The sequence below is a fragment of the Barbatula barbatula genome, assembly GCF_947034865.1.
Source record: "Barbatula barbatula genome assembly, chromosome: 15".
NCBI classification, from domain to species: domain Eukaryota; kingdom Metazoa; phylum Chordata; class Actinopteri; order Cypriniformes; family Nemacheilidae; genus Barbatula; species Barbatula barbatula.
In genome coordinates, this window is record NC_136778.1 from 4,628,721 (window position 1) to 4,917,078 (window position 288,358).

The 288,358-nt window shown below is 38.6% G+C and overlaps 17 protein-coding genes across 26 annotated transcripts; 6 read left to right on the plus strand and 11 right to left on the minus strand.

Moving 5' to 3' along the window:
- The first annotated feature begins 13,946 nt into the window (after window positions 1–13,946).
- Window positions 13,947–16,147, plus strand: hddc2 (HD domain containing 2). The gene is made up of 6 exons (XM_079475500.1): window positions 13,947–14,115; window positions 14,189–14,310; window positions 14,863–14,965; window positions 15,045–15,113; window positions 15,201–15,339; window positions 15,422–16,147. The coding sequence occupies exons 1-6, from the start codon at window positions 14,071–14,073 to the stop codon at window positions 15,559–15,561; spliced, it is 618 nt and encodes a 205-aa protein (XP_079331626.1). The 5' UTR covers window positions 13,947–14,070; the 3' UTR covers window positions 15,562–16,147.
- Window positions 16,148–18,423: 2,276 nt separating this feature from the next.
- Window positions 18,424–28,081, plus strand: dnajc5ga (DnaJ (Hsp40) homolog, subfamily C, member 5 gamma a). 6 transcript variants are annotated; one of them, XM_079475167.1, is made up of 7 exons: window positions 18,434–18,582; window positions 22,275–22,408; window positions 22,556–22,769; window positions 23,349–23,508; window positions 24,640–24,722; window positions 26,111–26,145; window positions 27,408–28,081. In XM_079475167.1, exons 2-5 carry the CDS (start codon window positions 22,284–22,286, stop codon window positions 24,717–24,719), a joined length of 579 nt encoding a protein of 192 aa, XP_079331293.1. In that variant the 5' UTR covers window positions 18,434–18,582; window positions 22,275–22,283; the 3' UTR covers window positions 24,720–24,722; window positions 26,111–26,145; window positions 27,408–28,081. The 6 variants fall into 6 exon arrangements, with proteins under 6 accessions (XP_079331291.1, XP_079331294.1, XP_079331293.1 ...); XM_079475169.1 differs by having other exon boundaries at window positions 26,114–26,145; XM_079475170.1 differs by having other exon boundaries at window positions 18,452–18,582; window positions 22,278–22,408.
- A 2,373-nt stretch (window positions 28,082–30,454) lies between these two features.
- On the plus strand, window positions 30,455–40,360 carry trim54 (tripartite motif containing 54). Its single transcript, XM_079474653.1, has 9 exons — window positions 30,455–30,918; window positions 31,522–31,694; window positions 33,185–33,359; window positions 35,205–35,300; window positions 35,567–35,800; window positions 36,645–36,667; window positions 37,646–37,770; window positions 37,979–38,093; window positions 39,615–40,360. The coding sequence occupies exons 1-8, from the start codon at window positions 30,742–30,744 to the stop codon at window positions 38,065–38,067; spliced, it is 1,092 nt and encodes a 363-aa protein (XP_079330779.1). The 5' UTR covers window positions 30,455–30,741; the 3' UTR covers window positions 38,068–38,093; window positions 39,615–40,360.
- Window positions 40,361–41,505: 1,145 nt separating this feature from the next.
- Window positions 41,506–41,961, minus strand: uts1 (urotensin 1; the record flags this gene model as incomplete). Its single annotated transcript, XM_079474654.1, has 1 exon — window positions 41,506–41,961. One exon carries the CDS (start codon window positions 41,959–41,961, stop codon window positions 41,506–41,508), a length of 456 nt encoding a protein of 151 aa, XP_079330780.1.
- A 2,971-nt stretch (window positions 41,962–44,932) lies between these two features.
- Window positions 44,933–62,627, minus strand: mpv17 (mitochondrial inner membrane protein MPV17). The gene is made up of 8 exons (XM_079475038.1): window positions 62,193–62,627; window positions 61,404–61,486; window positions 55,532–55,647; window positions 52,778–52,870; window positions 50,633–50,728; window positions 45,801–45,833; window positions 45,659–45,711; window positions 44,933–45,239 (listed from the first exon to the last, which is right to left on the minus strand). Exons 2-8 carry the CDS (start codon window positions 61,474–61,476, stop codon window positions 45,170–45,172), a joined length of 534 nt encoding a protein of 177 aa, XP_079331164.1. The 5' UTR covers window positions 61,477–61,486; window positions 62,193–62,627; the 3' UTR covers window positions 44,933–45,169.
- A 114-nt stretch (window positions 62,628–62,741) lies between these two features.
- Window positions 62,742–80,494, minus strand: LOC306904643 (uridine-cytidine kinase-like 1). 2 transcript variants are annotated; one of them, XM_079474649.1, is made up of 15 exons: window positions 80,321–80,494; window positions 79,125–79,321; window positions 76,528–76,634; window positions 75,353–75,523; window positions 74,253–74,324; window positions 71,853–72,042; window positions 71,500–71,561; window positions 68,883–68,902; window positions 67,210–67,308; window positions 66,768–66,861; window positions 66,508–66,570; window positions 65,964–66,086; window positions 64,866–64,973; window positions 64,306–64,462; window positions 62,742–64,120 (listed from the first exon to the last, which is right to left on the minus strand). In XM_079474649.1, the coding sequence occupies exons 1-15, from the start codon at window positions 80,437–80,439 to the stop codon at window positions 64,044–64,046; spliced, it is 1,659 nt and encodes a 552-aa protein (XP_079330775.1). In that variant the 5' UTR covers window positions 80,440–80,494; the 3' UTR covers window positions 62,742–64,043. The 2 variants fall into 2 exon arrangements, with proteins under 2 accessions (XP_079330775.1, XP_079330776.1); XM_079474650.1 differs by lacking the exon at window positions 68,883–68,902 and adding an exon at window positions 69,487–69,503 and having other exon boundaries at window positions 62,750–64,120.
- Window positions 80,495–81,263: 769 nt separating this feature from the next.
- slc30a2 (solute carrier family 30 member 2) lies at window positions 81,264–88,391 on the plus strand (the record flags this gene model as incomplete). Its single annotated transcript, XM_079475417.1, has 8 exons — window positions 81,264–81,340; window positions 84,997–85,205; window positions 85,751–85,897; window positions 86,096–86,249; window positions 86,340–86,559; window positions 87,352–87,457; window positions 87,591–87,725; window positions 88,246–88,391. The coding sequence occupies 8 exons, from the start codon at window positions 81,264–81,266 to the stop codon at window positions 88,389–88,391; spliced, it is 1,194 nt and encodes a 397-aa protein (XP_079331543.1).
- Window positions 88,392–92,752: 4,361 nt separating this feature from the next.
- Window positions 92,753–110,046, minus strand: gtf3c2 (general transcription factor IIIC, polypeptide 2, beta). Its single transcript, XM_079474086.1, has 19 exons — window positions 109,899–110,046; window positions 108,959–109,186; window positions 108,625–108,841; window positions 107,979–108,258; window positions 107,771–107,847; window positions 107,581–107,658; window positions 107,412–107,510; window positions 107,083–107,310; window positions 106,869–106,980; window positions 106,533–106,644; window positions 101,415–101,446; window positions 99,791–99,920; window positions 99,544–99,688; window positions 98,410–98,571; window positions 97,920–98,007; window positions 97,726–97,845; window positions 97,492–97,650; window positions 95,265–95,372; window positions 92,753–93,631 (listed from the first exon to the last, which is right to left on the minus strand). The coding sequence occupies exons 2-19, from the start codon at window positions 109,140–109,142 to the stop codon at window positions 93,410–93,412; spliced, it is 2,553 nt and encodes an 850-aa protein (XP_079330212.1). The 5' UTR covers window positions 109,143–109,186; window positions 109,899–110,046; the 3' UTR covers window positions 92,753–93,409.
- Window positions 110,047–110,363: 317 nt separating this feature from the next.
- znf512 (zinc finger protein 512) lies at window positions 110,364–117,035 on the minus strand. Of its 2 annotated transcripts, none has more exons than XM_079474991.1 (16): window positions 116,436–117,035; window positions 115,744–115,870; window positions 115,552–115,604; window positions 115,354–115,403; window positions 114,474–114,649; window positions 114,307–114,384; window positions 114,126–114,230; window positions 113,718–113,842; window positions 113,553–113,639; window positions 113,362–113,460; window positions 113,063–113,230; window positions 112,408–112,602; window positions 112,092–112,193; window positions 111,803–111,865; window positions 111,505–111,603; window positions 110,364–111,190 (listed from the first exon to the last, which is right to left on the minus strand). In XM_079474991.1, exons 2-16 carry the CDS (start codon window positions 115,823–115,825, stop codon window positions 110,810–110,812), a joined length of 1,863 nt encoding a protein of 620 aa, XP_079331117.1. In that variant the 5' UTR covers window positions 115,826–115,870; window positions 116,436–117,035; the 3' UTR covers window positions 110,364–110,809. The 2 variants fall into 2 exon arrangements, with proteins under 2 accessions (XP_079331117.1, XP_079331118.1); XM_079474992.1 differs by lacking the exon at window positions 116,436–117,035 and adding an exon at window positions 116,190–116,411.
- LOC306904842 (uncharacterized protein) lies at window positions 116,455–119,675 on the plus strand. The gene is made up of 7 exons (XM_079474993.1): window positions 116,455–116,807; window positions 116,931–116,988; window positions 117,412–117,536; window positions 117,935–118,004; window positions 118,088–118,321; window positions 118,414–118,596; window positions 119,098–119,675. Exons 1-7 carry the CDS (start codon window positions 116,727–116,729, stop codon window positions 119,304–119,306), a joined length of 960 nt encoding a protein of 319 aa, XP_079331119.1. The 5' UTR covers window positions 116,455–116,726; the 3' UTR covers window positions 119,307–119,675.
- coq8aa (coenzyme Q8A-a) lies at window positions 119,667–139,055 on the minus strand. The gene is made up of 15 exons (XM_079474990.1): window positions 138,901–139,055; window positions 136,230–136,412; window positions 135,515–135,847; window positions 134,269–134,335; window positions 130,936–131,010; window positions 129,489–129,614; window positions 126,197–126,282; window positions 125,955–126,095; window positions 124,697–124,778; window positions 124,359–124,452; window positions 122,315–122,456; window positions 121,309–121,416; window positions 121,092–121,157; window positions 120,926–121,012; window positions 119,667–120,840 (listed from the first exon to the last, which is right to left on the minus strand). Exons 2-15 carry the CDS (start codon window positions 136,392–136,394, stop codon window positions 120,547–120,549), a joined length of 1,866 nt encoding a protein of 621 aa, XP_079331116.1. The 5' UTR covers window positions 136,395–136,412; window positions 138,901–139,055; the 3' UTR covers window positions 119,667–120,546.
- A 4,303-nt stretch (window positions 139,056–143,358) lies between these two features.
- itpkb (inositol-trisphosphate 3-kinase B) lies at window positions 143,359–173,724 on the plus strand. Its single transcript, XM_079475026.1, has 8 exons — window positions 143,359–143,574; window positions 145,805–147,055; window positions 163,856–163,955; window positions 164,447–164,660; window positions 166,485–166,689; window positions 168,434–168,535; window positions 170,063–170,134; window positions 170,607–173,724. Exons 2-8 carry the CDS (start codon window positions 145,991–145,993, stop codon window positions 170,817–170,819), a joined length of 1,971 nt encoding a protein of 656 aa, XP_079331152.1. The 5' UTR covers window positions 143,359–143,574; window positions 145,805–145,990; the 3' UTR covers window positions 170,820–173,724.
- A 3,949-nt stretch (window positions 173,725–177,673) lies between these two features.
- Window positions 177,674–190,765, minus strand: stum (stum, mechanosensory transduction mediator homolog). 2 transcript variants are annotated; one of them, XR_013787655.1, is made up of 3 exons: window positions 190,237–190,498; window positions 181,564–182,270; window positions 177,674–179,490 (listed from the first exon to the last, which is right to left on the minus strand). XR_013787655.1 is itself a non-coding variant. In XM_079474595.1 (3 exons), the coding sequence occupies exons 1-3, from the start codon at window positions 190,403–190,405 to the stop codon at window positions 179,456–179,458; spliced, it is 384 nt and encodes a 127-aa protein (XP_079330721.1). In that variant the 5' UTR covers window positions 190,406–190,765; the 3' UTR covers window positions 177,675–179,455. The 2 variants fall into 2 exon arrangements, 1 of the variants encoding a protein (XP_079330721.1); XM_079474595.1 differs by having other exon boundaries at window positions 177,675–179,490; window positions 182,091–182,270; window positions 190,237–190,765.
- Window positions 190,766–198,758: 7,993 nt separating this feature from the next.
- Window positions 198,759–199,567, minus strand: LOC306905139 (C-C motif chemokine 13-like). Its single transcript, XM_079475541.1, has 3 exons — window positions 199,386–199,567; window positions 199,171–199,282; window positions 198,759–199,080 (listed from the first exon to the last, which is right to left on the minus strand). The coding sequence occupies exons 1-3, from the start codon at window positions 199,453–199,455 to the stop codon at window positions 198,951–198,953; spliced, it is 312 nt and encodes a 103-aa protein (XP_079331667.1). The 5' UTR covers window positions 199,456–199,567; the 3' UTR covers window positions 198,759–198,950.
- Window positions 199,568–208,601: 9,034 nt separating this feature from the next.
- On the minus strand, window positions 208,602–226,090 carry ehd3 (EH-domain containing 3). The gene is made up of 6 exons (XM_079474348.1): window positions 225,332–226,090; window positions 222,857–223,033; window positions 220,435–220,532; window positions 213,740–214,152; window positions 211,233–211,397; window positions 208,602–211,116 (listed from the first exon to the last, which is right to left on the minus strand). The coding sequence occupies exons 1-6, from the start codon at window positions 225,556–225,558 to the stop codon at window positions 210,589–210,591; spliced, it is 1,608 nt and encodes a 535-aa protein (XP_079330474.1). The 5' UTR covers window positions 225,559–226,090; the 3' UTR covers window positions 208,602–210,588.
- Window positions 226,091–232,710: 6,620 nt separating this feature from the next.
- Window positions 232,711–235,290, minus strand: LOC306904287 (uncharacterized protein). 2 transcript variants are annotated; one of them, XM_079474096.1, is made up of 2 exons: window positions 234,365–235,290; window positions 232,711–234,268 (listed from the first exon to the last, which is right to left on the minus strand). In XM_079474096.1, exons 1-2 carry the CDS (start codon window positions 234,970–234,972, stop codon window positions 233,254–233,256), a joined length of 1,623 nt encoding a protein of 540 aa, XP_079330222.1. In that variant the 5' UTR covers window positions 234,973–235,290; the 3' UTR covers window positions 232,711–233,253. The 2 variants fall into 2 exon arrangements, with proteins under 2 accessions (XP_079330222.1, XP_079330223.1); XM_079474097.1 differs by having other exon boundaries at window positions 232,711–233,787; window positions 234,070–235,290.
- Window positions 235,291–250,176: 14,886 nt separating this feature from the next.
- On the minus strand, window positions 250,177–279,966 carry galnt14 (UDP-N-acetyl-alpha-D-galactosamine:polypeptide N-acetylgalactosaminyltransferase 14 (GalNAc-T14)). Its single transcript, XM_079474644.1, has 16 exons — window positions 279,556–279,966; window positions 274,641–274,810; window positions 269,164–269,262; window positions 266,233–266,300; window positions 265,985–266,050; window positions 262,716–262,843; window positions 261,599–261,686; window positions 261,250–261,334; window positions 259,044–259,147; window positions 257,645–257,771; window positions 256,869–256,961; window positions 256,684–256,767; window positions 255,490–255,634; window positions 251,564–251,683; window positions 250,841–251,155; window positions 250,177–250,388 (listed from the first exon to the last, which is right to left on the minus strand). Exons 1-15 carry the CDS (start codon window positions 279,688–279,690, stop codon window positions 250,997–250,999), a joined length of 1,671 nt encoding a protein of 556 aa, XP_079330770.1. The 5' UTR covers window positions 279,691–279,966; the 3' UTR covers window positions 250,177–250,388; window positions 250,841–250,996.
- Between the last annotated feature and the right edge of the window lie 8,392 nt (window positions 279,967–288,358).

The following is a 288,358-nucleotide window of genomic DNA, read 5'->3' on the forward strand; positions in this document are numbered from 1 at the left end:
TTATGAAAGGTCATTTTACTCCTCTGAAGACATAGTTATGCTTATTAAATTTCATTTCTGTCAATAGATTCTCACATTTTAATCGAAAGATTATGGCTGAAGGTTTGAATACGCCTTGCAACCTTTTAGATCTTTCACCACCTTTTTCTCTGCTTCGGTCTTCAATAAATCAAAATGAATACACAGCTTGTCTTATAGTAGAAAAACTTGTTTCCCCTCTGCTAGCAAGAAACCCCCCGGCTAGTTTTACATTTTAAAAAAACGTTAGCAAAATTATCAACATAATTAACATCACATTTTATTGCCGTTACATATTTTTGCTGTTCGGTGCTTTACATCTATGGAATGTAAAAGCACCTCAAACCCCTGCTTCAAAGACATCGGAGCGTCTGTGTACTATAGTCAAGACAAACAAGCACCGTATATAACCGTCTTGAGCAAGCAACACTCTGAATTTGTTTCTTTTTCCAAACCACAGGTGAAATGGCTGCGCAGCTCGAACGCAGGTTACAGTTCTTCTGCCTACACCTCACCTAAAAAGCCTTTACAAGTGGTGAGCGTGATGTGCTTTCATGACGTACTTCCCCTGTACTTGTGAGCCAAGAGCCGACCAAAGGCAAAAGACTACTAAGGAGGTGTCAACTTAGCTTGTAGTTAGTGAGGTCGGGGACAGGAAGAAGGTCCTCCACCCTCAGGGTCCGAACTGCTGCAGAGAGCGCATGCCCTGCCAATTTGGCAACCTACCTTCCTCGCACTATACAGCACTGACAGTGAAATTGATTCTGGCACTGTGCTGTGCCACCTGCAGCTATTCCGCTCTTCACCCATGTGCGGTGCTGTCAAACCAGTCTGCTGTCACGGGTAGTGGTGCATATTTTTCAAAGAGTTGGCTGTAGCTATTGACTTGACTGCAAAGCGTTTTTTGTTTGTTAAAAACTATGAGGAGGTTTTAGTTGTCTTGAAAGATTCAGATCACACCACGCTCAAAAAAAGACCAAATGTAAATTAAGATTATCTTCCCAAACAAAAATTGTATCGCCAAGATGTTCTTGTTGTAGTGTTTGAAAATATCATTTTTGTCTTGGATGCTTCTCCAAAAATATTATTAGCACAGTTATAGATCTTAGAGAGTTTAATAAGAAATGTTTGAGATGAATTGAAAAGCTCTTATTTCTTATTGCAGACATGGTTATCAGATACATACTGTATAAGAAATAATTACAAGAGAGACATCGCCATTTTTTAATCTTGAGGCGAAACTCTAAGAAGAATGAGATTTCATATAATTGAGAACATATTCTCAATTTGCACTTAATGGAAAGGGATAGGCTAGTTCACCAGAAATTGGTAATGATTTCATCATTAACTCACCATGTCATTCCAATCCTTTATGACTTTCATTCTTTTGCATAAAACAAAACAATAATATTTGAAGAACGTTGGCAAGCAAACAACATCGGTCCCCATTGAGTTCCGTTATACAGTATGGGCACAAAACCACTGAGACATTTCCCAAAATATCTTCCATTGTGAGATTTCAGACATTTCAGAAGATGAAACTGTGTATTGTAAAGGAGTGAACTGGCGGTTAAAAGAAGACAGTTAAGGTTAATTCATAGACATGCGGAATATCTGCCAGTCACAGATCCTGGGTCTGGGAAAGTATCCTCTATCAAAAGAGACCTTCACAAATGTCCCATCTCTCTGATTCCCATCACTTCTGAAATAAGATGCATGAGAAGGGGCGCATATTGGCAACTTTCATCTTTCTGAACAATACTGAATCGCTGTATGGGAGACAGCTTTCATGCCTTAATTGAATTACCATTTTGCCACTGGTCTGTTGGATACTGAATGTGCCATACTATGATGATCAGACAGTGGCCAATTCCTTCAACCATTTTCCCATATCTCATGCAAGTGAATTGGCACGAGTCCTCAGTGTTTCCCCATCTTAGTTATCAGATGTTTTCCGTTTGGTCAAGCGCATGTTGAATGATTGAATATATTCTTACAGTTCATTCATGTTTTATTTTTAAACAGCCATCCCATTGGGAAAACCCCATGTCCTCAAATGTACAAGATTGCATTGCTGTGTCCCAATTCACCTACTTATACTATGCTCTACAATTATGCTGTTTTTGTTATGGAAAAGTACCTTTTAGTGTGGAGCTAAAAAAAAGCACACACTGGGACACAAAAAACAGACGCGGCTGTTGTTGCAAAGACAACATAGTGACCATTAACTTTCACACACATCAAAATACACAAAACTCTTCTTTCCATTTAAGTATTTATTAATTTATTGTTATATGTTAAGTTCTCTATAGTTATTAATTTAGTGACGCATCGGTTATTTAATTTTATTAATGCACTGGACCATCACTAAACTCCGCTACTCACAGGGAATTGTGGCTAATAATCAGCCGTAAAAGTGTGCATCATTCTGCACTTCGAATTTCTACAGAAGTAGACTGTCCGGGAATCTTTGGAATACTCTTTCCAAAATAGTACCATTTGGGACATAATTCTATTTTTCGAATACTATCAGGACGGATAGTATGGGAATAGGGACGCAGCACATGTCGAAGTCAATCCCAGAATGCATTGCTCAGTGACAAAATAAATATTTTTAAAGATGAACAGATAAGTATATTAAAAATTAAATTGTTAACAAAAAATATTAATATTAAGTTTAATAGAAATATTAAACTTAAGCAGACAGATTTGTCCTAGAAGATTTGGCTTTCAGGACAAAGTGTCTAAGCATTCTAAGACTTTATAGAACACTCAGATTAATCGACCGTATACACATTTCTCCCATCTCTTATCGGAGAAGGGCTGGGTCTTTTCCCCTCGTAGGCTTACCAGATGAAATAATGCTGGAGCGCTTCTCAGTGTTTTGGGTGGGGTAGCAGACAACGAACAATCTGACTCCGAACACATTCACAACCCTTGCATCTAGAATCTCACGCACATCTGATGCTGATATGATATATCTCAGTTATTTAATGTATTCAGAGTGTTCGCATGCTTGAACTTTACAAAATGCATTCTTTAAACGTTCTTACATCAACGTGACTAATGTTTCGAAAGCACTTAAAAGCCAAAGGTGTGTTTGACTGTGAGCTGTCAAACCATTATGATAGCAGAGCTTGTAATAGTCTGAGTAAAGCATTATTCATGCAACCTTCATTTCGTGGCAACTGATCGTTCTTCTACCAGGAATGAAATGATTTAATTCATAAACTCATTTATGTGCTAAAAATAATTGTGGGAGTGCTGGAGAACCTCAAAGTTGACAGACACAAATCTCCGATTTTAATGTGCTTTTTAAATAGTTCTTACCTTTTTGAGACTACAAGGACAGACGACGTTGAATATCTTGCAATGAACTATTAAAGGAATGGTTCACCTTTAAAATGACAATTCTGTTACCATTTACTAAATCTGATGTCATTTTAATCCTGTGTGATTTTCTCTCTTCTGCAAAATGAATATATTTTGAAAAATGTTTGTAAACCGTTGGTCCCTATTGATTTCTATTGGACACACAACCAATACAAGAGGGTGTGTAAATAATGTCCGAATTTTCATTCTGAAGGTGAACTATTAATTCAATGCAAATAGGAGCAAACTCTTTTCAGCTTCTTTCTTTACCCTTACTATAGTTTCATATCGAGCCATTTTTCATCGTCAATGTAAAACATGCCCATATGAAACTGATCCGGTCGTCTCTAGCTTGTTTCAAAGAGTGTTATTTACACACAATGCCAACATTGAGAGAGCTTTGGGGTTTACTATGTCAACTGCTGAGGAGCTCTGGGGATAATTGTATGTGGTCTTATGAAAGAGAGTTATTCATTTTATAAATCAAGTGGAAAAATAGTGGGAGGCTAGTGAAACTTTTTTCGACTGAAAAACCATCACAGCAGAGGTGGTTGGGAAACGCAAATGGAAGATAACGTACGGGCCATAAATATCATGGTGGATTTTGGGCTGTAAAAGTCTTTGCATTTGACTGCCACAATTTAAGCTACGTTATGACAGACAGGTCAGTTTTAAGTTAAGAGGAGCCATTAATACCTTTTTCTGTAGGTGATAACTTACCAGTCAATATCCTTCATCGAAAAAACAATCCCAGAAAGCATTGCACCGAGCGTTGTGAAAAAAATGAAACATTTAATGCACTGTAAAACTATTTACCATGAATTTGTCACCCATTGGCTTTGGCTTACCAACATACTTCAAATTATCTTCTCGTGTTCTGCAGAAGAAAGAAAGTCATGCAGGTTTGAAATGACTTTTTTTCCTCCAGAAATGTCAATAAAATTGTTCAAGCTAGTTCACTGTGTGTCAGCTAATGTTAACAACAGTCACAACTTTTGATCTTAAAAATCTATAAAATTCTCAAATGCACATGAAGTAAGATGAATAAATGTTGTGGTAGTATTTTTTGTTGTTACTTAGTTGTGTTAACTAAGGCATTTAACTAATAAACAAATGAAACCTTATTGTAAAGATTTATTTAAATTCCAAATATAAATAAAAAATGCAATAATTATGGGGTTCTTGGTTCAAAAATGTTTAAGAAACCAAGTGTTTTACTTTGATTTGGAATGATGCCTTTGAAGGCAGTTGCTTGGTGCTTACTAGGCTTTGAAACATGTCCATGAGAGAGAAACATAAAAAGTGTTTTCCCTCAACCCTAACACTTGCAATTTCCCCACACACAAGTGGGGGATCAAACACCCAAATGTCCCCCTGTGATGTCCTACCCACACACACACTCGTTTCACACACAGCGCTCTGTGTGCACAGACAAAACCTCTCTCTTTCTGTCCTGACACAGCTCACTCTTTCTTTAATGTCTCCGATCGCCTCCGCCAAACAAACTCTTCGGGTCTCTCGCGCACGTACACGCTCCATGGACCTCCCTCAACGCTTTTACTCATCTCATCTGTGGCCTGCATGAAAATAAGAGATGGCAAAGGTGACCAGATGATGAACAAGTGGGACTCGAGTTGTGAGAGAAGATCTGAAGAGTAACGGGAATGGACAGAAAGAGGGAGAGGAGGGCAGTCGTAGGGAATGTCTGGTGACGCAGAGGGAGAGAGAGAGAGAGAGAGAGAGAGTCCTGTCTCAGGGTTGTTCTCATGGTTCTTTGGCAAGGGAGAGAGAGGAGCATTGCTGACTTCCTCAGTCACTGCACTTAAACCACAGAGAGCTTTTTGTAAGGAGAACCCACGCCTGTCACTTGCATTCGATCCTCGTGGACACGCTACAGTGGCGTCCTACCGAGGTCGCCCCCGGGGCGCCGATCAGGTGACCTGCCCACCGCGTTCACAACTCCACAGGAACAACAGCATGTCTCTGGAGACAGGCACACACATGTGGTTAACAAACACACATTTTCCCTTTGTGGATTGTAGCCACATTAACGCATTCATATATGCACATGTGTATCAAGTGCACATACATTTTTCTTATCCAACCATCGCATTTGCATTTATTTGGTACATGTAGAAAGCTAAGAAAAATGCATTAAGAAAAATGTACTTTGGTTTTACTATAGTACACTAAAGTGTTATCACCTATGATTTGAACACAGCAGGGCGATTGTGTTTCCAAGTAAGATTTGACAGATTGCATATAAATACTTAAAATTCATTTCTTTTAATTAAATTTCTAACAAAAAATTGTTTAATCCCGAAAAATGCTATTCCCAGCTGCACACACCTATCTCTGTACATCTTATAAGAAGTTATTATGTGCTTTGGAATTACCTTCAATTTGGCTGATTTGACCATCTGGGATTCTCACTATCTGGATTGACTTCCTTCCATTCAACTTTGTTCTCGACTTCTATTCTTTGAAACTCTCCCATGTCCAGTGTGAATGAGTAAGATGGAAGCACTATGTCCAGACCAGGGCTCAGGGGGGTCCTCCATGGTATCATGATAGATCTTTCTGGCTCCCAGAATCCTGGATAAATTGGGTGCATGTCAATCTTTGGAAAAACATGGGCAAAGGACTTAAGGTGGAGTTCTTTCAACCAAAAGTATTTGTAAAAATCATAATCCTAAATTAGATTTTGTCAAAACCACGAATATGTAAATTTTAACATTATAATGTGTATTTGCAGCAATGGTCATAGTATGTCAAGTAAGTGAGTGCAGGATCATTGAGCACGTTGGTAAAAAAAAAGTTTTCTGATGTTTTAGCTCCAGCACAATAAGTCTATGTGGCAGTGTGCTTATAGCACTTCCCACTGTTGTGCTGGCCGATTCCTTATCTGATAAACGCTGCCCTCTCCACCCTTACACGTCTCTATCAAGATCTGGAACCGCTGCCACTTTAGTACCGTTCCCACATTGGCCCGATGCATACACATGCAGCATGCTCACACAACACACACATTCTCACACTAATGCTATTAGGAAACCCAAAGGAAGTGTTGGGCCTGTCTGGATAAAGAAAAATACAACTGTTTTGTCACATCTTTGGGGTTTTCCGGCTTGGTTCCAAAGATTGATGGGGGATCTTAAATTGTTAGATTTTGATGCATGCCACTGCTGGGAAGTTAAGTTCTTTTGGATGCCCTGTGTATGGAAAACATTGTTTATATACAAAAAACACCAGGAGTGTCATTAGAACCAAAGTGACAGGAGACTTAACTGCTGTTGTCAACACGTTAGGATGAAGAAAAGGATAAATAATGTATATGTAGTTTGATAGAAAGAGTTTAGTTTAAATTTCACGAAAGGTATTCTGTATTATCATTAACTAAAACTATTAAAACAAATGTTTTAATTAAACAAAAAATAAGATTAAATAGCAAACATTAAAACTTAAAATATACAAAATATATACAGTGTATATAAGCCTAATAATTATTTTAAATACTTAGGATATAGGCATGAAACTTTTGTAATTTTTGTTTTAAAATGAACCACTTAAATTAGTGCTTCTTTTGAAATTAAGATAAACAAACATTCTAAACTATAAATGAATATTAAAAATAAATAATAGCAAAAAATGACTAAAATTAACATAAAAACATGAAAATACAAAGATAAAATCTACTAAAAACTACAATACAACCTAACAAACCTATTAAAGATTAAGTGTGTAACTCTTTGAGGCAGCGTTAAAGCAAGACTATCTGTTAAGTTGACCAATGGAATTTTTAACTCGATTGGAAACAATTCTTTTTGTTTTTGATTTTAGTGCTGTTATTTTATAAAGAGAGCACCTTCACTCAGTAAAAGTGATGCCAATGAGTGTTTGTTAGGACTAGAGATCAAGTCAAGGGAGAGTGAGTGATGTGACGGAGTTGCGGTGTGATGTGATGCACAGGGAGGAAGGGGCGCACAGGCCCACGGGGTGAGATGCTGCATCTGGTCGCTAATGAGCCGCTCACATGCAGCGTCGTTCTCATCAGCTCTGTTTGTTTTCACAGGCTGCTCCGTGTCCACTCCTTGATTGTTTTGCTTGGTAGGTCCTGCTGCCGTTCTCATGCTCTAGGGCCTTTATTTATCAAACGACTGCCTTGTGTTTTGCCTTAAATCCATAGGGCTAAATATAATCTCTCCCGCTTTCTCGACGTAGTAACTTGCATTGTGACAGATTTCGGTCCCGGCCGCATCGGTAAGAAGAGATAGATGAGGGTGTTTCCTATTGCTTTAACCTTCTCTGGCCAGGGTCCAATGACAGCAATGTGAACAGGATGTAGTACAAAACACAGGTGTGTGTGTGTGTGTGTGTGTGTGTGTGTGTGTGTGCGTGCGTGCGTGTGTGTGTGTAAAAAAGGTTATTTCCGATGTCTGTGGATTAATAGGTCTGAAGGTAATGTCTATCTATCTAGGTCATATATTAAGAAACAACATATACAATGTATTTTAAAATGACAAACAATAAAGACATAAAAACGACATAATGATAAAAAAGTATGTCTGTGTTTTTATAATTTGTAACTTGCTTTTTGGGAAAAGGATTTCATAGTATAAATCAATGTAGGAATTAATAATCGGTAAGGTCATGAACTGTCAATCTCAAGCCTTTTATCTTGTCACATCAGATATGACCCGAGGTCACCCATTTTATACCACTTGAAAACAAAACTTGTGACCCGCGATCAGTAAGCCCTCTTTTCATGAATATGTTTTGACTCTCCCCTGGACATAATTCCTTATCGTGAACCGACTTCTGTGGTTTAAGGCCCTTTCTATAGATGCCGCACATTTCCCCAACAGAAAAGACGCTCGACCAGCTTAAGAAACCTCAAACCCTCCTCAATACCTTTTCGGACCCCCTGAGGTAGGGGATGGGTCCACGCTCCCTTTTACAAATACCACGGTTTAAACATGACAGCAGGCCAAGACTTCACAAGGCAGATTCAAAGGTACAGATGTGGACTCTTGGTCAATGGCTCCTACCCATCACATGCCCCCTCGCTTAATCATCATGACCTGAGATTTCAGCGGCTGAGCCACGCTCGGTCTCAGGCTTTTCTCCTTGTGCAAGCTCGGGTGACAGCCGGCTCACCAGCCAGAACGTACCCCTCGGCCCCCCACTCCCTTTCTTTCTGTCTTCAAACATTTACTTACATTTTCTCTAGGAAAAAAACACCTTATGTATGTGGTTCCTGTTTATAAAGGTGGAAGATAAATGTTGTGTTATATCAGACTTAAAGATATTTTACTCTATTTCTGAATGTTGTTAGATTTATGCATCTGCTACGTATTTGATGTCTCTCCTAAAATTTCTTGAGGGAAATAAAAAGGGGATGAATGAGACGATTGTTGAGATACAATCCGAGATTACAATAAAACAGAGACTACTATATAAAACTATATAATTATATACTGTATATGCAATTTTGTATGGTAAAAAATGAACAAAACATTAACTTTTTAAGTATTTATAAGGCAACATTATTTGGCAAAAATTAAGGAACGTGTTTTTCCATTAGAATATGCAAAAAAGTTCATACACTCTTAAAAATAAAAGCGATGCCATGAAATGACCATTTTTGGTTCCACAAAGAACCATTCAGTCAAAGTTTTTTTAAAGGGTTCGAGCAATAATCTTTCATGCATTGTGACTTCTTTACAATGTTAAACAAACATGCTTGCTTCTCATGCTTGACACGGTCAACTTGTCAGAAAACGAGATGGATGTATGACATAGTATTTCTTTTCTCGATACACTCTCCAGCGTGCGTATAAGTTTCGGAAAGTTTAACTTTTTTTCAAACATGAAAATCCCTCACGTAACAACTTTACTTAGTCCCAAATTGGACATTCTCCCGGAAAAGCATGCCCACGTGTCAACCAGCAAGATCGAGTTGAAAGGGCACGCACACGTCAACCAGCTGGAACGAGAGTAAGAGCACGTCCATCAGCATGCTTCTATTGCGAAGTTCAGCTGTGTTCGTCTGTTCACTGCATTTCTTTGATGAATGTTATATAAACTGTGGATATAACGCTGGATTTGGAGATTGTTTGAAACTGATAGATGGAGCGGTAAGTTAAACTGAGTCGAATGTCTTTGTTTTGTTGGCAATGGGCACGTATGTGCATAAAGTAAACAACACTTAAACGGGATAATGCCATGATGTATCTGCAAGAGGACCCACGGTGGATGTAGATAGAAATAGCTCATTCTAAAGTATTAAAAAATAAACACTTCATTGTGTAAGCTCTTTCTACACCTCTGAAGACACAGTTATGTATATTGTATTGCATTTCTATCAATAGATCATCCAAAAAATATATTATTTTTAATTCTTTTCTTTAGGTTTTACCCCAAGCACAACTATGCAACTTACAAAGTCAATTTGAGTCAGTTGTCCAAAGCTTGACAAAATGTTTCTTGCCAGAAACTCCAAAAGACGGGTTTAGATTACAGGGTAAAACATCTAAGAAGCTGTCTTCTTCTTTATGCTTTCTTTATGAAGTCTATAAGAAACAATTGAGACATTAAATCTAATTTCAGAATTTTCTTGCTGACATGTGCTGTGCAGACAGTGGCACTCTGTATGAGACTGTGTGGGGTGCGGCGGGGCAGCGTGGCGCTGGTGTTGCGCTGGGAACAGGGTGAGCTGTGGGAGCGATGGCAGGGAGGACAGGGCCCCTGGCGACACTGAGTTTCTTTCCCCCGGCTCTTTCTCTCTCACGCAGGAGAAGTGGGTCAGCTTTGGGGGGCAGAGGTATGGTGACATTTGAGAGCCTCCGCTGAATGAACTCGACTCCCATGATAACAGGGCAACGTTTCAAAACGTAATTTATCAGAAGTGTTACAAAAGATGAATTGGGAACAGGAAATCTTTATGTCTGCTGTGAGACAGCGTGCGTGTTGATCTTGTCATTGGAAATATAACAAATAGAAGGATTACTAGACCAAAAAAAGTTAATCCGAACAATGATTTTGTATTTAATACTAGACATACAGACAAACAAACAGTACATAAAAAAAGTTATTGACAGATGGAAAGATCTATGCATCAGAGATGTCCGTCTTTGTTGCTTTGTTACTACAACATTCTGGCGCAATTTACGTTGCTTCTTTACATGTCATCGCCGGAATTACATTTCAAAATAATGGCATTTCAACATGTTTCCAGGTCTTTGGTGAAACAGCAGGAGGCGCCGCTGCCGCATTTAAAGCGTGTCAATAATCGATTCCACGCCCGCCAAAGGCTTCACCTCCACTTTAACAAGAAGCGAGCGGAGCAGAGGCACGGACCTCTCGCTGTGCGTCACAACCGCAGCCTCTCACAGGCTCTAAATCAAAGCTCAGGAGCCACGAATGACAATGTCCCCCTTTCTCAAACCCTCTCCTCTGAGGAAGAAAGACCTGCGAGCCCCCGGCGCGCTCTCTGAGAAGGAACAGCGTGGCCTCCCCCCTGAACTGGGTTTTTACGGCCTGGCTGAGGTTGCCCACTTCAAGGTAGCGGTCTTTTGAATGGCACCATTGCCGGGGCTCGTGTTACACCTGCCCCCGCGCTAACCTCTCCTCATTCACACGGCCCTCAGGGACAAGGCCCTTGTTGTCTGCCCGCTCCATTGCACAAAGCACCCACAAGCCACCACTGACAGTGCTGTTTGTTAGTCGCCATCGCCCCACCACTGTCCGCTCACACAATACATGGCTATGGTGAAAAGGCCCCCTGGACATCCGGCACAGGCGAGCTCGGAAGATTCCAGATCCATTACGCATCGCCATGGTGATCAACGAAAAATAGGCACGCACGTTTTATTTACTTTGTGAAAGCTGTGCACCATGGGAAAGCACAATGATATATGCATGTCTTGAATGCACTGTTATTCGTTTTGGATAGATGCGCCTGTTGAATGAATGAAGTGAGTGTGTGAAGGTCATACTGGGGGGTATTTGGGGATATAGCCTCATATTAAATAGATTTATAATTTATAATAGGTACTTAAAGGTTTTATCAGAATGACATACTGTGAGAAATGTAGAAAAAAGTTGAACTATCCGCATTCGGATTAATTGAAATGAAATACGTACATGAAAGTTTGCAAGCAGTACATACTCAAAGCTTCTTTATTCAGTAAACATCATGGGTCAGAATCTAAACACAAACAGCACAGCCTGTAATACTCCTAGGGGGGTGTCGAGAGAAGACCTGCCGTCATCCCTAACGCAGCCCTCTGAAGACCCCACGTGCCCTCTGTAAACGTCCCCCTGAACCGCTGACAGACGGCGGCTCATTCTCACGAGAAACCGACGCTTGTGTCCCACTCTCCTCGTCCGAGCGATTTAGGGGTTATTCACACAACTTCCACAGATCTGTAAAATCCCCTACTAGAGTTCCCAGAGCATTTTTAGCTTCTGTTTCTAATATTAGACCCCCGGGGTCAACTGAGATCAAAGGTCAGTCGAATGCTTTAAATGTAATTCAACCGGTTATATATAGAGGAAGTGGCAATTAGTGAGAAGAGCAGTTGTGTATCTTTCTGCAGTCAGCTGTGTGTCTATTTTCTGAGCTAGAGGACGTGAGGAAGGAACATTGTGTTTCCTGTAAATAAAGAGAGGACCGTGGCTATCATGTACTTCCTTTTCTGACACTCGGCACAACTACGTGTTAAAAGATGTGTCCCCTGCTAGCGAGGGGTCTTTTGGTCTTAAAGGTATGAAGCATTTCAAATTACATTCCTGAAGCGTTACTCTGAAACATGTTCTATCTTGAATCGAATACCACTTAAAGAGAGACATTTGCTTTTCAGCCCTGGAGCAGATCATCATCTGTCAATCAAAAGCTTGGACACACCCACTAATTTACCTAGGATGCTTTTAAACAGTATGACAATGAGTTCATATAAGAACTATTGGTAAACGAGGATGTCACAGTTCCATGTATGGGCTGAAATATTCAAATCCCGAGTATGTTTCCATGAAAGCCAATAGAAGGTATCCCCATGATGAGCAAAATATCCACGGCACATCCTTCCTGGTGGATGTTGAAGAAGTGATAACCAGAACACACAGTGGCAGGATGTGTTGTCTACACACTCTACAAATAGAGTGAACTCCAGGAAATAGTGTCATGAGAAAAAGCGATGACATAAGTAAAGGAAGACACATCACAGAATCGCAGCTAAATCTGTTGTCTCACAAGCTAAAAATAAACGTTCTGCGCAAGGAAGACACACAGATTCTGTAAATAGTGAGTCAGCTGTCTCGAAGACAACATTGCCTGAAGACCCTCACGCGCAGCTTATCTGTGTCCTATGAAATTTAAAATCATTGTGGTATTCGAATCAAAATACACAACAAAATACCAGGCACTGATAACTCACTTTTAAAGGATTACAGCCTCACAACAAAACGTTTATTAAATTAACCTTGAATCTGTTTTGGATGTCTGAGGAATGTAAGAACAAGGTTGAAAACGTGGTGAAGGGGCGATTGTCAAGCCCACTCACTTTTAAAAAACAATGTAGACAATGTGCGTGTCAAGGCCAAAACATGAGGGATGAGTAATTTTATATTGGTTACAAAATGGTTAAAATTATTAAAGGATTTGAGAAGCACATGACCTTATTTCATTATATTAGTATTTACGTATTTGTATTATATACGTTTGTAACAAATCCTTAAAGGGATACTTTACCCAAAAATTCTGTCAACATTTACTCACCTTCATGTTTTTTTTAAATCTGTATGCATTTCTTTGTTCTGATGAACACAGAGAAAGATATTTGGATGAATGCTTACAACCACACAGATTTAGCCCCCCATATCGTAGGAGAATATACAATGGTGGTCAAAAGTACTCCGGAACTGTTTGCTGTCCCACATTCTTCAAAATGTCTTCTTTTGTGTTCAGCAAAAAGATAACGTTATTTTTCCTACTACGGGAGTCAATGGGGGGCAAGATCTGTTTGGTTACAAGCACTCTTCCAAATATCTTTCTCTGTGTTCATCAGAACAAAGACATTTATACAGATTTGGAACAACTCGAAGGTGAGAAAATGATGACAGAATTTTACAACATTTTCGGGTGAAGGAAATTGCTTTAGTTAGTTTATTCCTTTACGAATAATAACCAAGGTTTTACCATGAATAAAACAACAACTAAAACATGGTTGGCCATCGTATGTGTGTAAAACATATGGTGTATAAATAACAATTAATAAAAAACATGGTTACATCAATTTTACAAAACCACTATCAATTTAGTAAAAGATGTAAAATGTAATAACCATGTTTTTTGGGCAAAGTAATTACCATTTGTGTCATGTTTTACAATAAAAATAAGGACTTAATTACGAGTATTGTATTGAGACCGTACCATAGTAAAATTGTCCTTAGGCTACTATAGTTTTATTAAAAAATACCACAGTTCACTGTATGTTTACTGTAATAGATCAATGGTTAATTTAACGCAATATTTGTCTTGTGAGGTAAGCGCTTGTATTCTATTGTCATCTAGCGGCGTGTACGTGTCATTACATTATCGTTACGTCACCGCCGGGCAGTTTTACTTCCGGGTCGCTGATGTCGGCGCACAGTGGGCGCACTAGCCGTTGCACTTAAGTAATGGACAACATGTTACAATTCATGAAACTTGTTGGACAGCTAAAAGTAAGTAAAACCTGTATGAATATCTATTGTAAAGTGGCTACCCTTGTCACGATAACGTGTGCATGTGTTACAGCGCATACCAAGAACAGGATGGGTGTACAGTAATGTCAAACAGCCTGAAAGTGTGTCCGATCACATGTACAGAATGTCAATGATGGCCTTAACAATAAAAGATGTCAGTGTCAATAAAGAAAGGTACGTGTTGTGTTGAAAACAAATCAAGGTACACTTGTGCTGTCTATATAGTGCAGTTCATTTTGATGCATTCATATTAACCCAAGCCATGCATACGAGTCAAAGGTTTGGGCATATTTGATAAAATACCTTTAATTTAGAGTTTTCATCTTAAATGTTACTTTTTTCATATAAAATGGAAATACTGCCCATGTGTGAGTTCATGGACATATTTATGCTGTTATATTAAGAGGGTGCAAAGTTTACAGAGCTGCAATGCAAGCAGTATAGTAGCTAGTTTTAAGGCACAATATATATAAGTAGTGAAGATTATGCAGTTTGATGTCCACAAAGCTGTCATTTTTGGTGATTTGATGTGTTCGACATAAAATCAATCTACATCTTGTAAAGAAAATTCTGTGAAAAATACTCTTGACATCTTTAATATTGACTGAGTAAGGTCGTGATTGAGATCAATGTAAAATTAATTGTTGACATCAAACTTTGACGCTTGTTATCCAGAGATCCAGAGACTTAGCCTGGTTCAGAATTGATCTGAGCTTCTCTTTGCAGAATCATTAAGATGGCTTTAGTTCATGATTTGGCGGAGAGCATTGTGGGGGATATAGCTCCAGCAGACAATGTTAGCAAAGAAGAGAAGCACAGAAGGGAGAAGGTGCTGTGGTTTGTTAATGTTACCCTTAAAATTGAAATATTTTTTTTGTATGCAATGAAACATTGAACATCTCTCTTAGGAAGCAATGGAGCACATCTCAGGACTTTTAGAAGATGGCTTGCGTAAAGAAGTTTACGAACTATGGGAGGTCAGGATGTACTCTTTAAAAAAGCAACTACTTTGGGTTTCACTGTGTGAATTTTGCAATAAAAAAACTGGTTTGCATTGCTCACAGGAGTATGAGAATCAGACTAGTTCGGAGGCCAAACTGGTGAAGGAGTTAGACCAGCTCGAAATGCTACTACAAGCTCATGAATACGAAGAGTTGGAGGGGAAACCTGGAAGACTTCAGGAGTTCTTCACCTCAACTGAAGGTTTGAGGAAATCTGAGTCCAGCTAACTATACAATTCTACAAGACAAATTATACGATATATTTTGTTTCCTTTTGACCACAGGCAGGTTTCATCACCCAGAGGTGGTGGGTCTTTTAAAGAGTCTAAATGAGGAGAGAGCTCACCACATAGCTGCCAAAGGACAAAATGATGCAGAAAAGAGTGCTGAAACAAAGTCTCACACCCCAACAACATCCTCATGACCTCACTTCATTTCAAGTTCTGAAGCTACCTCTATACTATATCTGCACACAGGAGTGTTTATTTGTTTGGATATGCTGTATTGTAAGTCTCTAAATATGATCCTGTTTCACTGTACTGAAATGTGGTTATAGCCTTTTTCAAATATTTGACAGCTTCATGAGTATTGACATTTGTAATTTTATTGATAAAATGCCATCTTTGTATTAAAACCAAATGCTTATGTAGCATGTTATCTTGTGTCAACAGTTTCTGGTTGCATTAAAAAGATTGTTCAACAAAAGTGGAAAAAAAAGCTAATTTAGTTTTTCATCCACACACGTTCCAGGTCCTTTTGACTGAATTTGCTGTACAACACAAAACACAGAAAAACTACAACCAACAATATTATTGTAAATACAATGAAAGTGAATGGTTGAACAGGAAATGTACTGTAAGCACTAAACTCATTTTGCAATAGCTAGAACACTTTACGTATTTGTCTTGCTCGTGTGAGCGAATATGCGGTTAATTGGCCAAAAGAGCCATTCAGTCGTGTTTATCTTAAAGTCCCAGTGAAATAAAAATAGACAATTCTTATTTTTCATGAAATATTGCAGTATAGTAAATTCTTATTTTTCATGAAATATTGCAGTAAAGTAAATATGTTATCAATGTGGGTCATTTTCTATTTAAAAATGAATGTACCCTCATAATCTTAAATTACAATCTGAAAATGCACTTCTGCCCTGAAATGACCATCCATCTCAAATGACGCAAATTAGTCGGTTTAGCTGGAGCATCAGTTAATTCCGGTCACTGCTGTAAATTTTTATATAAATGTTTTGTTTATGTATGACGGTATATTATTTCCATTAAAAAGCCAGTGAATGGTGTTTGGTGCAGTCAAGTGTGCTGCTTGGTTCTGTTCAAGCAGCACACTTACTATGAGCTTTCCTGTAGCTCAGTGGTAAAAGGATTGCGTCAACAACGCAAGGTGGGTTCGATCCCAGGGGATTGCAGATACAAATGTAAAGAATAATGTTATGAACTATGTAAGTCATCTGCCAAATGCCTAAATGTAAATGTTCAGCTGCTTGGAGTACGAAGATGTTTCCATGATTCCAAACAAAGTTCGGTTTCAGTGACCCGTACCATAAATGTAGCTGAACAAACTCAGGGTTATAGGATTAGTTTTGGGTTGACAAACCATGGTACCAACATGATCAAGCTTTGTTGGTACCATGAAGCAGCTCATTGAGTTTCTTTGTCATCTCAACCTTTGATCTTGAAGCTAAGATTAGTTCAGTGAGGTCGGTATCTGAAAACCAATCGCGTTCAACATGGTGTTCAACAGGGAGTTCTGTTTGTTTCTCAGGAAATAATTATGCGCAAATATTAGTAACACAAAAATGTATTTCAGCCTGGGAGTAATATGTTTTTGCTGTCTACGCATGAGAGAATATGTGTTCCGCGTGCCCATGCACACTGGATGAAAATATCCTGCCTTATATTAGTTATCATTTAGTTTACCTTATTATTGAGGGCGAAGCACATGATGAAGAGAAACTATCTGTGTGCTCTGACAGAGTTAAAGAGATAAATGTACTTTAGTCTATTCATTATGGCACGTGTGAATGTGAATATTTAAAATTTTTACGTTACTGGAGAGTCTCTGTCATTGTAGGACATTTCACAACTTTCCCCAGAAACTGAAGCTTCTACATCCATAGGTTACAGATGAAATGTGAACAAAATACACTAGAGAAGCTAATTCCAAATAAAGGAGGCTAATAATAAAAACTAAGTAGTCAGTTGAAGTGTACATATAAAAATCTGAGGGTCATCTCAATCATGGCTCTGGTTTGATTGAGGGCTATGTCGAATCGGTTCTGTGGTCAGGATAGCAAAAACCTCCGCTAAAACCTCTGGCATATGTAAGAACCCCTGTCCCCCACGAACAGGCTGTTAAACAGTTCTGTCAAAGAACAATGGGGGGAAGATTGTATTGAAGTTTGAAATTGATCTTTAATCACATATATAATTAATTTAAAGCCTTTAAATGAAAGGGTTTTGTCTTGTTCCCCATTTACCTTCCTAAAACGCACCAACACAACACAGATGCATTAGGGAATGATTTAGGCATTAAATTATTAAAGACGTCTTATACATAGTAAAATGCAGGCCTAATGTATGATACATTACTAAGGTGAATTGTACTTGATTTTATGTGTCATTTTTTTCTTTGTATTTTAATTTTATTACACATTATTTAAAATAACTTGCCATTGTAACGCGCATTGTGAATTAGTTGAGTCACTTAAATGTAAATTTCCTCGCTGCTGATTGGTTCAATCTTGGTGCGAGATCTCTAATCTAGACCATCAAGTTACCATGGCGATGAACACCGATTAAAGCCGAGTTACTTTCATGGTACCTAAAACTCAGGGTTGGCACAAACTAATCCTAAACGTACCCGGCTAGCCACCTAAACCAGCTTCTACAGGCCCCGGGTACTGCGATTGCTTGTTAATCTTGTTCCATTATATCTATGTGATAGATTTGCATTTGTACATATAATCTGAGATCAGTAAATAAAAATGGATACTGCGATTGCGTGTTGACGAACGGGCAAACTGTATAGAAAAAGCTGTCGTTTTGAAAAACCCGTATTCGTGTAGACGGGGCCTTACACCGCTAAAGAAACGTAACCCATAGTTTGCACAGTTCAAAGTCAAAGCATCGATCACGCCCATTAGCATTCAGTAGCGTTAATACATCAAACAAGGAGTCGACTCCCTATATGATTCCACGATTCAATCGTTCCCCACCGCGTTCTACGCATTTACGGGAGTCAACCTTGTTATCGAGTCAAAAGAGTCGACTCCCAACACTCGACCGCGTCCTCGAAGCACTCTACGGGAAGGGTGGACATGCGGCGATAGCAATGAGGATCTGTTCAGAGGCAATCTAAAGACATTACTCGGCTGAATCCTTTATGATTCAGCCACGGTTCCCTTTATCGCATTAGCACGTAGTTCAAGGTGAGTTCTCATCGTCTATATTTATATTTCAAAAATTGAATCGTTAGAGATCCGCGGTCGTGGTTTAGCATGCTAATGCTAAGCGCCTAGTCAGCCGTTTACTTCATCGACAGAAGTAGTTGGCAATGGATAACGAGCATATAAACCCGCCAATAAAGAGTCGGAATCGTTTAATGTGACTGTTACTAACGTAAATATGTTTGATATTTTATTTCGGGCATGCTTAGGTTGACACTTGTTTTCCGTTTGTGTGAATTAGCCGGTCGTGTACATGTTTTCTTTTGTCCAGATTTGTCAACAATCTAGTACGAAGACGAATAAACTCCTTTACTGTTTTAATTTAGCTTTACGCGTTAATTCTAATGAATTTTGTTCATGTACCAAACGGGTCATGGTTAAACAGGGAGAGTGAAAGAAAAGGCAGATTCTGAAGGGAGAGTAATCTGTACTGGATTAGAAGTGGATTATGGGTTTACAAGGACACAGCGCTGTTATAACAGCCAACAAGTGGCATAAACATGATGACTATGATAATACCTCTTAATAATAAGGCTTATCAATGGGCGCGTGACGTCACAGGACTCAGGTGTGTTTGCATGGTGTGAGTGGGTGAGGGAGTTGTTTTCCATTTATTAAAGCTGCCACAACACACGCAATCTCATATTAATCTTGAGTACCTATACAGTAGTATTGCATACTTCATATCTTCGAAGAGTATTTAGTTTGATCACATTTATATAAGATAGAAGCTGTATGATTATTTTTGGGAAGATACGACCTCCTGGGGGGGTTGAAGAACTAAACACAACAGCCTACATCATCGCATTATCCCTGCATTACTATCAGTTCACTAAATCGTGTTGTTTACACAGTGCAGGTACACCCCGAACACAGACATATGACTTAGTTTCACTTACTGCGTGCGGGTCATGTCCAGCATGTTTAAGCACTGGGACGCTCCATCTATCAGTTTCAAACGATCTCCAAATCCACCGTTCATATAACATCCATCACTGAAATGCCGTGCCCACAGGGCAGACGATTTTGACGGTAAGCGGGTCTCGTGCCTCTGCAAGCTTTATTTTTGCCTTGCCGTGCATTCCTGGGAGAATTGCCCAATAAAAGGATTAGGAATCCTGTTACGAAACAGGGATCCAGACTTATAAAAAACATCTCAAAACAAGTTGTAGTGCATCAAGCACAGAAATACTACGTCAAACTCGTTTTTTTGACACGTTGTTGACCCATGTTAAGCATGAGACGCCAGCACGTTTAACATTGTTGGGGTTCATGTGTGTTTTATTGGCTTCTTTGCTTTCGCAGTTTTATTGTTTGTTGGTGATGAGTGTCATTGATTATTTCGTTTCATTGGGATTTATCTATATGGTATCTATAATTTAATATGTCTACCTTTCACTAGTAAGAATTCTATTAGATCGCATGTTTACCTGGTCATTGAGAGGGGAGGTAATGATTTACTGCTGAACCTTGTTTCAAGGTCATTCACAAATATAGCCTCGGGGCATCGTATACATTCCATTAGAGAAGTTATCTCTAGGGGTGTGACGAGACCCTTATCTTATGAGACACGAGAACGACTTTTTAAAGAAATCCTCAATGATGAAATATAAAGGGGAAAATTGTCTTCTAATCATCATAACACAAAATGCTAAAAATGTAGGCTTTATAAAATCTAATTGTACTTTATGAAACGCGTTCAACTTCTATTTGAATGAATTATATTATGCAGCAATGAACAATATGTGAACAATATGTAAACACTGCAAAATGTTTTGTCACAAACTTAAAGGTAGTAATTGCACAGAATTTATGCTTTGTTTTCTGAACAGGCGCAGCTTTTAGTAAAGAGCTGTGGTTGTTTTCTCTATATGCTTTTGCATAGTGCTCAACTGCTAGTCTTCAGCCACTGACTGAACCTTCATAGCCTTCAGAGAAACCGTTAAACTACATCATATCATTTTTTACGCTTACCTTGCACACATGTGAGACAGATGATCTGTTTTTAAATAAAAAAATAAACTTGCCTTGCCTTTTTGAAGAGGTTGCCTGTGAATGTATTTAAAATAACGTAATGTGAAATTGCAATTTCTATACTGTACTTGTGGAAGAGGCAGCTCAGCTGCTGATCAGCCGCGCGCTGCGCGCTCCCAAAGCACTGCTGTCAACGCGAACGCCGTAAACTAGTTGCTAACAAGAGACGTGCGCACGAACGTTGAAATCCGTCTGTCTAAAGCGTGTTTACATAGAAAAACGGTGGGAAAGTAGCAACGTGGGATGGAAAATCACGTTGTCTATGAATGGCCTATGGCTTACATCAGTCACATACTTTGTGGAGTTAGTAGCGTGTTCTGTACAGTAATGAAAACAGGTTTCACCACAATAAAATGTGCACTCACACAAATGCTCCCAACTATATTTAGAGGTCGCACAGATAAAATTAAGGAAGCATATGAGCCAATTGCATAAGGAAATTGTGTTCTCGCTAGACCAGTCGGATGCCGCGATACCTCATCACACCCCTAGTTATAGGGCCATTCTTTGGCTAATAGTAGTGATAGCTGCCCAATGCTCCAGGTGTACGCGTGTTCACGACTTGCTGTGCGTTTGTTCAGTACTCTCTGGATGGGTTACATGCAAAGATCACATTTCAAGTATGGGTCACCATATCTAACAAATGGGTCACTTTCACTTTCTCAACTGTACTATTACTTCGACCTTTGTGCAATGATGTATTTGCTTAATATGAAGCACTTCATCACTGGTGGCTCATTTGTATTAAAAAGAGTTCGTACCCCTTTAGAAAGACTTCACACGTGTTTTTGCCTTCTGAAGACTTTTGAACAAAAGCAATGATGTTTATTGACTAAGAAATGCATTTAATGCTGTTTTCTGGCATCTCCAAAGGTTGACTCTGTGCTTCAACAAAACACCTCTGCCAACTTGAAATAGTCGTTTTTGTGTCAAGTATATACAAGCAGGTGTAATCTGTGATATCAGCTAAACATAATCATCGAAGATCTTGCACAAATACATTATGAAAATATTAAAGTCAGTGTATCGTGGTAGACAATGACATCATATACTCAAGTTTAAACATCTCATTAATGCTTTCTCACTTTAGAAATGATGGCTCATATAAACACTCAAAACCCACAACTGTTGTTTCAACACAAACATGAGATCTGTCTTCTCCACACCTTGTGTACACAGTGTGTTTAAGTGGATTGTGCTTGCTTTCTTTCAGGGTTGGGCCGATAGCATCGACCGTCCATAGCCCATGGCTGAAAGTCATCACGATGTTGTGCCGGTATCGTGATTGAGAAGATGCGTCTGACTTAATATCGGCACAGCTCGCGCATGTATGGAGTAGACAAACGTTACTTAATATCCGTGCAGCTCACGTATGTATAGAAAGTACGCATGTGGGGTGCGACTTTATACATGCATGAGCTGCACGGATATTGAGAAGAGGCGTGTGACTTAATATCTGCGCTGCTCCCGTTTGTACAGTATAGAGAAGACGTGTGTTACTTTATAACTGCGTGCACTACCTGATGTGATCATCCATCGCAATGTTTTACTGTAGACATCGCCCAACCCTACTTTTTTGTGTCAACAATGTGCTGTGTACTTTGAGTAACATTTATTTATCCGTCTTTCCTGAATTTCAGCAGTAAGACATGGCAGAGACCAAGCAGCCCTCTGACAAGCCCCAGAGGAAGATGTCCACCGCAGGGGAGAGTTTATACAAGGTGCTGGGACTGGTGAAAGGGGCTTCAGGAGACGATATAAAAAAATCATACAGGTAAATTAAACGCAGCTGGTACACATCACTTGTCCCTTTTTCTGTACAACAAATGAGGAAATGTCAAACAGTTTACAATGCTTTGGACCAATTCACAAATGAATATCACAGCATTTCATCTGAAAATCGAATCTGCTTGGTCCACAGAAAACTGGCTCTAAAATACCACCCAGACAAAAATCCTGACAACCCTGAAGCTGCAGATAAGTTTAAAGAAATTAACAACGCTAATTCCATCCTCACCGACGAGACCAAGCGCAAGATCTACGATGAATATGGTTCAATGGGCCTCTACGTGTCCGAGCAGTTTGGAGAGGAGAGTGTCAAATATTACTTCCTCATGTCCAAGTGTTGGTTCAAGGTGAGAGAGAATGTTCAACCTCCACGTAACAGAGGTTTTGTTTCTGTCAGGATTACTGCCTATACCAGTAGGCCATAACTGTCATCTTTACTATAACCTCAGCAGTGTGTGCAAGTTTCCATTGTGTCACATCCATTTACGGTTTCGTTGGAAACAAAAAGACCCTTGCTTTCAGTTCTCATGTGAATTAGCACACTTTGTTCTCTTTGAGACACTGCCATTTGAATTTACTTAAGATAATGTGGTCTTTGATCTTCCAGGGACCATTTCCCCGAAAAATACTTTAATGGCAAAGGCACAGCGGCTGAGCCGGAGTAAAAATGCAGCATCATGTTTTGATCTACAAAGTTATAAATAAATGTTGATGTGCATTGTTTTTGGGAATCAATTCCGTCCTGTTGAAGTATGGGAGTAGTGAATTGAGATTTTAACTGTTGTGACCAGTCTAGCTTAGATCGTAGATGGCAGCGGTGTCACGCAAACTTGCCCCATCATCACCGCACAAGCTGCCTGTATTTGTTTACAATGTGCCTTTCTGAGAGTACCATCACTGATCTGAGGTCTGCGTCTCTGCAACAGGCTATGGTCATGTGCTGCACAGTCTTCTCGTGCTGCTGCTGTTGTTGCTGCTGTTGTTTCTGCTGTGGAAAGTGTAAACCACCAGAAGATGATGAGAACTACCAGTACGTGGACCCAGAAGACCTGGAGGCACAGATCAAAGCAGAGCAGGATGGAGGAGGTGAGTCTTAACTCATCTAGTAGTTCCTTGTTGTAGTGCGTTTTAAACCACGCAGGTCAAGTATATATAAAATCATATATATTATATATGGCTGTTATAACTGCCGTTTATGGTTTCTAAATGCATATTCTGAAATGTTTTAAACAATAAATGCTGTTTTCATACAATAAAAGATTCTTGAAAATAATCATTTTTTATTTTAATATAAGTTATTGGCCTAAGCCAAATAGCCACTCCCTGACAGGCCCCTAGCATCTTAGCCGTGTACCGCTCACATTTTCTGCAGTCTAGTTTTCGCAGTTTGTTGAAGTATGATTGATGCAGCTTTGATAGATGATATTTGCTTCCGTCGTGTTGTGGAGTCCTTTAAATATGAGGCCCGTGAAAAAAGCAATTGAGGACGTTTCTCTTGATCTGAGGGAAGATGGTGCATTTGAACTTGAAATTGAAAACTCAAGAGTCACCAATCATCTTCCGATGCTGCTGTACATTTTATATTAAATTGTCTAGAGAGCTGTGTTTTGTTCTGATCAAGTGTTTGAATTAAGTTGAAGATGTGTGCAGTTAGTCTTGTCCTTTTAATAAAGAAGTGAATGAAATGTCAGGTGATTTAGATGTTGACTGACCTCGTACATTTATCTGAAGAGGCGTAATACATTATATCAGTCAGCCGGGAGATTGACTGTTGAACACCTCTTTTCTTCTTGATGCTAATATAGCATTTATATTATTTATGTAGGGCAAAGGGTTTGGTCGATTTTATGCTTGTAAAGTTAGCGCTTAGAAATTCATGACGGCGAAGTGGACAAATTGAGCACATTTTACAGGTTTAAGCCTCTAGTATTGATCAAATCTTCTAGGTAATTGTACTGTGGATGTGATGTTTTATATATATTTCAGGTTAAAATAGTGCCATCTTAATATTTTATGAGTATATTTAAAAAATAATGACTATGTAAGTTTAAGGTGAATTTAAAATGATTTTATAGGAAAAGAAATGAACCGGCCATGCATTTTGTTTTGGGTTTCCTGTTGACCAGCTCAACATTGATCGACAGTCGGGAAATAGTCCATTGCCATTGCATTTTTATGCGAGCTGTAACATGATAATGGTTTCCCTTTACTCGACAGGTGAAACAATAATTATTGTCCAGCCTATATCTAGCCCCGGTCCAGAAATCTCCAGTGAAATTTTACCGGACTCAAAATGACTTGTAAGACCTTTACATTAATTACTCCTGAACCGCACGAGCCGTCAGAACCTGTTCTTGATGTCAAGTACACTAATAACCCCCCCACATTTGTGTTTGTCGTTTTCACTAACCTTTGGATTATAGCATATGCACGGTATTACAGGGGCTTTGAGTTTCCGTCATATGATGTGGTTGTCAATAACCTTTTAAAAAGGTTAAACATTATATGACAACATTGCACATATCACCTCTCACTGACTTGAAAGGGATAGTTCACACAAAAATGTAAATTCTTTCTTCATTACTCGCCTTGTCATTCTTAACCTGTATGACTTTCTTGTGCACAAATGAAGATACTTTGAGAAATGATGGTAACCAAACAACATTGGCCTACATTGACTACCCTTGCATGGACACAAAACCAGAGACATTTTCAAGCTATTCTCTTTTGTGCTCCAGAGGAGAAAGAGTCATATAGGTTTTTAATACCATGAGGGTGAATAAATAAAAAGCAGAATTATTTTTGGGGGTGAACTGTCCCTTCAAGTCTTCAGTGTTTTTCCTATATAGGACTTGAGTTATGTTTGCATTACTGTGCCTGTCCATGAACTTTGCTTTGCATGTGCATGCTTTGGATGTCCATGTTTTGCATGTTGTAAGGGCACGCCTTTTTCCACCTGGCACATTGAACCTTCAGTAGATTTTGGAATTTGTTGACCAGGTAGTGCATTTCTTAGCAATTTAGCCAAACGACACAGAAGCTTTTTCAATGCTACTTTATTTTTAAACAGTTGTGGGAACACACAATAAGCAGAAAAGTACAATCGTGGCTGGTAAACTGTAGTTATCATTTCAGTTTGATCCTATTTATTTCAAATCAATTTTAAATCAAGTTATGACTCCATCATTTTTGACATATACAATAACATTCTCTTAAACCATTTTAGACTAAGTATATCAAGATGCAAAGTAAATTTGTAATTCTTCACTTCAAATATCTACCTTTTAGGGAGGAGTGTAGATCACCCGCCCATAATTCCTTGTTGGTAAAGTCACTTGAGTATCAGAGGATGTTAGAAAGCTGGTGTGAAGCGGGTAAATGGGATTTCTTTTGGGATGGCATGAGCTGTCAGAGCAGGTGAATCTCATTGATATAGATGTAATAAACACGAGCCACCTCGCACGGTGTCACCAACACCATCTGTTCAACAATCTCATCTTCTCACCTTACATCTCCAAACATGCCCTGTCTTATCAACCTCTACACGATACGTGTTTTTTTCCTCTTTAAAAATGATGCTTCTATATGATTTGAGCCATGTACATGGCTTGGTGTGTTGAAATGTTATGAATATAATAAGAAAGCCTCTTTTATTTTATTCCGTGCTGCTCATGGACGTCTCTGTTAGTAGGACGGTGATTTGGCTGAGCTGCATCAGGGGAGGTATGTTCCTCAGGGTACAGCTGTGTTCAGATAAACGTCTTACTCTACATCAGGGGTGTCAAACATACGGCCCGCGGGCCGTATCCGGCCCGATAAGGCGTCCAATACGGCCCGAGGGAAGATTTGAAAAATAATACAAATATGAAATAAAAGTTTATTATTATTTTAATTAATTTAAAGTTTATTAATACAATCAGGTTTTCGCTGCCATATTATGTTTTGTTTTATTAAATTTTTTATTTTATCATTGATCATTTAATTGGGCTTCTGCCGGAACCCCTAACAAGCATGCGCATTCTAAAGCGCCGCCTACATTTCGTCAAGAATTCATCAAGAATCAGTAATGAACATTAACAAGTCCAACCTGCGCTCTCGACTCACAAACAGACAGCTAAATGACATCATGAGATTGATGTGGTTGAAGAAAAGAGATGTCAGGAATTAAAATCAGAATGCAGATGCGATCTAGATCTTTTGTTGTTAAAGGAAATTTCTAGTATATATTTAATGTTCATATCCAAAGTGAAGTTGTACTACTGTACTAATTGTTAAATATGTTAAGGCAGTTTTTCCTATTAGTGAATTATATTGTATAGCTTGTATGGTTCATATTTAATGTGACCGTCTGTACACAAATAGAGTCTGTTGCATTTTTGTCATTACTAGTTTAAAAAGTATCTGACAAAAAATATTCATATTCAAAGGAAAGGGTTTTGATTGCCTTTACCTAAACAAAATAGTTTTTTCAAAGAGGAATAAGAGTGTTATTGAACCGTTCTGAGGATTTATTAAATGCACCTTTTACAGAACAGTATGTCTTTCTAGTTTTTTTGCTAATTCATTTGTAATTTGGTGCAATATGGTTTAAAAAAGGTGATTCGGCCCGCACATTGTCACTTTTCTCTCCATCCGGCCCTTACCCTAAAATGAGTTTGACACCCCTGCTCTACATGCTTCACTATAAAGAACAGAGGCCTGGTGTTTGTTCGTGCAATACGACATGTGTGATAAACCTGCACGTAGCTTTAATCCTCAAAGTCTGATAGGTTAATGCAAAACAGAAGCCAAAAGCGCATGCCTCACTTAATAGTAATAGTGGATGACCGATTTATTGCCTGATATTCAGCCAATCTGTGAATAACTGCTTGCATAAGTATCATATCGGTTTCATAAGCAGTGAATACATATTGTGTAAAAGAATCTTTTGGAGACATGCTGTTCCTCTGCTAATTCTGTCTATGTTGTTTTTTGTTTACTTGTAGGCTCAAGTATCCCTATTTTGATCCAGCCCAGTTCCACCGTCAACACCTCCGAGTCCACACATTTTGCCTCCAGCCAGCCCACGTACACCACCCAGAAGTGAGCCGCACGCCTGCTCATCACCAAAGGGGTCCCTCTCATGGACACTTGAGACCCCCGATGTAGTGTGATGCGCATCATGGCACGGGGGATCTAAACCCCTGCTGCCACGCCATACCCTGATTCTGACCCACTGAAAGCAAGCAGCAGTTTGCCAAAAGACAGAAACCTCTGCCAAGCTCACTTTAACTGTGTGTCCGTTGGTGTGTTTGTCCATCTGTCTGTCTATACCACACATTGATCCAATCACAAATTAATATAGCTGGAAGACTGGTGCCATCGGGCTGCGCTCCAGGAGGGGGTGGGTTTTATTTTGGGGGTTTTCGCTGATTTTATTTTATTCCTGGCTCCGGGTTCGTTTCTGTGTTATACGCATGGATGTGAGTGGAATGTTCACGCGAGTGCATGCCAAACAATAGCAGCATGCCTCTGATATACAGCATTTGAACATATGCGTACACAAGCCCCCCTCCTTATCAAAGATCAAGGAGTCTCAGCTTGCCACTTTCTAATTTTGCTTTTGAAGACGGGAGAATTCAGTTCTGAGGACACCTCAGATGCATTTCGGTCGTCGTGTAAGCGTCGTGTCACAACGCAACTGTAGTGAATTCTCCTGACCAAAGCCATGCAAACGCCTCAACGCCATGCGAACTGAAATGCGACGGTCGTACGTTTCCCTAAAATTAAAACACTTGAAACTGTCGGTGAAAGATGTTTTTCTATGCACTTTTTCTTTCCAGTACTTACATAGGAAACCTTAAATCAGCAATGCCAATGTAGTTGCTTTAGCCTTTACGGCTACTTATCAACCGCATAGGCTACAACGTCTGTTTGTGTGATTTGTTTTAATTTGTTAAATGGGGCTGACATGGGAACAAGCTATTTTGGTGAATGCTTTGCCAAATGGCATATGTTTTCTCTTTGCTGTAAGTTTAACGACAAAATGCAAATATTTTTAACAATCTTATTTATTTTTAATATATCAGCGTTGAGATTAACATGTCATGTTCCGACTGAATGCACTGTGTAAACTTGAAACTGAAAGAGCCTCATGATTTTTGCAATAAGGAAATGCCCACCGTGTTAAATGTGAACGACTCGACGTTAGCTGGGTCACTTTGAGAAACCCTGTAGTGTCAAAACACTAGAGTAAATGCCAAATGTTGTTTTCCTTTAGAGTGTTGTTCTGATAGCAATAGTAAATATTTCCGTGCTAAACTGTAGACTGTTTTGTTCAGTGTGCCAATAGGAATGTGTCATTATTTCAAATAGTTGTACGGTCATGTCAGTTGTTCTTGTCATATTTGCAGGGCATTTTCTTATAGCCAAGTTTTTTTTGTAAGAATGGATGTTGCTTTCAGTTAATAAACTTAATGCAAAAATAGGAAAACGGACATTCATTAGAAAGCAGTGGGATGGGATTGGCTGTCTTTCAGTTATTTTTGGTCTGTGGTACATTTCCATGCTCAATGAATCAATTGATCTCCATTTCTGCAATCTGCATTTTATTTTATTACATGTACATTGTTAGCACTTGTTTAGGGCGCAAACGATAATTCTGATTTAAAGCATATATTGAGTTTTATAATAACTGATGAGGGGGACACTTGCCAGTTATTAGGGATATAACCACAGAACAACGTGATGTGCCCACGGTACGATTACTGCTCCACCATTACTTCCTCCAGTTTTTACTCAACGTTTGATATTTGTTATGCAATCGCACATTTCATCATCTCTTTATATTATTGAATCTGAATAAATTAAATGAATGGGGATTTGTAACAAACTTGTATTTCTGTGATTCTTTCTCACTTGTGTTCCTGCATTGCAAGGTTACATCATTTTATGAGATGCGTATTTAGTAAAGGTTTTAATTAGAAATCAATGGGAGGGTTTGGTGACTCCACACTGCAGCTCCATGTGCTATAGTTGTACTCATAAGCCTGTAATCAGATTATAGTTCTCCCTATAGATGCTCATTAACATCCCTGTCAACATACTCAACAGAGTACTAGGATGATGGTCATGTGGACCGGTGCGATTCTTTTTGGTGTGGGTCGAGACAATATCTGCAGACTTATTTGGGTTTTGGTTTTCTGAATGTAAGGAAAGGATATGGAAGATCTGTTACTGTTTTATTAACATTTACATGAATGCATTTGGGTACAAGTTATCCATAATTTGAAGAAGTTGATTAAGCAAATATTTGTTTATTATTATTAATAAAGAGGAACTGTTTAGTTACCAACATTCTTAATAACTTCCCAAATAAATAGTCATTCAGGTTTGTCCAAAATATAGCATTCATTTATTTATTGAACCTGTATAACATCAACATAACGTTGACTCCTGGTGTGATATTACGCTTGTGTGATTGCATAAATAAAGACAAAAGGTCATTGGGGTAATATTGGCATGGAATCCCTTAACCGCATCCAAAATAAATATGGACAGTGCACAAGCATATATTATGTTAAAACAAACTATGATTCTGGATGCGATTAATTGTGATTTGCCATTGAACACCTCTACCCAGAATAATAAAAATATATTATTTTGACAGCCTTATTATGTAAAAAGAATGACTATTTTGTCCACTCGAGCAATTCACATTTGAGTCGACGTTTAGCATTTTATGTTGCAAGTTTTACAAAATGTTATTTGAATAACATGCTGTACTTTGCATCCGTTTACTGCTAACATTCAATCGTAGCAAAATGTTTGTAGCTGTCATTTGATATCTACTACAATATGGAAACTTTGGTTTGCAGGCATCCAAACCTATTTTCTTTACATAGTGAATATCTCTAGTTGCACATTGGGATGAAATCCCAGCCATTATTTTGTAGATGTGCGTTTAATGATACACCTTGATATTAGGGGTTGGTGTCTTATGTCGTCGGCGCGATTTACAGACCCAGTTCTCTCATCATAGTCTTCAAACCACACACCAGCTGCTGTTTCATTCTGTACCAGCCCAACCCACGCTCTCATCAAGTTACAGGAGATAAAACGGCTTATTTGACTCTATCTCTCACTTGGCCCTGGGTCCCTGTACTAGAGTGTTTAGTGGGGACTTATGAGTGGTATCAGAGGGTGGGTAGTTTGGACTGGAACCAGGCCAGGACAAACACAGACCAATAATATCCACGGCCACTCTGCAGTTAGAGAGTCAATAGACATTTGGTCGTCACGATATAAAGAAAATTTCTGTCTTTGGACAGACGTTATTCAATGTGTGGGATGAACTTTGCGCTGGGCTTTAAACCAGCAATGGGTGATGCCAGCTCAATGGAGAACCTCGAGAAGCAGCTCATTTGCCCCATATGTCTGGAGATATTCACCAAGCCTGTGGTCATCTTACCGTGCCAGCACAATCTCTGCAGGAAGTGTGCCAATGATGTCTTCCAGGTAATAACTTCATACCTATTATACAGATGCAGTGTCACTGTTTAATTTACCCAAACCAGGATTATGTCCTTCTGATGTGTCGTTTAGTTTGTTCGACAAAAACGAGGATGTTGTTTTCATTTTGGGTTAGCATTAACAATACATTTGCCGGTTCTTATTTCTGTACTCCTCCATAGATGAACTGAGGAAAATATTATGAATGAATTGTTTGATTTGTTAATGATTTCTTTGGCAGTGACCATTTTGCAGAGGTCTTCAATTTCACCCATTCATTTAGTCATAAGTATCATCCATTTTATTTAAAGACAGCCATAAAGAAATACCTTAAGGAAGACTATGGTTAAAGGAATTGTAACAAAATATATACCTATGGGGCGAGGCTTAGCTGGAATAAACCTTAAAATACACACTTTTTATAGTATAGATACTATAAAAGTCCTGTGCATTTATATAGTCCCAGTTCTAATGGGAAGATTTAGACAACTTCATAGTCAAATATAGATATACGGCAAGATTGAAAGTTATCCATGCATACTGTATATTGATGTGCTAAATGTCAGATCTCACTTTATTAATCTTCGAAATAAATCCTTATTGGTTTAGGCCTCTAACCCTCTATGTCAAAATCGGGGTTCCACCACTGTGTCTTTACGAGGGCGTTTCCGGTGCCCATCATGCCGCCATGAGGTGGTTTTAGACCGACACGGTGTACATGGCCTACAGAGGAACCTTCTAGTGGAGAATATCATTGATATCTACAAGTCGAAGTCTAGCAGGTGAGTCTGTGTTTGCCTCTCTAAAGCGCTGGATCCTTCTGGGCCTGTTCACACACCACCGGCATGCATTTCTCTTCTGAAAGTAGTCATTTAAAAAGTGTCATTTCTACACAGAGAAGAAGAAGAAGAAGTAGAAACTGTATACCAATACCTTTTTGTGGTGTGTTTTATTGTGTCAAAAATCTCAATACGCCACTTTTCAACCAACGCTTAGTCCCTGTGTAATGACACAAAAATGTGATTTACCGCATATCAGAGATTTTTGGCCACGTCATGTAAACACAACACAGACATGAGACCTGAGGCTCTGGTGACTGCTGCAATGCTTTGCCAAAACTCTAAATATAACTAGGACGCTTTATCCCTGTGGCGATACACAATTTGTCACGAGACGTCCACTGAAAAATTGGTGTAAGATTTTGAGGTCTTTTGTAACACATGCTAAGGACATTATCATGAAAAACATGGTTATTTGAACTAAAGCAGGATGTACCAGAATGTAGAGAATAAATAGTGCCGAACAAATAAAAAAGAGTGAGGAATGAGTGGCAAGTCCTTTTAAGTTATCTGATCAAAAACATTCAGGATATTTATCGAGGGATACAGAGGCCGGTGTTTTATTTGATTTAAGTTCTGTATTTCAAAGAGCTTTTGTCTTTATAATGTTTAATCAAGATAAGAATTGGTTTACAAATAGCCTAGACATTGTTTGTGGAAATACCTAACATTCAACCTTCATGTTCAAGTCAAAAAGCCCCCTCAAAATTGAGAGCGGCCTGTTTTAAGAGGGGGACAGAGGTCCTCTATTATGAAAGGTCATAAACAGATTTGACCCCGTTCTGGTTAACTGGTTAATTTCTTATATTTATGATACACATTCCATTATAATCTCATTTAATATACCTGTCCTTTTGACAGAGATCCACTGGATGGCAGTCTTTCACAAAGATCGAAGATTATCAACACTTTCAAAGAATACGTTCATGTTATATATTTACACACTTTTGAGCAGACACTTTTAAGTCAGTTACAGTGCAATTCAATCTATACATTTGTCTGGGAATCGAACTCATGACCTTTGTGCTGCCACACAACGCTAACACAATGCTCAACCAACCCACCTACAGTAAAACTTCTTTCCATGTGACAAGATGGATTTAGAAACATATAGACAAATGCTTGATAAAAAGAGTACGTGAGTAATGTTCTCATTGTAGGACGAAATATTATAATAGTTGCATCAGTCACTTTTGACAGTTTCACCTGCTTCTTAAACATTCACATTAGCACCCTGAGGACATGTATTACCTTTTATGTCACAAAGAAAAGAATGCTTCTGATGTGTTGTTTATCATTACATACAGCTGTATGAACCAGACACTTATAACTGAATTTGGTTCAAGTGGAGTTAAACCCACAACCTCTTGACCACTTAAATCTTTAACCACTATACTACATCAGCACAATTTCTTTCTCTTTTCACTTTCAAGGCCACTCCTGCCCAAAACAGAGCAACAACAGCTGATGTGTGACCAGCATGAAGACGAGAAGATCAACATCTACTGCCTCACCTGTGAGATGCCCACCTGCTCCATGTGTAAGGTGTTTGGAGATCACAAAGAATGTGAAGTGGCACCACTGCAGGTCATCTACAAAAGACAAAAGGTATCAGATCCGTAGTCAACGTAATGAACAAAAAAACTCAACCAGATGATCTATTTTAAAAGAATATATATCTCTTTGCTTTACTTTGGTATGCCATTATTCAAGCATTAAAGAATCTAAATTATTTTAAAAATATGATTAAAGTAGCTAGTTTTGATGTTAATTTGCACTCTATTTGTGGAAAATGCCATCATATATTGATTTGAACTTCATTGTTATTTCTCTGAAACCTTTCAGACAACATGAAAGCATCCCCAGCTCTTCAAGACCAGCAATGACGCATTAAAAGACATGTTACATTTTGATGCACGTCAATGTTCTTTTTTAAGTGACAGTGCATTATGTTGAAGTTTGTTAAAGTAAGGACCCAAGCAAAAACCACATGTTGTACTGAGCCTGTGGTGTGACAATGTAAACTAGACAGATGTGTGTATAATACACTGCCCAGTGGGTTTCACACACCGCATGGGCTCTGATCTCACCTAACTGCCCTAGAATCAACACCCACCCACATGTACACGCACACACAGATAGACCACCAGCCATGTCCCCTACCTCAACCAACAGCTGTCGTATTCTTTGTTTTTAATATTGCCTATTTTTGAGTTCATGTTGATTCTAATTTGTCAGATAAACAAGATTTGTACAATTCCTGAGTTGCACGTGCAAGTTATTAAACGGCATTAAATTTGTTCTAAAAACGTCGTTCTAAAAATGTTGGTACAAAAATTATTTCAACATTGTTTGTGGAGCATTTAAAACATTGAGAAATAAAGTTTTTATAACTTAGTGGGAATGTTACAAAAACGTTCTTAAAACAAACATAGTTGTAGATCGAGTATTTAGGATTTTGGTTTTTTTCGGGGGGATAAAGATTGTTAAAGATTTGTCAAGGATACTGAAGAGGTGTGTGCTGCTGTGGTGGTCTTATAGATCCATTGGAGACAGAGAGAAATATCATTAAAAAAAGGTCCAAGATGAATTTAGGGAAAGGTTGTTCTAAACAATGCACAGCTTCACAAATGTAGACAAACGTGCTTAATGATAACATAAAGAAAACACAAATTGTCTCAACAACTGACTCCACTTACAGTTTTTCACCTCCATGATATTGAGGTGTTGACCTGCTGCTCTTGTGTCATGGCTGATAATGAAGGTCTTTGCACCGGTTTGCAACTGGCCCTGAGAAATGACTCACTCCTCCCTGTTGTGTTTGAGTCATAGCAGCTTCTTCTTGTACTTTTTTGGTCTCTTCGGTTCTTCCACGTTAAGCGCTCGTTCTAAACCATCTCACCCTTGTCAGCAGCTACCAGATGAACAATGACTAAACCTATCAGCCTTTCTCAATAGAAAACCATGTGCATGGAGGACACCATATGTCGATCTGTTATTTACAATGTTCCCACACTAAAGGTCAGTTTTTACTACAGGACGTATTATCTTTTTTGTCCGAGAGAAAGTGACTCTTCAATTTAGAGGTAACAATGTGACGCCTCTGGGCCAAGAGGACGGTCGTATCCCAAATGCCACACAACGGCAGGCCTGTGCCCAAAAGGCGAATTTCTACCAGGTGGCTATGATGACATTTTCTGCTTTAGTCATGGCCCACAATAAACAGTGAATCACTCATTTCAAATGCAAATCAGCAAAGTTTGATCAGTCATGATGGATAACATTACAATCTCAGCCTCATGCTGTTCTCTTGTGTGTAAGTGTGGAAATCACAAGCGGCACGGCCAAGTCTGACATGGCTTTCTTGCGAAAAATGACACTTTGATGGTCATGCGTTTTTCTTTCATTTGTTTATTAAGACCTGTCATAATATTCTGCGCTGTTTTGTTTCAGACAGAGCTAAGTGATGCAATAGCCATCTTAGTGGCAGGAAATGACAGTGTACAAGCGCGGATCACACAGATGGAGGATATTTGTAGGACCGTTAAGGTGAGAAATCAACAACAATGGTGATGTAGTGTGCCACGGGTACAGACTTGGAGATATCAAATTGTGATGATATTTGCTGGCGATGGCTAAAATAAAGCAAGATTGTGATGATTTTGACATTATATGGTCATTATTTGGATGTAAGCAGCTAGGAGTTCGTAATGGTAAATGGTTAATTTGTATTGTTTTTCAAGTTCTCCAGTTTAAACTTTATACATTTAAGAGACCACTGCGAAGTTGCTCTTTTAACTCTCTTGAATTTCTAGGAAAATAGTCGGCGGCAGATGCAGCACATCTCTGACGAATTTGATGAACTTTTTGCCACCCTGGAAGAACGTAAAAGGGAACTGGTAGTGCGTATCGGCAACGAGCAGGACCACAAACTGGGTCATGTACGTTCGCTTCTTGGTCGCCACGGAGACTACTTAGAGATGTCTTTAAAACTGGTGGAGACAGCCATCCAGTCCATGGAGGAACCTCAGATGGTTGTCTTCTTGCAGGTACACCAACACGATTCACCCCACCACATTTGGTTTCGGAAGAAAGCTGAGTTCAGGATTTGCAGCTGTGATGCAAGGGTAGTGTAGGTGGTTGCCGGGGCGTCGCTAGCTTGGTTGCTTGCTAAGGAGTTTGGGGTATCTTTTTTTGGGATACTACCAAGTAAGCTACTACATGTGGGCTACCTATGACCTCAATGCGTTCCAGTCAATTACACAATTACCGATTTCCATGTACAGTTTACACAAATTGCTGACAGTGATCAATTGTGGTCCAGGTGCTTGTGTACATCTGATGCGGTCTTATTGAGCCGCGTGGGGCTACTGCTCAGGACCTCTCCAGGGGTCCGGAGACTGGAGCTTGTTGCTTTTAGAGCCCCCCATAGCCCTCGATGCAAAATGCTCAAGCCTATGCATATTCTGTCAGCCGATTGACACTGTGCCTGTTGCTACAGTGCAATCATCCTTTAATGATAAAGCCCAAGGGGCTGACATTGATCAGCAGAACCTCCCGCAGATGGGGATGAAGGAGCGCAAACCTCTGTCCTTTGACTAGGCTCAAATGGTCAATACTCCATCATGGTTGAAAGCTTTGCTATATGACTTAAAACGACGGTGATGGAGAGGCGTAGTTGTTTTGCTCAAATGGCTTCTACTATAAAGTGCCAGTCTCAGGTGCAGCGCTGTTTTTTTTGTTGGACTTTTCGATGTAAACAGTGTGTCCAATGAGCTTGCTTAACAAGTGTCTGTGCGGGGTGATTTAGATGGTGCAGTTAAACAGGAATGAGGACAAGCCTAAAATGTATCCTCTGTTTCTAAAAGTGTACCTCTTTCATTCTGTCCACAGAGTGCGAAGGACGTGTTTAAAAAGTAAGTCAACTACGTGTTGTGGCTGTAAAAGCCAGACAATTCTGCATGTCTGTTCCAACAATGACTGATGAAACTGATAAAGGCTAACCATTATGATTAACAATCGCACAGGCAATGAGTCAACAGAAACACCACCAGCCTCCCACCCCAACATCCCACTGTGTCATGCTTTAGTTTATAACTTTTATTTAGCATGTGGGAAATACTTAATACGAAGCTGTTTGATATAAAGAAGCAAAATGTCACCTAACAGTATAAACAGTAGCATCGTAAATACAATCTACACTTTTAAGATGAATTTGAATGTTTGGTCCCTGTCTATGTCACTAGGATGTTAATATTTTAACATTAAAAGACACAAAATTATATATTTTTCTTTATATTAAAGAATGCTGTTTCACTGAACAATTTTGCCCCAAAACGGTACTACTTCTCTATGTACTTCAAAGGAACAGAATCTTTGAGATCCTATTAAATCCACAGTTCATCCTTACCATGTCTGATTTTCAGAACACAAAAGAAGATATTTTAAAGAATATTGGTGCCCATTCGCTTGATCTATGGATATAAAACCAATGCAAGTCAATGGTTCGGTTGCACCGCTGTTTGGATACCTTAAAAATATTTTCTTCTGTTATCTGCAAAGTCATGAAGGTCATAAGGGGTGAATAAATGATCAAAGAATGTTCATTTTTAGGTGAACTATACCTTCAAAAAATGCAACTATTTAGTGTTTGTAGAAAGTTAATGCAGCATGTACATTCGTCACCGTTTCCCTACAAACCTCTTGGAAAAATGCTTACGCTTTCAACACTTTCTAGCTGTGTCTTATGTATCACGCTACCCTCCACCTGCCGAGACACCGCGCAACTGTGTCACGAGCAGCCGCAGGCAAAGGAGGTAGCAGAACGTATGGCTATCTGTCACTTTTATATTTGTCCGAGTGGCGCTGCGACTTCACCGCTCTGTCCTTGACAGGATCACGGACACTGCCAAGGCCTCCAACATTGAGCGGACGGAGGCCGGCTACGAGAGCATGGCCCACTTCATCATCCACACGGAGAATGTGGCCGACGTGCTGAGAGCCATCGACTTCCAAACAGGTAGGACTTCACAGCTATGATGTCATGATTGGACATGACGTCTTTGTCATATATACACTGGACTTTAGACGTCTGTAGGCATGTTGTGGTTTGTGTGTTGTGTGTGCATGTAAAAGTCTTACAGGTGCATGAGGGTGATTAAATGATGAATGGTTGGACTTTTCCTTTAAGATGATGTTTTAATGCAGCTGCATGGCTCTTGTTGCAGGTGATGATTTGAAAGACGGTGGAGATGAAGGCCTTGAAGATCTGACCTCCTCACCTGCACATCCGGGTGGTGAATCAGCCAGACTTTAACTTGTTTTTCATCAATCCCAATTAAGGTCAGTTTAAGAGATGCAATTATTGTGAAATTGTCTTTTCCTTTTAGTTCCTCCAATGTTCTTAGTCTTATTTAAGGTAAGGCAAATTTACATTGTCTAAAAGCAATTTTAAAACATTTCTCTTCACTAAAAGTGTGAATCTGACAGGCCACTTGGCACTCATTTGATCTAAAATGCTCTACTTTTCTAAAGACTAAAGTCAAAAAAAAGTCTGTCGTCATTTACTCACCCTTGAGTTTAATTGTTCTGATGAACACAAAGAAAGATATTTGGAAGAATATTTATAACCGAACAGCACCATTGACGACCATAGTATGACACTAAATGATGTCCCAGACCAATTTGGTTTCACAATTTCTTTCCCAATATGGTCTTTTGTGTCCAAGAAAAGATTTTATGTCACATTTTTGAGCTCAACAAAGTACAGGGCTACAACTATTTTAAGGTAAAATAACAGAAAATTCCCTTTTTGTGTAAATTGGGATGTTAACTGAGGTGTAAAAGTGGCTACAGAGTCATTTGCTGCAAAGTTCCTTCAGGGCTTAAAAAATGGCATTTTGCTTAAATATTTCCTTGTTTGTTGACAGGTGGGTTTGCTCTCTTAAAAGGGGTTTGTCCACATGTACACGCTTTCTTTAAATAACCATACCTTTAAAGGTCAGAAACCACACTTCATCGGGGTAAGCGGGGACTGAGACTGAATGTAGCTTCTTCTCTCTGGTCGTCTGCTGATCTAACAGGACCGTGTGTCCATAGAGTACAATCTGTGTTTGGGAACAGGGGTAAATCGCAGTGGCAGGTGCTCGGAATCTTTGTTTTACAGTCCTCCTTCCACGGTCCATCCGCCCCCCACCTGCGTTCATGCCACGGATATACTTCCACCCATTACTTAATAACTGCTCATGCCTTGTGCCACCAGCTAAGATATATGGCAGCGAGAATATACGACCTGATGTATGTGCACACACCCGCTGACCTTGTCAGTTGTGCCGTCAGCCCGCTGATGAATTCATAGACTGGGCGAGAGTGATGCAGTAAAGGAGTGCTAGCCGCACAATAGCTCCACACATGGAGTGCGCATCCGCTCCAAATGAGGACGGATCTTATTTTGAGGCGTCATGCGTAACGGGCTGACGTAGCAGCCTTCACATAATTTAGAGTCGAATAAACAGATTTCGTTGGGTGTCAAAATCAGGATGGAGAGACAATTTGCTGGATGAGATGCCTTCAGTTTTCGGTATGGACTTGTTTAGTGTTTGCTTGAGCTTAATATACATCGGTTCGACTTTATTTATGTTTGGCATATGTGGCAGAAGATAGAAAAGGTTAACGTAACAGAGTGGTGCGCAACTGCACAATGACAGCTTCTCAAAACAGTGAGGTTTAATGTCAAAGAAGATTCATCCCAATGCAAGACACACACTGTGCTCTCCCACGTGCCCAGTTTCTTCTGAAAATAGAAACAGTGCTTGTGATTATAGAAGATAATAGAAGACTTAAATAAAATATTTTCATTTTCAGGGTTTTCAAGGAAGACGATGGGAAGGTTTTCAACATAACACGAGCATCTTTCATGTGTCAGGTTGTGCTCCTCGGTATATCAGTTCAATGACATGAATTAATAGAAAGTGATGTTCTTTGTTAATATTGTATTTAAAATGCATTGAGTGTCTTTATAGATGTTTAGGTGTATTAAAACTCAAAATTATGTTGTTATAATTGCTTCCAATGTTTCCTCATCTGTAAGTCGCTTTGGATAAAAGCGTCTGCCAAATGACTAAATGTAAATGTAAATGTAAAATTTTTTGCATATAACTATATTTTCATGAGCAAATGTGACTGTCTGGGCTTTTTTATGGATTTGAATTATTTGTTAGAGATACTGACACTTTCAAATAAGCAACTTGAAGAATTATTTTAAAAAATTTCAGTTTAATTGAGCCCTGTTTTTTTTTTTATTAAAACTCCAGCAAATCAGAAATTTTTGAAGAACAGAACGATGATATTTAATCTGCTGATTTGTGTTTTCATGTTTCGTCACCTTAGTTTTGTGTTCATGTCTGCAACAGATGACAGATCCAGTATATTGTGTTTTGCGCTATAAATCGGTGATAAATGACTACCCACGTTTGCAGTTACTTGTAAAAGGCATATAGTCTCATTTATTTCTGCAGATTCATGTTCAAAATACAAAGTCGTGTTTATGCATTTAGGTGCAATATAATATGTCATTTACATCATGATAAGCAATATACAATGTACAATATATCTCGAGCACTTTTTAATATTGTCCAACATTACGGTCACGAAATGTGGGCAAGCCTCTTGCTTGTAGTGCAGATCAACGTTTCCACCATACGATTGTACTTAATACACAATGAGCAACTTGCTTTATACATCTGGTAAGGTCATGGCAGAGATAAATGCTGGCATTGTTACCAAATTATGTCATGAGAACATTCCATAGTACCCGTTGGCAAATAGCGAGAGGGCTATTTCAGAGCATGCTTTTCCCTGCTTGGAAGAAGATTTACAAGAGAACAGTCAGCAATATAAATGCAAACCCTACTGTATGAGGAGAATACCAATGAGTTATAATAGGATTTGTTATGGTTTACTAGTAATGATCAGACTGTTTCTTTCGTAAAACCACAAAAACAAATGCATCTATAATGCTGAGTGGTAAAGATCGGTAAACATTAAAAGGGTACTTGAACGTTACAATTGTAGACTGAATTGTGTCTGACACTTGGTAAGATACAGTATAACCCCCGACAGTTTTTTTTTGTTATGGACAGTGTTGAGAAGTCCACTGTCATGGGTCTTGTATACGGTTCTTTGTTCTGAAATGGCCCAGAGATGTTACAGACACTCTTTAGCCACACTCTTAAAACTAAAGGTGCTGGAACAAGGTTATTGACAGTGATGCCATAGAAGAACCATTTTAGTTTCCCAAAGAGATTCTTAAAAGACCCATTTCTTTCTCATCTTTTTGTGGTCTGTAGAAACCTTTTCCACTACAAAGAATCTTTAAGAAACTGCGAAAAAAAATGGTTACAACTAAGGGATTCCAATGCCTTGTGAGAAACGTTTAACTTCCACATAAACTTTCTCTATGTTTTCATAAAATGATCTATATTCGGGTGCCTAACATGAAGACCCCTGATCTTTAACTAAATTCTTTTACAATCTCCATAAAAACCATATAGCAAATTCAGAAACCCTATTCTTGATCAAAAAAAAGAAAGATGGTTCTCCATTGACCAACCTTCATTTTAAAGAGTGTTTTGAGATTTTACCTGCCAGCAGTGAATGTCAAATGCTTTAGTGATAGTTTCAAAAACAAAGCAAATATTGGGAATCAGAGAGAGCGCTTTGAGCTTGTTCTGTACTCGCAGTTTGAAACCATCAACTACTTCCCAACCTCATCTAGATATTTGCGGTTCAGTCCCGCCTGTTCTCTTTGGTTTTCGATCCGTGCCATCTCGATCATGTTTCTCAGCAGGTGGAAGGTGAGATCGATCGAGATCGGAGGGTCGTCGTTCCTCTTGTTAAACTCGACGAGCTCCTCCAAGCTGTTGTCCTCGTCGGGTGCGCGCACCTTCACCGTTGGAAAGTGCGGAAAGTGCAACAGAGCCGCGTTTTTCTGCTCTCCGATGTTTCTTTGCAAGTACTGAAGGATTTTGTCACCCAGGAGGTAGGACATGGCGTTGTCAGCAGGTCTGTTTAAGAGCACCTCGTCTAGCCGGTTGTCGCTGTACCCGTGTCCGTCAAGGATGCTGAGCTCGCGGGGTCGACAGATGCTCAGCGGGATGTGAGTGCTCAGTAAGATTGAAGAGATGAGCAGGACCAGAGAGACAGGCTTCATGCTGGACACACCCGTGCGGTTCCTGAAACACAGGGAGGTTTATTATTGTAACAGCGTGTGTAAAATCACAAGTTTTCGTAACAGCTCATAAAAATAAAGGTGCGAACGGAAGAACCATTTTTTGGTTCCCTGAGAAACATTAAAACTTTCTTAAAACCTTTTTTTATCTTGTTACAGTCTGAGAACACTTTGTGAAACAGAAAGGTTTTGCAGATATTAAAGGATTTTCATGAAACCATACTGATCAGAACTAAATTGTGAAAAACAGCCTAAAACGTTTATTTTGTGGCATCGTTTAGCATCTTTGTTTTTCGTTTTAGGTGAATGCACAGTAGGCTACACATGAAATGCATTTAAAATATATATTCATGTAACGTATTATTTATAATATAACCTATTATTTGATCTGAGCACGTAATTATAACATAACGTAAATAATAAAACATTAAAGTAAAAGCAGTATTGTTAAATATTCAAAATGCAAAATATAGCAACACCAAGCACAACAGGTACGAAAACAGAAACGGGCTAGATAAAAAGTTTGAGTTTAAAGCAAAAACACAACAACACAAAATAAAACACAAACGTCATCATCGGGTTGCTTGATGGTATAACTTTCAACAGATTGAAGTTCAACTAATTATGCTAAAAACAAGAAAGAAATCGACTTTCATACACTTTGGAAATGTAACCACGGTTTTACTACAGTAACCATAGTTTAACTGTTGCATTTAAAACTATAGTCACCACAAACTGACCGTGGGTTCAAACCACACTGTTTGTGGAAAAACTAACAATACCACTAGATATCAATCTGCCAAGATGATTTAACTATTAAACAATGGTCAATTCTCTTAAGGGCAGTCCACAGTGTAGCTGTAACGAAACGAATTTCTGAACAAAAGTATTTCAATAAATGATCAAAATCAACACAAATAAAATGTGTTATACTCGAATCCATCAAGACCAGCAGCTCGCATGTCCCCGTTAAAAAGTTGAAAGCAAGTGATGTAAAGTAACTTACTCGATCGTCTTCTGTTGCTTCAGTACTTGTTAATGAAGAGTCTTTGCGGACAGATGGAGTGGAGCGCCTCTTGCTCAATGGTTTTATACATCCAAGATAGCTCCATTGACGTCAGTGGAGGTGCATACACTGCTTGTAAATGAGGCGATTCTCAAATGAAAGAGCGAGAAAACGAGCTAATCCAAGGTGAGAAGGTGCTGGTCGACATTGTCTTATCTTTCCAAAGTTCTCAAATACTCTTGGACGTCATACACGTCTCCTTCATTTCATCCAAAGTTGTAAAGAGTTGATAGTGTGAACCTTATTTTTGACGTGCACCTATAGCTGAGTGAGCTGATGGATTTCTGCATGGCTTGGCACTTGCGTCCAGGAGGAGAGCAGAAGCTCGCGACGGGGACACGAGAGCTGTCCAAGGTGCTGATCATTCTTTAAGACGCAGCCAAACCACATTGGCTCAGCCATACTATAATATATCAAAGACTATTTCTTTCTGTATTGTGTTCGTCTGTATTGGGCAGTGAGGTAAATCCATTTAGTAAATGATGTTTGCTATATAATTCTCTTATAATTACATGTTGGTAGACTTCAATTATCCAAAGTTATTATTTTTATTCAAAGATTGCTGTTTTGCATTTCCTGCACTGCGATTTGTTACAATGACGTGTTGTTTTCTATTTCGTTAAATTCTATATGGTGTCCTACGCATGAGCACCAGTTGTAATAAAATTTGTCCGGCCCATTTAAAGTGGGTACATATATCTATGCACATATATTCTAGTTTACAAAAGTGACGTTCGACAGCTCAGTAATGATATCACTTGCATTTATTTATAAGCTATTGTACGTGCATGTGTAAATGACTACAATACTGTGAATAAGTGTGCATTGTGATTAACAAATAACACGTACGTGAAGAGAACAATAGCCAGATGTAGAGGTTTAGTCACGGTTGAGTGTTTCTGACTAACATTCAATCATGTGGGGTGATTAAGCTTTATCTGGACACAGATATATGTTATATGCCTTTAGAAATCTTTAGTTTGTACTTCTTGATTAACTTTATGCTGAATGGGGTAATGTGATGTTCTTATTAAAGACATAGTTTCATGAATAGTCAGTGAAAACCTGTAAATTACTTTTTTCTGTGGAACACAAACAGAGAAGTCAGAAGTGTCTAATTTCAATGGATGTCAATCTTGGCCGATGCTGTTTGGTTACCAACGTTCTTCTAACTATCTTCTTTTAGGTTCTGCAGAAGAAAGTCATACAGGTTTGGAATGACATGAAGGCGAATAAATAATATTTATTTTGGGCTGAACTATCGCTTTAACGGTGCTGGACGGACAGCAAATACACTGCGGTTATCCATTGACAGCTTTGTCCACTCCAAAGCTGATTTGCAGTTTGAAGCTGTGAATTGCAGTCAAGCTGAGGAACAGCCGCCCTACATCCTATTGGCAAGGGAAGCAAAGAACAGGGCCTAGTGGTTGATCATAGTGCTACACAAACATTAATTTAGGCCAAGTTTTTGGTGTCACCACCACCACTGTTGGAAATATAGACTATCATATCATTATTACTGCTATAGTCTATACATTCGAATAGACGAATGTTAATTGGTTAACGAAATTATTAAAATAACCTACATTAAAAATATATATTTCAGATTGTATTAGCGTATGTGAACAGTAGTTTTGGAAATTATAATGGTAATTTTTATGCGAAGTGTTGTATAATCTCACAAGATGTATCAGTGAATCAGGCAATGACCTATACACGCACAAAACTCCAGTAATCACTTTCCTGAACGCATTCACTGTGACCTAAAAAGATAAGACCGTATATAAAATCACACACAATAGGACATCACATCGTAAAAACAAACAGGCCTGCTGCTCATTTCATCCAAGAGCACAAATTTGGCAAGTAGATAGCAGACAAACGATACACCTTTTTGTAAGTAACAATTTAATGCCAACACAAAATTATAGATAAAATGTAAACAATTCATATACATGGTTCATATGAAGATTCCATTATTACAAGTCTTACATTTTTGACTCCAATAGGATGTTTGTGACTACAGTACATATCTGTAAACCAAACACGCAACTACATTTGGCGCAGAAACAAAATACAACAAAGCAGTATGTTCCCATGTGTGAGGTAGCAGGTAGTAAATCTCTACATTTTATTGGCTTTCCAGGAGAGGTAAGAATTCCAGAAGATAGCCACAATCTGAACAACAGCCAACCTGCAAAAAACAAACATTTAACAGATCAGATTAACCATATTAACGCAAATGTGAAAAATCTTGAAACCACTGACAAGCATCATGAATTACAGATGACCGATCAATAATAAACTTGATAACATGAGATGATCCCAATGTGCCAATTCAAGTGCCAAGAAACAAAGTTTACATCAAAGTACTGATCAACTATTTTCCTAAATTCCCAAAAGTAAAAAGACGGATGCCTAATTAAAACTATCGCAAAAGATTCTTGGCACCCTTTGCTTTTTCTGTCTCTTGTTCAATCCTGTATTGCTTCTCACAGTCTGTACTTTTCCCAGTGATGTCTTAATTCTCCCAGTCTTCTTGGATTTGTGCCCCACTGGATAATCACCACTTGACTTTTTAGGCTAGAAATGTCTGATAAAACAGAGCTTTACCTGTGGTGAAGAGGGATGAAATAAAAATTGGCAATCTGCACCGGTGGCCAAAGCTGGAGAAAACAAGACGTTACATTAAACGGAAAGTTACAGTACGGATTGGAAAAACATACAAAATAGTGTCAAGTGCGGCAGCACTTACATAGTAATTGGAGATCAAGGCATCCTTGTAGTCCTGTCGAGAAAAGAAAACAATATAATTTACCTAAAAGCATTGAGAAAAAAACCTCTCCCTTCAGCCTTATAAAAATCACATCATCTGGAACACCAGGCCCCTTTCTTCTGCTAGTTCCATCTTTTGAAAGGTCATCTTAGTGAGGCCGAGTGTGTAAAAAAGGTTATATTAGAAACTTGTACTCTTTGTTTGTCCTTAACAGTTTCTAATTAAGACCGAACAAGGCATCGGCCACCTGGGGTGAGCCCACCGCATGGCTGAGACGTCACCATATTGTTTCCCTCCTGAATTTGACGACTCATTTTTGGAGCGCTTTCAATGCACTAAGACAAAGAAACAACAGGGACACAAATATGGCAGAATCTTTCTTCATCTTTAGAAGTGAGAGACATCAAAGACCACCAAATCCTAAAGGTTTTGGAAACTGCCCACAAGCTGCAAGCAACTGTTAACAATCAAACCAGAGATCTAGATGATCATTTCCTGGAGGATTCTTGATACGGTCACCCGATTGATGTGCCGTGGCATGAGGCAGGACGGTTTGTCCGTCAATTCATTACATTTATGCATTCAATTATTTACATTTATGCATTTAGCAGACGATTTTTTCCAAAGCCGCATTATACATTTGTTTCTGACTATGTGAAACCCCCTGGGGTCGAACCCATGACCTTCCTTTGCTAGTGCCATGCTCTAACCACTGAGCCACAGGAAATTAATCATTATAAAGATGATCAATTTATTATAATACAAGGTTATGATGAGAAAAATAATGAGCAGATAAGTTAATCTTGTGTTTTTCCACGAGTTAATATGCACTTAACCTTTCAATCTAATATCAACAGCAGTGCAACTCTCCAGACTTGCACTCAATGATGATTTGGTGAATTGGGAGAGTCAATGGGGAGCAGGGATTTAAACTGACTTCCCAAAACAACAGGCTAGAGAAATTGTTTTGCATTAATGTGGTATTCACCAGTTTGCAATGTTACTGTAAATTCTTATACTTAAGTTCAATATCAGCCAAACTGTACAGTACAGTAGCGGCCAAAGGTTATGTCTAACTTTGACAGATGAATGTTGAATTAATATTGATAATTGTCCGAGCCGCAGAGTAGTGGTAAGTAAACATCTAACTATCTAAGCTACACCAACGTTGTTTTTAGTGATTGGTTTTCACCTCGCATATCTTTGGCACAGGTTGTTTAGAAAGCTAATGATAAATGGGCTCATTAGCCCGTCTTTTCTGACATTTAGGTGACTGACCTTTCAGTCTCATTTTATCTGGGCCACCTTCCCAACATAAGTAATTGATGGGCCTCACTCGAAGAGCAACGCTGCGCCAACTGTTTGTTCCTACAAGCCCATTTGTGAGAGTGTATCGGATGGACACTTCTCTATCCCATGATGCCACAGGAGCTGAGTAACGGTAAAATTAAAAATAAATCCAATAAAAATAGCGAATAGGTGAATGACCGTTTTTCAAATGTACATGCGAGTATCAATAAATGAATTTCTCGTGAATAATAAGTTATGCTTTGATCAACGCCTATGCGAACAGGTAGTTGTTAATATGTCATAGGTCAAAGAGCATACGGGTCACATGAAAATAAAACATGTCGGATGCAGAATGGCCGAATTGTACTACAACTCACGCTATATAGAACGTACTTTTTATTTTTTATTACTTTTTGTTTTTATTATTACAGTATTTCTTAAGTAACCAACCAAGACATGGATCATCATTATTTAGGTTACAGCCTAGCTAAATGCACTAAACATGAAAAATAATTTACAAACTTGTTTAACAGACAATAAATAAAAATATCTGTAAATGAAAAAAATAATAATCAAATCAATAAATTATTAATTTTCTTGGGTTGAAAAAGGACCACTTAATTAAAACCACAAAATTCCAATCGAAAGTCCAACGAAGGAAAGCAGGAGTGAGTCATATTAGCAAACTTGGCTTTAATCCCATTCTCAAGCCATTCCTTCCAACCAAGGAGCCCATGTTTTTTAAATAGGGTCTGCCTCAATCTAAGGGCATGTGTTCTTTTTTCCATACTATATATTTCTCTCATTAAAGAAAACCATTTACCGGAGGTGGGTGGGCCTTTCTTGAGCCAATTGACAGTAATTGCTTTTTTGTCGCTACTAATAGTATTTGGAGTAAATATTTTCCACCGTTTGAATGCACTCTTGAATTCTACCCCTTCACAGGTCCTCCATTTAGTTTCACCGCCAAAACTTTCTCTACTACATCAAACACCTCCTTCCGAAGGCTAATTAGTACAGGGCACGTCCAAAAAAACAGTGTATGATTCGCCTTTGTCTCACCACAATCACTCCTGGAGTAAGCTGTTTGATTAAGGTTCATTTTGGATACCACTGCTGGTTTCCTAAAAAATATGACTCTCCACATTACTGAATTTGTGACTTTATGTAGGTCAATAAACATATTTCTCCAAGTCTCCTCATTTATCTCTTCATTACATTCTTCTTCCCATTTGTGTTTAATATACATAGTGTTATCTTTTTTCATGTAACATAACGATCGGTATAAAGTGGATACTGTTTTACTTGTTGACTTATTTAGCTGAATTTTTTTCAAGTAATGCTCTACTGGTGATATCTGATGTAAGATTTCTTTTGGATTTGGGTGTAAATACCTTTCTTATTTGGAGATTACTGTAAAAGTCTGTTCTTGGCAATCCAAACTCCAAGACCAGCCGGCTGGTTCAAAGGTTTTCATTGTATTATCCACAAACAATTGGTGGGCATACCGTAAATTGAATAATCTCCACCTTTGAAAGCCAGCATCTAGCCGTAGGGGCATGATTTTCTGAGCACGAAATGTTCGACCCCCAGCTTGGATACCAAAAGTCTGCTGAACGTCTCTCCATGCTGAAAGAGAAATCACGCCCATCTCCCTGAATTGTAGATTTTTCCCCAGAGAAAGGAATGGCTGACAACAGCATATATGGACTATTTCACTTCTCAATTTCTAGCCATCTTGTGTCGGACTTATCTGATATCCAAATTGTCATCCCTCTCAACTGCAACGCTAACCAATAATATCTGAAATTTGGAAGAGCCCATCCTTCTTGAGATTTTTGTAGCTCTAGGACGTCATCCTTCCCAAACAAATCTGGAGACTAATCTGTCTAATAATGTAAAAATGGACCTTGGAGGTGTAATGGGTAATACTGGAATATTACTTGTGATCTTTATAATAAGATTCTAATAATATTTTCATTTGTCCCCCGAAAGGGAAAAGATGATTTCATGAGATGATTTTATGTTTATTTTGTATCCCGATAAATTTCCACATCGTTTAATTTCCTCCATTAATACTGTGACTGAATTTACTGTATCTGACACATATACTAGAACATCATCTGCATACAGGGACAGTTTATAAATATCATTGTTTAGAACGTACTGTTTTAACAGTCGATAAGTAGGTACTTATTTAAATTCAGTACGTACTGTCACAGATTTCGGACGCAGCATCTCACTTTTGCAAACATTTTTAGCCTATGACATACATGTGACTGTTCTCAGGCTCCTGGATGAATATTGACATCATACTGCTAAACGACAGACACCTGTCCTGGGCTGTGACATCAACACACGCTGCAGGGAGGTAGAAACCTAAATATACATCAAGTCCTCACAAAAGCTGGCGATTATATCTCTTATAATATTTGTGATGTATTGATTTGGTCAGAATGTTGCTTTTGAGTGGTTGTCAATGGAGAAACTGCTTCTTATATCAAATGATGTGCACTGCAAAACAAATTCTGATTTAAGAACTTGAACTTGACTCTGTAAGTAATTTCAAATATATATATTTTTTTTACATTACGTTGTTTTACACCTTAACATAATTCCAAAAATGTCAATTTATTTTACATTTTGTCATGTGGTTGAGTTTATGTAACTTTTTAATATATTAAGATAAAATGATCGCCAAATGACCGCCAATTTTAACAGCCAAATTACGAAATATTCTATGTTTTGCTGACGCGGAGAAGCTTATTCATGCATTTATGACCTCAAGACTTGACTACTGTAATGCGCTACTTGGTTGTCCTGCATCATCAATAAACAAACTACAGTTAGTTCAGAACGCAGCTTCCAGAGTTCTAACCAGGTCCAGAAAATACGATCACATAACCCCAATTTTATCAACCCTTCACTGGCTACCCATTAAGTATCGTATTGACTTTAAAGTTCTTTTAATCACTTATACAATATTATTTTCGGCACACATGATAACAGATGAACTCATTCATACCGCACGCGGAGCAGAAACGGCACGTAAGCATTTCGGCGCGAGTACATTTTTGCTGCGCTGCTCACTCAAAATTAAAGCGACAAAATTCACATAGATTGACAGGAAAAAGTAACACTTTACCTTTAAGGCATGTAAGTGTTGTCTAATGTGTTTTTAACAGTCGGCATATCATTCAAAAACAGTTTTTTGGCCAAAACCACTACAGGACATTTAAAGAATTTATAATACATAAGATGTCATCACGTTTTTGCTTCTTTGCTGAATGAGATCACGTGTTTACGAAACGGGCTCTGTAAATTGTCCGTTTAGGGCTACTGTAGAAAGGGAACCAGTGTTGTGTGTAGATGGAAATAGCTCATTCCAAGAAATTAAATACATTGCACTTCATTTTGTACAGTAAGGTCTTCATACACCTCTGTAGACATAGTTATGTGTATTATATTGCATTTCTGTCAATAGATCCTTTAATGATGTTTTTGATGCTTCTTAAACTGACCCTCTTGAGCTTGGATACATTCTCCTCCACAGTTAATCCATTGAGTGCTCCCGATATTCCCAGAAAAGCCCCCAAAAAACACGGAGCAAAGGCCACCTGTTGAGATACACAAGATCAGATCATCTAATACTTACTGTATAGAGACATAAATCTGAAGACAAATTTTCACGTCTGATAAAAATATACCAGGCACATGTTGAAAGATAGATAAGAGACACAAAGAGATTCATTCGTGCATTTCGTGTGAGGCAAGGCAAGGCAAGGCAAGTTTATTTATATATCACATTTCATACACAATGGCAATTCAAAGTGCTTTACATAGAAGAAATTAAAAATATCCATTTGATAAAACAGTTAAGAAATAAGAAAAAAATAAAAGTAACCAGTTAAGAATAAAAAATAAAATAACATAGTTTAGAAGAAATAAGAAAAAGAAAAATTAACCAGTTAAGAATACAAATAAAATAATGTTTAGAATAGATAATAAATAAAATAAAGTACAGCACAAACAGTCGGACGGTCAGAGGCACAGTGCACATTAATCAAATGTAAAGCACACTACACAACAGGAATGCCCCTTTGTTTTTATAAACCCAGGTAGATCATCATTGAAAATGTGTTCAATCTGCCTGTTCATTTTGGAAATGTTTTTGTTTACAAGCACACAAACACGTCTGCAATTTCATAGGTTTATCTCAATCATTATCATACATGTCATACGTCAATATTAAAACTGTTGAAACACTAATACACAAAAATATGCTCAAACTCATTTATCCCATCAATGTTATTTTTTACATCCTTTTTGATTCTTAATTTACTTTACATTCCAGCCAAATTGACTTGTTTAAGATGTTATTATGTTTTAGCGTTATTTGCATGCTGTACTTGCGTTTGTCTATATACAACAACGCAAAACAGCTAAATATCAAATGACTCAATAACATCTAAAGATCTTTTTTTGGGAACTCGAGCCATCTTCTCCATAACACAACATTTAACATCCACGGATGAAAGCAGCCGCACGCACACTTTCTCCGTGATTGTTTGATCTGTGTGAGGAATTTAGAAAGTGGGTCTCTAAAAATAGCCCTTGAATCTCTTTTTGGTGAATGGATGTGGTCTGTCATTGTAAGTGCTGTTGTTTGGGTGTAATCCGGTGATGGGGAGAGAGCTCTCATCCTGTACATTCATCCCAACAATCGTGTAAACAATGAATTATGCAAACGCTCATTTGTTTGACTGTCTATCAGGGGATGGATTACTTTACACGCATGACGGTATCCCCAGAAGGGATGAAGTGTGTCGCAACGGCAAAAAATAGCAGCTCGTAAGCATTATACATGTATCTGCATACTCCCGACAAACAATGAGCTTTAAGGACAACTTTCTTTATGAGTCTATTCATTTAAGACAGGAAAGATATTTTGAACTGAATGTTGAGATCTAACATGGGTGCGTGTTTTATTTTTGGCTCTTATGTCACTTTTATTGATAACATGGGATATCGCAGGCTGAATGTAAGCAGCATTTAAGCGCTTTACTTTGTTTTACCCCATTTAACTTTTGTTCTCTTCATCACTATTCCTGCTTGTTTTGTACACTACCGGTCAGACGTTTTTGGACAACTACTCACTTATGTGTTTATTTATTATTATAAAAGGTAGAAAAAATATGAACTCATCAAAATTATGAAACAAAACAAGGGGAACTATGGGAATTATATTACACTAACTAAAAAAATGTTTAAAACATGTTATATTTTATCATATTCATCTTCACCTTTTGACAACAGTTTGCGGAAATGTTTTCCTGTCATTTTATCAAGCAGCTTTGTGATGTTTTGTTTTTTTACAATATTAAAAGGTGTTCCCATCTATTCTGTGGTCTTATTGGCCGTCAAATATTTTCAGTCTAAGTCATCCAATAATTTTTTTTTAATTAAATCATATGTTAGTTTAAGTTATAAAAGGTCTTTAAAATTATGTGAAACATTTCACTCAAGTGTCCAAAACCGTTTGACCGCTAGTGTATCCTGTGCTTATTGCAGACTTATGTGAATGCACCCTTCTTTCGTTTTGGATAAAATTAATGTATAAAACCATCTGCTAAATGAATAAATGTAAATGAGTCTGTATGCCTCACCTGGTCCAAGAGCATTTTCTTCATTGCTGCACTTTTAGTGCTGCCCGTGACAAGTTTATCCAGCACTTTATACCAGCCACCCACTAATGGACCCTGCAAAATACACACACAACAGGACAATACCATTAAATCACGTGTGCGTAGAGCAGAACCAAAAATTAGAATACAGAAGCCAGTGGATACATTAATTTATGACGGGGCTATGAAAACAACAGGCTGTCATGATCTCCAATCCTCTGAATTAATGAGATTTGCTTTTGCTCCCAGTGTGGTTTCAGTCTGAGCATGATTAGTAAAATGATCAATAATTCTGTCAAACTCTGTCGTCTGGGGGTTTGTCAACAATGTCAAGTAAATCCTTCAGTAAATCTCTCTTTTAACATTAATTATCATTTTTGGTTCAGCTGTGAATGGTAATTCTTTAAGGCCACTGGCATTAGTCTTAGGTCCTAAGTTGAGGAAGGTCCTCAACTGGTAATAAACAGTTGACACACATCTGAAATCACGGAGCTGACAAAGTCGATCTGGTGCTTTTGTGAAGCTGCGTTACCTTTGGGCTCCACTTTATCCACTTTCTCTTTCTCTACTTTACTTTTAATCACTGCCTTGCTGAGTTTGCAATAACTGTTGCAACAATGATTCGATTAGAATTGTACCTCCATCATCCTGGGACAGTTTGCCAAAGATGAAAATTCTGTCATCATTTACTCACCCTCAAGTTCCAAATCTGTATACATTTCTTTGTTGTGATGAACACAGAGAAGAGAAGTATGCTTGTAACCAAACAGTTCTTCGCCACCATTGACAACTTCGGTAGTCAATGGTGGCCAAGAACTGGTTACAAGCATTCTTCCAAATATCTGTCTCGTTGTTCTTAAGAACAAAGAAATGTATAAATGTTTGAAACAACTCGAGGGGGAGTAAATTAAGACTTTGAGTGAACTTTTGCTTCAGACGTTCTAATGCATTCATTCTGCTTTATTCGACTGACTGGATAAGAACAACGCAGCATAAAGCACCAATATGAAATCAACATAATTAAAGCTATACTATATAAAGACAGCATTGGACGGAAATTCTGACATAGTTCTTTTAAAGATTCATTCATAAAATGATTCTCACAGGTAAAGTTTGTGATCTGTGGCTCAGCCTTTTGTTCAAAAGGCAGTGAAACAGATTTTACTGAGCTTATGTCAGCTGATATTTAATAACGATATAATAAACGAGTTAGACATATGGCGTAGTATTTCTGTGCTTGATACACTCCCCCAGAACTCCAACTTGTTTTGCAAAGTTTTTTATAGGTCTGTTCCTTTTAGTGGGCAACTCTCCAGGAAAAGCACGGCCGCGGCAAGGCGAAAGAAATAGCCCGCCCACGCGCCAACAAACAAGGGATAATGTTAAAGACATGAAGGGATTAATGTGATAATGTACTGTATAGTGTGGTCGTGCTGTAGTTCCGTCCCCCCTTCCTGCCTGTATCTCTCTTTTATAAATCTGATCAAACTAAATACTCTTCTAAGATACGACTTTTGCAATACTACTGTATAGGCACTCAAGATTCATATGAGCTTGGCAGAAACTGCGTGTGTTAGCCCATCTTTAAAAGACTAAATGAAGTGTGCTCAGACCTGTGAAAGCTTTGATTCATACAAGCCATTTGCAGATTAGACCTCAAGTCATGTGGACAGAACTAGTGCATTAGTGCTTTGAGAGAAAGAGAGAGATTAATATTTACATCAATGAACTGGCAACCATTCTTGAGCGTTCTGAAGCCCCCTGACTCACAAATCAAATGTCTGCTCTATGCAGATTATTCCTGTAGCTCAGGGGTTAGAGCATGGCACGAGTACCGCCAAGGTCATGGGTTCGACCCCAGGGATTGCGAATGCTCAAAAACAAATGAATAGTATAATGCAATTGCTTTGGATAAAAGCTTCTGCCAAATGCATAAATGTAATATGGTTCGGTTGTCTTCCACTCAACACAGTTTACAACAGAAATTGGACCTAGAACAATACTGTCAGACCGGGGCCCTGACAGTTAACCTCAGTAAAACAAAAATTATCCCCTTTCAGAATATATGCATATCAAAGCTTACACAACACACATTTAAATGTGGCACTAACCCCATAACACACACATCACACTATAATTGCCTGGTTCTAAACATCCACAGGAAACTTTAATCCTGCAGTGAATGAACTGAGAGATATAGCAAGCAGAGCCTTATATGCCATCAAACGAATTTGGCTGAAAAGATCAGATCAGATCAGAGTGCCGCAACTTGTTAAACCTCACACTTTGAGATCTCAAGGTTGTGAGTTTGAATCCCACAAGAACTGTGTAATAATTTACATGTAAAGTCTATGTTTCATTCTCAACCACTGGTGTGGTTCCACGCAGGGCTTGGCCCCATGTTGCTGCTTGCAGCAATATTTATTATTACTATCTTTATTGTATTATTAAAAAGTAAATATTAATAGAAAAGCAGTATTTAATAATTTTTTCTTAATGCTATTTATTTAGACGTAAAGAGATCTATTTCTTATTATATTTACTATCATCTTTTTTTTAATCCTAAAACAACATTTATATTTACAACTGAAAAGTTTTTTGTTGGTGTAGCATATGACTAAACTTTTATAAGATTCCTTTGGCTCCAAATTCTAATTAAACCAATCTATTATAACCATGCTGGATAACCTTGCCGAGCACAAATGTGCTAATTAAAAAGAAGCGCATGAGACTTACGACGAAGAAGAAGCCAATGCTCATCATCTTGGCGGTACGTTTCACGCTGTGATTGGCCAGTCCACGGCGTTCAATCAGCTGCTGGGAAATTACATCTCCCACTCCCACCAGAGAACCTGGAAGAGAGGGAGAAAAGATGAGGGTGAGAAAGGGTGCCAGTCAGGCATCTGCTCGCCCCCACTGCTCAGTGTGAGTTGCCCGCCTTCAGGTGACCATGCCAAGACGACCTGATTGGAAAGAATCATTTTAATTCCTGCCGCCTCATTCACTCTGTTGCATATCATTGCTGTCCTTCCGAAACCTCGGATTTCCAAATTTGCTGTTTCACAGAAAATAGAAAACACACGCTGTCGTCAAAGTTGACAAGCACTTTAATAATTATTATGGGGTAGATATTTGCAAAACCCAGTGACAAACATAAAGGTGACTAATAATAATAATCATGATATATGGAGATACAAGGTTTCAGAAGGACAGCAGTGATACTTAATAAAGTGCAATTAAAATGCATCAAAATACAACTAGTGGCAAAGACCTAAAAATATAACAGCTGCTGAGATGATTATGATAGTTAAACTAAGAAGTGAAGAATTCATAACCATCCGGTTTCCCTAAAATGACCTTTAAATGTCACATTGTAAATTTCAGATTGCACATTGCAGAAACCCCTCATGAACACCACAAGGGTCACTTTCCAAACAGAAGGGACGGCTGTTATCCTGTAAAATACGATTAGCAAGACAAGTTATTAAACATCATTCAAAGTTACAACGAAAGCTCAACTTTAAGGCAGTGTTTGCAACATCTTACTTCCATGCCCCCACAGCCCAAAAGCAACTCTAGATTTTTATGTCACATACACAACATGTATACATATACAAACCGTGAATGTTAATCTGGTACTCTATAGACTGCGCTTAGAATCAGAGATAGAATTATGACCTGCTTCACTCACAACAAGCATGAACCCGGTCGCATAATGATGATGATCCTTCTGATATCACGGGGATCTTTGCTCCCCGAGTTCAAAACAGTTATTCTCACAAAGAGAAGTAACACATAGTGTAACACATTACCTAACACTATTATCTAGAGATTATGAAGAATACTGAAAACATTGGAATGAGTAACGTCCTGACTGTTACCGGACACATGCATGCTGGATGGAGATTGACAGATGTCAGCACCAGTGGAGGTAAGAGTTTCTTAATTACGCTATATTGGTTTATTCCTATTCCTATTATCGAAATACATCACGTGGAATACAGTCCTTTTAAGGGGGTTTCCTGATAGTAAGTCCTTGTTGAAGCTTAAGAGTAATATCCACGGGTAACGCAACGGATCGGATTTGAATGGAACCCGTCAGTCTGATACCCGATCCAGCAAAAAAGACCCGTATTGGCCACAATTCTGATCCAGAGTAACGGATCGGTGCATCCCTAATTTGAAATAAATGGATATTTAAAACTAATGCAAAGTATAGAATATAAAACTAAAATGAATAAAAAAAATAATTAACATTTAAAAGAACTAAAAACTGTAAAGGATGCACAAGTACCATCCAGAAAGTTTATTGTGGCCAAATGGCTCGACAGCACCACCAACCAAATTTTAACAGCCATAATGCTACGTTTAAGGTACTGTACATTAAACAATATTTTAATCAGACCGTATTTGGTCTAAAGTCCTCTTTAATGTTAAATTGGCCTGATAATGTATGGTGTCACATCAATTAAACCATGAAACAGGAAAAACTGGAAATGCTCAAAAGCACACTAAAATCCCCAATGTGATCCAAGATGCGAGGGCCCGATCATGGCTGCTTGCAGCTTTAACTTTTGTTTTTGAGGTTTATCTTTTCTGTTGTTTCCGACCCTACTGTTTGAGCAATTGAATCATGAGACTACCTTGAAGTTTAAAAGTGTGTGTGTGTTTGTTTGTCTTAGTCCATTCACCACTGAAGTGAATGAACAGAGGCTGTTGGATATGAGTGATGGAGACCTCCAAATAGACTGTAGCCCATCCCTTTGTCTCACACACACATAGTGTGCCAATCACATTGACGGAACTGCTTTCCTCCCAACTGTTGGAAATGTCACAGGTCTCCATTCTCTCCACACACGCTTCGATCGTCTGCAGTCAAAGCGCAGGGGCAGAGTCTTGCATTATGCATGCGGACGTAAACAAAGAGCTCACTGGATATTGACACGTATCGGAAACCCAAAATGAATACAAACTTCAATGAAAAAAAAACATACCAACCACAAAGACTGTTTGTTCTGTTATTTATAGGATATAGGATCAGGGAATGTTGAGAGCCAGATTTGAACTCGCATTGCCCTCGTAATCATTACAGCTCAACACCATAGCCTAACTATAAAGATTGTCTTAAAGGCATAGTTCACCCAAAAATGAAAATTGTGTCACCCTCAGATTATTCCAGACCTGTATATATTTTATTGTTCTGCTGAACACATAGGATAATATTTGAAAGAATGTCAGTAACCAAACAGATTTATACGTGTCTAGAACAACCTGAGGGTGAGTAAATTATGACAGAATGTGTATTTTTGCATTGACTATCGCTGTAAAGGAACAGTTTACAATAACAAATCTGTCAACATGTACTGCAAAATATTACCAAATGGGCAGAAAAATGAGAACAGTAAATCACTTTGGATAAAAACATCTGCAAAATGCATAAATGTAGGAAAATGTACAATGCTGCTTTTCACATAATGGCAGTGTATGGTGACCCCCAGCTGTCAAACTAGACTTTCTTCGAAAAAAGACTTAAATGTAATTATTTTTCAAAACGTTATATTATTGCAGACTTCTCTTACTTGAAATATATTACCATTTTCTCTTTTTGAGCTGGATGGCCCCTAGTCCCCATTCACTTTCTTTATATACAAATTTCTAATAATACAATTCTGAAAGATTTCTCGTTTTGATGTACATGGAAATTATGAAGTTATACTTGTGGGTAATGGCATTGGAGTCAAGAAATGATTAACTTACATCTAATAAAGGACAGACGTAACTTGTGTAACCTCAAAGTGACCTCAGCCACTGGCAAAAAAAGCAACGAAACACACAGTCTCAATATCTACAACTATTCTGCTGCAATGGAACCTCAATCTAGTAGATCTACTTTTGATAAGTGAGGTCATGACAAACAAATGGCGAACCGCTTCCATTTGGCAAACTGGAAAGAAAAGTTTCTATTGTGCACAGTCTGCCGTAGCAAGAGGAGAAGATGTGCCCGAGAGAGGAGGATGCTGGGAACTCTGGTCTCCTCCAGCAGGTTGTTACCCGGCACGGCAGGGCAAACCCTAAGCCATGTCACACCTTCAGTCAACCCCACACAAACGCAGCAGGAAAAGGAGTTTCTGATCTGATGGTGCAATGCGCAGCAGGGCTCTCTGATCGTATTTTACAAACTACACCTTATGAGCGCGCTCTACGGCAAACACGGTTTATGGTGACTCAGTGAGATATGATTAAGAGGATGCAGTCACAGGGCTGACTGCACCAGCAGTGGGTTTGTGAGACTAACACTGCTTATAGATTATCTGTTTCTTCATAATTACCATTATTACAGAGTTCACAGAGAGCCCTGGCTCTACAAACAAGGCCACTTAGGAGAAAAGAAGTTTAAGTAAATGAGCTTGTAAAGAAAGAAAGTTATAATTAAGTGGAAACTAAGAAATATGAAGAAATTATGACGATAAAAATTAAAGGTCCAGTATATAAAATTTACGAAATGCATACCTTCCGCGAAGAAAAGCCGTTTAGTTTCGGTTTTAAATTAAGAAACGACTTTCAAACATCACGAACAGGCAAATTAGTTTAATCATTTGTAGATGCAATGTCATCTATGTTATTAAAAGACATAATTATAATACATTTAATGTAGTGTTATACTAAACTTCCCCTCTCAAAATGATTTGCAGAATCCGGGTTACACAGTGTTATTAGTTTTGAGCGGTTGTTATGTGAAAAGAGCAACCCTTGGAATGTCCGTGTAATAATGATCCATAACATTAAAAAAATTATAAAATATTATTATATTATCGGTTCTGGTGTTAAGGCTGCTACTGACAGCAGATATTATGAGGGTAATTTTTCTCGTCACTTATTATTCTTCACTGACTAAACTATAAAAAAAAACTGAATACGGAACTGCCAGAAATGGAGCCACATGTATAAAAACATGCAACTGCCTTTAAATTTGGATGACAGCTGCTTCTTCGCATTTGGCCAAATATTACGGTTTACAAAGAACACTCTGCTCCAACGGCAATGCAACGCAGCCCCTTTTAAGTGACCTAACCTTTTCAGAAAATGTCAAGGAAAGACTAATAATCCAGTATAGCAGACGGAAAAGAGCCAGGAACCTTTGCCATGCTTTTACTGGGTCGCGTTATCAAAACACCACCGACGTATTGATCAGAATAGGCAGAAGCAGGCAGTGGAGCGAGACATCGCCGGTTGAAAACAACCACTTGTGTTTTCCCCTTCTGAGCTGAAGATTCCACTTTGAAAAGATTAGTTTTGAATATCTGGTCTCGATCGGAGCCCATTTACAGTTGCCTTTATATCAGATCCCAAAACCAAGACATTCTGCTTTCTTTAAAAGTCACAATGTTTTCTACTTACAATACAAAAACAGCTAGGGGACAGTGACCCTATCCAACCATAAACACGGTTGACTGTCATTTCGTTGCACCAATTAAAACGCAATTTACCACACGTTCAGGTGTAATCTGCCCTAGTGCCAACATCATCTATACTAACTGCATTTTGTAAGCCCAAGCACTGATCCTTAAGAAATATGCCGACGTCAGCAAAACTCTGTCCTTGAAGGAGCATCTCTGGGGATGAGTGGACCTGATTGACGCATCTTGTGCTTAGTGAAATTATCTGTGATCAATTTGGCAAGGATCTATCCGCAGCCTGCACATTCTCCACAGGGACCGGCAGCAGGCTACAGCAAGCCATTTAGATGATGAGACCGGTGTGACATGGCTTACCCAAGTAAACACGTACAAGCCCCATTCATTCAGATTTGCCCTCTCGGAATGACATTGATTTTTTTAGGCTCTACATTTAGCACAGATTATGGGGTTAATGCATCACTAATGACTTGAAAAGCGGAAATGTAGTGGCTTCATCCTCTCCTTTCATTTCGTCATTCATTCACTCATTAATCTCTTCCTCTTCACATCGGTGGCTGGTATAAATAAACCTATTTATCACTTCAAGCGAGATTATCGGTTAAAGGTGAACCGTGTCATTATCTTACAAAAATTTTGCAGACCCCCCCTCATCCATTGGTCAGTCAGCCCCACTTTAATCTTTTGCCATTAGTATGACGAGCTGCTTATATATACTGTTTTGTACTGCCATCTATTGGCAGAACGTCTAATTGCACCAAAACAACATTAAGATTTTTTACATGGGCAACATTTTATAAAAAAAAATACCAATGCAAATTGCCATTCTCATGATTCAATAAGAATTTATGATTTAATATTTAATACCACATCACTAAAATAATATCCTTCCCCAACCCTGTAAAACATCCAGTGACAAAGTGCAAGCAAACAGATGAGCAGATTGCTGCAAAAGAGCTTTTCTGATCGATTATTGGTGCAAACAAACAATCTTGCTGTTTAGAAGTGGTACCGCTTAGAAGTGATAAGGTAAGCATGTACTGAATGACCTGTGAGATAGAGTTGACCTAAAGAAAATGGGAACATCGGCCATATGCCAAATAAAACAAGTGTTCAGGCTTCTGAAAAGTGATGGAGGACAGTTTACAGCAAAAGGAAACAGGTGAGGTCATCAGATGAGATGTAGCTCTTACCAGCAGTTAAAATCTGCAGCGGCCATGGATGTCTGGTCAACAGAGCCTGATAAGATCTCCACAACCCCGCCATGTGACAAAGTCTAAAGAAAGTGAACAATGTCAAAGAAATCTAGGTTGGTTATCCTTCCGTAATTTCTTCCTACGTATAAAAAATTAATTATTGTAGAATAATATGCTTATAACTAAATATTGACATGTGTAAGCATTCAAGAAATGAAATGCAAACTCCATTTAGAAAACTAAATTTAGTCAATTTAAAGCAAGACACGTTCAACGTTTATCAGTCACTTTGGATAAAGGCTGGTGTAAATAAACACATGCAAACGTGAATGTAAACGTTCTCGCACACAATGTTTAGTTTAAATATAAACTGTTAGTGACATATTAAACAGCTGATGTTTGTGTGTTAAAGAAAAGTCGAACTAAGACTTTTGAGAGAAATAACGTTAATAACAGAATGGACTTTAAAGATCAAGCTGATCCAAACAGGATGATGGGAGTCTCGCGATAAGTGAAGGACACGTTTTGCCATAATTATGATCAATGTCTCACACTTCATGTTTTGCACAGCAGTTTATGATTCTGTATTTACTGTATTTACATAAACCGTATTGACAAATTGAAGAATGTGACATCGATTTATTTTCACACCCTTAATGAAAGTTAAGTCTCAACTACTTAAACAGTTTTCAATGTTATGCAAACACAGTAAAACCAACTCATTTTATTCGTTTTTTTGGTCAAGACCGTCTTGGTGTTTTGCATCAAGTTGAAATGCTGTCCTACCTTGTCAAGTTACCCCTTGTCACGATGCAGAATAAAGATGCGTTGCTGCCTTGCTGAGATAAAGTGTGAAGCTGCTTGCAAAGAAAGTCGAAACGGGAACGATAGTGGCTTCGGAAGAAGCGAGTAAAGTATAAAGACACTCGCCTTACTCATTCAGTTCTGTTTTTATCAGGACAGTCCGATGATCGCTTGAAATCACTCATTTTAAACGCTAGTCCACAGAAAAAGTACAATTTGAAAAACGGTGTCAACTTAAAACTGATTTCAAAATAAAAGTCCCAAGCGAACGTACGTTTAAATGAACGAGGGGGCGTCATTTATAAACGAGTGTCATAACACGATTAAGTCATTATAGTGTCTTTAGTATTTGTAGTAGCATGCTACACGTAATGGCTTAACTTACCCAGAGCAAAGATTCTGTGCATTTTATTTTGCAGAGGAATATAAAAGAATGAAGATTTTTCCATCTTAAACAAATGGACACGCGATTAAACTCTTACGTCACGCAAATTTAAATGTTAATTAAGATGTTTTTGTTAGATGAATTTAGTCAGAATCAGCCTCAATATATTTTATTGAGATTTTTACACAAATATCCTCAACATAACTGGAATATTCCAGTGCTGGAGGTCAGACTGGAACTTGTGTTTGTAAACCGACAAGTATAGTCATAAACATTAACACAGTGTGCATCTCTATGGTGAGAGAGATAATACATATAACCAAGCCATTCTACATAAAAACAAAAGACATTACATGGAGGGCCCCGAGACAAATTATTTCAAAATTACATTTTGCAAAATAGTACCAAAAAGACAAATACTTTTTTCTATTTAATTCAATTAAATAAGTAAAGCATATTGACACATTTTCCATACAAAGACCCAACAAAGGCAACAAAACAACTGTGCCTTAAGATGACATGTAACAGTGGACTCTCTCTGTTTTGGTTCAGATGTTAATAACAGCCCTCCAAAAATGTCCACCAATAACTGTTCTTACACTTTTGTCAATGCAGATCTACCATTGCCTCCAATTAACTAGGTACCAGGCAAACCAATGAAAAATAAATACATATTATCTACACTTTCAAATTCAGGTTTATAACCCGGACAATGGGTGCGAAGCAAAAACTATTACCCTGATTTTGTTCCCCTGTGCTACTGTAATGCATTATGAAAACTTAAATAAATATTTATCCTTTGGACTCGTATCAAGAAAAGTCCCTTGTTAAATTTGAGATATTTTCACACATGCACAAACACGAACACCGATGTATTGATTGGCAGCTATCGTCTGTTTGAGCTAATACACCGATCAATATTAAAAAAAGATTGGCACTTGTCATCTGTATGAACAAATTCACCAATCAATTGAAAAAAAATATACAAATGAATGTACAGTATAACAAACAGTAGATATATTGTGTATGGGCTACTATAAAGCTAGTAATATTCTGCACCTTAATCAAAGATGCATCAATATAGTCAGGACAAAATTAGGCAGATTTTGTTTTTCAGAAATACTGTATACTAACATGGTATGACAATTTGGTCAACCAGTGTAAATGCACGTGTATATACTGTACTATTGGAAAAATAGTACTACTCTAATAATATGCCATAGAAAAATGGTGGAGTGCCTCTTCAGCATCTCGACTCAAACTTAACACTAGCATTGCTGTTCAGTCACGTGGGCACTTTGAATAAAAAAGCTTTGATTTCTGACCGCCAAAAGGAGGCTAAGGCGTATGACTATACAGGGCAGAGCGATGGGTCCACAATGGGATGAGATTAAGTGCTTAAATATTCCCTCCTCTGATGCATGCAGATACAGGGTCGCTCAGCGAGTTTAGTAGTCCATCCCCTCATCACTTTCATAGCAGTCTGAAGGAGCATCAGTTCCGAAGAAACGGTCGCCAAAATTACCTGGAAAACAACATATCTGGATTAGGATACATTCATAAATAGGATCCAAAAGAAAATATAAACAGATTTAAACTAGGATACAAAATTAGAGGATAAAAAAACAGGTCAGATTTCATTGCCCTTCTCAATATAATCACATTACGGTCATTTTATTGGCTTATTAAACAGCATAGTGGAGGACCCACCAATCCCTGGAATGATGTGAAACTCATCGTTGACTTTCTTGTCCACAGCAGTGGTGATGATGCGCACTTTGGGAAAGGCGTAGGCCACCGAATGGACGCCCATCTCCGCCATGAGCAGAGAAAGCAGGAAGATCTTGTCCTCCTGGACATCGTGATCCTAGAAGCAGATTTAAGCTTAAAGTTAAAATGATACCGAGCATTGCCACTAACTGAAATTTATGGAGAAAATACTATACAAAATAAAAACACTATCATTGAGCCCGAGGGGCCTGTTATCTAATCACAAAAATGCTAGTTATATAAGGGGATTGTGGTTCAAACGGTTATCTATTCACTCCTCTGGTCATGTTGATAACATGGAACAGACAGACACACTTGCAAAACTCAATTCTTTATGTCCGGCGTGAACTTTGCACCCAGAAAAAAATGTGTCTTTGAAATCACTTTGTTGCATAAAACCAAAGTTATTTATACTGAAACAAATCCGTCATAATGGAAAAAAAGAGACTTTGTAAATGACAAAGCGGTCATGATATTATCATATGTGCCATTAAACTTACAAGTAAAACTCTGACAGCCATGAGCGCTGCTGCCCCTGTTGACACTGTGCTGTCCATCAGTATGACATAGTCTTCACTGATGTCCTTGGGCAGACGCAGATAATGAAGCTGAGGAAGATCATAATAAGACACATTTATAGACTACAGGCACCGTGCTGAACTCCTAAAGTAAGAACAGATACAAAAAAGCTGGAGGCCTTTAAGAGATGTTATGGGTAAAGATGTTAGCCTTGTTACATATATGCATCCAACTATGGGGAAAAATGTAAGTTATAATATTGTCGAAGTACTTTTAATACATTTTCTGTTCTTATGGTTTAACAATAAAAGCAGTCCTAGTACATGTAAAGTTTCTGTGGAACACAAAAGAAGATATTTTGAGAAATGTTTGAGTGGTTTTGTGCCCATACAATGGAAGTCAACGGGTGCCATAGTCTTTTGAGGATATGTTCTTCAACATTTCTTTTGTGTTCTGCAGAAGAAAGTCATACGGGTTTGAAAGGACATGCGGTCGAGTAAATGCAGAAATAATTTTGGTGAACTGTTAGTGATATGAAATGTCTAGTAACCGAAGAATGTGAGTAACCGAGCAGATCATGCCCCCCATTTACAGCCAAAGTACGGAAAATAAATAGTATGGGTGTCAATGGGGGATGAGATCTGCTCGGTTACTGACGTTACAAATATCTTCCTTTGTGTTTAGCAAAACAAAGAAATGTATACAGGTTTAGAACGATCTGATGATGTAAATTATGGTTGAACTATCCCTTTTAAGTATCTCTGATACATAAATGCTATAGTGTACCAAACGTTTAGTACAGCTAGAGGGAGCTATACACCATATGTTTACCTTCAACAATGTGTCTTCATAAATATAGTCTCACATGCTATTTGTCATCCAAAAAACAGGCTTAAATGGCAAATCTGCCAACGTCAGCAATAAAAAGCAGACCATGACCTGTAGAACAATTAATCTAACACATCGTCCTACAAAGTCTGAGAACACAAGGACACAAGATAACATGAACATTCTGATCACAGATTGTTTATAGATGTGTCCGAGTGCCGGCAGCTGGATGGGTGGAGAGAAGGTGATACCTCTGGCTCTCCCGTGTCGTGATTGGTCTGGATGAGGATCTTTCCGAGTCGGATGTCCTTACAAACTGCCATCAAGGCCTGTTCCATGGTCTCTCCTGCCCGCAGAATGGACACGCCAGTGATCTATCAAAAACACACACAAGCGCACATGGCCATGGCGCATGCAGACAGATATCAAGCCTTATAAAAAAGGCATATGATGTGCAAATCCACAGTAAAATACTATTTAAATTTGACTTCTGTGTTTAGTTAAATTACTGCAATAGGATCAAGCAACCAGACACAATAATTTCCTTCTATCATTTGAGAGGAAATTGTAAATGGTGCCTGCTCATTGATTAAACCGGTTTTACAGCCCACCAGGCAAAAAACAAAACAAACAGTCCAATCAATTAGAGAGGTACGCTTGTCTTCAACAAGTCATGTGATTCGCGGATAAGTTCTATGCCAAAGTTGATCCTTATTACCAAAAAAAGCAGTAATAGTCAATAGTTAAGATTGCTTGCCATTGCTATTTCCAAAAAGCATGAAAATATCAACAAACCCTTTTCCCACTCAGCCTCTTTCCTTCATATACAGTTCCTTGTGGAGTTTCAATCGACACCGGCTGAAAAGACAAGAGGAAACCAGAATGATAAAATACATAAAAACAGACTTGCTTCGCTTCACGTCGTAAAATCTTAATTCGCCCTCGACCGCTCTACCTGACACTCATATGTATTGCTGTATTACGCGGCCACTATCCAGAGCTCGTAACAGCGGGAGTAAAAGTTTGTGGCTGGTCATTAATGACGGTCCACTCACCTTCAGTGGCAGGAAGGACAGGGCGTGTTCTATAAGGAGCCTCATTAATCTCTTGGAATAGAAAATAAATTCATCCCGACTGGTTTCTTTATTCCTGGGGGCAAAGGACACAGTCAGTTATATGGAAGAGAAATTATGAGTTTTTTGAAGGAGGGAACGGTATTGTAAACAGTAAGCACAGGTCTGAGAGGTGAGATAAAGAGAAGAAACGGTTATTAGTTTATTTTAATCTCCCAACTACTATACACATGACGCAGAATATACAAATACAATTCGAGATTCAGTCGGCTTGCTCAAGAATAACTCTGTAATAAATCATGTAGCTAAGGTTTCATGGACGTGTCCGGAGAAGAAAACATGTTAACTATATGTACGGAGAGTTATGACAAAAAACCTATTTCTATATAGTTCCTACAGGTGTGCAAAAATACGAAGCTTGTACCTGATAATCGTGTGCATTCCTCTAACTTGTGGGGTGCTCTCCATAACGCTCAGGGTCTTGGGTAGAGGTTGACCCTGATGAGCTGACGCCAGTGCAGATCTATGTGGCACACATGTTTGACATTTAAACATTTCCTTACGCTTGAGTTGGACAAGAGCAAGTAAATACACCATGTAACAACCCATACTTGTCGTAACAGGAAAAGAGACAAATGCAATTGGATTTGACTTTTTCCTATGTACGAATATGGGTTAAATAGACAATGTTAGCTTGAAGTGTTATGGTAGCAGATCCACGCAGGGACAAAGCCTGTTCACGTCACAAGTCTGAATTTTTTGTAAAAATACATTCCAATAAACAGAAAACATGGTCTGGTAAACTTAGCTATAGCTAGTGTTGCTCGATTATGACAAATCTATGATCACTATTTTTAAACACGACTTTGAATGCAAAGTCAATTAATGGATTCAACTCAACATAGAAGAACTACTGAAGAAACAAGACATGGTTCTATGTTGGTTCTGTGTTTTATAAAGTAGAAAACCATACAGGTGCTTAACAGGTTCTTATACGGAAGCGGTGAACCTCTGAAGAACCACTGAAGCACCAAGATATAGTGCTATATAGTACTTTAAGTGGTTTCCCTATGATGACAAGCCAAGAAAAACTATTAGTGCTATTTAGCACCATTTTCTTAGATAAAATGATGTATGAATGCAAATGTTCAATTTAACAAGTTTGCTATTAATGGATCAGACTTGGTGTGAAGAGGCCTTTAAATTAAGAGGACAATAGGACCATATTGGCTTGCCAAAAACAATGATACACAAGAATTCAGTATACTAATATTAAGAATGAATAGTGTAAACTTCAAGATGGCATTGTGTGCAGCAGCACATAATAATCCAAATAAATCACTAACATGTAAAATTTAACTACTGCAAGAGTATTGGCAAACCTCATCCCACAAACCCTACATCCATGCAGAAAGACAGCTTACACCATCTCCTAACTAGGCAATCAAAAGGGTGACAAAAACAGCCAAACATGAGAAGTGGGACTTTAGAGCAAATGAAATTGCATGAGCCACCCACCATTTACATTACAGGACCCTTAAAGGGACAGTTCACCCAAAAAGAAAAAATTGTTTACTCAACATTGTTTATTTAGTCAACCTTGTGTTGTTCCACATCTGTATAAATTACTTTGTTTTAATGAACACAGAGAAAGATATTTGGAAGAATGCTTGGAAAAAAAGTTCTTGGCCACCATTGACTACCATAGTAGGAAAAATTGCTTTGTACTGTTGAACACAAAAATACATTTTGAAGAATGTAGGAAAGCAAACGGTTCTGGGGCACTTTTGACTGCCATTGTATGTTTTCCTGCTATTGTAGTAAATATTGGCCAAGAACCAAGTAAATTTCACTTTTGGGTGATTTTTTCCTTTAAGACTACATCTGTACCTAGTTAGGAGACATCATAAAACCTATAAGGGAAATTTTAACTGCCTGTTCTGAATATGAGTTAAAGTTATATGCTTAAAGAAAAATTTATTAAAAAGCACTCGTTACTAGTGAATTAACAAAACAAGTTTATCAAATGAGAACAGATTGCAGAAAAAGAAATAAAACGAAGCGTAAAGGAAAGAGGATGCAAGAATTTATCCTCACATATCCCAGCGGAGTTTCCTCTGCAGAAGGTAATAAATGTTCATTGGGACACAATGATGACGAGACGGAGAAAAGAGAGAAAGAGAGAAAACAACATGACCTGATTAAAGTCGATACAGACCAGAAACCGCAGTAAGACAGACAGGCAACATTTTGCTTGGGTTTGGATTATGTCAATGGTTTTGCACTCTGAGGTGCCAAAAATTGTATATATAATGATAATAACTAAATGTACATTATTGTCTTTTAAGAGTTGTAAAACCACTGAAATAGCCCCAGACCCATGTTAGCAACAGCCATCAGAAGAAAACACAGTGAAGACAAAGACAAAAGCACAAAGTTCGACCATGGTGATGTTTTTCAGTAAAACGGTTTCAGAAATCTTATATTTTTTTTTAACACCTGATACCTTTAGATTTCTCATTTCTAAATTACATTTCGTTTCAAGTTGTTTATATCAAACACCGAAACCAGACGACACTTAACACTTTTGTCTTCAACTGCACATCTGCAGGTTTGTGGGAAAAAAGGAGACAGATGAAGGACAGGATTGAAAGAATGTAGGAGAAATAGATGAGACAGAATGGGCAAATAGCAGCCGTACCTCACTGTGATTTCACGCTGGGATGGTTAGAGCAATCGGTCGAGGGTTTAGCGAGTATTTCATTACAAACACGCACGGGAGGAGAATAATATAAGAAAAGAAAAACAAACAAACTCATGAAATGAGATATCCACTGAGAGAAGCCATTCCAAACAGTTACCCAGCCCTCTCCATGGTATACCGGCAAAATATTAAACGTAGGAAAATATCAAACATGTTCCCCATTATAATTGAAGGCCTCTCTTATCTCCAACAATTCAAAATAAAAATGCTACAGGCTGTGATTTAGCAGTCTTTATCAGCACATTCATCGTCACTGCGTGACTGTGGAATCATGGGACGCCTCATATACCACATAGACAGACACTACATTTTACAAAGCTTTGGAGTTTATCCATTTACTTTTATAACTGCGGCAAAACTTGATGCTGCTTTTAAAAAAGATATTATACAGAGCTGTCTCAAGATCTTAAGTATTAATTGGACTGAAAACTTTAACCGTGACCTCTACACGATGACAAACCCTGATGTGTCTCTACGAGTATGATATCTTCGGCAGAGTAGTACATGGCTCATTAGTCTGACAGATCCATTATTCCTCACTATGATCAATCAAGTGACGACACGAAATGCATTTACCATCTCGAGATATATTATGATGACATTTCAACCGTTTTTGAACCATCTCTGTGCCACATGTTAAGGCATGAACGTATGCTGAGTGACGGGGCTGTCATGAGCATCAATGCTTATGTTTTTTGTATCTATATGGATGCTCGCTTTTTCTGATCCCAAATGGCATCCATGTATAAAACACGTCTCTAGTTTTCTGATCGATGTGTTATTACACAGAAAGAGAATTTGACTTATTACAATAAAGTAGTACTTCTCTATAAAAATTCATGATAATTTACTAACCCACATGTCATACAAGCCGTCCGTGTGTTTATTTCTTCTGTCGAAAACAAATTGAGGCTTTTGATGTAAGCTGTCTAGGGTTCTTATCCATATAATGCACTTAAACGGGGGGCAGTTGGTTAAGGTTCAAAATTCAGTTTCATTGATGCTACAAAATACTCTACAACGACACCAGCCGATGAATAGGGATCCGTTGTTTTTTTTCCCCCCGAGCGGGTTATAATAGGTGTTAAAATATTTCGAGGTTTTGTTAACCACAGACCTTATTTCAGGCAATTTCCCAGTAACCCATTCAAAACAATCCATAGATTTCGGGGCGATAGATCCGGAAGTCCTACTCACTTCAGGGGTTTGCATAAAAATGTGGCTCCCTGTAAGGGTGTTGTCTAGCAAAACGTTTAGTCATTTTCCAAGGATTTATTTTGTACTTTTTATGAATATTTACCCTTACCCTTATTTTTGGTTTTAACATATCTAGTGCAACAAAAAGCCACCAAGTTTCATACCATCCTATTAAGTAAAAAATATTGGGGGGGGGTCAAAAGTGACTAAAGACTACCAGAGGGTTAAGGAAGTAAAAGAGGTTCCACATACTCTGTATTTCTTTTTTTGTGCAAGTAATTTTTTAGGGGCTTTTTGCCTTTATTTTTTGATAGGACCGTGTCAACACGCACGCGAGTGGTGTTTGCAAAGTGAGAAAAGATCATAGAAACCATTATAGTCATATTGCATCGGGCCAAATCCAGTGGCAAAGATTCTAGTCATTTGTTGCACCGCATCGTGCATATTTAAGTCACACTTACTACGATTTATTAAAAACTTCAGTTTAACATTGATCAAAATGTGAAGGTTTTGCTTACTTAAACCAGGAACCTCTTTAACTCAAAAGTGAGTTGCCTTTTTTGAGTATTTCCAACTTAGCCGGGTTTACAGTGTACCATGGTATGTGCTTCAATTGCAAACACATGCAATATTTGTGAGTGTATCAGGAGCATGTGGATAACAACATGCATGTTGGTCATTCTCAGCAATTCATTGCGCAAAGACCTTCTAGACGCTTTTATTTAATATCATGAACATATTTTCGCCACCTACCTTTTCAAGCTGACTGTGGACGTGCTGAACAATCAGATCCAAAGCTACAAAGTTCTCACCACCTGGAGAAACAATGGATTTTGATCATTCATTCATTTTGACAATTCCATGAATTAAATGATTTTTTCTTAAATAAATATTGCACCCAAAAAATTATGTAATTATTTATTTGTTCAAAACACGTATATGACTCTTTCTTCTGGGAAACACAAATAAAGATGGTTTTGTGTCCATACAAGACATTCAATAGTGCCAATGTTTGGTTCTTCAAAGCATCTTCTTTTGTGTTCTGCAGAAAAAGCAAGTCATTATGTTATAAAAGATTATGTAATGGTTTAGAGAACTACACCTACCTCTTGGAACCACAATATCTGCAACCTGCACAGTGGGCTCGATGTACTGCTCAAACGCTGGCTTGACAAACTTGTTGTACTGTTTAATGACGCCTGCAATGTCGCGTCCGCGCACTGTAATGTCCCTTTTCAGTCGCCTGACTAGCCGGATGTCAGAGTCCGTGTCCACAAACACCTTCATGTCTAGCAGCTGAATGATGTAAAGCCAAAATCACATGTCATATGGGTGCAGGGATGCGTCTGGATGTGGGCTAGGCTCAGTATTTATCAGAATAATGGCTATTACATTATATACAGAAAGGTCACTGTAAAGTTTCTCTATGGCAAGAGTCGCATAACAGTTTCTCAAACAGAAAAACAAACAACAGTTTAGCATCAACATGATAATAAATAAATGATAATATTCACATTTTGAAGTGCAGATTTTTTTTATGTTGAAACTGAACATAAAGATGAAACCTTGGTAACCTGGTACAATGAACACCTGACATCAGTATAGATAACTCTACAGGGTCTGTCTGAAAACATTTTAAAGCAAACGCGTCAGTTCACTTAGTAATAAATACAGTCAGTAAAAACAAAGTCAAGATCAATTACTGCAATGAAGTGCAGCAGGAAAGCAACAAGCCAAGACATGCATACTGCCAGAAATGACACAGTCACTGCAAACGGATATTATTTAATGACCCGACAAGACAAACCGAAAGCATTAAATCTTCGAGTAACGATAAACAATCCAATACTTTTTAATAGCAGTGCCGACACTCTGAGGCGTAACTCACAAGACTTTGTGTGCAGGAGTACGAGAAACGTGTATGAATGGGTTGAAAGGTCACGTGTATATCAACTTTAAAGGACAGAGAGCTGTTCATCATCCTTTCTAAACCAACATATCAGAAAAGGGAAAGTACAGCTGTAAACGTTTGCCGTATTCACGAACACTGCCACAAGAAAAACGTTAAAAACCGAGCCATTCGTTAGGTGACGTTTGTCATCCCGCGTCACCTCTGCTGCATTCCCCTCGTAAATCATTTTGGGCCGAACTGCGTTGCCAATACGAACACAATAGCTCCTATTTTAATTCGTATGGATTTCTGCGCGGGGAAGGATCGAAACCCGGCAATGGGAGCCGTCAACGGCAGCGGAGATAAACACCACCTGCTCGCTTCCTCCTGCCGGTCCTCACCTTCAGCATCAAAGAAAGAGGAATGAGTCACCTACATTGTGTAAGGAAAACGACAAAATGTTGCAGAGAACAACAAGGAAGTGTAAACGCGGGACAGTTAGCAGATTTCTTTGTCGCCTGATTGGTGTGGGCAAGATTCAATCGGTCCAGGCTTCAGAAAGTGGCTTTTATACGTCTATTCTTTATCCAGAGCTGCTGATGTTTTTTCAGATGATGGAAGCGAAGACTAGAACTCATTATGCACTAACCATTAACCCTGATCGTGAGAATGTAGAGCTGTTGAAACACACAAAGACTACAGAGCAGAGAGGAAATCTCATCTACTGGCTGTGGTTGTGGGAATGAGATCCATTAGTCAAAGGAAAGAGAAATAGACGGTTAAACTGGTGACGGCAACTGGTTGAATTAAACTTAAAGCGTAAAATATGAACTACTGTATGTGTGCAGATGGACATCAACTAAGACGCCCAAGAAACAAATGCTGTAAAAGCTATCATTGTGATATTTCATTGCATTAAGTCATTTTCATGGCTTGCATCTTATTGTAAAGAGATGCCGGATTACAAATGTTTACAAGAACAGTATCAACAATAAAAATAGGAAAATTAATAAAATAAATGATCAGAATAAAAACAATGTTTTCTAAACTGATCAATACTTTAATCATGTTACCGAGATGTGCTTTCAACACAACCATTTAACCATTAAAACTATTAAATAACACTCAATGACCATAGAATGCTTTTTAATTTAATTTTTCATTTAGCACTAACAAAAAAAATCTTATTCAAAGTCTCATGTATACCACTCTTCATAAGACTATACATTCAAAAGCAGTGCAACCTAATGGATAACAGAAATGCCTTTTATAATCTTCCCATGATTCCCTCTCTCTCACCTCATACAGATCTTTGTATCATCACTCTGCATATATCACTTTCCTCTGGGACATTAATACCCCTCTCTCCCTCTCTTATCATTACACACCTATCTGTTCTCATTTGACCTCATCTTTAACTACGACCCCATTCATCTCTCTGTGTTTTATAACCAGACCCCCATCACGCTCAATATTTCAGTCTATGAAGTTTGAATTTTTCTTCTTCTCTTTTTATCTTCCCCCGAAAGTCCTTCGTGAGATCACAAACCGCAGTAAACGGTGATGTTTGAGACTTATCTAATGTCCACCGTGACAAGATTAATATGAGACTTACCTTTAAAAGCTCTTTGTTGGCAAAGGCCAAAATTCCCTCGAAAATCACAACATTTGCCCCGTAAACTGTTTTCTGCAAAGTGCAAACAATACAAAATAATGTTATACAAACTGGACTGCAAAAATGTAACTGATACATTACATTTTCCCCAATGCGTTATTAAATATGCAACGTAAATGGAATTAAATGCCGACAGACATAAAATAGATATAACACACATATATACTAATGACCTGTTAGCCAACCAGCAAGCTTTCTTCAAAGATCTTTTGCTAAACCTTTACAAACTGTTATTTCATGCCCATCCAACCATACACTCGTTGACTCATATATGATGTTAACAAACTCAGTCTGGAGTGAATGTATTGAGAGACTGAGAGTGTTCAGCGACGCGTTCACTCCATGCTCTTCTGCTTCAGAACAGGAGAACCCTGATGGTGTCACGATCCCATTAAAACAGTCCCACAAGCGTGGCTTGTCGTCAATGGCTATTCGGTCTCTGTATTGACCAGCACATGTCTGAGATCTTCAATTATACAATCATTAACAGTCCGACCCCTATAAATACTGAATCACGAATACACCTCACATTTTAGTCATGCAATCCCATAACAATCATAAACACGTTTAAATTTACAGCAGCACTGCGGTTACTGCGACCGCTTTCTTTCAGGCATGAAATTGCAGGTTGCAGCTGCGGCGGTATAAATGCAATTCTTAATGAATTCATGACATGACAATGATGAGCAAGCAAGATCTGTTATCTATCATTTTAGAGAATTGTCAGAGCTTGTGCTTTTGAATTCTCTTACAGAAGAGTGAGGATGGAATTGCTGTTGTGTTAAAATACAGTATATAGGTGATTCAGAAGAAGCTGTTTTATTGGGATTGTACCCTAACCAGGTTTAGACGTACATTAAAAAATGTTTGCAGTTTCTGGAATATTGAACGATGCTGAGTGTAATTGTTATTGCAATGTTCCTTTGTCACACCATGAAACAGCCTATTTTACAAATATGATAAATATCTGTAACGCGCACACACACACAGATTCACACCAGCCAGCCAAACACATAGCATACACACATGCGCACACTTACCCACTCCTTACGACGGTTGTGGGTTGTAAAGTCATAAACTGGCACTTTGATGCTCTTGCCCTTCTTAAGTTTCCGTAACACAGTAACCAGCAGCTCGAAATCAAAAGCATCGGGATGATCAAAGTTGTACTCGTTCTTAGCCGCCAACTCCTGCTCCTCTTTATTCAAAACCTGCAAGGCCACAACAACAAAATAATAGTCAAATCACCACCAACATGATACAATCTGCATTTTTTTAAAATATCGGTGCAGTGTTATATTGCTAGTTTTTATTTTTGTATCAACGAATTATCGCATCCAGAATAAAAGTCTGTGTTTACAAAATATATGTCTGTGCACTGCGCATGCTAATTTTGTATTTATTTACATTTAGTCATTTAGCAGACTCTTTTATATAAAGCTACTTTCAATTGAGGTTAACAAAACGAGTATAAAATGTTAACAACATAAGAACAAAACAAAAAGCATAAGTGCAATAAAACGCTTATAAAATGTGTGTGTGTTAATAAAATGTTTATACACATACATTCATATTAAGAAGATATTTGAAGAAAAAATGTAAATGCGTAAATTGAAATATAATTTAAAAAGATAAATAAATATAATTATAGACATGCCAAAATTTCCTAAATATACACATGCATGTCTCTAAAATACAAAATAAATATGCACAGTGCACAGACATGCGTTATTATTAATCTGGCTGCAGTTATTCATTGAACGGCCCTAAAATGAAGAAAATAACTCAGTTTAGGAAATACAAGCTGGATTCAATCTCCTTCCTTTTATCTAATCTTAGAAACACTATCACTGCAAACTAGACATCCCGGCTTTCACAAATTCAGGCAATCTCGTGCCATATTCACACAGACGTCCCCCCACGGAGAGAACACAACTGACTGACTGAAGCACTTAATTAGAGCACTAATAAGCCGGAGGATATGTCATTAAATCAAATAAGGATTCATGACTACAGCTTACAGCCTTTAAACACATCCAACGAAGCCATGAGCAAATGATATCAACGCTTCAATGGTTTCAACGAATGAAGAACTTCCATTTGAAGCGGTTTAATGGCAAAGGCGTCTGGAAGTGTCACTAGAAGAAACACCATTGGCATGTTGGATTCGATGACACATTCCACACTAGTGTGTTTGGTTGTTTAAATCGATTACCTTGTAGAAAGAGTCCATGGATAGCAGAACAACCCAAGGAACATCTAGAGCCTCTATGATTTTATTGGCCACAGTGGTTTTCCCAGAGGCACTACCTCCACACAGACCTGCAGAACACACCAGAAGCAAACATGTTAACAAACTGCTGCTTGTTTCAAGCACAAGTGAGGAAACACCTTTTCTTTTACATCAATGCTGGTCGGCCTAGGCTTGTTTATAGCATGCTGAGAAACAGGTAGAACATGTTTCATGATTGACTTATTTTATAAGTGTCACAGCTACTGTTAAAATGTTGATTTCTGGGTGCCTACATGTAGTTTATGCACGTCCCTAATCATTAATATTTGTTTGAGGGACTTTTTACCCAACGATTAAAACTCGTAAAAGAAGATATTTTTAAGAACGTTGGTAACCCAACAACACTGGCCCCCCCATTGACTTTCATTGCATAGACCAGGGGTGTCAAACATACGGCCCGCGGGCCGTATCCGGCCCGATAAGGCGTCCAATACGGCCCGAGGGAAGATTTGAAAAATAATACAAATATGAAATAAAAGTTTATTATTATTTTAATTAATTTAAAGTTTATTAATACAATCAGGTTTTCGCTGCCATATTATGTTTTGTTTTATTAAATTTTTTATTTTATCATTGATCATTTAATTGGGCTTCTGCCGGAACCCCTAACAAGCATGCGCATTCTAAAGCGCCGCCTACATTTCGAAAACAAAGTCGGCTAAGTTGTGCGGCAAGGACTAGTGATTTTAAAATGTCCAAATAAAGAAAACTGACGGAAGAAGACGTATTTCTTCTGTGAGTTCAACGGTAGGCCGGTATGTTTAATCTGCTCACAAGCCGTGGCTGTGCAAAACGAGTAGAATATTAAACGGCACTATGAGATATACGTAGAGAAATATGATAAATACACTGGACAACTTCGAAAAGTCAATAATTTGAAGCTGTAACGCTATTTGATTGCCAACGAAATCGCAGCGGGATCAAAGCTGTTTTCAGAGGGAGAATTCATCAAGAATCGGTAATGAACATTAACAAGTCCAACCTGCGCTCTCGACTCACAAACAGACAGCTAAATGACATCATGAGATTGATGTGGTTGAAGAAAAGAGATGTCAGGAATTAAAATCATAATGCAGATGCGATCTAGATCTTTTGTTGTTAAAGGAAATTTCTAGTATATATTTAATGTTCATATCCAAAGTGAAGTTGTAGGCCTACTACTGTACTAATTGTTAAATATGTTAAGGCAGTTTTTCCTATTAGTGAATTATATTGTATAGCTTGTATGGTTCATATTTAATGTGACCGTCTGTACACAAATAGAGTCTGTTGCATTTTTGTCATTACTAGTTTAAAAAGTATCTGACAAAAAATATTCATATTCAAAGGAAAGGGTTTTGATTGCCTTTACCTAAACAAAATAGTTTTTTCAAAGAGGAATAAGAGTGTTATTGAACATTTCTGAGGATTTATTAAATGCACCTTTTACAGAACAGTATGTCTTTCTAGTTTTTTTTTGCTAATTCATTTGTAATTTGGTGCAATATGGTTTAAAAAAGGTGATTCGGCCCGCACATTGTCACTTTTCTCTACATCCGGCCCTTACCCTAAAATGAGTTTGACACCCCTGGCATAGACAGTTTAGACACAAACCACTAAAACATTTCTCAAAATGTCTTCGTTGTGTTCCAGAGAGGAAAGAATCTTATACAGGTTATGAATGACTTTCAAATAAATATATATGGTATTGGTTGAACTACGCATTTAGGCTAAAAGAAATAAAACATAGACAAGTCTACTATGCTGACCCACACATTTTGGATACTAAAGTTTTAGACAGATCCCCAGTATAAAGGGTCATAAAGAAAGAGATCCGATATAAAATGAGATATAACACCAGCGGGAATTACAAAAAGCCTGATGCTGTTGTGTAGACTAAAGTATATATAACTGCCCCCTCGCATCTCCCTGTATCTCTGACCTATGTTAAGAGAAGATCATTCCACATGAATGGGTGTGTTTGTTTTGTTCTCAAAGCGAGCGACCGGGCAATGACAGCCACACTGGACCTTTTTTAACAGGAATAATTGACTGGAGCACATCCAAGTGTGAAATTGTAACCCGCGCGACAGTCCCTCTGTGAGTAATGGACTGCATGCTAATAACCTCACAGCTCGGCTCCGGGAACGCTCGCGTCAGACTCACAGACTGAAACTATAGTGTACTCCTTTGGGCTTGAAACACGATGGGTTTGTCCTCTGAGGAAGTTTCACAAAAAAATTGAAACCATACTTTTAGATTTCCTTCATTTTATCTTTTAAGTCTCAAACTACGGGCAAACGATATCAAAGTTCTTCTAAATGGAACAAAGATTTGGACAGAAGAGTTCATGTGTAGCCCATTCGTGCATTTTTATAATTTACGGTGAAATCTAGTCCAACACTATTGACCAAACAGAAAGTTCAACCCCAAACTCAAGCACAAACTCACCTTTTTCTGAAGCAACAATACCAACCAAAGCCAAAAATAAACCAATAGCAAGAATAAGGTCAAAATAATTTAACGCATAGATATCATACCTATGACAAAAGCTTCTTTAAAGGTGGTCCCAGTAACGTTATACCAGGGTGGACGTCCCGCTGTGTATATTGTCCTTTTATTTGTCCTCAGAAGCGGAGGCTCCGTTTTGCACTGGCTGGTGCTCCGTTTCCGTGGTGACAAGGACGGGGTGAGGGGACATGTATCTCTCATCAGGCCATCGAGAGAATCCTCGCTACTGCAATGAATTTAAAAGAACACTTTTTTGTGAAAGACAATACATTGTGCCTTCGAAAAAAATTAAGATTTGATTTAACATCCTTTCACAGATATTGAAGTTCGCAAACAGACATTCGTACATTACACAATCATTGTTGGAGTGTCCACACTGCCATCAGATATGCCTTTAAAATCATAAACAACTCCATCTGACCTGAGCAACGCAAAGCCATCCAGCACTGTTTCACAGAGAGCTCAAAGGGAATCCATGTCTTTATAAACCCCTCACAAATAGCTGCTCACATGATCACTTCTGTTAGTGCGGAAGAGGGACTAGAGACCTTTCTCCGGATCCTGTCCAGGAAACCACACGTATGCTCAGCTGAACCTGGAGCTTCATTTGAGTAAGGCTCTCATCATATGGACAGGGACTGGACACTCACCGGTGCTAATAGAGGACTGTAGTTTGTTATTGTGAAAGCTGAAACAACAAAAGGGCTGCGTCCAGATGTGTGATCCAGGATGTTTGCTTTGTTCAGGCTTACACAGATGAATTGCAAAACAAATAGAGATGATGTGGCTTAGCCTTAGCCATGTGATGGGCCAACTAAATCTGAGCAATTGAAATGCATGTGAATGTTACAATGTAAATTTCTTCTTTAAAAATAATCGCAATAGATTTACTACACAAATACTAGAGTAGAAACCATCACAGAAATGGTATTTTGTAATGGTTTTAATGGTAAGCAGGTTTATAATACAATTTGTATTGAAAACCATTATTATTTGTATTGTTTTAAACAGGGTTGTACGTTACAGCAGATACGCCATCGTCGACGTTCAATTCTATTCTTCCTGTTTTGCATATTGCAGATATAATCGGACATAAGAAGCACATCAGAACATGCTGCACTGTTGCTGCTAGCTAAACTGACACTGAGTTTTTAAGCCAAACGACTATCCGGTATCGGACAAGACTGTGCGTCAACCGAGCGTATTCCACACCCGATCCACTCACCTGTCTGATCTGGACATGGACTGGTCGTCCTCATCTCCCTCTTCTTTCTGCTGCACCTCACCATCAGTTTGGCTCATTGTCATCGCCATGTTTCGTGCCGCGAGCGTGCGAAGACGCATGTCCGGAAGTGCGTTTGCGTGACGCGTGGCGGCGCTGGAGACGCGTAGTGCTTTCACAGGTATGCTGCAAAAAGAATCCGTGCTTAAAATACAGTTAATTGCCTCGTGATTTCAACATTAATAATGAACCTTACCTGTTTTGGACGCTTAAAAATTATAACATGCTTAAAGCATTTCTATGCGGCAATGCGATTTATGAGATAAAAAGCACATATTTTACAGATATGGCAACACCTTTGGAAAGTAGACTATCAAGTATTTTCTTCAGTAGGCTAAAATGGGATTGTACAGTGAACCAATTTTACTTTAAAAACTTATTTCAGTTGTTTTATAGCTTTTCTTTTTACACTGCAGCCAAAACTGCGCAGCACACTTTTTGTGAAACCTTAGAGCATTTATACTATGGCAAAGCATCCTCTCTTTAATATTAAAGAGGTCCTGATGACGTTGCTTTGTTGCTTTCCAATGTCAAACGTCCGTCTTTGAATATGAACGAGTTTGTAACGTGTAATAACGGTGGGGTTCCTTTACCATAGTAGGATTCGTAAATTTGCTCACCGGACTGCCGAGGGTCCTGCACCACATCCATATGATCTCAAGTTTGTCGGCTCCGCACATACAGCATCGAAATTACAGAATGTCCAAGCCTTTGTATGTCTTTGGAGTGGATGCCATGGGTGCTTTTAGTCATTTCTCGTGTCCCTTGAAGATGGCTTGGAATTGTTTCAATTTTTCTGTGTAATAAAAACCTAGATTTTCATTTTTTGTACAATTGGTAGGATTTACATTCTTTTTTTTACTGGACACTTAAGCTGTACAGGACCATGGATCCTCCACCGACTTCAGAGAAATCGCATCTCATCAACGAAAATGCCAAAATATACTCCTTAAAACTAAACAGGTAAATATGAACTTATGGATTTATATTTATTAATTCACTGTTATATTTCGGCGAGTTTAAAATATTTAAATAACGATTGTAATCATTTTTAAACGACTCAATTATAGCATACTGTGATATGTATTTTAAATTCTTTTTTGACACTATACAATCAAACCATTCTACGTTTCTCAAAGCCCTTATAAGATGACAGACATTGAAATAAAACAGATATTTCCACAATCTTACGCAATAATTCAAAAGCCATGTATGCCAATATTATTGAGTTTAATTCTTTTTATTAAAAAGCCTTAAAGTACGTCACACGTTCCTTCTAAAAAACGTATGAAATAATTTATGATATAAAATATATGTCTATGAAATACTTGTAATTTATATGAAGAACATTAACTATGCTTCTGTTTAAATAAGGCAAAGTGTTCATTTCGGTTTCGCTGCAGTGGACATGTTTATTTGACCAGTGCCCAGGAACATTTACCGAGCAAGTGATTTCACCTATAGCCGACATATGGCTTCCATATACAGTAGCCTAAATATGGAAATACGATTTGAACACAGATGAATGTATGGTTATATGGTGGCATCATCATTACAGAACAGAGTTTTTAAAATACTGTTATTCAAGGAGACATTTAAAGAAAGGATTAAGTTTGCCAGATAACATTTTTAGGGAACCATTTCATTTAAGATCCAGAATTGTTATTTGTTTCGTTTATAGCGAAAAAACAACAACTTTAGAAAGAAAGTGTAGTGCCATCAACATTCTGTCATCTATATGCTATTTGCTTTTTTCTTGCACGCTTTAAAAATTAAAGCAAGTTTAGAGAGAACTGTTTCAGCACCATGGACAGATACACTCGAGTTGTCTATATAAAAAACTTAAATTCAAACTTGTATTTATATAGGGGTAAATGTATATTTAAACTATAGATACGATAGATTATTAGGCTCCTGGTGGAAATCCATTTTATTTTTAATATCGAACGATTAAAAATCATTGGTGAATTATACCTGGATTACAGTCAAATTCAACAACCGTTGCAACGAAAATTTGATGTATAACACAACAATTTGCGGAGGACCGTGTCAAAGTATACCTGCATATATAACATAAGAATGTATTTTCAACGGTTATACTTTTATATTTACACTATTAAAAATAATATGATCTTAGGCTACTAAAAGTAGACATTTTTATATCCATTATTTAGTAATACGACAATTTTCACATTGAGCCACAGATGAGAATTTACAGAATTGGTGACTATGCGACAAAAATAATACACGTTCAGCAAATGTGCAGATGATGATATATTTAAGTTATGTTATGATGTGCAGTGGATTGCAAAGACAGAAGGTATTTATTTAGTTTGGTGACGCATTCATTAAAAAAATACTATTTTATAGGACGTACATAGTCACCTGTTTGAGGGACATTAAACAAGGATAACGGACACAGTGCTTGTCCGGAAAGTCATTATCAGAATTAAACATTGTTGCCGAGTGCTAGATTTCCCTTGAGCGGATAATGTGCAGGGTTTGCTTGTGTCCTCAAGACAAAAGTCGGTACTGAAACAAAGGGTTTGCTCCTGATAGCAATACAGATTTGACATTGTAATGTACAACCTTTCCGCATGCATAATAATGTGATACGTACCAATTTTAATTTATTTGTATTGTATACACAGTTGCTGTTCAGCTACTGTCATCTCTCATCTAAGAAACATTTTTTATTTCAAATTACGTTGTTTATTTAATAAAACATAGGCCTATGAAAATACGCAAGGCATATAAATGTTACTTTCAGTTCTATTTACAGATAAAATATATAAACATGCAAATTCTTAAACCAATTGCATGATTTTAAAGTGCTCATGGCCATGATTTCACGCACTGCTGCATTGCCACAGGTCTGACGGCATGATTCATTCGGAGCAGATGAGGCTTATACGTCTGCAGACAAATATTTATTAATGTCGATTGGTATTTGGGTTACCCCAAAATTAAGATTCCTGCACGAATAGAGAGAAGTCTTGTAACAATGAATGTACATTGTATTTCTTACTGTACATCAACAGCTTTAAAATGTGAGTGATGAGTGCAAAGGAGCTTCTAAAGATGGATGTGGGGGTGGTTATGCCTGTATTCTCTATTTTGTAATTACGTGATAATTTGCGATTAATTTCGCACTATTTAAAAGGAACTTGTTCGGTTCAATGTAATCAAAGACAGAAACGAGGGTGCCAGAAAGGACAGCAGCGTATCATGTCTGTGTCCCGGTGGGGAGATTAAACAGACGCGTGTTCCACTCTGCGCGTCCTTTCAGCTGCAGCGCGTGTGATGCAGTACACAGATCTTCTCATGCGCGCCGAGATGCGCGTCACGCCCCATTAGTCCCATCATCGCGTTTCTCTCATCATTACACAAGACAGAAGGGCCCAAAACGGCCATGTCAGCAGATTCAATCTCAGTCTGGTCTGTGTAATGACATGAGAAAGATCTGGGCTGCGTTTCCCGAAAACGTTCTCTTAGGGCACTACGAAGACTCTAAAGGTACACCTTATCTCCATTTATACCTTTAGGAGGTTACTTTCTTACGTCCCATGTTATCAGGTGCTGTCCGAGGCGGTGGTGCTGAAGTAATGGATATGGATCGTTCGACATTCAATTATTCACTCTATACAGGGACGTCTTCACTGCCTTATGTGAGAAGTGGTTTAGGAATAGTTAAAGTTGCATTTATTAGGACTACAAATAAACCAAATTGCTAACTAAATCCAACCATGGATATTATTTAATTGTGAAGCGAACCCGCAATCTCGTTCCCAAATCTATCAATCCGCTACACTAACTGCAGTATGGTCACTTATATCAAAGGTTCTCAAAGTTTGGGTCGGAGGGTCACGCAAAGCCACTTGGTGCTTTCGCCAAGTTTTGTGCGTGGACACATGCGCAAGCGGCGCATTTACAGCTTATGGCTGCGTTTATTAAAACATTAAAATATAATCAACATTATTAATAATCACACTTACAATATCACTTACTCGTCCATGACAAGAGAAATAAAAAGTAAAGGGAATGAATGAATGTGTGTTGTTTCCCTATTTGCTATTTAAAAGGTGAGCCATGAGATGGCCTACCTTTGATTATACCTGTGTTTGGGAACCCCTTATTTATATTATCATAATATATGTTGCTAAAGTGTCATTATTTACTCAGTCAATGTGCAAGACGCAGATCATATAGTCAACAGCTAAAGCAGGAAAACACCTAAAGCTGAATTTAGGGGCTGCTCCGTTGAGTCCGCTTGCTTCTGTAGCAAATGACCCGATACAAAGCAGTTTATTTACAGTATGTTACTTGTACGGATATGCAGTTCTTAAATGTACAGTAGCTTACTAAGACTTAAACAGCCAACCATGCTAACATTAGACATTTAATGGATTTAATGGTTATAATGGGATTTGTAGGGGTCTTTGTGGCTCTCTGGAAATGTGTTGGGTTGAGAACCAACACCATTAAATACTACTAGAAAAATGCCCAACATTTCATGTTCACATATGCAGTCGCTATAACATTTTGAGCCGAGACCTCCTTATTTTTACAGTGAGCCTCTGTTAATTTAGCATTATCTGATAACTGCATGCATTCTGCAGTGAATTCTCAGGTTCCAAAGAAAGTTGTCCAGATCTGCCTATAGGAAATGGTGACGTGGCAGGTGCTATCGAGCTGAAGAGGCCAGTTGGAAGTCATTGCCATGGGAATAAAGCAGTACACGAGGAGAGCCGTGAAAAACTCATTGCAAAGAAGAAACTGTACATTGCCTCCATAGTTTGTCTGCTGTTCATGATCGGAGAGGTTATAGGTAAGAACTTGTAAAGTCCTTTTAAGAGACAGAATTAGCCTAAATGCAGCATTATGTAATAACTTTGAAAACTAATTCTTAACAAGGAACGGCTCATTGAGTTTAAGTAGTCGGAATAATAATAAAAACTTGCAGTTTATTTTGTTTTGTCCTTAAGTAGTTTTTGACAGGATAGATTATTTGTTTGCATTGCATCACTGTAAGCATTAAGCAATTTGTCATGTAGTGTAAAAATCATTTTAAATGCTGAACCACAACCAATTCTTGATCTATTAAACTGTGATAAGCAGACATTTTCAGGATTTTGTTCAGCCCGTACAGCACTTTTTTTGTTCAAGTCAGCATTCACAATGCAGAGAGATACTTGAAAATAATTATGAGTCATCCATTCTTTTTGAACTATGGACACTTTTTGTTGTGTAAGCACAAACAACACACTGTTTTACAAAAATACTTTACAAAAGGATTACTTATAACAAAAATGATCTAAAAACTGCACGTATGAATGAATAATGTTTACTGTGGATGCTTTTCTTTTGACACAGGTGGTTATCTAGCACACAGTCTTGCCATTATGACGGATGCAGCTCACCTTCTGACAGATTTAGGCAGTATGATGGTCAGTCTTTTCTCCCTGTGGATCTCCTCACGACCACCAACCAAAAAAATGAACTTTGGATGGCACAGATCAGGTGAGACACGTCTAGAGTGTCAGCCAGATTCAACACCAAATCTAACGTTGTTATTAAGTTTTGAAGACATTTAGAATAAGCTTAACAGTGCCAGTAAGTTGAATCAAATTATTTCTTTACTGAAAGTAAATCGATTCTCAAGTTCAAATCATTTGAAGCTATGATGCTGAACCATATTTATCTTACATGACTTGACAGAGATTCTGGGAGCACTGGTATCTGCAATTTCAATCTGGATTGTGACTGGAGTGTTGGTTTATCTTGCCATTGAGAGGATTGTAAAAAATGACTATGAGATTGAAGGCAACGTAATGCTTGTCACATCCGGCTGCGCAGTTGTGGTCAACATCATGTGAGGACAGAAATCACTTTTTTATATGAATAAAAATGTTTATGCAAATAATGTCTTGTTTAATTGATATGATTCTGGCTTATGTTACAGAATGGCATATATTCTACATCATTCTACAACCTTCCACAGTCACGGTTCAGGCTACCACAAGATTGACGAGAATGGGATGAGTCCCGTGGGTCATGGCCACTCCCACAGCCTCTTGGGTGGCCATGGCAACACTAGCGTCAGAGCGGCATTCATTCATGTTTTGGGGGATTTGTTACAAAGCGTTGGAGTGATGGTTGCAGCCATGATAATCTTCTTCAGGGTAAATTAATACTTTTAACATGAAGACCATACAAATGTATGTTCTAGCTTCATTTACCCACCCTCAAAGTGTTCTACATTCCTTTATTCTGAGGAACACAGATAAAGATATTTGAAAGAATTCTTGGAACCAAACACTTTAGTAGGAAAAATGACTTTCTAAATTTATTTGTTCTTTTGAACACACAAGAAGATATCTTGAAGAACGTAGGAAAGCATTTTTAGGGCATTTTTCCTACTACGGTAGTCAATGGTGGTCAAGAACTGTTTGGTTATAAGCATTCTTCCAAATATCTTTCTCTGTGTTTATCAGAACAAAGACATTTATACAGATTTGGAACAACTCGAAGGTGAGTAAATGATGACAACATTTTCCTATAAAGATAATAAAAAGCCGCATTCGCATGGCATTTACTTTAGCAAGTCATGTATTTGGGAATAAATAACAATGTCTGAATATCTGACATTGAAAATCTCTCTACGTCTGCTTGAGTAAATGCTGTCATTACATACCAGAGACCATTTTGAAGCCAAACTCTTCATATATTTATATCATTTTTAATATAGTGATAAAAGAACCGGCTCATTCTAAGTTAACTGAAAATGTAAAAAGCGATGAAACGAAATGTTCTCGATACGAAAGAGGACATTCAATTCTGTTTCAGACCCTCCGAAGAAAATCCTCTTTCTGACATCTGTTGTCTAATGCATTTTGACACTTTACGAAGAAGCATCTGATTCTGTTCTTCACGGCATCAGACCTTCTGTTCTCTCTCTCCACCTTCTAACGCAGCCAGAATACAAAGTAGCAGATCCCATATGCACTTTTCTCTTCTCTGTGTTCGTCCTGGCTACTACCATTACCATCCTGAGAGACGTCTTCCACATTCTCATGGAAGGTAAACTTTCACGTTCACTACACTTTCTCGTTGTCATACAAAACATTGATACAGTTAGTTGGAAGATCTTTTTGTTCTGGTGCATAATACAAGCTGTGGTCTATAAATCTCATGTGTCGTGTGTGTGGTTCAGGGGCGCCCAAAGGTGTAGAGTTTAATTCAGTGAAGGAGGTGCTGCTTTCTCTGAAGGCTGTGAAGGCCATGCATAGCTTACACCTGTGGGCTCTCACCCTGGGACACAGTCTGATATCTGTTCATATTGCTATTGGTAAGTATATTTTTAAACGTGTTTTATTGTCAAAATATTATTTTAACGTTTTTATCCTGTTTGACATTGAATAACTTCACCGGATAATAAACTAAATGTTACTTTTAAATGAATAAACATCGAAATATCAGCCCTTTGCATCTTACCATTCATCACCATTACATTTTATTGGATTATACAGAATAAAAAAAAAAGATTTGTACCAAAACGCTTCTGTTATTTAAATGAAAAGGGATATTACACCCCTAAATAACCATATTATCATTGTGTCCAAACTTCCACAAAAGAAGATATTTCATGATTCGGTGGTTATGTGTCCATACAATGGAAGTCAATGGGAGCCTGTTGTTTTGGTTCCCAACATTCTTCAAAATATTTTCTTTTGTGTTCTGCATAAGAGAGAATGCCATACAGGTTTGGAATAATATGAGAGGGAGTAAATGATGAAAGAATTTTTATTTTTGAGTGAACTATCCCTTTGAACCCTTATGCTTTCACTATGCTATTTTTCTTCTTTTAGAGGAGAATGCGGACCCTCAGAGTGTCTTAAAAGAAGCTACAGAACTTCTTCAGACCAAATTTGGCTTTCACAGCATGACCATTCAAGTGGAGCCTTATTGTGAGGACATGATCTACTGCGCCCAGTGCCAGGACCCTATGGACTAGGTTCAGCACCGGTGAGAGGAGGCTGTCTGTATAAAACGTATGCACACATATTAAGCTTCATCGAGGGTCCAAACCAGAAATGGAAACACTGTGCAAATGTACCATCTACAATACATATCATTATGAATATGTACATGCCAAATACATTTTCATCACACAAAAGGCGATTTGACACTGTGCCAACTTTGGTGCACTGGCTTATGGAAGGAGCAGCTTTAAAATGAAGTGGTGATGTTTTAGCTTCGCGTATGCAAAGATGGAAGCACATAAATATGATAGCCGAGGCACCGCTGTAAGCTTTTTATTGCGACTTCTGCCTGGCAGCATACATTACCGTATGCCGTAATTGCCTGTCCTCTGGCTTGCTGATGGCTATTGACGTTTCTTCCTTAAAAACAGTTAGAGTAGGGATGGGCTCCAGCCAGCATTCCTCTGCTGTCCTGCTTCTCGAATCAATGTGAATGCCGCCATGTTGTGATGCTTGAGTGTAATTATTGATTTTGTTGGGCATCTCTCACTAATCTCTTGTTTGGCAATATAGTACTATTTACAAAAGCAAGCTGGTGATAAGCTTAAGAGGACCATGTTCTCCTTCATTGGCTCTGAGAGTAAAAGCAATTCGTAGGTTCATTTACATATAAAGTACAAATACAGTGGCGCTTAAAACATTGGTCTGATGTGTCACTTGTTTCAGTGGGGTATGTTAAATAAGCTTTTAGGAGGATTTGTCTGTATTTGGAATAGCATACTACTTCTTATTGAGGCTTATAGGGCTGCACAATGTGATAAACGTATTGAAATACCACAAATGCACATATCACAAGGGTTAGAAGTATGATTTCAATAATTAGTTATGTATTGTAAAGTTATAGGTTGAAGCAGATAGCAAAAAGACTAGAACAATATCAGAAATAATGTGAAACATGTTTGTTGGTTATATCATTTTCAGTTTTTAAATGATTATTACATGCATATGGCATTTTTCTTTAATATTGTCCAGATCTAGTATGTGTACTATTACATACTAAGTATATAAATATCTGCATGTGGGTAGTTGACAAATAAACGATGTGTCCGGTAGTGTGACAGCAAAAAGTTAGAAAACAAACAATACTATTTTATTTTGTCAATATTTATTATTTAAAATAGCATAAGAGAGTTTTATCTTCATTGTTAGTTTTTCCATACTGTCAACTACCCGTGTACAGAATACATGCATTGCCTTCTAGAATACATTGCCAGGATATACAGATACCGTATCCCGCAATGCATTTGACTTGATCTTTCATTTGTAGAAAAGTGATATTAACCGTAGCTTAATGCATGCTTTTTCATGCTTCAACTTGCATTAAAATGAGAAAGATTCTAAAATGATACATATTACATTCTGTTGTACATACCAAGTATACTGCACATTATGCAATCAGAAGTAAGGTGGTATTCTATTCCGAATACAGCCTGTGTGTTTTAAGAACGACGTTCGAGAAACATTTTTGAAATCAATATTTTTTACAACTCGGTGCTCCGCTCTGTTTTGTGAAAGTTGAACATGCTACACAGTAAATTCCGACACACATTCACATTTTGCACAGGATTTCCATCTCTGATCTCTGTGCCGCCACACTGCCGCCACGACTGTGACATTCCAGAAAAAGGTTCAACACGTTTCTCACGTCTCTGCAGTTCTTCACTCAAGTCACTGCAGTAAAATACTGCAAATCAGCGAAGCACACGGCTTCAGAATGTCTTTTAACAATCACTTATGATATTCACTGCGGTAATATGCTTATCTGAAGAATGGTCACAAACTTGGGTGACTTCTTTTCATAAGATTTTAGGAGCCCCTAAACGTGCACTACTATGTTCATAAAGTATACGTGGAACAAAATCATTTTGTGTTCTGAGCTTGCGTGTACTGCTAAATTAGCTGTTGTGATTTGTCGTGACGTGGTGAAAGGGGTGAAAATATTGTTCTTGCGAGTAAAGAGTTTGCTTTGCATGGTTGCTTTTGTGTTTTTCACGACTGACTGCAGTTCAGATGGCCGTTCGTAACTGATCAACCCAAGGACCTCACTGAAAGACCATTGAATCTTATTTGATTTGTTTTGATAAAATGAATATATATTTTAAATGTGAAAAAGAGAGAGAGATAGAGCAGACCAATGAGAAAATGTAATGGCGAATGCATAAGTGGTATATTTTTTATATTGTTCGTGGGTTTGTGTGACATAGTTCTGCGTTTAGAGGGACCACAGTGACGAACACTGAGATTTCAACCAGCTCCATATTTCTACACCGCTAAGTGTCAACTTACAAAAAGTGTGACATGTTCCTGGATCAACATCCTTGTTGTACGTTTGTACACCTTAAAAAATGCTGGGTTGTTTTAACCCATTGTTGGGTAATATCCAGCAGGGTTGGGACAAACCCAACAATCTTTAGAACGTATCGCAATTTGAGATATTATTAGTAGGAAGAGTGTATGACTTGTCCACCATTCAATGGACAAGTTATCAATCTATGATTTTAGGAGTAATTTACGAAAGAAAGGATTTAACAAAAATGTTGAACAATACCAATAGAGCTTTAGCAGTCTCACATGTTTAGGCAAGCGAGCAATTCTCAGTGATTCATAAATTACATTGAAACGGAAATATACACTATATGGACAAAAGTGTTGGGACGTCCCCTTTAAAAGGAACAGTTCACCCAAAAATGGTTTCTTGGTTCGGTTGAACACAGAGAAAGACGAATGCTTGTGTTTTTGTCCACCATTGACTACCATAGTAGGAAAGATGACAATGGTGCCCCAGAACTGCTTGCTTTCCTAAATCCTTCAAAATATCACATTTTCTGTTCAACAGCATAAAACAAAATTCAATGCAATTTTTCTTACTATGGTAGGAAACTTAATGAAGACTGGTCTAGTTCTTCCACACTAGACTTGACACTGTCGTGTTGGAATAGAAAAGCATCCTGATCAAACTGTTGTTATAAAATAAGAAGCACATTATTATGGAAAATCATAATATGTTGTAGCATTAAGATTTGGGCTCACGGAAATGACTAATGTTGTCAACCCTGTGTTAGAAGGGGGCGTCCCAATACTTTTGTCCAAACTGTAATGTATCTTGTAAAAGTCACTATACTAAAACTTTATAGACACGATAAAACAGTGGTAACAACCTCCTACTATTATTTGTTAGAATATGAAGAAGTTGCCAGGGTCCAATTTGAATATTGCAGAAAATAGATTTATGCGACTTATGAAGACTGCAAAACTGATGGTGCATCTTTGGTCATGTTTTTCACACATTCTGTATTTTTGTGTCATACGACATTAATGTTGTTCTGTAAAACCTGTAAATAACCTACATGAAAATTTTTCTGTGCCTCAGATTTGTGGATGTGTATTTAAATTTGCTTACAATATAAATATATGTCTATAAAAGTCCTGTGTGTAAACGTTTTACAGTTACCTTGTATGTGACCACGTAAAATCACGATATAACTACAAATTAATATGATGGATATTTAATTTTTACATGGCTTTAATTTTCTATGTGCCACATATGTGTATGGTAAGATTTTGTAAGCTGTAATAAAATGATGTATATCATATAGAAACTCTGACATTACTGATATTCACATACACCGTCATTTATAAACATTTAACATAAATCTGTTCTTAAAATTCTAAAAGCAAAAATAATTAAATCATAAAATTACTTTCTATAGCTGTAAATGGTCAAGACACATTATGGTCAACACATTAAAAGGGAAACGAATTAAGACATCAATTTGACCCCGACCTTTGTAATGTAAGAGGTAGTCGTATTCACAGAAGGCTCCAACTAAGTTTACTACGCAAACTGCTATCCAATCTGCTATCCTGCTATCCGTTTACTTACAAGTCTTCAATGCGGATCTATGGACAGAACTGCAATATAATATACATAACTGGGTGTATAAATACCTTACGTTATGAAGCGTTATGTTTCCTTGCATGCAATTTTAGTGAGCCGTTGGATGCAATTTGCAGCCTCACCGCTACATGACACTAAATTTCCCTGGACCTTTAATATAACATTTAGTATATAGAAAATGCAGTATATATAATGAAATTAAGATTTTGAATGCCGTTTCCAAATTTAAAGCAGGCTGAATTTAGATACATTGGGACACTTTCACATTGATATGGCCACCTAAAAATAAAAAAGCCTAAAATGCCCAAACATGCCAAGACCAGTGAAGAGACCTTAAAATGAAAATTAAATTCTGTCCTCATTATAAGGGAATGGTCATGCCTAGTCTCCATTAACTTGCATCTTATTACATTTGAAAAAATGTAAGAGCATTATGAAATTTTGCAAATCAGTGACACTGACAGAACTTTATTTTTATTAGAATTTCTTTAACACTTAATTTGACTCTGGTATAAAGAACGCATAGACAACAACAGAATGGAGATTCTATAAAGTGATGGATGTACAGTATATAGACAGAATAATAATGGCCGTTGATGCTGCAGAAATAAAATTGACATTCAGGATTAGGAATGGTATCCTTTACAACCTCAAGCGACGAAAAAACCCGACATGATTGATAGACAGATTAGCAATCGACTAAATGTCAATCAAATGAAGTTTAAATTATAATACAACATTTGACCGAATTCGGCCGGAGAATATCGGTTCTCAAACATGACACGGGCACTATAAGTGCTGACAACCTCATTGTCCACACAGTCCTTATAAAAAGAACCATATTTACACGGAATTTCAAAAGGGTTTAATCTATGCGTGACATTAAAAAGTAAACAAAAATATAAAAACAGATCCGTATATGCACAAAGGCTAATATCAAAGTACTTTTTGCAATATAAGTTAGCGGTTAAAATGAAGGCGTGTCATCCATCATTTAAAAATATAACTCTTGGAAATAACAGGCTATGTATATCATTCCATGACATCAAAGATCAAGTCCATCTCTGGGCTGAGTGGATGTTAAGGTGGAGACTAGCACACTTGTACCGTATCAGCAGTGGTGTGACGGACAGCTGTCGCCGAATCCTCAGACTCCTGTGATTGAAACATGGCGCTGAATTGAGCTCGAGTCTCGTGCAACAGCTTGACCATAACGGAGTTGCTCAGACCACGTACACAATGGACACGCACCAGACCCGACTGACCGGCGGACAACACCCAGTTATAAGCATCCATGTTTGGGTTGAAACGGACCTGAGACAGAAAGAGAAAAGAAAGAGGAAAAACCATAAGAAAACATGTGAATATGTTACTAGCAGAAAGAAAGGATCATATCAATATTTATTCATTGATCAAGTAACTGAACAATAAGCAAGATAATGTTTAGCATCAGTCATTGATCACCAAACAAAACTCTCAAGAGTTTGTCTGGGTTTATTTTGGGATGTTGACCGTCTGGCTTTACGTTACATTGTTCTTATTTATTGATGTTTGTTTTTGGTAACATACTAGGCAAGAGTTCATTTTGGACCGGGTGTATTTGCATTCATTGTGTGATTCATTCATATTGATTATTGATTACAAGAGTCTGCTTAACCTTCTACTCCTGCACGTCTTCTGTGGGTCAGTGAACTTTACTGCGAGCCATAAACTCTTTCATCATCACAGATCTAATCGTTCTGTACAGGACTCTCTGCTAAACAATATCACCCGATGGAGGACGCTGAGCTACGTTTGGGTGAAATGTTAATAGGCCACATGCCACATACATTTAGGTCATCACTAATTCAGGTAATGCATTTTACAGAGAAGTGTTATTAAAGAAATGAAACTGGGAATCTTATTTAAATAACACATATCTTTTCTAATCTACGCAGTACTGCTCTCCTGACAACACCCACTTTAAATCCAGAAAGACATTTTCTTAATTTTACAGGCCATTAGCCTCTTTCCATCATTTTGGTCCACTCACACACACACACACACACACATAGACGCGCACATACACAATGTTGGGTTTCCATGTTTTAATTTACAAACTGTCTGTTGTATCCCCTAACACTTAAACCTAAACCCGCGCAAACCTTTCTGCGTTTGTACACTTTCACAATAAACATTTTGTTTCCTCATGTGGACCAAAACATTTCTGGTATTTAAATCTATGTTGGGACATTTGGTCCACAAACAAATCCACGTTTCTCTGCGTTCTAAATGTCAAGTTTGGTGAACTCTGCGAATTCGTATCACCTGACGACATGTGACCAATAGAAATGTTTTGGAGGAAATGGTCATAAAAGCACACAATTCAGTTTTGTACACACATCTTTTAAGTAATAAAGTAATGAAAACAACAAAAACGGAGCAATTACATCAGAATAGTGTTTAATTACCGGCAGAACAAAATAAAAGACCTTTTTAAAGCAACATTTTCGTTTTTTTTATTTACTATTCATATGCATGTGTTTGGTAAAAGATAATTTTTGTATTATTCTGTGAACTACTAACAATATTTCTCCCAGACTACAAATACATTTTTTTTCTATAAGCATTTATTTGCAGCATTTATTCAGACCTCAAATACTGCAAAGAAAACAAGTTCATATTCCCTTTTAAGCAATACAACAGTAATATTTGTACATGTACTGTAATGTAATTTAACATGTACCAAAATGTTTTGTTATAACCTGGATTTTTAAAAACCTTGGGACGTGTCATGCTGTCAGTCTTTCACATTGCTGTTATGTCACTCCGGAGGTTTGATTTTGTTTAGACACTGGACTACAATGGCCACAATATGTCTAGAAATGCTGATTAAATAAAAGATTTGAATGCTTTCTTAATTTTCCCGCGGCTTTATATCTCACACAGCTGTACAGTTACATCTCACCTTGTAAAGTGCACTCAATGGCATCTGATCCACTTTCACGATGCCTTTATTCTCCTGTTTCTGTAGGTGCTGCATCATGGGCCGGCTTTCACATTTAGAAAAGTTCCCCTTAGAGATAAAGAACAAATCCGACAGTTATAGGAATTACATAGCAAATAGTAATAATACAAAAGCATCAATTTAATAAAAAGATTTCGATCCAGCTAATGCATTTTCACTTGCAGTGCAGACTTTTGAAGCCTGCCGTATGTTGTATTGATCTCAATGCAGAAAATAAAATCAATTACTCGCATTAAGCAGGCGATTAATCGCGTGTTAACAAAGAACCTTGCAGGTGTTTAACTCCTGCAGTTGATCAAACATAGTGGCCCTTTGCTTTCTAAAAGCATGTGTGTGTGTATAGTGATGACTGAGGAGACTTCAATTAGCTCAACTCAAACAGCTCTGGCTTTCTCCAGACCGCGACCCCAGCGCGGACATGTGCAGCGGGCCGTGGACGGAGGGGCGATTGGGATGGAGCGCTGGAGCGTGAGACGCAGAAACAGATGGAGATGGGGGGTGGTACAGCCTCTGGGCGGGCATGATTTTAAATTAATGAAGGGTGCAGAACTTAATCAACATATAATCCATGAGATGCGGGACGAGTCTCGGAGGGATTTCAGAGAGCGAGAGACCCCCAAGGTAACATTCCCAGGATTCTGCATTTGCTCAGGTGTGCTGGGAAAATAACTAAGCCAATAAATCCAGTTCGGCTATGAAGCCGGCACAGTCTGTGTGTAATGATCTGTGGAATAGGCTGCAGCATGCAGTAGCTATCAGACACAAAACACAAAACACACGAGTGGTCGCAATCATACGTGCGCTCACTAATGGATTCTTGCATGCTCTTGCAAAAGCATACATACTGTACAGACGTCATACTCTTTGACCTTCAAACACGCAAAGTAAATACTGACAAATTGCTTCGTTCGGAGAAAGTGAGTGTTTTGTTCGGTTTTGTCATAAAAACAAAAACACAACTGCTCTAAATTATCTTTAGGAAATCGGTTTAATGTAAAGGCATAGTTCATTGAAAAATTAAAATTCTTTCCACATTGTCATTTCAAATCTGTATGACAAAAAAATATATTTTGAAGAATGTTGGTAACCAAACAACCATGGTACCCATTGATTTGTTTTGTGCCTATACAATAGAAGTGACTGGGCACCGCCGTTGTTCAGTCACCAACGTTCTTCAAAATATCTGCTTTTGTGTTCTGCAGAAGAAAGAAAGTTATACATGTTTGAACTGACATGAGGTAAGAAAATAATGACAGAATTTAACTTTTGGTGAATTATCACTTTAACAACCAAGATTTTATTTTCCAGATATTTCGGAACATAAACATGATATATAATAATTCAATGTATGCACGGCCACTTCCGGTTTAGGCTCAGTTGTTATCTAACTTCCGGCGTGCTAACCAATGCGTGCTTACAACCAATGCTTGCAATGCATCTGCAACGTTATAATGAGCTGCCGTTAGGACACAGCAATATTGAGACATCGCACTCATTACTACAACGATGTATTGATAAAATATATAAAGCAGGTATGCAACAAAAGTTAATATATACTGTATATATAATATTATATAATTAAATGAAATCTCTAGCTAATCAAAATATGTGAATATAATATGCGAATATGTGAAAAAATACCATATGTTTGGGGGAGAATGCTTTACCGGAAGCCCGTGTAAAACTGAGATATGGGCGTAAATACATAAGCAGCAGGGCGAGCATAGAGTGAATTGAGCCAGAAAATAACAACAATTAAAGAAAAGGTTTGGTCTTCTGTCTCATTATTCACAATCGTGTGTAAAGTTAATCTCAAAATCCACATGACGTTCAGGAACTTGATTTGTGTTCCGAAGATGCCGGGAAGTCTTAATAAAAAATAACAACATTTTCATTTTGAGATTAACTTTTCCTTTAACTTTACACACGATTATGACTGAAAACTGCACTGGGTAACATGAACTCAATTCCGTCAATCATAATTTAAAGTGAATCCTCAGTCTCTTACACACAGTATCTGTTGCCAAGATGTGTGACGGCCTCAAACTTAAGTATCATTGTATTGATTTAATCAAAGTTTCTATCTGAAATCAGTGCATTATTACGCCCCAAATACTATACTCCATAACCCTAATTCAAATTGATCTCATGTCATTGAGTTTCTTACCAGGTCCATGTCATGAAAGTGAAGATAATACTTTCTGGTCGCTCCTTTGTAGCTCTGTGGCTCCTGTCCGGGAAAACTTGGCTTCTCCACTTCCTCCTCCACCACCTCCTCATCCCGCTGACCGGGTTCAAACGGAACCAGGTCGGTTCTGTACACTGACTGTGGGGGTCAAGCAAATGGTTATATTAGGAAAAGGTTTACCTTAAATATGAGGAAATTCAACAAATGACATACAAATCTTCGTCGTCTGAGGCTGCTGGGGTCAACGTTCATTTCAGGAAGCAAGCTAAGCACACAGTCTCCACCGTTGTCCCCAATAACAAAGGAATTCAACCAATCAGTCATAGAAATGCTCTGAGAGAGGGACAGAGAGGAATATTATTTGTTTCGTCATTATTAAACTTATGACACATGAAACATCCACTTACCCAAACAGTGGCTTTCCTCGGACAAACAAAGAAAGGCTTTAGTCCAACGTAACCTGAATCAAAATAATGAACGCCATGTTGTCCAAACCTACACACAGCACAGGACCATCATCACAAATGAAAACATACACAGTTCACCCACAATTGAAAATAGTAGGAAAAATGACAATGGTAGTCAAAAGTGCCCCAGACCCATTTGCTTTCCTACATTCTGCAAAAGACCTTCTTTTGCGTTCAACACAACAAAGAAATGTATGAAGCAATATTTCCTACTATGGTAGTGAATGGTGGCCAAGAACTGTTTGGTTACAAGCATTCTTCCAAATATATTTATCTTACAGGTATTTTGAAATAGAACAAAGAAAAGGCATACAATGTAACAAAGAAATGTTTTCAGATTTGGAAAAACTTGAGGATGAATAAATGAAGACATTATTTTTATTTTGGGGTGAATCGATTTTTAAAATCTGTTTAAAAGGTATGTGCTCACGTGGCATAACAATTTTCTTGACCCATCAGGATGCCACTCCAGAAGAGAGGCCAGTACACTTCAGTGGTCAGGCAACGCTTCACAGACAACAGAGGTGTGTGGGTTTTCTTCAGGTCCCAAATTTTAGCCACGCGTTCATCACTGACGGTCACCAACATTGTACTGCACAAGAATATAGGATCGAGACCCATTGTTTTCAAGATAATACATGTTATATCTTGTAAACATTGCACACAAATCTGACTTGGTTTGTTCAGGCAGCGTTCATGAATGTGTCATGTGTTCAACGTGTCATGAATGAGATGATGGTCAATTTTAATATCAGTGGATATGACACGGATATTAGGAAAGTGTCACATGGAGAAGTCATGGGATGCTTGCTATAGAGAATGTGAAGCTCACGCCCTGCATTTTATGTTGCAGTTCCGCCGGCTGCTCCGCCATCTTGGGAGGCTCATACTGCTCCGCTGTTATTATTGTTTTGATAGGTACCGTTACTTGTTTTGTTTGATATATGGAGAATTCGAAGGTGAAACTACCATGGCCTTTTCCAGAACGACTCCACGTAATGTTATTGTAGTTTATAATACAGCAAGACAGACCTACCATAGTTATATGACTTAATCGCACAAGAAAAAACAAAACACTCCATTGAACGCAGTAGCAGCCTGCCTCCCAACATGGCGGAACATTCAACACGGCGTGATATCGATTGACAAGCTCTATACAGTATGTGTCTGAATTGTACAAAAGCGATGACATTCGAAAAAGTCTCGGGCACATAAAAATGAATCTGGACTTCACAAACCCCTGTAGCGAGCGAGATAGGGTGTCATTTTCTAAATTAACTTTTTTAATGCCATTTACTCAAATCCATTATAAGGGCACAGTGCTGTAAATTTATGTGCTGAAGCAGGCTGCTAAAGCGAATGAACCAGGACCGCGTCAGTTGAATGGTAATGTATTTGATCAAGACTACGTCTGTGTTCTAAATGAATAAGCCGTGGTGGGGGGCTGAAGTATTAGAGCATAAAAATTTCATAGAAAATGTCTTTGTTACAGATATTCATGTTTTTATGACTGAATGAATGAATCAGATGCATTGTTGGGGTACTCCATATCAGTGACTCTTACCTGGAGGCTCTGCACCAGCACAGGGTCCGGACGATGTCATTGTGAGCTAAAAAGCAGTTGTACGGGTAAAGAACGATACCTCCATCTGGAGACCTGACTCTTAGAAGTGAAGACTTACTGCAGAGATCCCACAGAGCAACCACACCTGAAAGGAGAAAGTAAAAAGACACATGTTCAACATTGTTGGTTTGATTTGAAACACAAAGATATTTAAAACAGATCAATGGATAGGATGTATATAAATCACCATCACTGAAGCCGGCAGCCAGGAGGTTGTGTGGTTTGACATGGAGCCAATCCATCGCAAAACACAGGCCACTTTGGCTTTTATGATCTGCCTGGTTGGAGCCCATTTTCAAAGTCAAAACACGCTTTACCTGCAGACGAACGGCACAATAAAACAGACTGATATATAGAGCACTCCAAACCAAAGGATTTTCAAGTCATTCAGGATTACCGGGTAAAGATGGTATATTTGGCTACGATTTGAAGCAATAGCAACAATACATTGCATGGGTCAAAATTATAGATTTTTCTTTTATGCCAAAAATCCTCAGGATATTAAGTAAAAATCATGTTCCATGAAGAAATTTAAATTTCCTACCGTAAATAAATCAAAACTTTATTTTTGTGAGTTGATGCAGCAAAAATCAGCGAACAAAAATAACAGCCTACAGATTTTGCAACTACCCACTCAAGTTTGGTATCTATGGAAAGCTTAGAATTTTAACTTTCGGGTTCATCTACTCTCCACAACGTCTTTACAGTGTTAAGCTAATAGAGAGCGTTAAAACAAACCTTTTTCTTCAAAGCAATGGCATGCTACAGCGCCTCTGATGGACAACTTTAAAACCAAATTTTCTCAATATTAAGATTTTTTACACCCTCAGAATCCAGATCTTCAAATAGTTGTATCTCAGCCAAATATTGTCCTATCATAATAAACCATAGATCAATGAAAAGCTTAATTATTTGGATTAGTTAAATAAATTTAGATTGTGCTAACCTAAATTGTCAGTTTAGAATAAAGATGCACCGATATAGACCGGTTCATCGGACGCGCGCACGCCTGACCCCCAGTTAGATTCCGGTTTGTGTTTGACTAGTTTTTTAACAATATAAATTAAATACAATTATAGATTGTGATAATATCAATTTGTATTATTATTTAGATCGGACAATAGTTTAAAAACATATCTATACTGTACAGGCCGATATAGTAGGGAAAACATCACCAGTCTGATGTTCAATATTAATTGTCATTATATGAATTCGTAACATTCAGAAAGTTCCGAAATATTAATTAAATCTTCAGTTAATGCGAGTTATAATCACAAAACTATCGATTTTAGTATCGGCAGAGATCACACCGAATAACCGGCCATCGTATCGGTGGATAAAATAGTATCGGTGCATCTCTCGTATAAAAAATATATACATTTAGTTTTCATTACTCAACAGTGAATCTTACTGTAATCTACTGTATTAGATTTTTGATCCTGCACTGTACTAAACTCAGTCCTCCAAGTTACACTACTTTACATTTTCCTTCAAGCTTTCCACCATGACAGCTAATTTCCATACGATCATATTTCGGCTGAAAAAACTTTCGGTTTGACAGCACATCAAATAGACCGGAGGAGCCCACCTCACAATAGCTTTAGTAAAGTCACTTCAACTGTGAAATGAATCTCCAGTGAAAATTACCCGTAAGTGTCCGTCTAACATTTCAATGATCTCTGGTCATTCTTTCTGCAAGTCAGATGCTTAAGGTCTAACACAATGTGTGTTATGCGTCACTTCATGAGTCTAAGGCTGAGGTCTTATCTGTTAGCATGAGAGGCTTGACGGCAGAGTGGATATTGACCTACCCGGCATATCAGCGGCGCTTTGCTGCCTTCACCTATTGGAAAACACATAAACGTGTTTATCAACGCTGTGCACTTACGGATAGAAGCAAATGACATGTGACAATGTATAGAGGAAACTAGATGCATGTTTTCTCTCTGTCATTGTTTAGGGTTTTTTTGTACCATTTTATAGTTTATACTGTATACCTACCAAGAACAGCCATAGTTTCAGTTTTTCATGACCATTTTTTATTCAAACTGAACATATCACTTTTGCTGCTGTGCCTTTAAGACTGTATCTAAGCCTTCCATTTACTGTATTTTCTTTGGGGGGGGGTTTAAGTCCTTTTAACATTAACCCGATCTGGCACAATCCAAGCAGTGTGTGTGTAGGAGACAGACAGCTTGTATGTGTTTGTGTATGTGACAATGTGTTTGTGTGGATGGAGAGAACAGAGATGATGAACAGCCGCGTGGCTCCGGGTCGGACCCATACGCCACGATGAAGGATCGATCAGTTCGATAAAGCAACCCACCTCTGATTCACTCATTCAGACGGCGCATCAGACAGCCCCGACCGGCGGCCTTTTCTCCAGGCTGACTAAGGTCAGGTTTTGATTGACAGGGCGCTGAAAACGGTTGTCACGTATTCGCCTGAAATTCATGGCTTCGAACACTAACAACTGCGTAGCAATGCATCTTTTTTGTCATTTCAATTATAGATCCTTGTCTGATGAAAACAAGCCAGTAAATTATCTCCATTGAGAAAAGAGGAGCCTCCGTCTCTCTCACGTACCCTTATGGACATCCTTTCACCCCAGGCAAAACCATCAACATACCATACTAATGTACAGCGTAATAGAACACTATACATACTGTAACCAACAGTCTTATTTCAAATTATTCAAATAAACACAAACACGACAACAACGTTATGAAAACATGAAATTAGAAAAGCACATCTTTCAAACGCAGTCTGACAGTCTAAGAGCAGGACTCAAGTCTGTTGGCCGATTGACTCCACACTCACTGATGAAGGTTAATCCCCCGAGGTTGGAAAGGAAATCTTGACCACATCTCATTGCTGGGTCACAGACCAGAGAGTCAGAGAGAGTGAGATTCAGTAGAAAGAGAAAAAAAAGAGGCACGAACAGTCTGTCAACAAGAAATACTTTAAGAGCACATCCCGAGGCCAATGTGGAGATGTTAAACTGTGTGAGAGGCAATTTCTGTGGTAATATCAAGAGAATAGAAGAACACAGCACAGCGAGTGAAGAAGAACAGCTTACCGAAAGGTCAGTCTGCGAGATTTTTAGTTGGATACTATCCAACCAATTCAGAAAACGGAAATCTATATCACAAAGAAAGAGAGAGTCCAAGAAAATGTCTGAACATGTCTAAAGCTGCCACGGGTGTTGTGTGTTGTGGGTGCTTGCTGTGCAGTCACCAGGTTTTGTAGATAGTTGGTTGGTGGATTCTTATTGAACCGAGTTTAGTTTCTAAATTGCATTTGTAAAACAAGCATTCAAAAGTCTTTCGCCAACAAAGATCAGCGACTTTTATGACATCATTCTGCACTCTGCAAAAATATCAGTAAATGAGGTAAAACTGCATTCTATAGAGAGATATCTTGTGCAGAGATTACGTAATTTTGCAAACCCGGAAGTTAGCGCCGCGCTGGTTCCCTTTGACCAAAAGCCTTAAAAAATAAGCTCTGTGATTAACAAAGGTTTACGATATTTACACATTTTGTCTATCAAGATAATCTTTACAAATGAACATGTTATTTTTGAAGCCTAAATACAATTACAGACGTTAAAGCTAACACGTGGCTTTAATCAGACTACTTCTAACTGTCACCAACAACTAACCTCAAACAGTTTTTTTTAAATGTATTAAAAACGTTTTCCCTGGTAAGTAATAACTCAGTGAATGAATCCTCATCCACATTTGTAGAGATCTGTGCCCATGTTGTATTATTTGTGAGAAGTATATGGGCGATGACATCTAATGTCACAGTCAAAGGATGTAGTCGCTTTTAGCAACTTGTTACCATCCGCCGTTTTTCAGACACAATAAAGCTTTGAGAACACAAGCGGGTTATAACTGGTTCGTTTTATGAAAAAGATTAAAACTAAATATTTAGGGTTTTGTTAACCACAGATCTTATTTCAGGCAATTTCCCAAAAAAACATTCAAAAAACCCTTAGACTTTGGGGCCATGGACCTGGAAGTGCTGAAATGCTAACTTGTTTCCGGGGTTTGCATTCAAAAATACGTCTGTGGCGAGTCTGCGGCTCCCTGTAGGCTACATTTATAAGGCGAGCGAATCTGTATGTCCCGGCCTAACGTCCTGCGTCAGTGAAAATGATGTCAACACATCCAACAAGGCAACCCATTTCAAGGTCTATCAGTGGTATAGATCAATGAATTAGAAGCTCACACACAAAAGAAGCAAGACACTGGCAACCCCCGAATACAACAGAGATTGTTGGATGGAGAGTGGCTTCTTATCTCCTAGAGCAGAGCCCAGGTCTACAGCATCGACGGCCCCAGAGGGACCCGAAGAACAGAATGTGGTGGCCACTTTATCAGAACTTTACCAGCGCAGAGGATGAATGTCTGAATGATATATAGTGCACCCGGATATGAAATAGATCCTGTTTATTAGTGTATTAATGCTATTGCAGAGCTCATTTTAGTTGATAAAACTGACATCAGTTTCCAGTCTACTGGATAAACCACAAGCTGGCACACAAAACAGAGCGGTTCGAACCCTGATCAACAACTCTTTGTTGACCTGTAATAAGTTGCTTTAAATGAAAGTGTCTGCTAAATATTTACTAACATACCAATAACCTACACGACGGTTCCGACATCAATAGCTCAAATAAAGCACACTGGGTTAGAAGGAGAACCCATAACAACAGTTAGCGCATCACTGCCGTAATAGAGGGGACGGCTAATGAAATGGCTAAAGCTCGTACGGGCAAAACAACCCCCCTGCGTTTTTATCTCTTTCACTGTGACTGTGATGAATGTGAAGCCTGGGAGGGTAATCTTTAGCAAACACACACAGACATGCACACGCACACACCCGCTACGAATAATGCGCGTTTAATGCCACGGCGTAGAAGGGAAGAAAGAGGAAAACGGGGAATGATACAGCGGATGGCAGGTCATCAGTTTGTTTCTAACGCTCCCCGAGGACAGTTCATTATGGGCTGTCGTGGGACAATCAACACACAATGGCGTTTCATCAGTGCTTTTAGCCTTAAGATGTGCGATCCGAGCTAAATGAAACCCTCCCGTGCACCTACGAGTGTTATGACATCACACATTCAAGTCTGACACAAAATAATAGATCAAATAATATCAATACATTTTGAATTAAGGAAGGATTCGTTTTTTCTGTTGTCTTGCAGGACGAGGGTCTACATTCATATTCTGTAGTATTAGCTCCATAGGTAGGGCATTGCATTTGAAGCGCAAAGGTTATGGGTTCGAATCCCAAAGAATACAAATACTAACATACTGATGAACAACATAGCTTGAGATAGCTTTAGTGCACTAAAGAAAAGCAACATGGCCGCAGAAAGCGCAAGGCACACTTTCCGCTCTGCATTCAGTGGACTTTCTAATGTGCTAAAAATGACTGAAGTTTAAATGAATAAATAGATAAATGTACATATAAACAAACAAACGAATCAGTAAATGAATGAAACAACAGATATTATAATAAAAATATATTGTTCTCACTCCACATCAGTTCTCTAGTGATGAGTGCGAGATATCATGGTGTATAGGACACTTGTTAGGGTGTCAGACTTTCGTGCTAAAATCAGACTACCTTTATCGCTTCATTTGTGCATTTATGTATGTATTTAAGTATTTCTTTATTCATCCACTTTATTTATACACTTTATTAAGTCATTTCTTATCCTCCATAGAAAACAATCCGTTTGTGAGGTCATGTGAGGGAAAGAATATGCTCTGATGTAATACACGACCACGATGTCTGATTTTATTAATGCAACGATGGATGATATATATTTTTATACAGTATATATAGTTCACTGTAAAGAAAAATGCACAGGGAAATTACAAAATTTCAGTCGGGTCCTAAATTGCTCTCCTGAAATCAAAGTACATCCCTATGAATGAATGCAGCCTCTTCACATACAGGATCCTCTATAAAAGCACATATCACATTTTAGTCACTGAGATACACCTCTTGCACTTTAAGAAGGAGAGGAGATCGAAAGAAACTCTGGGTTTACCAAAGAAAACCTGCACTCGACCAGGTTATGTTCACAGAGTAAGTTACTATGGTTACTGATAGTATGTAAGAAAGTATAAGTTGCTTCTCTTTTAGAAAGGGCTTCAGTTACCCCGCTTTCTCAGGTTTGACATGCCTCGCTTTCTGAAACGGAAAACCCTGAGTTTCCCTCATTTCAGGGTTGATATACTTTCTGAAACGGGCCCCAGTACACAGACGTATATTATGTAAACACAGACTTTTATTCTGTATTCGATTAATCACGATTAATTGTTTGCCCTAAATTAAACGTAATTGTTTTGACGCAAAATGGGATTGATATACAGTACATACACATTGTGGCTATATATTGTGGTAAGTTATAATTGGATGCATGATTAATGAGATGTGTTCGTACTCCTAAATGATTTGTTCTGTTTCAAGCAGTTTTACGTTTTTTTGAAAGTAACCAAGCATTTAACACAGGAAAACAATTATCATCCCAGTTTGTTTAGAGGTAATGGGACACATCATTATTTTCCTTGGCTCTGGCTACTGTATCTGGTGCTGCCCTCTTCTGGCAGTACAGACACATTGCACATAATATATATATATATATATATATATATATATATATATATATATATGATTTTTTTTACAAAAAGGTAGCTCACTTCACATGCAAAGTCTAGTAAATTTCAGGCACAGCAGCAAAGAACATCCTGGTTATTGTAAAAGCTAGACAGGTGGTTTAAAACTAAACAAAAACTCAACCATGACTGTTTTGGTGCTAAAAACACTCCACGTTATAGGCAGAACTAATGGAATAATGTATAATATAACCACATTTAAGAAATAAGAAAAGCCTATATTTAACTTGCCTTTACTTGGGTAGTGTGATGCAAGGGCTTGTGGGTGTGGAAGACTGTAGACCGCAATAGTTCCATTAGCGAAAGCTGCAGCTAGAAGACCCAATCTCGCCAACTGTGGAGCCTGATAAACAAGAAAATATATTTCAATAATGTAACACAACCATAACATGGTCGATACAATGGACTCCACTTCGGCCGAACTCTAGTGAAACATAAATCTCCATAAACAGCTACAAAAAAAGCGAATCAATTCAAAGTCAATTCTCAAAACCTTAAATGCACCATCCGTAAGATGAATCAAATGTATCAAACTCGTCATACTTAAATACTTGCTAATCGTCTTACCTTTCTGTTGCTGGAGGGCAGTTCCCAAGCCCCCGCAGGACACCACTTTATATTCCAGATGCATCCGTCATCTACAGCCAGAGCGTACGCTAGATGAGCAACGGTCGAGGGTCTGAGGTAGGTAAACGAAAAAGTCACACAACATTTTCGTTTTAAAACCAAACTCTTCAATCCAATTGACTGAGCCAATTTGTAAATCTCTTATCACGTTGACCTGCTCTTGCACTGTAGCTCTCCAATATCCCACAGCTGTAGTAAGACAGGCCCTGTGTGCAGCTTATTGATTTTGTTTCTGTCGTCCATGCCCTTGTGGCAGTAAATGGCAGCGTACTGTTGTGGTGCCGCCCCATCCGGACACGGGCACCACTCCATGGACCTCACAGGACCCCCGACGAAGAACAGAGAGTCCCAGCGCTCGCTGTGATGTGGAAGGGATTCAAACCTGGAAATTAAAAGACGTTTGTTTTAATATTAAGCAATAGTACGAGAGACCATGTAATATTGTAAATAGTTAGCAGTAACTATATTAATGTGATATTTTACCTTTTAACTCTTTGCAAATCAGTCTTTCCTTTAAAGGTTTCTCGTGTAAAGGTAAAAGCAGCAGACTTTTTCTCTTGGGGTAAATATTTCTCAGCCTCGCTGTTAATCGAGAGTTCAAAATGAGCACATCTTTGACTTTATAGATATTGCATGACATCATCATCAATACCTGTTAGACAGGATATGCCAGTCTCTAGCAGAAGGTATCCACTCTGGAAATACCCAGGGGGAGAGGTTTTCATCCCGACTAGCAAGAAACATTAGTACATAAATGATAAGAAACATGAAGACACAGTGATGCTGATAAGACAGCCTTCTATGATGTCACTTGGTCGCCATAATGGGCATGAGTGACTTACAAATCTTTGTTGTTACGAAAACTGTTCCAAACAGGTCCCATGGCATTGGCAGCCAAGCCATTTGTAAGCATGCCATGCTGAAAAGTCACACAACAAAAGATTTATAAAAACACAGAAATCGCATGTGAAAACATTCAGATTTGTCAAAGGCGACCTAATGGAATATAATGTTCACATATCTTCACGAAATTCAGAAAGGTATGCTTACAAAATGTCCCCGGGACGGTCGACTTTTGCACTCTTTGACCCTGACAAATTCTGGCTCGGAGTCAACTTCATCTTCACTGTCTCCCTCATTCTGATCATCGTCTGGGGCAAAATCCTCATCATCGCTGTCAGAATCGGGTGCTTTTCTTTTCGTTCCCCTCCCTTTTCCCTTTGCTGGCTTCTTTTTCTCGACTGAGCTTTTAGATTTGGGAGTATCTTTGGTGGAGACCTCTGAAGGACGATCGTAATCCTTGGCCAGGGTGTGGAGATAATCCAAAGCACTTTACAAGATGAAAACAAAAGAACAATTTTTAAGTTCTTTGGTTCATGTTATTACAGAATTTGCTAATTATTACAACAAATCATTCTTCATTTAACTTTACTTTGTGTTTTATGCTTCCCCACATTTATCTTAACACAAATCATTTGTAAGACATTTTGGATTTTCAATTCAACCATGTTTTCTGTTTCTGAGCGTGGTGTCTGGGATAACAAGTTCAAAAATGAATGTAAAAAAATGAAATATTTAATACTTCTGTTAACTAGATAAAAATATCTCCAATATTTCCAAATATTTAAACAATCCGATTGGGTTGTTATTCAACGTTCTTTTTTGCACATTTCGTCTTTATGTTAAAGAATCGTACGCTTTAGCAGCTCTCCTCTGTGGTCGCCCACTAGAAGTTAGTTCAGAGGTATCAGCGTTTGCAGAATTCTCATGTTGTGGTGGAGTCTGTGGAACGATCTTCTTTTCCCTCCTTTTGGCGGGTGTCTTAACCCTTGTTTTTATTTCACGACGCCCTGGTTTCTTTTGGGTTTCCTTTGTATTAAATGAGCTCTCATGGTCCACACCCGGAGTCTGACCTGAGAAAGACAGTCATAATAAAACACTTCAATGATGTTCTGTGTTCTGTAGACTCATTTCACTGTTACATTTCAAAGAATTGTATTAACATGAACTAGTCAGATTTGGACACATGCCTGTATTGGGTGTATCATGAGAAGACCTCATCTCCTGTGGCTCTGAAGAGCCTTCTACACCCGAATCCTCAGCCATTCCTACGTTCTCGTGGTTAACCGGCCCTGGCTGGTTCTCTGTGTCCTTTTCACAGGGTAAACCCATTGACCCAGCTCTCTGCTCGCCCGTCAGGGCAGCCTTGGCCATTAATACCTTTTTCTTTTCCTTACGAGCGCCGCAGTCAGTACAGTCTAGAAATAAAGAAAAACACTGACATCAAATTTGAGTGCCTGAATTAAGGATTATTTATTTACATTCATGGTGCTCCGAGTTTCAACGATACATCAAATACTTTATTTAAACTAAACTAAACTGCAGGAACAAATTGTTATCAGGCAAGATAAATATAAAATGATATGATACGAAATAAACAAAAAGAAAACACACTTATAGCACACTTAAACGTAAATAGTAGTAGTAACCTGCGCATGCGCAGATTGCGCACAGGCGCTTGTCCCAGCACGACTGACTTTAGCGTGCTAAGTGTTTTGACAGCCAATTTTTCCATACATTTTTCAAAACAAAATGTGAAATGTAACAATACGTTGAACGAATAGATCTCTTACAGAGCACGACTTTTATTGTATTTTATTATATTAATGCATAACTGCATTATATTGTACTGACACTGATGTGGCTCATATCAAGATCATTTTCTGACACGCGTCGCATGAGTGCAGTGTTTTAATGAAAACACGTTTTGTACTGTATGTTAAAAAAGAAATAACGTTACTCCACGGACTGTAAGGCCGCACCAAAAAGCACAGGAAAGACATGGGCATTTTCTCACTATTGATGGCTTTTAACTGTGGCTCAGTCTGTTTGTCCGCTGTTCCGTTCAACACAATTCACGCGGTTCGAATCCAACTCGAAGCACTTCGGCAAAAACAGTAACCAACTCACCGTCTCCTGACGCCCGCTGGATTCGCTTTGATCTAAGGCGAATTTTCAGATATGCGTTTATATGCTGCTAATCGACGAAACTCTCTGGCTACCGCGTTTTTGACATATTAGCTTACAGTCGCCGCCATGTTTTAATGTGTGGCCTCGTTGGATCACTACCGCCCCCTAGAGGACGCTTCACACAGTGAGGCTCCAAATCCGTGTGTAAATCCCGGCTGACCACGGGGTGGTATCAATGGGGTGGAGAAAGTCTACGATCAAATCTCTGATTTCTAAATGTTTACAACAATTACAATTTAGTACGTTTTTATAAGTTCACTCTTATTATAACATATTAAAAATAACGTACGGTTGGTAATTATCATTGATCTATTTTAGGCATATACAACTTATTCTTACTATGTACCTATTAAAACTTTTTATTGATAATAAACTTTTCAATTATGCTATTAAAGAGGCGTTTGTAAGATTCAGTATGTTAAATTTATTGTTTGTAATGCAGCACACAATGAACATTGCTACAATATAAATGCCATCACTTTCTCGGTAATATCACAAGGATCACAGCAGCATAAATGAAAATCATTACATGCAACTGTTTAAATAAATCGTGGGACATTGCAACAAAGAGCTGTGGTAAAGCCTGGAGTTTCCTGTAATCCATGCTCCGCTAAACATTAATATACCGTATATTTAGTAATACATACCTTTATTTACACGTTTCATTAATCTGATGTCACATGTCATGTTAATGTTTACATTGTTACATATTTAGCCTTTGAGAGAACAAAACTCTCCAAAAAACTCCATAAATGTTTAAAATGAGTCTTCCTAGTAGCACCAATGCTTGTGTTTCAGCTTTGGAGGTGCACATGAGATGATATAACGTTCAGAAAAAGAGCATGATGGGTTTATGGATTACTTCTAGGTCGCTTGTTGGACCCAGGCTTTGTGAGCGCTTTGCGGAAATCCCACTCGTCATGTCTGTTGGCCACCAGATCCTCTGTCTCATTGCTGCTGCTCTCACAGTCAGTGCCATTGAACTCATAGCAGTCTTTACCCTGCCTGCCCTCTTTCCCCTTCCTACAGTCTCGTCCTGGATTTTTTGTTCCACTCGACGTGGCCGCCGCAGGTGTCTGTCTATGCTGCCAGGCGTCGAGCGTCTGGGGAAAACCGACGGCTGGGTTTGACGAGGGAACGTCTGAAGGATTCATGGAATCTTCCTTGGGCTGCGTCTTGTGCACTTTATCAAATTTGGAACTCTTAGCTTTAGACCTTATAACAAACCAGTCCTGTAAAAAATATAATAACAGGATAAACGTTTATCATAAGAGTTTTTTGCATCAAGAGTTTGGATCATCTTGAAAGGGTTTGGACATAAAACATTGTTAAAATTAAAATGATCTTAATATGCGAGAACAGACCACAGTTTGCTACAAGAGACATAAAACCAGCATAGTGAAGGAAACTGGCAGATACAGTCAAATATACAGTAAGTTATAAACACGGTCATAAAGAAGATGTGAAAGTTCCAATTGACCAATCAGATTCAAGTATACTGGACAGCTATAGAACAGAACAGAAATATGCATTCACATTGTATTACCTGAGAATGCATGGAATTGATGTGGTACTTCACTCCACTTTCAGAGTTGAACTCTTTCTTACATATCAAGCATTTATACTTTCCAGTTTCAAATTCCCCCTGCAGAAATAAATAAAACCGTGATAAAATGCATGCAATTCATCAAAAATGGTCAATCGAAATGATAATGACAAACAAGCAATATTCACATATTATATTATATATAATGAATATATTTAAACAAAAGCTTGATATTCGAGAGCAAACACTACCCTGAGCATATAAGCTATATTATGATATAGGAGATGTCATTCCTCACCAAAGTACATAGCCCGAGATGAGATTTTAGTCCAGATACACTTGTGTAGAAGCAACCACATCCCTGATATAAACCAAAACACGTTAAAGAAAAGAAAAATCACATTTTGCCAAATAAACCTTTTAAGCAAGCACAACACTTTAAAGGGGATTTATGATAAATAATAAAAAATATTATTATAAAATCAAAATGTGCATTCAATCATCCTCAGGGCAACGATTCATTGACATTTGATAAAAATATTTTTCAATTCAAAATGCAATTGTGTAAAAACACTTATGTGCCTCACCTTATTTGGACACAGCACTTTTTTATGAAGTTTGACCTCATTCTTCCACTTGCGCAGAGTATCCTGACTAAAAGCAGGTAACCCAGGACGAGAATACTTGAGCTACATGGACACACAAAAATAACCATGTCAATAAAAAACCTCAAGAAAAGCTTTTCCAAGACATGCAAATCGATACTTCCATTATTCTGCGATTGTGATCGAAACATACAATACAAGTGACAGTACGCCAGATTGACAAACAGCATCACAAGTTCTTCACACAGCCCTAATTACGACATGTTGACAAAGTTTGACCGATTATAATTTGGAGCACCTTCCTGTCGTCTGGAACCAGGTCGCGCTGCACTTTTCTCTTGGGCCACTCCTTCACCAGCTCCTCGCTGGCGATCTCCCTCAGGTGGAACACGGCCACCTGCGCCGACAACCGTTTCACTCGCCCGCTCTGTGTGCGCTCTGAGACGGCCTCTTTCCGGGTCTTCACCTCCTCTTCTTCACTTTCTTGGGGCGTCTGCACCAAGAAATGTTTGCACAAAAAACATCCCATTTTACTGAAGGTCCGGTGTGAAATTCTTTGGAAGATCTATTGACAGGAAAGCTAAATAACATACATAATCATGTCTTCAGAGGTGTATAAAGACCTTACATAGAAAAAGCTCATTCTATCTACATACACTGTACGTCCCCTTACATAGAATTCGCCATGTTGTTTCTACAGTAGCCCTTAACGGACAAACTGCTCTACAGTGCGCGTTACGTAAATATCTTATCATCTATCAGCAAAAAGGCGAAAACGTGACGACATCTTATTCCTGTGTCAGCCACCATAGTGCTTCGAAAGAGAAGGAGGAGAAGGGGAGTGAGCCGTTGGTTGCAATTTGCAGCCTTACCACCAGATGCCACTAAAATCTCCACATTGCTCATTTTTTGCTGCATGCATTAACACAGATTTAAGGTAAAGTGTGACTCACTGTACTGTGCTCATTTTTGATGTGGTACTCCAGACCAGCCCGGGATCGATACGCTTTTCCACAATGTTTACAGTTCATTACGAGTTTCTCCAGCTCTGATTCCTCTTTGCCACATTTCTTCATGTGGTACACATAACCCATTATACTGGTGAAGCTTCCTGTGCAACCCTGAAACAAACCAATCAGCTCTTAATACATCATTATGAATTAAAATATTATCAGATGTAAAACCTTATTACGCTATATTGAAAACATTAAATCAATTTGCTTTATGATAAGTTCTGTAATTATAAACAAACCTCTTTTGAACATTTCAATTTGCCCATCCTTTTCAGAACTTTCCTCAGCTTCTCTTTTACAGCCTGGTCAGCGACGTCATTCCCAGTATCTGGAAGAGGCTACAAAAAAAAACGAAATACAAACAATAATACATTACTTGCATCTTAACATATTATCACCAATGTTGACATGGCATCAGAAAAATACAAACCAGGTTATTGTGGTCTGCCATGAGGTGGTATTTCATTCCAGTTGATGTTTTCAGTTGTTTCCCACAGTGTGGGCACGTAAAGATATTCTACATGACAAACAATAAAAACCATTTCAGAGCCTTCATTTCTATATTTTATTTTTAAAAATACTTATGTGCAAATACCAGTTTGCAGGCTTCCAGGTGTTTCTTCAAACCATCAACAGTTTTTCTTCCAACACTCTTACATTTGGGACAGGTCACTCGACCCTTTGCCAAAATCTGCAGTTGCCATTTTTCCTCCTGACTTCCTGTGAAGGCACAACAACAAATTAGAAAAAACTATCTACAACATATTTGGAAACATAAACAGCACACCCCACCACAGAACACAAAAGTGTGAATGTTGGTAACCTTACAGTGGCAGAATCCATTGACTTGCATTGTTTTTGTTTAAGTACAATAGAGTAGCGCTACTGTTTGGTTAACAGCACTGTTTAAAATATCTTCTTGTGTTTTGCAGAAGATAAAAACTGACTAGCAGGTGAGTAAATGATAACCGATTTTTCATTTTTAGGTGAACTAACCATTTACCTGGTTCATAAACAGGTGTCTCTTTTTTGGTGCATGGAGGTGATTTGTGCTCCTGTGTGCCGTCGGTTTTCTGATTCCTCTGAGCAACAGGAACTATGACGGGTACTGTTAAAGGAAACGGGTCTGCATTTTTGATAATCATTTCTGATTTATTTAAGATAGAAAATAAAGAACATAATACCTGCCTGCTTCACTTCTTCAATGTATTTTTTTAAGGAGTGCTGGTTGATGTCTTCCATATTTTGTTTCCTTTTTAACTCTATTGGTGACATGACAGCTTATGAAACATCAGATTGTTGTAAATCTTTGTTTACTCATTTACTTTAGTCTCTGGGAGCTGGGTCTTACCGGAACTAGATTCATGCATTTTCCCCACTATTCCACAAGAACTTGTGTGGCCACATGAACTCGTATGTTGGGCTTCCACACCATTGACTAGACTGGAAGTGATGGCTGGTGTGCAAGGTGCCCCTTGGCCTGAATCCTCAGTAGGTCTCAAGACCACAGGCTGGAGATCATGGTACCTTAGGACACACCAAACAGAAAAAAACTTTAGATATACAACTTTAGATATACTCTCTCGATCATATGCCTTAAAAAAATTAAAGGCAATCCGTGCCACAGCAACGTAAGTTCTGACCATATTACAGTATAAACCAGTGGTTCTCAAACTGGGGCTGTGGCCTCCTGTGTGGCCACATATTTTGTGGCATTAATATGAAATATAGAAATGTATTGATTATAGGCAATCAACTATCGAAAAGTCCACAAAACAAACCATTGATGTTCCAGCATTCTATAACTGGATATGCACGACTCTGGAACAATCTCCCTCTTGCCACAAGATCAGCAGATTCTGTAATTGTCTTTAAGAATCGGCTAAAAAAAAACATATGTCTTCCGTCAACATCTGACCAAGTAGTACAGTCTTCTACTTCTTTTCTACTTTCCTACCCCCCGCCAAAAAACTAAATTATTAGCTTCCTATACTAGGCTAACTGAGACCAGTTTTACTGCACCTATGCATTGTTGTTCTTTTGTGGCACAAATTGCTTCTATTGTTTTCCCCTACTTTGCAAGTCGCTCTGGATAAAAGGGTCTGCTAAATGCCTAATGTAAAACTCGAAGTTTAAGATTATAAGTCTTCATTTGGGGGGCTGCAACGTGAAACACAAAGGGGGCCTCACAACAAAAACGTTTGAGAACCATACAGTACACATAAACTCACTTTTTTTTGGTGTGTGTTCTCTTTATTTTCAAGGAGCCCATTTCCTCATTCTAAAATAACGCAATATAAAAAGACATCAAATAAATTATGATGTTCTTATGTTTTGTATGACTTACTGCATTCAATTATACAAAAATAGCATAGCAACAATATTCTTCATACTGATGTATAATCTAAAGCAGGAATGCATGATCTTACTTTTGAAGGGTCTGATCCACATTCACCCTCTCTTCTCAAATCCTTTATGACATCTGTTGAAAGAGCAACTCATTTGAATAATGTCTTCACTGCTTAAATTTCATTCAATCGTTTGTTCTTTTACACCAGTCCTTTTGATTTGTAAACCGTAATGCAAACATGTAGAATCACAGTACATTAATGAAAAATGACCTGCTGTTTGTGGGTTTGGTTTTGATTTTGACCTTTTCCTCTTTCGAAATGTTTTAGACATTGTAGATTGCGTCTGGTCCATGATCCTGTGCTTCACAAATCATTAACCGAGAGATGCTGAATGAAACTGAAATGCATGAACAATAATAACATAACATAAATGATGTATTAGTGACTATTACAGACAGTCAAGTTTCTAAATACATTGTTGGTCTGAGCATTTTCTCTTTTATGCAAATGCAGTGCTAAGAACGTTTGCAAGAATCTGATGGACTGCAAAAACGCATTCCATGCATTCTCGCACAGAGGCTGCATGCATGAGTCTTGAAGACCACCGCCACCATCACTGCCCACCAAAATTTCCTGCCCAAAATGGGCGGTTCTATGGCAAACAAACACTTCATTTTGTCGTTAAACAACCCATACGACACGCATGAAGAACATACGTGAACGTTTGCATGTCCACGGCATTATTTTAATGACGTGACGTCATTTACACTTTTATCGCGCGTCCAGAGTTTAACACTCCCGTTCAAAACGGCATGTTTCCTTACGACGCAAATGTCCTTTGACCTCTCATTTAAACCAGATCTACGTGTACACCCAGAACCGCCACGTTGTTGTAAACGCATAGTAAAATCGCAAAAAAACATCAACATTCATGAAACAATCAAGTGCGGCAACAGCATTACCTTCGTTCTGGCCCGGAATGGTGAAGTCGCTAGATGCGTACCACGCCCACTTGTTTGTCCGAGCAAATGAGATAAGCGGATGCCCCAAACACACTGAAAGAGGGCGGGCTTTTACGCCAAAACCAACCAATCGCTCGCCTGCACGGGTCCCAGATCAGATCTCGACATGATTATTCTGTTACTCTTCGTTGCATCAGGCAAACCTCGACTGATTCTGAGTCAGCCCGTGAACAACCCGATGTCTCTTATTTAGCTTTAACAGCATCAACTTTCAGTTTCATTACTGGAGAAATGAGCCTCACAGGGTCTTCTTCTTGGCTTCAAGGATTCCAATGGATAAACCCGAACTCATGGAGGAACAACAGAGAAAAGGTATTCAAAGAATCATATTTGATGGATTATTTATGGTTAATAATCCAGAACACATAACTGTGCTTGCAGGTGCTAGTTTCATAAATAACGCACCGTCATTATTTATTGTGTTATTTGTTAAAGAGGGGCAGCGATCTCCGAGAACAGATCAAGAAACTCTCTGCATCTCGCGTACTTGATGGTATGTATCAAAATACGCTTTTACGACAGTTACTGCGTCACGACCACAGGTTTCACGTGCGGCATTGCCAAATGCAAGAAACAATACGTCATGAAGGTGACGTAGTCATGTGCAAAGACTGCAAGTGGGGTCATTTGGACGCAGCCTAAGTTACAGAATAGACTCTATTACAAATAAATTCGCTGTTCACCATAAAAACAATGACAAATGTCCTTTATGTAGTGTGATTTATTCCAGTAGGACATCCCTCCATCAGAACCCAACACAATCTACCTCTACAGATCAATGCAATTCCTATTATAACCATTAGAATGTCTGTGACGGTTACTACGGTGTTTCAGCAATAAGCATTATAGATTAAATGTCTTATTTCATTTCTATAATTGAAAATCTCTTTCAGTTGTGCTTTGTTTTTACTTGAAGATGCGGGCGTTGACAATGCTCAAGTCCTCACTTTGACCAGGGAGGATCTGAATGAGCTCTTCCCAGGCGTGAAAAACTTCCAGCTCCGGAGGAAAATCATGGAGCTTATTATAAACACAGCGAAGGTAATGCTGTCTCTCTGTAACAAAAGACAGATTGTGAGAAACTGGTGAAAATAAACAGCACCATCCCAAAATATATGGTCTCTTATGTATTCCATGTGCCCGCTTTTCCATGAGGGCTGGCGCCTATCCCAGCATATTGGGGCTGTAGATTAGGCTTTGTTTTATTTAAATATTGACATTTCATGGGATGGTATAACAAAATATTAAACTAAGTGGCATGTGCAAACCAAACAACAATTTTTCTTTCAAATACATCTAACCACCTGATACCAAGGTCATTTTAGTGGACGTACGAAGCCACTTCCCCCGCAAGTTCGGAATAATTGTCAAACGTTTTTCAGTATAATGAATTGCGCATGGATTTCTATGGTTATTATTAATCATTTAATTTCCAAAAGGAATCACTTCAACCTGGTCCAGAAACATTTGCCAACGCACTGAAGCATTTAATACAGCACGATAACAGCGGTGAGTAACAGTTGATCTATGAAAACTCAGAAAGTATCACAAATGGAGGAAGGAGATGTTTCACATTGGTTCCTTTGTCATAGGTGATGCTGCGGTTCAGGATGTGTTGAGAGAGTGTCTTCGAACCTTTAGAGAAGTGGAGGAGCAGCTCAAAGCAGCACAGGCATCACTGAAACCGTACATTGAAGTCTTAAACGGTCTTAGTGAGACATGTGTTAATAAAGAACACTGGCGTATGGAAGCAGCGTCACATAGCAGACAATATTCAGACCATGACCGGACTAAATCAATACCCCAGAGCACACAGAACTCTTTTGGTGAGTACATCTCAGACGCTTTACCGGAGTTTCAAGCACATGCCTGCGCCTTGGTTGCAGGAATTATCTTATTTATCATCAATATTTTATAGAGCCATCTGTAAAAGTGCATTCAGTTGTGTGTGGCCGAACCTTTGGAGCAGATCAGCAAATTCTTTCACAGCTCAAGGGGGTTGTATTGGCTGATATTGCAGACTGTCAGCTGATCCTGGTCTTCTGCCCAGTGGCATCAAGACTTGGAACTGACATTGAAGAAGCTCTGAGGGGAATTTCAGGTATGTACAAAAGCATTAAACATGAATAAGCTGTTACTGACAAACATGTCGTTGAATATAAGAAATTTTTAGCATGCTTTGCAGAACTTAAAGGGCACAGTTCACCCAAAAAGTTGTCAGATTTTATTCATCCTCGTGTCTGTGGGACACAAAATAAGTTATTTAGAGAAATGTCCCAGTGCTTTTGTGTCTATACAACAAAAGTGAATGGGAGCTAGTATGGTTAAGTTCCCAATGTTCTCAAAAAGATCTTCTGTGTTCTGCAGAACATACAATACTTCTCTGCATGTACAGAATTTTACTTTCAATCTCTTTCAATCCCCACCGATCACAATTTTCCTGCACATTTATCCAGTTTTTAAACCAGATGTATGCAAAGCAGAGAACTGCTGGTTCAATCCTCAAGACATAGTACACTTAATATAGTATACAAGAAAGTGTTGTACTGTAATTCCCTAAAGAAATGTGTAATTCTCTGGATTATTTTGTGTATCATTACAGCTAATAAACCAATTGTGCTAATAGTGATGCACCACACACACAACCCTAACTATGTGGGACCGAGCTCAAGTATGACATCATCTCCAGGGAACGTATTGGATTATGTTCATGTGCTCTTTCACGATACAGCTGGCGGTCTTCTTAACTGTTTACCAAATAACAGTGCCATATCCAGAATTCAGTCTATTTTAAAGCAGTACACACCCTAGGAAAATCGTTTTTTTGGAATTGGAGAATAAATACATAAGTCTGCAGACTTGTATGTAATAAATATTGTATCTTGATGTTTTGGTTTTGTAAATGGTTCACGAAGGCTTGTACAATAAATTGGAAATTAAAAAGTATTTCATAAGTGCTCTCGGGGAACACGCATGATAATGCATAGCAATTGCGGTTCCTGCCAAATGTATACATGTTAACTAGAATCTGTAAGTCATTCCCAACACTGTGGTCATACCTTAAAGTTATAGTTCAGCCAAAAACAAAAAAATCCTTCGCTGGAATTTTGCATGTGCTTATAAAAAAGTTACCTGTATATCAAGTCTGCTAATAAACATTTAAGACTGGTGTCTTGATTCAAAATATTTAATATTTTCTGATTTATCACAATTTTATCACAACTTGTAAGAATGCCGATAGCAATAGAATTAGAAAAAAAGCTTTCTCTACCATGTTGTGAAGCTATTACACTATACAATGCTTTCTTCTTCTTCTTCTTCTTACCTTGATTCCTTTAGGAACATTTAAGTTCATGTACAGAAGTGATACCTCATCCCACCATCAATAATATCCTAACGTCTTAAAATGCATTATGACAGAACAAAAACAAACAGGGTTTGAGTTTTGATGGGCTCAAAGTCAAGCCCTGCAGTGTACATCAGAGAAACCAGGTAAAAGCCATATTTACCTAATATGTGACTGCAACAGATGCATTTATGCATCCCTCGTTGGAAAATAGACCCATCAAACACCATTATCATACTTTGGCCTTAAAAAGAGCCTACATTTTGTGCGCGACATTCACGAGTCACAAACAAACCGGGAAAGAAAATAAACAAACAATATATGCATCAAAGTGAACATACTGATTCAGGAGAACGGTCCTCGTATGACAGTAGTCCAGCGACCTGGAAAAACTGTAGGCTTGGTTATGAAATGTTCAATGTTCTACAGCCAAACGGTAAGTTTACTACCTCAATACCTGATGAGTAACCAACTTTCTTGGTTTTAGGAATTCTATAGGCACATCGATACATCCATCTGAATAGCAATTCCTGCACTCCACGGATATTATTTCCCAAAAAACACACTCAAAACAAAAACAAATGTGTATGATGGTACGGTTCGGTCAGTCAGAAGTGCCATTCGTCAGTTCGTTATTGGCATTGTGCTTAATACGAACTCTCGCCTCCTGAACTCTACGCTACGATTGGCTGGAAAAACTGTCCATCACTGGCTGGGTCCTTTCTGACTGTTTCTCCAGTAATTGCTGTACGCCTTGTTGAACATGTCACTGCAGCTCAACTTGGCATTGAGGCGGGAACAGATGAGAAAGGACCCACCCATTTTGCGGTGCAGCGAATAGGTTTCCTCCGGCGGGGGGATGAGTCGATGTTTGAGCATGACAGGGATGAGGTTGTGGATGCGCTCTGTGGTGCTCTGCGCTCCGAAATCAAACGGCACCTTGGAGGAAAAGGCCTCGCCCAGGATCATCACCGCATCCACGTGGGCGTTCTCCATGGCCTATGACAGGAGAATGAAAGGAGGTCACGTTAGCGCATGCGTCTTGTGTGCCGCCCAAACATGAAAAAAGATAAGGACGCTTTACCTTAGACTCATAGCCAGTAAGGAACTTCATGTCTATGGATAGTTTCAGCACGCCTTCTCGATCTCCTGCTGCTGCCGCCTTGATGATCTTTTATAAAAGAGTAAACACAACCGTTAAATAATGTTTGCGTTTCAATGAGTGTTTACTTCTGATTCGATGAGTTCACCTCTATATAGACATCCGTGAAACTCTCATCGAATCCTCTCGTTGCGCCGAAGTCCAGTAAAGCCACCTGTGGAAAAATTGCTTTTGAAATTGCTGTGTTCTGTTGAACACGAAACAAATACATTTTTACATATTTGGAATGACAGGATTTCCCCTTTATTTTTGCATTTTAAATAATCTTTTGACCCAAATGTTGGCAAGGTGATGTGTTGTCTTACCCGGTCCGTTTGTGGATCATAGAAGAAGTTAGACCAGTTGGGGTCGGTTTGCATGTATCTGAACTCAAAAAGCTCCCTTAGACACAGGGTCAGGATGTTCTTGCATATCTGAGCAGGAATAAAACACGTGGTTACTCCATCAACAGCTTTAAATCCCCTGTTTACACTTAAACCACTTAAGTGTTCTACTTAGTTTACCCTTAAACAACCATTAGGCTGTTTTAATGCAATGTTTACAGACAACCTGACTGATGAGCATATGTGTATGCTCTGTTTCGAGTTTCCATCACATTTATTGAATTATTTATTGATTTAAATCAACATGGAACATTTAAGAGCTTGGTCAACAAATCTGGTAATGAAGATTTACTTCAAATTACATTCCTTGGTGTTTTGGCTATACTTTTAATAATAATAATGCAATACAATATTCTCACCGCTAGGTGGTGATAATGTTCTAAGAAGGTGAGGAGCTTTTATGTTGCTAAGCACATTTAAGACTATGTGACTCATTCGTTATAGAATCATATTTTGGCTTGATGACGTGTGAAATATTACCATCTCAAGCACATAATTAACAACAAATTCATAATTTAATTGAAAAAATATTTATTGTTGCATATGAATTAACGGATGACGTTAAACACGGAAAACAGGATTGAATCAGCAGTAGTTCACCTTCAAAATGAATATTCTGTCATCATTTACTCAACCTCTTGTTATTTCAAACCTGCATGACTTTCTTCCGCAGAACACAAAAGAAGATATTTTGAAAAATGTTGGTAACAGAACAGCACACCCCCCCCCCATTCACTTCAATTGTAACCAATGCAAGTCAATGGGGGGCAGTTAATAACATTCTTCAAAATATATAATACGTGTTCTGCAGATGAAAGAAAGTCATACAGGTTTGACATGACAAGAGTTTGAGTAAATGATGACAGAATTTTCATTTTGAAGGTGAACTACTCCTTTAACAGTAAAGGAACGGTCAGTGAGTGGATACCTCATTTTTCAGGTCTTGTGAGAGAGCGTCGGCCTGGTCGAGAGGGAATCCCGGCACAAGCTCCGTGGTGAGGACGTGCTGGCTGCTAAGTTCGTCGATCACCTCTGGCACGTAGAAGAACGGGTGGTCTTTCAAAAGCTCCCTGTCAAAAACCACAAAGCTTCTGAGTCATTGAGACCAAGCATGCCAACTCGCACGAACTCACCAGGACATGCCGGTGAGCACGCGCTCACGAGCATCTGCTTTGAATGGAAAAGCGGTGTTGGTAATTTCTGTGTTCTTTAGCAAGTCGTGGTGAAGAGAGTATACAGAAGAACTCAGCCCAAAACTAATACTTTTATACCCATTTTGTTCAAGCACAATAGTATCTTTTATAAAGCCCACTACTGTATATGTGGAAATAAAGACTTTAGTTTGAGAAAAGCTAGCTTGCCAAAGCACAAGATGCTCATGCTATACATTAAAGTAAAATATATTTAATCTATTATTTAAATAGAAAGTTACTTGATATATTTCAAATGCAATTGGTTATTTTAGTTTCTTTTCATTGAAATCAATCAAATAATATTAGAATCAAAACTCTGTTATGTACAGGGTAAAATAGTTACTGGTTTTATTCTAAATAAATTATTATAAATAATTTATAACTATAAATGAACATCAAACGTATTGAGACAACATTAAAGTGGAACCATTGAAACTAAATGCATAACAGAAATAAACAGTGGTATAAAGCTAACATTTTATTCTCGCTACGTTTTTTCAGCAGGGACTTCTGTAAACACAACGGAGTGATGAATCGGATATCATATTTTTAATTTAAATGTCCAAACGAACAGACTTAATCAAATCAATTGAACTTCCTAACACTATTACAGAGTGATAAGACAATCTATGTGTGTTTGGTTCAACACTGGGTACCAGCTGACCAAACACCCATTACCTCAATGATCTACTCAAACGTAAAGACATCCCCAGGATGTGATCAATTTATCACGAAACGTGAGGGATTCCACACAATCCCGGAAGACGACAGGACAAAACAGGGTGATCTTATCTGACAAAACGTTTGTCAATATTTATTATTTCCAGTCCTGCTATTTTTAAAAGCTGTCAGCACACAAACTGTTCCTTCACATCAGGTCATTGAAACCCTGTCCTACGAGCAAGCCCGAAAATGACGGGTAGATATTTTTAGTCTGGTGCTCTGATGCCAGTGCTCGGGAGATGATGTTATATTGGGATGCAGAAGCCCACAATCATTTCGAGTAGTTGTAATGTTTATTTTTGCCTTGTGTAAACCTTTCTCGAAAGGGCATCAGCCAAAGGCAGAGCTCTGACGAATTTAGGTCTGAAATGAACAAAGCAACGACTCAGAAATAAACATTTAACGGGAAGTATATCAGTACACAGCTACCTGGTATGCTGTATTCTGATTGGTCAGTCGCAACAAAAATGTGTCGCAGTAGAAAATGTGCTTTGTAAACATCTTGGTTAAGATTTTATTTTTAAGGAAGAATGGCAGATGGGTTTGAACTTACAAGAGAGAGTTCGTTTTTATGTTTTAGTTCAACTATTGTTCGAAGTAAGTGAGCTATGAAGCGTGCAGTGCAAAATGTACAGTGTACAAATATTTCAAATTAGGGCTGTCAAACAATCGCGAATAATTGCATCCAAAATAGAAGTTTTTGTTTTCATAATATATGTCTGTGTACTGTGCATATTCATTTATATTTATAAACACATACATGTACATATATATATATATATATATAGGAATGTTTACATATTTACAAATTATGATTACATTAAATTATTGTATTAATTAATATGAAATATTATACATTTATTATTATATATTTTTAAATACATGCATGCATGTGTATGTTTATAAATAAAAAATTTATATAAACAGTACACAGACACATCGTTTGACAGCCCATTTCAAATCAATATTTAGAAAATGTAAATAAATATAAGCATGATAATGTACATTCAGCCGGTTGTTATCGCACTATAAACCACGACAGTAAGGTTCACTCACTTGAATTTCCGAGCACACTTGGCTTCTCTTATGTAATCGCACTCCAGCGCCAGCTCACGACGCATGACATCAATCAAATGCTCTGGAAACAAACCTGCACAGAGACACACAAGAAACAGCCAGAGAGGAGTCAGGACCTTATAAGATACAACCGTGCATCACTGTGAAAATACAATTTAGAAAACAATCTGATACACTTATACGGAATTGACCTGTATGAGCTTCAACACTATCCAACAGGCGCAAACATCAGTTAACTTGTTTACATAAATCACCAAAAACTGATGACTGGGTACAGATGAGATCAGATTTTTAAACATGAGTGATGAGGTCATCACCTTCAGGAAGTGCATTGCTCATGCTTAGGACAGTCATTAGGTTATTCACGTCACTGTTGATGCTCTGTGCTACTCCGGGATACTGCAGAAAAACAGAGCACATTAAAAACAAGTTCAACAGATGGATATTTATAGAGAGACACTAAACAGATACTTAAGAATTTGTTTTTGTCTAGTGTTCCACGAACAAACAATGTAACACAGAAAGAACCTGATGTCCTAAAATTATATTGGTACTATATGATATTATGGGATGATAACAACGCAACAATACAACCAAGATTTTTGCATATATTCTTTAAGGTCCAGTGTGTCATTTTTTGGAGAATCTATTGACATGAATGTAAATAGCTGTCTTCAGAGGTGTATAAAGACCTTACATAATGAAGTGTTGTTTTTATTGCCTTAGTATGAGCTATTTCTACATACAGTACATACACCCCTGGTCCCCCTACATGGAATTCATCATGTTGTTTCTACAGTAGCCCTTAATGGACAAACTTTTCTATTCTTCGTAAATACATTATCTTCGGCAAAGAAGCAAAAACGTGACCCGTGTCAGCCACTGTAGTGATTTGAAAGGGAGGGGTGGAGTGAGCCGTTGGTTGCAATTCACACCATCACCACCAAATTTCATACACTTTAAATACCCAAAGAAGTTTTTTTTGTGCAAATAATGTCACTTAACAAATTGTTTACATGCTACAGTCATTCAAATAGGCACGAACATATAGTCACTGGAGATCGGTCTTCAAGAGTCTACGAAGTCTCCATGAAGGAGGTTCTTGAGACAAGTGCTAGAACACACTGGCCAATGACAACAAACATACCACAACAGGCTTCCAATCAAAACAGCCCTGAACCTGACCGTTTTCTGTTAACATTTCTGAACTGTTTGTTTTACAGAAGAAAAGACGAGAGGTCCAAACAGAATTAGCTTATCGACTTATTAAACATTCAGCTCACTATCATTAGCGAAAGAAGTCAGACGGGGATTGCACTTTGGACGTCAGGCTGTTGATGTTCTAAATAAACCTATTTTAGTACATCGATTACACTAATATTTGACTAAAATTACTATTTTATAGTAAGCGGATTTGATATATTGCACATACATTTACACATCTGACAGGGACCTTAATCCAAAGCGACTAACAATGCATTCAAACTATTGCCCTAGGAATCGGACCCATGACCTTGGCATTGCTAGCACCATGCCTTTACCAGTTGAGCGATTCTTCCAGCGTTTTTAACTAACCTGTATTTTCATGGCAACCTCTCGCCCATCTTTCATCCTGGCCAGATGGACCTGTCCGATGGATGCAGCAGCAAAGGGTCTTTCTTCAAACATCTCCAGTTTATCCCTCCAGTTCGGGCCCAGGTCACTGTTCAGGGCTTTCTGCACAGAGCAAACAGACACATGTGCAACGTTATTTCCTCAGTATGTACTGAATTTGTACATTTGAAAAAATGGCGTGTGGCTCGCTGTTAAGACGGTACCATCATCTGTTTGATGGGCATGAAGTCTGCGCTCTGACGGACACGCTCGAAGATCTTGGCCAGCTGTGGGTTGATGAATGCATCATCTGAAAGGATATAAAACACACAACTGAACTTCACATATGGTATTAACATGTCTCAAATGTGTCTGGTGCGTATGATTGGTCGTGCGATTATAATGTCTTATTTAACGCAGTCACAAACCAAGTCTTGTATTTCATATTGCTTAAAAGATTCAATAAAGATTTTTCATATTAAACGTTTACAAAGTTAACTCCAGTCAATCTGTGTACTATAAAAACAACATTAGAGATTCATTTACTTCACGAAACTGACAAACGTCGTGACAAGGAGGAAGTGAGAGAGACGAATAAATAACCTGTTTTCGCCAAACCAAATGAGCTTCAAAATCACCTTCAAAATGTAGGACAACCAGAGAGCAAACCTTCAGGGGTTCATAAACAAGTCAAAATCTTATCTTCCCATTGCCACAGAGAAACGGTTGCCATGTTTTTTTTATCCTGCATCACTTTTCTGACCTACATTTGTCTTACGACATCACATTTTCTGCGCTGATACTCTTGCTGAGGAACGTGGGCTTCAATACCATCTCAGCAGCTCATATCAGTTAACCTACACAACATATTTCATTTTCCCTGTCAGGGTTTATGAGGTACTGACTTGTTGGCTGTACATTACTTCTTTTATCTTTACCAACTATGACAAGCATCTTTTTACACAACATAAACGCAGCACCCCACCCGTGTTTAGCTCTTTCACATCTTCCTTGCAGTGTAAAGGTCACATTTCTGGAACGGCTGTCGGCTTATTTTGAGCTTCACCGACCGCCATGCTGTCACTGTCCTTGCTGTACAAACTGCAGCTTACACAATACAACACAACACTAGGCTTGTTGCGATAGTCGGTTTCACCAGTGCATACTCGCAAATCGCATACTGTGACAGTACGTACTGAATTTGTACCTACCGCATATCTCACGGAGGAGATTGGGAGCTTAAGAGGACGAGCGGCAGGACTGTTGACGAGAGAGGAATGGGCCCGGGCATATGTTAAGTTTGTATTCATGTTCTTGTGGCCGGCAGTCTACCTTGAGGTGGCTGCCGGTCTTTTACTTCTGTATTATTGTTTATTTGATTTGATTAAAGTTCGTGAAATGTTCGCCGGTTCCCGCCTCCTTCCTTCCCTTTTATGGAACTTTGTTACAGACGTATTAACAACGACCTATATGTGAGCGTTGATAAAAACATAATTTAGTCATGAGAAATTCATTTACTGGCACTTACATTAAAAATGGACGTCCGCCTTAAAGTTTACAGCTATATTTATTTGATTTACTTTTGTAATTTGACCATTGCTTTGCTCCCGTGGCATCATGGGATACAGAAGTGTCCATCCGATCCACACTCACGAATCTCGGCAGAAGTAGACATACAGTTTATTGCATACTGAGGTTTCAGACATACTATTCATGACTTCGCCTACTATATAGTATAAAAAGTAGGTGACTTCGGACGCAGCGACACCTATCCACCCGTCTACCGATTACAATGTGTGCCGTGATTACTCGTTTTGTTAATATAGGCAATTTATCTTACGCACCAAAATATTTTTACATGCAACATAAGGGCAAGAATACACATTATTTCTCTATAAGCAGAGAATGGCTTTTATTTTCCTTATCATAGCATATCTTTCAATCAAATATTTTGTCGTCGCAAGTAAATGTATGCAAACTAACATAGCCTAAATTATTTTTATTTCCATTTCTCATGGGGCTTTTACACTTGAGGTTTAGTTCGGAACAGGGCACGGTTTGCATGAAAAATCACTAATGTGAAAGATATCAGGTGAACCCGGGTGCGCACCTGGCTACCGAACCCGAGACTACCTAAAGTAGATGGTCTGAGTTCGGTTGCTCTCGAACTGTGGTGCATTTCGCATGAATATGAAAGCAACACGGACCCGGGTGCGCACTTGATGTGGAAGTAAAGTGACCTGCGCATGCGTTTAAGCCGATTACGATGTATTTCCTTGGAATCAGAGCGGCAGGTCAATGGTAATCCTCGGTTTCCTCCAAATAATAGCATACAGTAAACCCAAATGTAATTTACTCTGCTGCGCATAATAGCACCAAATTAATCAATTCACAATATATTGATCCGTGTTCGGTCATGGACCGTGATTTTCTTTTTTTTATGAAATACGAATACAAACGCACAAGGATTCGACAGAATCAAGTTGAGTGTGAAACCAAACCAATGCACTCAAGTAGGGGAAATCGCAGAAGCAGAAGAAATCACGCATGGACATTGTGCTGGTATCGAGGAAGGCATGGGCAGCGTGCATTCTTTCATGAGCTCTTTCCAGGAATGTGAAGTCAATCCTCCTCTGCACGAACATGTTGGATGCTTCTGATATGTCCGAGCAGAACGGGCAACTGAATGACGGCAAATGTCACAGATGAAGTTGCACAATGTTTGGATTGCTGAACAACAGCAAGAGAGCAGAAGTGGATACAAGGGTGAAGCCATGACAGGCAACATTTCAAGAGCCAACTTTCCTATTCAGTCCAACTCGTCCATTATGAAAATGTGTAATTTCAACTTGAAAAAGATGTAGATTTGACTTTGAATGTAAAGAAAACTGCACGTAAAATATGTATGTGCCTACAAGCATTTCAAAGAAACAGCACCCAAAAAAGGAAATTTTTCACAATTTACGCACCTTTATGTCATCACAAACCTGTATGAATGTATTTTTTATGCAGCACAATAAGCATATTTTCCGCAGAAGAAAGTGTTAGACAGTATACAGGTTTTGGATGACGTGAGGGTGAATAAAATGACAAAATGTAATTTTCAGCGCAGAAAACTATTCCTTTAAATCTTTAAATCAGAAACTGACACAAAATTCTGACTGATACTGTACGAGTACCATGAACTCTCAACAACGTTGGAGCCCGTACTGGCTCATGGAAATAACGCAGGAAGGACACACAAGGTTGCTTTATCTTTAGAAGTTTGGATATCATTCAGAAAATAACACTCATCTCCAATTTCTATGCACCTTTCTGAATGCTGTCCAAGTCTCTTACTGATATCATCAGCTTTTAAAACTGAAGATGCCCTCATGCCTTGAAAATACCCACTCGACATTGTAAATGGCTAGAGGTTTTAAAGCATGTTAATAGTAATAGACCTCTCAATGACCAGGAGTGATATCCGAGTGACCCGGTCGAATCTGAAGTAAACAGAAGAAAGCATTCTCTTACCCTGGATGCTGAGCATTTGGCCGAGCTTAAGGGCCGCCCCACGCACTTTACACAGTGTCCTGACGATACGCTCCGCATTGGCCTCTGACAGGAAGGGGCTGCTGTCCAAAACTGCTTTCTTGTCTCCTGTGTGAAATTATAAGTGTGTTAAGCGTGTACGTAGGGGATACTGAAAACAGAATATAAAAGACAGATAGTTGAGCATTATAAAACAAAAGGGAACTTAAGGTCCAGTGTGTGTTCTTCGGAGGATCTATTGACAGACATGCAATATAATATACATATGTTCAGAGGTGTATAAAGACCTTACATAATGAAGCGTTACGTTTTTATTACCTTAGAATGAGCTTTTTCTATCGACAATACACCGCAGGTCCCCTTACATAGAATTCGCCATGTTGTTTCTACAGTAGCCCTAAACGGACAAATTGTTCTACAGAGCGCGTTTCGTAAATACGTTATCTCCTTCAGCAAAGAAAGGAAAACATGACGACACCTTAGTTGTGTGTCGCCGTAGTACTTCAAAAGGGAGGGGTGGAGTGAGCCGTAGGTTGCAATTGGCTGCATTTTGCAACCTACCACCAGATGCCGCTAAATCTAATGCACTTTTCCTTTAATAAAAAAGCAGTCATCATTTATTCACTCTTTTGTCATTTCAAAACTATATGACTTTTACACTTCTACAGAAAACAAAAAGAAGCACGGAGCGCATATACTAATGATAATGGTGTCAAATTCACTTGAGATTAAATCACTTTGGATAAAAGCGTCAACTAAATGCATAAATGTAAACAAATGTATGTCCACGCGCATTGCTTGTAAACAAACTTTCACACACCGTTGGATTAGGCTCAACAGAACTGCATTATGTGAGAACATTTAGGTTATTCCTGGATGTGTTGATGAGGTCAAAGGTAATAATTACCCAGCATGTCTGGGGTTTAAATAGATAAGATCTTATTACAGGACGTAATACTCCGTATGTTTGTACGCCCGGTTCCTAAATCCAGACAGATTTAACATAGGAACACACCATTGTGTTATTCGCACAAGTCGAAAATAGAATGTGAAAAATAACCGGTCCAACAGGAATGTAGCATTCTACGGATTTATGAAGTCTACCTTTGAGAGTCATAAGGCCACGACCATGTGGGTGGGAAATAATAATTCTAGCATATAGCAACGCTGTGTATATTTCATGGTCCGAATAATTCTTAATGGATAATAATGTTGCACTCTAAATATGTCACATTATAAAAAGTAATTGTATATACAGCTTCACATTGTACACATATTTACATGATACAAATATTGATTGATGCTAAACATTTCAAGGACAAACACAAGCTTCAAGCCAAATTCAATGCTTCTGAATAACAACATCTGTACTGGATTTGCTCTGACCAAAGCAGATCAGAAATGTCTGAGGGTGGTCTTGAGGTCTTACCATTCTTATCCTCTGTTCTGAAGCTTTTCTTTGCCACTTCTGCCAACGCTCCAATACCCAAACCCACAGCGAGCCCTGCAAGAGACATACAGCAAATTCACAATGCATTCGTGAACAGAAAATAATTATGAACTAGCAAATAACGTTGATCATTATCGGTCATTAACTAACCTCAAAATAACACATCCACCCTAAACGTAAAGCTGAAGTCTGTCATTTACAGGATGTGGCAGACAGACACGAGCCATTTTTGGCTGAATTACCTGGAAAGCGTCAACATCGTGGCGCTATCAAACATTACTCCTGACAGGCCTGTCACAGCAACAACAGTGCGAGTTGGGCTTGTACGTATTTTCACAAGTCAATCCACACCCATGTTGTATCATTAACAAAAATAGCATATAAAAAAAGACCGCAGTCATCACATTTACTGTGGCAAACAAGATTTGGCGCAACCTTCAATAGTTATGTAATTCTGCCACGCTGCTGCTTTGAAAAATGTAGGAGCGGTTTCAAGTCTGTTAAAAAGGAGCCGCTGACTGTAAACCTCAGTGTAAACACAACAGGCAAGAAATCTAGAAGCCATGTTTTCTGACTTGCTGTTGCTTTCCACAAGTCTGAGCACACCTTAAGGAAACGTGTATGTTTTGGCACGTTCGAGTGTTTGATAAAGCCTGCTGCGGACTTTCTAGGTCAGTTGCAGTTGATGATTAAACAGCGTTCCTGTTTTTGTGTCTTCTAATGTCCGGGGGAATCTAAGGACTTACAAACAACACAAGGATCACACAATTAAAGTCACCATGAAATCAAATAGGTGTTTTACACAGTGTTGCAGTGATTATCATAAATGATTTATCCGTGCACGCCATCATTTTTTTAATTCATTTGCATTTGTTTAATGAAAAACATTAAGCTCCTCTCCCCCTCTCAACAACAACACATGCCGTAAGCAACAAAAAAAGAGGAAGGACAATACTGACTGTCCAAAGGCCAGGCTTATAACAAACCAATGAAAAAGGGAATGGCAAACTAAAGCCCCGCCCTACATTTTTCTTCTAATTTCAGAATCCGTTTCACTCGGATATACGTCATGATACGGAAAGGAAGTCAATTGCAACTTCCGTTTCATTGTGACTTTAAAGGGAGAGTTTATCCCCCAAATGTTTTGTCATCATTTACTTACCCTCCAAATCTGTATAAATGTCTTTTCCACTGCGTGGTACCGTCAGGTTTAGTACAACTCAGCTCGGTACAGCTCACTTCACTTTGGGTCAGTTTGCTTTTCCATAGGAGTTTAGTACTGCTTCAACATAGGTTTAGATTATAAACTTATCTTAGTTGCACCGCCTCTACTGCTGTAACATCATTGGGAACACAACACGGGAGATAAATGGAGCATATCGATGCAGGTTGGCAGCAAAATAAAATACTGCTAAAAAACAGAGGGTTTGGGAAATGTTACAGCAAAGAGCGGTACACGAGGGTAAGCTAATGTAGCATTTAGCATTGCGTTAAGGGTCTCGATCTCTATATTGCTGTCACAAAGCATAATAACGAAATGTCAATATTACGTATTAAAATGTGTTTTCATGTGTTGCAAATTATTCTCTCTGCCCGATCAGTAATCGGTGTGTAAAAACGTCACATTTTGGTATCGGCACAGTAAACTTGGAACCTCAACCGCGGTGGTACTAAAAAAGTATCAGGTATAGGCACTGTACCCACTGGAAAACCCCCCAAAAGTGTACCGTGCAGTATTATGCATTGGAAACGTGCCATTTGTCTACCGTAGTAGGAAAAATAACAATGGTAGTCAAACGTGCCCCAGAAAGGTATACAGATTTGGCACAACTCGAGGTTGAGTAAATGATGACCGAATTTTCATTTCTCTTAGCTCAAATCGTCAAAAACTAACTGCATACTTGGCAATTAGTTCTTTCTCTTAGAAGGTGGGACTTCAAAGTAAACGTCAAAATCTGCTTTATTGTCAATTTTGCCACATGTACAGTACTTACATATGAGGATTGAAATTGCGTTACTCTCAGACCCATGGTGCATACAAATAATATTACACTAAAAATATATAACAAATACAGATAAATACAGATAATTCAACATATGTAAAATACAAAATGATACACGCTCTAACAAGAGCGGTCATGCTCTGTACGCCAGAATCCTGTATTTTCTAAAAGCTGACGTCCAGCGAAAGTGCCGTCCTATGTGGGGCAGCACACAGTGGTCAAGATCATTCACAGATTGTCTGATAGCGTGACTAAGGGCGCTACGTGCATCAGTCTCCCATTACAAAAACAAAGAGGTATGCTTCGAAGCATAAGTACTGAAGGTAAAGAGGGTAGTGTACTGATTTAGTGGCGGTCTACGGTCACCCAAACTGCGAGAAGAACGCAACCACATGAAAGCCTGCCAAAACGTTGCATACTATTCCTGTAGGCTATTAATCAAAATTGTCAGTCTTCCAATGAGGGCGAGAGAAAGAGGGCCTAGAGAACTGGTAACCTGAAGTGCAAAATGTCCAGGACAGAGGTCAAGGTCAGGATAAAAGGCCAGACATGTCAAATGCAACCAGCCTATAAACAATTTCAGAATAATATTTATTTAGACACAAATGTTACCTAATAGTGTTTTAATGTTAATGTAATTTATCGTTTTTATTGCCTGTCAGGTGAACAGGTGCATGGTGACCGTATTTGGGTTTGCAAGTAAACAGGTGTTTTCATGTAACCAAGCCAGACAGAAGTTCATCTGATAACAAACACTCCAACATGAGCCAGCGTGCTGGTCGCACACACCATGTCAATGATATATATATATTTTTAACATATGTCAATAAGTGTGCGTCAGTGGAAAATGAGTATACAGTGGACCCTGTATCCCGTCGCCACACAGGGCCAGTGTGACAAACACTTGGAGATTTTCCTACGTGACAGCACTTTCCCTTTAAAAACCCATTACTGTACTCAGCAATATAGTCCTTTGAGAAATGACTGAAACACTGTCATTTAGTATACAAAAGAGGGTAGAGAGTTATGCCCAACAGAATGGGAAGCAAAACAGGTGATGCACATTCCTAGACCGGTTAATCTGTCTCCGATAATCCAAAGCAGAGGCAGTCACAGTCTACTTTGTTACACACGGGTCAAAGTGGAGATTCATTTAAAATCCTCAATCTAACTTTGTAATGCTGTATGAGAAGAGCGATGCCTTGGATCGAAGAATGGGTGGAATCAGAATGGACAGCATGAAACTTATTTATGTTTAAGAATAAAATAAAGCATATGCCAGCATGATGAAAAGCATTGGTAACCTTACCTCCAAAATTTGCTAGTCTCCCCAGGCGTGTGACCGGCACCTTCCGCTCCCTCGCTTTTTCACTGAGCTACGGCAGAAAAAACACACTGTTAAAATGAGGTCACCCTGAAACTCGAAATTGGATCTAGATGTATTTGTTGTGATAAACACAGAGAAAGATCTTGTAGATGCTTGTAACCAAACAGTTCTTGACCACCATAAATATATAGAAAAGTTACAAATATTGCAATGTGCATATTGAAAAGGTTTGCAACTACTTAAGGATTTTAATCCTTCACAAAGGTGTATAGACCATTTCATCGGACGCACGCACGCCTGACCCCGAGTTAACTACCAGCTTGTGTTTGGCTAGGTTCTAATAATATGACTTTTACTGTACATTTAATTTAAGTTCATGTTAATTTATATTATTATTTTATTTTATAATAATTGTATTAAATAAACGATTTGTTGAATTTTGTTGTATGTTATTTTTATTACATAAACAATTGAATGAATCCTGCAGTTTGGTCGCTTTTAAAGAAACAGTATGTTACATTGATATTTAGCGGTTGAGCTTGGTATCGGAGTCTAAATATTGGAGGAACAAGTTTAGCAAAGTAATGTTTTTTCTCGGTTTCTTTTGATTGTTATCAGAAATGATCTTGTTATATATTGTATGTGAATGTGTACCGGAGGTTCAGTTGAGGTCACAAGTCTGCATGCGCAGTAACGTTTGTTTACGTTGTTAAGATGAAACCTTCTACAGTACTAGAATATTCTACTCATGTGCATTTAGTGAGTGTATTTACTTTGTTATATATATATTTAATATATATTACATATTTATATCTCTATAGTTTACTCCTATGTGAAATGCTTTATAATGTAAGGAAGTAAATGTTTCCCAAGTAAAAACTTAAAAGTCAAGATACTAGATCACTGAGAGTAAAATATTTAAGTACTACACACCTCTGTCACAAAGTTATACACCGATGCAGACAGCAGTGAGACTGGCGTGAATCTTTTTTTCCCCCAAAACAAAGTGAAATGTGTAGTTTATGTAGTTTTCTATATTTAATGTTTTAATATAATAAAGAACTAAGAATTATCATAATTTAGCAAGTTGACCCCTATACCATTTCCTCAATAACATACAGCCCTATTCATCACGTAGCATTCCATCTATTAATATCCTCTTGTAATGCCTGACAACTGTGAAAGTCAGATACTAGTGGGTGATGAGAGATGAAAAGGTCTCCTGTACCATTTGTTTGTGCGGTTTGGAGCTGCTTCGTTTGGCCTCCCTTGCTTTTTCAATGTCCTCTGCCGTGATGCCTCCCACAGAGGAGTGATCCTGGTGATAGGACCGCGTTTGGCCCGTGAACTGGCTGGTGGGGTCTTTATAGCCTTCAAACAGTTTGGACTTCCCTGCAGCCTGACTGTACGTGTTTGCTGCACCTGAGTCCCTGAAAACGGAATCGCTGTCCAAACCATCTTGTCCCGCACTTTCAAAGTTCTCCTCCGAAGAGGTGAAGTCATACTTGGAGTCCATGTCGGCACTGAAATTGGAGACACTTTGCTGCCCGCCAGTGAACTCCTGAAACACATTAGCACATTCTGGCTATTTCAAGCGCTTTCCAGTAAATGTATTAAATAGACAAATCATGAACGTAGGCAGATAAGAAACTATCAAAGTACTTTGAAACTAACAGTTAGCACCACAGACTTTGATACAAGAAATATCTTGGCGGCACACGCTGTGCTCTTATGTTTTGGAAAAAGAGTTGGGCTCAACCCAGGTGGTAACCCAATCTCCAGTTAAATTTCATTTGCATAATCTAATAGTCATTGTATCTGTTTTGTGTAGATAAAAGAGAAAAGGACAAGAGCTGCAATCCAACACTATTATCAAGTGTAAAGCCAAGGTATACAAAACTTGCAGTACATTGAAGTGACTGGAAACTTGTCACAGGACCTACCTGGATCTTCTGCATGGCCACGCTCATGGCCTGTTCAGTCGTCATCTGCATGCTCTGGCTCACAGCCTGGACTCCTCCGCTGCGCATAGAGCAGGCCTGCGTATCGATCACGGCCTGGCTTAGCCTGACTAGGCCCCTCATCAGCAACAACATGTCGCCTGCCATGATGGTTCTGCTTAACAACTAACACAGGGAAGGAAGTTACACAATAGCATTAACATCAAGAGCTTGAAAAAAAACATTTTAACTAATGTCACAAAACCTGGTAATACATGGTACCGTTGGGCACCAAGAGATCATAGGAATGCATATACGTGGACATGCTGTTAGTGCTTGTAGTGTAAACAAAATGCAAAATGTTTAGATTGACATTGTTCATCAATTGTTAATCTATAAATAATGAATTTGGCTCTATGACTCAACACTAGGGTGCCTGTGCCACCGACAAAACACAGCTGTTATCACATTTCTTGGCAGCTCTTGCAAAGGTTAAATGTCATGGTGAGACAAGTGACAAAACTTTTGGTTGTTTTGACACGGAGACAAATACAAAAAGCAAAAAAGGAGATATTATGAATGTGCAATTCAGTCTGAGGACCACTGTAAAAATTCTCAATTTCACGATGAGGTATGCCATGGTGATATAAATATTTGCGGGTTGATTTTGACAATTTAAACACTGATGTTGTCAAAACCTTGTGAATCAACTCAACACAGCAGCTATTATAGAAGGGACATTACCATTCTGCAAATCATTATTTTTTTTAAAGAAGTTGAAACAAACTGAAACATGTATTTTTCCGACTGAAGTAGGTCATACAGATGATCTAGATAACAGGGGCTGAATTGGTATTTGTTGCTTTGATAAAAGTTCGCCAGAGCTAATAACCTTGGAGTATTTGTCAGGATATGAACACACCCCATATATTTAAAAGTAGGTCAAAGTTCAATGGTACGTAACGCAATGTGGCGATCCTGTTATAGCCAACGAGATGACACAGGGGGGAAAAAGACAGTTTTCAGATTTTATTTTAAAGACAGTCTAATCTTTGTGCACATGACATTAGACTTGAAGTCTGGATAACTCAAGAGACAGCTCAGTCTCTCCACAAAGTCGTGCCAACAGTCCATTTCGAATGTCAAGTGACTTGCAATACACGTACGATCAAGATTTGCTTACAGTCAAGCTCCGGGTGCAAATATTCATAACGATAACCTACTTTTTCACACCTTAACCTTGTAAATTATGATTGAAAATACGCCAGCATTCCAGCTAGAGTAGGTATTTGTTACACCTACGAAATAACGTGCCTGAACATATCTGGCATTTTTGCAACTAAATGCATGCAAATTCAAAATGTATATCCTAAGCAAAGGATGCACAGTTTTATCCATCTGTCAGTTTTCGTTTGTGCATATTATTAAAAAAGATTCAGTGCAATAGGCTGACAATTTTAAAACCTGTAAATGAACATTAAAATCATTGCAACTGCTGCCCAAAACCATTCAGCCTTCTTAATATATTAAAGGGACAATTCACCCAAAAATATTTATACAGGTTTGCAACAACTCGCAGGTGAGCTAACGATGACATTATTTTCATTTTTGGTGAACACTCCCTTTAAATAAGTGCCAGACGGGTAAACAGAAAAGGTAACAAATGTCAGTCATTTTAGGACGCCCTATTCCATTGTGAATTACAGGGCGATTGCAGCTGTTATCATATATTTAACAGGAACATGAGTGATGACAGACTGTTGCAAGGCCTGTTGGCAGAAAATATCAGAGCCCAATCTTGTTTATGCCGATACAAGGAAGGAACATGTACAATCTGCAGCCAATCAGATTGTTCAATGAGACCAACACCTTTTTTACTGTTTGCATGTGTGCATTGGATTTACTGAACCAAGACATGCCACGCTGTTCTTAGTTAATAATAATAGTGAAAAGACTGTTGCAAACAGCGGGTAACATCGAACAGCACATGTTGATGTAATTAATATATGTATATTATATTATATGTATATTGTATATTAATAATCATTCATAACTATAAATATAAACAACCATGTGTCTTAAAGCATCAACAAAAATAAACAATGCATTCCGAACGACTGACGATTAGAACCCAAGCAGCTTTGCAAAAAGATTATAAATGAAGTTGAGGCTCAAGTCTGCTTTGATCTTTCCTATGTAGTCAGTCGCGTATTCCAAACAAAAAGTCACATCTCGATGTTTTGCAAGATTTTTGGCACCAAATAACACCTGCAATCCAAGTGCATCTAACAAGGAAGTATGGTCCCTTTAATAAAAATTGGGAAATGTATTGTAACGCCATTACTTTAAGAGGATTTGCTTTGGAAACTGAAGAACAGAGCAAATAAATATACATGTATACGGTTAGAGACCACTTACAATAGCAATGCAATCGTAACGTTGCAACAAAGTCAAACAACACGCGGATGAACGTGTAACGTAAAACGCAGTCAAATATACGCAACGCAACGCAATGCAATGCTATACATATAAAAGCACGCTTCCTTAGACGACACGTGAGTCAACTTGCTAAAGGGCATATTTTATTAATAAGATCAAATGTGTCGCATTCGCATTACAAGCTATTAAATCAAATATAACTGTTGTTTTGGAAATGGGTTTTATGAGGACTTACCTCCAGAATTCGCCAAGATGTGGTTATACTTGCTCCAACCAGTTCACTGTACACGGTGGACCTGCGTCCATGATATGTAAGAGCTGTTTACCCTCTGTAGTGTGCTTGTCAGAGCTGTTTGAACACTCCCACCGTCGGCTGCTATTGGTCACATCATAGACGCACACAGAGGGCACTACAGTCTATGGACGCGACCAGGGGAGGGGCTAGAAAAGGTCATACCTGTTGTTATTGGTTGTTTTCTGCTTCAGTCAGGAAAACGGCCAACGGAGATTGGTCGTAAATATGATGAGCAAGGAGAAATATTAAATTGCACGGATTAGGCATATTATGCGCGTACGGTTAGTATAGAAATAGTTTGAATCTTGTATAATATACTTTCATCTTTTCAACTCCACCGTAAGAGATATTTGTTTTTATATTTTCACCCTTAATTCTTTATGTCACAAGTTTGAAATCAAAACGAATGTCCGCGATTTAAAGTCCCTGTGAAATTAAAAATCACAGTTCTCATTGTTTCGTTAAATAATTCAGCGTTTATAGCAAATAGCTTAGAAATGTGGTTCATTTTCTTTTTTTTAAATCCATAATCAAAAGCTGAAAATGCACTTCCGCCCTGAAATGACGGCTTGGCCGGTGTATCCGTTAACTCCTCCCCTTCACATGTCAGTCTGCTGCCAGTTTCTCTTCCAAATCAATGCAACAGCTGTTTTACACATCCAAACAATTCGCAGTGAAAAACGCAAGCCACGCTCACGTATTAATTGTTTTGAAATTCCTTTTCACTCGTAAATGTGTCAGAATACGGAATTTTAAAATGATCGCAACTTCCGGTTCACGGGGGCTTTAACCAGATAGACGAGAGATACTCGAAGGGAGATGGGAGAGTCTGTAATTCTTACCATAGGAAAAAGCGTAACGGGTAACCTGGATCACGTGAGGCACCCTCAGCCAATCATATAATGGCAGTGGCGTCAGTGGCCTGAGTTCAGTTTTACGGCAGTCGGTAACAGTTTACGTTGGATAGTTTCGCGTGATTTGTTTGTTCATATTGTTAATAAATATTGCACAAGAAAATAGATTTAGTTGATTATCCTGATATCGTTTTAAATAGACCACATGACCGTAATTGTAAATGTAATTTATTTGTTTTAATCAGAAAAACCATACCTTTATATTGATTTATTTGCTTATTTTACATTAAATTGCATTGCCATGATCGCAACAGTCAAGTCATTACATTTCAAATGTATTTATTGAAACATTAACTTTTTGTATTCAGCAGCAAAAATACAATATTATATTTGACATTCCTAATGTACTTTTTTCATACAATTGCATCAGCGCATGTTCAAGTTTTCTCATAACTGCTGAAACTTGAAAGCCATCGTTCAATATTTGCGTTTTCGGCTGAAGGTTGCAGGCTTTCCTTTTAAAAGTGCTTTGGCTTTAATTTCAACACCATGTAGCGTGCGCGCTTGATACCTTTCTGCCATCTAGTGGTTCAAATTGACCTAAGCAGTCAACAAAGCTGTGCACGTGATGTCAGAGTAGTCGGAAGTCACCGCTGTTGTTCCACAGTCCAGCAGGTGGCGGTAAAGCACTTATCAGTTGGTTTGAATTGCCATATTTAGAATTTATTAAGTTTGGTAAACTTTTTTTACTACAATATGTAAAAATGAGAAAACACAATGAAATGTTGAAACAAAATAGTAGTAATGAAAGAGAGAAAAAAAGATAAAGGGAAATATATATAATTTATATTTACTGCTTACAGATTTTGCAAACTTTAACCTAAACTTGCCGTGGCGATGACGTCAGTAACCCGCAGGTAGTTTTCGCAAAACCTAAGCCCAAACTTATCGGCGAGACCAATGAGAAACCTGTTGGCACGCCCCATACCTTTTGGCACATCCTCACCTTTTGGCACGCCCATTGCTCCAGGCTGCAGTTATCCCTACTTGGCCGCGGTTACGCCCACTAAGTGACAGCAAGACTGATATGTGAACTTGAATTTTGTCTCCGAAATGTTGTATTTTAGGATCAAATCGTACCCTTAGGTTATATATTATACCGAACACCCGTTAAATAAACGTTTAGCATCGTATATATCGAGTAACTCTAAAAATGTTGTCAGCATGCATTAAAAAACAAACATTATTGGTTTTACACCAAAATAGAAAATTGGCAAACGTTTCGGTGCATTGATTCCAGATGTTTCTGTGAATCGCAGCAAAACATTTGCTTATCTTTTCTGTGGTATTTTGGATAAATACTGAGTTTAATAAAACGAGACTGTTGTGCGTTTAAGAAGACAACCGTATATACATAAAACCCATTAACTATTAAAAATGTATATTTCAAATTACGAAATGTTTAATTTAACTATAAAAGCGTGGAGGCTCTTCGCTTGTTTCACTTATCCTACCACTAGGTGGCACTAAAACTATATATTTTGTGACAATCTTGGACTTAAATTTGTGTTTGTTTAAATTCACCTTCAACTATCTATTTATTCAACTGCTTTTATAGTCAAGAGCAATACGATTTTTAAACTTAAATGAAAACTTAAGTTAAGTAGGCGTTATTTCTAGTTTAGGCTCTCTGGTGCCTTTCGGGTCTGTTGGTAAAGAAGCCAGTGCTTCTACAAGGCAGGCACTAACCTACAGCTTGAAACATTAAGTATGCATTACATTATACAGCACAGATTGATTTAAAAAAAGATAATATTATAGAATAATATACAGTAAATCGTTTACAATAAACATTAACAATGATCTCAGATAATGGTAGCTTTATAAAGAGCATTCACACTTTTGCCTTTCTTAATCTTTAGAGAATCATCAACCAATGCATTGCTGATTCTCAGTTTTGATTCTAGACTGTTTTGTTAAGTCCATCTTTGGTGTCTTTATTTATTTTCATGTGCGTATCTCATTTCTTCCCAACTCATTTGAAATGCATATGTACTGTATGAGTTCGAAGATTGCACGGACCTCACTTTAATGCCATCACAGTTGATAGGGAAATACTGAAAGTTCGCTGAAGGGCTTGCACATCACCTATATGCCGAAAGTTGGACAGATCTAAGAGTCAGCTAAACAAGTTATCAATCATATTTCTGAACTTCGTCATGCACACCGTCTCAATCATAGAGGACGGAACATTTATTTTCATACCACATATCAGCCAGTCTGTCTCATTCAAATCAGAGTGGCCACTACAGCATTATATTTTCCATCCACCTTACTGGTGCATATGACACACTTTCCTTTGTTCGATGGGGTTGGTAAGTACTGTACCCCAGAGAGATTAATCAGAAGGATGTTATCACGCTTTAAGCGAGTGTGAGAATTTTTGAAGACAATGCACATATCTACAGTTCTGACTATCTCTACCTTTCTGACCTCTGACAGCATCTAGGCCTGCCCCAAAGAAGTTCCAAGAAAGAGCATTCATCTATGTAAAGTGAGGTGAGTCATTTAAACTTTAAAAAATAATGTAGAAAAACAAATTAAATAATGTTTAACGCTTATATCGGACTTATAAAGTCTATATTGGTTGACTACCGATTTTACTGTTGATGGGTGTGAGATATTTGTTGCTCAATTTCTTAGGTGGTTTATTGCCCTGCTCAATTGAGTTTATTCGCACCAAAACTTTGTTGCATGTTTTACATACTTTTGAAAGTTTGAAAAGTTAGAATATATTTTAATGCATTGAAATGACATTGAGCTTTTGATTCTTAACCTAATGGTTTTGTTTATGACTAAGTTATTATAAAGGGTTACATTTTCACTACCAGTCAAAGGTTTGGACACACACATTCATCATTTTATTATTTTAAAAATATTCATCAACTAAAATAAATGAGTCTAAACTATGACATTACCCAAATAAATATACATGTAAATTATTAGCATTTTAAAATTAAACATTTCATCAATAAAGGTCACTACGATGGAAAGCTCCAGTATCACTTAAATAACAAATAAATGCTTCTAAAAATCTCTTTTAAATGTTTTGAATGGGTTAATCTTGTTATAACAACTTCATAATGCTATAATGATCTCACGTGTGTGCTGGGATGTTTCCTAAACGTAAATCTGATTTAACCCTTCGATCTATTGAAGACAAAAAATGTAAATAAATCGATTCTCGGGCACACATGCAGGCAACACGTCTTCATAAATGAAGCGTTTGATCCTAAAAATGTTTTAGAGAAACGTAATTCACTCGAGTGTGTGAAAACGACCGTAGCGTGCATATATGCAAATACTAACAAAACGTTATTTACGCACATCTACGCTTCACATAAACAACACGCATCGACAAATACAACATATCGCCGAAGTCTTAAGGCATCATTGTTGTTTCCCTCGATGTGTGAAACAGTACAGTGAGGCTCTGCCTGTTCCGTTGAATTCAGACTCACTGTCATTTTAACTTCCTTCCTGCCTTTTGTACATTAAACAAACACACGGCTCTGACGCGAAGTGTCGAACAGCTCCGAACGACTTATTCAACGATGCTGCAAAGTAACAAAGTAACGTTTATTTAAACAGACGAACTCGCGGAATGTAGAGTCGATTTTCTGCTACGCGTTCCGACGTCGGAAAAACAAGCGTTTAAACGAGAACATAAGGACCGCAATAAGGATCCGATACACTCGAGGTAACTGCTTTCGACTTTGTTGTGAAATGCTGTTTAACTTTTTGGAGAGGTGTGTGTGTGAGGCAGTAGATTTACAGAAAACACGGTAACCTCGGGTGGTCTGTTTTAACGTGTGGAGAGAGAGTTTGGAAGATGTTGATATATCGTTCATTCATATGCGGTTATGGATGACAACAAAATACGTCTGCATAGCTGTTTTTGCAACCCGATAAACCAGACTATAGACACTTTTCTAGGATAAACCCGATTTAAAGTGGGAGACGAACTTGTTCTCTTCTGCAAGAACTGCTTATGTTATAACTATTTTTTGTTCTTAATGTCCATAAAAAGTTAGGGATCCCACTTGAAGAAGATCTCTGTTACTTTGAAAACAAATGTGTCAGTCGCATCTATTGACTTCACAAGAGATACGCCACGTGCTTTCCAGCTCATTCAAATGCAGTGAATGCCAAAGAGTGAGCAGTTCAGTAAAGGTCTTTTATTGAGATGTTTTAAACATTCATGAGGGTCTTCCTTGGAGTCATATTAGTTCATAATAGATGATTATATTAGAGCCCTGCTGTCATAACAAGATTTTACACTGGCTCTTAAACGCAAGCGGTCTGCTGAATCCACAAGGGTTCTGGTAGTTCCATAACTGTTTCATCCGTGACATGGAACGCCTCAAGATGCATCTGAACTGTCAGGCTTTTAGTGCAACAATTGACCGTTAAAATCACTTTGAAGGGTGGTGGCTGGCTTGAGAATTCGAAGGCACATTCCAACCTTGACTTCTTCCCCTTGAGTTAAAATGCAGGGCACAACCTGCCCGACCCGTCCCATTTGACTTTCCTACGTAAAGCATGCTATGTTAATCTTGAGTCACCCAAAACCACCACTATTTAATTGAGCAAATACATTAATCCTGTAAGTTTGCATATGGGTGGTGGTACGAGAAGCAGCGTGTTAAGAAAAACACAGCGTGTGTTTGTACCGAATAAACATAAGCAGTTGTTGTATTTTGGGTGTGCCGCACACATCATTTGTAAGTAATTTGTCCCACATGGAACACTTCAAGGAAGTTTTTACGGTCCATTATGAAATATTTTGCCTTACCCTTTGAGTTAATAAACGTTTCAGTCAAACAAAACCTTTCCCATGTCGTGTCTTTTGCTATAAATGGAAGCGACTAACGGATACCTCACTGTTTCTCCTTAAGATGCTCACATGCTTGACATCAGCGGCAGCGCAGTTCAGGCCTCACAACCGTCGCTGTTAGCACGATAAAAATATAAAGTAACATTTCTCAGAATTTGAGAACTATTCTGTGCCAATTTAGTTTTATCTATCAACTGGCAGAACAAAGTAAATGTGATATAATGGTTATGGTATGTGGAATAATTCTTTTTCCAGGAAGCCTGGTTATATTACACCCTCAAGCGTTTTGTGTCTTCCAGACAGACATAAAAGGTTATGTTGGCCGTGTTTTAGGTAGCATGTGTTTTTAGAATTTCGTACATATTTTTCAACCGAAAGATGTTTTGTCCAGCACACACACGCACGCACGCACGCACGCAACCCCCCCCCCCCACACACACACACACACACACACACACAATGTGTAGACTCCAGCAAGCAGTGTTATTTAAGAAAGACTATTGTAATATTTCTTATATATCTCACTACACAGACAAGAACATGATTTTTAAAGAACAAAAGTTTAACATTAGACAGATTTTACATTACACTTTGTCAGTATACAGTAGGCGGTTTTAGCAGCATCGTCATAACGTGGCCTGAACCCCACAAAGAATCAATAACTGTTGAGTCTTTTTGATTTTATTTAACACACTTAATATACAATCAGATGTTCATATTAATGAATATGATTATAAATAAAAAATTAAATAAATTGTTATATTACTAGCCACTAGCCAGACCGATATCCAAACACAGACCTGAAGTTAACTTCAATCCAGCCGTGTGCGTTTTAGGGAACCGTCTATATTTTAAAATAGTAATATATGGAACATTTCTGAAATAGTAAGCAATTTGCATTTCAGTCTTTTAATGCAAATAATTTTGATATTCCACAATATGTATGTTATAATTCATGTTGATGGCTTTTGAAATAGTTTGCAGAGAGAACCCGTAACAGATAAGATTAGTCTTTAATGTACTCATGTTAATTCTTACAAAAGTTAAATTTTTTTGACACTTTTAACATCTGACTTTTCTGGATTTACTGCAGCTGTGCTAAGAAGGAACCCACTGGTGGATATAATATCTCAATAAGCAAAGAATTCTGGGATTGTATTGTTCCCTGCATGCCTGCTTTCCTTCAGTCCCTCCGGATGATGGTTGGCTCAAGAGGCCGATGGACTGTGGATGAATAGAACTAAATGGGAGCACAAACGGACAGAGCCGACCTGCCACTATGGCAGCTTATGCCCTGAACAGCCTGATAATGATGAACCCCAACAATCTGACCAATAAGAGCAGCCCTCGTTCAGGAAGGCCTGTTCTCCCGGTACCCGATCGTTCTACCTATAACCCGGTGCTGGGGGGCGGCGGAGGACCCTATAGCCCAGGCATCATGAGTCCTGGGTCTCCAGGAAAATCCTTTGTCTACCCAACTGTTTCCAGTCCCAGCAGCCCGAGGGCACGTTCTCCATGTCGACGGCCAGAACTGCTGGGGGTGAATGTGGGCACTCGCGTCCGCAGACTGAGTGGCTCAGATCAGGAGAAAGACCAGGAGAGCGAAGAACGCCGCGTCGCTCAGCTGATTGAGCGACACACAGAACTGCAGAATGTGGAGGTGAACAAAAAGGTGGACCTGTTCGAGGCTCACATCTCTGCACGGGCATACAGCAGAGATGCTCAGAAAAGCCCACGCATTTCCAGGAGACCTTCCCCTAACCTCTCCCCGGTCCCGACAGATCAACTCAGCTTAAACCCAGAGGAAACGCCTCTGGCTTCACAGTACAAGGAACAAGGCATCCCCAAAGAACTGCAAAATGGAAAAGGCATTTGTGATTCGGAGGGGGGGCTGCGGGTCAGTGGCACAGAGAAGAACGGGGCCGACCCAAATACGGAAGAGGGCGGCCCACTTGAGAGCACATCAGAAGGAACTAAGAGCAAAGCTGACAGCCCTAACGGCAACCCCTCCAGGATTCCTGGCATCAGCAACCTGCCTGCCGGCGATCGTTCGACATCTTGGACCGAGACATTTGCTGAGCCAACGGAAACACAGGGACAGCCTGACGGGAGAACCCCAGAGGTGGTTTCCATCCCTGCTGTCATTATCACGGACCATGGCATGGAGGTCAGCGGGGAGGGCAAGGAGCCCCAAGTCAGCCCTCAACCTTCAAGATCTTTGAGGAAGCTCTCGTCTTCATCTGCTTCTTCAACGGGTTTCTCATCCTCGTTGGAGGAATCAGAGGACGACATCTCCAGTGACACTGAACGCTCCTCAGCCTTCTTACAGACTCAACAGAAAGCGGTAAGCCCATCCTGAAATGAAAAGTGACCATTTTATTTCTGTCACTCATTTATTTGGGATTTTGTGACTTTCCAGTCTGGTGTCATTGCTATTTTGATTCTGATTCAGACACGAATGCTAGCAGATGCTTATAATCTTTTATGCTGTCACCTTGATGTTTCACTTTGTAATTTTAGTCTCCACGTGTACGGCGGTGCTTAATTTGTCAGTTAGGGAGCTAGATGGCACAAAACAACATCACTCCCATTTAAATAAACATAGCTTTGTTGGTAATAGTGGGAGTGTTTTCATTTTCCACAAACAGCATTCCATTTGTGTAAACAATGTGTCTAGATAATGCGTGACACAGACTATATGACTAACTAAAACAACCAGCGCTACTTTTTGTTTTACATTTTTATACTTGATTTTTCGTATGTACAGGTCAAAGGATAAACCACAGCGGTTTGATGTGGCAAATCCAGCAAAAAAGATGCTAAATGTCAATGCAGAAGTTTCATGTTAGGTACAGATTGGGTACAGACCAGGCGGTCCCAGTATTTGTGTCCAGTCCATCTACACTGTCCTCATGCCGGGTTCGTCTGTATTCTGCCCAAGTAACTGTTGACATTCTCGCATACAAAGGTACTTCTTTGTTGAACTGTTCTGTGCTTCTGAGCCTTTTCTCTGACTTTAGTTGGCTGCCCTTTAAAGAAAATACAAAAGCAGCGTGAGTTACCAACACGGTATAAAGTAAGCACTTTCTATCCGGGTTCTGTTATTACTTAAAGCATTAATAATTGTGATTTGTCAATGAATGCGGCTTCAGAAAAAATAACAACGCTAATTTTCATAGTTGAGTCTATATTTAATATTCTGTACTTATTTATTAATATTCATAAACCTGAATTAAATGTGGTCTTCTATGGAAAAACAATTGTGACATTTTTTGACCACTAATAAAAGTAAAGAGAACTGGGGCAGTCAAGCTATATTTACAGATCAGAATGTTCTGTCCTAGTCCTTACACTTTCATTATATGAAAATGAGCGACCCGGATATTCTTTCTTTGCATGCTCTGCAGAAGGACAAAAATATCCATAAATATATTTGGATCACAGCGGGTTGTGTTAATAATGTCAAAAACAATAATGAATTTTTACTATAATGTTTTTAAAGCATATTTGTAACTTGTATCATTAAGCATTTACCACAGAGAAGTGCTTAAAGCTACATTATTTAATAATATAAGCGACTTAACTTCAACTGAAAAATGCAGAGGGTGTGAGACATATCGAGTGACCCCGCCCCCTTTTAAAATAACCAATAGCTTTTCGTTAGGTAAACTTATTTTTAATAAATGGAAAAACATTTTCATTTTGATTTCACTGGGGCTTTAAAGTCCCCATGAACCGGAAATTGTGATCGTTTTTACTTCAGTATTCTGACATATTTCCGAGGGAAACTGGGGGGAACGTGGGCGTGGCTTGATTTTTCACTGCGATATGATTGGATGTATAAAACAGCATTTTGAAATGGAACTCGCAGCAGACTGACAGTTGAAGGGGAGGAGTGAACGGATACTCCTCCCAAGCTCACCAATTTACGTAATTTGAGATGGATAGTCACTAGGGGCGGAATTGCATTTTCAGATTTTCATTGAGGATTATTAATTTTTTTAAGAGAAATTCCCACATTGGTAAATTATTTACTTTAAACGCTGCAATTTTTTATGAAAAAATGGGAATCGTCATTTTAAATTTCACTGGGACTTTAAGCGTATACAATCATCTTCTGTGTAACTAACACATGTGACGTATGTTCTGGGGTAATTCTTTTCTTTACAAAATGCTTGCCCTGGTGAGAATTTGTAGTTTTGCCATTTTGCAAGCACATCGAGAGACCCGGCGGCAAGCATGCTGCCGTCACAGAGGACTTCATTGTTTAGACAATGGATGTCACACAGTTCTAAGTTGTAGAATAATGTGTCTCTGCTGGCCACACAAGCGCTATTCTGCACATCCCATTATGCGACTTATATTTCTTATAAACACACAGTGGAGGAGAGCAAACATCCTATTGTACTGTCTGGAGGAGTGATAGCACTCTTAAAAGTTTGTTTGGCTTTAAAGAGTGTCCACAAGCCATGGATGACTCGATAGCCTTGAACTTGTGATGGAATCTTCGCTATTCCCGGATCTGTGCCATTTATAGTGGAATGGCTGTGGAGGGTAGATGTACTGAGGGTCTAATGTGGAGGGATTCTGGGAACAGTTTATTTAAGTGAGCTTTGATGTCTAAGGCAAGTGAGCTTTGATGTTTAATTCAAGTGTTCTTGGCTGTGTAAAAAAAGTGGTCAATCCTCAAAAAGTGAGTGGATAAAGAGAAGCCGTCAAATTGTGATCAACTCAGAGCACTAAAAAGATGTTCGCCATCAATCGGGATTAGGCCCAGAAGCTAATATCCAGCATGCTAGAGCGAATAACAGAGTTTGTGAAAAACAAGGCTCTACACTGTAAATACTCTCCATTTGCATATAATATGCGTTTGCCAATAAACGCCTTGAAAATGTAAGATATGCTAACTTAAGATATCAAGTATATACCATAGAAACATATTGCAAAATAATCTACAAATTCAGAAGCAGCAAACTTTGCAATACAATTCGTTTGGCCACGACTGTAGTTCAGTGTTTTTGTCATGTTGTGTATTATTTATTTTCTTAAGATAGCCTAAGATAGTGTTTGGCTCACACTGTTGACTAAAATATTTTGTGTTCACTGGTCACTTGCGTGCTATCATTCAAAAACTGAATTGATCTTATTCAATTTATCCATAATGATCAAACTTTATCCATTGATTCATTGAAAAGATCTGTTTGTGTTACGTAGGACAAACTCCATGAAGTAACAAATTAGATTTAATGCTCCCTATACAGTTACAATAAATTACTTTGTGATGGACCAACATGTTCTTTACTTTCATTATTAAACTAAAATGTTATTTGATTTTTAAATGGTCCCAAATAATGAAGAAAAAAGCAAGACAGCAAAGCAAAAATCTGATTAACACAATGCCAAAAGTATACTTTTACGACTTTGAAGATGCAAAAATATAAAACAGTTTTGATCTATTTGTAGTTTTGATTAGTTCTGTAAAATGTGAAAAAAATATACTGTAATGAATATTATTTATGAACATTATTTAGAGATTTGCCACATCGTACAGCTATATGACATACTATATATACACACACAATACTATATATATATATACATTCATATATATACTATATACATATACATGTATGTATGTATATATATATATAGTGCATACATATACAAGTCCTACTTTTTATGCCTAAAACCTTTTGACTGCACCTTTAAAACAGGGTTATGGGTGTTAATGTATACATTTAAAAATCTTAATTCATGTGTTTATTTCTTGCATGACTTGCTTATTAAACATTTCATGGTTAGACTGGGCCCGTGGAGCACATATCTGTGCTCATTTCACTCTTTAAACATTAGCAGCTTGGTTTCTGTTTTGTGGGTCTCACTGAGCCGTTGGAAAATTCAATCGTGATAAAAACCACCAACTTGTTATCAGCTTTTTCGGTCAAACAAGCGACCCAGAAAAGTTTCCAGTGGGCTTGCACACAGTACTAATAGCTGCGTTTTGTGGTTTAGAGCGGTATGCTGAGCAGACAGCCGAGGGTTTCCCTCTAGACAGTTGTTGCATATTTCACTTCACCAAGACTGCATACTCATTCAGTTTGGAGATCTCCAAACCTTCTTGAGTAGCACAGAAAGTGAAACCATACCACAAACAAGTTGACCAAGAGACATTTTTCGGCGTACTTCTTCCTGGTTAAGGCTGTGTCGCTTAGGATACGCTTCTTTTACCTCCATCTGTAGGAAACAGAGAAACGTTGTTTTGGGAAAATGAATGATTATAAAGTCTGCCAAAAGCCAGGTCTCATTCACCGATTGACCCACTGTAGAGAATAATTGCATTGTTGTGTCTCTTGAGGAATGACTAATGTTTACGCAAGTGTGTTCTAGCAAGAGCCTTCAAGCTTTAACTCGTGGAATGTGCTATTGTTGTGTTTGCTTACGCAACAGTTTTGTTAATAAGGAAGATGAGATGTGCGTACGAATATAAGACATGTCCAGGTGTTGTCAGAGGTGTGGATTTTCTGCATGCTCACTTACCCCCTGATCTGGTGTCTCCTTTTCCTTTGTCAATCAGACGCGGGAAGAACCCCTGTGTGCGCGTGTGTGTGCATGTGTGTTTGTCTGTCTGTGCACACAGGCTTGTGGTTACTTGCTCTAGCAACCCAACAGCAAGTGTAACCTAACCAAACACTTGTGTTGCAACTCTTCTTTGTTATTGTAACTTTAGAGCCGCGGCGCATTATATTGTGTGAATCAGACCCCAATTTGCATTAAGCATACTTGAGCGTGCGCTGTTTAAAGGTGGTGATTTTGTTCACGTTGTGCTTTGATGATGTGGCAGACATATTGGACTGACACCTAGCGGCATCATGCAAAAGCAGGTTTTTGGGTTCCCTATGTTTGAAAGCGTCAAATGGATGGTAAGCGAGGTAAAGTGAGTAGTATTTGCCTGATTCCATGAGGTGAACCACCCTGGTTAAATAAATCAACGTTTATTAGTCTATGGTTATTAGTCCTAATTGTTATTGGGTAAAACCTATTGAGTGCACAGTTTAAACAGGAGTATGGGTATTATGTTACCTGTTTGCAGTGTGCATCTCGGTAGATGAAAGTCTGTTTCATGTTATGCCAAATGTATTCTGTCAATATTTGAAATTAGGATAAGGTATCGTACATTGATTGTCAGTTTTGCAAACTGTGGAATATGAAATGTCAGTTTAATCTCTGTGCAATCTTACAATAAATGAATGTGAAAATAGGAATACGGTGAAACTGATGAAACTTGTTTTAGCTTGTGGATTGCACAAGGCTGCAGGCTAGAGTAAGTGGGAGGATAGCTGCCTACAGATTATGTGTGTGGTGCATGTTTATGTATGTCACACAAGCTGTGCACAGTAGAAAAACTGAGCATAAAAAACATTTCATGGTACAATGTGTAATTTCTTGGAGGATCTGTTGACGTAAATGCAATATTATCTTCAGAGGTGTATAAAGACCTTACTTAATGAAGCATTTCTATCTACATTGACCACTGGTCCCCTTATATGGAATTCGCCCTGTTTCTACTGTAGACAAACTGCTCTACGGACCCCGTTTCGTAAATATTTGATCTCCTTTGGCAAAGAAGCGAAATTGTGACGTGATCTTAGTTCCGTGTCAGCCACCGTAGTGCTTTCGAAAGGGATGAAGGGAGCCATTGGTTACAATTCGTAACCCCACCACTAGAAAGAAATAGTTCACCCAAAAATGTTTAATTCTCTCATAAATGTATCACCCTCATTTAATCTTAGATAAAAACATACCACGCACATCTAAGCGCTTAACATTTTAAAATTCGATTAAGACGACATGTTGATATCATATGAGAACAAGTCGCAATGGGACACGCAAACAATAAGATTTAAAGTAATTGACATGTCACCATTTCAAATCTGAGTGCTTGTTTTGGTTTCAGCATCCTTAAATAAACTAAAACTTGTTTGTATTGTTTTCTCTCACAAACATATTTTGCACCAGAAGACTTTTATTAACCCATTGGAGTCATTTCAATTCCTTTAATGGTGGAAAAATGTTGTATTTAACATTTTGAGTCACATATAAGATGATGGTATTTAATTTCAAAAATCTTCACCTGAAGAACGAAAGTCATATTGTACATCTGTGATGGCATGTGGGTTAGCAGATTCAATTTTAATTCAGATATCCCTAATTTAAGGGACCTTTTGAATTGTCATGGTACTATAGATACTGTAGAGAGCAGTAATTTTATTATTTTCTTTTGACACATTTTGCATCTCTGCCATATCGAAGTCAAATGAAGTATAACCGTTTTGCAATCAGATATGGTGACATAAGACACCCTGGCGTATTTGTTCAGTCTTAGCGTGGCTTCCCACTGAACTCTTAACACTCCTCCAGCATCATGTGACCCAACCCTGCCCAAACAGTTTTTGCTTATGTATGTCACACAAGTGTTGTGTGAGTTTGATTCTATCACCCAGACTGTGAGCATACAAACGCTGTAGCGAGATACAGTGGAGGATCTCAAGGGTACGAGCAATGGAAAATGTAACACCCCTGTGGTTGACGGTTGCCTGGCGACGGCTGACGTCAAGGCATGCCTGCTTCGAACAGCTGGGGTTCTGCTGCACTGCTGCTGGAGGCAGCCGTTTCATATGCAACAGACAGGAAGTGCACCGGCCCTTTTTCGTGTCCGGACACTTTTTGCGGCACAGCAGGCTTTACTTGTATGAATCGTGTATTACTGCAATGTAGGGAAAGCACCCGCAGCTACTATTAATGTGTGGTTGTTTACACTTGATAGGGATGAAAAGTGCATTTGCATTTCTTAAACGTGAGAGAGAATTTGGGTATCTCATACTGCATACATGCATACTTTGCATACATACAAGTGATGTCCAGCTTTCTTCACTTTATATTAAGTATTGAAGATGTATTAAAAACGTTGCATTCATGCTGCATAGTTGTACTTGGGACAGTAAACAGTGAACTGAAGCTCAGCTTTGGGAAGAATTTAAGGAGGCTTTACGAAAAATAACACACATCACATGTACAAAGCTTACTGAGTCCTAGCTCAGAAGGATCAAAAGATATTAATAACATACAGTGTGGGCTTTATTGAAGATTTGATTGTATCTTTTATGCATTTTTTGTATATTAAAAGAAAACTCATATTCTTTGATATACTGTCAGTTTGCTCCTTTGTGTCAAACAATTGTGTTCAGTAAACACCTAAAACGTTTAGTGTTTTATCCATTTTGTACCATACACCTTTAATCTAACCTGAGGATGCATTAAAGCAAATGTTGTTCATATATGGCCCCCTGTATACACATAATGTATACTGTATATCTTCTTGAAAGTGCTTGAAAGTATTTGAATTTCAGACATGAATGGACCGGAAAATATTTGAATAAGACATAGGTACTTGAAAGTGCTTAAATTAAATAATTGAAGCAGTTGCCCCGCGCTGTTATAAATATTGGTTAGTGTTGCCGAAAGCCAGAACGAAACATTGTGGGGAACTGGGGGAAAGTGGGAAGAACTTTTACATTTATGCATTTTCCAGACGCTTTTATCCAAAGCGACTTACATTGCATTGTCCTATACATTTGATTCATTTGATGTGAAATCCCCTGTGATCGAACCCACAACCTTGGCATTGCTAGTGCCATGCTCTAACTTCTGAGCTACAGGAAAGTTTACATATGTAAATGAAAGAGTTTAAATAGTTTTTTAGGATGTTAAGAAACACTGAAATTTTAGCTAGATAGCATTGGTTTAGCGAAAACGAAAACATGCTCCCAGCAGTGTTATCTGTTGCAGTAATTAACTTTTGCTGTGTGTTTGGGTGCAGGTTTGGGCTTTTTATTTGAGCTTGCTGTGCCTGAAGTCGCTCAGTAATTTTTCCATCAAGTTCACTATATCAGCAGCGATAGAACGAAATGTTTGAATGCTGGTGTATTGCTGCACGTGTCAGAGATCTGCATCTGTTAGAAACCACTTTGTACTTTAATTGTGAATATATAACGGTAATAATAATCATCATAATATCATTTTTATTTACAATTTATTTGATATAATATCTTGAAACTTTCCAGAGCACTGTTTTACGCAAATTGACTTAGACATTGAGCGTACATAACGCCCTCTGGTGACCGTTGATTACTTGGCACATTGAATGCGTGAATAAGTAAATTGAAAATAAAAATATATAAAAAAAATTTGTCATGTTGGTTGGAAATCTCCTTTTTCATCCTGATAGCAATCAAGAAGGATAGTGGTCAAATAATATTTGTATAATTATTTATCATCTGCGAAAGGCGTAGGAACAAAAAACCAGCTGTGACTGGTCATGTGTACATTTTCAGGCAACGTATTTATCATATCACTGCGCACCCTGTTCATGCAGACATCTTACGTCATCAGCGCCGCAGCGCGCTCACGTCCGCTGTGTCAATGTAGGGAGAATGTTGGACAATCAGCAACAATCAAACTGCGGAACCGATAACAATTAATCTAAAAAACAAAAGTCAGTTTTTCAAAAGCAGAGATGAAAAAATGTCTGGATCATGAAAGAGGAAAAACTCGTATTAACATCGGTTCAGCTTTTACACGAAGGGGACAGCTCCCTGCCGGAGGGTCTGAAAGGCGATAGCATGGAGCTCTCTTTTTTTTGGACAGGTATGAATGTACATGCTTTGAGAAGAAATTAATGGATTTAGTTTGTAATTCGTTACGTGGACATGTGTTTGGAGGAGGCGTGGCTTTGGACGGCGAATCGCATAGAGGGTGGGATTATAATTTCAGTGCTAGCCAGCTAAAGTTAGCACCTTTCCAAATCACCCACCTCACCTTTAAAATGCTATCAGTCATAGATAGATTTTTTTTTCACTTGCAAAACAACAATACAATTGTACTTCTCTGTTAACGAAACTTTGGTCGGCTGGTTTTCACCCTGAGATTATTCTAAGTAATATTAAATTGTAGGTTTGCAGGTTATTTTAATGGTATATGCTTTAAAGTTTATTTAATAATCGTGTCACCAATACTTGTCATTTTTAAAACACTAAAGCCTTTTTAATAACATATATATGAGATTATATTTACAAATGATTAAACCAAATTACATTATATAATTTACTAAGTAGCCATGTAATATGCGGAATAATTTACAGCTAGTCGTTGTCATTGCAAAATAAACCCTTTTTGTGTAATACTTGTCTCCGGTTTAGTCCTGATCACATTATCGGGTTTATTCTATCATAATAACTGGCTGCCTGTACTGTACACTATCCCATACTATGAAAAATAAGCCAAATCACTAAGTGACCAGTGTGCATTTGACAAATTCCTCAACAAAATGAACTATTTTCTAAGTCTGACTATCAATATTATTAGTAACGAAACGAGACATTTTTTATACTCCACGTAGACTGTAAATCATTAAAAAAACGATGTGAAATTTAAACATTATTGTGCTTTTTTTTTGCATTATATGTTTTACTTATAGTCAATGTTTTCTTGTACAGCTGCTTTGTAACAATGAAAATTGTAAAAAGCGCTATATAAATAAAGCTGACTTGACTTTTTATTCAAAGAAACTGCAGCTCCCTTTTGTTTATGGAGAGTCTTGTCCTCACCAATATGGCAGCATTGTTGACCCAATACAGCAACAGGGCAAAGCCCTCAATGCGATGTCTACTGTGTGTATGTCACTGGCTGCATATACCCTTTGTTAACACTGTATGACATTAACATACCTATGGAAGAATTATATACGGTATACATTATATGTAGTGTTTTTTGTATGTATGTATGTTTATATGTAAGTACTGTATCTGTACATGTATATGGTTTTTTATATATGCAAATGCATATATGTATACAGTATACATGCAATGCATACATGATATAATGTATATGCTACATATATTTGTTGTATTATAAAACTGAATGAATGAAATGAGTGTCCTTTGATGCCTTCTGTACGTCACAGACTTTCTTGTAGTGGCATCTTTGTTGCACTTAATATATTTCAATGCCTTCAGTTTCCCCTCCTTTACCAAAGCCTGCATACCTATCTTTATTACACAACTCTCTTGAAGTATTTTCACCGTATTTTGACCGTTTACCTAGATATGGCTGTGCTATTTTATGTCTATTGTATTCTGTGGCCTTCCTTCTTTCTTGGTAAAAGACAAAGTACTTTTTGGAAGAATATCACTATCAATGGTTTTTCATTTAATGAATGTGAATGACAGCTGGGGTCGAGCTCCACAATGACAAGTCAAAGCACTATAAAATATGATCCGGCGAAACTTTGTATACATTAGGGTGCAGTTAAATTGCTGTTTAATGGGAGGTCTCGCTTCTGTGAAAGGACTCTCCTGCCATTGCTGGGAAAAGGAGGTTTCAGGACAGGCATGACACATTTGTGTTAAGTATGTTCTTAACGGTCAAGTGGAATTGATGCCAAACAGTCTGTTGATGTGTGAAAACGGTAGCTCCTCAGTATAAACAGTATACATGGATTCTTGTGTGTCTGTGTGTACGTGTAGTGTGCGTGCTTTAAACGCTCTGATGCAGTTTAGACATCTGACTTGTCGATGGAAACTTGTACCTCTGGATTTTCAATTTGTACCTCTGGATTGACCTTTTTAAACTGTGCTTACTTTATATGAAAACACTAAACCTGAGTATATTACATAATTTAAGTCTAGATAAAAACAAGTGTGTAGTACGAATACACATGTGGATCTCTTCTGTGTAGCTTTAAGCAAAATAGTGAGCGAGTCTCAAGATAAGTTCACAATACTGTTTGTATTCTGATATATGCACTCTAAAATAACGTCCACTTCTGAAATAAAACAAATGCAATAACATTGTATAATTGGAAGGTTTTTTGTGATGATTTTTGTATTTGGGTAATTGACAGAATATGCAAACTACCTTCTTTGGCTGACTTTACAAGGTGGTGAGGATTCACAATTTATTATGCACAAATACAAAAAATATCATATTGTATATTGCTGATGTAGTACATTTTCAATACATCTCTCAGCCCTAGTGTCTGCGTTCTAAAGGCTTACAGTAAGGCTGGTGGCTTCCAATACGGCCACAGGACTCTTAATGCTGTAATTGTGAGCGGTTTGTCTCCAAAAAAATAAAAAACACTTCTTTGGTCATGTTGCTGATTATGTCTTGCAGATGTGGAAAATACTGTCTCAAAACCCTCTTCGTTTCCTGTATTGCAGAGAGGTTCCTCTCGAGGGGTTAAAAGCCACTTCCTCCCTCAGTGCTCAGTGGAAACTTTAACAACACCCGTGAGGTCAAGGAGACGCTGTACAGAGCGGCATCCCTTTCCTCGCGCTCGATATAGCTCAGCCTGCCCTTATCAGAACAATGGCACGACGCAGCGCCCCGAGCGATACGCCGCGGCCTCTTCCGTTCCCCAAATTAACAAAATCCTCAGCTGTTGATAGCGGTTTTATACAATAGCGAAAGGAAAGGGGGCGTGAGAGAGGGAGAGGATGAGAATGAGTAATGTATTGCGGCGGTCGCGTTATCATCCTCTGGGATGGTTTATTTTTTCTGCCATTCCACAGGGAGGGTTACTGAAAGCCAAGGCGAAGTCTTACGACTATTTAGTAGATTCCCTCGAATACCATTCTTGAAATGGTCATTTTGTTCCTCACAAATGTATGAAGGACCGACTGTAAATTGCTTTGGATAAAAGCATCTGCAAAACGAATAACTGTCAATGTATGGAAAAACACATACTGAACTTGAATGCCCCCTTAATCACTTTGGGTGAAACCGTCCGGTTGCATAGATGCAATGCACACTTTCTAATGTAGTTTGTGTGTCACTTTTACCAAGGCACAGAGAATTTGCTTTGAGAATTGACTTGGTTTGTTATTGTGGGGTGATGTTTACAGAATAACAGTCTGTGGTCTTCAGCAAAACAAGCAGAACTCGATAGTCTTCCGGGTGCTGCATGAAAACATTCACTGGATCTTTTAGGTGTCAGGTGCTTCCCAGAATGCACTGCTGTCGGAAACTTTTGTGGTTATGAGATGATTTTGCACTTATACTCAAGAGGGAGGTTACTCACCTTTAGTTCTCTTTTTGACCCTGTTGTGTGCAGTCTTATTTTTATCGTACTTCTAAATACGAAGTTCACTTACAGATGTATTGCAGACTCTGGAGATTTGCGTGCATTGGTGTTAAAGACGTATACGAGTTTATTTTATGTTTTTAAATACAGGAAATGCATTTAGTCTGAAAGGCATTCATACGGTTTATGGGTAACACTTTTCAATAAGGTGCTATTAGTTAACATTAGTAAATGCATTGGGAACATTAGATAACAATGAACAATTTATTTTGTCAGCATTTATTTATCCTTGTCAATGTTAGTTCATGTCAATACAGTTATTCATGTTAGTTCAAGGTGCATTAACTAATGTTAACAGTGACAACGTTTGATTTAAATAAGGTATTAGTAAATGATGAAATGAACATGAACTAATATTAATAAAAGCTGTATTGTTCATTGTTAGTTCATTTAAGCTAATGCATAAACTAATTCTTAATAAAAAGCACCTTATTGTAAAGTGTTACCATTATGTTTAGTCCTTTCAATTTCTACACGTGTCACCAACCATTGAAGTCATGCAAATATATTTCTGCATGCAAATATGGGACCCTAACTAATCTGAATGCAAGCTGGGTCTGGAGAGTTTTGTTTATCCAGCAGTGATATCATACTTTGCATCATACCTCAACACAATTATTGATTTAAAAACAAATTGAGTTGCAACTTCACTATAGAGATGTTTACTGTGCATTTGAGAAATAAGTGATTTATCTAATAGCTGTTCATTTTGATTATATTACTCTTTTCGAGTGCTTGTTATTGGCCAGTCGGGACATTTGCAGGGTTGTTATTCCCAGATAACAACCTCTCAAAAATCATTTTTTTGACAAATGAAATATAAATATATCTTTTAAAAAGATATGACATTATATTTACAAACGATAAACCAAATTGACATTTGAACATCGTTTCTTTAACGGCTTTTCTTTGCGAAAGGTCTGCATTCGGTAAAAATGAGCTGAAAAATAATTCAAATTTACATTTCAAGTCCAGTTTTTCTTCTCATGTGGCAAGTAGCCGTGTAATACGCGGGATAATGTTCAAGCAGACGGCTGTTATGGCGAAATATTGTCAAATGTAATATGCATTTTATTTTATAATCTTCATAAATATCTAATGAAAGTTTTCCTTTTAAAACCCATGTTTTTAATCTTTACTCATTAATCATTGTACGTTTCAGTAAAAGAGAAGTGAGATTCACAAATCACATTGGCCTTGTGGAAACATGGTGCTGACCTCATCTCGGTTTAAAAACACGATTATTTAAACGTGTACATGACTCATCCTTTTGACTCACTCCACAGATGATCCAACGCAGACGCATTTAACACACACAGAGAAACGTCAGTCAGCACCCGCTTACGTTTTATTTCTCGTTTTAGTAACTTTGAGATAAGACTGAGCACTTCAATTCGTCTCGGAGGTTTTCACATCTAACCTTTGGACCAAAAATCACGATTTGGCGTTATATAACCTGTTCCTTCGCCATTTTAAACTCTTTGCAATTCAGGTGAGTTTGAGGAACCCAGAGCATTTGCATTGCTCATTGCCCTCGCAGGCATCCCATTGAGTTTTAATGTGGTCTCTGCACATTGCGCTCGGCCTACCAGCATATTTGCATGGGTCAATTGTGCTTTTGAATGCTTTGTATGGAAACAAATGAGAAATGCGCATCGCCCTGCACCGCGCTTCACTCAAATTCCAGCTTACATTGCGATTACATGCATCACTTCGGTGCATGATTTTATCATTCATACCATGTCATCTTTCATCACGCACATCTGGAATTTCGTCTTTTCTGTGTTGGTTTTTTTTGCCACGTCAATCATTCTGGTGGTCAAGGCAGTGCAGGTAATGGATCCCGGTTTACTTAGGTTTTTCCATAGTTGGGCTGAAGAATATGTGCTGATATGAGACAGACCACTATGTAATATATTTAAACACCTGTTTTGGGGGGTCTTTGGTGTTACCTGTTGGTTTTATTTTTGTTAACATCAAGCTGTTTTAACCTTATTAACCGCTTGTGGGAAATGTCTTGGTTTGGTGTTTTTGCAACCCAATTTTACAATTATGGTTCTTTTTCCATTCAGCATGTATAGGTCAAATACATTTATTATAGAAAAAACTGTTTTACTAGGTGGGCTATAGGTTTTTTGACCTGACCTTAGTTCTCTGTTGAAATCTGCAACCCGCATCATTTCCTGTGAGTTTTCCACTAGTTTTGTTTTCCCACATCCTGATGTTTTTCTCACTATATATTTTTTTTCGTACACTCTTTGTCTTTATCCTTTAATGTGTGTTGTCGTGGAGAGGTTGGATCCCACAGCGTTCTGACCTTAATATCTGGCAAACATTACCTGTCCATCAGTCCTAATGTTTTTAAAGTGCTTTCTCCAGTGGTGTGAGCTACAGGGCCATGACAGCATCTGTTTTATTTCAGACGTCTATATATTTTCAAGAACCTCTGTGCGCTGTAGCTATTTTGTTATATTTAAAATATCAGATATCTTTCCTCACTTGTGTTCAGTAGTCTTTTGAAATGAGAGTAGGTCTTTTGTAAAACATGATGTGGGTCTTTATATATATTTTTTTTTAAAGTATTATTCATAAGAAATGACCATGCCTTATGGAAACCATTTTTCTTGCCTCAAATGGACCTGTTTCCTTAAATACAAACGTATTCAATTTATTGAGTTTTATACAAAGCATATTTATTTTTTATGAAGTTAAAGGTAATAAAACTTTGCTGATGTCCGAATAATAGCTAAGTAAACACATGCACTTCACTGCGTTTGTTGCGACAGTGTTAAAATAAACAAACGTAAAGAAGTATCATGTTTTATAATAAGAATAATAATGATTTATCAATCGAGCTGTCGGGTTGGATTTTGAGTACGTAAAATAACCAGCAATGTTATGTTTAAAAAAGAGATGCAAAAGTCACGGATTGCGGCCATAAATCAAATAAACTTGTATTGAGTATATGTATGAAATGATGTAGTATGCTATTCAAGATTTTAAATAGTCTCCTTATCAGCTATATTGAAACAGTAAAATAATGTACATTTCTTATTGTGTTGTCACTGCGTAAACATTTGTGAAATAAGTTTAATAAAATCCTCGAACGCTTATAGCTACAAGCCTTTGCTTTCCCAAGCAATGATGGCAACCTCTGGGTCAGCGACTTTCCAGCATTTGCCTCTGGGGTTGCACCTAGCAGATGTACTGGTTGGGGGGGCTATGTTTTTGTCACCACACACCCAACTCCTCTAACAGCATCTTATGGTCTTGAGAGCTGGTTTTCTCCACTGGAGCAGAGCAAAAGCTTCATGTGACAGATAGACCCTTATGCAGCTCAGATGATGGTAATTACCATTTATGGCTCTTTTTATTCTTGTCCAAGTGAAATCAGACCCCTTCGGCAATTAAGTTACAGGGAAGAATTATCAAGCTTATTGTCGCCATAGCAAACCATGAAAAACATCACACTGTCCCGTCAGTTTCTATTATTTAATCCTAACTTGAAATGTTATTGTAGCTTTATTAGCAATGCTTCAATCCATTGTTTAATCCAAATGCATGGCAAAGCAGATTTTGAGTGCGTTTCTTGGCTCGGGTTTGTTTTCCCGACAGGCTCTCTAGCTTTAAATAGGGAGCTGATTTGTGCTCACATCATGCCCAGGGATGGACTGTTTTTCCTGGGAGAGCTGGCTCAGAGAGCTGGGGGGGAGAAAGGCTTCCCTGGTCACCCGAGGAAACCCCCCATCCATCTCCGAGAGGGGAGTAGAGAATGCGTTCGCCATGCCAACATGGAAAGTTAAAGTGATCTCACTCAAGGACATTTAGTGAAGTGGAATAACACAGTGTAATGGCCAAGCAGCCTTTTTTAGGAAGTGGAAAAACAGTGTTTTTTGCAGCTTGTGAAAATGTCCAAATAGAGAAGAGCAGGGTTCTTTACCGTGGAATAAACCAGTGTGTCAGCTGGACAGACAGGTTGATGTAAACTCTCAGATCTGTTTCATTGCTTGTTTGTCGTCTCCATTGGGAGACATTTTTGCATGACGCACAAAAAACACGTAGAAGACACGAAATAGGTCACCTGTAATGAGACTTTATCACAGCTTTCTAGGATACATTCATAGAAATGGTCCAGCACAAGAGCTATACATTACTTGAATGCGTCTCAATGATTGAGATTCCCTGTTTTATATTTAGGGTTTAGCTAATGAATGTGATTGTACACTAATAAAGTGTTGTAATGTGCTGTGTAAACTATGGAATTAGTCCAGACTAGTGTAGGAGCGGCCAGCAAATGTATGTAAATAGATGCAAAAGACCTGTTTGTTTATTTTTACCCACATATTGGTCGGTTTGGGCTTTGCTGTTGGAAAATGTGCTCCACCTGCCAAGTGTTATATAAGTGTTTACTTATACGCCTCTAGGCATTTAAAGTGTTTACTCATCTGTAATACATTGTATTGGTTTATTTATTTGATAATACATTGTGTGACCAGTTGACAAATTGTATACACAGCCAAAATTAGGCCATTTCAAAATTATAGTCAGTTTTTCTGAATGACTACTTATAGGTATGTGTTTAGGTGAACTACCAACAATATTTCTCCCAATTTTCAAGCAAAAGAACAGTAATATTTGTATTTAGGAGAAGTAAAAAAAAAATTCTGTGTGATGACCTGGATTTTTATCACAGTTTTCATGTGTCTTGTCATGCTGTCAGTGTTGCTGTCGGATGACTTTGTCACTCCTGAGGTTTGATTTTTTTTATTTAAAAGACACAGGACTGGAATGGCCACAATACATCTAGGAGTGCGGATTAAATGAAAATTTGGAATGGTCCCTTCATTCTTTTCCGTGGCTGTATACGTATGAGTCTGCAGTGTTTATAGTTTTACAGGAAATAAATGTAAACATACTCATCATGCTCTTTTTGTCATTAAACAGCATAAATCATGGAAGAAGATCAAGAACATGGTTCAGTGGTCACCATTTTTGATGTCCTTCAAGAAAAAGTACCCTTGGATCCAGCTGGCTGGTCATGCAGGTGGGCATCAGAGTCACTGATGTACCTTTCCTTATTTGACTTAATACACTGTCAAACTTGAAGTGCTTTGGGATTGCATTGAATCTCAGACCATAGGTGTGCTTTACACACGTACGAATGCAAATGCAGATTTGAATTGCATTGCAAGTGTGCAGTCCACACACATTGTATTAAATACAGCACGGTAACAAACCTTCTTATTTAGATTCCTTTGAACACCTTATTCTTACAAGACCAAATTATTTAAGGATAGTAGAAAGTTGATACTGTGCTTATTTGCACGCTCAATAAAGGCTCCTGAAGTATGAAAGAGCAATAAAAATGTCATCTGGTTATCTTTAATTGTGCTAAAATGTACTAATATAAGCGAGAATCTCTGCCACCACAGTAACCTCACAGCGTGTATTTGCATTTAGATTAGAATTGCACTCGGACACATTTCTGAATGCAGTGTTTGTGTCAACGTACTCTCTCTCTCTCTGCCCTCTCAGGTAATTTCAAAGCAGGTGCTAATGGTCGTATCCTGAAGAAACACTGCGCGTGCGAGCAGCAATGTTTGGACAGGCTTATGAAAGATGTGCTGAAACCCTTCGTTCCTGCATATTTCGGAGATGTAGAGAAGGAAGGAGAGAAGTACAATCAGATGGAGGACTTACTGGCGGATTTTGAGATGCCCTGTGTCATGGACTGCAAGATGGGAGTCAGGTCAGTTGTATCAGGGATGAGGGTGGAGCGGTCCTTCATCATCTTTATCTTTATATTACATATTGAAGAAATCGAAAACGACCCTTTGAACCAATTAGTATAAAGATTTGCATAAAAATGATTGAAAGACGGTCATGGAAAACATGAATAGTTGGGAAAGTTCACCCCAAAATTTAAATTCTGTTATGAATTACTCCATCTCTAGTTGAGAAAGATATTTGGAAGAATGGTTGTAACCAAACAGTTATTGGTCAACATTGAATACTATTGTATGAAAAATGACAACGGTAGTCAAAGTTTCCCCAGAACTGTTTGCTGTCCTACATTCTTCAAAATATCTTTTTTTGTGGTCAACAGAACAAAAAATTACTACGTAATTTTCCCTATTATGGTAGTCAATGGGGTCCAAAATCTGTTTGGTTATAAGCATTCTTCCAAATACATTTCTCTGTGTTCATCAGAACACATACATTTATACAGATTTGGAAGAACTTGAGGGTGAGTAAATTATATCATTTTTATTTTGCTGTGAACTATGCCTTTAAATTGTAATGGAGATTAATATGAATATTTTAAATTTCACGATCTATATAAAATAATTAAAGAAATACTTGCCCAGTAAATATTAACAAAATAAAACGTCAAAATAGCTTTTTTTGGTGTTAGCGCTGAGGTCATTTATGTTTGTGTACTACTAACTACTAAGTCAAACTTTTGGCCTTATTTAAAATGTGTCGTCCTCTTCTAGCGTATCAGTTGTGAAATCTGAAAGTAGTAGAGTCGTTTTCTTTTGGTTCTTTTATCCTGTTTGAAAGAATTTCAACAGATGCAGGACAGCTGGCGCTGTTCAGAGAACTGTGTAGAATAAAGCAACTTGAAAGAACGTATCTATTCTATACACCAATGAAAAGAAACTAAACCAGAATTCCTCTCTCATCTAAAACGAAATCCTCTAAAGTACACAGTTTGTTTTATCTTAGTTAATCCAACCGTCTGTCTGCTCCTGAAAATGTCTTATTAGTAGTTCCATTGACCCATTATTTGTACAGATGTTAAACATTCAAAGCACCATATAACTTTAAGCAGAACTTCACTCCCCAGAGAATCAGCAGAATCAGCACGTTGTGTCCTTTAATCTGTTGAATGAGAGGAGTGCTTGTTTGCGGATGGTACGGGAAGACCCTGATACACATCGGTCAGCCTTCATCACTTTTCCCACTCTGACGTTCCCGGGATCGCCTAACGATCTGTTTTCCGACCAAAGCGTGGCAGCGGTCATGGACAAATATAGAGATAACCAGATGGTCGGGATATTAACAGTATTCACTGGGCTGTCCAAACAAAACAATGCAACGCTTTGAGGTTCACTTATTCAGTGCAGTTTTTAGCTACAGAGTTTCTCAAGTAAAGTTCATCTGGATTTAGTTTTGATTAATTGCATCCAGAATAAACCTTTGTGTTTACATAATATACAGTATGTCTGTGTACTGTGCATATTCATTCTGTATATTTATAGACACATGCTATATATAAATAAATACATCTTAATATTTACTAAATGAGTTTTGGGTTTCTAAATAAAAATATGATATGCACGGAACACAAACATTTATTCTAGATACAATTAATCGTTTGACAGACCGAATCTTTTTCTATGGGTCAAAAAATCTAATATTTTGATGAATTGCTATGGGTGTCATACAATGACAGTTTATAGTTTTTTTAAGGACTTATGTTACCATGCCACTAATGAAATCAGTAACCTTTGAATGTACAAGTTTTGATGAAACAAGTATGTGACCCTAAAACTGTTTCTCCTCACAGGACATATCTGGAAGAAGAGCTGACAAAAGCCAGAAAGAAGCCCAGCCTGAGAGCCGACATGTACCAGAAGATGATCGAAGTGGACTCTGACGCACCCACGCCCGAGGAAAACGAACAGAAAGCGGTCACTAAACCGCGCTATATGCAGTGGAGGGAAACCATCAGCTCCACCGCCACATTAGGCTTCCGTATCGAGGGCATCAAGGTGAGATTTCTGCTTCTAAAATAGTGATGAAACTTTGACATTTAACACTTCCCCTTCATTGGAAACCAACAGTATGATGTAGAACAGAAATTATATTGCAAAAACATCCCCATTAAATGCCATTTTAACTAAAAAAGGAAATTCCTCCCAAAGTTTAAAATTGCAATTGCCTATTTATCCCCATTTTAGCTTGAAACATAAAATTGCAGTTTGGTGATTCATACACTACAAACTTTCCCTATATGTAACTTTAACTTATTTTTATTATTAATGCCAAATATTGTCAAAATAACTTCTCTGTTAACTGAAATCAAATACTATATAGGCCTACATTTATTTGAAAACCTTAAGTTAAGTCACTAAAACAATTAAATTAAATACATAAACACTTTTTAATGCTATAACATTACGAATGAATAATCTCTGTTTGACTGTAAGTGAAGGTTTTGAGACCGATGTGTTTTATTGAAATCACAGTCTTGAAATTGAGGTGAGGGGGCAGGATTGGCCCGTCTCAAGAGGACGGTCGTGCCTGAATGTTTCTGTCATACGCGCAGCCTGTTTGTGGCACGTCCATTGAGCCCAACATCAGTCAGTGACAGGCCACGGCCCTCACAACACAATTTCACTTCCGTAATTCAATTCTTACATGGCTCCTCCAACGTAAATACATCTTCATTGAAAATGTCAAAAAGACTTACTGCTGTTGTACAGCTAATGAAGTCAATCCAGACAGTATTGATTCCTTTAGGATGAAGGAGAGGAGATTAGCAAGCTTGCGTTCAAACTGTTCAATGGACATTCTCCCAGAAGGATGGTGGCTTGTCAATATGCATTTTAGCAAATTCCAGTCTGGCTTTTGTTACGTTTTTCTTTCAAAAGTGGAGTCCTCCTGGGTCTTCATCCATGGAGCCCAATTTTGCTCAAAAAGCGACGGATGCTGACAGAAAGTGACGTACCTTCGCCTTGGAGTTCAGCTTGTATCTGTTTGGCAGTTATCCTTGGTTCTTTTTCTGTTCAATCTGGGGTCGATTTTTCTCCTGCAGCTGCGCCCAGGGAGGTTGGCTACAATTCCAAACTTCTTAATAATATTGTCACTGTTGTCACAAGAACATGGTTTTGTAGCCTTAACCTTTACCATGCTTGTCTATTATTTTCTTTCTGAGCTCCTCAGACAACTCTATCCTTTGCTTTCTCATGGTCCATGTTCAGTGTGGGGCACGCAATGATACCAAAAAGCAGTGACTACTTCTCTCTGTTTAAATAGGCTGAATGACCGATGACAAGATTGGATACAGGTGTGATACTAATGAAAGAAAATAAATAGTTTATCACTATAGTCCAATTATTTTTTATCTTTTCTAAGGGGTACCAACAAATGTGTCCTGGGCATTTTACAATATCTTTGTAGAGTAAGCAATAATTCATCTCTTTTCACAACAAATAAAACTGAATAAATACTTAAAATGAAAACAAATGACGTTTAAATAATTCTAATGATAAATCAAAATGGCAAAATATTCAACTAAAATGAACTTGAAAATAAAAAGTATAAGAACAAAAGCCTATTTAAAATACTAACTTTAATAACTAAAAACAAACATTTATTAAAAAACGTTATTAAAACATAATAACTGGTTGAAAAATAAGACTTGCACCTTGATGTGAAGTCAGTATTGGTGCTATTTTGTTCCCTTTCTTGTTTGCTCCCCACAATGACATCGCATCCTTCTCCCTACTACAGAAAGAAGACGGTACAGTAAACAGGGACTTCAAAAAGACCAAGACCAGGGACCAATTGACCGAAGCCTTCCAGGACTTTGTCAAAGGAAACAAGAACATCCTGGTAAGTTCATGTACAAGCATTTGTGCTTTACGGCCCATATGAAGCTCCTCTGTGGTCGACGGAGGGGAAGAAGCAACAGGTGGAGCAGAACTCTTGGCCCCCCCCAGGGTGGTTTGTGAAACTAGGGGTTTCCTTTGTGCGGTGCAGCCTTCAGCGTTGTAGATGTTTGAAACCTAGAGAAAGCCCACCTGCTACTGTGTTTGTCAGGGAAAGCCAATTTTAAAGCACATGCACCATTATATTGCCCAGCAATTCACACATGCAAAAACACACTTTGCATGATGCAACAGGGTGACTCAATCTTTGGCGTCAATCTTTGTGTGCTCTGGGAATTGACTTGCTGTATATGAAATGCAGGTGAATGACATGCCAGGGTTCCCTTCAGTCAGGGTGTTTCCTCAGTGTTAAGCCCTTTTGGCAAACAGTTCTGAAGATCTTTGTCCTTGGCTTCCCATTAAGTCTCTTGTTTATTAAACAGTAACACCATGTTTGTCCACCGTGTGTCCTGGAACTTAACGTGCATCCTGATTCAGTTCTGATTCATCTGATGACTGTGTTTTATATCTAACAAATAAACTAGTTTGTTTTTCCATAGTCGGTGTATAAACAACATCATGTCATGTGGAAACATAAAATGTTGTGTTTCACAGGACCACGATCCTACACATTTAACATTTAACATAAATGGCCACCAAGGCTTTCTACTGAGGTCACAACATTTGTAACCTTTAATACTTCGGTAAATCAAAATTTGGTACTTTATTACAATAAAAATACTTGGATAAAGTTACGTGCTAGAATTTTTACGTAAAAAGACTACATATCGCACTGTCCGTCCGAAACCTTGGCTGTCCAAATTTACATTATGTAAGGAACTTGTAAAAACACTGCAGTTTTTAAATGATAAGATACTGTGTTGTCAGTGTGGTCAAGCACTTTTTAAAATAATTTTTATTGGTCAGAAATGTGCAAAACCCAGTGACAAACATAACAGTTGACTAATCATAATGATTTATGACAAAATATAAACATTAGAAATAAAAACACGAAATTTGGAGATACAAGGTTGCAGAAGGACGGCACTTCAATATTTTCAAGTTTTCATTCACTCAAAAAACTATCGTCCACCTCTGATTTATACATTTTCACTCTTACTTGCAATCGTATATGTGTATCCGTACAATTACTGAAAAACAAACGCAGATGCTAATATTTCTACCTACGAGTACGTGTGTTTGTATCTCGGATATCTCGGCCACCACAATAGTAATATTTGTTGATCAAAGTGTCTTTAAAATTAGATATTGGTTCCACAGCAGAATTTTGGTATCATGGCAACCAAAGCGCCACTGCTAAAAAAACCTGTCAAGCACCCACAGCCTATGTTTTTAGATTTCCGCCATGTAAAAATGCTTGGGTGGACACATAGCCTTACTCATAAAACAAATGAGTTTTATGACACTTATCATTTTAAACGTAAATAAATACTCAATTCTATTTGAACCATTTTTGTCTTTTATCCTACAGAATTCCTATCTGAACCGCCTGAATGAGATCAAAGACAAGTTGGAGGTTTCACCATTTTTCAAAACACACGAGGTAAACCTGTTCTTTATTATTCTTAGACACACATACGAAATGCTTTCTTGCACCCAACATTGTGATAAACCGTAATAGCATATATGAAGATAAATACACGACAGCATTTATGTAAAGATCAGCTTTAAAACATCTAATGCCATTGGATACGTTATGCTAAAACAGCTGCTCGGTTTCATACAAAACTCCCCACAACCTTTATTAGTGTTTTAAGTATTATAGGTAAGACAAATACACTTGATACACTTCACCTCCCGCAAGTGTGTTAATACAAGGAGCTAAAACCGACTTTGCAAACACAGTGTTGTATATTCACTGATAACAAAAACAAACTTTACTGTGGACAAAACAGTTCTTTGCAATCGTCTGTTTAAAGAGAAATTGTATGTTTGCTGCACAAATATAAAAGAAAAACAAGATATTTACATCTACTGTGCACGGCATGGTTAAGAACTCCCTCTCTCTCGCTCAGGTGATCGGCAGCTCTCTCCTATTCGTCCATGACAAAAGGGAACAGGCAAGAATATGGATGATCGATTTCGGCAAGACCACTCCGTTGCCGGAGGGCCAGGAGCTGAGCCACAGGGCGACCTGGGTGGAGGGTAACAGAGAGGACGGCTACCTCTACGGCCTGGACCACCTCATAGACATTGTGATCTCCATGCTTGCTCCTAAACCCGACTAGAGATTTCATCTTCTCTGCCTGCCCTCGGGGCGGGTCGCCCGCACTACAGTTCCACACCTCGCCGGGTTACCCTTAAGCTATCCAAACCGATCTTACCAAAAAAGCAAACTGTAAAATTGAAAACAAAAATGCCGCAGTGGCCTTTAATGAGCGTGTATGTTTGTAAACTTGTAGATGCTGTACATATATAGTGTAAAAGCCAGTGTTTTTAGCTAAGGATGTGTGTGAATAGAATCTTTGCAGCTAGATGCTTTAACAAACAGGTGGATTTTTAAAGTCGCACTCCGTTTTTCCCCTCTCATCCATCTTTTATGCCAGTTCTTTGCTAGTGTTATGGAATTATGTCGAGTACTTACGGTTGCGCTCTTTGGTTTACACAGACGTTTACATGCACTTGCAGAAACCTTTATATTATTGATAACTGGGATCCTGAAAATGGGCTTTTTTAGTACTGCTGTGGTAAAGTTCTTTGTAAATATAAACTATACATGACGGATATCTGTAGATTCTATAAGACAAAACAGTAGCTAAGTGAATGAACAATGTATGCTGTTTATGTGCTCTCGTTTCTTTTACCTCCCAGAGCATCAATTCATATTTTTAGCCTTTAGTCTACTTACCATTGGTTTGTTCTGGGCTATGATTTCCCAGCATGCTCTGCATGTTCAACATCACTGAGCAAATGATGTGCCACTACAGAGAATATTATGGGCCTGTCAAATGATTAATCGCATCAGGAATAATCGTTTGAATACACCTTTATAGTGCTCTAATTCCACGCAGTCATTTTGTACTTAAAATACAAATTATGAGTCCTTTTAACAGCTGTGCTATTTTAAGAAACCATGAATCGAAGTACTAAATACTATGTTTTTATTATATTAAATACAAACTTAATGGAGTACACTTGAAAGTGTACTAAGTGTAATTAAATAAGTGTATTTTAGTCCACTATTGTTTTAGCCTGGATTTAACTGTTAGGATCATCTGTGAACATTTTATTTAGTATTTTGCCTTGTTGAATGTACCTTGATATCTGTTCTCTGTGACTTTCCATGCAGTACTAAAAAAAGTAGATCCTTTATTTTTTAACATAAGCAGAATTGGCAAGAAATATGTAAACATATGAGCACAATTGTAAGTTTCACTGGTAATCTTAACATGTTTTGGAGATGTTGCACATGCTCGAAAAGGTCTTTTTTACACCCAGCTACGATTTTTTATTTGAAAAAAAAATCAACATTTGATAACAAGTCGGATAACAAAAATACTCTCTGATCCACCACTAGATTAAGATATTTATACTTGCAAGTTTCTAACCGGTTTTAAGTTAAGTAGGGTTATGTGTCATTTTTACTAGATGCCAGTAGTAGAGCAAACAAAGGATCCATGCGGTGAATAGTCTTACTCTATGCTTTCATGCTAAACAAGTTCATCATATCGACATTCCTTCATAATCCAGCGTGCCCAAAAACAGTGAATGAAAGCACCAAGGTTATTCTCAGGAGCGGCAGAGCAGAAATAAAGACGATTTTGTGGTCTATTTTTTAAGATGACATAACTTGACTGGTGTTCGTCTGTAAGAATCCTTAAGGGCTGTGTATGGCAGGCGGTGAGCCCAATGACTGTTTGTTTATAAAATATTTCTGGAGCTCAAGGAGCTACAGATCATAACCTTAAATTACACACCTGTTGGTTCAAAACATGTCAACACTCACGCAGTTTTAAACATTCCTGTTGTTATGAGAAACTTGCGAAAGTTTTCTCTTCCGTTGACAAGTGCCTGAAGTCGCAGTGCCTCACACCTCTTAAGAACGCGTCATTTTTGAATGTTTGATTGTTGTTTGCATGCCTATTTGCCATGCAAATGCCCCATCTCTGCATACTCCCAAACACAGAGATGTGCTCCAAACTAAATACTGCTGGAGATAAAACTAATTTGTTGGTCAGTATGGAAACAAGACCTGACAGCAGAATAAACGCAAACCGTGATTTATCGTTGTTGATGTAGCCCCGGGCGAGGAACACCTATGGCGGACGTAAGATTTGACACGTCGGCGTCAAGCTTGTTAGTGACGAAGGGTAAAGAGGTCATTGAGAGGTCTCAGAGTAAATGTCATCACAGGGTTCCTCATTTGCACCCATGCTCTACTCGGGATGAGAGATGTGCTTTTGTCAAATAAATGACCTTTTTACGATTGGCAAAGGAACTGAGAACCTTTTCTCAAAGCCTTGTCCTGTAGTTCCCTAAACAGATTGAAATGGCGAGACGAAAATGTAGAACTGTTTGGTATATTAAACCTTAAGACTAGCTTTAACAGGCCTGACAGATATCACTGAAATGTTTGTTTTGAGAAATGTCCATCAAATCTCGATGTCGAGAGTTTGTGTGGTAGCCTACTACAGTGGAAGATCAATGAATTACTCACCCTGTGAATAAAGCTAAAAGCGTTAAAGCACACATTGTGCTGTATAATAATTACGATCCCCAGTTTCAATTTCCGTTTTGTCCATTCTACGAACTAAACTTGTCCCAAGAAATGGGAATAGGTCTCCCCCTGCTGGTGTGGTGCTGTATTACAAAGAACAAACTAAACTGACCAAGTTACTGCCCTACACATTTTACATTTCATGCCATGTTTGTCTGAAGTCAAAATTAATGGGGGCCTCTAAAGGTGTCATACGCATACTTAATATTTATTGATGTTTTTGTTACATTTTGCACAAGAACACTAAATGTAGCTGCATTGTTTAATTTTTCATGTTTGTTTGGCTGTACCTCTCATACTTTGGGGATGTAGTGGTTCACTGTAATGTAAGCTAAGCTCATGTTGTTGTGTAAAACTGTGCAAATGTTCTCAGAGCCTGTTCTTTCTCTGTAGGACAAATAAATCTCTGAAACCGGTTTTTGTTCTCTTGCAATGAGTTGGTCAAGACCTGAAGGGCCTGTTTGGTACGAATACGTTTACATAACATCAACTTGCTCCTTTGATCTAGTATCAATGCAAAAATAAGAAAACGATAGAAAGAAAAAGATTTCATACTTTTTTAAATGTGTCTTTCATTCCATAGTAAACAATACAGTCACAGTGACTGTATTTGGCCTCTTCCTCTTTCCTGTAAATTAAACTATTTTTTCATGTGAATTACCTAATAAAATAAGACTGAACAGACATTAAGCATATTTTAGGAAAAACTTTTTATTCCTCTGACCTATCCAAAACATGATATACCCCAAAATGCACTCTTTGTGGATTTGGATCAAATGTATAAATGTCAATGACATTTGTTTGCAATAAAGTAAATAAAAGTGAAACATTGCCACCTAGTGCCCCTCTTGTTTAAATTCGCTGTAGTTTAAAGTCTATTAAAAACTATGCAAAACAGTTTAATTAATTTCCCCAGAGTATGAAAAATGCATCACTTACTATATCACATTCACACACTAAAACATTTGAGATAAAGATCAAAAGAATAATTTGTGTCAGCATTCTCTGTCGTGGTTACATATTTTTTATCATCCATGATCAGATTGTCTTCGGCGTGGAGAGTGCACAAACTAGCTATTTTTATCGGATAGCTTAAATTGTGAAGGTTAAGCAGCTACATTATCAGTTTCTCTTGAATAAGTGGGACTTCCTTATTTAGTCATACTTGGACCGAGTCACAGTACTGGTGTTGGGCCGCCAAAATATTAGCCTGGAGAGCAGTCAGCTTGGAGTGAGGCCGTGTTCAAGTGTCAAGCCAAACACCCACCGGCCTCACGCACAACCATACTAATAAAAGTGTCGAAAGACTAAAGTGAAAAATAAAGCATGTGACCCAGAACTGGCTTCAGAAAGCATTACTAAAAAAGCCCACTGGTAAAAATACACCGAGTTATAGATCAAACCTCAGCTGAGGCAGAGCTCAGGAAGAAAAAAGATCAAACTGACATTGGCAAACCTTGAGTAACAATTCAGTGACATTAGTTTATGGTTGCTGTATGAGGAGGCTGTGAATAGCCTATACTATTAAAACATTAAGGATTATATTTAGGGTTTAAACTCAGAGATGAATCATGTAAAGACACATCACATTTAATTTGAAGATCAGTATCCTTCTGATAATTTAAATCAAAATGGACATGATGTCACACGACATGAGGATGACATAATGGGTGCTAGGCCCCATGTGTTAATAAACGTTATGTAATTATTTAATATAGTGACAACTTAATAGCTCAAGTAAAGACGTGGCAACAAAATGTGGGTGTGCAAATACAGTGCTTTACGGTACAACATTTTCTTTGGTGCATCTGTACAGTGTTATACAGCATGTTTGTTTAGATCACACGCTCATGGACTACTGAGAACTGTTATTACGAAGAGAAACTGTAACTGCATGACCCCATTTGTTTACGTTCGTGACGTCATACAGACACGCAGCCGCTGGTGGGAATTGCCTGTTTTGAATTCTTCACGATCAGTCCGGGATCTGCTTTTTTTCTTTTAGAAGCATGACGTCAAACATCAAAACAATTGCAGTGAGTAGAAATGTTTAAATGATCATTTTTTGGCCATATATTTCACTTTTTGAATAGTTACACGGAAGCGAACAAGAGGCTCGAGCTTGAGTCCCCGGAACTTCGGAAGTGCAACGTCAGCGCCGCCCAAACGAATAACAAATAAAAGATTGTAATCAAAGCAACTTAATGGGTTTGCCAATTTTTTTTAGTTGATCAAACTATAATCGCTAGGTTAGGTAATGTATGGGCGGACCCTACAAATAGAAACGAGAAATATTCACTTGCCTTTAAACACACCCCTATCTCATTATAGACATTCGTTACGTTTCGGAAGGCTGCGTCATGCGGAGGTCTCATTTGAAGCCTGCTACGTCATCGTTTCATAAAAGCAGGTTGGAGGACACCGCGTATTCACCATTCTAACGCGACCACTAGAATTGTAGATTTTTTAAACGTTTTAAAACAGTAAGGCAAAAAGTTATACATTTGTTTAACTCTTTTGGCATTGTTTAGGGTAGACATGCGAACTTTTTACCTCTTAAAATCACGTAGAAATAATTTTAATTAATTTGACAGGTGTGCGAGTGCAACGTGTTGTCATAGCAACGTGGTACTTACAGTTTCCTTTTCTGCCAGTATGTCCTACGTCTCATTTCATTCTAAATTGAGGATTACCTTAGATTGTGAGACCTTCGGAGGACACAACGAAACGAGACACAGCTATAGAGTTCGTCTACAATGATCTTAACTAATGACCGGCAGCTGGGTTCAATTGGGAGCAAAGCCACATGGATGCTGTGCTCATGTAAGCAGATCTGGGTCTGTTACACCGGCGCTGGTGGATGCTGGCAATGCTGACGTTTCAGTGTAGTCCCCTCGTCCTATAGCGGTGATTTATTTTGCAATGTGCTTTAGTTTTTTTCTACAAGGGAAATGTGGATTGATATTTTGGGGGTGGTTGCAGTTTACAAATGTAGTTTACTTATGAGAATCTACACGTTTGCTTTATAGTGTAGCTGGCTGGTCAAAGTGGTGCTGTATTAGAGCGCCATCTGGTGGCTTCTTAACCGAGAGACAAAAAAATCTTGTCAAAGGCTCCAAAGACACCAACAAAGGATGTTTGACTTGTCAAAGCTTTACAGTTATTGACAAAACAACCATGATGCACAATAAATGGAGATTGATCCGATTTTTTTCTCTCCATCTTCTCTTTTTTTATGTAAGGCATATCGGTCATTTATATAGGCGGGTGGTCATAAAAGTTTGACACCCTTTTGGGGGTGGGCGCTGGCACCAGTACGGTTTTCTTGTTTCTGTATATGGACATAAAGTGATTGAAGATGTAGATAGAGGATGGCTCTGCAGTGTATATATTTCAGGTTTAGATCTCAAGCCCTTTATTTACCCTTCTCCTTTCTGTTGTAAACAAACCCAGTGACCGTGGCCACGACTCTTGGTGGTGAAGTAGTTTGTTTGGCATATAAAACCAAACCATGGTATATTAAATGGTTACTGCATCCAGTCATGGTGCCTCTGCTTGGGTCTATCATGAGAGACAAGAAAAACCAGACCCAAAGGAATGCTCTGTAAAGGCCGAAGATGATAAAAAACAGTCAACAGCACAAAAATCCAGCCTTATTTGGGAAAAGAGTCGAACCGTTACGCTCTTAAAACAGAGTCTGACATAACCTCACATTCAATATGTTTTTGAAAGACGCGCTGCAATAAAACCATAAAAAAGATTTTTTGTTATATTTTTAATTAAAAAGACATGATGCGATGTTTCTAAAAATCTAACCAAACACACAAGGGCACTTATTTTATATTAAGCCTTAACATCAAGTGTTTACCACTTAAAGTTACTTTTGAAAGACAGACCAATGGCATTAGGCAATACAGCATCCCTTCCCATTCTTTTCATCTGATCCACAGATTTACATTAAGAGGTGGATCTTCTAGACACCTTGTAGACATCCAAAAAGCCAGATATCTAGAATCCCATTTAAAGCAAAGATGCAAGGAAGTCATTTCACCAAATTCACTTAATGACAAGCAAAGCAGAGATTAAACTAAGCAAAACAAATATTGTGAAAATGGCACGACATCATTTGCCTTACCAAGAGAGGAAGTCTTGCCTCTTCTCTCTTTAATTGTGTTTGTCTCAGATTAATTTGGTTAATTTCAGTAAGTTGGGTAAAAGCCTTAAAGTCACGTCTCTGTATTCAATAATGAGCCTTTGTGGCCAAACAGCTTCTTCCTTCACGCAATGTATGTTATGTGGAGAGTAACAAAGTTAATTTATGTTTGTACAGTAGGTTATATGCTGTCATTTTAGTCAAAAGCATGACAATGATAAAAAGACATTTATTTAGCAGGAGTATAATGTTACAAGCTTTGGTCCTGGATTTTGAGTGTTTCTCTATAAACGGTATAAAGACACATGAACTAAAAGCAGATTTTATTAGACGCTGCCTCTGACACAGGTGTGACAGGTTACAATTCATCGTGTAAGTCTGCTGAGCAACATACGTCTGGCTGTAATACATCTACGCCTTTGGACTGAATTACACTGATGGTATTTCAAAAGGCAGCACTACAACAGCTCACAACTATATACAAACCACTTTGTATACATATTGACAAAAAAATACATTCACAACAGAGACCAGCAACTATCTATTCATATTACAAAAAGATTGCAAATAATTTAAGACCTCAGAAATGTTAGAACTCACATAAAATCAATTCAGAAACTTAACAAAGTTTTCCAGATGTTTAGCAAATTCACCTTTTTTGTTTTGTTGGATTTACAACTGCGGTTCTGAATCAATATCAAAATCACTAAGGTTGGACTCCTGCACTTCGCAGAGCGCCTTTTCCAGTCAAATAACAATAACTCCCACTAATTGTGTTATTTCATACCCTGCATGAGTCAATTAAAGTGAGCAGTCGCTATGGCAACTGTCCCACTATTAAGTTTAACCATCACTTGTTTTACTTCCGAAGAAAATGTCATTTGTCAGGCTTGGGCTCTGGGTATTTAGGATAAACAAAGACTCAAAATAACAACCTATAGAAAATCTATAGGGCACAACGCACCAAAATATGTATTGATATTTTACTTGTATTTTACAATGCATTGACTGAAATGTCCATAAAATGAATGTGTCCTGGCCAAAAAATGAACAGTAATTTTTGTATTTGACTTATTTACAGTACAGAATGTATCCTTGAAAAAAAATGCGTTGATATTTTTAATGTATAAGTAAAACAAATAGATAAATATACGATGTATATGGTTTGATTTAAGTAATAAAAACACAGCACACTAAAATACTATAAATACTGTAATGCACATGACCATCTAAATATTCTGTGTAATATGTACTGTATTCATACAATAAGGTGTTGTGCGAGAAGCTAACTATTATACATTATTAAAGGAATAGTTCATTGAAAAATCTGGCATTGGCTTGTTATTTCAAACTTATGACTTTTCATAAGATATTTATGTTACCATACACTCATTGTGGATGGGGACCAGCGTGTCCTTCTTAAAGAAAGATTGTTCCCATTGACCTTTATTGTAGGAAAAATGTACTATGGTCAAGTCAATGGGGACCATTTTTTCCTTTAAAGATGTGAAGCACCATAAAATATTGGAAATACTGCATTATATTCAGTGATTTCTGAAGCTGCTTGATAGGTTTGGATAATGAATTAAATGTATTTAATGTGTATTTAAATTTTGTGTGAACAATTCCTTTAAGCCTCCCTTTATTTTAGCTACATTGCACATTTGATAGCACTTTTACATACATTTTGCAGATGTTTGGGTTATAAGGTGTATTTGTCTATAAGACTACAGAGCACAACAAGATTACATAAAATAATTTTCCCTGACAGGTGAAAGGTAGACAGTTCACATGTGCACAACAGATTCACAGTCCACTCTTCTGCTGTCCCTCAGCAGTCAGGTCAATTCATTCAGAACCTGAATATATATAATATGAGCTGGACTGAGAATCGTCATGTGAAATTCTTGGATCCCTGGCCATCTCAAAGCTCCAATACGTGTTGGCCAGATGGCATGGGATTAGGTGCACATTCCAGATTTGGAGGGCATGAATCAGAGCTGCTGGGGGGCGGCCTGCTCCCTGTAACCTGTAAACAGAGGAGCGATACAGAGTTTATAAGACTTGTATAGAGTTTATAAGACTTGTGGTACATGTAAGCCAAATGGGTGAACTGAAAAGCTGAAATGGAGCCTGGTGGTTGAATAGCGGGGCATAACTTGCAACCTTTCGATAATAAAGTCTCAAAAGCCAATCCATGAACCATGAATCTTGTGCCTTTTATCAAAGTACTTTAAAGGGATCGTTCGGCCAAAAATGAATAATCGTTCATTTGTGTACCTTCATGTCATTTCTAACTTGTTATACTTCTACAGAAAATGTATTTAACCAAACAACATTGGTCCCCATTGACTTCCATTGTATGCACCTAAAGAATCTTCTTTTGTGTTCCACTGAAGAAAGAATCAAAGGTTTTTCCATGTTAAATCTGGATGAAGGGTGACGATTTGTTTATTTTTGTTGAACTATCCCTTTAGTACTAAATGATGGTGTTATTTCCTATGAAAAGCCTCGAGGAAATTTTGAAACTGACCTAAATATTAAAATAGCAGAAACGTTCAACTACCACCTGACGTGAGCCTCACTTGACACATCAATCCACCATCTGGAGCAGTGACTCATATATTGTCATCTCCATATATCACTTTAACTGGGGGTTGCCATTTTATAGCACAGACTCAACAATCTCCAGCAACACTTGTGGGCTTTATCTTTCTGTATTTACTGCAGGGTGGGCTTTAGAGTGGAAATGGACTCCAAGAAACTTAATAAAACATCACATTAGAACATTAAATGCTGTTAATAAATCAACCAATTAAAGCTGCAGCTTAATAAGGCTAACATACATTTAAAATCAGAAGCTTTTGCATGCAAACCATTGTGCTGCGTGTTTTAAGGCCATGTACTGCAAAGGCAAAGCTGCTGAAATATATTGTGAAAGAGCTCAGCGTGCGACTCTGCCATGGTGCATCTCGGCAGACTCCGTATGATGTCTCGCCTTTGCAGGGCTTCTATTCTAATGAGCACTATGACTCTCCTGGCATTTAATAGACAAAAAGTGGCTCAAGCAGGCTGATGGGAGACTGGCAGGTGGTGGGAGGCACATTATCCGAGATGGATCAGAATGATCTTGCGGCATGTGTAGTGATGATGGGATGACCGGACGGCAGACCTGTATCAAATACTTTGATGATAATGTCATGCATTGTTTGGAAACATTAATGGCCACATCGCGAATTATGTAAGCGAAAGCCATCAATTTAAATGTGGGAGTGAATTATGTAAATGCATTGTTCTGTGTGTGTATAGAATACAGAAGCTTGCGTTTTGTAATATCTTACAATTTCTTACACATGTAGATTTTTTTGGTTGAAGAAAGAGACTGTCAATTAAAGCTGTATACGTTACACAAAAGCGTATTAGTGTGTGCTATTAATATACTTTAAAACTCATAATGAAGTTTAATTTCTCAAATACTTTACGCAGAAAGATTTAGTTGTACTAGTACACTTAAACCAAAATGTCAGCCAATTTAGTCCAAACCCAGGTAAAACAAATAGTGCACTAAAATACACTTTATAGTACACTTCGAAGTGTACTTAGTGCTTTTCACACATTCAGTTGTTAATATACAAAAAATATAGCATTTAGTAATTATTTTCATGGTGCCTTAAAATGGCACAGTTTTACGGACAGGGATGATCTTAAATCATGAGTCTTAGTTAAATTAGATTTAAAAAAAAACATAATTTACACCAAAGAAACATTACAATTGCATATATTTTAAGATACAGTCTGGGAAACCGCCCCTGAAAGTACTAAACGAGCTTATTTTAGTGCACTTTCCACATAGGAAGTAGAATTGAAATGGTACATTTACAAGTATACTTTAAAATTAGAAGCTTTTGAATTTAAAGGAGTACTTATTTGTAAATGTATATTGTGTGTACAGAAAAAAATAAGCATTCAGACGTGGAGTGACAACCGTGTATAGCTGTAGTGTGTACGTGACCAGTATTTGGTGGTCTCTCTTTAAATGTTTTACTTGAGGCAGGTCTGAAGATGAGTTTTAACAGCACAGTCGAATCTCAGGTTCACTTACCTTCAGAGACTTTCAGTCCAAACCGGCATCAGGTGACAAAAATAAATAATCAAATGGTTAGAAATATAAAATCAATCAGTAAAAAGCAACATGGAAATGAAAAGGAAATCTCAGGTTATACTCAGAGGGAATGTTGAAAGACTATATCTCCGTGTGTTATTAGCACTATAGGCTATACTATGAGTAGCTTTAACCGCCTACACGGAGCAATTACTGTGGCGCTTTCAATCCACTCCTACCAGCAGACTGCTCTGATAGTCATTGTTCAAAGGACTCTGGCACATTCTACAGCCCTGGAAGGCAGAGATGGTATTATCAGGAACAAGAAAGATGTGAGATTGGACCTTAACAATAGCCTACATCCCACAGCATCCTGCAATATTCACTTACACTTACTACGCATGTTAAATTGCCAGACACGGATTTGTGAAAATTTAAGTACATGTGTCGTGGATTATTTATGCAAAAAACACGTGTACTTACTGTTAATCTCAATGTCATTTAATTCATTTAATTTAAAGACATACTTGCAAGAATAACCATGTCCATTCCCCAAAATATGCTCATGATCCAGCCCACCATGACGATGGCGGTGAGGATCTGGATGAAGGCGGCTGCGATGTTCAACCAGAACACGCAGCACATGTGTCTGTCGGGCAGGTCTGTCCTCGCTCCGCACAAAACCGTGAAGGCTGAGATGAACGTACCTGCCACAAAAGCACAGTGAGATGCTGTGTCAACATGTGTCGATGTGTTCTTTTGTTTGTACATGTTTTAAAACAAGCAATCTGTCCTGATCCCAGGCCGTATGAAGGGATCTGACAGGCCTGTAATGAACTCGTTTATCACGTGAATTATAAAGTACATTAAAGTCAAAGTCAGAATTATGATGTAAAATATTAATATTAGAGCTTGACTAGAAACAATGATTAATCGTGTTCAGACATGACTGGTTGATTTGTATGTAGCTTTCCTGTAGCTCAACGCCAAGATCATGGGTTCGATCCCAGGGATTGCACATACTTAAACAAATGTGTATTCACAATGTAATCCGCTTTGGATAAAAGCGTCTGCCAAATGTGTAAATGTTCATTTAAATGTAGGACTTACTGACCTGAAAGAAATATCTGTGATGTGATAACTCTTGTAAAGAATGTTAATATGTTCTCTGAATGCATTGACAATGTTTTACAAATACAAAATGATAAACTGGCAAGTGATTTTAACAGGCATGATGTAAATATACATATATAAAACAGAGCAAAGAGAAAATAACATGCATATCTATTGTACAGTTCTTCTAAAGTGACTTTCTTAAATTTCTTGAACACAATTGACATGGAAATTCTGCAAGACTATGCAGACCACAACAGAAGAAATTTTGACTACATCAAACATTGGCCCCAAATCGACCTCCCATTGTGTATTTTCTCTTATGTCTTTTGTTGAAAAAAAGAGTTGAAATCCCCTTAAAGTCACCATGAAATCAAACAGGAAAAGTGTTTTACACAGTGTTGCAGGGATTATTATATATCTATGCACACCCACACCATTGTTTTTTATTCATTTGTAATCTTTAATCAAAAACATTAAGCTCCTCTCCACTCTCAACAACAATCCTTCAACACATGACGTAAGCAACAAAAAAGAGGTTGGACTATTATGACTGTCCAATGGCCGGGCATTTTTGGCTTTGCCTCCGGGCCCAATTTACAACAAACCAATCAAAAAGGGAATGGCAAACTAAAGCCCCACCCTACATATTTTCTAATTCCAGAAGCCGTTTCATTCAGACATTCGTCATGATACAGAAAAGAAGTCAATCGCAACTTCCGCTTCAATATAGACTTTAAAAGACCTGTATATGGTCTTTTCTTTTGTTGACATTGTGGGCTAGTGGTATGCTTGGCTTTTGGAGAGGAACTGGGAAAAACCATTTATATCTTTTTCACAGTATCTTTTCCCATGGCCCTTATACAAACAATACAAACTTTTATATTCTAAGAAAGCAGTCGTAGCTTACAACAGAAACCAAGGAAGTGAAGAACGAATGTAAAAGATAGAATGCTTACTCTTAGTATTCACATATGTGACTAATTCTACCGAGCATCAAAGTTGGATTTTAATCATTCATTTCAACTATGATTACATTTTTTGACACGGCCTTGTTTTGTCATATAAAATATGAAAAATGTCAAGGTTATATTTTCAGTTCACAGAATGTCCTTCGCATTATGTAGAATGATTTTATTCTTGAGTTTTAGCGATATACTGTATAATATATATTCGGATGGTATCGGTCGATAAAGACAAATGTTCACACTATTGGCTATCACCAGTTTGACGTTCAATATTAATAGTCATTATATGAATTAATAACATTCAGAAAGTTAAGAAATATTAATTTAGTCTTCAGAATCGGTACCGGCAGACATCCCGCTATCCATGTGGGTAGAGAAATTTAGTATCCGTGCATCTCTAATTTTCTGTCATGACAACACTAGGAGGGTTTAGCATGTTAGTGTACATGAGATATAAATGATTTGGTTTTTGGTGGAATTGATCGCTTACGCTGCTGATGCTGCAGAGCAAGTTCGGAGACTTGCTACAACCAATACATCCACAACATGCTGCTCTGTGCACATAACAAATCGTATATTAAAAAAAACCTGCATAGCTTAAGTGATCACTTTGTAGAAGATCTATACATGTGGAGTTGGGGAAGGAGGAGGGTTTCTGAAACGCACATTACTGCTACAACAATCATTAGCCAAGATTCAAATGTAGAGCAGAAAGCGTATTGGCTGCTGATACAGAAGGAAGCAATCATCTGCGCTTTTTAGTAAGTACTTATGTCAGATTGTTTTAGGCTTTAGGACTGCACCATCTAGAGTTCAATGCCAGAACTTTCTCTGTCATTTATGTAAAAAAGGTAAATCACAAATGACTTCACAGACTGGGTCACACATGTGGCCTGGATGCTGCCATCTTTGCTTTTGTCCTTTTTCCCACCCATTCTCACTAGGTCTATACTTTTCTATTGTTTTTGGTTGAATATGGACCTAACCGAAGTGACACGTAGCCTTGGAGTATGCAGCAGTCTGATTACAGTCCATGATGTGAGAACCCCCCATTCCGCCACATTAAAACACACACACACATACACAGAAAATGTGATCTTGCAACAGAGAGTCAAACCCCACTGAGAACGAGACATCCAGTATACCGTCTACTAGCATGCTGTACAACACACGTCATATAAATGCCAATATGTTCATCATAACACAACAGATATCAAGCGAGCGAGACAGACATACATTCATGCTCCCTCCCTATAAACAAGAGCTACACTGGTTAAGCGTCAGAGGGTCCCCGGTCCCTGCACATTAGGCTCACAATGACTATAATTTTCTTTGGCTTCTTACACATGTGCCCGACTGCCAGTGTAGGAGGTTAATTATTCTGCTTTGTCTTACTCGGAAAAAAGAGAACCAGAAAGAGAGCAAGAGAGTCTCAGGTGTAAATGCAGGTTTTGAAAGCGCTAGGTTGTTTATACACATGTTACATAAACGCATTTGGTAAAAATAGTTGTCATGACCCTCCATGTTGCTGCGTGGAATGGAAAATCACTTATCTCTCTGCCCACCAGGCTGAGCGAGAGCCTCGGTGGAGCTTTCGGATGCGCCATTCAATAAATATTTTCAGGAAATCATTCACAAGAGCCGCCTCTCTTGTTGATTTCACAATTGATCGAGTTTGTTCGAGTCACCACGTATGACAAACTATTTGTTAAAACAGGACCTGGAAAAAAAGACAAAGCTCTTCTGTCTTGCTTACGACACCTTTAACCACAAAGTCCGAATTGCTCTGCTGCTGAGGGTGGAGATACGCTTCGTCCCTAAGGGTGAGGAAGAGGTCTGATCCCCAATACATTTATTAGACCTAGTTTAAACACTTCCGGATCGACAAAACTGTTCCTGGTTTTCGTGGTGTCAATAAAACTGAATCATCTAGCACGATGTATCAACAGATAGCAATGAAATTGTACCCAAGAGGTTGATGTATAGCAGACACAATATGAGATGAAGGATTTGCCTCAAGGTGGGCCTTGAAAACATGCATGGAGACACCGGAAATTGAAGATGGCACAACAGCTCAATGGTCCATATTTATAATAGCACAAGATTGCGAGCCAAGACAGCTTGTGAAAAGACATACTAAAGTCAGTCTCATGCCTACCCATCCCTCATCGCAGTTCCAATCCCATCTGTGAGATTACTCATCACACATCCATTCCTCACAATAACACCGTTTAAAACCTCTTCATAGAGATTTCACTCAGACCGAATCCATAGCTGATAAACATTGGATTTTTATTTATTTATCATATATGATGCTGTTAAAAATAACAGCTTATTTTCGTTTTTTCAATATCTCAAAGTAACAAACACATGCTTCATCGGCACGTCCCAAAGTTCTTTTTACATAGTGTCTGTAAGGGTTTGGTGAAAGAAAGTGCTGCCATCAAACGCATCAGCGTAATTTGTGATCAATTGATAACATATTGACATTAATATATAAGAAAATATTTTCTTTGCGTCAGGGATGCTTGACGGTTCTAAGTACCATAAACTGCTCCCGGTATTACAAAAGCCAACTGTCCGATCCATCCACTAAGCAATAGATTTTTGCAAAAAAAGCTCAGAATGTGCAATTTACTAAATTAAGTACTTTAAAATAAATTGAACTTAATTTCAGCTGCTCCATTTTTACCACAATTTTGAGACAAAGATACTGGAGTCCTGTGCAGTTTTCTTATTTGACATTAATTCTTACAGTGTTTATTTTGCATTTTATCCTTAGTTTTAATATTGCATTGTATCATTCTGTTTCTAGTTTGCATTGCAACGTACTGTTAAAATGATGAAAATTATAAATTATAATGTAAACATCCGATTATGTCACAGCATTCTTCATGGCCTTGAATTATTCAGTCTATTTCTAGCTTGAATCCACAAGAGAGTTCACACACGGGCCAAAGGTTAAACAATAGAGTCCTGTACGTGACAGTCACAAGATTTCTGTCTCGGCTTAAGTGTAAAGAAGACCAAGACCAAAGAGAAGCTTGTAAAATCTATTCATGGAATTTGAAATGCCCGGTTAAAACCACATACTCTCTTTTTTACCATTTTAAGGGCTCTGCTCAACCTTGGAATGAACGGACTGGCTTATCTCTTTCAATCTTACCACAGACAGGCAAGCAGCTCTCTGCAAGCATCTGCTGTCATGGAAACAAGAAGAGCACCAGGGCTAGTGTCATGGGTACAGTTCAAAGAGTGTTGGGATATGGCATCCACACAAAGCTTTTGACTTTATGAATTGCACTTGTCATTTTAAATCAACAACAATCCTTAAATCTGACTGTTTATGAAGACGTTTTGAGCTCAGTTTTTGATCTGTGTGCTTCTGAGCATTCAATTGAAAAATCGAAATAGCTAATTCTAAGGTAATAAAACATAACACTTCATTATATAAGGTCTTTAAACACATCTGATGACATTTGAAGGGAAAGTTCACCCCCCCAAAAAAAAGTCAATTTTATGGACACAAAACCACTGCGACATTTCTCAAAATATCTTATATATACAGGTGATAAACAAGATGGTGAGTAAATGACAGAATTTCAATTTTTGGGTGAACTATGCCTTTAACCAGGCTAATAACATACTTTATAAAAAAAAAGATCTATTGTATGAAGAAACCCTTCATCTCAGCTTTGAAAGCTTCCTTCACAACCAAAGGAAATTTTGTGCCAAGCTTTGTGTCAACAAAATGAAATCCACAAACATGACCCTCATTTGGTGCACGTGAAAATTAACATAATTTTATGCTAACGTCATCTGACGCTCAATGCATACCCTAACTAGTATCTGCAATTAAAGGTGAAGACATGATACACTAGGGTGATAATGTTCTCTGACAACCCGAATGCAGTCTGTGCGCTAAAAAGCAGCCAAATTGGGCTCTTGGCATTTTATCATCACCATCCAAACATGGGCTCTCTTGTCATAATATTCTGCTCTAGTTTATGTGTAAATGAATATGCTCCAGACATGAGCTTGGTAAACCATTCCCAACTGCAGATATGATATGAGACAGGCACAGTTCTGCTCTTAAAGCTGCCATAACACACGCAGTTTCTGCCAGTCTCATATTAATCTTGAGTACCTATAAAGTAGTATTGCATAGTACCTTGTTTCTTCGAAGAGTATTTAGTTTGATCACATTTATAAAAGATAGATACAGCTGTACGATTATTTCCAGAAGGAACTTAAACTAAATGGCTACTTAAAGGGAAAGTTCACCCAAAAAAGAAATTTTGTTCATTTAACCTCATGTCATTGCAAAACCAGCTATTTGGAATAACGATTGTTACCAAACATGACTGGGGCCCCAACAACTTCCATTGTATGGACACGAAACCACTGCAACATTTCTTAAAATATCTTATACATACAGGTCGTATTCAAGACAAGATGGTGAGTAAATGACAGAATTTCTATGTTTGGGTGAACTGTGCCTTTAACCAGGCTAAATAACATACTTAATAAAAATATGACCTCCTGGGGGTGTGCGGTGGGGGGGGGGACTAAATCACAGGCACACAATACATCATCGAAACACATTATCCCTGCATAACTATTGATTCACTATACGTTTGGGTTGTTTACATTACAGTGTTATATCCAGTGTTATCATCCACTGCTTTTTCGGGAGAATTGCCCAAAAGTTGCTACAAAAATGGATTTTCATGTTCGAAACAAACTTTCCGAAACCTATACGAACGCTGGGGGAGTGTATCGAGCACAGAAATACAACTTCATACGTCAAACTTGCTAAGCATGAGAAGCCAGCACGTTAAACATTGTAATTAATTCCGAATACATGAAACACCATTGCATGGCCCCTTTAAAATGCATCTTAGCTATTTCAATTCAACATTACGTGAGAAGCAATCATACAGGACAGAGAAATTGTATATGGGATTTATTTAGTATCTCCTGTTTCAATAAGGAGCAGATGGTAACGTAAATCTCCAGTTTCTCAAAATGTTCTCCTACAAATGACCCAGAAATTGCACACGGCCCCTAGTTTCAGGAAAAAACTGTCGGAAAATGCTTGGATTCAAAATGTTAAGAGATTTCAATATGAACTCTCTATTTATAACATTTCTCATTCTTTCATGTCCAAACGATCTGAGCTATCCTATTAAAATCTTTAACAATTGTGCATGTGTGTTAAACCTCTAAGAGAAAGTAACAGACTGTATGCATTCTCCAAACAAAAAGCGTGCATTGATTTATACTAAATGCATGCAGACCCACGGATCGCTTTCACAAGACCTACAATAGAAGTACTCCATGTCCTCCAGAGTCCGGAGGGACTGGCCGAAATCTGATAAAAGCCAATGAACAAGCTATGCTGAAATAATAAACAGGATTAGATGACACGAGGCATGGTTCCAGTGGGGGTATCCTGATGGATGAAACCAATATTGACAAACATGAGACGGCCACAAGTGGCAGAGTCAGGCGGTAACAAGCTCGACAGTTGTCATTTCATTACCGTATGTTGAAAACTAACCGCAACTGTCAGTGCTTGGATTTAGAGCTTTGAGGTATCAGTTCATCCACCCAGACAATAACATGAATAGAAGGGTTCAGATTAGGAGCGTACCAGGTTTGAGTTTCGTCGCTTTATATCGGCTTTGACGATCATAACCAAAGAACTATAGTGTAAGATTCTTCTGTTCAATATTTCAAAGATATACATTTCCCGCAGGATGTAATTCCCCAATCGTCTCATTAATATTCAACATCACAAGTACTGTACAAACAATACAGTCATAGACGTAATGTTTCTAATGCGGTCAAACTACAGCGGCATCATTGTGTGGAAGTAAGAATCCATTTGGGCTTCGGAAAGCAACATTATGACCAATCTATTTGCAATTAAGAAGTGAGGCGTGTCTTGTTTAAGAAGGAAAAGGAGATAACAAACACAGAAGACCCACAGCAGCTAGGATGGAGAACAGGGTTGACATGACAATCGTGTTGAATAGATCAGCTATGAAGGAGAAAAGGTCAAGTTATCAATCAGGGCAGAGGAACTGGATGCATTTATTCATCCATCATTGTCTTGGGTGCGTGTGTGGTTGTATGTGTGGATACAATTACGCACGAGCTAAACTAAAACTACTAAGTCTGCAAAAAACTTCAGATGATCTTTCGCGTATAGTCGCTTTAAGTTAATGCAAAATTATAGTATTATTACACCAATTTAAAATGTAATAAATAAACCAAATATAAACACAAGTGCACATGAATCAATTGTACGACTGAATACGCGAATAAACAAATAGAACGATTGCGCAAAGTGGCGTAACATTAACCGCGTCCCCGGTCGTTAGTATAAACGATACATAGTTACACGTACACGTATATAGGATAAAAAGTAACCTTTTGTCAAAACATTACTTTAATGTCACACTGAAGAACTTCTTGATGAAATGCACAAAACATAACAGCGTAATACAAGATATTATACAGAATACTGAATAAACACGGTTAATTCGCGCGGGTGGATCGGTTGTGATCACCCTCTATAACTCACCCAGTCCGGGCACAAATGTGTTGAGAAACAAGCAGATGACAGCGACTGGAAAAGGCATATAGGGAATGGCAGCGCGTAAAGGTCCTTTCTTCTCCCTTACTTGAACAACAACTCCGCTGGTAGAAGATGAAACTCCTTTATCGTTCATTTCTGTATCTTTCCGGTCCATTTTCAAATATAGTAAACTAACAGAACACTTTAAATCCTCGTTATGGTGTATAGTGGACACTGTGAGGAGGAGCGAGATGCTGAAGTCAGTGCGCGAAGTGAACGCGTTAGAGGCGTCACGCTTACTATAGTGTCAGTGAGCGACAGTACGTTACACAAAACATTTAAAGACACAGTGGTGTTAGTTGGGTATAGAACAATTGACACGCCCAAACGACAAATAACTGAAGTACAGCGTTTAAATTGAAGTTTAAAGTTTACCGAAGTTCGGTCATTTGCACAACCAACATAGAGGAAAAACGCTAACTTGGTACGGAAGCCCCGGGAGGTCAAGCGTTTTTCTTTCGCGATCAATACTCTCCACATAACAACTTCATTTGGTTGTCATCTTGAATCTCAATGTAAATACATTTGTTTTTTGCAGCATTTATATAAATGGGTGTTTAATGTGGTGTTTTAAAAAATATGCATTTTGTTTATCCAGAATTGTTTTGACATGTTTCCTTTTTAATGTTGATGTTAAAAACGTCATTATAAATAAGCATTTCTAAGCATTTCATTACATAAGCTAAATAATTGACATCCCCCACTTTATCTGGCAGGGACTCTGAAGGTTTGTACAAAACCCGATGATTCACGAAAGAACATGAAAACTTGACTTTTTTATCTCTTATGTGATAGGCTATCATTGAACACAGTTTTGTTACAGCTGATATGTTGCACAATGAGTAAAAAGAGATCCAATGGCACAGCCATCATTACAATGAGACAGACAGCCAATCAAAACCATCTGGGTCTGTTGTGTCACCAGCTGTGAGTCTAAAGCTGTGATACACTCTTATCCGAACACTTGCCATTTCCCGTCAGGAAGCTTCGAGCATCCTTTTTTTATGTAGAGGGTATGCTTTCATTGTTGTTTTTGGAAGCCTACCATTGGTCTGAGCCTATAGATTAACATTGGTTAGAAACTGGTCCATTATTTGGCCGAACGGATTTATCAACAATTGCTGCAGACTCAATCTTCAGATTCGTGCGGAGATAAAAGCTGTTTTTAGTGTAAACTAAATGTAAAATATGCTTTTTTGTGGTGTAACTGTCAATGTGGTAATGACACTACAACTTCTTAAGGGGGTTATGAGGGGTCGTACAGGGCATACAATGTGGATATGAGCGTAGGTTCTGCTCCTGGGATGGAAAAACGGCAACAGTCAATCAATATCATCTCAGGCTGTTGACATTTTAAGGACACACATGCACTCTTGATGTAATGATATTCTGTCAGTCTTTGGATGCTCACGCAATTCCTCACCAGTGCGGTTTATCTGCTCTATTCTTATGTCCCTCAACAAATATGGACTAGTTGATGGATATTTCTTCATAAATATTCAAAAAGATGAACCCTAAACTCATTTGCTGTTCGATTGCCTAGCAACAGGGTGGTATATGGTTCATATAAAATGATGTAAAATGAAAAAGTACAACAGAAAATATGACAATTATTAAGGTCATTCTCGTATTTGGGTCGCTATGTATATTTTGCAATCCATGTGGTTTTACAAACCATAAAACAAAGCACTACCACAAACACAAAATATACCCTAATCAAATTCTATAGAATATTATTGCCTTTTGATGTGAAATCCGAATAAAAACACATCCTTTTGTACTCTGCAAAAGAGACTGGTGTGGGATCTGTGTTTGTGACCACCTGTTTGGTCTCATGTTATGTCTGGTACATCAAATCTGTTGGATGCACACTGGCAGTCATCTGAATACTCGCAGACTGTCTGCTCGACGCGTGGCTGTTGATAATTTTGGAATAAAATATTCCATCCGCAGCCTTGAGACAAACAAACAGAAGCACATGTCCGATGTACTTTCAGTGGCTTGGTAAGAGATTTAAAAAGCTTTCAGGCTAAAGGTGCATTAAACAGCTACTAAAGCAAATCAAATGCAGCAGATTTGAGAATAAAGAAACATTGAATAAGCCTAAGTGTCTTCAAGCCATTCAACCTATTGTCAGGTTTTAAATGTATGCATTTGGAAGACACTTTTTTTATCCAAAGCAACATGTAGTGCATTCAAGCTATACATTTTATCAATATTTTAATATGCGTTCTCTGTAAAGGTTATTATGTATTATTGATGCAAGATCTACAGTGAACAGTAAATGCACTCACACTCAAATAATTTATCATAATTAAATGCTTTTTCTTAGATGATTTGCCCGCTTAATATTGGTTATACAGTAGGCCTATAGGCTATATTAATACATTCTTTAGACAATCAGTAAACCTCAAAGTGCCATAACTCTAAAATGGTGGGTTATTTTCAACCCAATTATTGAGTTAGATTAACCCTAAACATTTTTAGATTTGCCCCAACCATGGATTTAAATAGCCCTTCATTTTAATTTGAAAGAACCCAATGGTTGGGTTCGTCCCTTTCTGACTCGATGCTGGGTTACGCATTTTTAAAGAGTGAATCTTATTGGCTTAGTCAACGTACTGTTTGAAGAAGATTTTTTTCTGCTGCAGGCTATAATTTACTTGTAGCTTTGTTATTGTACAACAACTGAACTAAAATGCACGTTTCTTTAAGTATCTCCGTTGAAATAGATTCGTTATGCAATAGCGACCACTAGTGGTCAGAAGGGTAACTGTCTGATTTAAATAGTATGAGCTGAGAAGAGTGATATGTCTCAATGAGTCCAAAGTGTCCTTTTCTACCTTTATACAGTGATTCTTTCCATTGTGATTTTGTTCACTTGTTTACTTATTTTACATAATGTTTACTAATTATGTTGGTATTGATGATATGATCAAATTATCGTGATATAATGACTTTTTTAAAAGAGAATGGAAAACCCCTGAAAATTAAAAGGACAATTATGTTTTGTGGACAAAGAGTGAAGAATAAAATGTTTCTTTTAGGGAATCAACTAGGAGAGCAAAAAAAACCAGATGTTTTGGCAGTGATGTTACAAGCCTGAATAAAAGATGTGGGAAAGGGGCGGATTAACACGTCAAACAGCCACAGTTTCACACTGTGCGTACTATCAACCTCACAACTGCCGCTGACAGTCTCAACATGCTATTCATGTGGCTATCATTACTCAATCAAAAGGGCCTTTTAGGGACACATCTTTGCTTTGTTTAATGCACAGTTGTATTTTTATCTTTTATTAAATGACATGTCTGTGTTCTTTCATTAGAAACAAGTTTATGTAGCATTTAATATCTTTTCACTTGTATGGTTTGGGATTTGCAGGAGGGCAGAAACTGTTTTTACATGCTTGATATTTATGACTAAAGGGTTTAACATGACATCACTGCAGCCTTATTTGCTCTTAAGATAAAAACAAACGAATGTGCCTACATTTGGATTGAGGTTCATGCAATACTTCAGATTTTAATTAGTCTAGGATGAGACCGAAGTATCCTTAAGTGTTTTAATATAATGTTTAATATGCGTAGCTAAAAAAGAGCAAGGACGAACAAAAGGGAATGCCAAAAATCAATCTTAAAACAGAGTACATGCATAGATGCAGTTTTTTGCACAATATAAGCTGCAATTAAAGATATTAAAAGTGCTTTCCAGGAAATCTCTCATAATGGAGACAGAAAATAAATAAAAAAGTACCAGCAGTGGTGAAGAATTGCGTACATGTTGGACCATAGTGTGCAATACGTGAAAATTCCAGCAAGTAAAAACTGCAGTTCCGGTGTCCTTTTGCGCATATATACAGTATATAATCTTTACAGATACAATATTTGCTACTTTTGAAGCCTTAATACTATCGCCAGAAGACTACACGATGCTATAAACAAACTACACTATGGTCGCTTGATATCAACGTCACCACCACCAATCCTCTTTAAACTTGATTTAAATCTTGTTCCCTGGTAAGTAATATCTCAGTGAATGAATCCCCAACAATGCTTTTAGACATTTGTGCCCACGTTGCATTATGTGTGAGATTTAAATGCGAGATGACGTGTAACGTCCCCGCCAAAGGCAGTTGTCGCTTTTAGCAACTTATTAGCAACCGCCATTTTAAAGACACAATAAAGGTTTAAAAAAAATCACACGCAGGTTATAACTGGTGTAATAGATTCAAACATGAAAATATTTAGAGGTTTTGTCAGCTACAGACCATTTTTCAGGCGATTAACCAAAAGCTCATTCAAAAAACCCATAGACTTTGGGACAATGGAACCAGAAGTGGGGCTGTTTATTGGTTGGCCACCGGTTACCAATTTGTAATTTATCAAGCCCTTAAAAAGAAAAACAAAGATAAAGACAGACCTTTACTGAGAGTCACTGAGGTGAAACCAAAGAGCAGAAGACAGGTGGTGCTTACCATGTGGTCAGTTGTTATCTCTGTTTTTTGCTGGTGTTCATGCATATGGTCATCTCACAAATACGTTTTACTTAAACAAATGTGTGTTTTTCCACTCTGTAAGGTTTAGGTAGGTTCATGAGAAACAAGTGGCGTAGAGTTAGTACTTCCTGTGTAATATCCTGAGCGCATCACGTCAGAAATGTACTTTCAACTTCCCTTTTGCATATTAGTCTATTTAACTAATTAGTAAATGTAATTTAAGTTAATGTCTGTGGTTTCTCCATCGTCCGTATCTTAATCTGTCACAGAAATAACAACAGTAAATCTCTAGATTATGTTTTAACAGCATATCTTTATTTATGGAGATAAAGACATGTTTGTGGAGTCGGCTTGAGCTGATTTGCCAACAAGAATATAGTTCAGTGAATTCAGTAGCCCCCACTGTAACTGCATCCAACAGATCATCTTTGGATTCGACGGAACAGCAGATTCGCAGCATGAGTTGGCATCTAAAAAATCCGCAGTAATGTCACACAAAACAAACTAAGTTAACCCTGTCAGTTAGACAAGTCTTGCTGTCTAAGTCGTCTTTCTGGCGCCAAAAGAAAGGGTGCAGAGAAGTGGCGATAAACTGAGCAGCACATTGTAGTAAAAAGGAAAAACAATTTCACAAGTATACCGAAGTCTTGGATGCGAGACCTCTTGAGACCCCAGACACACTCGGTGTATCAAAACTTTGTGCTTCAGTCTGGTTCTTACCTTATGGTTTTAGACAAGAACACAATCTACTTTATTTCTAACTTAATGAAGGTGGTCAATTAACCAGCCATTATTATTTTGACATGATATTCTCACCATTCTTTAAAATATATAGCTTAAATGTGAATGTATTCTAACACTGTTCATTTAAAGTGCCTGTATAATTACGGTATATAATAATCTTTTAAAAGAGTGTGAAAACCAAAGAGCTTCTTAAACCTGCCCTCTGACATCTTAGCAATACTACAGTTTAGAATGAGGTGAAATTTACATAAATTGTGATTTAATACAGCTCATAAATACAAAGTACAAGGAATGAGGAAAAAATATGCTTTATTTTCAGCAATGTCCTATCAAAACCTTTCTGATGTTTCTGATGTCAGTTTGGCATTCCCAGCAGTCGGCACCATTTTCAAAGATGTCCACATATCAGTTGTTCTCATGACGCCTGCAGAACTGAGTAGACCTACAGCGTGCAGAGAAAACAATTATTGCTTTGGGAGACAGAACTCAGGAGCAGGACTGAACACACCACAAGAGATCTTACCAGAGGTGTGATTCTAGTTCCAGCTTTGGTTCTGGCTCCAATGCTGCCATTGGTTCCTGTTCAGACTCTGGTTCAGGCTCTGGCACTGGTGCCTTCTTTGGTTCTGGTTCCTTCTCTGAATCTAGCACTGGCTCCAGTACTGGCATTAGTTCCTGCTCAGACTCTGGTTCAGGCTCTGGCACTGGTGCCTTCTTTGGTTCTGGTTCCTTCTCTGAATCTAGCACTGGCTCCAGTACTGGCATTAGTTCCTGCTCAGACTCTGGTTCAGGTTCTGACACCAGTGGCATCTTTGGTCTGGGCTTTGACTTAGTCAAATCTTGTTTAGGCTCCGGGAAGCTTATTTCCCATTTTGTTACAGAGAAAGACAGAAATGAATTAAAATTCCATGTAAACTACCATAATTGTTTAACATTTTGACATGTATTCTTTTGGAAATAAATGTAATTATTTTCTGCAGTTAAGCATTGTTATGTTGGAAACTGAATTATTTTCTTCTTTCTAATATTACAGTTATTTGTAACATTATCAGTTTTTCTACAAAGATGGCATTGTGTGTTAATGTGTTTATGTATTCACATTTTGTATGACTTGTGTTGCTTGTTATTGTAGTTGTACACTTATACGTAAAATAAATAGACCTCTCATACAACTGCTTTTATCATGTTAAACATTTCCATTTGTAATTGTTTAAGGTCAGGAATAATGTATAATTTAAGTAAAAAACTAATAATTTACACAAACTAGTGCCTATATATTTTTTTACTGTTGAATCCATTTAAATAATTCAAAATACCATACATTGTTTTCAGTAGAAGAATAAAACACGTTTAGAGTCTGTTACAAGCATTTAAAATGAAAAGCAAAACTAATTTTAGTGGAACAAAGACTGTACCATCGCATTGTTAAGTCTCCTGATGTTTCTTCCATGGTGCGAACATCCACCAGTTTCTTTAGTCGCTGCACCCATATCTCGTTCGGGTTAACACAAATCTCTTTTTGCTTTTTGGTGATGAAACTAGATTTTCCAAAAATATGTTCATAACAGATTTAAAATTGCATAAGTTATAATAAACAGATGAAAAACTTACACGATTCCACTCCTGGGACATTCAAGATGGGTTGTATAGTAACTCTCAATATGCCTTGATGGGATTCTTAGTTTGGTGAACGCAAGGCAGCATCTATGAAGACTTTGGTAGTCTGCAGGAAAAATACAAAGGTTAAAAATGTAAGTTTATAATTCAGTTATTTATGTGCAATTAAAGATTTAGGCTTATTAAATGACCTGTTCTGTATCGTTATTATAAAAGAACATTAAAGACAAAGATGAAAGAAACGCACATTGAGAATAACTAAGATCAGCTGAGTAGAGAGCAAAAACTGTAAGAAAGGTGATGAAGATCATGTTGGACTCGTTCTCTTTGTGCTTGCATATGATCATCTCGCCTTCATCCGCTGTATATGTTTGACCATTTCTTTCTCTCTATGTTTTGTCCAAACAGGAACAAGTGACATTGCGTGCTTTAAAACCCTGTTGTCTATGTAGGCTTAGAGCAGGAAATGGTTAACTTTACCTATTTTTGTTGGTAAAAAGTAGTGGTTGCAAGTGATAGTCTTTAGTGTTGTTGGTAGGGTGGCCCAATCACGATAGCAAAATAAATCCAATTGGATTAATACCCCTAGCACCTTTAAATTGTTCAGTTTTCAAGACGAATAAAACTAAAAGGAATTTATGCGTGCCAGAATGTTTTGTATTAGGATTGTAATTGTTTTAACCAAGAGCTTATATGCATCATGTTTGTAAAGAGTGCAAATGTAAAACAACTACGTGAACTTTACTCCCTTTACTGTGAATTCCGTTTTTTTGTACAATTGCTTACACATTAATAGTGATACTTGAGGCACATTCTGTGAAACTAAATGCAAAACTGCAAACTTTGAGTGGCCCAGCCAGAGCCCAGACTTGAACCCATCTTGAACATCTCTGGAGAGATCTGAAAATGGCTGTGCACCAACACGCCCCATCCAACCTGATGGGGCTTGAGAGATCTTGCAAAGGGCTCTGAATATTTTCCGGATGCACTGTACACACACGATCTGTGTACTGAAAGTTATTTTTAAATATTAAAATATATTCAAAAATAAAAAAGTGAAGTGAATATAATTGGTTTGAGGCATCAGATAATGTTTGGGCCCACTGAAAAAAGTTACTAGCAGAAGACTGTAGCATTGTTAGGCTACATACGTTTATAATTCAGTAAAGTTTGGCAGTTGTATTGTAATCTGAATGTGAGCATTATACACGTATACCTGTTTCTCTTTGTCGTTATAGTTCTCTTCGTGTTTATTCTCTGGCAGGAGATAATCAATAAAGAGAATACAGCCCATGTGAAATGATCAGAAATGAAACTTTAATCACTTTCGTCTTGATCTGTCTATATAGAACAATGCACATTCTCCCAGAGTCTGCAGAGTTTTAGCTTTGGTTGGTGTTACTTAATTTTTTTTTTCACAACAATTAATTTCAAACAATTATTCCGATTTTCTTGCAGTAGCGCTGTGGACCACCTAGGGGTCTCAGAGCCACTGTTAAAGACCCCTGATTGTTTTTGTAATGAAATTTTGTTGCTGCTACTAAGATTGTCACTTGATAAATGATTCAAATTTATATTTATTTGACAATTAAGAAAATGACTAAGATCGTAAGGGTTTTATATATTTTTTATTGGTGAAACAGTAGTTATGTTAACATTTCAATGTAAAAAAATAAACTTAAATATAATTTGATTAGATTATAACATGTTCAAAACCGTTTAAGAAGTACCTACATTTTAAGGTACTAAGCTTACAAATTTGTCTATTTTAAAGACGTTTAAAAGCATGAAGCGTCACATTTTAATCACTGTCCCCAGAGCTGTCCGCTGATGTCTCTTTCAGGGTGCGAGCATCCACCAGATTCTTCAGTCTCTGGACCCATCTCTCGTTCGGGTCAGCACAGATCTCCTTTGGAGCTTTGGTGATGAAACTGTATTTTTAAAAAATAAGATATTTCTTTATTTTACATGACAGATTTATTATTGCTATTCATTCTAATGAACACAGAACGAAAACTTACATGATTCCACTCCTGTGGCATTCAAGATGGGTTGTATGGTAACTCTCAATCTGCTTTAATGGGATTCTCACATTGGAAAAAGAAAAGCAGCATTTATCAGGACCTTGGCTGACTACAGGAAAAATAAAGAGGTACAGTCATGTTAGTTTTTAAATCATTTAAAAATAACATTTAAGGAAAAAGTTGAATCAATATAGATTAATAAAAAGACATACATTGGGTGCTTGCCAGCGAGCAGAGGGCGAAGAGAGAGAGACAGGCGATGAAGATGCAGTGTAGCCTCATGTTTGTCAGTGTCGTTGTTGATCAGTGGATCTTGATGTGCCGTCGGTGACTGATCGTCTTGGGTATGATCACCTCACAGATTCTGTCCGCTTTATATTGTGTCCGCTTTTACACTTTTGGGGCTGTACTTTCTCCACTACAGAAACTTCTGGGGTTCGGTCAAACGAGGAACATGTGACATCACAGACCTGGGGAAAAAACATGATGTGGTCTGCAGAGGTAGTACGTCCTGTACCCCTCCCCATTTCTGTGAACCTGCCTAAATTGCTGACAAAGGTAACCTCACAAACGTGGCTGATTTGTGTTTGTCATATATCATAGCTGTTTGGTCTTTCCAAGCACACTCCAAATGAAGGTTCAATGTTATGAGGGACCCTCACGGGGACCCCACTTACATTTCAAATAAGTCAAGCTTGTTTTATGCATTAATTCTTTCTTCTGCATTTTGCGTTTTCACATTCTGCCCCGTGTTCTTAAGTGCAGTGCATTGCAAAAAAGTCCCTTTCTGCAGATGAATACTGGAACATGAGTCTGGGGCTCATGCGATGCAGGAAATGGTTTGTTTTACTGGTGGGTGAAGGTGGAACGTGGTTGGACTGAAAGTGTTTTGTGTGGTTAACAGATCTGCACACAGTGTCTCATGAACTCAGTTAATATCTACAGTTATTGAGTTTATACCACACAAAAAGATCACGCTCGTGGTTTGCTATCATGTGTAACATCAATTTTAGCTTACGGCATAAAATAGTTCACCTCTATTAAAATTCCTTCATGTACTAACCTCATGTCGCTCCTAACATGTATGACTTTATTTTGTGTTTTTTAAAGGGGAGATTTTTAAGAATGTTGGTATCCAACCAACATTGTATTGACTTTTTAAAAGTCATACAGGTTTTGAATGACATTAGGGAAAATTATGACAGAATTCATTGAGATTGCATGCTTAAGTAACAATTAATATTTTTCTAACCTTATTTTGTTTCTTATTATCATTTTGTAAAAATTCCTTTGGTAAATAATTCCCACACATTAGAGCTATTCTGCGGGGTCATTGGTCCACTGTATCGCTTGGTCTCGCTTTCCTGTGGCTCAGTGGTTAGAGCAAAATTGCTAGCAATGCCAAGGTCATGGGTTCGACCCCAGGGGATTGCAGATACTCAGATAGTATAATGCAGTGCAAGTCATCTCCCAAATGCATAAATGTAAATGTCTCGCATTATGTAACTTCCTCAACCCCCCATAGTTATTCTCTATAAACATTTTATCGGTTTAAACAACGGAAAAAACTTTTCTGTCGAAGAATTAAAGACGACTGGATTTTTATATTTATGTAATTCGATGCACTATGAACCACCTCAGCACGCCAAGTATTTCTCTGCTAAGATAAATATTCACTTTGTTTGTTACAATGCTGACATCCTCAAATTGTTTAGAACCACAACTTCACCACAAAAACAAAGACTCATTAAATGACATGATCAACACAGCCTAGCAATGCAAAATGTGCATTATAGTAACTTGTTATGAACATCATATCAGTGCGTTTTTTTATTTTCTTGCTTAAAATTTGTTTTTATAAAGGTTAACTCAAAAGCTTTTTTCCTTGTTTGAAAAGGTAGAATCTTCCAAAAACTCGAAAAATATATGGTAACACTTTACAGTCAGTTCCTGAGCATTGCATATCATGAACATAAACACTTAAAAACACTTTTACATTATTCACTGTTAAATTGCTTTGGTGTTGTTTTCTCATACTCATACCCAACCTTATTTCCAATAGCAATACATACTACACACATAGACAATACAAACTATAAAAAGCCAGTTAAAAAAGCCAGTTTTACAAATGTTTCGTCATACTCGACTGGTATCGTACTACAGTATAACCAGGGTTTGACATCAACATTATCATAACATTCTGAGAATCATCTAACCGACATGTAAATTTATACATCAGATTTCTCTTTCTGTTTGTCCATCCATCATCTTATATGTTATTGTCTGTGTGTGTAAATGTACATTAAATGAAAAAAGATTAATAATCTCTGACTCATGCATGTGAAGATGTGGGTTTTTGCAAAAGCAAGATATGGAACCACAGAGCTCGAAATAGAACCACAGAGGAGAGGGGGGGGGGGGTTGATGGCACATCGATGAGAACTGACATTGTAATTTTTCCTTTCCACCACATAGTTACCTGGTATTCAAATGCGATTTAATTTCTCTCTCTCTCTCTCTCTCTCTCTCTCTCTCTCTCTCTCTCTCTCTCTCTCTCTCTCTCTCTCTCTCTCTCTCTCTCTCTCTCTCTCTCTCTCTCTCTCTCTCTCTCTCTCCTCTCTCTCTCTCTCCTCTCTCTCTCTCTCTCTCTCTCTCTCTCTCTCCTCTCTCTCCTCTCTCTCTCTCTCTCTCTCTCTCTCTCTCTCTCTATATATATATATATATATATATATTTAATATGCCATATACTTTTTTCATAATGTTCATCTCTTATTCACTTTTGAGTGACTAATATATTTAGTCTATCTATCCATCCATCCATCCATCCATCCATCCATATATATATATTCTTTATATAAATTGAATAAATTAAGTTGTAAGGTTAAGTTGTATATACTATATACTATAACAACCTATATGTAACATTTTTGATAGACATAAGTCTATATATAAATAATGACAAACCTAACTCGCCACTGAGATGCTGTATGCCACTAGAACAGATTTGACTTATGATAAAATGCGTCCAAATATGTTGAAGATTTCCAAGAAAATAAGCAAATAAGAAAAAAGCATCCACTGGGTTAAATCATAGAGGCAGTTTTACAGGAGAGCCACTAGGCAGAGCTGTTACACTTACATGTCAAATCCTGTGGTCCTTTCAACTAGTAGTGTTTAAAGCAGTCTTCACCATAACTAGAATATTTATAAACGAAACATTTCAGTGGGAAATAATTGTATTTTACATCACGATCATCAACAACATTTTGATTTTATCAGAATGTATATTGCCTACTGCACAGGACACGGTTGGTTACTGAAGCTATGAAATAATAATCGAGTTATTACACAAATGATATAATAATATTTACATTGATAAGCCAAATGATGGATTATATTACATCAATGTATTTATTCATATTAATTACATTCATATATTGGACTTTTCTCGTGTCAGCTGTAACCATCACATTTTGAAATCGTATGATGAAACGGCTTTCAAAAGAAAAGAAACACATCCTGTCACGCTCGTAGGCTATTTGTCTTTTCACGCAGGATACAGGACACTGATAAAAGTTCTAGGAAAACAGGAATATGTACCTTTTTAAAGAGTACAGTCTGTATTTTTGACTTTCCTTAATCCTTTCTTATCTGTTCATGTTTTGCTGTTAGATACACTGTGGTCGTCTACTGTAGGAATGTCGTTCTTTTACTTAATGGATGCTGTTCGTCATTGTTATCAATGTACATGCTTACCTCTCAAATGCACAGTTATGAGAAGGAGAACGTCCAGTGTTCACGTGAACCTAAATGTATCACCCCCCTCTAGATTTCACAATAAAATAAACCATATGTTGTTGCATACGAGTTTGCTAATGTCACATTATTGCATTTCTTACTTGAGATCTTTTTAAGCATTTTTGTTCTACCAACTCAGAATATCTGAACATAAAAGAAAGGAAAACCCTACAGAAATGCGGAATACAGTAAGTGACGGCTCGCCATAATATAACACTTTTGAATCTCTTGATGTGGTTGAATTATCTTTATAAATGTCTCCGTTTTCTAACACCAACTTAAATTTCTTAAAAGTTACTGAGAGAGAAAAGCCACAAAAGAAACTCCCATCTGCCCACATGGTTTCATCCCAGGTCATGGGAAATTTCTTAACAAAGATGACTTCTACTCAAATGCAATGCGCTAGGATGTATTCAAGTACACAGGAGATGGGTAAACATCTCCATAAGAGGTATTTTGTCCATTGTTGGCAAATAGTGAGTCTGACTCGCCCAACACTCTCATTTGCCAACAATGCAGTGATTTTGGCAAATCATAGAAAATTGGGCTAACTAAGCTTGATTGGTCAATTAGAGAAAAAATACACTTAACGCTTTCTTTTGCTTATACTAAAAAGTATACAGTATATTGATACAGTCATGCTAGTTCATTTCTTTTATTATTAAAGTTTGAAAACATGAATAGAAACCTGCAAGATGTGTGTGATGTACTCATGTAACTCAAAAACAGGCTGTTGTGATTTTATTTCTTTTATTTAAAAAAAATGCTTACAAAAGGACACTTGGAGCAATCTTTCAAAACATGTTCAAATATACAAATCAGCCTCTTGATATAGGAGCAGTTTGACCCAGGAGAACACAGCTGGGTGTTCTTTCAGCCGAGCACAAGTGAGTTTGGAAAAATATCTCATGAGACGAAACTTAAAACAATGTAAACAGATCCTGACAAGAGAATTATAAGATCAACACTGAAACATCCCAGATATGGGTGGTTTTAATGTTTTGGAAAATGATGTTCAACATTACAAGTCAAATCGTTCTCAGTTTATTTTCAAACAGAGAATTTATTAAGTAAATTAAAGGGTATAGATTATGCATCCATTTTTTATTAGATTTATTGTTTTTGTATCGCATGTTCCAATAACACTGCAAATGCGTACCCAGAAAACTGCATCAATGGATCATAATGCTTCCCTTTCTCTCAGACGTATCAGATGACTCCCTCTTCTCCAAAAAACGCTTTCAATATTTGTCTTAATTTAACCCTCATGCACGTATAACCTCGTTGGTTTTCTTAAATGAGTCTATAGCTATAAATATGCCAGAGGAAAAAAGTACATGTTGAACTTTGCCTATGCACGCGGGGCTTTTGCGACCCTCTCCGTTCCATCCTCCGCACATGCCTGTTTATTAAAGGTCAAAGGTCAATCTCCCTCGCCCACATTTTAGTGCGAGCGCACCTTTAACGTTTTGCTTCTAGTGAGCATTCTTCCGTGACGTTTCTAAGAAAAGTGCCTCAGCGTGTTTTGGCTGGTTGCAGATACTGCAGTTGTGTACACGATCATACAGAAAGTAGAAGACATCTCAGTTGAAACAGATACTCAGTCAAACTCTAAGACGTGGCAGTGAGGGGCAAGACTGTGCCAGGCACAACTTCATAGTTTTGAACTGATTCAATACAAGATGAAGATAGTAAACATGTGTGATTTAAGATTTGTGTTTTGAAAAACCTAAAATGAAGGACGTCTTAATATATATATATATATATACAGTATATATTAATATTAATTTGTATGAAATGAGACAACGGGCAAAAAATCTGTAACTACAACAGCCGCAGGCTACAAGTTATCATGTGATAATCGCCACAACAGGAAGTTTGAGTGATGCCTCATAACAGACTAGAGCTCAGAAATGTGAGCTGGTGATAAACCTGAATGGACTATTGTATCTAGGCATGAGTGGGCTGGGTTGTATACTTGTCCGAGAGAGACAGAACACTGACCTTGGGTGTCCTTCACTCATTCTAAGGAGAAAAGTTCAACACTCGGCCACGGCCAGAAAAGGCTCACCATCTCTGGACATTGTGCTCCTAAACCACTGCATCCTGTTTTTCTTTCGAAAGAGAATAATGTATGCAATCATGCAGATGTCACTATGTCAGAGTGTATGTATAAATAAAGCTGTTTATGGATTTATGAAAGCTATTTTGGGTTGCTTAAGCTGTGCGAAACGGTGATGTAAAGAAGAAAAGGTTTCGTAAACACAGCACAGATAAGAGATTATTCACGTCTAATCTGAGGGTGAATTATTGAATGCATCATTTTATTTTACAGGTCTATACGTAATGCTTTTTCTCGTATGCAATATTTAGTAGTTTACAGCATCCTACAGAGTTTTTTTTGTAATTTAGGATTCAGCCCCGGTTTCACAGACAAGTCTTATCTTAAAACAGGGCTATGACTTTGTTAAATTAGGATATTCAAGTCGCTTTTAATGAAACGCCTTGAACAGAAACATAACTGAGACAAAACGATGGCAATATTTAAAGATATGGCTGGGCAATTTGTTTTCTGTTAAAACAGATCAAACTTTCATTTTAGTCTGGGACTTTAGTCTGTGAACCCAGGCAAAAAGGTTTCATCTCAATATTGTTCTCAATATTCTTAAATCCTTTAGGGACTGTGTGTTATTTCCTCAGATTCACTTTGTTTGCAAATGAAAATAAAGGTTTTGTTGTATTTGTTCATGTTTTATATTAGGTAATGTCCTGAGCTTTCAGCAAGCCTCTCCCCTGACTTGTAATGAAAACATTTCTCTTGGAATCAAAGCAGTAGGTGTGTTATTCTTTGTCGTGCATTAGGGGGAGACAAATACAAACACCAACAACACAATTATGACTCGGTACATGAGTAGGTTGAGTGCTTAGACTGTTCTCTTTTCTAGATTAAACCAACACCATTGAAATACCAGTGGGAAAAAAATCTGTTTTATTAATATGACAAACACTGAATATTATAAAAAAATGTAAAATATAAATGTATTTAGAGAGTTTAACACATCTTTTTCTGTATATTTACATACCCTTACACTCTTCCAAACCTGCATGTTTTTTTTGTTAAACACGTTTTTCTTAAAAACTGTCTTTAACTGGAAAAATCTTTTTTCCAGTTGTTTAAAATCTTTTTCAAAAGGCGTGGTCAAGGTTTTCTAAATTTCACAAATGCGTGTTAAAAAAGACTGCTGCCAAAAGTGATTGAGCCAAATTAAAAATGTGTATGTTACCATCCACTATTGAAAAGTATTACTTGGATTTGTTTTTATAGTGCTGTTACAGCTTAAAGGATGAAAAAACATCACAGTCTGTAACCTGTGTATATATTCCAAGCCATACAACCGCTTATCCTTCATCCGTTTTTACACCAAAACATGCACATGAGTAAATTGAATTAACCAAGTAAACAATGGCTATTTTTGTGTGAGCTATTCCTTAAAAAGACATCCTCACATAGTCGAGAGTACACACATTTCTGAAGCATCTTCAGGTCACAGTGCTGAGTAACACATGCACTTGTGAGTCCTCGTGCTCGGGGGTTCAGGGCCAGTACCACCTCACTGCTGGCCAGCTCATATTCAACTTTGTCCACTGAGGGTCCGCGATAAACAATTAGCAATCTGATGTGAGCAACGTCCTTAATACCCGTGACACATTCCTTCAGTCAAGACACCCTGTCTCCATATATCATCTATTCAATGTGATGGGATTTCTTTCCACATGCCCTTGTATATTAACCAACCGGAAAACTGTCTGGTCCACAGCAAAACATTTCATTTAAGACCTGCACCTGCAGTTGTCATACTTCAGAAACTTTAGAGATTTTTAAACAAATTGACCCGGTGCAAGAATGTGTTCAGCCCCTTTAAATCTCTCTCTCTTTCATTTGACTTGACAGGTCAAAATATGTTGTTCGGGTGCCGGTTTCATAACATGGAATAATTGTGAACAGACGTGAGAGCAGCAGTTTCTCATTTTTATTAGAACTATTATGTGCGTTTAGACTCTTCGCAGCTACATTCCTTTTTAACTCATGGATCTTATCAGCGTTATTAATGGTCTTTAGTTCATAAGAAGCACTGATTTCTAATATCCTTATCTTGAAAACCATATACAACTCTGTCAAAAATGATTGAATTCTTGATGATAAGAAAATACTGCGGTTTTATTTTTTATTCCGTGTCTGCTTGGGAACGCAATCTTATATTTGTTTGGAGGTTTTACTCTGAATCACAAAATGCTTGGAACGTATTGTTCTGCTTGTTTTGATGCACCTTTTGGAAGCACTTTCTAAAACGTTGAAAGCTCTTCTCATGACCTCATAGTTTCTCTCTCAGACACACACACTCCCCCTCATTCACACGGACATCCAGATATATACAGGCACGCACATACGATACAGATGTTGTCCTTAACCAGCTGTGATGGAGAGCTTCTCTTCCTGCGGGATTCGACTACAGCGGTGGATGTTTAGAGGTTTTGCATCAGGGAAATCTTCCTCTTAAACATGGGAAGGATTCAAGGCCAGCGAGGTCCGGCTTGTGGACAACCTTGATGACAAGATGTCATCTCTATCATGAGTCGAGTCATTATTTTATTGTAAAATATTTGCTACTCAAAGAACCTCATTAACATGATTCTGAGTGTCTTTAGTACATAATGGTGTACCGGTTACATTTACATTTAGTACGTTTGTGACTGATGACTTTTATGGCGTCCACAAGGTTTTTTAACATGACCGGAAAACATCCTTTTAGAATTTATTTGACAGAAAATGAAACGTTCATTTGAATTCAAAACACATCAGAGTGAAATGAGACAAAGTACAACTTAAATGATGTAAACAAAAAGTATCGTTTCCCTGACATAACTATTTGGAAGACATTTTCTTTACCTTTAAATAACCAAACTTTACATTTAAATGAGTGAATGGCACGATTGTATTTTCTAAGCTTGTCCATAATCAAGCAGGTTCCATTATTTGGAAATATTTTAGAGGTGAAATATTTTGTGACCGGTAGTGACCAAAGATTTGGTGATTTCAGCTTATCACATCCTGGCGTCAAAAGAAAAATGACTAGATGAAAATCCACCCTGTACTAGGTGTTTCCTAGTACATTCAATAAATGATGCTATAAACAGGAAGACATCACTCATGTCCAGGGTCCTGTTAATGCTATGGGATCTGCTCAAACATTCTCTACTATCTCTATGGGAGTTCCTGTGTTTGGCATAATTTTGTCAAGCTATATGTCCCATCGATCTTGTCTTTCCTATTTTTTAAGGTTACGTGGGCTATTCAAATGTTGAGAAACAAACACATTTAGGAAAAACAAAAATGTATATGACATATATTATAATTGTAGGTTTTATAAATCATTTGAACTCGAGACACAATTTCCCAAGTTCAAATGAAAAAAGTGACATTTATTTTCATCATTCATTTTTTGAACATTATTCATACAAAATGTGTTTTAAACTGAACCATAAAGCAAAATGTTCCACAGACATTATTCTCATCTGGACACAATTCGGTCATAAGTCAAAAACAGACAACAAGAAACAAAGGGGCCCTTTTAAATGAGTTAGATTTTATTTGTTTGAATAGTGTCCACCTCTCTGAACAGCATTGTCTCACATGGTTTGCACTGGATAAATCACACAATGAACAACGCAGCATCTGTGCTTATAGCGTAAGCACACAAACACAAACAGATATTCACTACACTTGCAAACCATATTGCACCCAATTTACATGTATGCGTACATACTTGGTCAAACACACAAATGCACAATCTGCATTATTGTAAAAAGAAGAAAATGTGCAATTTATGAGCAAAGTTGGAATTTTTTCATCAGAGACTCAACATGAACATCAACGTGTCTTTGAATAGTGTCATTTTTAGACCGTGTTAAGATACATACTACATAACAAGACAATGTGCTGCTACATACATTTCTACATCGTGTGCAGTGCCACAAAAATCTGATTAAAGTGGGCGCGTCCAAAGGCACAGAGGCAGCTTATTGGTTGAATTCTGCTTATGAAAACTTTGAGCTTGCGGAGGGGGAATCATTATCATCACCGTATTTCATTTGATAATTTGAGCCCAAACCAAACGACAACTGCAGAAAGTGAATTTGATTTGGGTCACTGAATATATTTCATATGGGAGTCATTAAAATCAAGGCGGATCAGATTTAGCCATTTAGGTCAGTAACAAGCGTCAGGGCATTAAACCCCATCCCTTCAACTCCATAGATCTTAAAAAATGTGCAGGAATAAACGTGACATCTCTGGATAACTGGATAAAGAGGTAAAGAGTTCAGTTAATCCCTAAACGCTCTAAAGATGTAATAAACTAATCTAACTAAATACATGTTCTGACACTAAACGGCAGCAGTTTAAATGCACAGTGTGATCGCTAAATCTCTGCGTCATTTTTTTTTTATATTCCTTTTTTGGAAATCAAGACCAGAAATGTATAAGTACTCTAAAACCCAAGTTAGTTTACATGTTTACATATACAGACTATTAACATACTAGTTCTACAGGTCCATCAAAACATTAACTGACTAGACGTCTATACAGTTTTAACAGTTTCTTCGTCAGGCTAGAAAGGACTGGCATTTGTAAAGATGCCGCCTTCACAGGAAGAGAAAACAGTTACATCTAATTATAAAAGGAAATTCGCCTCTCATCACATCTGATCATCTGTGCATTTCTGTTCAGTTTCCCCTACAGACACACACATCAATGTAAAATGAATGAAAATAAAGCACAGGGATGAATGAAGCTTTAGTGTTATATGAGATGAACAACTGAGCGAAGTGCGTCTTTAAAATACTGGAGCACATACAATCATTAAGGTACTCCATATGTTATTCCAAACCCTTAAGACTTTCTTCATTTTTTTGTTCTGGACGAATCTTCAAGCAGCTCTTTTCTGTACAAGTGCAGTTCATAGCAGTCACGGGTCAGCGAGTCAACCTCCAATTCATTAATGAATTAGTCCAATTTGTGAACGGAGCATTCAGTCGAATCTGTGAACCAGATCACCAAGTCATTGAAAAGAACCGGGTTGAAATAACTTGTTTACTGATCCGTTTCTTGGGCACACTTAGTATTTGGCAGAAACTGCATATGTGGAACTGACCACGTGATTTTTGACGAACAAGGTCAAAAAAAGCTGTGTAAATATTCTTTTTAATTTTTTGGTTTTGATGAAAGTAATATTGGGTTAGAATGACATAAGGATATGTAGTGTAAATAACAACAGCATTTTCATTTCCTCAACTATTCCTGAAATGAATTTTTAAACGCCAGACAGCAGGATTTGTTCGTCAAACAAATTATAATATACACATGTCAAAAGAATTGGTGGATCAAATACAAATTCAGTCATAAAGTCACACTAACCTATCGTCACATATTTTAACAGAGTCCTTGCTTTTCCTTCTTTCTAATAATGGTGTCGTCTCGAATTCCATAAAATGAACTGCAACCTGATTTCACAACATCTGTTTTCCAAAATCCGTCCAAAAATTCAGTCACGCTACATCTTACTCTGGAACTTTTCTCTTGGAAGGCGGAACCAGGTGAGACGGCAGTTCACCCGGAAGTTCATGACCTTCCAGTTTAACCTTGATCAGGTGATTGGCCAAAGCAAACTCCTCGTCGTCAAGCATACCATCCTTATCGATGTCAGCCAGCTTCCAGATCTTTCCCAGCACAGTGTTGGGCAGCTTGGACTTCACCATCTCCCTCTTGGCATTGGCACCGGTCACTTTGCCGTTGACGGGCGAGAGAGTATAGAAGATTTCATCGTACATGGGTTTGTCACGTGCCACCACCCACTCGACTTCGTCGATGCCCTCGCCCGCCCCCTCACCGTATCCGTGACCGAACGGCCCATTCATGGTGCCCTCGAAGGCGCCGCCCTTCACCACCTGGTGGGGCCTCTGTGTTTCCTCCTGACGCACCAGCACCATGAGCTGGGCGATGTCGTGGGCCAACATGTCATCCACGGTGTCCAGCAACTTCATTTTCAAAGGCTGGAACTTGTTTAGATCATGGGCCTGAAGCTGCTCCTATTCAGCAGGAAAGAAAGAAAATGTACTCGGTTCTTTTGAATCTTCATGCTCAATGTCTCCATCTGGAAAGCCCTTGATTTATTCTTTATGGTTGTTTGTTAAATGGACCTTACCTGCATTTTCTTGAGGTTTGGAAAGTCTCCCGGGGAGATCTGGTGTTCCCTCTCAATGCGGGTGTAGATCTCACCCAAGCTGTTAATCAGTTCCTTCTTTTTGTTATCCTTTCCGAAGACCGAAGGCATGTCTTTCTTCAAAGAACTGATGATGTACGCATGAACCTTGGAGAACAGAAGCGACGTTTATGCCAAGTTTGCCGAGCAGAACATCAACTGATTCACAGGGTTAATCTCACATGAACGTCTCAAGTTTATACAGTATTTCACCTTCTAATAAAATAAAAATATTTTACATTTAAAAAGAAAGAATAAAACCAAGATAATGAATGACTATTAATATACTTTTCTCAATAATGTGATATTGTATTATATGTCCAGTTTATATATAATAATCCATTAAACAGACGTATCTTAATGCAAAATATATTATTTCTTTTAAATTTTGGGGTGAAAAAAGCAAATTTGTTCTTGATAGGCATCATTAGATTTACACCAATATGATTTTGGAGTCTAAAATTGTGACAACAGAGTTTAAAGGGACAAACATTTTAATTCTGTCATCGTTTATTCAGCCTTGTGTCATTCAAAACCTGTTTCTGACTATTTCTTCTGTGTAACACAATAGAAGATAGTTTGAGAAATGTCTCAGTGGGTTTATATCAATACAATGGAACAGAGTTTTCTTTGGTTAGAAACATTATTCAAAAAATCGTTTGTGTTCTGTAGATGAAACCGAGTCATACAGGTTTGGAATGACATGAGGCTGGAATGACAACGAATTTGCATTTTCGTTGATCTATCCCTTTGAGAACAGTGTGTTCATCCCATCAAATGTTCCTATACGAAGCTTGAAAATACACAAGCTACTAAATAAACCACCATCTGAGCACAGCATGGCCTGACCCCCGGGTGGAAGGAAAGATGACTGTATGAATGTTGACAGGACGGGAAGCACATCTATGATCAGAGGTCAGAGACAAAGATAATGTTCTTTTTAATAGAAGCAGCTGGATATGGATGTTTAATTTGAGTTTGACATGCGATTAGTGATTTCCTCTGTCAGCGGGGATCTCTCTGTCTTACAGCCCATGTGACTGACCACCATCTGTACTGATGGAAATAATAAAGGATTCAAACATAACACAAACTGACACCAGAGTGTTCCCCTTCCTTTGAAATGACAGCTTTATGTGGGGGTTTCTCTTCCTTTCTGTGTCATTTGAATAAAACCTGAGACAGGCTGCTTTTGAAGAACGCTGTTATAGTGTGGAATCTGGCTATGGGCTTTACAAGCAAGATACGCTGAAGGTTGTATCAGCTCTTTTCTGCAGTAAGAACACAATGGCCATGACTATGAAGGATATTATTAACATGCCTTTATGAGCCGTGACATAGAATCTTTCAGCACAATTCTTATTAGTCACATGACCCCCGTCAAGGACTTTCTGGTTCATTTCTTTGCTAAAATTACTCCAGAACTCATTTTATAGATTCTATAGAAGGTTGATCTACTTTGACACTGACAAAATGTAACTTTATTATTTCATTTGTTCATGGTAACATGTTTCAGATTATCTATTGACATGATATATTATGTCTGACAACCAGATGTTCAAACACTGTTTTGATTTTGATTGAGTATTTACTACTTTAACTAATATTTTTATTATTTAGTTTTTTTATTTTGTATTTTATTTTCTATTTTCTATTCTTTTTTGTGTGTGTGTGTGTGTGTGTGTATATTCATGTTAAAATAACATTAAGATACTAAATAAATGCTATAGAAGTATTTTTCATTGTTGAAATGCTTTCTAATGGGACCTTATTGTAAAGTATTCCCAGAATGACTATTGCTGAGCCAGATATTATGTGTCCAATGTACAGGAAGATTTTCAATGGCTTTCAGAAGAGGCAGGCTGTACAGTTAGGATAATGGCCTCATTACATAGCGAGGCCTGCAAATAGATCAGACAGACAACAGGCCCATGAACACAGTGCAATACATGCAGACAGTCCTATTACGGCTACACTGAGCTACATGCTGAACCACATCAAAAACACGACAGAATGTTAAAATCGTTAGCAGAATGGCAGAATAAATTCTAGATCAAGATGGGATTTTAATGTATTCTGAATCATACACACTACCTTTCACCCTTCTAAACAGCCAAGACTCAGCATGCTTTTGTCTGAACGTAATTTGCAAGCCAAACTTTCTAAGCGCTTTGTTAGTTTTATGTCGTTGTCAGAATTGGTTTGGTTTCGGATGGAAAACAATAGCTCAAAAGTGTAATTCCAAACTGTATGCCTTCTTTTCTGCGGAACACAAAAGAAGATATTTCGAAGAATGTTGGTAACACTGGCCCCTAATTTCCAATGAAGGGACACAAAACCACACATTTCTCCAAATATCTTCTATGTTCAACATAAATAAAGTTTCATTTTCGAGTGCTTCTATCATGAAGATCTACAGTGCTATTATGCAAATTGTGTGTGTAGTTTACCTTTGCAAGTCGAGCTCTCTTGATAAGATCATTCAGCTTGCGTAGGGCAGCATTCCGAGGCAATGACTGAATATCCTTGAACAAGTCTTGCTCTTCTGCCTCAAACAGCTTCCGATTGTCAGGAATCAGCAACGGATGCGACCAGAAGGAGCCAATGTAGACCCGGATTACCTCGGGCGTGTTGACGATCTTCCCCAGCGACCACATGAGTGCGCCGTACACGCGCATCAGCTGCTGCGTCTCGATCTGGTCGGCCTTGTTGAGCACCACACGGATCTTGTCCTCGTGGTTTTTAAGGGCCTTGATGACCTCAGAGAATTCATCTGAGATGTCCAGCTTGTGGGCGTCGAACAGCAGAATGATGCGGTCCACGCGCTCGGCAAACCACTCCAACACAGCGGCGAAGTCATAGCCTGAGTGAGAACAAAGACAGATGAATATCCCGTATATATCCCGTATAGTGTTTACCATTCGTGCATGAGGGGAGAAGCAGCCGGCCACTCGGAAGGGATGAATGACCTTGTTAGACCTGACATTTATAGCTCAACCTGCTTGAGCTCCTCTCAGGGCGACCTGCTCAAACAGTCATTTCAAGATTGAATGTGATGATGATTTTCCTCTTAAACCAAGACATTAAGGCATTAAACAATGTAAAAAAATATTTAGAGCATTCACAAGTGCCTTTTTTCCGTGCATTTGTAAGAATTGCATTATATTTCATTAAAACTCTGTTGGCTTTCATCTGAATGATTTTGCATTCTGACCCTTCTCAGATCAGCTCTCATCCTCTAGAGCTGCACACACTATTATCAGGATTAGACAATTATCTGAGCAATGGTGCATTCGCTTCAATGGCAAATCAGACAGCAAGGATACCAGAATCCACGACGTGAAACCTTTATACGCAATGGTCTAAATACTCTTCTAATATGCACAATATAATCCCAGAACCCAGTTGTTTAGCTGAAATGCCACAGAGGACAGAAAGATATATGACTAGAGAATAATGAAATTTATAATAATAATTGTATCTTTTTTAATCATTAATAATAGAAACTGATACCAGAGCATCATAATCACTCCATAGAGGGGATATTTTATATAGATACTATTAAAAGAAACACTTAATAATATAAAGTCTAATAATTGACATAATTTGTTTAATATCTTTTTATATATTACCTGTTTACAGACATGCTATACTTAAATAGCTTTGACAATGTCTTTTTATCGTGCAGCAAACTTTAAAGAGTTCATTTGTACAAACAGATACCTTATTTATCCCCCGTTCTGTTGTAACTCACAGCAACAATGTATTCTCGAATATTTTCTCAAGCCAAATAGGGTATACGCACACGGGACGATGACGTACTTCGGCAAAAAAAACTCAGCCAGCTTGATCACTTCCGCTCTCATAGCACAAAAGGGATTTTTCACCGAGTGATAACGATGTGTTTAGTGAGAAACGTTCACATTTCGGCGAACCGACAGCACTTCAGCTGAGCATTGTTAGGTGCCTCTGTGATCATGCCTATTGAAGATGCAAAAATTCACTTGGCTTTTCTTCATATTCTTGCAACGGACAGCCTAGGTTTTCGGCATATGGCGAAGTGTTTGAATAATTAGAGTGATTGTTGTTGATCGTAAACCTATGTGCATTCTGAAGTGAAACGCCATTGTTCCCTATGGTGCCGGATGTATCGGAGCTGGTAGAGATTTTTGACGAAGGACGTCATCGCTCTGTGTGCATATACCTCATTGTCTGCGCTACACATTATTAAAATAAAAAAAGCTCTCATAGCACAACACATTGATGAGAAGAGCAATGGCTGTAAAGGCTAGTGTGCGCTACATGAGTCAAAGTTTGTTAATATAGCCAAAATCACCTCAAATATCCGCTCTTCAATGTGAATGTATAGGGATTTTGTCGGACGATGTCGTGTTATAAATCAGGATTTTAGCAACGGCTGGTTGGATTAAACACGAGATGCTATTGGGTCGTGTTTAGTCACAATTTTACACTCGTTTTATGTCTGACAACAGAACAGATAATATGTGAAAAAACCATTCCGTTAAAATGCAATATAATGTGATCAAAGAGTAGAAGCGAAAAAGATTAAAAAAGTGCCAAAACTAGACCAAATGCAAACCAGACGTGATGACGTCACAAATATGCCAATGAGTGTGTGCCGTCATCAGTGCCACAGTCTCTGTAGGATAATAATGGTGATTCTGACCAGACGCTGCAGTCGAGTCATTGCTGTCATTATGTTTTTGTGCTGATGTATACAATACCTGCAGAAACAACATCCAGCCCTGCATCACTGATACACACATCAGTATTACTTTCACACCCTAAGGCACTTGGCAGAAACATAAAGGGAGTACCGTTGTGGGGAATTAGTGTGTTAATATTTCAAATCAATGACATGGAATATGACAGCAAAGCCATTTGCAGGAAGCCCTCATATCTGCAGGAAGCTCTCATGTCTACAGGAATGCGTTGGACCATCCCTTCTGATTTGATAGTTTCACAAAAGTAAGCATTATTGTCATCTGCAACACTGTGATTCATGTCTTTCTATCAGTCTATAGACTAGAAAACTCAAATGTCTACAACAGGCAGTATACAGACACATGAGAGGAGTGTCATTGAGCGCAGGACAATAACGGCAGTGAAACTGGGCTGGAATTACAGCTGTGATTATAAGGTTGAAGAAGCACAGGTCTGTAGGTTAATATCAGGCGAACCTGTGATGTAACAGCACGTCTGGAGAGAGCCGTGCTGGAATCTCATTGGCATAATAAGCTGCAGGTGTTAACACTGTGGTGGCTTACAGTAGTTTGGCGATATCTACAATACCTCCGTACGGACATTTATGCAGGGAGCTATAACCAAAGCCATCCTCTGTTGCGGCTGTTCGTGGGAGAGAAAGATACAAAGATGTCAAATTATAAAAACATGCAATGCAAGGCAGTTGTAAGGTTCAATGTCCCAGTATGTCCCAATGTCCATAGACACTTTTTTAAGACAGTAAAATGTGTAGTAAGCATGCTAACATGTTGCAAACCAAGAAGCATTTTTTTCCTACAGGAAAAGTGACTGTCTTCGGTCCAGGGTCACATTTGTCAGTAAATTCAGTCTTAAGATTGAGATTTCTGAAAGCAGAATAAATAAGCTTTCCATGGATGTATGGTTTGTTAGAATGGGGTCATATCTGACGGTGAAAAAAACGTTATGCAAAAAAATCTAAATATTGAGAATTGCCTGTAAAGTAAATCAGAGGCTCTGTAGTAGGCCTTATATATTATTTAAGTCTTTATATATTTACGGTAGGTAACTTACAAAATGTGTGAACATGATCTTTACTTAATATCCTAATGATTTTGGGCATAAAAGATAAATCTATCCACATATCAATGTATTTGTATTGCTAAAAGTGTTCCTGTGCTGCTTCAGACAAATCTCTTGCATATCTTTTCAAGATTCAGATTCAATCCCAAACACGTTTTCTATGCTGTAGCCTGAGAACTTGTCTTTCCCAGTAGATTAATAAAATGTGCATCCACAGAAGACTCCTGGAAATGAACATCTTGGCCAATCAGATCAGAACTGCTGTTTTCAGTCAGCTCTTGGCAGACGATGACAGTAAACAGTCAGTAGAAGTGGCGTCTGCAACCAAAGCCACGTATGAAGGCAACAACAGCAGCTAATGACAGACACAGTCGGCATAAGCAAACAAATCCACCTGTGACGATGCATCTGAAAACATCTCTTATGCTGCTTTACAGACACCTCGGATTTTGTTGTGCTGTTTTAACTTAGTATGTAACATTAATGTTGCAGGTTTGAGGTGGGAAGCATCCTAAATTCAAGGTGTCTGAAACATTATTTCTTTAATGAAAAAAGGACAGTTTCTGATTTGAGTCAGTGAATATAAAACTCTGTTTGCAGGAGGAAAACGGGATCAGCTGCCTACGAGAAAGAATGTGTCTGCCATCTCATGTGACGGCTGGAGAAATTCCACAGTTCAGCTTGACATGGGCACTGAGTGTAGATTATGTGAGAGCCGGTTTCTCATCTAGTCTTGCTAAATACATCACGCTGATGTGCAAATGAGGAAAAAAGAGACACCGAGCTAGTGAACGAAAGCCAGCTTGCAAAACACGGCAACCACACTAACAATCCCACAATCCCCTTCACGAGGCTGTCGTCCATGCTCTTATAAAGAATGAATTAAAAACACATTTGGATGCACTCACTCAGCATCTGTGAACACGCACCATCAGTATTCAAACAGGAAGAAAGATCGCTAATCCTCTACAAGCTTAATGGTTTCAAAAGCGACAATGCAGTTTGGTGAGGTGGTGGAAAGGAGCTATTAGTTGGCACAAACTCGCTTGCTCTTATCGCATCAACTCAAGTGTGAAATCACTCTGAATGACTCAATCCACAATTCAATGACATATTTAAAAGCTTACAAATAGATTTGACTGCGCTCAGGAGCTCTGTAAAGCCAGTCCTAACAGACAAGAAACAACAAAGTCATTACCGATTCCAAAACCTGCTTTTGCACCATTGAATCTGGTACTTTTACGCTTTATTTAAGGTCATTTTCTATGTTCAGACACGTTCTATGTCGATGTAATGTTCAGAGACATTTGCAAGTGAGCACCGTACAACGGCTCCATTGTCAGGTTTGGGGCAGATTTTACTCTTGCCTTTAAACCTCACTACTCGCAATGCCGGCCTGTGCTAATAAACATTGTAATGTTTATGTTCTGAAAAAGCACATCAATGACCTTGGAAAACTCAGTTCTTGGCTCTGGCCACAGAAACACGAGTGTGTATGTAATCCCAGGGCTGTACCCGTTCAGTCTGTGAGGAGAAGCGTGGTGGGAGGAGTGTCGCTGGACAAAATGAAAACTGCTGACGCCAGGAAGCGCAGCAGTAATGGGGAGCACAGCTGCAATGGACATTTCTGAATGAAGTAATCCAACATGTTGTTATGAGGGCATCCACACAGATTCAACATAGAAGAAACAGCAGCACTTTAATAAAACGTCTGTGCTAATAAGCCAGATGTGTTATTCAGCTTGTTGCAAACATGACAGTTTATCTTACTTTAGCTAACACTGTCTACAAAACACTGTTCTGACGGGACTGTCCTGAAAGAGAAAACGGTCTATAGGTAGTTTTCCCTAATACCTCCACAGCATCCCTAGTGGTAACGCTGAGAATGCACCTACAGTAGCATTACCTGTAGAACTGCACTTACAATGTGCAAAAAGATTATATATTTTTTTAACTGTCAGACACACTTGCTACCGCATCTATTACTCGGTAACAGCTAACTAAAACAAAATCACATATTTAATGTCCCAATGAATACAGCTGGGTTGAAAGAATACAATATAATCTACTGTATGAACACACAACCCTTACACGTCTGTTTGCATGCACATGCATTTACAGTGCATGCAAACAACATCATTATCAGCATTACCTTGCAGTATTTCATGATATTTGTAATTCCTCCATTAAAGTACTATTGCACTGGCATTGACAGATCCCATGACCTCGTGCTGGTGGAGGTCACACGCTCGTATGCGCAATATGAAAGTCTTTGGCTTCAATAGACACATTTTATAAATGGCTTCAATAGACATTTAAATAGACAAATCTCATAAATGTAAATCATTCAAACTGCTAAGTTTTTTTAAGCACAACACGCAAATCATTTTTCTTGTTGCAACTCTTGTGTCTTACAGTTCACGAACCAATAAAAATGCCCTTCATCTCAACAAGGTCTCGTCTCTCAGTGCTTTCATCATGTTACAATTAAAAGCACTTCAGTTACACAATACACACTGATGCTATTCATGACAAAACCATAAGTCATTTATAATGAAAAACTCACTTATTTTAGAGCGAAGCACTGAAGTGAAGTCAACAAAAAACAAGAGGCAAATTGAAGGTGAACTTGTATTCAAATTGCAAATCTGAGCACATGCAAACCAAGACACACTGTCAGAAACACCTGACATTTAGCATAACATGTATTCTGCATAAGTTACATTTTGTCTCCTCAACATTTCTTATGACAAATAGGCCTACAGCTGTTCAAATGTGCCGATGCAGCTTACAATATTATTTAATATCAATAAAGGTTTGTTAAAGGTGTTACCATCTTGTTCCTAAATTCTATTCTAGTGCATTACTGGTGCCGCATGTCATTTTTGGAGGATCTGTTGACAAAAATGCAATATAATATACATAACAATATCTTCAGAGGTGTATAATAACGAAGCATTAAGTTTCTATGACCTTAGAATGAGCTATTTCTATCTACATACACCGCATGTCCGCTTACTTGGAATTCGTCATGTTGTTTCTACAGTAGCCCTAAAAGTACAAACTGCACTACAGAACGCGTTTCGTAAATATTCCCCTTTCGCAAATAAGCGAAAACATGACGATATTTTTTGTCCTGTGTCCTGTATTTAAAATCTTCCACCACTAGCATTTGCAGACAGTAACTAGTGAACTATATTTTAGTTTTGATTTTAAGAAAAGCACACTAGAATGACAATGCCGGCTTGAGGGCAGGGTTACTGGTACCACCATGTATTTAATACCTCAATAGGTTCAGATAATAAATATTCTTCTCTGTACACATGAATGTTTACTGTACCTCTGCTGATGCGTTGCTTCTCTCCACTCAGGATTCCTGGAGTGTCAATCACACTGATGCTCTCCAGAACAGGGTTGGGCAGCTGGGCACACACAAACCTGAAGGGCAAACCAAACAAACCAGAGTCAAACACTTGGACACTTTGAAATAAAATGTGCACCACATTTTACTGTGCATGGTTTGTTGTTTTATCAGTGTGTCTCGTGCCTAGCCTTTTTTAGTTCTGGCTTTTCAGAGTTGTGGCTTTGAGCGTGTGAATTAGAACTGGAAAAAGTGTAACATGTTTTGGAGTCGATAGCTAAAGGCCTACGGCTAGACAAATATATTTGTATCCAAACAAACCAGTACAGTAAGCTCCACTTGACAATTCTTAATACACGACAAAGACACAAAAAGAGCTCATATACAATCACCGTAGCTGTAAATATAGTATATAACAGTGAAGGCTCAATAATATAGGTTTAAGCAGGAGAATGTTGCCTCTAGTTGGTGGCACGTGGGATGTGCATCAACATATTACGCAATAGCGCTTCAGGCGACCCCAGTTCCAGTCCCGACTTGTGGACGTTTCCCAATTTCTGTTCCCCTCTCTTTCACCCCACATCATGTCCTGATGTCTCTAAACTATTATATTCATTAAAGGTACATAATGAAAAAATTGTGCATTTGATCCAGAATTGTAGTAATTTAAAATGGAAAACTACGAGAGATCGTGTGCTTTTCCATCATGGTTAAAAGTATATATTTTCCAATATCATCAAATAATTTGGTTTGTAATTCTGTGCAGCTGTTTACACTGCTCATGCTGTAGTTAAGCATGAGCGACGTGAGGGATTCATAATCGATGTGCATATCAAAAAATATAGTCACAAACCAGGGCAGTTTCGATTAAAAATGTGAATTTCTTGACAGAAATATCTCATGTTGCTGTCGTTCAGACATGTACATTTTGATACATATGCAGTCTTTGCTGTTGCACAACTCTGACAGACATCTTTCTCAAGAATTTCTGCTAGATTTGCATAAGCAGCGCAGTCAGACACATTTTCAACAAACTGCAACACAGAATAATCACAAACGCAACTGTGGGACATTTTATATGGGACTGTCCCTCTGTCCTACGAACAGGTCTGTGTGCCACGCTGGTAAGCTTAAAGGGATAGTTCACCCAAAAATGAAAATTCGGTTTGAAACCTGCATAAATGTCTTTGTTTTGTTGAACACGAAGATATTTGGAAGAATCGGGGGCGTTATTGACCAACACAGTAGAATTTTATTTTATGTTTTTTGTACTGGTATGGTGCCCTTAGAAATCTCAGTTGCTAACATTTTTCTAAATATCTTTCTTTGTGTTAAACAGAACAAATACATGTATACAGGTTTGGAACATTTTGAGATTGAGTAATTCATGACAGAATTTTCATTTATGAGTGAACTATAAAACAATGTCCTCTTATCTTTCTGTTGACTAATCTTGTGAGTTGAGCCGATCAAACACAGATCAAAAAGCTTGAAGTAACTCAATCGAGAGGAGGAATGTGGTGCAAGCTGAAGAATCATGGAAAGATCTAGAAGCAACACCCTTCACAGTGAGCCAGGAAAACCATGATTCACGTGCAGCCCTAATCTCAGACTAAAGTTTGAGATATTTGGCTCTGATATTCCCATGAACCGTGACCATGCTACTTTATAAAGGCATATGCTGGGATCTAGTAAACTCAGTATTGCTTTCCAATAAACATAAGTTGTAAAAAAAAACTAGGGATGCACAATAAATTATCAACCATATCAATATCGGCCTGATAATAAAAAATTAAGCCGATGTATTATAGCCGATAAATCAAAAAACATTTCTTCTGGTTAAACTTCTTTAGCTGCACGCTGCTCATAGTTAAAATAATGTACATTACTGTCTTTCTGTCGTGATCATTCTTAACATTGTTGATGTGGGTACAGTATGTAGATACAGTATTTATGAATGTGTAAATTATAGGAACAAAAGCATATTGTTTGAATCAAACCGCTGTCTGAATGCTTTCTGTCTTGAAACCTGTTAGAATTGTGGCTATCAAGAAATGCTTTCTGGGTTGCTCGGGATGAACATCTTTAATTTGTTTGTTGAATAAGAAATATACCAGAAAGGTTTGAAGGTTAAATAACTACTGTGTTAAGTAGTTGTGAAGTAGGCTTGGTACATGATTTTCAGGGGAAAAAAGAGAACCAAGGGTTACCATGTTTCAGCAGTGAATGTTTTCATATAAAAGCAGTTGTCCACTTTTGGCCTTTTGTTTCAGTCTTAGGAAATGTTATATTAATATCTAGATACTGTATATCGGCCAATACATCGGTTTCCAATGTTAAAGAATCATGGGTTATCGGCCAAAATGTTTTTATCGGTGCACTGTATTATTTTGGACCCCACCTGTTTAGGAAGGCATTGCCGAAGGCGTTGAGCTTGCGAAAAGGTTTTTTGGGATCCACTACCAGTGCGTTTCCTGGTATTTGTCCTTCCGTGGTGCCATGCATCACAGCTATGAAGGAGTCAGTCGTGGGTTCCGGGCCAATCCGCATACCGGGGAAGTCCTGCTCCAAGAGATATCTTCGGAAAAATAAGCGTTGGGATTAAACACTTTGTCCTGCACATTATCAATATACTAACAGTCATCTTTGCATAATAAACTTGAAATAGCAAAAAATATTTTAACACAAAATATCGGACATACTCAAGCTTTAAAAGGAACACAACTTCTATTACAATGAAGAAAAATATGAGTGCTAACGTGATACTTTTCCCAGTCCAGATGTCCCGCTGTGGACATGTGACTGGAAATGTCTTACTGAGGCTGTTTGGTTTACAGTTCAGGTCAAAATGACAGTTGGAGTTACTACAGGACACTTTACTCAAGTCATTAGCTGGAGTTTATGGCAAGTAACACAAGAACATAAACAATGACAGCTATCGTGTTATGCAGCCAAGTTGGAAAGATTCAATGATATGTGTGAAACCTCCACTGACAATACAATTAAAGTGTTTTCATTGGCCACGATTCTTGAAAAAGGGCAGAGACAAAATGGAGTATATTTGCTTTAGTTATGTGTTCATTCAGTAGAAAACACACGAGGCTTAGACGATCCTCATGAATAATGCAGAGGATGAAAGAGAGCTTCAGAAAACAGAGAGGAGCATTTATTTCTCCCAGCAGTTTCTTAAAATCGATAATTTAATACGTTTCTCTATATCTGCTTTCTCTAAAAGCATGTGATGAGTGGTAATAATGACAGATTCTTCCAAAAATCTTCCTTGGTGTTCAGCAGAATAAACAAAATGTATGGGTGAACTTTTCCTTGACATCAGCTGCAGTGAAGGGCATGGCATGTGACCGTAACAAAACGAAAAATAACAATTTGCAGTTAGGTAAAAAGCAGCTACTTTTCCAGGATTCTTGGAAAGCGCCTTATGAAGTTGGTCAAATATCAACTCACAACTAACCTCAAGGTTATGAGGGTAAAATTAATGTCTGTTCCTCACATGCCTAATGAATAACAGAACGTTCACTTACGCAAACCCAACAGAACTCTTTGAATAACTGATCACAAGAGGTCGAATAACAGACACCACCAAATCGTTTTATTGGGATGCCCAAAAGTGGTGTCATCACTTTACCACGTGAGCATGCCAGAGCGCGCCCCCGTGAGGGGCAAACATTCAGCAAAAGGAAAAGTCAGGAAAAGCAATTCCGTGCAACATTTCAGTGTCCAGGAACACCTGATTCCTTTGTAAGTCATAGGGATGTTGTAAAGATCTCCGTCGAGTCCAGCTGTTTGTAATTTCAGCAAATAATTGCGTGGTCACGGGTTCTTTGTTTCTCCTATTCTCCTCAGCCATTTTGCTGAGTGTTTTTACCACTCAGGGAAAAATGTCCTTGCACTCAAGGGGGGCGTGTCCCGGAAAGTGACGTCAATGCATACCCTCTATATGTCTTTAAAAACATTTACATCTTCTTTCTGCATTCTGGAGCCTATTAGTGACAATATCTATGGCAACGCTGGAGTCATTCGAAGTTTCTTTTGTTGCCAGATCCACAGTAGTTTTCAGCCTTCCATGAACCAAAAGTCTCAAATCACCGGCAGACAAACGCACCACACCACAGCAGGGACACAGTCTCACAAATGACTTTGTTTTCTAGGTAATTTGTCCTTGTCTAAGCTAGAAAGAAAATTTGGTTTTATGAACTAAACACCTGCCATCAAAGTTTTTTTTATAAATACAGCATTGACACCTTTAGGTCAACACACAAGTTATAAAACATTTTCTGCTAACTGCAAGTAATGTGTCAAAATATCGCTCGCCAGCTGACAAATGCGTAAAGTTCTCAAAGAGAACATATCCTGTAGGATTGTGTGGAATTTGACATGGAACTTGCAAACCTGGCACTGGATTTGACACAGAAATATAACATAGGTGTCGCTGGGACTTGAATAAATCATACTATATTCGGGACATTTGTTGATTTGGAATCAGAAAGTGTTTCACTGTACATCATTTTTGAACGTTTTAACTTTGTCTTCCAAACTGTTTTTATAAAATATATATAAAATTGCATTATTGTTTTCCTCGAAACATAAATCAATGTCAAACATTGAAAAGGTGGTAAAGATGTCAATTTCAACAAGCCTTATTTGTAATACCATCCTCCCTATGACAACGTCCATTAATAAAAACAATAAACAATGATTACATATTAATATTATTATACTATTTAACATTATTACTTAACCTGTTGAAATGTCCACAAAAAGCATTGATTCATGAATTTCATACACGTGTGTATTTGTATGACAGGTGTTACTGCATCCCATATCATCGTTTAACGGGCCCAAACGCCCATCAGCTCACCTTATGAAGCTGGTTTTGCCGGTGGAGTACTGTCCCACCAGGAGCACCATGGGCTTATTGTCAAAATCTGCATCCTCTAGAGCAGGTGAGTGAAACTCGTGGAATTTGTAGTGCTCCTCCAGTGGAAGCAGTTTGGTTTTGTAGAGCTTCTTGAGTCCTTCGCTGACAGTCTGAAAGACCTCTGGGTCTTTCTTTCTCCGGTCATCGGTACCCAGCCAGCTGAACATGATGCGACTCGAGTATATACGACCTTATACGCGAAACTGAACGAGTGTAGCGTTTTCAAATGAATGAGACCGGTGGTGCGAAAACGATACCACTGACGTCGATGTATTTATATTCTAGTCCAAAAATTAGACGGACATTATCTTCGTTGAAACTGTTGCTAGACCATTCACGACGCAAAATGCCCAAACGACCATAACCAGAAACTAAAATGCATCACACTCGGTTTATATGCTCAGTAAGGTGCAAACATGGCCAGACACGCAGCCTTCATTCAAGCGCTGTGGAAATAAACGCGCGCGCCGCTAGACGATACAATGAATCCTCGTCTTTTGTATAATGCAACAAAAACAAGAGACACAATGTTGCTATTTGGAAAGAGACATGAAGACGAGAGCCAAATCCTCCGGTAGAGCAGACTGTCCCACGGTGACACGCTCATGCACGGGCTTCTCACTGCAGCAGATTTAAATGCCAGTGCGCTGGAGAAACCCGACACTGGAGGAAATGCCCCACAGCTTACAAACCCCACCCAGAACACAGAGCTCTCGCAGGGATGTTAGCGCCAGTTTAGCGGGTGGAGAGTAACGGTACTGCTGCTCTTTTCCCCTGAGAGCTTTTATTTACATCACTGGGGTGACATGGACATCATGACGAGAGATCGTCATTAAGTTCTGGCATCATATTAGAATAAATGATGGAAGATATTCGATATAATCCCCGTGGAATTGGATCTATCTTGCATTCTGAACAGTTTTAAGATATTGAGCTTCAAAGGTGTTTATGGTTTGTGGATAGAACCATTTTGATTTCTACAAAGTACCAAAAATAAATTAAATAATATTTAATAATAGCTTTATTTTTGATAACTGATATTTTTGAAGATACCTAAATTAAAAAATAATCTTTGTGTATTTTAAATGATGATAAACCTATAGTGAACAAGACAAATGGCAAGATCTTATTGTGCAGGAATATAATAAAGACAAAGGACGTAACTCGTAAAATATATATACTAATTGTTTTGCATTACATTATCATAATTACTCACATTTACATATGAAGAGTTTGGTTCCAAAATGAGATTTTTCAAAAATCATGTTTTTTATTATGTTATCATGTTTTTATTTTAACTGTTTTTTGAGTTATCGTGGCTTAAGTCAAAACAAACTAACTGCAATTTGATAAATATTAATTCACAATAAACAAACACGATTTAGATTGTTTTAAATGTAGTTATCTCATTTTGGAACCAAACTCTTCATATATTTGTATATAGACGTGAATGTAACATATCTGAAGATACGAAGTCAGTCGTTTGAAATGTCCGCCTAGTGGTCAGTTGTTGCATCGCATCACACAATACTTGGTGAGATTAAGGCATCTTCATTTGAAAACTCGTTGTTGTAGTAGTAATAGTAATAAGAATTAGAATTAGAATTAGAATTAGAATTCATCTTAATGTGGACTGAATTATGTAAAGATAGCACTCAAAATAAAGATACTCAAATGAACCAAAAACACCCGGTGAAGCATCAAAGAACAATTTATGTATGCTATATTAATCAAGTCATATTTTTTATTGAATTTGCAAACACCCAGCACAGATGAATAAATAGAATGAACCAGTAGACGGCGCAACAACACAACAAAAAAATGTCCTTAGCTTTCTAGCGTAGCATGTCCATGTTGTTTATTACATTTGATTTATCAAGCTATAAAAGCAGTGGAAATAGGGTAAAACCCTATCAAAAGTGACGTAAAATATATTTGTTGTAATATCTTCCCATTATATTCTAAAAGGTCTAAGACTTTTGCAATATTAAGACTGCAGCCTATTTGGTAATCAATGACATACATATCTACAATCACACTTATGGATTTCCTTTAAAACTGTGAACTTGTGCATTTCTTAAACTGTAGATTAATATATTTTTATAACGTGATGTAATGACATGGGCAAACTAGAACACACAGAACAGAAAAGGTTACAACCTGATTTTACCACTAGATGTCGCTCTTTTCCCACAATGGAATTTAATCAATTTTAAAGTTATTCACGTTAATACTTGGTTGTAATTGGATTGAATTAGTACCCCATTCTTGTGAATAAGAGACAGTTAGAGAATCTGTGTAATACTCTGTGATGCAGTTGCAGACACGCTCGTCTTTGTGTTTTGTATGAAAGGAACATGGATGCAAACAACCATGACGCGTTTTCCTAGATGAGGGACGATTCTTTTATAATTGAAAGAGGAATGTAATTGAAACCGTGCTGTTTAATATTCAGGGCCTGTGTTGGCTCACAGTTGTCCTTGTTAGAGCCCGATGAAGCACAGCAGATATGAAGATGCATTTCTGGTATAAGCACTTTTTCCTTTTAGAAACGTGTGCACGATGGCCTGAGGCAACTCATATTGCTCTCTGGGTCCCCAGAATAAGTTCAATTTTTGTGTCTCAATATTTGCCGAGTGGACAACCGGAGCAAAACAAGCAATATCATTCATGCATTTACAAATTTAAAAAGAGTGTGTGCTTATTGCACTGGTGATATATGCTTGAGGAATAGTTCACCCCAAAATGAAAATGGCGTCATTTGTTTAGCCTTTTGTTGTTACAAACCTGTATACATTTCTTTGTTGTGCTGAGCACAAATGAAGATATTTTAAAGAAGGATTGTTACTAAGCCATTTTGGGTCACCATTGACACCCATAGTAGGACAAAATACATAATGTTCTGTTAAAGCTGTATCAATAACTTTAACTCAAAGTTTTCTATTAGAAATTTCTATTGGTGCTTTTATTAAATGTTTTGTGAGAGTGACATTAACTCACCCACACGTTGTTCCACACTTTTGTGCTTTTCATGTCGTTCTTATTCTAGACAATTAATGCAGTTGGGGACCAGAACCTGTCAAACTCATAAAATGGTATAAAAGAATCATAAAGTGGCTCCATGTTCTTGTGTGACAGGCCAGAAGCGAGGAACAGACTGAAAGTCATTCTTCAGAGACAGAAGTGGTTTTGGTCACCCTTTATTATTATTAGATGGACAAGACTGGACAGACTGGACATGTTGGAATATAAGACTCCAAATATAAGACTATATAAGTTTTACAGGGTTTATATGAGGTTACGGCTTGCACCAATATTTCAATTTACCATGAACAACTGATCTGGTAGCGAATTACATGTGATGGACTATATGCCTATCGATTCTTGCTCAATAATATTTACCGCTTGATTTATTGCTACAATAGGGCTCACATGAACACCACATTTAGACGTTTTATTTTTTACTCGACCAAGTGGGAAGCGGTTGGAATGCAATCAGCTTTTCCCATCTGAAACGCAGGAGGTGTTTAGGTAAATTTTGCAGGAACAATGAATGAAGCAGCAGCAGCAGCAGGAGAGGTGCATACCTGGGGAATGCAGTGCTCCATCTGTCTTATCATATTTAAGGACTAAATCTCTTGGGCATCTCGCAGAGACTTGATTTATGACATGTCATATATCCTGACAAGTTCTCCGGGCGGAACATCTTGGAACACATGTGTGTGTGTGTGTGTGTGTGTGTGTGTGTTCAGGGTTACGTGTTGTCACTTTGGTGGAGCCCAAGAGTTGTAGACAGACATGGTACCTGTGAATGCCAATTCAGTCCTGGATAAAGTTTGTGTGTTCGGCATGCACAGATAGTACCCCCCCCCACACATTCATATATATATATATATATATATATATATATAAATGGAAATAATTCATAAACTGAATTCCCTCCATGTGTGGAATTCCCTTCATCTCATTTTCTAAACGGAGTCTTAATTCATGAATTTGAAATTTAGATGTCATATGAAACGTGTGATAACATGATGTTGATAGAAAAGAGCATCTCTCTCTCTGTCTCTCTCTCTCCAGCTGAGGTGTGGGTTGTCAGTTGAGTGGCTCCACGAGGATCCAATTATACATACATATTAAGCCATACAGCGGAGTGTTTAATAGCGTAAATGCCAAAGTAATCCTGTTTCAATTACGTCTGATTTATTTATCAGATGTTGCGCGTTTTTGCTTCTGGTTTGGACAATCCTGTTTCAGAAAACATAAGGTACAGTAAAATCTCAATATAGCTGGAGGGAAATGTGATTAACTGGAAAGCTAGACACTTTTAAGTACTCCAGTCATGTCTTCCGAGCATGGAAAGAACATAATTTGTTTGCTTATCAGATCAAAAAAGTATTTATAGATTGTGAAATAGAAAAATATGTTCACATATGTGGGTGTATCTGATGGTTGGGAGTTATGGGAGAGGAAAAGAGAACATAGTGAAATGTAAAACTCACCCAGCTTGATGACTAACAGTGAGGAAACTAATGGAGCAATGGACTGGGTCAGAACCACCGGCGGATTACTGGTTCACAGCAACGGGTTTCCGTTGCACAGCAGGATTAAACATGTGACTGAATCAAATGTTACGGCTCTGTAATAGTCAACCATTATGATCCCCATTAAGGCAATTCAGTGTTCTCACAATGTCCAGAACGGTTTCTTACGAAAGCCTGCTGCTTCCACGGCACATGGCTGTGATTTTCTCCAAGCGCCGGCTAAAGACCAGCGTTTCAACAAATAACCAATGAAATAACACTGATTTCAATACATTGTCTTTATCTGTTTTTTGATTGCTACGTTATGATCAAATACATTTTCTTTGTACGAAAATGAGATTTCCTTCCTTTTTTGGATTTTGCACTGTTGTGAGTCTAATATCTGCAGTAACAATTTATTTGAGTATTTCTGCAGAAAGCATCACTGTAAATTCACATCCTATATATGGAAATGAGGTGACTCATGCTGAAACACATTCGAACCCTTACAGTTATCCTTCATGATCATTTATAGCATGATGTTTGGTCATTTGTTTCTAATGTCTCTGCCCTCAAGAACATGTGAAATGCAAGACATTGAACCGAGCCTGGAATGACACATTTATTTGTCACACACAAAACTAGACACAGTCTCAGCTGAGTAAGATGAAATGCTGGTGAATAATAAAACAGTACAGGAATGCATTCAACCCCGCTGAAGAAAACATAAATAGTACAGTTTCTGCAATAAACCAGTTGGCCTTTGAATAACAAGACTTTATTTTAAAACACATTCGGTATAGCCTATTTATTATTTTATATATTTATAATTTAATTTATTAATTGAATTAAATGTAATCTGTATTATGTCCGTAATATCTGATCTGTAATTTCAGTATAAATTGATACCATTATATCAATATCTCCCTAAAGAAAAATGCTGTTCTTTCATATTTCTTGAGAATTCATTTATGTTTAAAACATTTGAGATTGTATAAGTAATTATACTTATAGATAAGATGACCACTAATAAAGTTGCGAATTGTACACTCTTCAACTATTGACCTGATAGCACGGGTCAGGAAACCTTACCTTGTTGCTATGGGTTAGCTTATTGATGTAAGGCAACCGGTTTTCTGCTGATAAACTATTAAAGTAGAGAAGGCAAATGCGTTTGGACAATCCATAATCCTATGTTGTGGCTGATTTTAGTGCCGCTGACCCTTGATACTTCGCTAACTGCCACCGGCTCCGCCCATCATCACTGTTTACAAACAAAACTCGCCCAAAGCAACTTTCCATTGTGCTAGTTGTACAAGATGGCACCGCAGAGCTTTTGCGACATGCAAATAGCTTAGTTGTACAAGATGGCTGAGCTTTTGCGACACCAAGTTCGGCAAACTAATTTCCGGTCATATACACTATCGAGTTGTTTTGTCTTATTAAGGTTAAAGAGGATCTGCCATATCGCTGATATATTCCTTCCTTCTTTTTTATCTTTAAAACCCCATGTTTGTCAGCCCAAAATCCTAATTTCCCCATAGAGTTAACGTTAAGATCCAAGGCGCCATCTTGCTCAACTAGCGACTTTCCAGTCCAGTCTGCGATCTTGCGCTTTTCACGGTTAGTTTGTTACTTCTGTATCGCAAACAAAATTTCTGTGTTTTCACTTGGGAAAGAGTTATTTTTCGGCACCACTGTGGAAGGTGTACAATAGATGCTTATAACTATGTTGCCGTTACCCTGAATGACAAGTGCAAGTCTGAAACAACAGTTGTGTAGTTAAGAACAACACATTTTGTGTTGTGTGGCCCGTAACTGAACACATCTCTGTGTTATTTCGTAGGATAACACATAACTTGTTAAATAGGACAACACAGACAATGTGTTCAAATTAATTAGCATAACGGCTGACCACATTGGAAAAAATTTAACTTAAAAGTGTTTAATATGCTTTATACTGTAGGTCATTCTGACTTTTATCATAATTAAAACTAAATCATAACTAAAAATCCTATTGCATTGTTGATCTCACTGATGTCTAGAGCCAAAAACAAGATCTCATTTGTGATGTTTTTCTTTGGGTTGTATAGTTCAACGCTAGTTTAACATAATGCAAATTATCCTTTGTTAAGGAACTCAGTTGTTCCAGCAGAGAGATTAAAGGCGACATCCTGCCAGTCAGGTGCGCTCATGTGGAGTAATTCTCTTGGTCAGATACCCTTCCCACAGTTCAGGGCTGTGTCATTGCTGTGACTGCAGTGGGAATTTGGTGCTACAGCCATGAAGGATGATGTTGTAATTGAGGTTAGAGAAGGTGATGCTTTAAATGATCATTGGGCCAGGGGAAGTCGGTAAAAGCGACGAATTGTAACATGCAGTAACAATCTAGTTAACATTTGTAACATCTAGTTACAATCTAGTTAACATTGCAATATCTAGTGTTTGACACAAAATATCATTATTTGCATTAGAGATGTTTCATTTAGTGTTACATTTATCATATAACGATGTTACACTACACAGCAAAAGAAGATATTTTGAAGAATCCTGGTAAACAAAAACCAGCGGTCCCCATTCACATCTGTTGTATGGACACAAAACCAATGCAAGTCAATGGGAGTCAAATTCTGTTTCCTTATTTTGTGGTCTTCGGATGAAAGACAGTCAGAGAGGTTTGACATGACGAGAGGGTTCGTATATCACGACAAAACTTTCATTTTGGGGTGAACTAGGTCTTTAAGATTACGCATTTTGTCAGGAACGTGGTGGAAGAACCCAATTGCAGGCAGCGTTGGTGATGAAGGGGTTAAACAGACTTTAATATAAAACACAAAACAAACACCCGCAATGGGGAGAAAACACTACGCAAAACTAAAATACAAAATTGAAAACAAATACTTCCCACATGGGGGGCAAAAACAAACTGCTAGAAAAACAAGAACAAGAAACTAGAACTATACAAACAAGATACAGGAACCAGGAACACCACATACAGCGCAGGGACATGTACAGGATACAAGTAAAACGAACAAGCACAAGACAATAGACATGAGGGCATCTTATAGGAAAACTAACAAAGGAGATAACAATGGGCAGGTGTGGGTAATGAGACACAGGAGGAAAGCAATACTAGGAACGAGAGGGGCGGGGCCAATGACGAGACTGGAGAGAACACATATTATGTCCTGATTGACCATAACATGTTTCTCTCCACATAAAACACGTGGGTCTGTCATGATTCTGCCCCTAGACCAGAAAACCAAGACAAGATTAGGAAGAATCATGACAGAACCCCCCCCTTAATGAACGCCCCCTGGCGTTCACCAAGGGAGAACACTAACAAGACAAGACCGACTGGGAAACAGACAACAACCAACAAAACATGGTAAACACAATTAGGGGCAGACAAGAATACATGATAAAAGGGTTGGGGTGACATACTAAAAATAACAAACAAGGGAGGGGGGGAGGGGGAACAACAAAGTTCATGGGGGGAACACATGAGTCCATGGGGGGAAGTCCAAAGGTGTTGGGACAAGGGGGAACTGTCTTTGTCCCTGGCGCTCGGAAGCGCGGAGTCCCAGGGGACTTAGGGGACACCCCGGGGGGCGGCACTCGAGAGCGCGAAGTCCCAGGGGCTCTAGGAGTCCCCGGCTGAGGAACAGGACTTGAGGCCGGCTGGAAGGCCGGCTGAGGAACAGGACTTGAGGCCGGCTGGAAGGCCGGCTGAGGAACAGGACTTGAGGCCGGCTGGAAGGCCGGCTGAGGAACAGGACTTGAGGCCGGCTGGAAGGCCGGCTGAGGAACAGGACTTGAGGCCGGCTGGAAGGCCGGCTGAGGAACAGGACTTGAGGCCGGCTGGAAGGCCGGCTGAGGAACAGGACTTGAGGCCGGCTGGAAGGCCGGCTGAGGAACAGGACTTGAGGCCGGCTGGAAGGCCGGCTGAGGAACAGGACTTGACACTGGAGTGGGTGCAGGCGGGACCACCGGACTCGGGACCACCGGACTCGGGACCACCGGACTCGGGACCACCGGACTCGGGACCACCGGACTCGGGACCACCGGACTCGGGACCACCGGACTCGGGACCACCGGACTCGGGACCACCGGACTCGGGACCACCGGACTCGGGACCACCGGACTCGGGACCACCGGACTCGGGACCACCGGACTCGGGACCACCGGACTCGGGACCACCGGACTCGGGACCACCGGACTCGGGACCACCGGACTCGGGACCACCGGACTCGGGACCACCGGACTGGACGGGACCACCGGACTGGACGGGACCACCGGACTGGACGGGACCACCGGACTGGACGGGACCACCGGACTGGACGGGACCACCGGACTGGACGGGACCACCGGACTGGACGGGACCACCGGACTGGACGGGACCACCGGACTGGACGGGACCACCGGACTGGACGGGACCACCGGACTTGACGGGACCACCGGACTTGACGGGACCACCGGACTTGACGGGACCACCGGACTTGACGGGACCACCGGACTTGACGGGACCACCGGACTTGAGACCGCCCTCCGTTGCCTCTTCTTCCTCAGCCGAGCCACCCGCCTGGTGGTCGGCTGAAGGAATGATGAGAAGGGCACGGGCGGCTCGGGATTGGAGGCCTCGGACGAGGACCCCCAGGATTCCCGTCTCCCACGCTTGCCACCAAAGCTGACTGCGGGTGAGGAGGCTGTAGGTGGTGGAGCAGGTGGTGTGGTGCTGCCCATAACCCCGATCTGCAGGGCACGACCCTCTGGAACTACGGCCAGCGGAGATGAATAGTCAAGTTGGCCTGAGATCCTGAGCTCCGAGCGTGCGACGGCGCACCTCCACACATCCTCAAACTCCAACGGCTTCAGCGATCTCATCTCCGCTGGCGAAAGAGGGTCCCTCAGACCGGCGTTAAATAGCACCGCCAGCTCCTCCTCACCCCGGACCATCTCCTCTGCGACATCCAGGAACCTGCCCAAATAACTTTCCAAGTCAGTATTCCCTTGTTGGACGCCGCAGAGAAGACGAGGCTTCCGGGACCGTGAGGTCATTGCTGCCTGCTGGGTTCAGTAATGGCTTGTTCGTTCTGTCAGGAACGTGGTGGAAGAACCCAATTGCAGGCAGCGTTGGTGATGAAGGGGTTAAACAGACTTTAATATAAAACACAAAACAAACACCCGCAATGGGGAGAAAACACTACGCAAAACTAAAATACAAAATTGAAAACAAATACTTCCCACATGGGGGGCAAAAACAAACTGCTAGAAAAACAAGAACAAGAAACTAGAACTATACAAACAAGATACAGGAACCAGGAACACCACATACAGCGCAGGGACATGTACAGGATACAAGTAAAACGAACAAGCACAAGACAATAGACATGAGGGCATCTTATAGGAAAACTAACAAAGGAGATAACAATGGGCAGGTGTGGGTAATGAGACACAGGAGGAAAGCAATACTAGGAACGAGAGGGGCGGGGCCAATGACGAGACTGGAGAGAACACATATTATGTCCTGATTGACCATAACATGTTTCTCTCCACATAAAACACGTGGGTCTGTCATGATTCTGCCCCTAGACCAGAAAACCAAGACAAGATTAGGCAGAATCATGACAGCATTTAATTGATGTGGTTAATATCAAATTTGACATGAATTCAATTCCATAATGAAAACATTGCATGAATTAATAAAACAAAATGGAATAATTAAATGTTACAGAAATGCTTGCTCTTCCCTAAACCAAAAAATGTACAGAACAGAGGCACCCCGCAGTTTAACGGGTTGTATAAAGTGCTTATTGTTGCTATAAAAAGAGACCATCATCTATCATTTTCTCCAACATATGTTACAGATAGATGCTTAGCCTACAATAATAAATCTACAGAGCACAGATGGGTCTCTCTTTATTTCATTTACTCTGTGTCTGTATAATAAGAGAGAGAGAGAGAATTTCTTTCTGGTCGGTTCAATATTGAAACCGTGAATGTGTCAACAGTCATAACTATTATTGCCTCCAGAAACTGCTTTTTGCCATGATAGGCTTGCAAATATGAGTCTGCAGTAGCGCAGACATATACACAGGTCATTATAATTTACTTTCATGGGGTTAATGCAAAACCCGCTTTAAAAGTTTCTGGGCTGTGTCGAATAATGGTTCAGAATAAATGCACAGAATTGATCAAGTCAAGCTAAAGAACTTGTGAGGACGAAGCCCATTGTGATCTACAAAGAACGCCTGCGTTTGAGGCTTTTTTTAGAGGCATAAAGAGGCAATCAAAGTCAATCATTCGGCTTCTGTGAGGACTGTACTGAACGTATCAAAACCACAAAAGGTGAAATCTCTGTCTTGTTCCCAAAATAGCACGCTGTAATAACGCACCAGTCTCTTGCTATAAAATTTCTGCTGCAGTCAACAATTTGGATGCTCAGCAGATCAATGAGGCTCTATTGACACCGCATCTTTTTCATGTCGTGAGTTACAGCCGCATGAATAATTAAACTGATCAATGTAAGCTAGACAAGAGCTATTATTCATATCCACTGAGATTTCTTTATGCAGGCTGTTGATGGTAAATTGATGGCCATGCTCAACTTTTTCTGGAGGTTTAAGAATGAGAAACAGGTTTTTTGAGATGCATTTAGTGTGGGCGAATTGACAATTTTGCATTGATTGGATCGGAAGAGACACGCCAGAGGTAATAACAGGCCAGTAGTCTTGTGTTACCTACAGATTATTCCAAAGTGTTAAAGGAATAGTTCACCCAAATGTAAAAATTGTCATCATTTATTCACCTTCATGACTCTTCTTCTGTGGAACACAAAAGGTGATATTTTAAGAAATGTCTTGGGGTTTTGTGTCCTTTAAAATGGAAGTCAATTGGTGTCTAGTGTCGATTCAAAATATCTTCTTTTGTGTTCTGTAGATGAGAAAAAGTCATACAGGTTCGGAGGGACATTAGGGTGTATACATAATAAAAAAACCTCCTTCATCTGAAAGCACACAAATATTTTTATTGGTAGTTTACATGTTGTGTGGCTCAACTCAAGCACTTGGTTATGTTGCTGTATTTAATTGCAGTTAATTAAGATGAAGCGATATGGGTCATCGCTTCAATCTGTCTCGTGTGACCTCACCGTGACTTTGATCTGCAATGTTATTTCCTTGATTATTATGGGAAGACCGGATCCGTTCAGCTTCATTTCACAACTAAAGAGTAGAAAATCTATGAGCCCTCAGATTATCCGCGTGGGTCAACAAGACAAGCGTGTGGAGTTTACAGAACTCATTTATATTGTACATTGTATCTTCCATCATATATATATCTGAAATGTGTCTAGTATAGTTTAAAATCTAAAAAGTTACAACTAGTTAGTTGTTAGTTTTCAGAGCAATTCCTTTGTACCACTATATTTGATTTTAAATTGACATATATTAAAGTTTCATCATGAATTAACCAATCTTAGTATTACATGGATAGTTCACCCACAAGTAAAATTGCATGATATTCATCCTCATGTTGTTCAAATGATATGCACTTTGAAAAACTATGCAAAATAATGATGAATTATTTCATTTTGGGGTGTTAAGAAATATGAAAACTTTCTTCGGTGCTTGTTCATGATGCCTATGTCATGATTCTGCCTGCTCTTGTCTTGATTTTCTGGTCTAGGGGCAGAATCATGACAGACCCACGTGTTTTATGTGGAGAGAAACATATTATTGTCAATCAGGACATAATATGCGTTCTCTCCTGTCTCGTCATTTGGCCCCGCCCCTCTCGTTCCTAGTATAGCTTTCCTCCTGTGTCGCATTACCCACTCCTGCCCATCGTTATCTCCTTTGTTAGTCTCCCTATATAATACCCTCTTGTCCATTGTCTTGTGCTGGTTCGTTATACTTGACTTGTATGCTGTTCTGTTCCCGGCACTGTATGTAGAGTTTTGGTCATGTCATGTTCTGGTCTGCTTAATGTTAAATTATCTAGTGAGTCTTGTGTTTGGTTATGTTTGCCCCCCATGTGGGAAGTCTTTGATTTCAGTTTTGGATTTTAGTTTGTCAGTGTTTTCCCCCCATCGCGGGTGTTTGCTTTGTTTATTATTTATTAAAACCTGTTAACCCCTTCATCCCCGTGTCTGCCTGCACTTGGGTTCTTCCACCACGTTCTCTGCCCACAATCCTGACAGCCTAGTGTTAACGTATAACACCTTCTTGCAAACTGTTCTTAAATAAAAATATCTTTAAGTTTAGGTAAGCTTCTTTACTGCCTTACCATATCAATTGAACGTAGAATACAAGCAGTTGGAAGGGTTTTAAGTTCATTGAATTCCTTTAAAAGCTTGTCGATATCAGTAGTCAATACCAATGGCAGTTACATTGATGTTTACATTTTTGTTTATTTGTAGAATTAGAGGATTACAGATCTCGTGGTTAATGAAGTTTTAGCTTCAAATCCCTCAAGGGTTTCATTTGTAAACTTCCACCATTGTGTCCTTGAATTGCAGACATAACCTCACCATTCTCTAAAGAGACTGGGAACAGTATGTCACTTTGAATGAAAGCGTGAGCAAAATGTCAAATTAGTAGCGTTTTGGTTTACGTATGCAGAGGAGCGTCTTCATTCTTGCGTCTTTAATGGCTGAAGGACATACGTTTGGGCTGAGCGGTCATATCATGAGCTCTTGACAGAGGACGTGTCATTGTAAAAGTGTGTTACCTCTGGTAAAGTTTTACACAGCTCTTCTGACTCCAGCTAATTAAAAATCCCATTTCACCCTCAATAACACTTTATTATTTGGTTGGGTGACTTCCCGCACACACTGACTTTGTTGGGAGCAGTTTGACTGTAGTTAGGTTAAAGAGACATAAACTGGCCAGATTGGCCAGTGTCAGATTGATGCTACTCAATAAAATACCACAGATTGGCATTTAATGTGCCCGCTAACTCCAAATCCTCACAACACTAACAACACTAGAAACGGGCATGTGTTGGGCTTGGTGTAAATGGTTACACACGTTTTTTAGAAACATTGTTTAGTCTCTATCCTGTAGACAGATTCATCCCGAAAGAAAGAAAAATCACACATGATGTCTCATTAAAGTATTATTTCTCATAAACATAATGAGATTAAAGGGATAGTTCACCCAAAAGATGTAATTTACTCACCCTCCTGTCATTCCAAACCTTTATGACTTCTGCAGTCTTCTACAGAACACAAAAGAAGATATTTTGAAGAATGATGGTAACCGAACAACGGTGGTACCCATTGGTGTTGTGTCCATCCAATAGAAGTGAATGGGTACTGCCATTGTTACCAACATTCTTCAAAATACTCTTAAAAAGTAGACTTGGAATGGCAAGAGGGTAAATGATGCCACAATTCTCATTTTTGGGTGACCCATTACTCAAATAGAGAGCAAATGGGAAATTTTGCTCAAGTCTTACACATTTCTCTTGAGAAAAAGAGCCAGGAATTTCACGATTGTCTCCATTAGAGTTTTAAAAGACATCTCAACAATGTGACAAACTGAGCTCAGATTTGCCAATTCTGTAATCAAAAGTCAATATTGAAAATGATTAAATTGACCTAAATCCAGAATATTTAACATACATACTTCATATATTCGAACAATTTAGTTTTAAGCGATTTTAATTTGATCCGAGACCAATTTGATACATAATGTTCGAATTAAAAAAACTCTCAACCTAAAATGTTTCTCTGGGATATTTTTAGCATACATAGCAATTTACATTCGCTTCAAGTAACTACATTTATTAAATAGCTCGAAGAGTGAAGACATTAATTCATATCAGTCTGACGGAATTAGTCATAGGAACTGAATCAGACCATTTTCATCTCTTTGCCGAAACAATTCACTTTAGGAGCACGTCGCCATGCTTTTTTCGATTCGCAGCCTCGCAGAAGGTTGCGTGAAGTTCATCTGATTAATTCTGTTGGTGAACTCTCTGCAGGAAACTTCAAAGACTTTTAATGGACACCTCTACATACAGCAATCTACATACTCATTAGGAACTAATTCTGCCGGATTGCTCAGGAGGAAGAGACTATCACCAGAGACAGCTGGCTCCACATTTAATGAGATCTACTGAATCTTTTACCGACTGCCTAAAAGAAATCTAGTTTTTGTGCAAGTCTTCTGAGGACTCCTGAATAAATACACTAGTAAAGGCCTATCCAAAAATATTTGTGGGATTGCCTATTTCAGCCAACGGGTGCATAGAATCAATACATCTGTATTGAACAGTTTCTCATACAGCTAATACAATTCGGCATACCTCAGTTTATCGATAGTGTGTTTCATCAAACGGCTCTATGCAAAAATGAAATAATGTGCATCTTGTTTTTCACTCCAGCAAGGTCCATTGGACTGTCAACATCAGTGCACTGTTGTTATCTCTCCAAAACCCAACCTGCTGTTAGATCACTTCACAAGCTGAGCTGCTTTTGAGAACCATAAAAACATTAGGACCAGGCTTACTGCCAGCAACAGAGTCCCTTGGTTGGAATCGTTGAAGCCGTCGATTACATTATTTTATTTAAGATACAAGCATATGAACATTCTTTCCCAAGAATGTGAGATTATTATTAGATTATTTTACGTCTAGAAGCCATTAATCTTCTCAAACTGTGACTACAGACCATGCAGATTGCATTTTCTCCCCCCACTGCTGTATATTTAATTAAATTAAAGCAAAACTCCGAGTGCGACAGAACAGCCATGTTTGAAACCGACGATGAGTCAGTGCTTTTTAATGAGATCAGGTAAGATCAAACAAAGCAATGCTTGATAGATGGATTAGTCCTGAAGTCGCTTATGCTATCGTTTTAATGAAGATGTCGTGTAATAAAACCTATAAATTGATTAATTAAAATCATATCTAAAAGGAATCTAAAGAAACGTGATCAAATGTGCAAATCAAACCAAAGTGAAACTATTCACCCCTATGCTCTTAAATCGTGATGTTATGATAAAAGAAAACAACTTAACATGATTCATATTTTGCTGTATGATGCGGAAATAAAATGAAGTACTGCAATGTCGGAATATAGAAAATGCATGCGGTCTATGATTTCTGTTTGGATGTATTGCTTCTCTCTCTTGCACGCAGATCTTGTAAAACTTTGAGATATGACGTAAGGGTCTAATAGTCAGAGAGCTTGTGTGACACAGTGTGGGTGGATATATATTGTCTCTAAACCTCTGTGTGCAACATTTGAAACTTTAGCAGAATAACTGAAGTGCTGACCTGAATAAACGTCTGTATCTTTGGCCCACCTATTATTCAAGCAAAATAGACAACTAGAAAAATAGACCGAAAGACGACAACAACAGCAAAAGAACTGTTTGACCAGAAAAATTATTCATAGTCTTCTACAAAATGCACTGAAAGGGCACTTTTGACACTGTTTACTGATGGATAAGCATGCAATAAGAAATTATTTTAGCATGTTGCTATTTAAGGCAACAGTGTTTCAAGGTGTTATGGTTTAATAATAAAAGTAATATTAATAGTATTATTAATGATAATAATTATTGTTTAATAAATTAAAATGTACCTTAACTTCTAAGATTTCAATTTAAAATATTACTTTATTTATATATAATTATTATTATTAAATACTTTTAAATTTACCTAAACTTCTAACATTTACATTTTTATTTCATTTAAAATATTAACTCAATTTTAGCAAAACAAAGAAATAAACAGCTAAAACGTCCTTTACATTTATTTCGAAGTCGAATTTCACCTTCCCATCTTTTCTCATGGCTCCATTGATCTGAAACCAGCAGACAAAAGTGTGTATACAGTACCGACATTTCCAGAACGTTTGCCTGCACCTCCTAGCAAGGTAGCAATAGTTACTGTCAAACCAACACCCATCGTCTCTGTCCAATTTAAGGTGCACTGTTTGTGAAAGTGTACATAGTTACGGCAGGAGCTCTCCAGTTGAGATATGCTGTCATGCTGTGAACGGTTTCACATGCTGTGGACCCTCACGAAGCCTGATGTTGAAATGGTGGCGGAGACAACTTGACAATCTTACTTATGCTCTAGTCTTCAGCAAGCTATCAAAATGTTACAGTTGTTGTGCATGTTCTCATTGTTGAAAACAGCAGCTCCAAGGGCTGCCGAGTTAGGTGGTTTTTAATTAAACTCCTGTTGTATGCAGACAGCCACGAATCACCTGCCAAAAGGTGTGAAACAGGGAAATATCATTCAAACATGTGTAGAAAACAGATTCATCTTTCTGTTTGACAAGAACGTTAATAATAAAGCAAAGGAACATTGGAATAGAAATGGAAAGACATGTGATGGCAGGAGGTAAACAGCTCGGTACAGCCCGCCTGATTTGGAGAGAAGAATGTTAGAGCTTTTTACATTACTGAGTGGCCTTTAAAAAGATTAAAACAGCAAATCCCTCAGCTCCAAGTCGTACCTTGTTCTATCCAGCTGGGGCCTACAATATGCAATAACCTTAAAGAAATAATCAGGGCTGAAAAACGATTGACCGAACTATTACTCACTCTCTTTGCACACTTCACTGCATTTTGTTAGAGAAAATGAAATCAGCAAAACGATTTTTTAAGTGCAGATAATATTTTGGAGTAAATATTATTGGGCAGAAATACTTTCAATTTATTAAGATTTATTAAGATTTTGCTCTTTCATTCCTTGAATCTGTCGGGAGTCTGCAGTATTCTAGTTGTGCATTGCACGTGTATTATACATAATAGTCTCATTATTTAAATTCTCCTCTTCGAAAAGTATGTTTTACATATGGATGTTTTCATCAGTGTTATCACGTGGGATGAAATTGGTGTCACTGTTCTCATTACCTCAATATATGCATATGCAATATTGAACCATTCAAAAAATCAAAATTAATGAGATTTATTTATTTTTAGGATTTTGGAAACGAATCTCTGTGCTTCATTTTTCTTTTCTGTTTCTTGTCTTCATAATCATCACCGGTTACCCATTAGAGGTGGATTTTCAGAGATTGGTTTCATATACAGACCAAGACAAACAATCTGTCTGGTAGATAAAACCAGCCCGACTGACTGATGGCACACTGAGATGATGTCAGAACACGAGAACACCCCGGAGACAGTAACACAGACAGCAGTCAAGTCAATGGCAGTGTACTGAAACCTCTGATGGGCCCGTTCGAGAAGCATGCGTCCTAGTTTCAGACAAGCTGGAGTGAAGAGGGGCATCCTCTTGCTATTGATCCGATATATACAGACGCAGCTTGGTGTAGCTCGACACCTTTCGTGAACCCATGGGAGTGACATCAGATGAGGTGCGATACACTGAATTCTTATGTGGCTCCCATTTCATGCATTACTTTAATCGAGAGCTATTAAAAGATCACAGGTGAGCACAGTCTCAGAAATTCAGGTCAGAAACTCTCAGCGGAGAGGATTAAAGGGAAGAACGTTTTTAGAAGAGAATGACAGAATCCCGTAATTTGAAGCTGTGGATTTTAGAGAGGCATTGAGATGTCAAATAGGTAATAATGTAAAATAGAAATGATCATTTCATACGGAGGCTCATCGGTGAATGCAGAATAATGCAGAGTTATTCATATGTAAATGTTCAATAACGGACCAGAAAAATAGGATGAAGACACAAATATAAATACAACAATATATAAAGTCTGTAAAAGGGCCAGTGTATGAACCTTAGCAGCATCTAGTGGTGAGGTTGTGAATTGCAACCAATGGCTCACTCCACCCCTCCCTCTCGAAGCAGTAGGGAGGCTGACACAGTACAAAGATATCATTACATTTCATCAGGACATAAAAGTAGAGCAGTTTGTCCGTTTAGGGCTACTGTAGAAACAACATGGTGAATTCCAATCCAAGGGGATCTATGTAGATACAAATAGCTCATTCTAAGGTAATAAAAACATAACGCTTCATAATGTAAGGTCTTTACGTAGCTATGTATTTTATATTGCATTTCTGTCAATAGAGCCTCAAAGAATTACACACAGGACCTTTACGTAACCGTACTGATCAGGAGATTTTATGTGTGCATTTTCACATGATGTGTGCAACTAGTCTCGACATTCTCCGATCAAAAGATGGATTGTTCTTGGAAAAAGCACAGCATTGAAAGTCATGAGACTGGAAGCCTACTGCCCAACTTTCACCGAATAATAATTGTGTCCTTGAAGCGCTTCCCACTTTTCAAATAATCATCAACAAAATGAACTTAATAGGCGGGACTGTATTTCATGCACCTGTCTGAGATGTGTTATTGTTTATATGACTTATGTTCAGTTCGCTCAACCAGAGATTTTATACAAAAACAGGCACTTAATCATTTAGTTAGTTAAAAATGATAAACCACACCATCTACAGTAAACATTCACATCAACCTCAAACAGTGTAACCAAATCACATGAAACATTCAAGGCATGTTCTGTAACCGTCGCAATGCCATCAATTTGCCACCGCATCGGACGGACAGCAGAGGTGAGACATAATTTTTTTTACTGTAGATATTTGTGAAATCGAATGTACTCATAAAAAAGATGCATAGCTTAAACGCACTTTCAGTAAACTGTTTTGTTGTTCAGAGCAGGTGTAAATAATGCAACAATAGGGTGCTGTCTGATGTGATGGACCTGACACACTGAGGTAAATGGAAGTACGGTCTTCAATGTCACCCAGACAGTAGTTAAGAAGGCAGTATTTATTCACCCATTGTCTCTCCGGCCATAATGTCTGTGACATGTAACAAATGTTAATACCATTAGCTTTTTTTAATTTAAACCCGTCTTCTATTCCAAACGCTACGCTTACAGAGGAGCCTTCCGGCAAGCGTATTGATTTCAAATATATACGATTTTAGAGCATCGAAGGGCATTTAGATGTCAGTAAATGGATCTATTATAATGTACAGCCTAGTTGAATAGAAGCACATTTTCGATGGAAAAGAAAAGCTTCCTATTAATGATGTGACAATCTGAACATAACATCAACACACTGCATCTTTACTTTAAGATGATGTCAAGAAGTGCACCATTGTTGAACATCACGTCCATCGTGTTTGCCCAATGCTCATCGAGTCTATAGACATGAGATGTGTAACCTCGTGTTGGTTGACACACAGCTCTGAAATACGTTATCAGAGTCATTGATGCAGGACAAAAGCTTTTATGGCAGACAGGTCAGAATTGTAGTGCCAATGTTCTTCTGTAAAGTAAGATGCCTATCCGTGCTCACTATGCCAGCGAGGTATTAAGAAAGCAGAGTACTTTACAGAACGTTCTTGTACGGATTACTCAAGTCTCTTTTTTCCTGGTAGAATCTTGAAGAAAAGGTCTAGGGCAGGACCTCAGCGGGCATGTTGTGCTAGTTTTGTGGCTCTCCGGGTAGACTCTCACTAATGTACTTGCGCACCTTATAGTATTACCAAAAAGTAACGTAAGTGCCTGCAGTGGCCATTCACGGAAATTCCCATGCCAACTTGCCGCTGTAAACAAAACTTGCACCTCATTCGGGGTCATTTGATTGGCCCACAGCTGTGGACCTTACATTGATGGGCTGTGCGATAAATTCAACTTGTCGTGTTGCTTTAATGCGCGAGACGCGGGCGTCAATGTCCGTCTAGCGCGTTTACATAGAAAAACAATGATAAAAAAGCGCAAAAGAATGAAAAACATTCTGAGTAAACCACCCCATAATGTTGTATTTGTTCTGATCTTATTATTTGTCTGACTAAAAAACTAAAACATGTAGCTCAGTCGGTGGCGGTGGGTCGTGCACTACTGGGAAGCTACTGGGTGAGAAAAATTCCGCCGTGTAGGTGTGTGATGAATTAGCTTATCATATAATGCGATTCTGAAATGATTTCTCTGTTTAACTTGGTTCCTAAGCAGTTAAACATCGGACCGTGTGTAAAACAGCATTAGTAGGAGGGACCCACGAGGCATCAAAGCGCAATCAACTCATTTAGTGCTCCTGTGCTTGCTGTGTAATTACTAAACCACAGCAGCCAAATGGAGATCGATGGCTGACCGAGAGGCAGAGTAATGAAAACAGAGAGAGAGAGAGAGAGAGAGAGAGAGAGAGAGACTGCGTACGCTCAGCTGCACATCTGAAATACCATGTCTGCGCAATAAAATGTCACAACACGTCGCGTGTGCCACAAAACAAGATTACCTGATGTCAAAAGCGCGAGAGACATACAGTCAGCCATTCAACCGATAACTTCAACCACGGAGACATTGAAATCCAGCAAAGTCGTGTTTGGAGATGATAGCTACAGAGACGTGGGGGAAATTGGGGAGAGAGAAAAATAATGGGATGGTAAATCAAGACAATATTAATTTCACTCTAGAAGGAGCCCTGATGGGGATTGAAGAGGGTTTTTTCAGAGATGAGCACTTAGGTAATTTAATTTGGGCATCTGCAAAGTGGAGCCGCAGCTAGTGCGAATCTGTGAGATGCACCTTTATCATTTTGTTGATGTTGGATGCAATTTTGCCTCAAGGGAGGACTGAACTCACATCATCAACTATTATTTTGTCATTATAAGAGACACCGATTGTTTTGAAAAAGGTTTTGGTCAAGAACATCTTAGAACCCATGTTTCCATGTCCAAACAACATGGTTATCTCATAACACCCTGTCCAAAAAAAGAAAAACCATATGGTACTATTGTAAATGGTACAGCTTTTGACACCAAAGTAATTTCTATGTTGGCATTAAATGGAAATTGAAATGGTGTTTCCTTCCAAATCTTGCCGTAAAACTTAAAGCAGCTTTTGGAATCAAATAAAAGTAGGGCGAGACTTGATTTGGTCCTGGGAATTGATAGGATAGTTGGAAATTGGAAGCCTCAGGCCCTTAAACAGTTAATGTAGTGTAGAGAGGTTCACGTTTTTGATTAAAGATTATGAGGAAATGAATAAATAAAGACCTGCAAAGATATGATCAAAATAAACAAACACATGAAATTGTTTTAAATAAAAATAACTTAAAATTTTACTTTTGATTTCATGGTGACTTTCAGGTTTACGTATTGTGTGGAGCACATCCAAACAAAGAATTCCTCTTCATATCACAAAAGGCAATAACGTATCCTGGAAAATAGAAACTATAAAACTGAAAATAAAAAATATATTTGGAAGAAACAACGTAACTACCATATTAACTGACTATAATGTGATAATGGCCAACTCCAATATGACTGACAGTTTGGAACGAAATCAACGTCATGAACACAAGCGGTACACGAACGGAATGACCACAAAGGATAGATGAAGAACAAAGGCTGCGAAATTACTGCCAAATCCTCAGTTCTTTATTTTCCTGACAGCAATTCATCCTCACTCATCTAAGACTTTTTGGCAGGATCCTAGATTTTCTCGCAGCGTCTAATTTCCTTGACCTTTGTCTCTGGCAGCGTAATTTCATCGTCTGCCCTCCAATATCAGCGAGCGGTATCAGCAGGGTTATGTATTTGACAAAGGGGCCGGCGTATAACAAGCACTGCCAAACTCCTAGAAGTGAACTCTGCAATCATGGAGAAAATCGATACAGGCCTCACTGTTCCTGATCTTTTAAATGATGTGGACTGATGGGAAATGTGGTTGCCGATGCTGAAGTGTGGTTCTTTCCCTGTTGACTTCTTGAGTTGCTAGCGTTTTGAAGTAGCCCAGATGAGAATCTGTTGGACGTTACTCATCATGCGCCTGGGCCTGTGTGCTGCTCAGGGGCTACAATCCTGCTGAGAATTCTGGGAGAGACAATAACCACAGCGTTTATGTGTATTAGAGCATTTAATTATTATTTGAACGTACAGCAAAGTAAAATAAAGGAAGCCATCACCGTAACGTGTGCTATTAAATCCACACGTGCATATGGAGAACTTCTCATTTCAGATCGCGTGAATGGCTTTGGAATGGTGTATTTAGTTAAGTGGCACGGTTGTGATGATTTTGCAAATAGTCAAATAACAGCATAAGTGGGGTTTAAAATGGAAACATGACCGGAGGCTGTAAACTCTTCATTGGAGTGTTTAAGTGCTCCGTTGCTGGGCATATTTTCACCTTCTCTCTGTCTGACTGACGGAGGGCATACAGCATGTATGAGTCCTGGCTCAAATTCCGTTTGTGAGCGATGAGCCATGTTTTTCTCTTCGCAACCTGCTCAGGGATCATTCATGTGTTTAGTCATAGAAATACAGATGACAATGTTTTTTATGTATCGCTTTAGTACAAAAAATATGGCAGTGAATAACACTTTTCATCATTTGTGTCCTCCCATAATATAATCGCAACCTGTATTGTGTTGCACACATAAAACAACACAAGATCACGTCGAAATTCGTTGTTATCTCAAGAATGTTTTGTTTCACGTTCCTTGTGGTTTTACCATGAGTTAAGTTCTTTATATTGTAGAACGAGCAGCAAACATCAGTGTAGTGAAGCATTTCGGGTTGTCGAGATATTCGGTCACTGGCTGTGATAATCCACAGTGGCAGCTTGCTAGTGTCCCCCTGACAGCCATTCTAAAAGCTGGTAATGACCTCCACCAAGCCCACCCACACCATGTGTCTACGGGCCTGGAAAATCTCAAGAGTGATGTACACATAGACAAAAGGCCGTCTGTCGATTACAAGTGGAATCAAACACCTGCTGCTGCTATTCAATGATTACATTTCATTTTCATGCGACGGCAAGGCAGAGGTAATTGTTGTCCACTGAGACACAATAGAACACTTAATGTTTCTCTGACTGGATTCCAGCCTTTGCTTCAATAGTCGAATTTAATCCACCTAGGGTGAAGGATGCTGAAGGTCGTGGCAGAGGCTGTTCTCTATTCAGTGCTGAATGTGTCTTTATCAGGCTAATGCAGAGCTGCGGTTTCCAGCCCTTTGGTGATGTAGCGTTTCCTCTCAGAAAAGTCACAGTAAGTTTTGAATTCTTTAAGCTTAACATGTTGGACGTGTGCCATTGTGTTCTCTATCTTTATTTTAGTGTTCACCTTTTTCGGTAGCACCGAAATTATTATATAATATAATATAACAGAATTTAGTATTATTCTCTTTAGGACTGTCAAACGAATAATTGCATCCAGAATAAAAGTTTGTTTTGACATAATATACAGTATGTCGGTGTACTGTGCATATTCATTTTGTATTTATAAACACATACACGTATACATATTTAGGTAATATATACATGTATTTATTTATATTTAGCAAGAAGTTATATCATATATAAATGTTTATACATTTTATACATTCTTAAATATATGCACGTATGCGTTTAAAATATTAAATTAATATGCAAAGTACACAGACATACTGTACAAACTTTTATTTTGGATTTGATTAATCGTGTTCTATTCTATAATATTTTAACCTATTCTATGGCAGAATCATTAATAAAATAGAGTGGTACAGTATAGCGATGCGACAGTCCCAGTCTCTCCTGTATCCTCCACAACCCAGCACTCATAACCAACTTGCAAGATCATACATTTTTTGCCGTGTTTCTCTGTTAGCTGATTTGCATAATTCCTTTAGTGCCTCTGCTACTAAGAAACAACAGAGACCTTTATCGCTACACTTTAATTCAATCCGAATTCCGATCATACACGTTGCAATCCATCGCCACTAAGCCAGTGAAGAATAACAAAACCTGAAACTGTGATAAAATGAGTTCAGCATGAGGAAAATGAAAGAAAGAAATTACCCAATTGGATGTAATTGCTGGGTGCAAGGAACCAGACTAGAGCAAGTGTTGAGGGCATCTGAGCAGCACCACGTCTGCGTCTCAGCCTTCTCTTGGCTCCCGCCGAGCTCAGCCGGCTAATGCGAAAAGAAGGGCACGGTGAGGAAGTGGTAATTGGATCCTCCCTGTCCTGTCGCCTGGGCATGTGGCGATGTGGCTGCGCTTTATTTAGCTCTTCTGGGCAAACACTGTCAGTTCTTGCCAACAGCATCGGCAGAGCTTGTGAGAACAAACCACTTTTGCCGATCCCAAGTTCATTTCCTTTGCAGAAGTTACATCTCTTTGCAACTTCAGACAGCAGTTAAACTTTTTATTATGGACTAATGAGGCTTTCTGCCATGCTAATTCAAGCAGACCGTTGCGATTGGGGTTCGACTATTTTTGCTTATTTAACCAACAAAGGTAAAAGTACATTTGAAAAAGCTCCACAATCATGAGATGACCAGGTATGGAAAAAAAAGCAGAAGGGCCATTAAGAAAAAATAGGGCATTTATTGTATGTTAATGTGCAAGCAGATCATACAAGTGCTTTGTATTGGGGCAAGTTAGGGTAAAAATAAATTGTAAAAAGTTGTGCATTCTTTAGTGTGTCACACTTGATCTGTTCCTCAGAATTGTGTGGGTCCAACTGCCAAGCTTTGTTCTGGAGAACATGGGTATGACTGACACTCAGGGGATCCTGAATAGAGAAACAGAGAGACATTAGGCGAAGCGCATGAGCATAGAGAGGAAAACTGGCCTGATTGGTCCCTATGTACTTTGGACTTTTAAATTAGGCTCATTATTTTTACAAAATTTAAGATGACAATAACTACAATGCAAGATGGTCACTTAATGCAAAACATCATTGCTATGCCAAATAAAAATTAGGCACAGTAAAAAGACAATTAGGCACAGTGCCTCGAGAAAGCCTTGGCGAAATAATACAAATGAACGTGTTATTTGCATTAAAAAATCTAAATGGTTATGGTTGAGCACATGTTGCTAATGTAATGTATATTAAGCTGATCGGAATGCTCAAATAAACAAAACAGTATATAAACAGTATATACTATAGAATGCAACATTACTAAAAGAACAGTAAATTGGTCATTTTTTAGCAAGTCGGGATGTTTTGCAATCCCAGCATACCTGTGAAATGCTGAAGAGACAAAGGGTGCGAATACAGCAGGACACAGATGTCGCCCTCCTGGAGGTACACACTGATCTCTTTCTCTCTCTGTCTTTCTATGTGACTTCTGACTCCAGCGGAGCCCCGAGAGGTGAGACGAGGTCAGGGAGGAAAGATCACGAGAAAGGCACTTCCCATCTCTGAGTGTGGGCTGACAGCTCGCACGGGCTGATCACCAGCATTTTACTGCTCTCAATGCCGTCCAGAGCCATCTCGCTGTCCACGCAGAAACGAGATGCCAAGTGCTCCAGGTGAGTGCCAGATTTCTGCCAACGCTGCAGAATACGGGAGATATGAACACCCACGGGGAAATACAGTAGCTTTTATATAAATACAACTGTATTGTAGTGCACACAAATGCATATCAAAATGTCATATAATGGACCGTGTGCATTCACACATCATATCTGCTGTTATGTGCACATCCCAGCACAACACGGAATAAAGAGGATGTTTTCTGATGCTTCGCTACAGCGTGCCACATGACGCTGACATTGACGTGACAAATGTGACACGGGAGAATCGCTGACATCTGCCTGAAAGTAAAGCCCCTCCTGAGGGGCTGTCTAACGCTGGGACTGATGTCAGGGGGTTTCTCTGGGAGCTTTCTAAGTGTGGGCTGATTTATGAGCTGTCACTGACATCTCCGGCATTCTCATTGGAAGCAACAGTGGCGGATGTACCTGCTTGCCGTCGCTGATGTTGCAGGGTACGAGCAGGATCTCGGAGGCAGGGAAAGTGGTGGAGACGTACAGACAGTGTTGCTGCTGGCGGATTTGCTGTCCGTGGGTGTAGATCCATTCCTGCACATGAAAGAACACAATCTTAGAGCTTCAAACGTGCCTGTTGCTGTCAAAGCTTGTTCTGATGTTGAACACATAGTGCTGTAAAAAAGCAGTAGCAGATTCCTTTCAATGATATTTTAATAGATTTTATGCCTTTTGATGATGAAGTAAATGAGGGTGTTTTAAACGCCACTGGACATACAGATTTCATTTCATTTTATTAACGTACAAACCGTTTTGCCCTCTGCCTAGCAAATCTACTGATGGGTCGCCATGGGTTTACTTTACAATGAATCTTTCCTACTGTAGGGTTGCATTTGTAATGCCATAGTGTTCATTCAAAGATGTCTGTTTTAATCTATCAGCTCCACTTAAACACTAAACCAATAGAGACAAAATGTTGGAAGAAAACGTCATCAACGCCTAATGTTTTCCTCTGAGAAGGTGGTGTCATTTACTGTTCAGGGACACGTACGCAGAACGGCACATAAGGGCAGCGTGAAAATGTGCTTTTGTGAGTCGTGCTGATGAACCGCTTCCCATCTGGTCTTATATACGCTTAACAAGGTCACACACAGCGGGGAGACATGCTCTTGCAGTGCTATAAACGCACGTAAGAAATCTTTGGTTGTGTTTTGGTCCCAGATCAATATCTCTCATCATCTCTGTTTTTTAAATTTAGAGAGTAAACATGTTAATGCACAAGAGAGAATTTAAGTTCCCTTTCTGTCGGTCTCTTGACGTTGTGTCGACAGAATGGGGTTTGACTTGAGAACAGGCCAATGAAAATTGGCGAATGAAATTTGCATGCCGGTCCCCGCCCCGGGTATAAAAGGGAGCCGGCGTGCTGCATTCATTCACCTTTTGTTCTTCGGAGCCTTCGCATCCTGATGCTGACGACTTCGCGGTTCTTCCACAACTGTGACTTCCCCTGGGCGTCTCGGCAACTTCCAAAGCTTCTCTCTAAAAGAGCAAATTTCTTCAGCATGGCTTGTCCCGCTGTGCTCGTGGGTGCAACACACTCATCGAGGAGGGGGACGGACACGATGTCTGCCTCAAGTGTCTGGGACTCCGGCACGCTGAGGCAGCGTATGTGGATTCGTCATGCCCGCACTGCGGGCGAAGGATGATACAGACGTTGCGGTCACGGATGGCTGTGTTCTTTCGGGAATCAGCCACCTCCTCGAATGCTTCCCGTCCCGCGGCAGCAGTGGCATCAGCCCTGCCGTCTGCCTCGGCGAGCAACGAGGGTGATAGGGGGATCACCGTGAGCCTCAATCCGTCAGCCCCTGGCTCGCGGACCGTTCACGCCCCGCCTCGCTCGTCTGACCATCCCGGAAAAGGCGGTACGCCGCCTTGCTCCTCAGTCACGCACTCAGACACGGGCCATTACGACGATGAGATGTCGCTTGTAGCATCGGAGGGCGACCTCTTGGCATCCGACCCCGATGATTCCTTGGAGCTCCCTCCTCCAGGGGGTCGAGCTCAGGAGGAAGCGGACGTTGAGATGTCAATCATGCTTTCCCGGGCCGACGCGAGTATTGGGCTGCAGTGCACCGCACCGCCTCTTCCCCAGCGCTCGCGGCTGGATACGTGGTTTCTCGGCACCGGCCGCGACTCTAAGCCGCTGTCGGCCCTGGTGCCATTTTTTCTGGAAGTGCATGATGAGCTCAGTCGGACCTTGAACGCCCCCTTCTCGGCGCGTGCACGTCAGACTAGCTCGGTCGCCCTGACCTCCCTCGATGACGGGGCAGCCAAGGGCTATGTTGATATTCCCCAGGTGGAACGTGCAGTCGCGGTACACAGCAACACCAGCCGGGCCCTTTTCAGGGCCTGGTGCCCACATTCTTACAAAAAGAGCTTTCTCTCTCCCTGGGTCTCCCTCACAGCCGCTCTCACCCTCCGCAGGACGGTGCTCGGCAACCCCACGTTGTGTCCCGGCAAGACACACGGTCGGGTGTAACCCTCAGTGGCCACCAGCACCCTCAGTCGGACGGTGCGGTGTGCCGCGATACCGCCAGGCAGGCATCTCGGCAGAGCCGCTCTCCTCCCCGGGGTCTCCCCCACGGCGAGGGAGCCGTACTGCCAGCCATCGAACCACCCCCCGTGGGGGCAATGAAGCAGATCGAACCTCTGGTCCCCCTGTCTCGGTCCCTGGGAGCCTGGCTGGCTCTTCCCAGACCAGCACGGTGGCTAGAGAGAACAATCCGTCTCGGCTATGTGATTCAGTTCGCCAAGCGCCCACCCAAGTTTCGGGGCATCCGCTTCACCTCAGTGGGAGGCTCCCGTGCTTCAGGCCGAGGTCGCTACCCTTCTGGCGAAGGGGGCGATCGAGCTCGTCCCTCTGGCCGAGATGTACTCCGGGTTCTACAGCCCGTATTTCATTGTCCCCAAGAAGAGCACCATCTTGGACCTGCGTACCCTGAACAAGCACCTACACAAGCTGCCGTTCAGGATGCTAATGCAGAGGCGTATCCTGACGTCTGTCAGGCGTCAGGATTGGTTCATGGCAATCGGCCTGAAGGACGCGTACTTCCATGTGTCCATCCTCCCTCGTCACCGGCCGTTCCTGCGGTTCGCGTTCGAGGGACAGGCATATCAGTACCGCGTCCTCCCATTCAGTTTGTCCCTGTCTCCACGAGTCTTTACGAAGGTCGTGGAGGCCGCCCTCACTCCCCTCAGGGAGCAGGGGGTGCGCATACTCAACTATCTCGACGACTGGCTCATCTTGGCACACTCGCGAGATCTGTTGTGTACACACAGGGACCTGGTGCTCCGGCACCTAGACCGTTTGGGGTTGCAGGTCGACCGAGAGAAGAGCAAGCTCTCCCCCGTGCAGAGCATCCTCTTCCTCGGTATGGAACTCGACTCTGTCTCTATGACTGCACGCCTTTCTACCGAGCGTGAAGCCTGAAGAACTTCAAGCAGCAACCAGCGGTCCCACTGAAACTATTTCAGAGGCTCCTGGGACACATGGCATCCTCGGCGGGGGTGGTCCCCCTCGGGTTGATGCACATGAGACCGCTAAATAAACACTGTTTCCGGATACAATGAGGGTCCATAGTGTTTGAACAGAATGAGAAGGCTTTATGACCAGGAGACGGTGAGTTTTTGCCAATTTTCCTGCCTTTCGATTGAAGAGTTGGAATCAGAATTGAAATGCCTGAGCCCTACAGAAGGTTCAATTGGAAATCAAATTGGAATGAGAGCAAAATATATTTGCTAGATTGCATAGAAAGAAGAATGTCCTTTGATGTCTGACTAGCACAACAACAAAAAAATTGGTAACTCTATTGACAAAAATGATTCTTGTTTGTAAGTCTGCAGAAAAATATGAATATTAATATCTCATATTTCTGGGAATACTATAGGAATAGAATTTAAAGGCAATGCAAAGTCACTTTCAACAGGCTCACGTGCAGGTAAGAGAGTCATGCAGGGTGACAGTGGAGCAGATTAGCTGCTCAGAGACCAGAGGGCACCTCTTTGTTTAATATAATTACACAGCAGTGCAAAAATGTGACCTGAATTAAATCCCATTACCCGACTGTAAAAGCTGCCCTTTCACCATGCTCCCCCAGTCGCACGGCATTTAATGTAATCTAGCATGTCTTCGGGGCTCAATGTGACCAGCCTAACTGTGCGAGATGTCACCGATTCCTGGTGTGAGATTGGAGAACACAATAGCTTTGTTCTTCTTTTGGTCTCCAAAAAAAATCTGCTTAATACAATGTTTGATCATTTGAGGCGACACCAAAAGCAGGATTTGTGTTCTCATAACTTTGAACATACTTTCTCTGACAGTATGCCGGGGAGTCTTGTACCTGATTGGCTGCTGGCGAGTCTTTGGTGCCGGTACAGGGTGTGAGCGTGAGCACGGGGAGATCCTGTCCCTCAACTGTGCGAGATTCCAGGCAATTCTGCCTCTGCCGAATCGCACCAGACTTGGCATCTGAATCATCTGGAACTCTGGATTTGAGAATAAAACATAAACAGTGAGATCTCAAATGAGATCTTTTAAATGTTTTCATTGTTTCTACTAGACGGCATTAAGTAGCAAAGCAAGCAAAAGGTGACTCCTTGTACCATTCCAATTGTTCTCCTACAAAAATACCTTCAGTTAAAAATAAAATTTTCTGAACTAGATATTCCGGAAAAAATACCCCAAATTGTCCGAAGTCTAACTTTCAATATGAACTTAAACAATTCATCAGATACTTCAAAGATCACTACTTAAATCAAATTTTAGGGTGTCTGCTATAATTTCATAGCACTTGAAAAGTTGTAATTCCAGGTCTATGGTTTTCAAAGCAAAGCTGAATTTCAATGCCGGGAAAAATGAAATAGAATCAATGACTCTGTAATGGCATTCTGTGTGAAGTCACTCATAAGACACAGAACTAGACACAGAAGAAATGTAACGGAGGAGAAATCTTCAAACATCCTCAGCCGAGAAAGAGCTTGTAGAATGTACACACAAGTATCATGATGTGGAATATTTTCTGAGCCTGAATGCTCGCACTCACAGTTCAAAGACAGCAGAGCAGGGCCATAAAGTGCATTCCGCTTTTTTAAATAAATGTGCGTGAATGTGAATCTATTTGGAGCACAGGTGTGAGTAACATCTGACATCTGATCAAAACCCATAAACTTTTTTAATTATATATTCGTATTTATCACATCTGTGACACTGTCTGATGTCCTTTAATACAAGTAAACTTATGTTTCTGAACACCAAAACTGAACTCTGCTTGGCTCTACGGTAAAATTTGCGTCGCTGTAAAAAGAATTGAGATGCACAGACAATGTTAGTATGCAATATCTGCCACAGTGTTTTTTCAGATTCTTCCCTTGTGACTGATGAGAGCAGACAGACAGCGGCTCAGACAACAAAATCGCTTAAGACACAGCGGAGCCATTCACTGCCATGCTAAAATAATAACACTGTAATTTGCAATCATCAGTCACCGCCGGCACACGCTCTCAAAGACACGCGCCACACTTGCCACCCGACTCACTTGAGCTCTGGATAGACGTTGTCCAGATACCACTTGAAGGATTTACATACGAGGCTCTTACGAAGCTCCTGCCTGTCGCGAATGCTGATAAGAGAGGAAGAGAATGAGCGGAATAAGACGTACATCTTTTCTCTAATGCCCTCTTGTTACAGATACACACAAAAACATATGTGCTGGTCACTCACTCCCCGTAGGATTTCCCCCTGGCAGTTGGTCGAGCGGAGTAGTAGAAGAGTTTGAATTCATCCATCCAAACCTCGGCCGTCCTTCTGGTGTTCCTGAAACAAAGTGCAAAGATGTGTGTTCGCTTCCCTTGAAGATATGCACATCGACCTCATCAGGGAGATCATTAGGAAGACCTGCCAAATCATAAGTACGGCTACTAGAATTCATGATGAGGGTGTGAAAGAAACCTTTTACGCATCATGTGTGTGCAACAAATTACGCAACTATATAAACCATATCTGAGACTCACATAAATTTAACAGATGTAACAGGATGCGGATTTTGGGAGAATCTAGGAGTCGACTAATGCCTTTAGCAATTATTGATTAGCTTTTCTGAACTATATGTGGAAACAGATTTTGTTGACTGAGCACACGGCATAGCAATTCAGATTCAGAATGTTGCGCTATGCCCTTAATATTTCATAGTTTCATGCTGAGGTTTTTCCCGGGAGGCAAAACGTGATAAAAGCAAACAAATTTTACACAGCAGATTTTCTTCTATGGAAAAGTCAAATTGTCTCTATCTATGGTAAAAAATTCAACATGGAAAACATTCGGAGATAAATAAAAGATTTGCATATTCAAATTTATGAGACCCCAAAGGATACAACAAGGTCTTCTGATGTTAATAAAAGGGGCTACGTCCTTTATTAGCTAAACTTAGCTAAACTTTTACATATTGTTGTGGAGTTATGAATAAACATATATGTGCATGCACTTCTTGCAGTTCTTACTTTATATATGTGTTGGCATTGCCCTCTGGAAAGATGTAGGGGTGTTTCTTGCGGAAGACGTGGCCGACCCTGCTACATGGAACAATTTCCAGACTTCCTCCACACATCCATACTCTAAAAGAGATCTCTAGAAACACATCAAGATATTTATAGTTAAATGCAAATCTCAAATAGAGATATCTTAAAGGTGCCCTGTATGACATTTAGCGCCATCTAGCGGTGAGGTTGTGGATTACAACCAACGGCACGCTGCACCACTCACCCCTCCCTTTTGAAGCACTACGGTGGCTTACACAGGACTAAGATTTCGTCACAGGACAACATTTTTGCTTCTTTGCCGAACTAGCTAAAAATGTACGAAACGTGCTCTGTAGAGCAGTTTGTCCGTTAAAGTCTACTGTAGAAACAACATGGCAAATTCCATGCAAGGGGACCTTAAATAGAAATAGCTCATTCGAAGGTAATAAAAACATAACGCTTCATTATGTAAGGTCTTTAAACACCTCTGAAGACATAGTCATGTATATTATATTGCATTTCCTCCGCAAATGAAAACTTGTTACTTTAATTTCGTAGTTATTTCTAGTCATTTCATTTCTCCTCACTCTTTCAGGATAGATCTTAACAATGTTTTAAACTCCACAAAGTCAGAGGTTTACATCATTAATATGAACATTTCTCATCTAATTTTCTTATGATCAACAAAGAGATGTCAACAACAATCTTATGCATCTTTGTTAATTCAATTCAATTTATTTATAAAGTGCCTTGGTACAATGTGCATTGTTCCAAAGCAGTTTTACAGGAGAAAATAAGAAAAACAGAAAAACACTGAAAAGGTCAAACACAGCACAGTGCATGGTGTTTATAGAACAAGCAGAATCGTTCTAGCAAATAATATGTAATAAATGCAGTCTCCCAGTGAGCAAGCCAACAATGCCCTGTGGCGAGTAACCCAAACTCCAATGATAAATAAATGGAGAAAAAAAAACCTTAATAAAATATTATTAAGATAATACTTAAAAAAGGTTTCCCAGAGGTCATGAACAGAACATTCGCTGATTTTATTGGTCCAGTTCCAATTGAATTCTAAATACGTTCAGGGTTAATGACGGTTCCCTTTAATCAACCCAGCACAAGAAGAACCATCCTATCATCCCCAGCGCAATTCTTTCAAGAAAGAAAACGAAGTTAAAAAAATCGCCTAAACAGACATGGTCTGACAAATTGATTTTGGAGATCAAGAGAAGCAATTTCTAAGTTCAAATGTCACCGCATGGCATTTCGTCTCCGATGAGACAACATCAACAAGTTGCCTACAATCAATCTGTCAGTGGAGGAAAGTGATTGACACATGAATGCCGTCAGACAGGTGCGTTCATGCATAGTAAATACTCACCGAAGTTCTCCCCTCCCCAGATGTCCATGGCTGTGTCATATTTTCCCAAGTGATTGAACCACGATCTGTCGATTACAAACAGTCCTCCAGCAATGATGGGTGTTCTGGGGGTTGAAAGGAAAACTGGACAATAAATGCCTCAATCCAGTGTGTTTTAAAATCCTGTCACTCAATACCGATGCATTAAACATTTCTTTGGGAGTGTGGTTTGGGTTCAGAGGATGAAAGATCACTGAAGCAGACTAAGTGATAGTTGAGTTACTAGTTTTTGGAAGAAGATTGCCAGTGCGGCTGCGTTCTTATTGTCCTGATGAAACTCGGCTTGCCCTTCAAAAACAAAGAGAGCAGCTTCAAACATTGAGGATGTTGGGGAATGCAGTTTCCATATCATCAAAGCCATTTGAATTCAATCAGCAGTTATCTTTCATTGTGAAGTGGAAGGACACATTGTTTTTGTGCCGCTCCTCAGGGCCGTACTTTCATCTCGGATTAATTTACTTTTCACACATCTGTTCTCATCTTTTAGCTGGCCAGACACAAAGCTCAAAAGCGTTGACAATCGCGCTCTGTAAATGGGCGGAAAATGGAAAAACCTGACGGGAATTTATAAATGAATTGAACAATGCATTAAAAGTTATTTCTGGAATAACACTATGCAAATACAGATGTTATTCCAGCATCAAGCAATGCTACTGTACACAATGACATCCTTTTAAAGTCATGGTGTGAACTACATGTTAATAAAAACTGACTGTCACGATGCTGGGGTGTTGTGGGTGGTTAAAGTAAAAAGAGTCCTCCTTAAATTCTACAGTATATGTATTATTGTACATATTCCCTCTTTCGAAGCCTATGCTTTTTTATTAAGTCATTTTCTTTCCTCTTGAGAAAAGTCTATTGCTGCAGTAATATAACAAATATGTGGAATGAGTTACATGCCCGACAGAAGGCGTAATAAAGCGTCAGCTAAATGACTAAATGTACATTTTAATAAATACAAATACATCTCGAATTATACATTACAAATAATTACTTATACTTAAAGGTCCAGTGTATGAAATTTAGCAGCATCTAGTGGTGAGGTTTCAAATTGCGACCACCGCCTCACTCTACCCCTCCCTTTCAAAGCACTACGGTGGCTGATAGAGGGCTAAGATGCCGTCGCGTTTTCACTTCTTTAACAAAAGAGAAAACATATTTTTGAAAAGCGCTCTGTTGAGCAGTTTGTCCGTTTAGGGCTACTGTAGAAACAACATGGCGAATTCCATGCAAGGGGACTCACGGTGTATGTAGATACTAGCTCATTCTTAGGCAATAAAAACATAATGCTTTATTATGTAAGGTATTTAAAGACATAGTCATGTATATTATATTGCATTTCTATCAATAGATCCTTCAAAACATTACACACAATACTTTAACTACTAAAAATACTTTTATCTAATGCCTAAATGTAAGCTCCTGCTGTGTTTGTAATATCCGGTAGATGTATGCAAGATATTAACAGCAGATCATGTCACAGCACTTCCAATTAACAACTTAATATTACGTTTCATAATTCATACGCAAACTCCTGCTGGTGCGACAACCAATTGGCTGTCAGTCAAGGGTCAGCGTTTTGCTGCCCTGCTCGCATATCATTGTGATATACACACCACCACTTACCATCTGTGCCCACACACACAAGCACACACGCACTCTCTCATTGAACTGATCTATTCTGCATCTGTCGGCTGCCAGAGCTTCAGACTGGCTGCGGTGCTGCACTGGTGCACAGCATGCGCAGGAGCAAACGGGATCTCTCAGCCTGAGCGCCTGTTTATCTACGCTATTAACAACCTTCATTACAACCAACTTTCAGAATGTTAGAACAGCATGAATTACAATACAACAGGAGGAGAAATAGAGGTTGAAAGTTTTATTCCAAAAGTCGGATTGTTACTTCTTAAAATGTAACTAACTTTTTTCTTAATAGTGTAGTATTAAAGTGTAGTATTAATTACTGATAAATAATGTTAAATTCCACCATATATAATTTCTGCTGTAAATTTTCAGCAGTCTTTTCATTACAGAATTAAATACGAAAGTGCCGTGTTTTCAGTCTGTAGTGACCCATAACACAAAAACATTGCTAAATTATCTAGAAGAAAAAAATATATACTTTTAGGCCTCTCTTATTTGAGCAGACTGGTTTCTCTTCACCTACTTAATGGGCTCGGTGGGGTCATCTCTCCTGGCTCGCTTCTCAGCAGACAGTTGCTCCCATTTAAAATGTAGACTCCAGTCGAAGCCTGCAGCAGATTGGAGAGAGACAAGAGACAGAGAAAGATCAATTAAGCTCTTTTTGCTATAATTTCTCATAACTTTCATTTCATAATTATATGGCACAGCGGCAGTGATAATTAAAGTGTAGCGCCTAGGATGAGGCGGGGCTTTAATCACAGCTAATTGTTAGATTTGTTTCTGTGTGACACAGCTGATTGGGGAATGTGACCGCCACCCCTCGGATGTCAGCGATGGGACAGTGAACGGAGGATTATAATTGCTGCTTTTACCTCCTCGGAGGTCTGAGGAAGCTGCAACGTAGGCAAACGTGTCCATATTAATGATGTCAATCACAGGGCTGGCGACACAGGTTGAGTCCTGAAAAATAAAAATATTCAAAATAAGACAAAGAGAGGGTTGATGGGAATGTGGACGACTCGACTATCTGTCTGTTCAGCTTGATTTCACAACAAAGGAGGAGGAAAATCAGTGAACACTAGGATTATATGCGTTACTAAGAGTGGGTGAATGTACACACACACACACACACGTATACTCTGGTGAATGTCCCCAAAAGTAGGTGCAAACTCACACACACACCCACACTTGTCTAACATCATCACAGCAGACGCTCTGAACTCATAGCTCAATTCTTTCATGCCACACAATGGCATCCTGCTGAAAGAAAACAATACTTGGTATGTGTCAGCACTATTTGGGTTGTAAAGCACCTGTTAAAACGGCAGGAATAAAATGGATTTTGGAAAATGTGATTTTGTGAAGTGTAGGGCTGCTCGATTATGACACAAATCATAATCGCGATTAATTTGGCCAATATTTAGATCCCGATTATTCAACACGATTACTCATTAACCTTTAAAACAATATAGAAAATAAAAAACTTGGCTTTTAAACTCTGAATTTAACTGATAATAATTGTAAAGAGCACTTTACAATAGCACTGCTGAACCACTGTAAAGGAAAGGTGTGCGCTGTGGATTTATACTGCAAGAAAACAGATGGATCCTTGCAAAATGGAATGCGGCACAATAATCCTTTACCTCGAGTATTTAGTTTTTGTAATTGATGAAGGCTTAAATTGACGATTAGGATTAATTTCCGATTAATTGCACAGCCCTAGTCAAGTGTACATTTTGTCCTGGGAAAAAACATACTTGGAATCTTGACACTGCTGGGTGAACTGAAGAAACAGAATCATGTATCCAAATTCAAGTATGAGAACAAGTTCATAATGTTTTCATTTTATATGATCTGATATATTATATATCATATCTCATATCAGATCATATAAAATGATAATCATTATAATGTATGATATGAAATGTGTGTGTTCATTTGATAGCCCTAATGTATTTTGCAGTGTGCAGTGCAGTGTAAAATCCAAACCTCTTTGACCCTCTGCAGCAGTGGTGGCAGCCAGTCTTTATTGACCTCACAGTGACTGTCCAAAAAAGTCAGGATGCCGGCACCGGCACCGGCCGCATCCGCCCCTCGAACCCTGGACCGGATTAGTCCTGAGACACACACAGACAGGGAGGCTGATCAGAGACGCCGGAGAATTCACAGTCCGTCAGAGTTGTGGAAAGCCTTACACGTGACATCTGTTCAAAAGCCTGTTAGGCTGAAAAATACTCTCATCTCAACAATCTCATTCACAGAGAAAAAAAAGAGAAGAGCCATTTAAATCTGATTAGGTGAAGAGACAATTAAGGCCTTACGGTTATTTTCGAAACGGAACAAAAAAACGTTTCGGTGAAGGCGAGGCTGTTAAATCAGCGGAGCTTGACTGAGGATGCATAATAATTGTAAACGTGCTAAGTTTCATGCAGCATGGCAACTTCAGCCAATTAAAAATCCCATTACATCCACAATAAGGCTGTATTTTCCAGATGGGTGAACGCACCCTCTACAGAGTTGTTGAGAGCAGGCGGCGTGCGTTGTTTTTGCCTGTGTGCATTTCATATTAGGCTAGTTGTGGCCCCTCTGTGCACGCGCTGGGCAGATGGAGAAGAAAACGGAGACCCGGAACGCAGAGAGACTGAGAACGGCAGAGATTATATTCACCTACAGCTAATAGAGTTAACATAGCAGAACCGCACACCCTGTTTGTAGCTCCGGGACGACAATACGGTTTAAATGCCTTAAACCTTTTAACAATTTTCTCTTGTACAGAGTTGGCTGCGCAGGGGTTTTATGCATTAATCAATGCTGTCTAACCGACAGTGTGTGACAGTGTGTAATGGAACCTAGAAGCGCTGGAATAAACTGGAAGGGGGCAGCGAGAGGATTATCATTTTAAGTGAGAATTTTGCAATGCTACTTTATAGTTAGTCCTGTTGTTTTTACTGACTCATTTCTGCTGCAGGATAGTAGTGCAGCTGTTTTTTAAAGTAATGTATCTTTTCCAGTTACAAACTGTGGGCCAGATTTACAGAACACGGCATAATACCGCGAAAGCGCAATAAAAAAATGCTGATGGGAGTAAAAGTTTCTGCGGGTGATTAACTAACAAAGCGCACATTAAAAACACAGACGCAATATATCATTCCCATAATGACCCTTGCAATCTACCAAGAGCAGCGCAAATAAGCGCATAGTTTAAGACGTGCTGTTTTGGGCATTGAAAAAAGCCAGCAAATACCCGAACAATGACAAGTGCAAACCATTTAAAGTCCCAGTAAAATAAAAAATGACAATTCCCAAGTTTTCACGAAATATTGCAGCGTTTATTGTAAATAGCTTACCAATGTGGGCCATTCTCTTTTTAAAATGCACTTCCCTCTACTAGTGACTATATGCTGTCTCTTAAATGATGCAAGTTAGCCGGCTTGGGCGGGGCATTTGTTAACTACTCACTACATTTGTTAACCCTTTGTAATAAAGTTCGTATGAAGGGAAGGAAGGAGGCGGGAACCGGCGAACATTTGACAATAAAACTTTAATTAAACATAAACAAACAATAAACACGGAAGTAGCCGACAGCCACCTCACGGTAGACTGCCGGCCACAAAACATACACCAACTAAACACAGTTTCGGGCCCGGTCCTCTCTCGTCAACAGTCCTGCCGAACATCCTTTTAAGCTCCCAATCTCCTCCGTGATAAGATGCGGGACCGGTGCGCGCACAGCTGCTTGCACTTAGCACTCACGCCACCGGCCCCGCGTCACGGCTCTCGTCCCGCCTTCCTCACCACACCCTTCAACTATCAAGTCTTTATCCCAGTTACATTTCATAATGCAAAGGCTGTTTTTATACATCCAATCAAATCAAGCCCACATTTTTTACTCGAAAATGTCAGAATACGTAAGTAAACACAATCGCAACTTCCGGTTCACAGGGATTTTAAATACTCTCTTCTCATAAAGTTTGCGTCTGAAGAGGAAACTCCTACAATGCATATACAATACGGTCAGTCGCAAAAAGTTGACATTGCCTTTTCAGCGCGATCAATTTTCACTGCAAGTCTTTAGTAAATACTGACAGGTTTTCTTACACCAAAAACAGGCGTTAGCGCTGCCGCAAGCTGTTTGTAAATCTGGCCTTATATTTCCATATACACCAGTGTAGTGCAACAAAGTGCAATTTGTAAATGTAAGATTAGAAAAACTAATTTCAGTACACGTAAAATGATTACTTAAACCATGCTGCTTATTTAGAAGAGAGATGTTATTACTTCAAGACATCACCTGTTGACTGGTGTACTATAAAATGAAGCAAGGACTCACGTCATAACTATGGACCAAAACGTCGTAGATTTATCCAGTAAGAATTTATACAGCAATGCCATTGAATATAATCAAAACACAACTATAGCACAGCGACAGGCACAACATGCTTGCATAGTGGGGTTGGTTTTGCATGGACAAGCACTGTTCACAGTTCCTTCAGAAAATCTAGTTATTAACATACAAATGCATTTCGACCCAATGACATTAACAGCATGGTGCTAATAAACTAAATGAGCAACTTAACATAAATTTGCATTTCCAATTTGGATTGGATTCCTAATTTGCCAAAAAGGTAACCAGCCATAAATATGACTAATCTTTCGACAGCCATAATTTCGTTAAACTGCGCTAATGTGATTTCATTAAACATTAAGTGGGCATTTTACCCAAAGCATCTCTGAGGGCTCAGAAAGCCATTCCGAACAACGGCCGACATAAAATCTGCCACTGGCTGTACAGCAGTGGCAAAATCAATATTTGCTTCAACGGTTTAAGACCAGTGTTTTCAGATAGATGCACACAAATTCTCTGCTTACAAATGGATTTTTAAATGTTTTTATCAAGATTTTAAATCCCCTGCGCGCAAACTAATCTGTGTTCCATCATCCTCTTGATTCAACATATCTGTTAACCCGAACAGAAAGATCCGGATGACAGTACGAGTATGAGGTGCGAGTATATCTGCTCTGTTCTCCACCTGTGTGACACATAAGGAACTGTGAAAAACACTGGCAAAAGCTTCAGTAGATGTGTTGTGATCATCTTCACAGTCTGTTGTTACCCTCCCAGTAACGCACCACCTGCTGTTAAAACACACACTGGAATACCAGCGAACAGCTGCGTCTGGATTTCATTACAAACAGGAGTACTGCCAGCCCAATGAAAACATTTACATTTGTAGGAAGAGACTTCGTAACTGGCCTACCTTCTCTGCGTTTATTACGAAGACACTTTACTTTGGGCAACTTGGTGAGAAGAAGGCAGTCATTTGCTAAAAAGAAAAAAATTATTGTATTAATAAAAACTATAAATTATAACAGCAACACAACCGCAATTTCATTAAAAACTTAATTTGATTTGTGCATACAGATAAAGTGCAAAACAATACTCTCTCGTTAAGTCGTATTGTAATTATGTTGTGCTATATCATCTAATAATACACGTAATACTTACGATCTTCGCTGAAGTCGTCCACCAGTATGATCTCATGAATCAGATGCACAGGGGTTCGATTCAACACACTGGACAGAAACGCAATTAAAATGGTTCAAACTGAATAAAGGCTACATTTTCACAAAATGCTTTTAATATTCACAAATAAGTTCTCATCCTAAGAAATATGAACTTATTACTATACAATAACCGGAAAAGCACTAAACATTCAATTTAATCTTAAAACACTGAGATTTTTATGGGCCTTTACTCACATCCAATTAAGGTTCATTTTTGAGCAGAAACTCATATTAGCTACCAAAATTGAATTATTAATAATTTGATTTGTGCATACATGTAATTCAATGTGTAAAAACGATTTAAGGTTCAAAAACGCTGTATTTTCCACATACCAATACATGTTTGTATCTCCTCTTTGCCCCGCCTCTCTGAAACGTGCAGATTTTTAAAAAAACTCATCACTCTGAAAAGCTAGGTGTGCTATGATTGGCCAGTTAACCAGTGCATAGTGATTGGTGGAATACTGCAAGCGTGTGATGGAAATTTAACACAATATTTGGAACATCATGTTCCAAAGCAATTATCCAGAGAGGTACGCCCACCTTACTTGCGGATACATTTGGGTCTTAGTCAAATCGTGCCACAAACTGATGAAGATTTGTGGGGGTGTGGTTACACGAGGCGTTACAGGCAGGTCTTGAAAAGAAATCCACAAAAAAATGACTGTTGTTGGAAGACAATTTTCATAATGTAGGTAAGATTTTAGATTTACTGTAAGACATTGAGAAGATACTGAGGCCACAGTAAAGTATATGAGGACAGATCTCTTCTAATCCTCTTGTCAGTGTCCTCACGCTACTTGACTGATTATGTTTCTCTAACACTGTAAGTGTTACCATGTCTGAATCCTCACGATACATTCATCTCCTTCTAAATACACATACATACCAACCCTCACATATTCAAAACACATACACACAGAACTCCGATCCACTTTAGGATTCTCATATTGTTATTGAGCACTTCAATTGGAAATCTTTTTATGGCAAAATCTTTGCAAATACATTTTACACACAGGCTACTTGTATATATGAGTGCTTCATATGAATGTTTTCCATTATTATTTAATTTACACTGATTTTATTTAAATCTGTGAATGCAATGCTGTCCTTCTTTAACGTTTTAAACCTTTTAAAATAAAAAAATGTAACTTTAACTCCAATTTCTGCAGCTGTTTTCTTACATTGCTATACTGTCTGAGAAGGGTGAACGTCATTCTATTGATTTTCTGTTTTGTAGGGGGCTTTGTAGGAGCAGGGTTGCACATTTGCTTTGAAGCCCACCCTAGGCTTTGAAACCACTCTCAGGCTTTGAAGCCCATCCTAACTATAAAAAAGGCCTAGACACCTGGACAGGTCAATAAGGCTCTGAATTTTGTCACAATGGTATGAAATGGCAATGAGTAATAACAGTGAAATTTAACAATACTCAAATTTAAAGTCTCAATTTAGACATTTTGTTGAAATACATGTTGCATTTATGTACAAACTTGCACATAAAACATATATGTCAATGTATTGATTGTGTTTCACTAGGATGTTTATATAACAGATTTCAATGATAAAGGTCTGCTTGAGGTCATTCTTAAAAATCTAATAAAATCTCTTGTCATTCCTTTCCTGAACTGCTATTTTCTTTGAGTCATCCTCAGACAGGTGGAAATAGAGTCTCAGCTCTGTGCACGTCACCAAGCTCTCCTCTGACTATACCTGCGGGACACAGAAAAAACAAACAGCCTCTCCACATACCCCACTCTCTGTCTCACTTTCTCGCTAAGTACCCACAAGGAGAGTCTGAGGAAGCCAGGGAATGTACTTAGAGTTCCAGAAAGTTCTCTTCCACCTCTTAGGGCTCCTCTGTAGTAATAACTTCTGTCAGCAGCAACACCCATCAAAAAGTGCCTGGGGCCTACACTTCAAACCCACTCTGTGTAAATGTTTGGTGTATGAGAGCGTTTATGCGACGAGATGTGTGTGCGTGAGAGAAAGAATCCCTAACGTGAGGAAAAGGTCACAAAAAGATAAACATGTGAACGCTCTGACATCAGTGTTTTTGGAGCCCATCAAATCACTCTGCAGAAAATCCTCGACAGAATATCGGGACATTTTGACATTATCATCACAGCTACTGTTAACGGCCTGGTAACATTAACAAAGGGTTAACACGGGGCTAGGGATAATCCGATCGATCGGCCACTGTTCGGTATCGGCCGATAATCACATTTTAGGACTCGATTGGTACTTACTAACTTGGCCGATCTCACAAACCGATCACCGATGATCAAAAAGATTACATATCAGTTATATACGCGACTCCGTATCGGCTGCAAAAATCTTGATTGGAGCATCCCTAGATGAGGCAAAAGTCATTTCGCTGTACGCGGAGGCTGACGTGACTAATGTGTGATGAGAGTAGTTTGGATTCCCACACCAGAGGGCACAACACAACACCTCGCATCACATCACATCACATCCCTTCACTGCAGCCCCAGGAACCAAACTGAAAACTGCACCTGGATACAGTTCATGCTCCAAAACTGTCTAATGAGAATTATGGTTTGGGGGAATGTCCCTAAAATAGACTTGAATTTCAAATGCTTAGAGCAAAATATATTTATTTATCCGTTAGTTTTGGTTTGAGATGAAATAGGACCCAGGCGTGTTCTTGGCAGGTTTTGTGAGATTCACCGTGTCCCCATTGCCATGCAATAAATGTTAGTGCACTACTAACCTACTGTAGTCAAGAGTAAAAGTGTGTCTCGGTTTTATGTAGCACAAGGAAGCTTAAGCATCAATGTCTTTCTTGTGAAAAACAGGATAAAAGACAAATGTGCACTATAACCCGAGCGCACAGGAATGGAACAGAACGTACCTCCTCACTGTGCGCAGTAGGGTGGATCGTGCCTCATTGTGAAACGTGATCACTATGGTGGTGGGTGGCAGGTCAGGATCGTAGTGCAGTGTTGTACATCTGGAAGAGACAGAAGGGAGTAAATATAATGAGACTCTGGGCTGCTAATTAACCATCAAGTTTACTGTCTGGAAAAACCTGTGCTGAATCTGCACATACTTAATAACCAACGTTGAAAGAGGTCAGGACTGTCATTAAGCATCTGGCAGACAATAGCCACTGTTTAAATACCTAATGCCGAGTGATTTTGAGGTGTTAGTGGCTTTAGTAATTAGTGCACACTTTAGGATATACAACATAAAACAGGACATAGCTGAGTGTGATGCCATTCGGGTAAACAGGTCAACAGAATCCCATTGTTTGGAGAAGGGGACATATGATTGAATGGTAAGGACAGCAGCCAGAACCCAGAGGACGGGGAGCATCAATAATGTAGGACATGATTAAAAATAAATAGCATTTTCACTTCACCCCAACTGTAGGAGAAGTGCACCAGTGCAAAAAAAACTAAGAAAACCCAACGACAACTTTGTTTTGAGGAGAAACTTTTTGACTTGCGGTAAACACCAACCATTACCCTACAATGCTCCACCTTAGAAACACAGGGTTTCGGTTGTAAGAAGTATTTGAAATGGTATTCCTTCCTTAAAAAGCTATTGTTTAAAAACTAATGGAAGACAGCATTGGGAATAACAGATTCCCCATGGAGCCATTAAGCCTTAGTGTATGAGAACAGCCTTTACAGAGAGTAAAAACAGACAGAGGGCAACCCTTAATAGGGAGCTTGTGTCATAGTTTCAGACAGGATAGTATGCTCTCAGACCATACGCACATCTATTCTTCAATTGATCTGCTTCCACAGACAGCTGGAGAGAGAAATACCCCTTCTAATGGGGTTAAAAGGAGATGTTGTGATCTAATACAAAGAATAACAATGCAAATCATACACAAAATTGCCATTTTTATCACCACTTTTTAGTATTAATGAATTATTTTTTAATCGTCTTTTCTTTTGCCTTATTCAACATGTACATGCATGTATTTTCACAGTATACAGACCATTAAGAAACATGTCTCTGCCTTAGATTTTGGCCAAAAAAGGTATCTAAGGAAAAGCATCATGTATGATGCAACCCATGTTGGCAGCTCATAGGTTTTGGTATTGCCAGTTGAACTAAAAGCTACTGTAATCCTAAAACATGAACATTTTAAGTGCAATTTAAACCTCTTCCATTTTTTCACCCTAAAACGATTACTGAAATATTATCAAACTGTTAAATAACATGATGTAGATTTCAACATTCATTGGACAACCCATAGCCCCTTAAATGGTTTATTCGCAGCACCACCGCTCTGCTGGAGGAAGTATTTATGTATGTGACAACTTTTGGGGCTACGCTGTGTTTAAAAGTGCACTTTTGAATGTCCATTCATACAAACAGTATAATGTACATCAGCATATATCTCCTGTTTTAGATGATTTACTTATTCATGAATACAGTCGGCTCAGCCGTTTGTGTGCGAAAGGGCTGTGTTTACAGCTTTATATCCTGTTTGATGCCTCTACTGCAGGCAGTCTATGAACTGGTCCATCCCTCAATGCAGCTATAGCCCAAGGTCTTTAGAGATAGGGGGATGCTTTAAACAGCGAAACACAGTACATCATTAGGGTTTCTGTCAAAAAACACATCTGGGAAAGGGGACGCATATTGCTGTGTACTTGATATTTCCAAAATGATAGATGTGACCCTGAAAAACTGTAAATTCGGTCGGAGCGATTCTCATTATGATGAATATGACTGAAGTTTTCATTTCATTTAAAGAAGTTCCGTTTTCATTCCTTCTGCTGGACCAAATCACAGCATATGGCCACTCCAACGGAAACAGAGCCCACGAAAAACAGGAAATGGCAATAAAAGCTAATTAAATGAGCTACTCAAATGAGAAATGGCTCGACATGCTTTGCATATTGTTTAGTTAAATTTTTTTATTGTATGCCGAAGAATGACAGAATCTGGTGAGGACAGTCAATCGTGGAAATATGTATTCATGTCTCAGATGCTCTGCAGAACCGTGAATGTCCTTCAAGTGCTCTTTGTTAGAAACACAATAGGATGTTTAAAACAGCTCTTGGGAACATTGTGACATTGCTTTAACCAACCTCGCAGAGTCTGAAAGACACTGGTGACAGCATTCATTCAAACTTGAGATACAATGAAAATTAAACACTCATACTGATGGTTTCAACAAGACGCCACTACCTATAAAAAGCCTCTAGCCCTAAAAAGAATGGTGGAGAGTTGTCACTGTTTACAAAAGCCTTTTATTTGGCCTTTTTATTGATGGGAAAGTGCAGAAAATGGCTTCAAATAAATATTTCCAATCATGTTTCTGGAAGGTAGAAAATGACTACAGCCATTTTATGTTTTTGAGGAAACAAACGGATGGTGGCCCTGACTGATGTAAATAGATAGATAACTATTTAACTACAGCGTTGCATAAAATAGGCTTTGTAAAGGCTCCAGAATAAATGACATCTATTTGCTTTTTCTTGACAGTGTCCTTGCGATGTTAAAAATGTCAGATATGCTCAGCATAATGGTTTCCTATCATTGCAGAGATCTATCGATCGTAGTAGCTACATTATATTGATTTACAAATTCATAGTTTCACCATTGCCATATAGGCTATTTCAATGTCATTATACAGAGCAGTCATAACTTACAATGTAACTGAATTACAGTAACATTTCATCCACAAATGACTGCAAATGGGTCCAGTCTCTAACTGCATCCATCAAGATATTAAAACAGATTTACACGAGTGACTATCTGTCAAATGAGAACATCTAGGAAAGCATAAAATGACCAAATCTTAAGTTTAACCAGGTCATATCATAGACCCTTTCATTATGTATTCTATCCATGAGATCCATTAAATATATATGTACGTTTTATGACCCTTAGAATTAAGAGACCTTCTTTCTGCTGTGCCTCTAATAAAGTGAGACACAACCATTTTGAGCGAAATTCATTAAGTCGAATTGCAGTGTTTTAGTAATCCTACAAACTACAGACCATCTTTGCCAAGGCCATACTTCACCAACTGCGTGACTGGAAAGCCTCTTTGAATTGGGTAAATGGCAGCTTTAATGAACAACATTTGCAAAGCTCCTGGCGCCTGAGCTTATCAGTTATTAGCCCTTGAGTAATGGAAGTCGCTCTGAATTGAGGCTCATGCTAATTTTCTCTGGTGGTGGCTCTTTTCTCGGCAACAAAATAGGGTTCGGGCACCAGGCTAAGTGAAAGGACCAAGGTCTCTGCCCAGATGGCTGTCAAAGTCCCATTTTGCATTTGATTGAATGCTCTGGCAGTTCAACTGGAGAGGTGGCATTTATTGCATTCCGCACATTCGATATGACTGAGCTTGCCTGAAGACACCTGCATGAATTTGTAAACTGGGAGTGAATTTAGACTGCGGGATCCATGACCCGTGACATGTGGCCTTATTGCAATCAATCTGTCTGTGCCGTGTGGGTTAAGTAAAAATACACCACAATCCAACAGAAGCTTGTTAAAACAGAACACATGAATTTGGTAAGGTTATGTTTATTAAGTTAATATAGTCAATTGGTAAACTAGCAACAATCGCACTGATCATCTATATTCAAGTCCAAAAACCACAATCCAGCCGTGCACAACAGAGACCTCCCCCATTTGTTAATTAAGAGGTAACGCTGGCACTTTAATTGCATTTCCCAGGAAATTTTTATATTGCGCTATTGGTCAACAATAGCATGAACAAAGACCGCAATGTTCCTACTGTAATTACAAAGGCATTTGAGCCTTGTAAAAGGAAAGAAGAAACGATGGATCAGGAAAATAGGCGACAAAGGGAGGGAGAGAGTATAACATTAGAGCACTGGGTCTGCATAATGAGACACCTCCTCACCTTTTATCGGAGATTCTCTCTACTGTCTCGCAGCTCTGCATGAATTATTTTATAGAGAATAACACGGCACCTCTACAGAGGCCCCCTACAGCTCTCTGCATGATTTCTCATAAACCCGCCTATTTTTGGAGACTGCACAGCTCAGAATAATCCATGGTTAGGTCTTGGTTGACATGGCACATTCATCAATAATTTCCCCTGCTGACGAAAGAGTGGGGCCTGCGGGTGCACGTTGAAAATTTTCCGAAAAGATCCAAAAGTATGATGCCTTCTAACTCCCAATGAGGTTATTTGTTACTGTCAAAAGGCTTAACTTAAATTCGATCTATACTGCTATAACCCCAAAAATACTGCAAAAATTGAAAAACCGAGTGGTTAAAATCAAGCCAGCATAGAAACCTTTTAACAAAAAGGTCTGCAGATTCCACCTGGGTAAAACCTAAAAGCATATTGTGGTTTATTTTCTAAACTCAAATCATGATGTTGTTAATCTTTGTCTAGGCTGAGAATGTCATGATCAAAGTTTCTGTTTGTTCAGGGAATGCAAATAAATGATTGTTTAAGACTTCATGATCAGTTATCAATTCTACCATCACCAGACTAAAGTAACTTTTTTTAAACCACAAAGTCACCATTTACTCCCATTGTTGACATCTTATAGGACCACGTTGAATCTGCATTAACTCTGATATGTCACAGACAAGGGTAAAAAAAAATTGGTTGGCTATATCCGCTTAAAATACATTTTAAATGACACTATGTCTGATCACATGAGACAAATGTTGATACCATGTGTAAACATACTAAATATGAATCCCTACAAAAAAGCTGTCAAATGAAATGTGGCACTACACTGACATGTAACAAGTTTGCTGTGAGTGAGCGACCCCCCACAGCGCTGGAGAGGATGGAAACATTCTGTGGACCGGAGCTTGTCTGATCTCATGAGCTACAAATACCATGAGGTCATTTAGCCGCTGGAAGCAGCCAACGATCACAGACAGCTGTCTCATAAAAAAGCTCATATGCAATTACTAAAGCGTGTTACAAAAGCAATCAAATAAATCTTATCCGCTGTTATTCTGCAACAACACTAATCGGTCGTTTAAGTTTATATATGGAATCATAAAATTTCTGTGAATTACATAATATATTCCAATAAAAAAATCTTTTTGAACCATTTTGAAAACTGAGAATAAATCAAATGCCATGTAAGGTCTGTATATTTGACTGTGATTTTATCAAAATCATTTGAAGGGCCGCATAAAAATAATTGACAGGCCAGGTCTACTGTATACTGTATCGTGCCATACCAACCACATCAAACCTTTGAACCGTTCATGAAAGGGAAGACTTTAATCCCTTGTCTCAGTTCACTTCCCTTTCACTTCTAAAAATCTTTAAAACTTACAGTTCCACCTTTATTAATACAATATGAACCGTATAGATATGGTATACATATCACTTAAACATGCTGTAGGGTGTACCTGTAATGCCGTGTGTCTCTAAGTGCTCTGTTGCTTGGGATTCTCTCACTTTCTCTTTGATTGAAGGCATACAGACTGTAGGGGTCTTGGCCCGGCTTCCATCTGTGAGCGCTGAGGTAGCTTTTCTCTTCAAACTCTTCCAGCAGGTCATCCCACTCAGCATCTGAAATCTAGAGCATAACGGAAACACAGCAATTGAGATCTCAGATTTAGTGTAATTATTAAGTCTCTCCATTTCTTACCCACTCTACATTTCCAATCCATGAAAATACTGAAGGTCAAATTATTTTTAGGGATGTTCTTTCTTAAATGATTATTAAACTGATGAAAATCATAAGAAATATCCTGACAGTCCTTCCTGCACCAAAGCTACTGTGCTTTGACTAAATCAATTTTGTTTCTGCTAAACTGGAAGTTTGAATATTGTTAAAAATGAACAGAGTATAGTCAGTATAGAACAAGCAGTAGTCTGATGATTGTGAAAGAATGACTATAACGGAACACTATGCTTGTGAGACTCGAATCAAAGTAATCACTCCCTGTTTGTTCATATGACAATGTGTTAGATAAGATTATGCACAGCCCGAAATAGGTTTACAGACAACTAAGAAATATAAGACAGTCCAGTGTAGCATCATTTACAATTAAACCTACAATCTCTGCAACAAGAAACGATTTAAACTGTGAAACCCAAGCCATCCTTGTGGGAATGTTCATTAGGTGGAAAGACACATTCACTGAACCAAAGAGTGTGAAAAAGTAAATAAAGTAGCCGTAGGCAATATTCCCAATTATCACGAGCAAGTTATTAATATTTCAGTGTTTGGCAGCACCATCACATGAGTAACAAAGCGAGCTGGAGTCACACATATTGGGGGCCGAACACACAATATTTTGGAACCCATATGGCCCTATCAATCATCATTTAATAAACCTCCATATTCTGCACCGACAGCAGCTTGAGAGTTTCCACGTTTTCCCACATATTATTTTCTTGTGCTTTTTTTTGCTGATGTAAGACCGTTAAGGGGGCTGGAGGCTGTTGGTTATAGTTAGGGCTGGTGATTACCCATGCCAGCAGGTTGCTAGCTTTTCCCCAGACGCCTGTATGAATGCTGACTGAGGATGATGCACCCTTTTCCCTGCATCGCCTAATGCGGCAACAGCTCTCTATGGAAATAACTACTTTAGGTTTTGTATTTGTGCTGAGAACAACAATAGAGAGTGTTGTTACTATGAAAAAAACACATCATAAATCATTCAACTTTGTGCATGACAGTTGGTTGCAGATTCAAAGGTACTGCTTATCAGAAGGGCTGTGCAAAAATACCCATACAGCAAACTATTGCAATATTTTGTTTTTTAAAGATCAATCATGTTTTGCCGTCATATACAGTACATACGGCCAAGCATGAATGAGCTTGTTTCAAGCATGAACGTGTAACAATGGGAATTGTATTGGTTTTAATTGAAACTATAATCGTGTCTACTAGTATGTGATGGATTCTCTTGTATTTACAGCTTAATTTTCTTTTTACATTGTTTATAAAGTAGCCGTATCGTATATATGGTGAAATATCTATCATGATATTTATAGTATCGCAAGGCCCTTGCCATAACAATTCTAACCAGGCTGAATTAGTTTACCTTTCGGTGGATTTATTTGGCTTTAATATTAAAATACGGTTAAAATATGAGCTATACCGTCAGACAAATAAAAAAAGGATACCTGCTGAGTCCCTGGAATCGCCAAAATACATAAATGCAACTTAAGAGTTATTTTTTTGGAAAGTTCCCATTTGGAGGCACTTCAAGATACTTTAGACTTTCAATTTTGTATTATAACAGCAATATCGAGCAATTAACTTGTAATTCTGGAGTGAATCGACTTCAGGGCATTGTAAACACACCGATTTAAAATGTACCTGCAGCTCACACGCTCTTTCACAGCATTGCGTGTGTGGTCGGGATGTCATGGCCCGCTGCTTTACAACAGCCGCAACAGCATCTTTACGGCGAGTAATAGAGGTGGGTAATTGCACGTCTATTTCTTTAGACTGCTTAGCATGATAATGGCTGGCCTTTCAGTTCAGCCTGCCAAGGTACAAACATAATAGGGCTTCCCGGTCTATATCAGAAAATATTAGCGATTTCTTTTAATTATGGGTTTCCTGAAACTTTAATTCCTGGTGAAATTGGATCAGATATACAAGTTACGATTACAAACATTAAAAAAATGTTCTTCATCCATTTTAAATCTGCAGGGTGAAATGACTGTCCTCCAAGCTGAGACAAAAGGTGGGAGTGTGAGTAATCTGTAACATCATTGTCAGTCTAGACACTTTGAATTGGTGGTGATTCACTGCTAAAATTATTTTTTTTAATTATTAAGCATACTGCGATAGAAACAGAATTTAATTAGCGCATGAAAAAATATGACCGGTTCAAAATCAATGTGTCAAATTTCCTATCTGCTTTACACAATTTTATGCGATTCCTCATCAAAAGGCAGCGATAGCACACCCACCCTCTCGCTCCCTGCTGAAATCATTAGCTCCTTGTGGTCCACATTCACTGATCAGGGCATTTGAGCTGTGCCACGTTTGGGGCTCAGTGTTTCCCCAGATCCCACAGAGCTCAGCCTTCTAATGAGAGGAGGTAGACAGACTGAGGAAGTGGTAATTGGGTCCTCCCTGTCCTGTCGTCTGTATGAGCGGTTGTGTGTGTATGTGCGGTTGTATGCGTGTCCTTTTTTAGAGACTACTACTCCACCAAAGCCTCTGCCCTCCTGCAATGCACAAAACCACACATATAGCAGGCAAACTTTTGTGAGGCCTTTTAAAACTCTGTTTCTATTTTAGCGAGCAAAATATGCCGTCTGTGGCTGCAGGAGTCATGCACGACTGTAAAAACGGTTCGTGGTATTGCAATAAAATGATTCACTCCAAAGTGCGGTCAGAAATCTTGTGCTTGCAAATGATGAGTAAATGGAACTCCATCTGGCCAGTCTGAGGCCGTTTTCAGATTGGGCTTGTTTGCGGCGGTCCGAACTTAAGTGCGATTGTAACCAGCGCCAACCCGCAGCGTTGGCTTGGTTGCACAAATGTGCACGGCGCAGGACATAAAACAGAACATGGATCAATATATTGTGTTTTTATTAATTTGGTGCTATAATGCAGCAGACTAAATGACATTTGGGTTTACTGTAGACAGCTTTCTCCTGCTTGCAAAAATACTTTTTTGAGGAAACAAAATACTCGCAACTCACACTCATCTCTTACGTGTGCCAAGGAACTACATCATAATCGGCTTAAACGCATGCGCAGGTCACTTTACTTCCTCATCAGGTGCGCACCCGGGTCCGTGTTGCTTTCATATTCATGCGAACCACGCCACAGTTCGAGAGCAACCGAACTCTGACCACCTGCACCCGGGTTTGCACTCGCATTTTTCATGCGAACCGTGCCCCGTCCTAAAATAAACTTCAAGTGTGAAAACCACCTTACACTGCGACAGGAGTGACACGAAGCCACCGTGAATCTATCCCCCAACAAGAACACTGTACGCTCGTGTAATCTGTATTGTGGGACACACCTGCCATGAATCATGGTAATAGCAGATGTCACGGGTGATATCTCAGTCCTCCCTTGCCATTATAAAGATAATGCATCACTCTGCTGATGGGGGAGTATCTTCCCGTCGAAATCTGAGTGAGATGTCACCACCGTTTGATAAATGGTTTGAATACACTGGCCACTGTGACACACATCGCGTTCTGTTTCACATTCCTCCTCGCCAATAACAGCTATTGCAGGTTCGGCCTTCCCTGTCAGGGTTATTACAGAAAATAGATATTGCAGCAAATTGAAAACATGATGTTCAACACGGAATACTAAAGTAGAAATATTTCTCCCAGAGCTTAGTTGGGAAGCTGGGGATAAAATCACTCGTACGATTTCAAAACAAATTAACTGTTTACATATTTTGCCTGTTTTACATACTCACCAAAGGAGATAAAAACTGAGATGAAAAAGTAACATCTAAATTAGATTATCCAACCATTGAAAGTCAGTGAATGCTGTGAATTACAATTCTTTTAGCATTTCTTCAACGATAAAATCCAGTCATTTGAAAAAAGAGAAACTTCATCATTGTCTCAATAAAGCGTTTTCACATTTCCATCCATTCCGATATAGTGTTGTGCCATATATCATGTTTCATACCCAATTACCCTTAATTCTGTTGACTTATGCCAGCAGCTGTTTGAATGAAAAACTGACTTTCCCAAATACTTACAAAACTTCACTTGACCTAGCCGGCATCATATAGAAAAACAGCAGTTATAGAAATGTATTGCAACAGCTTATCATCATCACTGTGAGATTTTTAATATTCGACCACTTATAAAGATATTGCACAATAGTGGTACCTCCTGAAGAAAATCCTCTGGGTCCTCAAAACTAAAAAAATACATAAATGATTGTATTTACTACTAATTATAGCATTTATTTTAATAGGAAAAGTTATAAATACGTTTCACGGGAAATAAACACGAGTGTCAACGTGGAAAAAAAGATTGTGTTTCGTCGTCTGTCACTCAAGGGAAAAGTGGGCTTCGTTTGTCAGACAGAATGAGTTATAGCCTAAATAAGTTGAGAAACAAATCGTCTTACTAACTTACATTAGACTGCTTTGTTTTTCACTAAAAAAGAAAACACTCGCGTTAAGACAGTTTCGTCCTCTATTATGGGCTAAGCTTTTGCAAAAGTGGCGCGCCTATATGTCTCAGTATAGGCAAAGGCAGAAAATTATAACTCTCTGACGGCTCTTGGAAACCATTAAAACACACAAAATTGTTTATGAACATAAGCGTTGACGTTTACGACTGCTACTAAACGACCGGTGCATCACTTACCTCTTTCACTTGCGGTTCTTCGTTTCTTTGGTCAGGTAGTATTCTCCGACTATTCAGCAATATGAAATACAATAAAGCGGCTATCCAAAACAGCGCCGCGAGAACTAAAGTGAGCTTTCGAGAAAGCCTCTTCATTTTTAAAGGGCGGTTAAGGCTTCATCTTCCTCCCGACACTGAACGCACGGAGAATTGTCCCTGCGCGCCGCGCTCGCGCACTGTCCCTCTCGCCTATCCAGGAACGGGTGTTGCTCTCGTGCTTGCTGAGACGGCGAGTGACGCCTGATTAATATCATCCCGTACACCCGCTGAGGTACAGACAAAACGTGAATGAGTTTAGCACCACCTACCGCGGAACTGCGCTTTAAGGGACGTCCCTTTGATGAGACGGACTTTAGTCCCGCTCCGTTATTTGTGAGATGGGTTTGTCCGGAGTGTGTGATCCTGCCCGTTTTAATACGGTCATTGTTACTTGTGTACGCGACTGTTGCTGTTTTAACAGTTTTCTCAAGTGTTAGGTTTTTAAAACAACGAGCAGTGCTCGAATTGAAGGGGGACTGGGGGATCCGGGACCCCCCCATTAGGCATTAGGGGGACCCTCAGATATTTTTATTTGAGTAAAAATGATATTGACAAATGTGATTAAATTCATACAATGGATTTGGTCAATTTTGTGAATTAATTATTTACAACAATTGAAATTAAGTTTGTTTATGGGCTAGTTGTCACGTGACTTTAAATTTGAAACGCCATACAACCGTTCAGATGTCATTTCTGTTCACCAAGCCAGTATTGATTTGATTCAGTAAAAGCCTGTTCTTTTATGTAAGACAGTTTTGAATAAATATAGTTATGCATATTATGATCAAATATATTGTGTATTTTGTAAAAATTGTATATTTTCGACACGAACCCCCACCCCCACAAATGGGGACCCCCATAATACTTGGTTCAATTCGGGCACTGATAGCCTTCATCAGAAAAACACACACAAAGTTCACGTTTGACTTGGAGACGAAAATGTTCCAAAACCACACATTTTACGGATGTAAAACAATGTGATTTTTAACCATTTGAATCATCTTTTAACATCAAATATAGGCTACTACATACGTATATACATATTTCTCAAGTGTTCCGTTTCCTAAATTATGGATAAATCCAATATGTACTATTTTAAATGTTAAATCTGCAGGTGATGTATCCTATTAATCTAAGGTTGAATGGTTGAATTTAAATTCAGATCAAGTAGCCAGAATTTTAACTTCCTGATCAAGCTTGCAGATTATTCCAGCCAAAAACGATTCCCACTTAAATAAGAAAGGGCTTTCTAACAAACATGGACCATCAGTTTGTTTTTATCTTATGCGACATTTAGGGATGCTGAAATACCTTAACAAGAATTCATAAGTGATCTTCATGCACTACAAGTTTAATGAAGGCCAATTATATAGTTACTATTCATTTGTAACTGAGGTGTCTATTGCAACTTAACCATACACTGTAAGCCAACAGAACATGCTTAATCAATATAGGACTGTATGAAGTACCTGTGGCGTCTCAAAGTCATCCTTGTTAGTGTCTGCTGAAGCATGACAGATATATCAAAGCATAAAGTTGGTTTCCTCTTCAGTTTCTGGGCCTGAGGGAGCACATTAGCATAGTTCTAATTAGCTCTCATGCCATATGCCAAAGGTTGAATATAAAGCGGATGGAATATTTTCAGAGAAACCTGAAAAGCTGTGTTAGTTATACTACCCACTCTTAAATGTAGCACATTCACTAACATAGTGAATAATGATCATGACACACAAGCTCGGTGTTGTTAATGCTAGCTTACGGCTGTTAAAATGCTACAGAGAACCGTGTGTGTACTATTTGTTTCTCTATTTTGCATTAAATCCCTCATCCAATTTAAAGCAAGTGTCGGCATAAAAAACTAGCGAGGCATCTTATGGTAGTTATGGGAAATATTATGATTCTGATGAAGAGGGATGGGGGGTTATGATCTTTTGGTTGTATGGATTTATGACTCTATATGGTGTTTGCCACATCTTGATAAGCACATGAAAAAACAAGCTTATCATTGTCTCCTGTTTTAAGATCCTAGGTTTATGAATGTTTGTTGGATTGTATTCGAAACCATACGGAGAAACAAATTTTCACTCAATGATATTTATACAATGTAATTTTGTGTCTTGTTTTGAGCTTGGCTGTCTCCGGTCAATCTTCACTTTAATCATATGGTAAACAACATCCTTCATGTCGTTGCATAGTCTAGAGAAAAAAACAAATCTATGTCGACCAATTTTAAGGGTGAACTATCCTTTAATTGATATTAGAAACTGATGGCTGTGATATTTGTAAAGACTCTGTTGTCGTAAAAGCTCCATTGAACAGCATAACAAAAAAGAGCCAAATGCCACGTGGCATTTTAAGAGGCACGCGAACGTGTCAGAGAGCTGGTAACCCTGGCATTCACAAGACAGATAAATTAGAGGTAAAGAGCACAGACCAAAAGATAATGTTACATGTCTGTTCTACAGGGCAATCAGCCAGGAGTGAAATAAGAGCGAAACAGCCCCTGAAAATGAATTACTTTGACGCGACTGAAAGGGAAACAATAGACTAAGAGGGTGCAGATTGCTAGAAATTTCATTTTGCTTTGTCTAATGGGTCGATAATACAGGATGGCCGAAAAGCAGTCAACAGGAGCGTGAAAAGAAGAACAACGTCTGAGAGGATAATTTAGGCTAGAGCTGTGCACAGTAAAAATAAATGGGTATAAATGCTGCAGTTCTTGGCAAAGATTGCGCAAAAGTTCCACCGCAGCAAGACGGTGAAAGCAGAAAGGCATGTGATGAAGCAGTACTGAGTTTTTGGCTGCTGGAAAGGCAAAGCGGAGGCAGTGCTGTGAGAGCAGGGACGTCAGATTCCACAAGTGCAAGATGAATCTTGTCTGGCGAACTGTGAAGATGGCAAAAAAAGCTGACTTTAACAGAATAAATGGCTGAGGGTGAGGAATCTAAGCATGTTTGTTCAAACACAGTGAGTGTGGAGAGCTTAATAAGGACATGCTTTCACACCATCATAGTCTGCCGGGTGAGTTCCAACAATTAGTGCAGAACCAGGGAAGGCACGAAAGCACTGACGAATTTTCACTATTTTTAACTTTTATTTCTTGAAAGGGAACCGTTATGCTTGTTTTCAACTCGCTGCAAATTAGATTGGGGTTAAGCCTTAAAGGGATAACTCAAGAATGGAAATTCCTTCATCGCCCTCATGTCCTTCAAAACCTATATTTTGTGTAACACACCAACAACTTTGGGGAACCATTGCTTTCCATTATTTGGACACATTTCTCAAAATATCTTCTTTTGTGTTCCACAAAACAAGGAGTCATATACAGGTTTTGAACGACACAAGAGTGACTAAATGATGACACCGTTATCATTTTTTGGATGAACTATCCCTTTAAGTGCATTTAACCTCAAATTCTGAGCTTCCTCACAGAAAGAAGTTTAGAAGCTAAAAAAGGTATAACAATCATATGACATAATATCTAAATATTGGCCGGGGTCTATTTTTTTAAGTGAAGATCAAATAAAAAATGTATTTGACAGAAGAAAGAAGTTTTAACACTCTTGTATAGAAAACTCTTGTATTGAAAGTTACAACAATAGTTATAAATAAATAATTGACTCACCTTCTTTCATTTCAAAACCCATTTGTGAAGCCATTAACTTCTGAACCAATGACTTAATGATCCGGTCACAGCAGTCCCTAACAGATCGAGATAAACATTCCTAAATACAATACATCATAACACGGGTTGATCATTTACTTTCTGTATTGACAAGCTTTTTCTGTGGTGTTATGGAATACGCCTTTGAAATTATATTTTATAAATAATTTTGATGATTAAATTTGCTTGTGTGCAACACAAAGAGCAGAAGGTTGCTTCTTGGTTTGATCTAAGCTATTATTCGGAACATAATGGATTTGTCCCAAGCGGCAGACAAATAAGTTCTTATAATTTCCACTATTATAGTGTCAAGTTCCTTGGCACAATGTTAATACCTCCGTATAGGGTGAATGTGCTGGATTCTATTGCATGGTGAAATGTATGATAATAAATTGAGCTGGAATGGCACAGTCATTAATCAGAAGCACAGTACACCCACTCTGGGTGAGAGAGATGAAGCACTTTTGTAAGTAATGGAGGAGCTGCCAGTGGGGAAGATGGGAGGCTTTTAAGCCAGCCTTCCCTACATGCTCAGCAAAGATCAACAGGAAAGCAACTATATCCGTAAGAGAAAACTATTTCACCAAATCTATATTTTTTGTGAAATTCATCAAAAGTATACTTCAAGGACTACATTTCAATTATTTTTAGGAAATTATGATGAACTAAATCACATTGTACAACATAAAATGAAAACCTCTCAAAACCTTCAGTCCTGAAAATTTTAGGGACACAATAAAAGGATTTGACAAAATACTTTTTCTCCTTTGAAAACGTTTGTCCTTTTCCTAAATAGCCATGATTGTGCATTTTTTCCTGTCAACGGCCTCTTATGTCACAGCTTAGAAACGTCCCTATAGTGAAGGACTTGTCAGCATCATCCTGAAGCTCCAGAACAAAATAGCATGAGAAAAGAATTCTTATCAATAATGTGCACATCACACACAAATTCATTTTCCCACCCACCTTTAAACAAATATGCAATAGCACAAATTCACTGTTGACAGAGAACACAATACAGCTTGCATAAATAACATATCCAATAATGTGCCATTCCTTTAGAGAGTGAGTTGAGGTTGCTCTTTAACAGAAGTGCAATATTATAATATACTGGAACTGCCTGAAGCTCGAGGCCATCCGTCGCCCTGCAGAGGCATAGAGAACGAATGGATAGACAGCCTAACACAAGCAATGCCAAGGTCATGGGTTCAATTTCCAGGGAACACACAATGATCAAATGCATAGATTGAATGCACTGTAGGTCATGCTGTATAAACGTCTCTGCCAAGTATATAAATGTTTTTTTTGCATACCACCGGCAACATTGCCATCAAATTAAAATTCGAATTGAGAATTGAAAATGTACACTTTGTTTCATACATGAAAAATGTATGAGCAGTCAAAGAAAATATGCCCAGTGGTATAAAACAGAATTTATAATTTCTCCTTCCTGATGCTGTGAATCTGTTTTTATCATGCTGTTCATACATTGCTTTCTGTTGGGTTGAGTAAGTGAGCTCGTAAGAATTCCCCTCAGGGGATAAAATCATCCATGGACAGATCTATAAACCAGAGACGCGTCACCAAGTCCCTTCTGATTACTGTTTACCATTAAAGACCACATCAGTAACAGGTCCGCCGGAGCTATTATGAAACAAAGAGGCATGCTGATGATCAGACAATGGAGATTGAAATGATGTCAGAATTAAGTGGCATGAGCAAATGAGTTGCTTCGGTAAACTTCTTTATTCATGTACTAATCCTCATGGGATTCCAAACATTTTCCAATTTCTTTCTTCTCCAACATTGGCTCCCATTAAGTCAAAATCACTGAACCATTTCTCAAAATATCTTATTTTATGTTCCACAGAAGAAAGAGTCATACAGGTCTTGGACAACATCAGGTTAAATAAATGAAAGAACTGTTATGTTTGGTGAACTATCCCTCTAAGGACGAAGCTATGCGGACCAGCATCCACCAGCATGAATGTACATGCAAGTCTAAGATTTTAGCAGGAAAGACATGACTTTTTAAGAGTAGAGCAGAATTAGAGATGAGAGTGGAGTATCTGATAAAGAGCGTCTGATGCTAAAAGATGATTGGTTCCTTTCAAAGCCTTGTGGGAGAGGGATAATATGGTTGAGATGGACTCCATACTGACTTTACAGTCCATCAGAGATGCTGATGCGTCTTCACTCCATCAATTATAGGCGTCATTCACTAGAAATAGACACCATAACTTGGTACGAATCCATTCCATGTGTGTCACGATTCAGTGAGAGCATCTCTTTATCACATGCTTACTTTGAGTCACCCTCAGCTCATCTGACTGGCGAAAATCCACATTAGTTTATGTCATAACATCACAAGCCCTGGGACGACAGCATTGAGAATTAGATTAGAAGACTATGCAGTGTATTTTAAGGCAGATATGAATTTGAAGACTAAATAGATTAAACAAACAACAACATACTTATCAGCGGGTGCAGTTCATCCTTGGTGAATTCTAGTAATTTTAGGTAACTTAATCATAAAAAAATTCATTTACATTTAAAATGGTCAAAAATGTTCCAGGTCAAAATGAACCTGTGTGCACTTAATTGGTTTTGATGTTATCCAATGCTATTTTCTCATTATGTTGCCATAGACGTTCTGTAGTTATCATCACTTCCTCCAACCGCCTTCTGAGCAGCCTTATAATGTGTTAAGACCACAGCACAGATAAAAGCCACAAGGGCTCTGGGTTTTATTGCTTGATGAAATGAAAAACTGAGGCCTTTTTCCACCTGACTGGCCAATTTCACCACCACCACACCAACTGTAGACACACGTGCTATCTCCACATGCCAACCGGAATCAATTTTTCTGCTTTCTGCCTCCTTTCAAAAACTTTAGGGGTTAAGGGGGTCATATCTTCCCCATCTCATTTTTGGCAATCACATGCTTCCAATTGAATCTGGTCAAACCTGCAAGAGAGAGAGAGAGATGTGGTCCAACTCACTGAGTAATAGAGCTGCTAAATGCTCTAGATTAGAAGAACAATTTTTGGCTGTATGGTTACATGAAGAACATCTGAAGAGCATTTCTGTTTGACAAAAAATCTTGATAGTAGAAAAAGAATAGGTAAGAAAATGTTTAAGAACTTTGACTATAATGGTTCTTTGAGGAACCAAAAATGGTTCTTCTGCACTTCTTGATGCTATTTGGTTCATATTTGGCTAGTTCCAAGATTCTTTAACATCTGAAGAAACTTTCAGTTTGACCAAAGGTTCTTTGCAGTGGAAAAAGGTTATTCTGATTGTAAAAAACAAAGAAGTAGTTCCTTCCGTCAAGTGAATGGTGCTTGGGGAACCAAATACGTTTCTTCTATGGTATTGCTGTTACGAACCTTTGCCATCAAAAGACTTTGGCAATACAAATTTGGGGTTTTATAATAAATAAATAATACAAATTACCACATTTCAGTATCTATATTCATTTGTACTGTATAAAACATTAATGTAGGCTACATAGTTAAATGCATATTTTTGCATAAGCTGCGCATATTATTGATCTCACTCCAAAAACCCTACGTTTTGTAATAAATTACTATTATTTGTTCATTACTGTAACAACAAATGTCCTGTTATGTAATACCTGTTATGTAACCCATTGTCATAAAAAGCCTAATATATGCAAACAACTGATGCTTTGAAAAATGAAATTGGGAACAAGTGACCTCTGCTGTAACACAGATCATAGATGACAAATTGAAATAATACATTAATACAATCAGAATTGGATTAGTGTGTTGATGTCCAGTTGACAGCAATCTCTCTCTCTGTCTGCCCTAATGAATTTTTTGTGTAAATGGCTGTCGATAATTAAAGCAATAAGTTCTTCTGGCAAGGGCTCTTTAATCAGTATAATGCTTCATTAATGGCAGGATCCCATCTGGCCACTGCTTATGGTGGCAATAATCATCCCGTAAGTATTTTAGCAGACCAGATCTGTACACTAAGTTTATGGTTATAATTATATTAACTAATTTAATCTTTCTTAAAAACTGCAGTTTTTTTTAAATGTAAACTTCAAAATCTGCGACCTTCTGAGTCTGCTCATGCGCTGGTCGATAAGCAATATGTTTGGAAATATATGCTGAATGGATATGCGGCAATGCATGAAGCTTATAAAGAAATCTAACTTGCACCTTTCCGTTATTGATTGATAGGAAGAACAGGCTTCAGAGGATGATAGGTGAAGCCCTGGAGTCGTGTATTAATCATAAACTCGGAGGTAAAGTTATTGCAATGCAGAACTTCTGTGACATTCTCTGACAAGAAGATAATGTACAACAGAACATCCAGTCCCATGCATTAAATAAAGACAAATGAGATTTAGCTTTTGCTGGTAATCTAAACCTGTAGTCTGGTAATCTAAACCTGTCCAAAAGGCAAGTGTATTGTTGTGAGTTACATTTTTAAAGGTCCAATGAATCGTTTTTTAGAGGTGTTTGAAGACCTTACACAATGAACCGGTATGTTTAATTATCTCGGAATGAGCTGTTTCTCTCTAAATACACAGAAGGTTTACATGTTGTTTCAACAGTAGCCCTAAAAGGATAAACTCGTCTTCGTTTCTTAAATATGTTATCTCCTTCTCGTAAAGAAGCGTAAACGTGACATCTTAATCATGTGACAGCCACCGGAAGTGCTCTTAAAGCGAGGGGTGAGTGGTGGAGTTGCAATTCCCAACCTCTCCGCTAGACGCCGCGAAATTTGATAAACTGGGCCCTTAAGACCCGCATTCTTTGTCCACAATATCATCACTCCATACAATTTGAAGGTCACACATACATGTCTGGGGCTACATGACACAGTCGAACAGCATTATTGTGACAGCAGGGGACCTGTCGGAGACTTTACATGGCACTGTAACCCTAGCCAATTAAAAGTCCCATTTCATCCTCAAAAATGCTTTATTCGGGATGGGTGAACATACCCACCTCTGGTTTACATTGTCTGTGGAGTGGGTGCATACTGACTGTTCAAATTAGGCCATGGGATTCTTCAATCAGAGCT

Bases quoted from the DNA above. Each gene is read 5' to 3' on its own strand.
- hddc2 (XM_079475500.1), top strand. From the start codon at position 14,071: ATGGACAACATGTTACAATTCATGAAACTTGTTGGACAGCTAAAA. The intron at 14,116-14,188 runs GTAAGTAAAACC...CATGTGTTACAG, and splicing joins AACTTGTTGGACAGCTAAAA to CGCATACCAAGAACAGGATG. The intron at 14,966-15,044 runs GTGCTGTGGTTT...CATCTCTCTTAG, and splicing joins AGAAGCACAGAAGGGAGAAG to GAAGCAATGGAGCACATCTC.
- dnajc5ga (XM_079475165.1), top strand. From the start codon at position 22,284: ATGGCAGAGACCAAGCAGCCCTCTGACAAGCCCCAGAGGAAGATGTCC. The intron at 22,409-22,555 runs GTAAATTAAACG...CTTGGTCCACAG, and splicing joins GATATAAAAAAATCATACAG to AAAACTGGCTCTAAAATACC. The intron at 22,770-23,348 runs GTGAGAGAGAAT...TCTCTGCAACAG, and splicing joins TGTCCAAGTGTTGGTTCAAG to GCTATGGTCATGTGCTGCAC.
- trim54 (XM_079474653.1), top strand. From the start codon at position 30,742: ATGTGTGGGATGAACTTTGCGCTGGGCTTTAAACCAGCAATGGGTGAT. The intron at 30,919-31,521 runs GTAATAACTTCA...TTATTGGTTTAG, and splicing joins GTGCCAATGATGTCTTCCAG to GCCTCTAACCCTCTATGTCA. The intron at 33,360-35,204 runs GTATCAGATCCG...GTTTTGTTTCAG, and splicing joins TCATCTACAAAAGACAAAAG to ACAGAGCTAAGTGATGCAAT.
- mpv17 (XM_079475038.1), bottom strand. From the start codon at position 61,476: ATGGCGGGGTTGTGGAGATCTTATCAGGCTCTGTTGACCAGACATCCA. The intron at 52,871-55,531 runs GTAAGTCTCATG...TGTATTTTGCAG, and splicing joins GCATTGGCTTCTTCTTCGTC to GGTCCATTAGTGGGTGGCTG. The intron at 45,834-50,632 runs GTCAGTTTAAGA...TTTTCTCGACAG, and splicing joins ATGTATCCAAGCTCAAGAGG to GACTACAAGGATGCCTTGAT.
- LOC306904643 (XM_079474649.1), bottom strand. From the start codon at position 80,439: ATGCGTCTTCGCACGCTCGCGGCACGAAACATGGCGATGACAATGAGC. The intron at 64,974-65,963 runs GTATCACCTTCT...GATCTTCCTCAG, and splicing joins ACGACACGGGAGAGCCAGAG to CTTCATTATCTGCGTCTGCC. The intron at 64,121-64,305 runs GTGGGTCCTCCA...GTTGTTTTCCAG, and splicing joins TCACATCATTCCAGGGATTG to GTAATTTTGGCGACCGTTTC.
- gtf3c2 (XM_079474086.1), bottom strand. From the start codon at position 109,142: ATGGCCAAGGCTGCCCTGACGGGCGAGCAGAGAGCTGGGTCAATGGGT. The intron at 108,842-108,958 runs GCATGTGTCCAA...TGTCTTTCTCAG, and splicing joins TCATGATACACCCAATACAG to GTCAGACTCCGGGTGTGGAC. The intron at 95,373-97,491 runs GTAAGAAACTCA...TTTATCTCTAAG, and splicing joins ACTTTCATGACATGGACCTG to GGGAACTTTTCTAAATGTGA.
- znf512 (XM_079474991.1), bottom strand. From the start codon at position 115,825: ATGGACCAGACGCAATCTACAATGTCTAAAACATTTCGAAAGAGGAAA. The intron at 114,231-114,306 runs GTATTATGTTCT...TTCCTTTAACAG, and splicing joins TGAAGAAGTGAAGCAGGCAG to TACCCGTCATAGTTCCTGTT. The intron at 111,866-112,091 runs GTGAGGCACATA...GGTTTATATCAG, and splicing joins AAGTGCTGTGTCCAAATAAG to GGATGTGGTTGCTTCTACAC.
- LOC306904842 (XM_079474993.1), top strand. From the start codon at position 116,727: ATGAGCCTCACAGGGTCTTCTTCTTGGCTTCAAGGATTCCAATGGATA. The intron at 117,537-117,934 runs GTAATGCTGTCT...AATTTCCAAAAG, and splicing joins TTATTATAAACACAGCGAAG to GAATCACTTCAACCTGGTCC. The intron at 118,322-118,413 runs GTGAGTACATCT...AATATTTTATAG, and splicing joins GAGCACACAGAACTCTTTTG to AGCCATCTGTAAAAGTGCAT.
- coq8aa (XM_079474990.1), bottom strand. From the start codon at position 136,394: ATGGCAGGCGACATGTTGTTGCTGATGAGGGGCCTAGTCAGGCTAAGC. The intron at 131,011-134,268 runs GTAAGGTTACCA...TGTCTCTTGCAG, and splicing joins GAGACTAGCAAATTTTGGAG to GGCTCGCTGTGGGTTTGGGT. The intron at 121,158-121,308 runs GTAAGACAACAC...ATTTTTCCACAG, and splicing joins ATGATCCACAAACGGACCGG to GTGGCTTTACTGGACTTCGG.
- itpkb (XM_079475026.1), top strand. From the start codon at position 145,991: ATGGCAGCTTATGCCCTGAACAGCCTGATAATGATGAACCCCAACAAT. The intron at 163,956-164,446 runs GTGGGCATCAGA...CTGCCCTCTCAG, and splicing joins CCAGCTGGCTGGTCATGCAG to GTAATTTCAAAGCAGGTGCT. The intron at 164,661-166,484 runs GTCAGTTGTATC...TTCTCCTCACAG, and splicing joins GACTGCAAGATGGGAGTCAG to GACATATCTGGAAGAAGAGC.
- stum (XM_079474595.1), bottom strand. From the start codon at position 190,405: ATGGACCGGAAAGATACAGAAATGAACGATAAAGGAGTTTCATCTTCT. The intron at 182,271-190,236 runs GTGAGTTATAGA...CTTTTGTGGCAG, and splicing joins CACATTTGTGCCCGGACTGG to GTACGTTCATCTCAGCCTTC. The intron at 179,491-182,090 runs GTATGTCTTTAA...CTCTGTTTACAG, and splicing joins GGACATGGTTATTCTTGCAA to GTTACAGGGAGCAGGCCGCC.
- LOC306905139 (XM_079475541.1), bottom strand. From the start codon at position 199,455: ATGAGGCTACACTGCATCTTCATCGCCTGTCTCTCTCTCTTCGCCCTC. The intron at 199,283-199,385 runs GTATGTCTTTTT...TTTTTCCTGTAG, and splicing joins CTCGCTGGCAAGCACCCAAT to TCAGCCAAGGTCCTGATAAA. The intron at 199,081-199,170 runs GTAAGTTTTCGT...TTAAAAATACAG, and splicing joins TGCCACAGGAGTGGAATCAT to TTTCATCACCAAAGCTCCAA.
- ehd3 (XM_079474348.1), bottom strand. From the start codon at position 225,558: ATGTTCAGCTGGCTGGGTACCGATGACCGGAGAAAGAAAGACCCAGAG. The intron at 214,153-220,434 runs GTACAGTAAACA...GTTCTCACTCAG, and splicing joins GAAGCAACGCATCAGCAGAG to GCTATGACTTCGCCGCTGTG. The intron at 211,398-213,739 runs GTAAACTACACA...CTGTTCTCCAAG, and splicing joins AGAGAGCTCGACTTGCAAAG to GTTCATGCGTACATCATCAG.
- LOC306904287 (XM_079474096.1), bottom strand. From the start codon at position 234,972: ATGACCTCACGGTCCCGGAAGCCTCGTCTTCTCTGCGGCGTCCAACAA. The intron at 234,269-234,364 runs GTCAAGTCCGGT...GGTCCCGTCCAG, and splicing joins CCGTCAAGTCCGGTGGTCCC to TCCGGTGGTCCCGTCCAGTC.
- galnt14 (XM_079474644.1), bottom strand. From the start codon at position 279,690: ATGAAGAGGCTTTCTCGAAAGCTCACTTTAGTTCTCGCGGCGCTGTTT. The intron at 261,335-261,598 runs GTAAAAGCAGCA...AATCTGCTGCAG, and splicing joins TTCCTCAGACCTCCGAGGAG to GCTTCGACTGGAGTCTACAT. The intron at 251,156-251,563 runs GTACATCCGCCA...CGTATTCTGCAG, and splicing joins ACATCAGCGACGGCAAGCAG to CGTTGGCAGAAATCTGGCAC.